The 288358-nt window shown below is 35.3% G+C and overlaps 2 protein-coding genes and 1 pseudogene across 4 annotated transcripts in view; 2 read left to right on the plus strand and 1 right to left on the minus strand.

Annotated features, from left to right (window-relative positions):
- The window catches only part of LOC149792155 (alkyldihydroxyacetonephosphate synthase, peroxisomal-like), a 58554-nt gene extending 40083 nt beyond the window's left edge, over positions 1 to 18471 (minus strand). The window contains exons 1-7 of the mRNA XM_089969537.1: positions 18273 to 18471; positions 16632 to 16721; positions 15826 to 15916; positions 15067 to 15187; positions 10037 to 10111; positions 6463 to 6534; positions 3364 to 3443 (exon numbers count right to left, since the gene is read on the minus strand). Of these exons, the coding sequence (XP_089825663.1) occupies positions 3364 to 3443; positions 6463 to 6534; positions 10037 to 10111; positions 15067 to 15187; positions 15826 to 15916; positions 16632 to 16721; positions 18273 to 18346 (603 nt within the window). The 5' untranslated portion in view covers positions 18347 to 18471. The remainder of the gene's footprint in view (positions 1 to 3363; positions 3444 to 6462; positions 6535 to 10036; positions 10112 to 15066; positions 15188 to 15825; positions 15917 to 16631; positions 16722 to 18272) is intronic.
- A 5365-nt stretch (positions 18472 to 23836) lies between these two features.
- LOC149792156 (mitogen-activated protein kinase kinase kinase 3-like) lies at positions 23837 to 50066 on the plus strand. 2 transcript variants are annotated; one of them, XM_089970665.1, is made up of 10 exons: positions 23839 to 24189; positions 37800 to 38458; positions 39184 to 39228; positions 40095 to 40163; positions 44461 to 44535; positions 44945 to 45102; positions 45559 to 45684; positions 46757 to 46889; positions 48804 to 48981; positions 49687 to 50066. In XM_089970665.1, exons 2-10 carry the CDS (start codon positions 37822 to 37824, stop codon positions 49910 to 49912), a joined length of 1647 nt encoding a protein of 548 aa, XP_089826791.1. In that variant the 5' UTR covers positions 23839 to 24189; positions 37800 to 37821; the 3' UTR covers positions 49913 to 50066. The 2 variants fall into 2 exon arrangements, with proteins under 2 accessions (XP_089826792.1, XP_089826791.1); XM_089970666.1 differs by lacking the exon at positions 40095 to 40163 and having other exon boundaries at positions 23837 to 24189.
- Positions 50067 to 50132: 66 nt separating this feature from the next.
- Positions 50133 to 149060, plus strand: LOC149792157 (uncharacterized; annotated as a pseudogene). The gene is made up of 9 exons (XR_016423313.1): positions 50133 to 50269; positions 55640 to 58060; positions 70906 to 71008; positions 76554 to 77129; positions 86102 to 86260; positions 89502 to 89931; positions 98534 to 98661; positions 117286 to 117448; positions 145124 to 149060. The product of XR_016423313.1 is annotated as an uncharacterized LOC149792157 (transcript).
- The last annotated feature ends 139298 nt before the right edge of the window (positions 149061 to 288358 follow it).

Raw genomic sequence — 288358 nt, forward strand, 5'->3', positions numbered from 1 at the left:
AGAAAAAAATCATCTCAGTTTAATTCTCTATTATTGCAGGGTGCCTAATTTTGGACCCCACAACCCACAAATGTATGTACCAACCAAAATTATCACAAATAAAATAGCTTTTCAGTGGGATAGATTAAACTAATGGAACTGGAGTTACAGTAAAACATGTCCTAAGAAACTACTTTTTGTCAACCAAATGTCATCTCGCAAAACCGGTGGACCCTCATATAAATACATCTGTGAAGAAAGTCAGTTTCCAATGTATAAGTTCAACTGGTTTGATAAGAAAAATGCTAATAATTACTGTAGGTATATTTCATTCTTTATTCCTGTTTAATTCAGTTTCTGTAAAACTATTCTATGCACTGGTAACAGCACTCAAAATCTGGGACCTCCCTAACTCTAGATGGTTGCATTGCCATCTGAGATGATACATCATGTCCTAGCCATTACACATTCATCTTGCATTTTTGAGACACACCCCTTTGTCTCACGGTCCAATGTCCACTTAACTGTACCCACCCTAGCCAGATGGAGGAGCACATGTGGAATCCTGCTTACAGCGCCAAATGTGATTGGGAAAAATGCAAAGCTGAAATGGGGTTCGAATCCAGGACATCGAGAACTCTAGAAAGACGCTTTACTATTTGAGCCATCTGGGCTGACAAGTCCTGTCCTACTCATTTCACATTGAGAAAATATATACAGCATTACAAATACAGTGATCGACATTATCATTTTTATCTTCAGTTCACATGAAGTCTTTTAGAATATAAATTGTGAAGTTAACTACAGAGTTAACATTTCCTAACATGGAGTTAACACTTTCTTAACAAGGAGTTAACACTTTCTTAACATGGAGTTAACACTTTCTTAACAACATGGAGTTAACACTTTCTTAACAACATGGAGTTAACACTTTCTTAACAACATGGAGTTAACACTTTCTTAACATGGAGTTAACACTTTCTTAAGTCCTGTCCATAAACTGCAATGTTAGTTATAATAATATCTACTCAATAAATGTATCGAGAGCCAAAAGAAAAAAATCAAAGTCAACAGCGATATACCTAATTTGATACAAACATTGAATGGATCAACTCAATAAACTAAAGAATGTACATGATTACAGTGAACATTTGATGAGATCACTGACCTTGACACATTCATCAATGTGTACAGGTCTTAATAACAGCAACATCAATAAAGGAGAAGAGACTATAAACAAGTACAATAACTGCATAACTATCTCATCTAGAAAATGCAACTAACTTAGAAGAAAATGAAAATGCAAATAACTTAGAAGTAAATGACAATGACTTCAATTCATCTTGGTCATTATTTACGGTAACTCCACAGACAAACCATTTACTAGGGAACATGCCATGCTACATTTTCAAAGCAATGTGAGAAGATCCCTCAATATGACATCATCAGATTTATGCAATGTGAGAAGATCTCTCTATATGACATCATCAGATTTATGCAATATGAGATCTCTCTATACGACATCATCATATTTATGCAATGTGAGAAGATCTCTCTATATGACATCATCAGATTTATGCAATATGAGATCTCTCTATATGACATCATCAGATTTATGCAATGTGAGAAGATCTCTCTATATGACATCATCAGATTTATTCAATGTGAGAAGATCCCTCAATATGACATCATCAGATTTATGCAATGTGAGAAGATCCCTCAATATGACATCATCAGATTTATGCAATGTGAGAAGATCTCTCAATATGACATCATCAGATTTATGCAATGTGAGAAGATCTCTCAATATGACATCATCAGCTTTATGCAATGTGAAAAGATTTCTCAATATGACAGATTTTTGCAATGTGAAAAAATCTCTCAATATGACAACATCAGATTTATGCATGTTTTCAAAACAGCTGAACAATAAATATAACCTATTACAACAACAATGTGTGTCCATGACTGTCAATCATTTCAAGATGGAATAGGGACAATGATAATAATGATGCTACAATAACAGTTTGTAACATCTACGGTAACTTCAGTCTGGTTTAAGGTCTGTATGATACAACTTTACCTTATAAATACAAGAGAACCAATAACCAGACTCAACCTTACCCCTCATTTCTGGACTGCATCTCAATTCAAAACAATATGGATTCTGCCTGTGCTGAGTTGATTCAGCAATTATGATTACAAAGTATTAACTATAGGCCTTGCATGTCTATATATGCTTTTCAGCAATTCATAGTGTTGAAATACCTGTGTTGCAAATAAGTATGCCCACTGGTAGAGCTTAGCATGTGGTCACTCACACCATTATATTCATAGAGTAAAATCAAAGCATGCATGCCAATTATGGTCATAACTAAAGTGACCACTCAAACCAGGGTTTTACATTATTATCATAGTTCTGTATAATGTTCTGTGTTCTTTACTGCCATTTTTATATTTGATAAGCTGATACAACTACAAATATTGACTATAACTGTTCAACTAAATTTCCATCTCTTTCATTTTTAGGATGGATGTTTGCAAAGATTCATCTCTACATTTCCAGATATCTTACTTAGTAATAGTTATTTCCCTTTGAATGACAGCTAGGTCACATTTGTCAACTGTCATGCATCGTAGTTATTTATAATGATATATTCCAGTCTCACTGGTATTATCATTGGCTGTAACTGAATTTCATGAAATGTATCCTGAAAATGAATTGCTCCATTACAATTATTTATAAATGTAAACATGAATTATTTCTATGGGATTAGTCTTTATATTGGATTTAGAAAAAAAACTACATGGCAATACAATTATATTTCTTTCTTTTTCTTGGGGTTTAGATATGAAAAAAGCATCTGCATTATCATCTATAATGTTCATATCTAACAATACTACAGGTCAATATTAACTGAAAATTATTCTTAGGTGAAAAAAAATGGGTCTTCTTTAGTCGTATCTTCTGGTACAAAAAATGACCAAAGGTTTCTAGAACTGAAGAGTCTCTGTCTGCTACTGATGCATGTACAGCTGTATCTTCCTTTTAGTATTAATACACAATGCAGACATGTAATACACAATGCAGTCATGTAATAAACAATGCAGACATGTAATACACAATGCAGACATGTCATAAACAATGCAGACATGTAATCACACAATGCAGACATTTAATAAACAATGCAGACATGTAATACACAATGCAGACATGTAATACACAAATACACAATGCAGACATGTAATAGACAAGGTAACTGTTGTTCACTTTTGACAAAACAGCTTATGTGCACTTGAGGATATTGTGGAATTGCCTTCTTGTAAAGTACACTATATCAAAGAAAGCAGTGTTAAGGCTACTAGTTCTTCTCATTGTCATACCATTTGTGAAGTATCAAGGGAGACAATCATCCTTGTTTCATTAGCTGGACATTCAAGGGCTGAAGACACGCTTGTTCCCCCTGCAATCAAAGAAATTTATCTTGAAATTCATGTATGAACTATACATCTAATTGTTATTCTAAGGAAATACTGTATCACTATTGTCTTAAAATTAAATGCTTTTGTAACATTTTGTATGCTGAATTAACCATGCACTATGGGACATGCCTGATTCACAAGTGTGCCCAGATATCCCACTAGGGGTAAATACTCCCAAGTCCTGTCCTCTACTCACATGTTCTTTTTACACAATACAGGGGTTACACAGGGAATACTTTTACACTTTCATTTTCAAAAGTTAGTTTGAACTCTGATAAACATTAGAAGTATGTGTGCAAACATTAGGCTGCACTTAGTTACAAAAGAAAGGCCTTATTTACACAATAAGTGACATGACTATATTATATACTTAGGTACAAAAGAAAGGCTCTATATACACAGCAAAAAAACATGACTGTATTATAAACTTAGTTTCCAAAGGCCTTATATACATGAAAAATGACATGACTATTACACACTTAGTTACCAAAGGCCTTACATACATGGCAAATGACATAACTGTATTATACACTTAAGTTACAAAAAGATTATTTACATGAAAAATGACATGACTATTATACACTTGGTTACTAAAGGCCTTACATAAATGGTAAATTACAGGACTATTATACACTTAGTTAATGACATGACTGCATTATATACTTAAGTTACAAAACGCCTTGTACACATGGCAAATGACACGATTGTATTATAAACTTAGTTACAAAAGAAAGGCCTTGAATACACAGCAAATGACATGATTATATCATACACTCTCAGTACACACCAGTCTTGTTTTGTCAAATCCTGAGTGTAAACAAAGACGAAAAGAAGTGTTAAAGATAACAGTCTGTGGAGAAGTCAGTAAAATAAAATGCACCCTTTTAGAATTATCTGCTTATGGGGAGAGCTTCAGATTTTGTCCCTTCACAATAAATACTGGTGCCAATAAATCTATGGTGTCATAACTGACAACGGAATTTACAATGCAAGAACTGAAAATAGATTCTATTTGGAAAATAATTATGTTATTTCTTGTTTATAATCAGCATATCAATTAGATGGATTGTTTTGTTTGCAGTCTCCACATTTACCGCACCACCTGGCATGCCAAATTTTGAGGCAGCTGGTATTTGGTACACTTGTATTCCTATCAAGAAAATGTGAGTTTAGCCATAGTCTAATTTTAATTCTCAAACTTTTTCCTTAAATTGTCCTGCTTGTGATGTTGTTGTAGGGTTTAACGTCATTTTTCAGCACACGATAGGCTATACATGGCGGCCAGTATTAATGGTGGAGGAAGAACCCGGGAAATCCCCGGAAAGAACCACCGACCCTCGAGAAGCTAATGGCAAGCTTTCTCACATATCCACATTGGCTGAATCCAAGATGGCAGTGATCCGTAACGGAGAGCGCTTTAGACCACTCTGCCACTTGGGGCACCTTCCTGCTTGTGATACTTCAGACAAAATCAATATTTTTGTCAAAGCAGAGATAGCATAAAGGATGCAAAATCACCTTTTAGTTTGTAAACTTAACACATAGGAAAAATTTTATTGTGGAAGAATGAGCTAAGAAATTCCTCAAATGCTTCAAAAACTACAATGAATTTCCTCCGAGATTGGACAAGATTCCTTAAAGTAAAAGGTCAAGATTTTACGACTGTATTTTAATCATAGATGCTGCTGGATTTTCTGTGAAAAAATTGTTTTTATCAACTGTGCAACAGGAACAGTATTCGCAATGTAAATTTTGAGGAACAAACTTTGAGATATTGAAGAAAATTGAGGCTATGCGTTATCATCAGCAGAGCAGGCATCGCTCTTGCACTGCATCTTATGGTTCCTAGTGGTCCATGTCAATTTCGAGCACTGACACGTCAAGAAAATTGAATGATATCAACAAACAAGTGAATGTAATTAAGCTTTCTTACTGAGTTATTGTCAAATCTGCAGCAGGAAAACCTATGATAATCGTCATAAATTCTGATGTCATTTGATATCCAAGTGCCAGGCAGAATTACATTTTCTGTTCTTTTGTTACTAAATGTCCAAAAGTAAGTCAGAATGTGGATTTGCTTTAGTCTGATGTTATCTGGTGCCGAGACCAGTGGAGTTAGAAACATTATCATGTGATAATCCACAGTAATCTGTCCATCCTGATCTAATGGTAGGATTGGAATCTGTACCCTTTCAGTTGTTAGTTTGTCATACTGACCACTAAATCAATATTTGAGGATATTTATGGTGCTTTTGCCATCACAAACATACATTGTATCATGTTCCCTGACAATTAACCAATAAGCTAAATTCTGAGACGGACACATTAAAACCACCAACAATAACCTCAAATCCTGAAGTAAATGACTACTATTCCCCAAACTAAGGCATAACAACAAAATAAATCTTTCAGCATCTACAGCCAATGTCAAATCAACCCTTTCTGATAAACTTTAAGAAGAAATGATACTCATAAATACAAGAAAAGAAAATTAATAAGTATTTTAGTCAATCATCTGCTTTTCCTGGGAAAATTATGTTTCACTGTTGCTGAAAGTCATAACAATATTTTTAAAACTGGTACATATCTTATACACTGGCTAATAAGATGAGTCCAACTGCAAATTGCACAGACCCAGATTTGCCATCACGTAATGCACCAAAGATCTGGGTCTATGCAGTGTTACGAGTAATCAGTAGAACAAACAAATAGACCCTGGTCTGTGGGCACATTATGATACAGCATATCAGAATCTTTGTTGTTTGCAGTTTGACTTGACTTTTAAGTGAGAACATACAGTTATTCAAAAGTATTTCTACTTAATAAATTATAGGAATTGATTCAGTTTTGGTTGCTCAATTTATAATGGAAGGGAATTATATGAACTAAAAACATGGAGACATTATTTTCTTGTGGAAAATATAAATCTGACTTTTGTTTCTTGAAAGTATTAATATTGAAATCAAATCGTAAAACATGTTTAACAGATGCCATACATACCTCCAAATGGGATAAGGACTACGTTATGTCGACAAGCCAGTTCCACAATCTTCACTACATCATTGTGACATGCTGTCAGTACATAGAAAATTAGATATAATTAGAAAATGAAAACAGATATTTAAGAAACACATGATATGCCCTCCAGACCAGCCATCATCACATCAAAGAACATAAGCCAAGGACTTCATGAACCTAACTGGGTGCAAGATTCAAGGGCAGAAACGTTGTTGTTGCAGGTTTAATGCCATTTTTCAGCACATAAGAGACTATACATGGCTGCCAGTATAACTGTTGAAGAAAGAAACTGTGAAACTCTGGTAAGAACCATCGATTCACAGGATGCTAATGGCAAGCTTTCTCACATAACCACAGTGACCAAGCCAGAGACTCAAACCATGTGGACAGAGATGAGACGGCAGTGATCAATAAGGGTAAATGTTTTAGACCACTCCATTACCCAGGGTCCCATAGGAGCAGAAATGCCATAGAAAGTACTGTACAGAATGGTTACATTAATGTTATATAGGATGAAATAGATATTATAAGGTCTTTTATTAAACTCCCCATGCTGATATTACCAAGAACTCAGGGTGAATAACAATAAGACAATTTTCCAGAATGATGTCACATCAGTGCCATTTTCATAAAGGACCAACTAGATATGGTAAGAAATCTTTGATGAGAAACTCCATGTCAAAATGACTTTCTGTCCAGAAGGAATAATGATAACAAGATTTTCAAGATGGCACCATCTTCATATTTTGTTACTGCCTAGACAGCATATAAAGTCTTTTATTGAAAACTTCAAGATGATATGACAATCTATTTAGAAGAGTCAATGATAACATTATTTTCAAGACTGACTGTGTCAGATATACTGGATGTCCCAACAGCACCATTTTCATTTCCATTAAGGACCAAGTAGAATATGGAATGAATGGTTTGTCAAGTTTCATAGCAATCTTCAAAGCAGTTCAGGAGAAGTGATAACAGACTTGTACTAAAGCTAGGCTACCTATGGAGATCAGGCCATCAGTGATAACAGACTTGTACTAATGCTAGACTTCCTATGGAGATAGGCCATCAGTGATAACAGACTTGTACTAATGCTAGACTTCCTATGGAGATCAGGCCATCAGTGATAACAGACTTGTACTAATACTAGACTTCCTATGGAGATCAGGCCATCAGTGATAACAGACTTGTACTAATGCTAGACTTCCTATGGAGATCAGGCCATCAGTGATAACAGACTTGTACTAATACTAGACTTCCTATGGAGATCAGGCCATCAGTGATAACAGACTTGTACTAATGCTAGACTTCCTACGGAGATCAGGTCATCAGTGATAACAGACTTGTACTAATGCCAGACTTCCTATGGAGATCAGGCCATCCCATAAACTCTTCTGTCCTAAAGTTTAACCAGATAAGAGAAGGATGTGATTATGTTATATTTCAAACATTAAGCAATCTGGGAAAAGGATTATGGCAAAAAAGTGATGAAACAAATTTTAACCAAAAACTTGAAACAAAATGTGAACCCATCATACTCCTTGACCCCATGACCCAACCCTGGGACTGGGAGTAGTAATAAGAGAAGGAGAGTATATGATGATATATTCAAATATAAAATGAATCAGGTAAGTGGTTCCTGAACTTTAAACACAATTAATTCTTGACTTCTTGGTCCAAGTCATTAGTGGACACCAGGGTTATTGCTGTTGTTGCTGTTTGAGGTTTAACACCACTTCTAAGCGCAAGGTAGGTTATACATGGCAGCCAATATAACTGGTTGGGAAAAAACAACTGATACCAACCACTGACCCAAAGGAAGCTATTGGCAAGCTTTCTCACATATCCACCTTGACCAAGCCCAAGACTCAAACCCATGAGAGAGAGGTGTGATGGCTATGATTGGTAAAGACAAGCACTTTAGACCACATGGCCACCCAGGGCAAAGAGTGGTATTAAGAGACACTGCGTATGTGATGATGTTATATAACAAACATTCGCTGAACTAGTAAAAGGGTTATGGAAACATAAGCGATGAAAAAACTTTAGCCTAAACCTTTGACCAAAATGTTTCCCCTTTATGTCTAGACCCCATGACCCCAACCAGAGCAGAAGTAGTATTCAAAGAAAGGGCTTTTTGTGATGATATATTCCAAATAGGAAGTGAATTAGGTAAGGTATTACTGAGGTGGCGCTAACCAGATAATATGTACTTTTGAGAGAGTGACATATGTAAGGTGAAGTAGTTCGCATTGAAAACATGCACAGTGGAGAGAATGTTTGCATACCTCTATACTACATTAATGTAATGTGGATGATATTTCTTTTGGATATTGTACTTTTGGAAATTTTACATGATTTAAGCACACTGCTAACTAAAATGACTGCTCCCTTGTGTTAAAAAATCAGTCTGAATTAGTCTAAAGTACACTATACATAGCAGCTATTAAAATAGGGAAAATGAATTTTGCCAGACTAGACAATACCAGCTTCTGAAAGTGCAATGAATGAATTACCAAATATATAAAATGTAAAAAAAGCTATCGGCTCTTTTTTATACAATTGACCTCTGAAGTTCAGGAAGTGAAAATGACCAAGTAGAGCTAGCACTTTTTTGAAAGGTGCACATTTGAAATAAGGCCAAGCTGTATACTCTATAACCCATAGTACACCCATCAATCATACACCAAAATAAAGGGAATTAAAGGTTCTTTGCATTATACCTAAGATATACAAGGTCTTTTTTAAATAGCCAGTATAACCAGTGAGGAAAGCCGGGGACATTCTTTTTCTTTAAAATCCTAACCCTATGCAAAATGCGAAACTGTATAGCGCCACCTGAGCTACAAGTGAATCTACTTTACCCCAGACTAAAATGTCTCAAAGTTAATTCTTAACTACTTGGCCCCACCCAGAGGCAGGTGTTACTTGGAGAAGGGGATTATGTCATGACAGAATATGTCAAATATGAAGACATCCAGGATGGAGGCTCTTAAGTTACAAGTACTGGAAACTTTTGTTAACCAAAGATGTCTCACCCCTCTACTAAATAAATACACACAAATAGAAAACTTGAATGCTAGCTGTTCCACATCACTGAGACATAAAAAATATAGTACTGTATCTTCAATCCATCACAAACCAAGCTTTCTAAAAATGTTGAGTAAATCAAAATGATGAATATTCCTGCTTAATATTCAATTACCTACAAATTATTCCATTCACAACATTGTACTATTTACAATAAAATAAATGAGAGGAAAAGGACAAATATGACTTAGCACTGGTTCGATTATGGTTCATACATTCATTGACTTATTACAATACAATAATAGGACCATTTTATTTGTGTATCACTGAGTGCAAACTTTGAGACTTAATCTGACAACTGACTTGACAAGAATATGACGTAAATCTACTAAACATACTCATGGTATGGACTTAATAGAAATACAGACAAAAAAATGCATACATGCTTTCTTTCTCTTTACATGCAAATTGTTTTCAAGTAAACTCACAAAAATATTTATTGTTTATTCACTTAGATAAAACTTACTTGGCCATATCACAAGATCAGGTATTCTGTCAAACCTGCCTTCCCGTAACACAAATATCTCATGTAATGTGTGACCTGAAAATACAATATATCTCATGTAATGTGTGACCTGAAAATACAATATATCTCGTGTAATGTGTGACCTGAAAAATACAATATATCTCGTGTAATGTGTGACCTGAAAAATACAGTACATCTCATGTAATGTGTGACCTGAAAACTAGTATATCTTGTGCAATGTGTGACCTGAAAATTACAGTATTATTTAGAGTTTTAATACATGCTTGAGTTAAAGTTTAAAAAATTGTTAAACCTTATGATAGGGTCAAGAGGGATGAGTGAGGACCTGTCATAGGTCAAGGGCAAACATCCCTGTGGAGGGTCCTGACAACTCCAGGATCCTAGCAATTTTTCACCCACTTAATTTTGAAGATTTTTTTTTTTTTTTATTAACCCCGTAACAGGTTGACCAATGGGTCGGGGAACCATCCCAGGGTCACCTTACAATCAAACATTTCTGGTTATCAGATAATCTAGGGATAATAAATATAATCTACAGAGAAAGTAAAAAAGAAAACACACACACACACACACGCATATACACATGCATATGGCACACAATCTAGGTGACATGGCCTTTGTGATATTACAATATTTTGTTCCTGTTTACCATCAAGACAGAGACAAGTTAAATGTTCATTGTTGAGGTCCATTTTTGAAGAAATTGGTCCTCTTTTTTATTTACTTTAGCATTGTATTTTTCAATGTTCTTATGCATTGCAACTATTTGCTTAAAGGCAAAAATAGAAGGATTTTTCATATTGAATCTGCAAGTATAAATATAATATTTTGCCAAAATAAGCAGAAAATTACCCAAATTGTCCAGTTGTTCACTTCCTAAAAATGTTTCTTTTTTGGACAGATGTACAATATTTGGGCAAAAAGGTGCAAAATCTTCAATAAAACGGTACCAAAACTGTGAAGTAATACTGCAGTCATAAAAGAGATGCTGAATACTTTCAGTTTCACTCTTACAGAAAGTACATTTGTTGTCATCAAATATGTTAATTCTTTTAAGAAAATCATTAGTAGCGATTATTCTATGGATTAATTTAAAGTTAAAAGAGATCAACTTGGTATCCTTGGTACAGCATTTTGCCCGGCTGTATATATCAGACCACTCCTCACTACTTATATTTTTATTAAATACTTGCATCCAAGCTTCTTGCTTCGCAGTGTGTTGCCTTTTAGTTTCCTGTAAAAGATCTTTGTAAACATACTTGAGTGAATCTTGTTTTCGCAAGTTCGTTATTTTATCCTCCTGCTTATCAAAATTATTATGTACTAGATGGTTTTTTATGGCATCTTTCCATGCTTTAGGAATTCTGGATATTAAGGAGAAGTATTTCAAGAAATCATCGCTTCCAGTTTTTTGTTTTATTATCTCAAAAGGTATTAAATTACCGTGGTCATCTACTAGATCGTTCAGAATTTCAAAACCAGCTTCTGTCCAGGATTTGTATTGATAAATCATTTTAGGGGGGACAAAATTTAAAATACTCATGGATTTTGAAGATACTCTTCCATCACAACCTTTTTCTTCCAGCCACTTCCACCTCCATTTTGTTTCTCAACCCTTGTTCTAAACATTTTGTGTCAGCTCTGCCAATAAATACTGCATGACAATCAACCATATGTTTTAAATTGTTTTATGACAATTCAATGTTTATGACAAATACAGCAAAACTGATTATTAGTGTCATGAAAATAAATTAAAAGTACATGTCAAACAGGTGCTGTCAATATTAATAACAATGCATTACTGTGTTTGATTTTATTAAATAAATACTCATATTAACATTGTTCATATGGAATTCTTGCTAAAAATGTGATGAAATAACTTAAAATATTCTGTTTTGTTTAAAGACTCTAGAACCTTCCCAAACACTACCGCTGCCAAAAATTCGAAGATTAATATGAATTGGGAAATGGTCATGAACTAATTTCTGTCTCTATGCAGAAAACTTTCACTCATGTACTTGTTGTTGCCTATTTTATTTGTGTCCAATTACTGACCAATCAAAAGTCTGCATTTGTCAATTTCTGGAGTAGTGTTGACTTGAAATTTATTAGGATGGAAGGGCCAGAATATCACTGTTACATCTATTAAATTTAAATTAGATTTAATTATTGTACAGTTGTGGAAGATCTTTATTGCCTATTTCCAATGCAGTATCTTGTTAAAATCAAGCAGTCAGTTTAATTTGTTATTTATTGTTTATTTTGGCCACTTTTTCTGACTGTCCTACATTCATATATAAAAGTGTTTTGTTATTCTGCCTATTCCAATCATCTGTTAAAATTGATATAGAGAATATAGTAACATTTAAAACCAATTTTTAAATACTTTGAATTCACTATTTTATTTGTAAAGTACTAATTGTTTTTAGTTTTGCATCTGCTATGAATCATGAAATTCAAGACCCAGTGAACAATGATTCACTCTTATGTGAAGACAACAGGACCCTTTCCCCAACTGACACAATTCAGTAGGAATACAAATGTCATTTTTTCTCCAAAGATCAATACTTATACCAATCAAAATAAATGAAACAATTTCACCGTTTACATACAGTATACAATAATATAATGTTGCACTCTATTATTTAGAAAAAAGTTGTTGTTGTTGTTGTGGGGTTTAACGCCATTTTTCAGCACGATAGGCTATACATGGCGGACAGTATTAATGGTGGAGGAAGAACCCGGAAAACCCCGTAAAGAACCACCGACCCACGAGAAGCTACTGGCAAGCTTTCTCACATGCCCACATTGGCTGAATCTTAGACTCGAACCGCCGCAGACAGAGGTGAGATGGCAGTGATCTGTAACGAAGAGCGCTTTAGAAAAAAGTACTTCTTTCCCCAACCAGAATCTGGCAAAGTTGGTGGGAAAAAAGGGGGGTGGGAGCAAATGCAGAAAGTTTACAACTACAAACATTTGTTTAACATTTTGAGGTCATATGATCAAATTACTGATGAAACAATATTAAAATGTTAAAAATTACTAAATCTTTCCGTATTTTGATTCTCCACTGTTGTACAACATAGTTTCCATAGATGATATCATCTTTTCATACTTCCGGATATAATTATTAATTTTATTAGAGATGGACCTGGATATGAGTTTTGAAACAATGCACAAAGTTCAGAAAAAAAATTTCATCCAATTAATGTCCTTCTATTAAACGTTGTCTCCCATGTCATGACATTTTTCATTTACGTAACTTATTCTGAGACATGAGGATCTAATATACATAGAAATATTGATGTTCACATCAGTAAACGCACACTCAACTATAACCATTCTTCTTTCATTTTCCAAACTGGCTTTAAAACTCAGATTCAACAGGTATATTAAATGAGGATGGGGTATCAACACTTCCTAATGAGTTGACAATGCTATTATTTGTATAAAAGGTGAAAGCTGATTAATAACAAGAGGCACAAGTGTGTTTGATATATTTCACCTGTATACTAAGTGGATCTATATTACCTGGTGTACAAAGCTGATATACATCACCTTGGTATACAAAACTGATACTGAATATCTCACTTGGTATACAAAGATGATGTATTGCAGCTGGTATACAAAGCTGATATATCTCACCTTCAATACAAAGCTGACATATCTCACCTGGTGTACAAAGCTGATATATCTCACTTGGTATATAAAGCTGATACTGTATATCTCACTGAGTATACAAAGCTGACATATCTCACCTAGTATATAAAAAGCTGACATATCTCACTTGGTATATAAAGCTGATACTGTATATCTCACTTGGTATACAAAGCTGATGTATTTAAGCTGGTATACAAAACTGATACATCTCACCTAAAATACAAAACTGATATATCTCACCTGGTGTACAAAGCTGATATATCTCAACTGGTATATACTGCTCAATTGCTCAAAGATGCTGAAAATAGGAATCTACATGGTTCCTAAGAAAATCCTGATAATGCAAGAGAAGCCACACCAGAAGCAACTTTGCACAGTCATGTACTAAAACATATTTTTATCAAGTTGATTTAAACTGCAACTACCACTCTGGAGAAGTTAAAAATAGGTTTTCCAAAGAGTTGCTGCTGAAGCTACTCCACTGGGAGACATCATTAACACACTTTTTATAAATCATGACCTACATAACATCTGAACCAAGTTTGATCAAAATTGGTTCAACTGTTCTAGAGATGAAATTGAAATCAGGTTTTCTATCTGATTACTATGGAAGCAATACCAATGCCAGTGAAGTCAGTCAGTCACTCCAGATAAAATAATGATATAGCATTATCCTAAGAAGCATTCCCACCGGGACAGTTCAAAACCAGTTTGGTTGACGGAAAACAGAAGTCAATAATGTTTTACACCTGGGTGGTAAGGAAGCCACAGCATTCGTAGAAGAAGCTTTGGACGTAACTTGACTGCTATATATTATATATAATGCATTTTCTGTTTTACAAAAGCAATTATAATAAGTGAATATATAAAACCAATAACTCTCTCCCTTCAACTCTAATAAAATGAAAACTTGACTTTCCATTTCGCTGTGCGTGAATGAAAATTAGTTGAAGTGCTGAATAGAAGCGACTTAACACTAAATGAGAATATATTTCTCAAACCCAAAAACCCCCAAAAATGAGGTAATTGCTGAAAAGCAAACTTAAATGGAATGCAAGATGAAGTGAATTCTGGATGCATTCAAGCGCAAATGAAACGAAGGTTTTGTAAAATTCCCAATGTTAGGATTTGCTGAGAATAATATGAAAACATTCTTTTAAATAAGCATTCAAATTAAGTTAAATAAAATTTGGTAGCAGTAATGAAGAAAATCGTAACCAATTTTATAGAATCCATAACAATACCAGCATTATAAGATAGAAAGCAGAATATTGTGGTACTTTAAAGTAAAGGACTACTGTACTGAAATTTTATATTATGAAAACTCCAATGGAGAAAAGAATGCTCACCATGAGCCCTGAAAAGTCTGTCTTGACAGTCATCTGAAAAGGAAATTCCAGTGCGCCTTATGTCCACAATGAATCCCTCATTTTTGATAGGGGTAGGGGTATCAGCGGCAGTGAAGCTCGGCTGCAAATAAATGGGTAAATAATGATAAGAACTCCAAGCAAAATTATGACTCAACTGCTTGGATGTATCTTTTCTAACTTAGAAACACTGTCAAACACTGTCAAATATTGGCAAAGATGCAAAGAAAGCCAGAAAAGTGATGAGAATTAACTGTATGTACATCTATGAAGTATGCTAACTTGCTCATTATACTGAGTGCTAGTTTTCAAAAACTTTAAATAAACCTGAGCGAGTGATCTATGATCTAAATTATTTTCTACTGATCTCAGTTGAGCTAGACATTTACTGGTTGTCTGATCGTTTTGCTCATCAGTCTCTTAAAAACAGACCAGTATCATTTGCATACACCTAATTCCACAACCTGTTTTTAATGATTAAGCTATTAATTCATTTATTCAATGTTCAGGGTGTTTAAATGTTTAAAGGTGATCTCAAATTAAAAATAACATTGACTTTTTTTAAAAGAGTTTGAATCAGTACTGCTCTCACAGTGACTTCAAGTTGCTTATATGAAAATTAATTGCTGTCAATTTCTACAGACAAATGACTAGTACCATTGGGCTAGTGAGTTTTTACCAATCATTTGACCAAACAATAATAATAATAATAATAGTAATGATGATGATGATGATGATGACCTGAGCAGGAGTCCGATGATCCAGACTTATTCCTATTGTGCTCATCATCCAATCTCGTAATTGTGGCATAGAATGCCCACTCAGCTGATACCTACAAACAATCAAGTCAAAAAAAAATTGTCAGAATTCAATTTATATCGTCTAGTGTGAGGTATTGTATATTACAGCTGCAACAATAAAATAAATCAAGAATATATAATAAATATTATTATTTGCATCATAAAAGTACCTATTAAAAGCATTATGGTTGCATGGATTACATTTTATTCCATTTGTACTAAATCAATAAAAGCTTAAAAATTCAACTCTTTGCTATTCTCAGTGCAGATGTGACATTACCCTCAACTATTTATTATTTCCTTTATAGAAATTATGTTTGCAGTGAAATCTATGTCATGATCACTGTGCTTCCTGTCAAACACAAAAACCAATATATTTAATAAAAATATCCATAAAGCAATAAAAGACTTTGGAAAGAGAGGTATTTACTTGATGAAATGAAAAATATAACGTCGAATATCATGTGATGTCTTAAACTTGTTAATGCTTTTGTGATTTTATTTAAGTTGTCCCCTCTGCCATATGAGCCATGAATAACCAATGGCACAAATGAGCCATGAATGATCAATGGCAACGCATACCCAAAACATGTCAAATCTCTCCTAACATTCCTGACATTAACTTAAGAGCTGCCAGTCAAATTTTATGCAAGCACACGTGGATATCTAGATTCATATAATCCTCATTTTATCTTCAAATGATTAAAAAATAATTAAGCTTATTGTATACACTACTCTGATACATACCTCTCCCCGGTGAATTCAACATGTTTGTCTTTGTTGACGATAAACTTTGAATCACTGTAACCCCAGCCATTCCACTTTAACAGCTCTTGGCTGAAAATTAAACAGATGTCCATTGTATTGTATGTCAGTGGCAAAAGGTGTGATGCTCATATGGCAAGCTATTTTATTATTATTTTTTTAAATTATTATTATAAAGATCTTAACTTTCAATAAATGATGAATAGTAAATATTCTATAATAAGTTACATTGTGAACAACCATGTAGGTTCTAGTATTTATCTCACCTCTACAAGACTTGCTATAGGTAGCAATAGCAGAGACTTCAGAATCAAGGCAAGAGATCCCAGTGATCTAGCTTTGCAATACTTTGATCATTCTACACTTTTGAGTCCTTGGAACTACTAGAATAAGATTAGTGTTAACTACACATTCTATGACTGCCATACATGAATATTGTTGTGGAAACATTCTCTTCTTTCAGTCTTGGTAGCTTTGACCTACTGATCCAAAAAGTACCAGGTGTCTTGTTGTAAATGTAAGTGCCATCAACAAAGTTTAGTCATGGTTTGTGGCACTGGTCTGAATTATTCCGCAGAAACCATTTTTCTCATCTGCGTCCAACTTATTGTCATCCATGATCATTAAACATCAAAATGAATGCAAGCCATCTACGAACTTCAGTCAAGAATGCACTGCAGAACTTAAGAAGATTTGTGCAAATAATTTTCCTTCTGTCAGCTTCTGTAACCATGATGTTGGAACCTTTGGGTTCCTTCCTTGCCCCAACACCAAGTTACTTTACAAAAAATAGGTACACTATATTACTTTATTGTAACATTTTATTCACCTATCAAACTCATTGTCTACCAGCAATTTGTCGACTTGGGTATTGTTAAATTCCAACTCATTCATAAAAATGGTGAATGACTGTTTGTCAAACTACCAAGATTAGAAGCCAAGGTCGGAATGATGAGAATACGCCTTCATACACAAATGACAAACATTACTCTGCTATATCATACTGAGGATTATTTTACTGTTACAAGTGTTGTAAAGTCAACAACAACCTTGTAAAACTTCGGGATGTCAGTAAATTTTGTGTCTCTCACCCACTAATGAACCATTGTTCTCAAGCTCTGTGAGAGAAACAAAGACCACATATATAGTTGCAAGACTCTAGATCCGACAATTATCGGCAGATATGTTTAGATAGATCTACGTGTGTAAATTGGTAAAACACCATGTAACCCGTGGGTACGTGAGAAAGCTTGCCAGTAGTCCTACAAATGTAAGACATAACACATGCTGTTTTTGCTTTAGTGATGTAATCCCTCCCCCAAACAAAAGTATCGGGTGATGTGTCTTAAGTGATACATCACCCGATATGTTTGTTCTTGCGGGTATAGCACTACAACATAAACATGTCCCATGTCTTACATGGTGGACTAGCTTGCCAATAATTCTCGTGTGTCAGTGGTTCTTTCTGGGGTTTTACCGGGTTCTTCCTCCACTATTTATACTGGCTGTCATGCATAGCCTATCTTGTGCTGTAAAATGGCGTTAAACCCGACAACAACAACCAAAGTAAACCAACGTTAGTTACCCCACCCAACAAGATACAACAATGTCAAGTAAACAAACCGGCGCTTTGGGATGGTTGGTGGGTCGTTCTCAGCCCCACATTCATGTGCTTCAACATTTCTCTTAGTGTCCATACTAGACTTTCGAAAGCGACTGAGCTGTGCAACTTGCTATATTTCAACCACTTCAAAAGACAACGTGCTTCCAATCGGTTTCGAAATGATCTTTGGACCTGTATAGTGTACAATGTTGAGATAGAGTTATCCTCCTTTAACTCAATACGCGCGTCAATGGAGCGACTAATAACCCCCAAATACCCCCAAGACTATTGGAAAGCCCAAGACACATCAAATTATGTATTACAGTTGAAATTCTGTTCTCAAACTGAACATAAATCATTGAATTTAATCTTAATTACTCCAAAAATTAAAATTAACAATGTAAGAAATGTTTATTTTCTGAAGGCAGATTAAATAGTTTCTCAGTGAAGAACGAGTTCGTACATAGGCCCCTATGGTACTAAGTACTATTACACCATTAAGTTATTTTCCACCTTTTCTTTGTTTTTGGATCGCCGCCAGTCAAAAAAATCTTTTATTCTTCCCGTTCGTTTTTAACATAAACGCTAAGTTTTTTCTTGAATTTAACACACACACACACACACACACACACACACACACACACACTTGTTTACGTTTAAATTTTGTTATTTTGTTTCTTGATATCATATAAGATGACTATTAAACACATTTACCATTTAAAGTTTCATTCCAAATGTGTAGCTATAGAAAATCAAGAAATTGATCGGCAGTTCCATTTTTTTTTAAAATGCTGAAAGTTACAAAAGAGTGATAACTCTAAAACCTTAGAAACATGATGAGTTCTTGAATTAATATTTAGTTAAGTGAGATAAATTTAGTAACTATATTTAAAAAGCGTTATAATGGCATGGAACTTATATAGAAGAGCATTACAGTGATATGGAACACTTATTTTATTTTAAACGTTAAAATAATGTGGAACAAGTATATAGAAAAGCGTTATAATGATATGGAACACTTCATAATTATTTAAATTATTGTTATATGAAAATTTCAAGTAAGTTTAAAGAAAGGAATTCCATATATTAAGAAATGAAACGTTTGACTCTACAGGACTCGTGGTACTAATTAAGTTCCCATCGTAAACCTTTGCAAACACCATGATATTAAAAATTCAATAACTTAAAAATGTTTCAGTGCTCATTATCAAACAATTATTTATCAGTATAGATGAAACCTGGATATCAGCTTCTGCTTAGAGGAAAGGATATGAGCCGCGGCATTTTCTGGACCTGCATGTGTTTGAAACATGTGCTTTCAATTCCACACCAACGAGTCAGGTGCTAATTGTAGTAACGAGTGTTCCAAACTCAAGACTGTTAAAACACTGGAATTCCATCAATAAAACAATGTCTCTGTTGTTTTTTTCACTTACAACTAGGATAAGCTCTCAAAAGATTCTTTTTCCTAAAACATAACTTACATTATTAACCAATCCTGATCAGCCAAACCATTATATACTCTATTTTAAGTTCGCCCATTTCCAGGCTGGTTCCCATTTTTCCATATCGTTAGTACTGTGTTTCCTACAATATGGTTTAATATGGTACGCAAATAATGTAATAAGGCATTGTTTTTTGTTTTTTCCGAATAGAAAAAAATGTGCACAGGAAAAAACATTTTTTTTAATTTAAAAAAAACGACAGAAATTGTATCATGATCTAAAAATAAAGACTTTTCTATTATGTACACAAAACATTTATAAAAAGTTCTCTTTCTCTTACTAATACACCGCCGTCTGAGACAGGACAAAAATGTTGAATCTCTTTTTGAGAATAGCGTACTACCTGCTTAGGACGACAACTGTTTTCCTATACTGATTGCGGTTCAAGAGATTCCCAGTATAGCTAACAATGATGTGTCTTTCTGAAAGCAGTACTTCTAGACTACAAGTCCCATAGGTCATATATGCATTCAATACCGACTATTTCAGTAATGAGTGTCATTTTTTAGAGTTTGATTCTACATACTTTTAAGTGGCAAGTATTCATTTAATTTGGATGCTTATGCATCCACATTCCTTTGGAAGGTCATTATTTAGACGCCCCGAGAAGAGCATAAGGCAAAATCAATGTCAAAGTATTTATACATTTTTGGACGAAATGAACCTAACGGTGTGATCCAACGCAATCCGAAATGAATGTCGCGCACTGGATATCACAATGAAAGCTACGCATGTTAATAAACAAAGTCGTACTACCCTATATTGTGACGATTCCACTACAAGTGCTCTTTTCTTAACCTAAGTTTAGTATATGGTCACCATTTTAACCATAGAGATCGATAATTTTCGTCTGGATGTTTCTTGATGACAGTTAAGATGCAGATCATTCCATAACCAGGACTGAACAGGCTTTGGTTAAAGAAAATTAGTGTTACATTTTAAAAGAACAATTTATATTTAATTTAAAATGAGCATATGCGCATACATGACCCTTGTGACTTGTGCTATAATATTTGTAAGGCAGTACTTCTGATTTTGATTTTTTGTGCTCAACATTTATCAAATTTTCATATTCATTTTCATTCACAAAGACAGACTCAACGGCGTTGTCCTTATCAATATGCTACATTCTACAATCTTCGTAGAATTCGCATTTTTTTCTTCGATTACATAAAGCCACTACTGCTTAGTGTTTGGAACTATCTTGGGGTAATTGGGGGTAGTCTTTGGTTTTTTGAGGGTCTTTAGACGGGCCGCTCGCGTTAAATACTATAGTGGTGTACTTTCTCAACATGACAATAAGGACGCCGATCACAATTGTTTTGGCTCTGCATTTGTTTCTCAGTACTGAACATTCCACTGTGTCCCAATAAATCCCATGTTACTCTAAAGTACCTTCAAAGATGAACTCATTGTGAATTTCTTGCTATAGGTTATAAGACATTTTTTGGATAGTCTAGACTGTAAACAAACAAGGCAACGTGCATTGGGTCATATGTCACTTCCGGATCAGCATCAATGCCTCATTACTCACTGTGCACTGTCGCCAAAATACACACAGACAAGCACACCATAATGCTCATATTCTAAATAAACAATTACCTTTAAATCAATACCAAGAATACCCAAATCTAACTCGTATCACCACCGAAACGAGTGTGTGTTTGATTTGGATTTTTAACATAGTTTTAACAATTTTTCAGTCATATCGCTGCGATGTCTGGAGCGTGGCAGTTTATAACGATGTTTAGTACTGATATTGAGGGGGATTCCCGCCATAATTATATGCCTAGCAATGGGGCATCATGCCGCAGACACGTAGCATCACGTACCACCCAGTCACTTTATCGTGACACCACTAACCTCCTAATGATGAGCGCCTAGCGAGGCAGCTTCGAAATTAGTCCAAGTTTCATCTGACCCTTGTCACCCCATTTTTGATGTTTTGACATTTATGTTCGAGTCTAGGGTCAGAGTCCATTATTTATCGAAAAGTTGGAATTCGTCGATACCATTTGGTGGCGGCATGGGGAGAGGGTAGGAAGGGGAGCGTTGGGATCTTTAGTTTTATTATTTTCTGTTCTTTGCTATCACACCTTATGTCTGCATGAATGTAAGTTTTCACATCTGATGAATTCAGCAACAATTACCCAATTAATGGAAACACAGCTTCATAATGTATTCGTTTTGTATCACCATCATGGATGCTCTTCAGGTATCACCATCATGGATGCTCTTCAGGTAGGAACATGATACTTTCAAAGTATTTTAAAAAAATTAAAAGGTTGACGTCATTATTACGTCAGTTACGATATTGTTTATAGGGCCAGATGTAAACACATTCTTTAATCTATATGCAATACGTGTATACAAAGACAAGTTTGTAAGACTGACGAAATCAATAAACATCTTCCACTGTCCGATGTTAAATAAAACAAAACTAAAATAATTGGACAGAAATGCACTCAATATAGTATGTTATGAAAGTGCATCAATGTATTAATAAAAAGTCTAACAGGATCCATACAAATTAGAACAACCAATATTAATTTTCTATGGTCATGATACGAAAATCCATGATTGCATCGATACTAGATACAAATGAACCAAGAATGCCGCTTAAGTTATTTTTTAATGGAATATATATATATATATATATATATATATATATATATATATATATATATATATATATATATATATATATATATTCTTTTCCAGACTACTTTTGATCATGTTGGTCAGGAGAGAAAGTACAATCGACAACAGCTGTGTACCGTTGAAGAAGGGTCAATGATCAATGGTTTGCTAAAGCGCCTGAGCTGTTTTCACACCAATTTGTACTTTCTCATGTTATTTTCACACACACACACACACACACACACACACACACACGATAAATGATTTGTTTCAATATTCCCCAAATTACTACCATCAAGAGACTCATCAACAGAAGTTTTGCGCAATATTAATCAATGACAGTGTCTGTAAAAACGTCATTCATATCCTGACGTAAACTGTCTATACCATCCAATATGCTGGCAAGACGTCCACTTGGAAGAAGAATGAACAATTTCAAAAGCTATATTGCAAATACGATAGACATAAAAATCTCTCTAACCATTAAAACTTAGCTGGACACCCTGTCCAGTCTCTCTAAATGCTACGCATTGAATCAAATTAGAGAGGGGCTAATGCTTAATGTTACAAAATAGAGAAATATTGGTTATTACGGATACCAACGCTTGGGGAATTAGGCTTTAATGAAACGTTGCTAAGTGTTATGCTTACAATTTCATGAGTAAAGTTCATTCGTATCAGTTTGTCCATGCTCATTCTCCACTAGTGGCATATAATAATAATAATAATAATAATAATAATAATAATGATAATGATAATAATAATAATAATAATAATAATAATGAATACGAATAAATGGACTTGAATGGTATCTGACAACTGATGTCAATATGCATGTAAGATTTTGATATCATTTACAAATATCTTGTTCTTACTATTATATTTTAACCTCTACAGAAAAATAACTTAACTTTCCCAAAAGGGAACTATAACCTTTCTTCTAAATGGAAAAATACAAAAACTGTGAATATCTATTGCTGAAAATATGAATTCTCTGAAACTCGACTTCTTATCGCAGACTTAGTTTTATATCAAGGGATACGTATTACCACTCTTCAAAATTATTTCGTATTCTTTTAATGGTATTACGTTAAAAGTTTAAGCAATTACCCTCGATAGAAGGCTCTCCGGACAGTGGTCAAAATCTGTTCTTGTACCATATGTTAACTTGTAATGGGTGCATTTTTAAATTTGAAGGTGAAGGAAACAGAAAACACACTGACGAATAATAATAATAATAATACAAATGTTTGATACCGAAATGTGATTGGAACTTTCATATCCGATTTAAAGTACTAAACCTTCTCCAGTTTCGATGTAATATATGTGTAATAAATGGATTTATACGGTAACATAACACATCACTTCTGTTTCTCCCCCTCTACTTTGCCTGCTATTTGGCAAGATTCGTAGAGATCAGTAGTACTGATAATACAAGCAGAAAATAACAATCACACCAGGCTTTATTCGAGGGCAGGATTATGCATTGCTGGCAGAGTGGGAAAAACTGTTAGATATAAACTTCATTGAGGAAAACAGGAGCAAGCGTTCGGATCACAAATTCCATTAAAATGGAATGTGAATTCTTTTAGTAAAAAATCTCCTAAGTTGTAAGCCATCGGTTAGAAACGTGTGATGGGAGATTGCTAATTCGCCGAAAATACATTATGGGGATAAACATTTGGAATTAAAGAGCAGGACGCTTTCACTGAAATCATCGGGACTTATAGACAAAATCTACATCTCAGCTCACATGTTTACAAACAGTTACTGAACCCGCAAAGGATACAAGGTGACTGTCCCTCTCTCTCTCTCCCTCTCTCTCTCTCTCTCTCTGTCTCTCACGACCGCTCCGGTGGCCAAGTGGTTAGAACGTCCGCCCTAATGCGGGAGGTCGCGCGTTTGAACCCCGGCCGGGTCATACCAAAGGCTCATAAAAACGGCTATAAGCATCTGCCTCGCTTGGCGCTCAGCATTAAGAGGTAAGTGTTAAGACTGGTATGCCTGGTGTGAGGATAATGTGACTGGGTGAGGCATGATGCTACACGTCTGCAGCATGATACCCAATGTTAGATATCACTATAAACTGTCACACTGCAGACATCGTAGCGATATGACCGACAAATTGTTAAAACTACGTTAAAAATCAAAATCTCTCTCTCTCTCTCTCTCTCTCTCTCTCTCTCTGTATGTAATGCATCCAGGATAATTGAAGGTAACTATAGAGGATATAGGACTGGGCAGCCCGGAAATGTTTGCCAATGACCAATGCTTATAATGCTTCGTTGGTATCTATCTAGCACGTTGTACACGAGACAAGTAGATAGTTATATAGATAGTTCTACATGTAAGACATAGCACATTTTGATTTTGTATAGGTGCCATGTCTTACTATCCAAATAACGGCCGTGTATAGTGTGTTCCGATGTCAGCGACATCGGAATGAATAATCAAAGTTTCAGGAACATCTCACACACTTGGCAGCCTGTATCAACATTTCCCACTAATTTATGTGTAATTAATATACTTACTGTGCTGTCTTTATCCTGGTGGAATGGAAATATGACACTTGCAAATGTCAAGTCTCGGATTCAGCCAATGTGGGTATGTGAGAAAGCTTCCCAGTAGCTTCTCGTGGGTCGGTGGTTCTTTCCGAGGTTTTCCCGGGTTCTTCCTCCACCATTAATACTTGCCGCCATGTATAGCCTATCGTGTGCTGAAAAATGGCGTTAAACCAAAAAACAACAACAACAACACTAGCAAATGGATGAATTTTTACGTTCCTTTGACATACAGTTGAATCTGTTGCAATGCGACGGTAGTCGAGGTAAGCCGAAGTAAGTTCAAGTAGGTTCATATTGGGGATCTGATTCTTGAACGAAACGAACTGTTGTTTACAGTTCCAATAGGCATAATACATTTTTTATTCGTTTCATTAACAAATAATATTTTAACTTTATCCGATTTCGGCATTCTCGGCTTTCATCGCTTTCCAGCCAAGTGAAATGTAGACGAAAAAAACTTGAAAACGGGTCCATTTGTTTTGTGAGAATTTGAATTTATTAGAGAAAAGGCACCATAGTAAGTAAAGTCTGACTAAAACATTATAACTTTACTTTGTAGAAAAGCGTCGTTATTTTAGTTGTCAGTTGCTTGAAATATTCCTGAAAATTTTACTTTCCTAACGATGTTAGTCGACATCAAAGCACACTACACAGCGCGGTTAGTTTGGCTGTAAGACCCTGACGCCCAAAACATAAATATCAGCGTCAGGTCTTACACGTAGGACTAGTTATATAGATAGATAGGTAATGAGCGCAGTTGTTATCTATAGAATGGATTTACTCATAGCAAAGCTATGCATAGTTTTTTTTATTGTATATACTGTGGATTTAGATTGAGAGTGGCAGCTGTTTTGCACAGAGTGAGAGAGAGAGAGAGAGAGTGCAGAAACCTGAACTTGTTTCCCTCTCGGCTTGCAGGATAAAACTTTTTCAAAATGTCTTAACAACACACAACTGTCTGATGCTCCATTTATTCCCGTTCACGATAAAATAAACAAGAGATTTTCGACAAACGATATCCGTCTTTCTGAAGTCTTATTGTAGGGGTTGTGATCTAAACACAATGAAAGAATCGTGAGGAGAAATTGCTAGAGAAAGATGCTAAAAATTCAATTTTAGTACCAAAGGCACTGAAGTACTAAATGTAGGTCACAGTGAACTACCTTTGTTTTACACGGGGATGGTATACATGGAAATTCCCGTGTTATGTTTGATGGACGCAAATCTTCTTGCGTAAAAGATATGTTGTGAAAAATATTCTGGTGACAAAGTTAATCAGGCTTGAAAATAAGTCCAAAGTGAATTTGTTTTCATATGATAGAAAAGTGCTTCCTAGACTGCATCCATATACAACGCTCCAACAGAGTAGATAAAATCTGGCCCAAGAAAAGAAAAGAAAAAATCAAAATACAAAAGTTACTTAAGAGTGAGAAATAGATCACAGTGACCTGCTTTTGGCATGGCTTTGTTACACTTTGAAGAAGGCACCCTCTTACAATCTTACAAAGATATGTTTACGTAATTGCCTACCCCCTCCCGGAAGTTTGTACTCCTGTCATAGGGTGGTGGATGATGTGAGAAATCTTCCCCACTAATTAGGGTTTTTAGTTATCGTTATCTGGGAGATGATCGACCACGATGGTATTGCCCGGATCGAGTAAACAAAAAAATAATATATGAAATTAATGGATAGAATAGCAGAGATCTGAGCAAAGATATAGAGCAGATGAACAAGAGCCCCCCCCCCCCCGTAAAATATAACAGTTTAATCAATTACATAAACAAAATGAATTTGAACATGACAGTTGAATGATACGCTTTCTCTTAGAAACAGTTACAAAATTTATGCGAAATGTAATGAGCAGTTCTGTTACACCGATAAAACAAATTTCATCATAGTATCGAGTGAATGATTGAATGTCAGCATAATGTCAGCATGCTTCCGGTCTTTTCCAAATCATTGTTGGGGTCAGGTCAGCATTGCTTATTTCTCTCTCTCTCTCTCTCTCTCTCTCTCAATCTCTGTATATATGTATGTATATATATATATATATATATATATATATATATATATATATATATATATACCCATCCTCTTTCGAGTCACCAACCGTAACTTGATTGTCAGCTGTCTTTCCCATCACGTGGTGCAAGTATGGAGCTATTGTCCTTCAAACAAATGTAATACGCAACCTAAATTTTTGGCAGGGTTTTTTCTTCTTCTCCTGTGATCAAACAATATTCCCACTCTTTTTACATCAGATATTGTCTTATCGTAATTCAACAGATCTAAGCTACGGTCAGTTCGCATCCTGATACTGATACACAAACAATCTATTAACGTATATTTAGACCTTTTTGATAAATATCATGCCCCACTGTAGGCTATAAATTGCAAGCCGAACAATGTCGGTCGACACACACCGATCTTCTCAGTGGAAAGAATTTACAAATTAATTTTACAAATGAATTAATGGACTTCACGTTTTGTCTTAACTATATTACTTGCTACATGATTTCTATTACATTCAAACCACTAAATCTGAATACATTCATGTCAAAGAAAATTGTATGAAATACAAAATTCAAGAATTTAATTAATTACATAAACAAAAATGACATTGAGCATGACGTGAATAATTCGTTTTCTCTCAGAAATAGAGTTAAAAATTATGCGAATTCCAGTTAGCCGTTCTGTTATTGATAGAACAAAAATTCATCATATGATTGAGTAACAGATCGAATTCAGATTGCTTGGCATGACAGCATCACCTGCTGCTTCCGGTCCTGTCAAAATCACTGCTGGTGACCGGTCAGCAATTCTCTCTCTCTATCTCCCCTTAATAGCCTCTTCGCGTCACCAACCTATCGCTTGCATTCTGCGCTATCATTCTTCTGTGCAGTCCGTATGGAGCTATCTTGTTTTTCCTTGAAACAGTATATAAACTAAATATTGTCAGTTTTCTGTTCTTCTCCTGTGATCAATAAATATTTCCACTCTTTTTGTCTGATATCGTTTATCCAAATCAACAGAACTTGCTATGGGCACTCATACTAATTCACAAGCAACCTATTGTCATAAATCGATGTCTTGTTACTGCATTCTTAACTGAGTACCATTACATAATTAGCCCTCTCTGATACTATCATTGCCCCGCTTTGGCCATAAATTTACCAGCTGACCTATCAGTCGACACACGTTCCTAATACTGCAACATCGTTTTGGTCGGAAAAAATCCACAACTTAATTACACACGAATTAATGGACTATACTCCTTGTCTTAACTACGTTACTTACTAATTAGAGATTCATTGACATACATTTCCAGAGATAGGAAATTTAATCCTTAGCCTAAAGGATACAAATCATTTAAGACAAATAAGTTAACATGTCACAATTCGTATTCAGAAGAAATGTTTTAAATCTTTAGGATTCATGATTTCTATTACACACCAAACCTCTAAATCTGAACCCATTCATATAAGGAAATATTGTATGACATCCTTACAAACATGAATCATAAAACATGCACTATTATTTCAGAAATCAAGTAAAAATTGAAGTATGAATTTAAAATGAATAAATTCAACTACAGTAAAAAAAACTTTCATAATGAATACACACTGCGTGAAATCGAGACTAATCTTGTCCTTTATTCGAGATTCGCACCTTCCTATGCAGCTGAATCTCTCGCTTTTCGTATACTCGCGTTTCCTACACTCGTCCTTAGGACGATTTATTTAACAAGAAGAGTACCCTCTTCTGATCTCGGAGTCCTTCAGACTTTCCCTCTAGGCAGAAAAACTTGGACTCATTAATTCTACGAGAGGAACTTTTCTAATGCCCTGAATTCCGTCTGGGAACACGCAACCTCCGTTAGGTTATCCAATCAGGATTACTACTATACCCGCCAAAAATCTTTTTCAGTCCCATAGAAGTCAGAGTAATTTTTTTCTAGTCTACCTTTATTAATAAGTATTATGGAAAATATAATTTTACGACACCTGTTTCAAATGGATATCAACTTCCCAAAATATTCTCTGGTTTGTCTCCGTTCTTGCAACTTTACCGCGACGATCTCGCGTTATCATTGCACTCTTTTCTAGCTCTAACGGGCAGATAAGCGGCCCCTTATATAAACTTAATTTATACCCCGGACAGAACAAATTAAATATTACAAGATTACGTTGATCCAAAATGTCTACAAGAGTTTGTCTCATTACAAGCCCCCCACCCCCGATTTTAAGAACTAAAGTCATCAATTATATATAATATGCACACAATTTTGTGACTTCATTCATCAGTGTATAATTTTTAACTCGATTATCAGCAGGGGTCTTTAACACTGGTATACTGTTTGTGTTTCAATACAAACGGAGTTTTCATTGTTAAAAAATAACCAGCCTATTCAGTGTTCCCATTCACGATCCGTGGAAAACCCATTTTCAGTGAGGTGATGAAATTCTTTGGACTACACATACAGAGAAATAGACCGATAAATCAGCCCTTCACCCGTGATGATATTGATTTTCCGGTGAGGGGCTGATATCATCTATTCATTAAAAGCTGCAATTTTGTGCATCCTAATTCGGCTGCACACATCGGTGTACATGTTATACACCTACCAGTATTTCTCGTGGCTGTGCAGCTACCGTCAGCTGAAGGGTTCTTTTGTTGACATGTAGATTATATTTCCAGAGCAAATTATATGTTTGGTGACTTGTAAATCCACATGGAATAGCACAACCATCTGTCCTACGGCCATTTTAAATTTACCGATGATAATCTGATGAAAGACTTACCACTGAGCTAGAAATTTACCTGTGATAATCTAGATTAGTGGTCGATGGTATCTGATGAAAGACTTACCTTTGATCGAGAAATTTACCTGTGATAATCTTGATTGGTGGTCGATGGTATCTAATGAAAGACTTAACTGTCACTGAGAAATGTACCTGTGATATTTTAGATTAGTGGTCGATGGTGTCTGATGAAAACGATTAATGATTTATACATCCTCTACTTTCGATAAAGATTGGTCTAATTATTTTTTTTGTGTTTACACACACGTGCATGTACTATATGACATTGTTTTAAACTAATTTTTTAAAAGTTGAGACTTCTATAGAAGATTGCCTTATCGCCGAAGTTATATCATCCTTAAAATCTGTATATGCATAAAACAAATCAAAACATATTTTCATCACACCTATCTGATCTAATTTTTATGTTGTAATTCTATTATTGAAAGTGACATAAATATTTTAGTAAAAAGACCGCTCATGTCTACTATGATATGATGTGTGACTATCAATAATAATAATAATAATAATAATAATAATATTTTCTGAAGCCAGAATTACCAACGATGTTTTTGGATTCGTGCATGTTCCCCCACAGGCCTAGTCGATAAGGGTTGTTACCGCCCTTGACAATAGACTCCCTTGAATAGCTCTTTGGTACATTGAAATCAGAAGCCTTGTGCGTGAACTTACAAACCCTATTTACGGGTAGAAATACTCCCGTTATGGATGCATAAACTAGCTAGTCGCTAACCCTAAGCGATACTGAGTAAAAAATACCTACTTTTTATTTTGCAGTTTTACACATTTTTATATGCATAGATCGATCTAGAGTAACGAGGAACATATAAATTGATATCAAAATTGTCACAATCGGTAGTTGTAAATGATTGGTAATACTTATTTGCCTATACGGAAAACGTTTGTACAGGAAGGCATTAGGCGTACGTTCGAACAAATGAAGACGTGTTTAGTAAGATACATGTACACATTATATACTGTTGGATAGCTTGAATTCAGTGCTTTAAAATCTATAGTATTAGCATCAAAATATCTGGCGCTATCACAAAACGGCATTGAGTAGAGACACATGACACGGATATGTCGATCGGAAAGTCGCTAACCTGAAGCGATACTACTTAAAATATAAAAAAGTTTTTTATTGCATTTTAATACATTTTTATTGACATAGATCGATTTGGACTGATGAGAACCTTATAAATCGATATCAAATGAAGACGTGATTACTAAGATACATACACACATATACTGTTGGATAGCTTTAATTCTATGCTTTCTTTGCCTCTATCACTTTTTGTGTTTTTCTTTTTTGTGAGGGTTCTTTCTCCTTTTTTATCTTTCCAGACCAGTTAGGGAGGCCCTCATGCCCTGCATGTTTTGGATTGCTATTTTGTATGTTTTGCTATCGTGTTAATGTTTTCTGGAATCAGTACAAATTTAGTCCTTTTTTATATTATTATTTTATGAATTTATGTATTCATATTTTTTAATGTATTCATCTTGGCTAAACCAGCTTTCGACTTCCATTCTTTTTTCTTCCTCATCTTTTTGTTGTCTTCTTTTTTCTTTTCTTTTCATTTTCGTCATTTCTCTGAGCGGTTTCCGTACCTCTGGGCTTGTTGTTTGTTGCTCGTCTTCAGTAGTTTTTGTTATTTGTAGTGCTTTTTCCTGCATTTGTTTTGTAGTTGTAGCTTCTGTCTGTAGCGATTCAATTCTCTTTTTCCTTTCTTCTTCCTCTCTTATCCTCCTCATATATGGGTGTTCATGTGGATCTAAATTTCCTTGCTGCGGTGACATGGGGCTTTTTGTTATATCTATTATTTTGGGTACTTATGTTTTCTGGATTTGTTTAGTTGGAAAATTGTGATCTCTTTCTGTAATGAATCCTCTCTTAGGCTCTTTATATAAGGGTGCTCGTCTTGCAGTTGTTTTGCAATTTCTACATCTTGCTGTAATAACATGGTGTCGTGTTGCCGTTCTGATTGTATTGGTCTAATTTCTGTTCCTTGTTGGCTTTGTAAGGTTTTGTTGTTGTTGGTTCTTAATTCTTTGTTGCTGTTTTGCTTGTATCGTCCTTTGTTGTTGTTGTTGTCTGTTTTTTTGTTGTTGACTTTTTTCTTCTTGTTATTGGACTAGTTGTTTCTGTTGTAGTTGCTTCCTTTGGTCTATAGTCGTCTGTACGTCTTTATTTCCTGCTTGTATCTGTATTTGTTGTTGTTGCTGTTGTTTATATTTTTTTTTGTCTATTTTATACAGGAATCGGGCTTGCGTCTGTTGTTGTTGTTGTTGAATTTTCTGCCCTTGTTTTGTGTTTGTAGTTTCTGTAGTGGCTTTTGTCTTTCTTGTTGCTCTATATTCCCCTGTTGTTGTTGAGATTGTATTTGATCTATCCTTTGTTTGTTTTGCTGCTTGTATATGTGCTAGCTGTTCTTGTATTTGTTGTCGTTCTTTTTGTTGTTTGGTTCCTTGTTGTATGTTTTCTACTGCTTGTTTCTGTACTTGTAGCTGTTGCTGTTGTTGCTCAGTGTTCTTGTCCGTTCCCATCTTGTGATATTTATTGTTGTTGCTGCGTCTTTTCTGTTGTTATTTGTCCGCTGGATGTGTTTGTTGTTGTTGTTGTCGTTACTCTTTCTTCAGCTGTCCTTTCTTGATTTTTGGGACATTTATAAGGTGTATGGCCTATTTTTCCACATCTATTGCATATACGATCGTATATGCATCCTTTGTACCAAGACGTTGAGAGGAATCCGAACATGTAGAACGCTCTCTTGATTTTCTTCATATCACTTTTTTCGATTCCCAGTATTCATGTTCCGTCTAGTATTGTTGTTGTTTTTATAGTTCTATTCCGCGCTGAGATTAATGGGATATGAAATGTTTCCTCAAACCGTTTTACTATTTCGTCTAGTGGAATTTCGAGTGGGATGTCGGTCACATGTAATTCTCCTATTTGTTTTTTAATTTCTCTTAGCAAGGTTGCTGGTTCTTTTACTGTCAATTTTTCTTTCCCAATAGTCATCTCTCCATATGGCAAAATCGGTGTCTTCCTTTCGGTCTTACGATCTACCCTTTGTATCCGTTAGGGTTTATGGAGTACACTCTGTTTATACATTCTGGGCGCGCTATCTTCATTGCTATCATTACCGAAGTAATACTAGGTATTTTTTCCCCTTTGTATGTGCCTCATATCTATCTCTTGTGTACCTTCTCTATATGTGCACTGCAGGTAGCTCCTGTCTTGCATGTCGATTCTTCTTAGCTTGAAAAATTTACTCAGTTGATTTATTTCTGCCTTCGTCGCCATGTTTCCTCGTGCGTTCCGTGCACTGGTTCGATTGAGTTCACATTCTATTTGTTGATTTTCCATACCGTTTGTTTTCCTAGATATTTTGTGATTTTATATCCTTCTTTTCGTAATGGCAGTCTGTAATGGACAGAAAAGATAGTCCTTTTGGGGGTCCCAGAACTTTAAAACTGTTTGCTTTGTCCTTGCCATTTCAGACGATAAAACAACAGACTGTACTTCTCAAGAAGGAATTGCTTGCTTAGGCGGCATTGTACTGTGCTGTGCTGTACTGTACTACATCTATCACAGCATACAGATTTGCTCGCCGGAAGAGCGTTGCGTCATGGGTAAATTAGGGGCATTCATAAATCAAGGGAGGTAAAAACCGTCATCGGAAAGACCTATACTCAACACACATACCGTATGCGCGCGGCCATCTGTTGCACGGGGTCCTTTGACGAAAATTAACAGTATAGGTTATTCTTTAGAAGTTTAAACGCAAGTATTTCTGCAGACATATAACATCCTTGAAATTAGACTTCCTTGTGTCTGTCTGAAAATATAGAGAATTGTTTGGGAATCGTAGTGAGACGGGTGAAGTCAATGTCAGTTTTACAAACATTGGATCTTGTTAGGTCAACAGACTGTACAACTTCTATCTCCTTCTCTTAGTTATTGTTGTTGTTATTATTATTATTTAATAGTACACATTCCACGATTTCTTATAGTTTTGGTACGCGCCTTAAAAAAGGGCACTTGGTAAACAGCAAGACTTTTTAGGCTCTTGTTCGCATTTCTATTCTTTCGTTACCATGGCAACAATTGCGTACATTCACATTTTCACGTAAATGGCATCATCTGCTTATCAAGTTCATCAAGTGCCCCTTGTATTTGATTTGTAGATCTGGTATTGGCATTTTGCTTCTCGTTGTACCCGGGCTACCCCATAACAAGAAATGTATTTTAGACAATAATTATTTGCATAGTGAAAGTGAGTGCCCGACGTTCTGCCTGCCGTATCCCTGTTTTCAGTTAATATGGAGAAATCTCTCTCTCTCTCTCTCTCTCTCTCTCTGCTTCTGGTTATTTTAAGTTAAGAATCTAGAGAGAGATACCGTTTGACAATCTGGCGGCAGCCAACCTCAAAAAGTGCCACTTTTGTACGTCTGTCAAATTGCAAGACAAAAGCTTAGCACTGAGAAACGTAGTTAGTACATGATTGGGCGGAGGGGGGGGGGGGCTGGTTAGGTGACTATTGTGTGTGTTTGCGCGCGCGCTCGTGTGTGTGTGTGTGTGTGTGTGTGTGTGTTTGGGTGCGTGCAGGGAGATATAATGTATGCTATCCCCTTCCAGCTATGTTGCCGTGGTTATCATTATCTAGGAGATGATCGACCACGGCGTTATTGCCTGGACCTACTAATTAATAACAAAATACATTAATGGATGGAATAACAGAGATCTGTGTTTATATAAAGTAGAACAACACGAGCACCCGGATATAAAATATAACAATTTAATCAATTACATAAACAAAATAAAATTTAATATGCCATTTAATGATACGCTTTCTCTTAGAAATATAATTAAAAATTTATGCGAAACGTAATTAGCTGTTATGTTATGCCGATAAAACAAATTTCATCATATAATCGAGCGACTGATCAAACTCAAATTCCCGGCATGTCAGCATAACCTGAATGTGCTTCAGATCCTTTCCAATCACTGTTGAGGACAGGCCACCATTGCTATATTTCTCGCTCTTTCTTTCACTATCTCTCTCTCTTTCTCTCTCTCCATCCTCTCGGGTCATCAACCGTAACGTGGCGGTCTGCTTTCTTTCCCAGCACGTGGTGCAATTATGGAGCTATTTGTTCCTTCAAAAAATGTAATACGCAACCTAAATATTTGTCAATTTTTTTTCTTTACCTGGGACCAAACTATTCCCACGCTTGTTACGTCAGATCTTGTTTTATCGTAATTCAACAGAACTAAGCTACATTATTCTGATACACAACATATTAAATTTAGGTATTTTCCAGCAGCTACTCGCATTCCAAACTGAAACTATGACATAACAAGACCTTTTTGATAACTATTACGCCCCACTGTGGGCAATAAATTACCAGCCGAACAATATCGGTCTAGAGACGCCGATTTTATTCAGTGGAAAGAATTCACAAATTAATTACACAAATTAATTAACGGATTTCACGTCTAGTCTTAACTACATTACTTGCTAACTAGAAATTCATTTGACATTTACATGATAAAATCACATCTTAGCATACATGATACATATCATTTAAGACATATAAATTAATTCTCACACTTCGTGTCAGAGTAATGCATGAAATTCCTACAATACACGATTTCTATTACATACAAACGACTAAATCGGAACACATGTACACAAATACATATTGTGTGACATCCTAGAATGCATGAGTTATATAACATTCAGGATAAATGAAGGCATACAATTAACTTTTGAACTCAAGGAATGTTAAGCAAGAATTTAAAACGAATATATATATATATATATATATATATATATATATATATATATATATATATATATATATATATGCATGCACTGGTTTTTAAGTAGTCTTAAAATAGTAACTAGATTCCATTTTACCTTTAGCTACCTACTTAACTCGGAACATACAAAGATTGTGACATCGTGTTATGTCCTGTGAATATTTGCATCAAATATGTATATACTATATAGCTGCGATATAAAAATTTATCGCAGGAGGATCGAATAACGTGTGGCACATATATGAATCTTCAATTCTGCAAAACTAAGACTTTATTTGTGATGTTTGTGCTTTCTTTCCTTATCAATCAATGGCATTTTAAAACATATTTTGCATGTCAACAAACCAGATAACTGATACAAAAACTACCCAAGACAAGTATACTTAGGGTGGAAAAGCTGGCGAGAAGAGAGAAGCGATAAAATCAATTCACCAGCTGAAAAAAGATGATACGATAAAATCATCAATTAGACAAGAGTAGCGAAGCAAATAATTCTGCCCCCTCCCTTCCCCCACATGGCTTAATTATGGGGTCCTTACCCAATTAAAACATTATTTGATGTGAATTTTAGGCCGCACTGGACTGCACCCCCACCCCACCACCCCCACCCGGTGCAGTTGCTGGGGTTGCTTGGGCGGTTGCCAGGCCACCATTTTTAAATTAAATAAATGCTAAGTCAAAACAAAATATCGTTTTCAACATGGCACCATGCCTTGTCACTTGATAACATGAACTGGAGAAATTATCTGAAAGAGGACAAGATAGTCTCGACATCATATATATTCCAGTGGCTAATATCCCTCACGTGAAAGTTATGAGAAGGAAACCCATAAAGTTTATGAACTGTTAATTCATTGTATATGTAACATTTATAGTGTATTTCAGCACGGCTTTGTCTTAGTATGTGAAGTCTAATCAAATGTGTATATTCTCCATGGGGTGGAAAGTAAATGTAGTTATTAATTTTGGAAAGCGTTCTGGGCCCCATATTTCCAAATAACGTTAAGGAAAACGAAATAAGTTATTATTTGAATCTATCTATCTATTTATATATCGCTCTGTCTGTCCGTCTGTCTATCTATCTATCTATCTATCTATCTAAATTAGATTTGTTTTGCAAAGGGAAATTTAACGCAATGAAATCTGAAGCTAGCTCACTTGCCAATTTCAAATATGTAACCAGTCTGGACAATAAGGGGGCTATTGAAGTAAATTGGAAATCTATTTTTAAAAAATTCTAATTACTATAGCTGAAAAATATTTCCTTCAAAATTTAGTGTCAGCATTTGTGTCGTTGCCCTGGACTACAAAAAAATTAGAAAACTAGTTCGTAAAAGAAACAAAACTCATGCTTAAGCAAAGCATACTGGCAGTAAAAATTAAGAACAAAATGGAAGTAGTTAAAAACTGAAATCAAAGAAAAGGTTAATAATTGACATAACAACTACTGATAATCACGCAATGACCAGTAATTACAATCCAATCTCACCCAGCCGCGTTCTTTGCAACGTGCTTGTGTATATTGTCCGTTCCTACATCAAGAACCACTTAGATAAGGTTTCCATCATGTCTTTAATAAATTGCCTTCAGGAAATTACACGTACGCAAAAGAAATTTAGATACAAATTACCAATTATACATTTCTATAATTAAACACTGTCCCCAACCCCACGAATTTTTCAAGAGTAAACTATTTCGTCAAGGAATTAAAAGCAATTACCTACGCTCTCTTTGAGTCTTTCTTTCAGGAATGATATGTGGTGATAAATGGTTCGAAATCTATTGGTTCCAAAGTAGATTCTGGAGCACCTCAAGGCACAATACTTGGATCAGTGCACATCAGTGAAATCATGACTGAAATTGATTCCGATTCGCTTCATTGCAGATGAATCTATATGCTATTGATAAATCGAAACCCGACAAGATACAATATATTATAAAATGATATTAATAATCAAATAGAGTGTACAAGAAAATGGAAATGGGGCAGAGATATTAATTTGCAGCCCTTGAGTCTAAAATGCCTAAATTAACGTTGCAGTCAAACATGTTAAAAAATATAAAAAGTAGGCCTAATAAGTTAATGTTCCGTGATCTCAACTGACTTTGTTTAATCAGATTTTCCTTATTAACACAATAATACAATTGTTCCAAAAAATAGTTCTAATTAAGTTTATTCTATTTCAGGGGATTTCTTCCTTTGACAACCATGTCTGCCTCACCCAAAGTTGCATATGCAGAAAGGAACCGGTCAAAGACAAATTATGCTTGCATGTGCAAAACTGTTGTGGATCTACTAAAGCGCGTTTTGTGGGATGTGTTAACAAACCACATCAAACCACCGGGTATTCCAAAACTGATCAGTACCAACAAGACCAAACTAGAGGAACTCAGCATTGAACTTCTAACGAAATTCTGCAAAGTCAATCCCTCTATCCCAGAAATGGCGGATTTTGACGTTTCATCACTATATATTTTGATCTGCGCATGCGGGGTTGTCAAGCCACCGAAGAAAGGTTGGGGACATACACCTGGACATTGGGACGTTTCACTCAGCGCAGATGTAGAACGAGTACGAGAAATTCGGGACAGGTTGTATGCTTATATCACAATGTCACAAATGGATGATATCAAATTCAGACTGGATTATGAATATGTGATGTCGTTTCTTGAAAGATTTGATAAATATTTCAAAGACAAAGGTGTCACTACGTCGTATGTCCTAGAACTGGAATCCATAAAGGTGTCGGGATTCACTTTGGAGGAGCAAGCAAAGTACACGGAAAGACTCAGGTTAATGCATGACAGCGAGGTTGCCAGAAGGTTAACAATCCAGAAGGTGAAAGGTAAGTTTGGATTTAATTTCGCTAACAAAGCTTAAGTCTGGCCATGGATGTTACCGACATAACTTAAATTAGGGAGTGGAGTTAATTATATGATGTAATAAATTTGAATGGATAAAACTGAAGTGTGATCAATCAAATTTCATAAATCTCGTCTTCACTTCGAAGCTTATGTTGGTGACATTGGGCCGACAGTCAAAGAAATCTGATTGGATAAACTTTAAGTTTCACAAGTTTATCCAACTTAATGTTAAGCATAAGTTTTAACTCCAAGAATTTCGTTTTTTAACTTGTATATTGGTGGAATTGACCCCTCGGGCTGGTTATTCGGCAGGGAACAATGCACCAAAGCTTTCCTGTATGAATCAGTTACAAGAAGTCTTTTTGACGTGAGAAGTTTATTCACGTGTTCTTGTCGTCAATCGGATTGTTGTCCCTTTAAAGCTTAAGTAATTAATCCACCCGGTATGAAATGCATCAAATCGTTCTTATATTGCACAATGTTTCTGTTGGTGTATGCTATATTTTCCTTTCCGCTTGATTCTTTTGTTACTAAAACACGTATTAGATAATCTCCAAACAACCAGTTAAGGGTTTAGAAACTTGTTCATTTAAAATATTTATTTCGGATTAAACTCGTTCCCATTTTGAAAGCATTCCTGCACAAATGGAGGTAGTGTATGCATTCTTTATTTGCAAAATAATTCCCTGAATATTTATTTTTGCAGCTGATGTGAAATCCACCAAACACCAGCTGGCAAGACAAGAAAACAGTACGTTTTAATTATACTGAAGTGGAATTGAAATGTTCCATTGTTACATTAATCACTGGATGCGGAGCGTGCTAATAATACAGGCACCCAATTTCGAGTTTATGTGCATGCTGGTCTGTGAATGGGGCGATACACATATATCACTTTTTTGGCGTCGAAGAATAGGTGTCAATAATGTAACTGTCCTGAGAAACATTGTTTGAATGTTATAAATCTTCTTCAGCAATTACAAGTGTTTCTTTTCCTGTAAAAAATAATATATTCCTGAATAATATACACAGGGCCGGCGCTACCATATAGGCAAACTAGGCAGCCGCCTAGGGCGCTGATTTCAGGGGGCGCAGTTTTTTAAAAAAAAGTATTGTTTATAAATTTTGAAATTGATATTTTCCTGGTGGGGTGGGGTGGGGGTGGGGGCGCCAGAATCTAACATTGCCTAGGGCGCCAGATAGTCTGGCCGGGTCTGGCGCCGGCCCTGAATATACACTGTCAGGATTTCTTGCAAGCGTAGGCAGGCAGTCATACAACTATAACGCTGTTCATATGGGAGACACCACGTTACGCCTTTATAAGGACATTGACATGTGAGACCTCACGTTGTGCGAAAGACTAGAGATTAATACTGTTACTTCTGCGTTGACAGTGGTAGAAACTATCAGTTGCCGAATCACACAGCAAATAATTCCCAAAATCTCAATATAACTGTCGAAATAACTTAAACCGAGTGTGTGTGTGTGTGTGTGTGTTTCCGTGAATTTCAATCAGTATCATTAAACGAAACCAGACAACGTAACTTATCGAGCCTACGTTTCTAGACCTGTGGCGTTTCGTTTTCAGTTGAGTTTGTTTCTATTTCATTTCCACAGGATTTAGTCCTAGTAGGGCACAAGTCAACGGATTAGCAGCAAATTTTGATACAGAAAGAGGCTTAAAAGGTAGTTGTATTCATGTATCTCGTTAACTTGTTTTCTTTCATCTTGACATATGTATGTATGTATGTATGTATGTATGTATGTATGTATGTATGTATGTATGCATGCATGCATCTATGTATGTATGTATGTTACAGGCCGACCGAAATTCGGTTTCGGTTTCGGCGCCGAAAGTTGGCCATTTCGGCATAGTTTCTGTTTCGGCCGAAGCCAAAAAGTTAGCTTTCGGTTTGCTTTCGGTTTCGGCCGAAATTGATATTGACTTTCGGTCATCAGCTGAAGATCTATTTTAACTTTCAGAATGCAACGTTAGTGCTGCGTCTATTACTCTGCTTGTCGGCCGGTCAGTCGTCGCTAGACAATTCTAGGCACTGTTGCATTTCAGTCTACTCGCGTGTTGAATACAGAGATTTCGATGTCTGACAATATTGATAATTTCAGTTAGTTAAACTGTAGCGAATTAATCTGTGTGAAGTAGAAAATTGAAGTTAATAATAAACGGATTAGTTAATCACCGCAAAGAATGTCGAAAAATGCAGTGTGGGATTACTTCACAAAAACTGATTCTGATGCAAGCAAGGTGCAGTGCAAAGAATGCAACAAACCGTTATCACTTGGCAGCGATAAACCAATACTTCAGACAGTTTCAGGCTTGAAAAGTCATCTGGCCAGCTGCCACAAGTAGCTCCATGGTACGTATCTCAAGAGGTCCATGAACGACGGAGCAAAGCGTGCCTCGAAAAAGATGATGATGGAAGAGAAAGCGACTAAACATGCATTACCGAATTTTGTGCAGACGTCCTTGATATCAATGGTCGAGAGCAGAATGGTATGGCCTGATGACCACGTTGCAGTTCAGCGAATTGATAAGTGCATCATGGACTTGATCCTTGTTGACATGTTACCCTACTCAGTTGTTGAAGTGTAGCATTGCATCACGACCCAGGCCTACTTAATAAATCTTCTGTTCGGCAACTTCGGTTTATCTTTCAGTTTCGGTTTCGGCCGAAGGTGTAGTTAAACTTTCGGTTTCGGCTTCGGCCAAAAGTCAATTTATAACTTTCGGTCTGGTTTCGTTTTCTGCGGAAACCAAAAATTTAGTTTCGGTCGGCCTCTAATGTATGTATGTATGTATGTATGTATGTATGTATGTATGTATGTATGTATTTAGAGTCAGCTAATTCTTGATTGCATCTGTTCTCTATTTCGTGCGTTCATTTTTTTGTTTTATTTAAATAATGACTGGGATCATATCATAATGACTATTGTGTGTTTGTGTGTGAGTATGTTTCTGCGTATATGTGTGTTTTCTTTAAAACATGCAATCGCAGTCAGTTTTTGTGATATTTTTCTAGTGACTTTGTTTTGAAAACAGATTAGATATTAAAAATAATATGTGAAGTAGACACTTACAATTTATTTTGGCCTTGTCTAATTATTTTCATCACTGCTACAGCTGCAGTTATTCACTCCATCTGTCCCGCTTCTTTCTGCGAAATGCGGACGACATAGTATTCGTTCATCTTACTTTTGTTTCCAATCTATATGTGTAAATCTGTTTAAACATATGGGACGAAGCGTGGCACACATATCTTTTGTGGGTGTAACACATTCCACATTGGGGTGCTATCGTCTAGGTCAAGGTCACAGCTCAATATTTTATGTTTTCTCTCATACGTAGCGTTCTGCGAGATAGATTTCAAGCCCTTCTAGATTAAAGATAAAACTTTGTATACTTATCATTAAAAATGGGTTCTGTGGTTCCTATTAGTATAATTTCGTTACGGTCACAGCCAGGGCTGAGTATTTTAAGTTCTCATATACACTTCGCTTTCCGTTGTTTAACTTTCAAGCAATGTACGATTACCAAATAAAGCTTAGACTAATATAACAGTATGCGTATACAAAATAGTAGAATGTGTGTTGCAACCTATTTTGGACATCCTATAGTCACAGTCAAGGGCACAAGGTCAATACAAGCTTCCATCCATAACTTTGAGATGAACGGATCAAACCATACATCTTTCCACATCATCATTAGAAACTGTATCGCGAGCCACATTTAGGGTCCTGTTTTCAAGGTCAAGGTCATGGTTCAGTATTTAAATTCTTCTACCTGTGCTATTTCTTTACATATGTTTGAGAATAAGGAATGAAATTTCGTATCACTATACACCATTTTGAGAAGGTGTGAGTTTATCGCATTGGCGTCCTATGTTCAATGTCAGTATTTTAAGTTTTCTATCACACTCTATTTTCCACTTTAGTACTTAATAGCTTTTTGAGATGCAGGAATGAAACTTGGTATGCTCTCTCTCTCTCTCTCTCTCTCTCTCTCTCTGTATATATATATATATATATATATATATATATATATATATATATATATATATATATATATATATAATGATTAGCACAATCTTCACGACCATGATCATAGGCTAATAGTTGCATTTTTCCATCAGTCCCTACTTTTCGGTATATAACACAAGAACCACTTGAGGTTATGAATCGAAACTTGATATTCTGGTACATTAGTGTTAGACTGTGTGTAAGATACAACATTCTGGTTCGTATATTCAAGGTCAAGGGTCAAATATCAGATCAACAGTTTAAATTTTCATTCATGTTTTCCTTTCCATTCGTTACTTTGAAACCATTTAAGATTAAGGTCTGAAACTTGGTATATTTACCTTGTAACACATTAGGGCTGTGGGTGGGTGAGTGGATCTTCAACATCAAGGTCACAGGTCAAGATTTTACGTTTCTGTAATACTTTAAATTTGCTCTATAAGTTATGAGCAGTTTTAAGACAAATTAATGATAGATAATATTCTTGTATAATGTCACTAGCTGTTCCGCATTCCACATGTGTGCACCATATTTTTAAAGTGAAATTTATATATTTCATGGTCACTTTTGTTTCTCTTTAATCACCTGAAAGCTTTTTAGGTTCAGAGATTAACAATGATACACGTTTATTTCTCTCTTTTATTGTGTCTCATGTACCCCAGTAAAGTTTTAATCATCAAGTTCGCTGATCTATTAATTTCACAATTTTGCACTTTGATTTTAATACCCTTTGAGACAGAGTTCTATGCCATACTTCATCATCGTGTACTTTTTTGGTGGAGTCATCACATTGGGTTGGTGGCACAGTTCACCGAATTTGCTCGTTTTTACACCTCTATTCGAATAACGAGAATGTTTGTTGGAAAACATTAGGACTGATGCAGATTTAAAGAAATCGAAACTGATGTATGCAAGGGAACTCTTTTGTTTGTTGTTTGTGTGAAGAAGATATACGTTCCAAATGCAAACAGAAAACATTTGGGAATTACGAGGAAATGAACACAAGGCTTTAGGTGTATTAGTCGTTACACACTTGCTATAAACATACACTCATTTTCAGATTTTATTATTTTCTGATGCATTTTCGAGATAGTTACTGGTCTTGGACAGCTGTAACACTTGTGTATTTTATAGCGAGTTCTAATGGTAAAATGCTGGAGGGAAGAAGATTGCAATTTGTAATCTACTTTCATCTTGACATGTATATATGTATGTATGTATGTATGTATGTATGTATGTATGTGCTGCTTTTAGATTTCATTCGTTCATTGAACTTTGTTGTTTCAGATGCTTTGCACATGAATTGTGCATAAGAAATTCCAAATAATTATCTAAAAATCGAACGTTCCATGAAACCGTAAACAATCTTTTGAGTATATTCAGTTTACGTAATATGTCGCCGTTTTAGAGACTTTAAGTTGCACATGTTTATTGAGCTGCTAAAATGTACTAGGCACGAATATTATATATCATTTTCTACTATCTGACAGTTTTCATACACAACAGCTGCTTTTAGATTGTATTCGTTCATTGAACTTCTTTGTGTTTCGGATGCTTTCCACATGAATTGTGGATATGAATTTTGCTCTATGTGCCATGTACTATTAATTGTATGTCTGTATCACAGTACAGCTTTCACAATGAATATTTAAACCAAAATCAAATGTGTATGGTAACACACACACACACACACACACACACACACACCTCTGTAATTCCTTGCACAAGCTCTTCGTGCGCCTCGACGTTCAACTGGGTCATAATTGAGCATGGTATTGCCCTCTTTTGGAAATATTTGGACCCATATATAGCGTCTAGTAAATGGCATTTCACAGAGATGAAAAGAACAAGACCAGGTCACAGTGCTGGATGAAGCCCATACTTTACTTTTTTAGTACTACAATGGTGTCAAAGTTCTGACCGGATACTCAATGCTTTCTAATTTCAGGTCAATCAAGCGTTAGTCCCATGAACAGTTTAGTATTGGGACTGAAGGAAGAAGCAAGGAAATCAATACCAAAGGGTACAAATTATCCTTTCCTTACTGATAAAATATACACTTGCCTCCCTTTGTACTGCATTAATGTGACTTGTAGTATTCTGTTATATTTTATATTGAATAACCCATAATTTGCAACTTCACTCTTTACATCTGAATATTTAATTAGTTAAAAGTTGCACATGTTTCTAATAAAATGGAATTTGGACTTCATAGTGTACTCACTCACAAAACTGTTAATTGTTTTATTCAAGAATTTCAGTAGGACATTAAGAAATAAAACGTGACACTCCATTGCGCTTGATTACACTGGCTGAGCCAATATCTCTCAAATTCTTGTCATAATTTCATCATTGTTTAGTCAACATATTCATTCGTTTTGTCCATGAAGCTAGTTTATCAATGTATTTGTTTTGTTACATTGTCCCATCAGCGTCAAGTGTGCCTGACAATTTAAGCCTGGCGGCAGAACACGGGGAGTTGTTAGGTCGAGGCGCATGCGGAGAGGTCTGCAAATGGTATGATTCGAAATCTAGGACTATGATGGCGGTGAAGAAAGTTCCACTCTATGGATCAACTATCGAAAGAGGGGTATTTTGTTAACTTTCTTCTACTATAAGGATAATTAAAACTTAGGTACATTTATTTACAAGATTTCACCACTGATATGTAGACAAATTTTAATACTGTGAATGAAATTTTTGTAGTGTAAGTTCAAACACAACATACGGAGAGAGAGAGAGACAAAGACAGAGACAGACAGACAGAGATAATCATATATGTGTAGATACTTTGACATCGGCTCTCTTAGCTAGCATTAAAGTTATGAGATACCAAAGATAAACGTAACAGAAATTAAAACAACCGAAGTATAAACGCGATAGCACTAAAAACAACACAAAAACAAGAGTAAATAACGTTCATTGGTATTTTCTTCGTAGCGACTGTTCACTGAGTTTCTTTTAGTAGATTTCCCATTTTTAATTTAGAAGAATTTTATATTTGAAACTACTACTTATTTTATTGTTTCTTCCTCATGTACCTTAGATTGCAGAAAGCATTGTAAACGAAATAAAAATCCTCAAAAGATTAAACCATGGTCGGATTATCCGGTACTATGGATGCTCAGAGGAGGAGACCTGGATACATATTTTCATGGAATATATGCCAAATGTAAGTTCCAGGTTTCGTTTCTTGTGATATGGTCATTATGGTCATCGAATCCATGCCTTATTTAACGTACATCTGTTATTTATTATTCTATAGAATAAACCCATAACTAGTGTATTCCCTGTCAACAGATGTCATCATTGTATGGAATAAACCCATAACTAGTGCATGCCTTGTCAACATATGGCATCATTGTATGGAATAAACCCATAACTAGTGTTTTCCCTGTCAACAGATGTCATCATTGTATGGAATAAACCCATAACTAGTGCATGCCTTGTCAACATATGGCATCATTGTATGGAATAAACCCATAACTAGCATATGTCCTGTTAATAGATGGCATTATTACATACAATAAACCCATAACTAGTGCACGTTCTGTCAACTGATGGCATCATTGTATGGAATAAACCCATAAATAGTGCATGTCCTGTCAACTGATGGCATTAATGTATAAAATAAGCCTATAACTAGTGTATGCTGTGTCAACTGATAGCATTTTTGTTACTCGTTATGACATAAAAGACGAAATATAATATGTTACTAGGACAAACATAAATCTGAATGAAATTTTCTATGTCATACCTTGCATTTTGATCAATAGATCAAGACACATATAGTATTTCACACATCAGTGATTTATGTCTTAAGTGTTATGCTTTGTGTTTTTCATGAATGTTTGTCTTTGATATATGTCGCGCGAGTGGTAAGGCCTTTTTGACAAATATTAGCACTGTGTTCTTACATGTATACTGAAAATAACTCTATTAGCATCCATTATTCGAAAGATACATTGATGAGTGTACATTGTTTCAGAATTCTTGATACTTTATACGGATTATTCTTCAACACTAAAAAGTAAAATTTCAGCCAGTGGATTAGGGTGATTTTTTTATGTATTTTCTTTCACATTTTATTCTGGCATGTTCCTTCTACCACTCGTTATATGCTAATACTGCATTTTATTATATATTTAGTGTGAAATATAACTAAATTATCGGTGAAATATTTATCATTTTTAAATTCCTTTATTTTCACGTATGAAAAATTGCTGTAATGTCTCTAACTGCAGGGTTCCGTAAAGGACTTCATGTCCAAACATCATTCACCTCTCGAAGAAGGATTTGCTGTGAAAGTTACCAGGCAGGTCCTGGAAGGGATTGCATACCTCCATGAAAACAAGATTTTGCACAGAGATATTAAAGGTAAGTTCAATTTGTAGATTGGTGTGTAAAACAATTTCCTTAAATGCGTGTATTTTGCTGTCATTGAAAGAATTAACTATTCAACTAGGACTAATGCATTCGACTGAAATATGCATACTAACAATATTGCACGCTCTCTTTTTTCAAGACGAATCGACTTATTAGTTAATCACATTGATGGCTTTAGACTATTTTCTGTCAAGCTGGTGATGTTAAACATAATTATTTCATTCATTAGAAAATTACTAAAATGACCGACGATCTTCAGAAACTATCCGTTGTACTAATTTTTAATGTATTTTATGCAACAAATAATTTAGAATCAGCAACGAATGATATAGAATCAGCAACGAATGATTTAGAATCAGCAATTAATTATTTATAATCAGCAATTAATGATTTAGAGTCAGCAACAAATGATTTAGAATTAGCAATGAATGATTTAGAATAAGCAACGAATGATTTAGAATCAGCAACGAATGCGTTAGAATCAGCAACGAATGATTTAGAGTCAACAACGAATGATTTAGAGTCAGCAACGAATGATTTAGAATCAGCAACAAATGATTTAGAATCAGCAACAAATGATTTAGAATTAGCAACGAATGATTTAGAATTAGCAATAAATAATTTAGAATCAACAACGAATGATTAAGAATTAGCAATTAACGATTAAGAGTCAGAAATGAATGATTTAGAGTCAGCAACGAATGATTTAGAATTAGCAATGAATGATTTAGAATCAACAACGAATGATTTAGAATTAGCAGTGAATGATTTAGAATCAGCAATGAATGAATTAGAGTCAGCAACGAATGATTTAGAATCAGCAATGAATGATTTAGAATTAGCAGCAAATGATTTAGAATCAGCAACGAATGATGTAGAATTAGTAATGAATGATTTAGAATCAACAACGAATGATTTAGAATTAGCAACGAATGATTTAGAATCAGCAACGACTGATTTAGAATTAGCAACGAATGATTTAGAATTAGCAATGAATGATTTAGAATCAACAACGAATGATTTAGAATTAGCAACGAATGATTTAGAATTAGCAATGAATGATTTAGAATCAACAATGAATGATTTAGAATTAGCAACGAATGATTTAGAATCAGCAACGAATGATTTAGAATCAGCAACGAATGATTTAGAATTAGCAGCGAATGATTTAGAATTAGCAACGAATGATTTAGAATCAGCAACGAATAATTTAGAAGCGGATTGGCAAACTCGTTGAACGTCATATTTACAATCTGGACTGTCATCAGAATAACAGAAAACAGAAATGTTCTAAAGTTAAAAGAAACAAGAAATGAGTTGACATATACATCGTCTTTTTTGTCATTAGAAATACAGCAAGTCTTGCTAAAATTTGGTATAACATCAAACCGGCTGACAAGTCTCTTCGGCTTGATGTAGGCGTTTTATTCATCGATCAGTCGTAGCTCTGGTTAAACCTATTCAACGATCTTTAAACGGGTGTTTCTAAATATACTTTTATGGACCGGTCAGTCTTGGGATAACGGGATGGCAGGTGTCTCACGTAAATTGAGTGGACAAAGTACCACGACAATAAAGATTTGGCTACACAAAGACTAACAAACGCAGGTATTCGCCCAACGAGATTATTTGTACATGAATTTAAGTCATTATCTATTTTATCTCCTACGATGGAGTAGTCCTGTAGGCCCTCTGTGTTACCTGGTAATCATTTAACTTTTCAATAAAAGTGGTGCAATTTTCATAAAACCCCACTGAAGGTAGATGATTTAAGAAAATGGAAGTAGAGTATGTGTGTGTGTTAATTTATTTACAACAAAAATATGTGAGAATTAACACATTTTGTTATTTAATAAACATGTCGTCAAAGCCTGGATAACGAATATGGTGTATTGTATCTTGCAGCATCTAATGTGCTTCTTGATTCTGAAATGAATGCTAAGCTAGGGGATTTTGGGATATCCAAGGAACTCCATACTCTAACAAATAGCAGCACGCACTGTAATACTCACGTCGGAACGCCATATTGGATGTCGCCAGAGAGAGTCAGGGGAGAGAAATACGGCCGTAGTGCAGACATTTGGTTTGTATACCATTTTGATGTCTGTAATATAACCATATCAACATTAACAAAACTGACGGTTTTCTGTATGACAAGGATCAGACATTTGCGGTCAGCAAACGTTCATACTTGACACGACATTACAATATCGTTTATCGTTTACGTAAACTTTTCTAGAAATGAAACTGTAGACCTAACCATAAACCAAGTTGTAATTTCAAGTCTTTAATCGACTGCAAATTAAGGGCGTAAAATATGTGCGTTTTTTTGTTTGTTTTTGTTTTTGATGTCTTATGTTTGACGTTGTTCAGTTGTTCATGTCAAGTGGAATTTTGTGTGTGCTGCTAACTATACCTCTTGGACACACCGTATTTCGTTCATAGTTATTAAGAAAAACAATCCAGTAAACCTGACACCGTCTGGTGAATACATTATTTTCATGAGCAGGCAAAAATGATCAACAACCAAGAGAATAACGATTTGGACTGACTTGCTTTAATAATAATAATAATAATAATAATAATAATAATAATAATGCATTGTCATTGTTGTTATTATTATTACTTAACCTAGGATTTTGCCTTATCCAAACATAAAATATTTCAAAATACATCTTAACATTTCCAGTTAATACAATGGTTGTAAATGTGTTTACTTATGTAACTGCCAGTCGTCTTTTAGATTTATTTTCCATCAATCAAGTTTTCATCTGGTCTTGTATTCCAGGAGTATTGGGTGTACGGTTATAGAGATGATCACAATGAAACCTCCCTGGTACGAATTTGAGACAAATGCGGCCATTTTCCAGATCGGCCTAGGAGTACACCCTAAATATCAATTACCGTCCACGGTTTCCCGACATGTAGAGGACTTGCTAAGTCAAACGTTCCAGCAGGAAGCATCAAAGAGACCGACGGCTTTAGAACTGTTGAACCATCCATTCCTAAGATGATCATATCAAAAGCTTAAAACATTGAATTGTATTTCATTTATATTATTGACGTTAACAAAATAGTATTGTGGCACCTACCTCTCTGACAGTGTACATTCACAACCGTTTTATCATAAAAAGAGAAATAGTTTAAATAAACCTAATTTAAATCATCGTTCATTGTGAATTCATTTTATTTTTTGTTTAACTTTAGAACTGTTTATACCATCTGAAGACTGGTGTATAATAATGCAATATGTAATCTTTTTTTCTTAGTTAATTTGCATCTGACTGTCAGAAGGAAACATCGCCCCAGACTGAAATTAGTATGTTACTGAAAGCTGAAAATCTTTGAACAACGATACTAATAAATTGCTGGTACGTAAATAATATGGATTCATTTCAGATATCGTTGTGGACTCAACTATATTTGTAGTGCACCAATTTGTGGATTTCGTACTTGTTAAAAAGGTACGAATTAAAGACCTAACAAACAATGATTTTCTACGGAAACAGTAGGACTTTTGTCTATGGAAACATAATAGTCTTTTGTATGTGGAAAACAGTATGACCATTTCCCAGTTCATAAATGTAAGTGCGAAGGAAATTTTGATTTTGGAAAGTATTGATGCATGTGAAAATAATCAAATTCACAGTAAGTTAGTGTTATAGAAACGAACATAATTGACTCCTGCATATGTTCTCTTTAAAAAAAAATGCGATTCTTGTCTTGAAAAAAGGAGAAAAATAAGACAATGTTTGGCTAGCTTTAATCATACAGTGTACATTCCCTCAGAATGAATTATATATGAAGAAATGCGAGGTAAGATAGCAGTTCGGTAGATATTAGAAACGGCTCCAGTAACAAATTGCTTTGTTCGACAAAAAACAAAGTTGTTCACAAAAATGACAGAAACAAAAGGTAAGTACATAAAAATCTATCCAAAAATTAGCATTTAGATTTACGCTGAAATACGCAATACCACGCGTCATACACACGTGTATTTTCTCTCTTTGCGACAACCTGTCTAAACTATCCAAGTCAATCCGAGTAGTTCCGATGTCTTTTGTGAACGTTTTTCCTTTACCGCTTATGTCACAGTACACATATGTATTCGCATACTCGGAGTCGCACATTATTTTGCGGTATTTAAAACATAATTGAGGTAGCCCCACACTGAGTCTCATATTATATTGTAATATTTAAAACGTGATTGGGGTAGTAGCATACTCAGAGTCCAACCTTGTTGCTATGCTTTTCAAAAACGTGATTGAGTTAGTCGCATACTCAGAGTCCCATGTTATGCTGTGCTATTCCTAAACTCCAGAGTTACTCTGTTTGAACCTGAGCCTTCATTTGAGCGCCTTCTACCTTTTCCGTTAAACCATATATTAACAGTAAACGATATTTATAGTTATTCTTAGTTATTTAATTTCCAATCTTCTTTTGTTGTTTTTTATTTTCATGCCAAAGGGAACATTCTTAGATACATGCTATTGTTCATTGGATTAAAAGACTGATAATCAGGAAACAAGAATAAAGATGATGGAACTCCCGATTGGCAAGTTATCATAATTCCAACAGGTAATTTTCAACTTGAACAAATCAGTGATGCCGAACGAATTACTCCAGCATATTGTAATTAATACAGCCCCGTCAAAAACAACAATGATATTAGTAAGTTCCAATAATCCTGAATTTAGCGTTAACTTTCCAGCTGCACTTCCAGCGAAAGAAACAGCGCTAGCCTAATTACGAGTATATTACAGCTGGCCAAATATTAGATCAAAATCTTTCTGTGGATTAGCAGCAAATATTTGCTTGTATTTGCAAACAAAAATAAAGATGATGGAACTCCCGATTGGCAAGTTATCATAATTCCAACAGGTAATTTTCAACTTGAACAAATCAGTGATGAATTCCAGTTCAGAATTAGGTCTATAACTGGAGAATATTTTTTTTAGCTATCTCTGTTCAGCAACCAACTTTATCAGCTGCGACAAAAATAAATTCGCAAGATTATGTTTTAGATATTTATCAATAATCAATTAGATGGTCTGAAATAGCACCTGAGTATAAAGGACCGCAAGAACATCAACGAGATTTTATCACATTTGAGAAAAAATTTATAAAAATTCCAGAATATCAAAAAACTATATGGAAATACAGTGATCATATTACTGATCGTATTTATATTGAATAATGAGATAGATTATTTTAATTCACCTGATAATAGTAATTTTGTTGCTGACAAAAAATTTATTAAATTATTTTCCGACGATGTAAAATATGAACACGCATGCGTACTCGGTGATCTACGAAATTTATTTTCCAGTATTATACAATATTATAATAATGATGAAAAACAACAGATTAATGAAACAATACACTTTTAATTCAGGTTATATCCGATTTTGAGTTTATTAATCAGCAAATCATCAAATTTTTATATAAGTCGACAATATTTATCAGTCATTATAAAATAACTAAAGAAACATTATCAACATTTGTAATGCCAGAATTTAGAACTGATGAGCTAAAAAAAAAAACAGTCAACGATCTTATCAATGAAAACTTTCCAGAAATTGTTGAGTCGTGGAGAAAAATAGCACCACCAGCAATTATTTTTAAACATAACAATGATATGCACGGTAGATGTCGTCATATTTCAGCAGAAATTGTTAATATAACTTCGACAATCGCAATTAATCTTGCATGTGATGCAAATGATGGCAGCTATCATCTAGATCTTGAAAAATTCAATCAGGCCCAGCAAGGATATAATTTTATATATATATTTACACCGCAAGTACCTCCTACAATCATAAGCTATTTGCATTTATTCTTTATTTTAATCATTATATATATATATATATATATATATATATATATATATATATATATATATATATATATATATATATATATATATATATATATATATCTTAATTATAATATGGAAGAGTTATTATCAGCGATTAACATTAAACCATCTGAATATAGATTCGATCTTGTTAAAATAACATCTGACCCACTAAGACGAGCTCTGGTTGATTTGACGGAAACTATGACTAAATGTATTCGTAATGCTAGAAAAGAATTTCGCATAAATGGCGCAACTCATGCGTGGTGAACATTTAAAATCATTCGCAACACCAATGGTGTCGATGCTACAATGAACGACCAAAGAGCGGCGACGATTATTAATTATCTTGACAATCAAAGATATTGTTTTAGAGTAAAGTTTATTAAGGAAGCAGACGATACTTGGATTATCATTGACAAACGTTATTGTTTTTTATAATGAAAAAATCGCCTTATTAAGTAAACATTCCAAACCATGAATGTTGACTGGGATTAACAAACCGTATTCTGAAAGAGCGTATCCTGTAATCGCGGTTATTTATGCTATTTATCCGCTGAATGAAAAACCCAGCGTTCATGATCTAAAACTGATGACATTTTCAAGGTTAAATTGTGTAGCCGAACGAGTAACGGAACATTTTACAAACGCAATACGTGGAAATAAACAAACAGGTCAGCGACGTGAAAAAATAAATGGGCTGAATCAGTCTAGGATAAAGGAGCTACAATAAATGTTGTTGCTGAATTAGGAAAGACATTAAAATTCCCAATAAGAGTAAGAACGATAACCGAAGAGATTTTATACAAATCAAAGTATAAATCGAAAGGAGCTCTTATTGAAATTAATGATCATAATGCGCATGCGTGGACTAATGCAGTACCAATATTTCCACGAAATCGAATTGTTAAATTTTACCAAGGAGATATATTTGATTTTATTAACGAAATAAGTAATAATGATCCTGTATCCGTGTGGCTGTTTCAAAGTTCAGATAATGGAAACTATTATCAATTTGTACGGCCTAGTGGAGATATTTGTCGCACAGAATCTCTCCATGAAGAAATGAAAAATCTTGCGCTGAAATATACCCATGACGATGCTGAACAATTGCTGAGTAATTGTTTTACCGTTCCGTCAGCTGCTGCTTATTTTGCTAGAGAGAAAAAATTAATTGAAACCAACACGATTGGATTTTCTTGAAATAAACGCAGTTGAGTCGAATACGGACGCAGTGAATTATGGAACAGTGAATACGATTATAAAGATGTTATTTCGGTTGATATGGCTGCATGTTATCACGGAAGTTTTCTTGGTATGGGAGAGTGTTCTAAGTATTTTGAGCGATTTGGACATCATGAATGAATGGGCGATCAATATTTTCCAAGGATTATTGTTTTGGATTAGATATGCACCGTTTCATTAGAAACGTTAAAAATATTTATTGATTGATTATGGACACAAAATACTGCTGAAATAATGTGTGGCGATCATGGTCAACCACCGCCTTTTCTTGGATTGTCTCGACCTAAATGGATGAGGAATTTTGTAGATAAGTATGAAGAAATAACTGATGATAATAGGGCACTTGATCCAGAATTAAGAGAGTTTTAGAAATTAATCAGACTAGAACCGAGTAAGATTCAATTCAATGCGTGAAATAATTGCTGAAACTCCTATTAACAATATTTAGAATTTATGGAGACCAGTTGATTTGATAGTTGCAAGTAGAAAGATAGTTCGTGATACACTTCAACAACAGTTATTTATGTTACATAAAGAAAAAAATTCAAATCTACCCGTACCATTGCGTTATCGACCAGCAGATATCCGACGACAAAATATCGACGTTGATATACCAGGATCGTCAGAAAAACGAAATCTTGTATTAAATGATATTGGTTTAGTTCCTGTCAGTGTTGTTGACTGCGCGTTAACTATGGACTAAACTCCAGGGACACTAAGATACGCAATAATAATTCATTGGTCACACGAATTAACCATCTCTGATACAAAGGTTTGGATCGTCGATAATCTGGTCAAACTTAGTTTATCTCGCAGTATCTCGAGTCAGAAGAATATCTCAGCTGCGGGGAATTGTCATAGACTTCACAGAAACTGCTGGTAATAGCGATGTTATTGATAACGATGTAGTAAGAAAAATATTAGTTATAAACAATCTGACCAAATCAATAAGAGTGACTTTGATCTTGACGCTCAATTTATAATGACATTGAAACAACGACAGAATAATCATTGTGCGAGTTCTAACACAGTAATGTTGTAACAATATTCAGATAATAATCCAAGAAATGTAATGCTGACCTGTCTTGAATGTAAACAATGTCGAGGTGCTAGTTTACAAGAATGAATGCGGTGGTAATTGTGTGTCTTCAGGAATTGTAATTTTTCGCGTACAAATCTACGTTGAGGAGCAATTGAATCTAATCTATAGATTGCAGGTCTACCCGTGGATCTTACCACGCTGGTTATTTTATGTGTCGTAATACTCCAAATAAGATCAGTCGCTCTTTTTTTTACCACCTTCAAGTTCACATACATATCTTACAGTAACATTAATTAGTGCTCGTTGTTTTGAAAAGTCATGTCGTTGTAGTGGTATATGTGTTTTTGTAATTGCATTAACGGGTTTCATATAAGCTGCACGAGTAATTTCATTATTTAATGCAGCTATCACACTTGGTAATCTTGCAACCCATTCGCGAGATCTTATATCTTTCTGAATTATTTCCTTTGCATATTGATATCCAAATAACCGCTCAGCAAATGTTCGATTTATCCCTTCAACAATTGCCTGATCACGATGAATTGCAGTATGTCCTCTTCTGATTTTGACGTTATGTTTTTTTTTTTTCTCCACCAGAGATGATGTTGCACCAAGAAATTCCTTGCCAGGATCAACTGTTACCATCGCAAGGGTCCTCGCTGATAAATTCGTTCAAAAACAGAAGAAACTTCAGTTGTTGTTTTAGCTGATAACAGCTCTGCTGCCTTATATCTACTTGCAACTTCAAGGAGAGTCAACGCGTATTTGTATGTACGTGATTGACGTCTACCAATTTTAATAGTATCGAGTGGCAAAAATAAAATATCTGCTTGATGAACTTCATTAGGATTGCCGACATCAAAATGTGCATGTGGAATTTTTTTAGGTGGTGTCACATAAATTGATATATTGCCTGTCGTGCTAACCAGTTTGCAGCAACATAACGTGCAACATTTTGCTGCATCAGCGAGTTTACTAAGCGGTGCTCTACCCCTCCCATATCCTCTTGGGCTATAATAAATCGATTCCATTGTTTTATAATAATCGGTTGATTAATTACCGGCTCCTAATACAAATTTACCTTTCATCACATATCTTACCAGCCAATAGCTAATGATTCTCTGAAAGATTTCTTTTTTTTTAATGGAATTTAACGAATGAATCAACTTCACATCTGCAATATGTCGTTGTTTGAAATCTGGACTTTTATAAGCTACATCACGAACATGACATCTTGATCATTACTGGATACTCTCCGGGTCTTGTTTGATCTCACTCGTCAAGTCGGGATATCAAGCAGAGTTCCAGGACCACAATAATTATATCCTGGAAGATGTTTTTCTCTTGGGTCTTTAGCCCATGGAGTTCCTGGTAATTTTCCTAACGAAGTAGCGGTATCACCACCTGTTTTCATATGAGACAAAATAAATTAATATTTATTTGTACCACATTTCACATATTTACCTGAAAATGCACACTATTTATCTTTTGTTATTATTGTTGTTAATCCACTTGTGGGGGTGGATGCTCTACATCGAACACAATATAAATCCATAGTATTTATTATATTTGTATAACATGGATGTCATTGATTTCTCAGCGACACGAAAGCAAGAGCCAGTCAAGCATCATCCATAGCTACCAAATTATATCAGAGCAATTATCATAGGTCCATCTGTGTCTGGTAAGACGCAATTGTTGCTTAATCTGATAATGAGATTGCTCAGGTGGGATAAGTCATATTTAGTGGCTCCGACAGTTGATGATCAGAGATGTTACGATGTACTTAAAAGATTTTAATGAAAATGCAAAATTGTTGGACGAAGATAGTAATGATATTATTGATTTTATCACCGATATTGATGAAGCCCCATCTGTAGATGACCTCTATGGATTTATTAATAACCTCGTGGTATACGATGATGTAATGCTGGACAAACAATCAGATAAAGCTAGAATATTTTCTCGAGGCAGACGTAAAAACACAGACGTGATTTATTTTACTCAGCGATATACACAAATACCTAAAGTGATCAGAGATAACTTCAGTTGTGTTTAATGGAGTCGATACACATACTCCGCGAAATATTCATCATACTTGGTGTTCAGGAGATAAGGACGTGATTAAGTTCAAAAACCTCTTTTCAAAAGCACATTCTACCCCACACTGGTTTTTAACAATACATTTGAATGATCCTCGATCGCGATATCGTATAGGTCTTGATAAAATATATGGTTGAGAGACTGATATAATAATAATAATAATTTAATTACTCACACATTACAGCAGCAGAGAGGGTATGACCACAAATAGATGTCGTGGGTAAACAAAATTTTGAAAAACACGAACGACAAAAGGTAAAGTAACCCAATCAGAGAAACTCTTGGTTTTAGTTAGAGGCTTTGGTTTGAATTTTTGACCTTTTATTTTCATTTTTCGTAGAAAGCTTTATTTTTCACTGTCGCTGAAAATAGACTTGACCAGGAACTGGAAATGACCGTTAAGCAAGGTCGCCTTTTACACTGAAGACTTCCGTTTGGTATGAAACGCGCAGACGATAACGGAGTTAAGGGCTCTCTGGTCATAACCAGGTTAAAAATTATAAATCAACTAATGAACTGATACTATTCTGTGCATCTTTTTTATATCTCATTTATGCTTTTCCATTTGTTTTGTTTTTTAAATCTGAGGGTAGGTGGGTGGGTGTTACAAACAAACGAGCAGGTATAGTCAGGCTATAGTAAGTTATGGTCGTCCAGTAATGGGACCACGTGTTTGAAACTGTTTTGTTTCTCTTAACATACAGACGTGACGTCAGAGTTGGTCGGCGTAGGGATAATATCCAAAATTGAATAGTAAATCAACATACTGCAGAGTATTTGTGACCATGGCGCATGTTGTCTAGTGTATAATGTTATAAGTTAATCACACGATAGGTGGCGCTATGTAGAAAAATGCCGAAAATTTCGAATACCTTGATACCGCAGGAGTCGCAAGCAAGGAAAAAACACCGTCGAGTAAGTACAACGAGACTTTCTTGACAGCGTGTATTAAATTATTTATTGCAAAGGCAGAAAACAACTTTGAACAACTTATGTAATATGTTGGGTCTATATAGATTTAGTTATAATAGTGAAAGGGACACAATTGTAACTGGACGAAGGGTTCACTTTCGATTTGACAACCCTCAGTGTTCAAGCTACATTGCAAATACTGTGCGCAGATGGTCAAATTGTCCCAATAAAGTCTGCTTCCTTTTTATCTTAGTGTTTATTTTCTTCAAAGAGGTATAACGTGGACGAGAAAAATAGTTTCCTTACACATTTAAGTTTCCGTATGCAGAATACCAGATTGGAAGTGTCTATTCGAACGGCTACTGTTTACCAACATTTTGAAAGGGCTGTTCACTCGGTAGCCGTTCGATTGGTATAAAATCAGTACGATAAATCAACCGCCAAACTTGTGCTGATGCTTATGGACGATATGTGGGAGTGATGTCAGCTGTTAATACAATGTACAATTTTGCTGGATGCAAATCTTTCCGGAACACACCTGTGTACGGGGTATACCATTTACCGGAACAAACCGGAACAAGCCGGAATAAATAAAACTTTAGGTATCACGGTACCAATTGTTTTTCCATAGACCTTAATGCTAATGTTTGGAGAAATAAATATATTTTCTATCCTACTTTAACGTGCATGTCACACACTTTTCTAGAGAGCAGTGTTAGATTGTCAATTTGACAAGGACAAAACCAGGTACGCCATTGCATTTAAGAGAGATAACTCTGCTGGAACTAGACAAGGGTAAGAGTTATCTAGTCACAACAGACACAGTTTCAGACATGTGTACCACATTTTAAAAAAATCATAAAAAATACAAAATATCATCTAGGTAGAAATTAACACAATCTCACATGTTGCCAGGAGGCACAACATTTTTTAAGCCTAACAGAAAGTACAACTCTTATATAATGCACCAATCACAGCTAGTTTTGTTGTTTATTTCGAAATACAATGTTCCCTACACCTTAAGCCCTGCCCACCTGGACTTGCACAATTGGTACCGTTATGCCTAAGCAAACCTTATTTTTTCCAATAATCTATGAAATAGTTCAGGACTGTATAAGTTACAAATGTACTTAGTCTCACTTGTGAGAAACAATTTTATGAGGCACTAAGCTATGTCTTATATGAATGTGTATAGAAATGTCATTGAGCTGTTTTAAACTATTGTTTTCATACTTTTGCTTCACTAGCAAAATCATTTTTTGAAATAAAATGAATTCTTTTAACTATGAGTTATATCTTATTCATATCAGCACTTATTGAACTTCACATGGGTGAGATGGGATAAATCACATTATGTCATGTTATGTAATAACTAGTCAAAGGTCAATGTACCAAATAGTATGTACCTGTCCTACTTCAAAATGTACAATTCACCTAAAAGAAAGGAATTTATATTTGTTTGATAGATGCAGAACTTAACATCAGAGACAGGTGGACATGACCCAATCTTATTATAAAGTATAAGCTTTGAACACTTTACACTGTCTGCAGATACATGTGGTCACTAACCACCAGTCCTCACACAAAGGTCTACCTACCCATCCTCTTTGTAACACAAATAGAAAGCTTCCCTCCTTTGTAATGTGAATAAAATTGATTCAGTAAGCCAGTCAGTCACCAAATATAGTAAATCACAGCTTCTAAGTGGTTATGTTGGATTGGTGGGTGAAATTAGGGGAATAAAATACAGAAAAATGCCCAATATAAACACTTAGTATAGTGCGTCAAATGGAGTTAAAAACAGGAGGAAAGTGTATATCGAAAAGGGAGAGGTAGCTTATGATAAAAGAATTAAAGGAGGCAAAAGCAGCCATGCGAAAAATGAGAAGTGAAAGTTTGATGACCTTACCTTGGACAAATATATGGGGCAGGGCCCAACAGGTCCAAGGACAGCCCAAAGGCAACTGTGCTATAACATCTCTTACAGGTACACAAATTTCAGGTGAAGTGGTGTTCATTTCTATCTAATAAAAAAGGGTGAATAATTTAGATAATATAAATACATATAATGTATATTTCTTCTACATAATAAATTAACAATAATGGGCTTAAGTTAGGCCATAACTTGCCTTGACCAAAGAAAACATACTTTATCAGTTTTTAAACTTGTAAACTTTACTGTGAGAAATTATTAAATTGCTTCTACTTACATTTGCATCAAGATTGAGGGCTAATACTAATACTAATACTAAGATTGAGGGCTAATGTTAGAGTATTTAAGAAAAGATATCATGAGCATGTATGTGTTTGTAACAGATAATGGAATTTAGTATTTTAATACTAAACATGTTAAAATAAACAGTAATTATTGCCATCTTCATATAATGTGCATTGTTATACTCTCCTTAAGAGGGCCTCTAGGGAGAATAGTCCTTGACTAATGAGTCACCCTCTATAAATAAAGCATTATTATGTTATTATTATTATTATTATTAATACAATACTTCACAAATCTTCTCTTTATTTTCATAATCAATCACTGAAAATGTGAGATTTTATTTCCTTGAAATGTAATGACTGGTGTAAGGGAGATAACTGAATGATATACATAAGGTGTGGTAACCTCTAATACATTATCCATGTAATATAGATGAGTTCATGAACAACCTGTATTAACTTTATTGCAATTAAATTATCCAAAAATACATTATTTATAAAGTGAGAACCTAACATTTAGACTTCTATATTTAGTGGAGACCTCAAGATTCATGTAATTTTAATTTCTAAGATGACACGGCTCTTTCATATCACATAGTTCATATTTTCTACAATGCCGGCATGTAGAGTGGAGCCTTCCATAACCATGCAGGCATGATCTGATGCCAATCTGGATTCTGGCGATGGGATGCAAAGTTTCAATAATACTGTGGATTTGAATGGAATGAATGCACACTGTGTGACTAAAATGGTTATCCATCAGTAATGTTGGACCTAACATGGAAATTCCACAAGAACAGCTGGACAGAAATAAATAGAATTAATTGAAAGTCAATAGTAGATTATAACTAGGCTTATACAAGTGTTAGTGGGAAATGCTGACTGAAAGAAACTGCTCTTGTTTGTTGGTATTCCATGCTACTTCAACAAAAGGGAATGCAAACGAACTTAACTAACGCCATGAACAATTTCAAGGCAGGAAAGTGTACACAAATAGATGATTAGAGCAGGGCAATTCAAATCAAAATGAGTAGGAATACCATATCTTTAATAAAGTACCTACAATTACTCATACCAGAACATCCTACATGGTACAAGTGGTCTATCTGCAAGTGTACTTAGAGTGTTCTCTATCCTGGATTATGGCATGCCTTACAAGAACAAGATAGCTGTTTTTGTACACATGATTTTTCATCTTTTACAGGTTAAATAGTCAATATTTGGCCAAAATAAACTATATTATGTTTACATATCTTATTTTGTTGCATGTATTCCAATCTAGGAGCTAACAGCACAGACATAAAGGCATCAGGTAACACAAGCCTATATCTATCATAGCTATAGTTATCAAAAGTCCCCATCCAAAGCCAACTTGTGCTATTTTCTGAAGATTTCATACATTTTATTCTTAAAGAACTTTCAATATTTGACCAAAACTGTTCAGCACCCATTTGTTTTCCTACATCAAACTAGTAAAGTTCATAAATGCCACCCACATGTATGCGTTTCTATGGATACACTGCTAGGCTATTCTTCCCTTTAGGTATCACGGTACCAATTGTTTTTCCATAGACCTTAATGCTAATGTTTGGAGAAATAAATATATTTTCTATCCTACTTTAGCGTGCATGTCACACACTTTTCTAGAGAGCAGTGTTAGATTGTCAATTTGACAAGGACAAAACCAGGTACTCCATTGCATTTTAGAGAGATAACTCTTCTGGAACTAGGCAGGGGTAAGAGTTATCTAGTCACAACAGACACAGTTTCAGACATGTGTACCACATTTAAAAAAAATCATAAAAAATACAAAATATCATCTAGATAGGAATTAACATAATCTCACATGCTGCCAGGAGGCACAACTTTTTTTAAAGCCTCACAGAAAGTACAACTCTTATATAATGCACCAATCACAGCTAGTTTTGTTGTTTATTTTGAAATACAATGTTCCCTACACCTTAAGCCCTGCCCACCTGGACTTGCGGAGGTGGTACCCTTATACCTTTAAGGTCTCACTGGACAATTTATCTGGTGAAGTTTTATCCAACAATGACCAATTACAGAAAAACGAGGGGGTCCCGAGTGGCCGAGTGGTCTAAAGCGCTTTCCGTTATGGATCACTGCCATCTCACCTCTGTCTGCGGGGGTTCGAGTCTCGGATTCAGCTGATGTGGGTATGTGAGAAAGCTTGCCAGTAGCTTCTCGAGGGTCAGTGGTTATTTCCGGTGTTTTCCCGGGTTCTTCCTCCACCATTAATACTGGCCGCCATGTATAGCCTATCGTGTGCTGAAAAATGGTGTTAAACCCTACAACAACAACAACAACAACAGAAAAATGAGAATAATTTTACACTGAAAATACAAATAAAAACAAAGTAATGATTTTTGTAGAAAGCATACATGTGAGATTTTGACTGCAGTAATCAGGTTAATTCCTGATGCAACTGGTGGTTTTTATACTGAACCAACACTGCCACCAACCCCTAAATTTTACACTCAATTTTGACAAGAAATAGCTATTTTGAATATTTTCCTGTGACAAGGTAGCTAAAAGAATCAGTATGTGCCTTATGCATGATTAAAGTTCACTAGTAATATAACAAATTAGCATACTTTTCATCACCCCTCAACCATCTAGATTTTTAGATATTTACCTATGTAGCAGACACACATAAATACGTAAGCCAAGTCGGCAGCTCATTTGCAGCCCAAGTTACGCATTTGATCTCCAAAGCTCATCTAATTGTAACAGGCAGTCACCATCAAGCCAACCTATTTCCAAGCCTAACTCAAAGTAAATATAAACCACATTATAGATGTGTGAAGTTATAAATGCTAGGCTTGTGATAATTAGGTTCATGCCTTCTACCTTAAAAATAAGGGTGTGTGTCAAAATATGAAACTGTCCAGTGAGACCAAAGGTTATATATATATATAAAAACGCAACAACAAAAAAATTAAAAATAATTATAAAAAAATAAATACAACAAATACAAAATGAAAACAAAACCCAAACAAATAAAAAACTAATTTTACTTTACTTCTATAACAAGTTGTACTTTTTATTTCCATTACTTTCAATTAATTTTAATTGTTGTTTATTTTACTCTTTTTTTTTTCAAACTTTGATGTACTCAGGAAACAAATGAAAATGCCCAAACAAAAATAGGTAATACTGGAGAAAATTATATTACACTGCATATATCAAGATATGTTTATTATGAAGACAGAACCTTGTACTCCACAGAACTTACAGACTGACCATTTCCACTACAGGGAAGGGATTTTACTGGAGAAAAAAAATGGTTCTCAAATAGCATTAAAAATATATTTAAACACTGATTTGAAGAACAAGAAAGCAAAAAATAAAACAATAAAACAGGCCCTGTTATAGCCTTGAAGAAAATAAATAGGGTGACATTTAGACTATCATTGTGTTCACTGCAGACAGCAATTTGAACAATATTAAATATATATTTAAACATTAAGGGTACTATTTTATTATTAACATTTCCAAATAATTATATGTGAAACACACCCTCCACCTTGGTATGATTTTTGCTACTGATTTTAGTCAACTGAAGTGATGACAGCAAATCATGGTCTGAGGCCTGTCAGATCAACATTTTGTGGTAATTGGAGTCCATATTTTGTATTTACCTGCCACCTATATTCCTATATCACTCACCATATCTGACTACTTTTCATGGTAAACTATGAGCCTGCCAACTGTTAGTCTAGGTTGCATCATGTTTTGTGTTCAATAAGGTGCAGTTTCTGAACCTTATTCTTTCGATACCTTGAAACTAAAATTGTTGTCTTCCTCAGAATAGTTGAATGGAGGCTTTACCTATGAGCAGTGGTGTTCATCTCTCTGTTAGTATAAATTGGTGACTTTTGCTAGACAAATTGGATGTGTCCTGGTGGGGACTTGACAGGAACACCTGCCTGCATGAGAGCATCCAGCCAGTTTCATCATATATGTTTAATTCCCAGTATCAGGCCAGACCTGAAAAGATATTACAGATATTTCTATAACTTAATGTATTACAAAGATACAGGTACATGTAGTGAAATGAACAAGCCTAAGAAAGTAAATGTTTATACAGTGGCTCTCAAAAACATGAGACACCAGGGAAGAGTTTGATAAAGTGACTATTCATCTGCAAATTATATGTGATTTTTATGCTTGCATTTGCTTGAGAATCCCTTAACCATTTGCATGGGAAGTAAGTAATGATAACCACTAGGCAATTAAACAGTTGTTACAGTACTATAAATAAGATAATTTAATATGGATATGACATTTCTGGATAATTAAAGTACATACAGCCTAACCAGTGCCTGTAATATGACACTCCTGTCATACAGACACAAACTGATACAATTCTAATGCAACGATGGTCTATGGGTAAGAGTGTCTGCCTTGGGTGTGGGAGTTCGTGGGTTTGAACCTCAGCTGAGTCATACCAAAGACTTATATAAATGGTACTAGCAGCGGCCTCACTAGGTGCTCAGCATTAAGTGGTTTAAGTGCTAGGACTGGTCGGCCTGGTGTCAGGATAATGTGACCGGGTTGGACATCATGCTACATGTCTGTGGCATGATGCCCCAGTGCTAGACATCACTCTAAACTGTTATGCTGCTGTCATTGTAATGATATGACTGAAAATGTTTTAAAGCTAGATTAAAAATCCACATCCACACACACACACACACACACACACACACACACAAACACAGTTCTAGGGCCATGACATAAAGAACATGTCTTCATGTGGGAAATGTAAATGTGTAATTTTTTAAGATTAATGTGAATTGATTTTAATTCAGAATAATGTTTTTGAAGATTTTTGGTATAAATTTAAAAGAACTAATAATCATAAGTACAATAGTGAAATTGTTTATAATGGGATATCTGTATCTACCTGAATGCTGCACTGTGGCAGTCAGTGCAGAATAGTCATGCTGGGGCCATCATTGTAAGCCAAAATAAGCAGCCACACTGGCAGTCAGTGTCTGAACCAAACTAAACAGCCTCACTGTGGCTGTCATTGTCTGAACCAGAATAAACGGCCTCACTGTGGAAGTCAATGTCTGAACCAAAATAAACAGCCTCACTGTGGCAGTCAATGTCTGAACCAAAATAAACAGCCTCACTGTGGCAGACAGTGTCTGAACCAAAATAAGCAGCAACAAAAGTGTCAGTCAGTGTCTGAATCAAAATAAACAGCCTCACTGCCACAGTCTTTGAACCAAAACAAACAGCAATGCTAAATGAAGAAAAAGGGTTTCTCCACACAGTTCTCTGTCTTGTGTGTAGAGGTCAAAGGTAAGGGTTACTGACTTAAAGCAGTTTTATGGATTGTGCACATTAACATTCTGCATGACATACCTGAATCAAACTTTGTGAAATGTTTGCACATCAGGAATGAGGCTGTTGATTTGGGGTCAGAGTGTTAAAGGTCATCAGTCATGGTTACTAACTGAAACAAAACATGGTTTCCACACAGTAGCATTAGTGCTACATCACAAAGGTGACCTAGACTTTCTGTTAACCTACATAGAGGTCTATGCAACATATGACATAATATGCCAGTCACAGTACTCTTGTTTGATGATTATACATGTGTACCTATAGTGTAACTCCATTTACAGTACTCTTGTTTACTGGTTATGCATGTGTACATATGGTACAACTCCATTTGCAGTACTCTCTTTTAATGGTTATACATCTGTACCTATAGTACAACTTCATTTACAGTACTCTTATTTAATATTTATACATAGCTATAGCGTAACTCAATTTACAGTACTCTTTGTTTAATTATTATACATGTGTACAATGTTATACACGTATATATGGTACATCTCCATCTATAGTGCTCTTGCTTAATGGTTATACATGTGTACATTTGTGTAACTCCATTTACAGTACTCTTGTTTAATGATTATACATGTGTACAAAGTTATACACATGCATATATGGTACAACTCCATTTGCAGTACTATTGTTTAATGGCTATGCATGTGTGCATGTTACAACTCCATTGACAGTACTCTTGCTTAATGGTTATACATGTGTACGTTTGGTACAACTCAATTACAGTAATCTTGTTTAATAATTATACATGTGTACATATGGTACAACTCCATTTACAGTACTCTCACCTAATGGTTATATATGGTACAACTCCATTTACAGTATTCTTGTTTAATGGTTATACATGTGTACATATGGTACTCTTGTTTAATGGTTATACATGTGCATATATGGTGTATATATGGTACAACTCCATTTACAGTACTATTGTTTAATGGTTATATATGTGTACATATGGTACAACTACATTTACAGTACTCTTATTTAATGGTTATGCATGTGTACATATAGTACAACTCCATTCATGGTACTCATGTTTAATGGCTATTCATGTGTACATATAGTACAACTCCATTTATGGTACTCTTGTTTAATGGTTATTGATTTTTACATATAGTACAATTCTATTTCTGGTACTCAAGTTTAATGGTTATTCATGTGTACATATAGTACAACTCTATTTCTGGTACTCATATTTAATGGTTATTTTAATGTGTACTTATAGTACAACTCTATTTCTGGTACTCATATTTAATGGTTATTCATGTGTACATATAGTACAACTCCATTTATGGTACTCTTGTTTAATGGCTATACATGTGTACATATAGTACAAATCCATTCACATTGCTTGTGTTTAATGGTTATATATCATAGTAAACCACTCAGAGAATTCTCAGAAAAGGGTTTTCTCTTGATGTGATTATTTAAAAAAATATGTTAATGAGTAAAATGTGACATAATGTGTAATTATAGTTTTTAATATTTAACTTTATAACTACAATAAAATATTATAATTTTTGCTTAATGAAATATACCATGTATTTGATTATATGGTTCAGAAGTGACTTTCAAAACTGGTTACATGAAATTACAAAATGGTCTCTTGGCATTTAATATGTGGGGAAAATGTGCCACATATTTAAGAAAATGTTCTCACAAAATATTAGTAAATTCTCTAGTTCTGTTAACGTGTGTTCAGTATTCTACCATTCATCAATCCAATATCACACATGGACTGTCTGAAACAAGGCATGTATAATTTGCAGCAATTATTGCTACTAACATTTCTTAGCTTTTGATGATACTCTGTACAACTTATAAACATATCAAAAGCTAAATAATTTTTCAATGCCTAATAGGCAAAGATAAAATAATGTTAATAAAATAAATTTATGAATTTTAATTTAATTGAAAAAATGATTGAATGTATTAATTAATTGTAGAGTTAGTAACATAATGTCTGCCTCAAACTTGAGTACAGTTTTAAAAATAGGCTGAACTAAGTGAGGGGAAAAAGGAACAAGATATACTTTTTCTTTAAAATGAAAATGTATTTTTGGATATATTACTACTGTATTTGTGTAACATTACAATAGTGTATGGAAGGAATTAAATTAATACAAGTACATGGATTATGTCAAAGAAAGAAGAAAAATGATAATTATATGTAATAGACATTAACAGATACATGTATATGCATATCCCCTGTGCTTCAGGCATGTTATTCTGGATGTAGCTTTTGTATATGGCTGACAAGATCAGGACCTTTGCAGCAGTGAAAATTCAGAATGTTTCCATCACATCAGTAAATGCCCAGCAGTAATAAGACTGCATACTAATATATAAGGAAAAGCTGAATTCATAATTTTTTCAACAATTGTTTAAAACATGTGCTGGAGGAAATAGATATCATATTTAACACAAACTGTTGTATAATTATGCAGATTTGACAAAGATAACACAGGATGTGTTCTGATTGTTTATATTATTGACACAAAAATCAAACTTGGGTATATATTTTGGCAACATGAATTTTAAGTCTTTTCCAGCTTTGCCAATCATCATGTGAATGTTTCATGCCGAATTGCCAATATATTTAGCTACCCTACATCACCCTTTGATTGTGCATCAATTGCCAGAATCAATGTAGGTGAGAATATAACAAACAAGTCATGTTAGAATTCTTTTTAACTACATATGCCGGGGCCCCGAATGGCCGAGTGGTCTAAAGCGCTCTTCGTTACGGATCACTGCCATCTCACCTCTGTCTGCGGCGGTTCGAGTTTAAGATTCAGCCAATGTGGGTATGTTAGAAAGCTTGCCAGTAGCTTCTCGTGGGTCGGTGGTTCTTTCTGGGGTTTTCCCGGGTTCTTCCTCCACCATTAATACTGGCCGCCATGTATAGCCTATCGTGTGCTGAAAAATGGCGTTAAACCCCACAACAACAACAACAACTACATATACCCTAATTCACTTCGAGACTAAGTATTTGAGAAAACTGTTTTATTGCTGTGTATTCTGGATATAATCACCTAACACCACTATAATGCTCTCGCTGATCAGGATGTTCTGTTTTTTGTTTTTGTTTTTTATTTTTGATGCTTTGAATTGAATTGCATATACATGTGACAGTGCATTATGTGAATGGCATAGACATGTGACAGTGCATTATGTGAATGGCATAGACATGTGACAGTGCATTATGTGAATGGCATAGACATGTGACAGTGCAGTATGTGAATGGCATAGAGTGATTGACATGTGACAGTGCATTATGTGAATGGTATAGACATGTGACAGTGCATTATGTGAATGGCATAGACATTTGACAGTGCATTATGTGAATGGCATAGACATGTGACAATGCATTATGTGAATGGTATAGACATGTGACAGTGCATTATGTGAATGGTATAGACATGTGACAGTGCATTATGTGAATGGCATAGACATGTGACAGTGCATTATGTGAATTACATAGACATGTGACAGTGCATTATGTGCAGACACTATCTGATCTTAACATTACTTCTTTAGTTTTTGTTTTGGCTGTATTTCTTTTTTAGTTCTTGACTTTGTTGTTGTTGTTGTTGTTGTAGGGTTTAACGCCATTTTTCAGCACACGATAGGTTATACATGGCGGCCAGTATTAATGGTAGAGGAAGAACCCGTGAAATCCCAGGAAAGAACCACCGACCCTCGAGAAGCTACTGGCAAGCTTTCTCACATACCCACATTGGCTGAATCTGAGACTCGAACCCATGCAGACAGAGGTGAGATGGCAGTGATCCGTAACAGAGAGCGCTTTAGACCACTCGTCTTGACTTTGTACATTTTATGAATCATTTTGGGATTGTTTGCACTTTGACTTGCCAAGACCTGTTGATTTAAGTACGATGGTGAAATTTGAGGTCACAGTGAGTTGGATAAGAAAATAAAAATGATTTCTTTATACAGGTAGTCATCTTAATTTTTTGCCATGTACCCTAACCAATGTATGCAGATGGTTTTCACTTTGGGCAAAGGATCACTGTCAAAATGTCCCAGCTGAAGAGAGCTACTATTTTGGTCTGTGATATACAGTTACTCATTACCAGTGTGTGCCTACATATGATATATATATATATATATAAATATATATATATATATATATATATATATATATATATATATATATATATATATATATATATATATATATATATATATATACACTTTGCAGAATTATTGGAACATGGTGAGAAGGTATATTGATCATTTCTGGTACTGTACAAAATTATTGGAACATGGTATGTAGGTATTGCTGGTGCTGTACATAACTATTTGAACATGGTATGTAGGTATATTGATCATTTCTGGTACTGTACAGAATTATTTGAACATGGGAAGTAGGTATATTGATCGTTTATGGTACTGTATATATAATTTTGATGGTGGGAAGTAGCTATATTGATCCTTTGTGGTACTGTACAAAATTATTGGAACATGGTACATAGGTATACTGATCATTGCTGGTACTATACAGAACTATCTGAACATGGTATGTAGCTATATTAATTATTTCTGCTACTGTACAGAATGTTTTGAACATGGGAAGTAGCTATATTGATCATTACTGGTACTTAATTTTTTGAAGATGGGAAGTAGGTATGTTGATCATTTCTGGTACTGTACATAACTTTTTGAATGTGGGACATAGGTATATTGATCATTACTGGTACTGTACAGAATTATTTGAACATGGGAAGTGGATATATTGATTGTTTATGGTACTGTACAGAATGTTTTGAACATGGGAAGTTGGTATATTGATCATTACTGGTACTGTACAGAATTATTTGAACATGGGGAGTAGGTATATTGATAATGTCTGGTACTGTACAGAATTATTGGAACACGGGGAGTAGGTATATTGATAATGTCTGGTACTGTACAGAATTATTTGAACATGGGGAGTAGGTATATTGATAATGTCTGGTACTGTACAGAATTATTTGAACATGGGGAGTAGGTATATTGATAATGTCTGGTACTGTACAGAATGTTTTGAACATGGGAAGTTGGTATATTGATTATTACTGGTACTTTACAGAATTATTTGAATATGGGGAGTAGGTATATTGATCATTTATGGAACTGTACATAATGTTTTGAATGTGGGAAGTAGCTATATTGATTGTTTCATTGCAGATCTGTTTAATCACTAGTTTAAAAAAATATTATAGTCGTTTGTTTATTTTCAGTTGACAACTTCAGGAAATATTGCACCCATCTGGATATGATGGCCTCATTATGCTGTGGAAAATCAGTCAAGATGGAACCTGGCCTTTACAGAAAAACAGAGATGTAAGTTTGGTGAAATGGAATGAAGTTTGCTTGATATAGTAGCAGAATGTATGTAGATATATGCAGTGAGGCTTGGTATGTTTATATACCACCACATACGTGGATAAGGTCTTATAGTGGTACCCTGTAGTGGTGCCCTAGTCAATCTGGCTATAGTTTGTACATAGGTCCATTTCTCAGGCACAGAAAGTTTTACTCTTGTCCTACAGTCCATTTGGTTGTTATTTTGTATATAGCTTGGTCCATTTCTCTGGCATGTATAGTGTTACATACTGCCCATTATTGCTGCACTGTAACATTTTCATTCTCCCACTATTAACAGTAATGTGTGGAGAATATACACAAATACTGATTCGTTTTGTCATTGGAAAATAATAAACTCCAGTTTCTTCTCGAAAACCATGTGACATATTTTAATTTAGTGGATATGATGCCAATGTACACCAGCATGGCAACTTTACTGAAAATAGAAAGCATGTCAATAGAATTTGATCAAATATGACAGAATATCCTATGATGGAAGTCACCCATATTTTTAACTCTACTGGTGTATGACCGGTAGAGCCAGTGGGATTATTGTCCATCGCCAATTGTTAGATGTCTGTTGACTGTGTGTCAGTTTGGTCTATGACCAGTAGAGCCAGTGGGATTATTGTCTGTCGCCAATTGTTAGATGTCTGTTGACTGTCAGTTTGGTCTATGACCAGTAGAGCCAGTGGGATTATTGTCTGTCGCCCATTGTTAGATGCCTGTTGACTGTGTGTCAGTTTGGTCTATGACCAGTAGAGCCAGTGGGATTATTGTCTGTCGCCCATTGTTGGATGTCTGTTGACTGTGTGTCAGTTTGGTCTATGACCAGTAGAGCCAGTGGGATTATTGTCTGTCGCCCATTGTTAAATGTCTGTTGACTGTGTGTCAGTTTGGTCTATGACCAGTAGAGCCAGTGGGATTATTGTCTGTTGCCCATTGTTAGATGTCTGTTGACTGTGTGTCAGATTGTTTGCTCAAGTTTGTTATAGATACTTCTCTGAAACTACTTGGAGGATCGATATTATACCTGATACATTTATTGCTCTAGTTCTTCTGATTGGATGGTCATATCAACATGGAGTTTTCACTAAAAAAACTTCTTAAGATATCTGGTTGGTCTTAAATGGAAAGGGTGCTGATCAGATGTCCATTTTGGCTTCTTTGACAGCTGGCTTAAAATACTTGTTACCTTGATGAACAGTAAGTCATATCAACTTTATGTTTTCATCAGAAGACTTCTTACAATTTCTAGATGATCCAGAATTAAAACAGTGCCATTCAGACATCCAGTATGGTTGTCGCTTTGACTAACATTAAAATCTAATTATTACAACTGAATTGATGGTCAATCAACATGAGATTTTACTATGCTACAACTCTAGGTTTTTAAACTACATATTAACTAAAAGAAGTGAAACTGACAAGTTTAGTAAAATTCAACAATTTATTTCCTGAAGTTACAAAGTGAAAATTTAAGGGAACATACAGTATTGTGAATTAAATAAAAAAAACCTAAGTGTCCTATCACAAATCCAAAAAGTATTGAATGTTCCGTATGAATAACTATCATCTTGAATGCCTTGATGTACCAAAATGATATTCCTCAGTAATCCCATAGTAGTGTTTTAGTCCAAAATGATATTCCTCAGTAATCCCAAAGTAGTGTTTTAGTCCAAAATGATATTCCTCAGTAATCCCATAATAGTGTTTTAGTCCAAAATGATATTCCTCAATAATCCCAAAGTAGTGTTTTAGTCCAAAATGATATTCCTCAGTAATCCCAAAGTAGTGTTTTAGTCCAAAATGATATTCCTCAGTAATCCCAAAGTAGTGTTTTAGTCCAAAATGATATTCCTCAGTAATCCAAAATTAGCGTTTTAGTCCAAAATGTCAATGAGCACTTTATAATGCCAGTGAATAATTTAAATAGATAATTCATCTCAAATTATATCTGAACACAACTGTAAGTGATTCCACAGACTGATCATAAAACATGAATGAATAATTGTTTACCAAGTCCTATATATACTAAATTCACTTGATTTAGGACACAATAGAATTTTCATTGGAAAAACTCAGGTCTGGAACTGGAATTAAGTTAACATCTTGTTTATGTCTTAGAATCATGACAAAAATCTGGTAGATTACACATAACAATAGACAAGTAGGAAAAATCAACCCACAATTACTGACAAAGGTCATGCACACAATATAAATTAAATATACATAACAACTTAAAGATTTTTTTATTATGTGTGGTTGACCCTAAATGAAATTGATTTGATCTGATGTCCAGAATGGCCATCATCATGTTCACATACAGGTCAACCATTACTCTTTTGGTGTAATCATTGAGCTATTTCACTGAATTACATCTTATGCTTGCATTTATATGGATTACACTTTTCCAGTACATTAAAAACTAAAATAAAAATAAAGCAGTAAAAAGCGTTTTTTTTGTCATTTATATTACCATACTTTGTATTCTGTTCCACTCATAAAAATTTGAGAATATTCTAAAATGAAAGACTGGTGCATAAGAATAGCATAAAAGCTAATTTGTCCATCATAAATCTTTATGTACTTTCCTAATGCTGTATTTATAGCAACTGTATATGACCCATTTCCAATAAATAAGATGAGTTTCTTAAATTTGAATCTTTTCCTCACATTCATTATATTCATAATCCAGTTAGCAGACTAGTCTGTAATTTTTAAAGTAAATGGCACCATCTATTAAGCTAAATGGGCTTTTACAGTTTGACTTGTGGATGAAAATTCTTAGAGCAGATTGGTCTTCAAAACATGTCCAATCAGAAAAGGGACAAATCAACACTACTTTACAAATTTGTAAAGAAAAATGAGTGTCATGCAATAGAGCACTTGGATTGAGCACTTTGTCATGCCCTTTGCAGAATTTGTGGACTTCACAATCATTCGTCAAAATTTAGACATGTATACTAGTTAAAGTGAGTATTGAATATAAATATTTTTTCAGTATGTTTTGTGTTTGTATTCTGGTTCTAATCCACATTGATTTTGCCCTTTTTTCAAAGTATTTTGACCTGCAGATCTTGGTTAATAGTAAAAATAAATGTACATTTTTTATACATTGTACTGTAATTAGGCCTGCAACATATTAGCTATGATGTCATATCCTAAAATATGTAGGGGTACTAATATTAGTCCTAATAATATATAGATTATACTTTTTATGCTCAGATAATGACTATTGCCACATATATGAGCAACAATTGTGCTTTTACCTCTTTTGGGGTTGGTATTTATGTTTATTTTCAGAATCTAGTTATTGCTACTCCAGCTAGATTGCTCTTTGATGGATGGCCACATGTATATTTGGTTTTCACCAAAAGACTTTTAAAATTTGTTATATGGTTCTAAATTAAAATGGTCCAACATGTCAGCCTGAATGGATCATGGTCAGTTCACATGGGGTTTATATATGAAGACTTTTAATGATATTGTCTTTGTCATATATATAAATTGTGCAAATCTTGCATCCTGTATAGCTGCCACAGGAGGTACTTTGAAACTATTCTTTTTGCATAGAAATAGCAGAGATGGTTTCAACACTCAGCAGTTCAAATGATGAAATGGTCTTGTATTGAATCCTGGTCTTGTAATGAATTCTGGAAGTTCATTTTAAAGTTGTACAACTGATACTCATTAGGCATCAAATATGTCTGCCATTACTGAGCATGGAAACACTTTTAGGATGCTTCTCAAATACTGCACAAAATAATTTGACCAAAAATTAGAAAAAACACATACAAGCAGAAATTCCTTTTCAATCTACTGATATTAAAACATGGCTGAAAATGCATATACATGTATTGATAACACTTTTTGTTACACATCAGTCAAATTTCGTCAAAGGCCTTGGGCCTCTGTAAAAATATGGACATGATGATCTGAACAGTTTTTTGTTTCAGTGGAAAAATGAAAAATGTTAGGGAATAAAAAAAAGTTTAATTATTAGAGACAGCAACAACAAAAAATTAAAACAAATTCTTACTAAATCAGATTTTTACTTTTGTTAAACAGAGGTCTAGATAACCAAGTGATGTAAAATGTGTTGATATATAATAGAAAAAAACTCAGTTAAATTTAATATTGGTAGAGATTTAACTTAAACAGGACCTAGATTTGTGATTCTAAAAGTGTGATTTATACATTGATATGGTATAAATTTGAAGCTTTATATATAGGTCAGTTGAAAGATGAACTTGGAATGGGAATGCTAAAAATGGATGGAAAATCTCAAAATATTAAGAGTTCATACAAATTTACATAAGGAGGAAACCTTGAAGTCATTATTTACTAATAATGAATATTTAAGAAAAGGAAATTAACTTTATTTCATGTACTCCTGACCATCAGACCTGAATAGTTTCAGTTAATTATCCAAGATTCATGGAAAAAAATTAGATAATGAAAATACATTATGTGGACTCTACAATGAAATAAGTATGAATGGAATCATTTAGCTTTGTCTCTATGGGAAACAAAAGCGTGTAGAGATGTTTTTAGAATATAAAATGTGCATAAGAACAAGTGTCCTTTATATGAAGAGTCTACTAAGACAGATGTAAATATGAAACTTAATCACTTGATTTAACATGAACCCAATGATTTCAACTAAATTATACACTGTTGTAATTTGTATAATTTGTACATCCTTGTGATTCCTTAATTCTCCAGTAGTGCATTAATTTCTCTTACTTTAAAACTAGTTGGTCCCTGATTGGTTATCTTTTCAAAGGTTTGTATGCCATACTTCATACTTTTATATCAATGAATAAATACCATTTCATCATGCAAGATATAAAGCTTATTGTTTTGTTTATGACAATATTACATTGTTTGAATATTTACTATTTATTTAGCTTTGGTATATTATATATCACTTTAAATTTGCAAAGTCAATGTTAGAAACTGCATCACAAACTTATTTACAAGAAGTTACAATTACTCAAGAAAGAGATATTATTGTTAGTATCTTTGTTTTGGAATCAATATGGCTGATGCATGAATTAGGCGTAATACAATAAAATGATCCCCATCAATGCTATTTTTGTTTGCCTTCTGTGTCATTTGTTAAAAATAATGAAATTAAGCTCAATGTATAAAGGTTTTCAATACCTTAAACTGCAAAATAATTTCATGTGTGTTCGCACTTTTGAGGACCATATTTGAAAAGAGCATGCCATTATATAAGAAAACATAAGTGGTCATGTTGAGAACATGTAAACCATTCAGTATTTAGAATTATACATGCAGCAGTGTAAGATCATTGTGAAAAGTCAGGATTAACTAAATTGTTGTTTCTTAACCACAGTACATGTATATGCAAGCCCAATCCTGGGATGAAAATTAACAAAATTTACTCATTAGAATGTTAAAAAGCAGTGTTTTTGTCTGTTTAATGTTGATATAAGGAATTGCCCAGTATTCAACACCAGCTGCCTACTCCTTCCTGTTATTTCTGTTACAGGTTTTGGTGATGATAGAAGTGCTGTTGACATAACCTCACATTAGATGTACTGAAGTAGAGATGGCAGCACCGGCCCGTACAGATGCAGTCAAGGTCAAAGAGTACACAAACTGGCTGTCAGTGAACCTGGCCTTATATTATATGAAATCAGGAGTGCAAACTTTCATAAAAGGAGAGGTTGATTGTCTGCATCAGTCACTTGTTCAAAAAATATATGGAGGTCAAACAGTGTTATTGCCATCTTGTACTATCTGTCATGCTGGTCGTGTGAAAAGAGACGAGCATGGAGTTTGGGCATTTAAAAAACGATGTAGATCAGGCTGTGATGATTGGCTTGCAGAATTATTAGCACTCCATGCCAATCCAAAATCAGAGGAAATATGCTGGAATAACAGCCATATCCCTTCATGGCCATTCATGCCGTGGGAATGCACCAAGGTTTTTATGCCAAGGGGACAGCACTTTTCCAATTCTGGACCTACTGAGTGTGATGCCCAATCGTTGTTAATGTTACTAGCCAAGTGCACACACTTCCATCCGAAACTTTCTCCAAAAGGCCTGAGTCTTACACAGACAGTAAGTTAAGCATACAAAATATCTTTTGTCAAGATTATGTAATTAATGTACACCTACATTTTCACATGATCTGTTGAGTGTGGTGACAGATTCTTAGAGAATCTGTACATACATGCTCCAATAGCTTAAGGTCAAGGTCACTCACTGATCAGTTTCAACAAAGTTGTTTAATAATTACAACAGTGTAATGGGTTGCTTCTCATTGATGTAGATTCATTATGGAATGTTCCATTACCTTTATCCAGAATAAGCTCCTCAGTTAGAAACTTCCGTAAAGCAGGAAGTGGTTGCTGTATTATTTTTCAAGTTTTATACCGTATATACTCACATTTAAGCCGACATCCCAAACTGAATAGGTATAAACACTAAAAAGTGCATGACCCACGCATAAGCCAACCCACAACTCTCAGATGACATCCCAAGATACATGGGGTAAGTTCTAAATGCATTTATTTAGGCAAACTTATATTAGCAAAAATTACATGTATACTTCTTCCGGAGTTGTCATTTATGATTATTATAAAGAAATGGTATAAATTTGCTTGAAAAGTCAAGAAATTTATTTAATTTTCTGTTTTTTTATTGTTTCTGCCTAATTCAGATATGTGTTAACTTGATCAGATAATGGCAAGAATTGAGCATTCGCTGGTTGCTGTAACACTACCTCTCCCTTTTGACTGTTGTTTGTTTGAGTTTTTGCATTGGACTTTTTATATCAGTCCACCAGTAGTTACGTGTTTATTTATAAATAATGCTTCGAAAATTATGCTAATACCATAAAAAGTGAGTTGTTGTTTGCTTTGATGTAAGCGACTTTACAAAGCTTACACCCCATTTTACAAAACTACGGTAATCGTGCTAATATAAAGGAGAGAAAGGCAGTTAGGCAGCAATGTTCTGGTGTAGTTGCCAGTCAAAATTCCGTCTTACTACAAGCCAGTTTCAGGGTTTTAATTTTAATATTCAGCTGGCCTGTACTGCTGTCAGAAAACAAAAGACAAATCTGCCAAAGATAAACAAGGGAGATGCCATTGTTTGTAAAATTATGAAAAAGTAAAATAGATTGATGATAATCTTAGTTGATCTATATACAAAATTTTAGCCTTTATTATTACCATTCTTTCATGAACATGTAACAGTTCTGCCTTGCACAATTGAACATGTGTGTAACATCTTTCTAGGAAAAATTCTGTACATAAGACAGGGCTGTACTCGACACGTTTAATCACTCCACTGTAGCACATGTTGCACCATTTTATGTTTTCAAAAGGAGAGCAAAACAGTAAAAAGGGAAATAACTCATATGACCTTACTGTGAACTGGACTAAATACATGTACGTATACATTATGTTACATCTCCCTTCTTAAAATAGGTCTTCTCCACTACCTTGCTTGCTGGCACGTAATGTTACTATACAAGTCCTTTATCCCTTTACCTCATACAAGCGTCTTTGGACGCCTCTACTCCATTCACATGGAAGTGCCTTTTGACACCTTTACAAGATTCGCATGGAAGCGCCTTTTGATGCCTGCTGTAAACATCAGCCATTTTGAGCTAGTTTTTGTAGCACCACCTTCGGGGAAAACCCCCCCCATTAGATACTATATTCATTTATGCGAATGACAATTACGTCAGATCATGTGGTCGCTATTTATGCACTGGTCGATATCTGCTATTTAAAGTAACTGGGTCGTAATCTCCAGTCTCCAAAATGGCAGCCGCGGATTTCATTCAGTGCGTACGAAGTTTTCGCGATTAGAATAACAACCACAAAAGATTCAATAAATTACGTAAAGTCTCTGATATTGATGTAGGCAGCATTTAGTTTTGATAAATTATCAAATTCAGATGACTTAGTGATATAAACGCACACGAAAACCTTGTAAATTTCGAGTATCGGAAATGGCAGCTACGGTTGGTCACGCGGCCTCACTGACATGATGGTGAATGAGTTCTCTCAAGATTTTGTGCACCTTCTTTCAGGAGTCCTAAATTTACTACAAATTATATCTGACTAGAATTCTCAGCTTTATGTATGCAGTATCAATAATGAGACAAATGAAATTATTCTTTGATATAAGAACGGTCAGCTTTCCTAGGTTTCACTAGCAAATGATTTACTAAAATTAATTATTTAAACTGTCTTTCCTAAATCAGTTTTTATCTACTCTTAATTTTAACTCTGCATCACTGTCCTAGGAATTAACATACATTCATATTAAGGTGATATAGTCTTTCAGATACACAGGTTTCCTTACATTTCTCCCTCTAGATGTCTGATTGTTGTCTGGAGATCCACCATTATTATTCAATGGTTGTTATTTGCTCATCTTTGGTTAGTCTTGATCCGAGATGTAATCTTTGCACCACTATTGGTGTTTTCAATTTCTTGTGGTACATGAATTTCTGTTTCTGTTTTGCATGTTTCAGACGGCATGAGTCTATCTTGTGTTCACGATTGTAGCTTGCAGATGCTTTCTGTTCCTGCAATACACACCACCATCTTCTGTCCGAATCTTATAAGAGTGAATGTCAACTTTCCCCTCTAAGTATGCCTTGCCCCATGTACCATGTTTGTCACTGGGTTTAACCCTAATGTTTCCTTTTGTTTACCAACAACTTAGATCTGGTACTGTCCTGTGACTGACCTTCATATTAGGAGTCTTTTTGACATCGACAGTAAAGTTCTTGTATGCCTATTGAACGTGCGTTGTGCTGGTGACAAATGCAATCCTTCCGTTGTTGTATTCTGGAAATCCAGTAGCGTGAGGTAGGGATCTGATCTAGACTGTACTGCTTTCCTCATTAATCTCTTCACTGTTTTCACGGCATTCTCCACTCTTATATTTGATTGAGGGTATCCTGGTGAGCTAGTTTTGTGCTTGAACTTGTAGGTACGTGCAAATTCTGCAAAATCTTTTCCTGAGAATGGTGGTCCATTGTCTGGTACCAGTTCATCCAGTATTCCATACCTGGTCATGTGAGCTTTCAATTTTCTCATAACTTCTTTGGCTGTCTTATTATAAAATCTATCAACTTCAACAAAATTTGAATCATAGTCTACTGTGACCAGATATGCTTTGTTGTCAAAATCACATAGGTCTATACCTGTCTTCTCCCATGGCCTTGTAGGCACATCATTAATTATGAGTGGCTCCTTCTGCTGCTGAGAAGAATATGCATTGTATGTTTCATACTTTGCTTTTCATAGTTTTCTATTTTGCGATTCATGTTTGGTCAATATATAGCTTCTCTGGCTCTTTGCAGACAGTCTTGTATTCCTATATGACTGGAGTGCAGCCTTTCCATTATCGAACCTTTCAGTGTGGCCCAGATCACTACATGGTTACTTTTGAAAATCAGGCCATTCTGTAATGTCAGTTCCTCTCGGAAAGGAAAGTAATACTGTAGTTCTTGTGGAAATACCTTTTTTTCTTCTGAATTACTTTTTTCAACTGTAATAACTGAAAATCCATTTTAGTTTCTCTCTGAATCTCAGTGATGCATTCCATAGAAACTGGTAGATACTCAACCATGCTGACAGTTTCTATTGCTTTCTCTGTGAATGAGCAGGTATCATCCTCAAACACTCTATCACTATCCCATATTTTCTTGGTGCAGGGCAAATATGCATGACTCAATGTATCAGCCATGTACATCTGTGTACCTTACTTGAAAACTACAATGAAGTCAAATTTCTGCAGTTTTAATAGCATTCTTTGCAGCTACTTGTTACACTAACTAAAGTTTTCTTGCAGATTATTTTAAGTGGTTTGTGGTCACTTTCTACTCGTCTTCCATAGATGTAGTTCTCAAACCTTTCCATTCCAAATACTATTGCTAGTAGCTCTTTCTCGATTTGTGCATAATTTACATCAGTCACTATGAGTACATGTGAGGAATAGGCAACTGGGTGCCCCTCTTGCAGCAAACAAGCCCCTTGCCCCGTTTCTGATACATCACATTGAAGAATAGTGTCCTTCTCATGGTCAGATTACCTTAGCACTGGTGCTAATGTCATTATCTCTCTAATTTCTTGAAGGCATTTGTCATGAATTTGATCCCAATAAAACTCTGCATCCTTCTTGGTCAACTGTCTCAATGGCTCTGTCACTTCCGATAGCCTTGGAGCAAACTTCTGCACATAGTTCACCAGATCTAACAGTCACTAGACTGCCTGCTTATCCGTTGGTGTAGGCATTTCTCTGATTGCCTCTACCTTAGCTCTGTCAACTTTCAACCCTTCTGCAGAGATCACATGTCGCATGAATGTGACTTCATGCTGCCTCAATTTCATCGTATCTTTGTTCAATTTAACATTCTTCATGCGACATTTCTCAAAAAGTTCTCAAAGCTTTTTGTTGTGATCCTCTGTGGCCTTAGCATGCTATACCAAATAACATTCTCCTCCATCTATATCATCCCCATGGCGTTCCAAATGTGGTGAGTTTGCTAGATTCCTCATCTAACTTAACATGCCAAAACCCATTTTTTGCATCCACAACAGTAAAATTTCCTGCCCTGTTCAGGTCTGGCAGAACATCTTCACTGTTGGAATTAGATAATGGTTTCTTTTCAAGACTTTATTTAAAGGTTAAAAGTCAATGCACAGTCGTATTTTCTTGTTGTTCTTCATAACCACTACCATGCTAGAAATCCAATCTGTTGGTTCTTTCTCCAGAGTCAATATTCCAAGTTTCACCAGTTGTTGAATTTCTGCCCTCAACTTTGGCTTAACAGCTAATGGAATTTTCCTCACTGGCACTTTTAGTGGTTTGGCTTGTTCTGTCAGTTCAAGGTGGAGTTCTCCTTCCAAGAGACCTTCTTCACTGAATATATCTTCATATTCCTGTATGAGGTTTTGTGTTGTCTCTACTGCCATGATATGTTGTTTATTTACAGTAATAAGTTTCATTTTCTGCATTGCTTGGGCTCCAAGTAGGGGTCATGCCTTCCCTTGTACAATTACAAACTCTGAGATGTAAATTTTCTTATTCTTAGGATTTGTATTGTGTAATTTCTTTTACCCAAGGCTCTTGTACTAGTGCTCCATTGTTCTTTTCCAGGTGCTTCAGTTTGTCATCATGGCATACTGTCTTATAATCTGTTTCAGAGATTATGTTAACTTTTGAGCCACAGCCTAACTGGAAATTTATTTGCCTCTCACCTAAAGTCATTTTGGCAAACAATTTCTTTGGGTATGTTTCTATCCCATTCACTTCTTTGACTGTCAACACAAATTCATCACTATCACTATCAAGACTTGAATCATCATCTATAACTTTTACCCCTTATTTCTGCTTGTATTTCATTTTGTCTGCTTTCCATTTTGGAGTTTTCTTCTTGCACTTTACTGCAAAATGGTTCTTTAAAACTCACAATTTGCACATACTTTCCCCACGGCCAGGCAAGCCTCTTTCTTTGCTTCATATTTTTTCCCACAGTAGTCACACTCTTTTTACAGCTGACTTTGCTTTTGACTTTTCACTCTTCTTTTGAGCTAATGCCATCACTTCTTCCTGATTCATAGCTTTCATCTGTTCATGCATTTTTTCATTTGCTCAACAAATATCTATGCAAGTTCTTAAAGTTAACTTCTTGTCTTGCAACAGTTTTCTCCTGGTGCTGTTGTCTCTTATTCCAATTACCATTCTTCTCGCAACAGACTGTCCTCTAAATCACCATAATTACGTTTGTGCTAGTGACCGTAGCGCATCGACGAAGGCATCAATGCTCTCGCCTGCTTCCTGTTGTTGACAATTGAAATTGTACTGTTCATAGGTTTCATTTGTTTCTCCTATACAGTACTTTTCAAATTTGTCAAGCACTTTGTCAGGTTTATCTTTGTCTCCATCATTATCAATTGTGAAAGTATCGAACAGTTCTATGGCGTCTGGCCCATAACACATAAGAAGAGTGGCTGTTCTCAGTTTTGTCACTTTTTCTGCCAGCCCTGTAGCTACTTCATAGTCCACCCAGACTCTTTTGAATTTTTTCCAGTTCGCAGACAAATTTCCACGAAGCTCCAGTTTCGGTGGAAAAGGTATTGATGATGTAGGAAAAGTTGCCATCCTTCTGACACCATGTAATGTCTTTCTTGGACAAATTTAATCATAAGACAGGGCTGTACTCAACAAGTTTAATCCCTCTGCTGTAGCACATGTTGCACCATTTTATGTTTTCAAAAAGAGAGTATAACAGTAAGAAAGGAAATAATTTGTACGACCTTACTGTGAACTTGACTAATACATGTATGTATGCATTACGTTACAGTGTGTAACGCTTATATTATTGATAAAAGAGTAACTCATGAGTGCATGAATCAACGGAAATGAAACAGCTATTACTGACTAGCTGAAGTATTATCTGGAACAATGCGATTTGGTCGAAACACTGAATAAAACAAAATCTGCATCTAATGTGTGTGGGAATAAACAAGGATTAAATTGATGCTAAGCACGATTTGGACTGTGTAAGTACTGAACATTATTGTACAGCCTGTCCACGTGGGTAAACTTGAACCGGCACTTGAATTGTGAAGTCTTTATTTACCTTTATTTAATTTCATGTTGGAGAAATCAGAAAAATATGCACATGCACAATAATAACAAAAGCAATCATAGTAGTTTATAAAAGTTTAGTAAGTGTTGGAGCACCGTTAAATGTATTATTGCATCCATACACGTCTTTGCATACAGGAAAAATTATTTTTTTGTGTCCAGATATTTACAGTCATTACAGTAGTCGACAAAAAAAAGTCTTAAAAAGCTTTCAAGTATAGACCTTGTCTTGCAGATAAGGTGACCCCCCCCAACCCCCCCCCTCTTCCAGCCCTTTGCCCTTTATTTTTTCCAAAATTATTTGTTTTATATGCAAGTATATATGGCAATATGATTGTTGAAAATGTTATGTCATTATGAATTAATATCCGTGATATTCGTATCACCAGATTTATAGTATGCATGGTATGCCTACATTCAACATTATCATGTACTGCTTTATTAGATAGGTTACTCTGACTAATTGAATCACAAATTCCAAAGGTTACCAGGACATGAACTTCTTTTATCTGTCCTGACAGATCTCTGTTATGTTGGAAATCTTGATTTCAATGAAACTGGCATCATCAGAAAAAATGTGTAAAAGCACTAAAACTGACTTGATCTTCGTCACGATGGACTGCTTTGATTCAGTCTTCATTTGGTAGATTTATTTTTTACAATGATATTATATATACCTGAACTGTACACTCCTTTAGTGTTAGAATGAATATGCATTGACAGACTATAGGAGAGAGTACATCTGCTGAAACTGTGTTACAGTGAGTGACTTACAGTCAAGAAAAATTATGGTATTCTTCCTTTGCATAATCAAGTTGTTTTGTCTAAAGGTGAGTGACTCACCAAGTATCAGTCCACAAGATTTAATGTTTAGCTCGAGTGGTCATAGACCAGAAGATCCTATGGGATGTCCTGTTGTCCATTGTCCATCTGTACATCGGCCTAAGCCTTTTATGCATTTTAATGACACAGTCTTGGATCTCTTTGGGTCAACTTGTTAGTACTGTAGAAGTCTCATATTGGTGATCTTTGATCAAACTTAAAATGTTAGCTTATTATCATAGTGATCTTGGACTGTCAGTGATGCATGAGATCCATTGATATTTATAAAGTCATTGTAATGTTGAGTGGGTGTGGTTATTACCTCTATGGAAGCTATTATTCTGATCTGATTTTGATCACAATTGGAATATGGGATTATGTTATCTATATCTATGGCAATTTCAGAAGTGACTGAGGTTCGTGCATATTAATGAGCTGATCATGAATATGATTACTTGACCTTAATTATCACAGTACTTAATTAAAGCCATATTTTGATCTGGTAAGTTTATTATAAAAATCAAGATCTTAGATGACCTTTATTATAAGCAAGAGATTAATTATGCATTTATTTTTAGAAAGAATTATTGTCATTGTATAGTAAAATAGGTACAATTAGCACAAAACAAGTTTTGAAGATAGTTTACATAGTATGTGTTATTGCATTATGACATAATTTAGCCAGCTTCATAGTGCAATGGTTAACTGTTAAGTTACACAAGCCAGGTGAGTGATATCAGGCCCTTTTGGGCCTCTTGTTCAGGTACTACCTTGATTACTTGTAATAATAATAATTTCAGAAGGTGGGTGCTTATGGTACATGCATGTACCATGACAACCATTACAAACAAACCATTATAATTAGTAAATGAAAGGACTGGTACATAAAAGAGAGAAATAGTACGCTTTATGTACATAGATGTCATGATATGTTTGTAAAATTTTGGTGGCTTACAAGTCAGGCTTAAGCATCGCAGGCTGTAAATTGAATTCACAACCAAATTATATTAGAAAGGTGTCTGCCCACTTTTTCTGCAAAACCTGAAAGGTCTATGCTTAGCTAGCTTTACTTCTCAGATTTTAAACTTACTATTGTATCTTTAATATTAAAGTTATCCCATGTTACTAGGTTACTTACTATTGTATCTTTGATATTAAAGTTATCCCATGTTACTAGGTTACTTACTATTGTATCTTTAATATTAAAGTTATCCCATGTTACTAGGTTACTTACTATTGTATCTTTAATATTAAAGTTATCCCATGTTACTAGGTTACTTACTATTGTATCTTTGATATTAAAGTTCTCCCATGTGACTAGGTTACTTACTATTGTATCTTTGATATTAAAGTTATCCCATGTGACTAGGTTACTTGCTATTGTATTTTTAATATTAAAGTTATCCCATGTGACTAGGTTATATGTACATGAGTAAAGAATGATTTCATACAACTGATGTAAAAGTACAATAGATACATTAACTCCATCTTTTTTTGCAAAGAGTGTAAAAAAATGACAAAATGGGACTTAGTTTGAATCATCACATAAAACCAGCTTTTAGTGTTTTATCCTGTGTATATTATTTCAGATTTCTACTATACGAAACAAGATTATGCATGATGGTGAAATGAAAATTTCTGATGCAGACAGAATGAGCTTCATACAGGATATTGTACAATTTTTAGAAGATCCTGTCCATCTGAATTCATTAGAGGATTGTAAATCTGCAGTCAACAACATCCATAAGGTATCTTTATATGAGAATTGTACATTGCTATTTATTAGGTGGAGGATTTTTATTGGCTCTTTGGTAACACCATATGAAGCAAACTTATGGAATGTAATCAAAAAGAATTGACAGGAGAAGGAGTGGGACTCAAATGTCAGAGGTCAAAGTGTCATTAATCTGAGTTTATATTTCTGTTTATAAATTCCTTTTTGAAAAAATGGCTGCTGGATGCCAATAAAAGCATATTAAAAGTAAACTGTGCAATAAGTGCTTACACTGGTTTTGTAGAATATAGTAAACTTTTGTACACTTACACAAGCCCATGGTATTGCCATGTTCACATTTTATGAAGACCACATGCAGAGTTTGATCCAGTATGTGGTATTGTGTGCTAAACATTTGTGAAGCCATTACTGTCCAAAGCTAAAACGGATCTACAGGTTTACACCCAAACTTAAAATGGAGTAAATCTGCATGTTCAGCATTGATGAGGTGAAAGGATCTCATTGCTGTCTTAAAATAACTTTTACATAAATCACAGCAGAGCTTTCTGTGGGATTTTGAAAAAAGTTCAGGGTCACATTTTTTATTCAAAATGACATGGCAGCATAAAGAAAATTAAGCAACATAATTTGCCACTGGAAAAGAAGCTAGATGTCTCAGACACTGCAGGGACTCTCAATGCACAATGTCTGCACCAGCTATAACATGAAATATCTAGATAGCTTTATCTGCATTTAGCTTTACAATGGAAGTCAAATACAGACATGGAATTTAAAGCTCATGCTGCTAATGGTAGTGACATCTTGATTTGGTTGTATTCATCCACATCCATGTGACAGAACAGAGAGGTCAGGTTAAGACATTTTAGGCAATTTGCAGAATTTGGTCAGGAGTTTTGATGTGAAAGGAGAAAGGATTTCACTGGTATGATTTTTAGCATGCAAAAAGACAAAAACTGCAACTAATGGACATAATGCTAACTTTTTTAAATATTAAAGAGAAACAAATTGTGACTCCACAATACCTCAAATTCTGTATCATATATCTGGACAAGACATATTGAATGGCTTGAACTTGTGGTCCGAAGGTCAAAGGTCAATATGACTGTCACCAAAAGAAAAGAAAAAAATGGTTTCTGCACAAATATTTAACATATCTTCACCAAAGTATGTGGATGACTTGCAGGTTTGTTAAGAAAGAAGCCTAATGATTTTCAGCTCCAGGGTCAGTGTCACTGTGACTGAAAATTGGGAGAAAAATATTTCGTGATTAATAACTTTAATTCTAGAATATGTAGCGTGACCAATGTTTGTGGATGGCATGTATGTTTGGTATGGAAGACACATGTTGGTTCAGGGGGTGTTAGGTCAGGGCCATTGTGGCTCAAAACTAATGAGTTTTGCAGAATAATGTTTTTTTTATAGAGCAGGTTCCTTGATCAAAGATAGTGGATGACTTGCACAAAGGGTAATAAAAAGAACCTTTAGAGTTGGGATCTAAATGTTAGAGGTTAAGGTCATGGTAAGTCCAGTAAGAAATTTATGGTTTCTGCAAATTAAGTTTACTTCAAGACCACATACCTCAGCTAAAAGTCAAAGTTATGTAGACTGTTTGGTCAGTAATCTCCAGTCCCCAGTGCCACACACACTATTATGCTGTTCAATATGGAATATTCTTGTGGTCTGGGGGTCAGAAGGTCAAAGGTCAGGGACATTGTGGCTCAGAGTGTAATAGGTCTTGTAAAATATTGTTTGTATTAGAATAAGTTCCTTGACCAAACAAAGTGGATGATTTGCATTTGAGGTTAAAAAGCCCCACTGATTTTGAAGTCTAAATGTCAGAGGTTACAGTTATGGTAAGTCTATTCAGAAAATTATGGTTTCAGCAAATTAGGTTTAGTTCATGGCTAAACATCAAAGTCATTTAGACTGGTTCATGAATAAGCTCCAGAGATCACAGTACCTTACTAGTATTGGCATAGATGACTATTAAATGCACCGACAGGCATATACTGTGCTGTTCACTGTACTTTTCTTACAAATAAAGCCGATCCAAAAGAAACACCCTCAGATGAATAGAATTTATCCACATTTGACAGAAGTATCTAGTTTGAAGGCCTTTCAAGTTTATACAGGGTGGACTGAGCAGATATAAACTATTGGACCCATTACTCATAAATAACTAAACAGGACTTCACCAAATTTGATGGCAAACATTAGTTTTTGATGGTCTTTCTAATTTTACACTAGATATCCATTGCCACCAAATAAGGCTATAATTACTAAAAACAGAAAACCTATCAACAAATTCTTATAACTGTTGAACACAACTAGAAATATCTTGATAGCATCCTGGTATGTTGGCCTGTCAAGTCTGTACAGATGATGCCAGTCTGCCATTATGTATGAGCACTGTTGTGTTAAAAATAAAATCCTCAGATAGATGTTTAACAGCATTTAACCAACTCTGACAGAACATATCCAGGCATAAAGGCCTTTTTTATTTTTTTTTCTTTAAAATGATTCCAGTCAGCTAATAAATATGACAACAGTTATTGAAGAGAGAAGAACCTATCAAATATGCATTCTAAAATTAAACCTGAACAGAATTTGAAGAAATTGAAGATATGTCATCAATTTCATAAATGCCTTACGACTTGGTGCAAATTGTGCCAATCTGCCATCAAATACAGCAGCTGTTACTTAAACTATCAAAACCTCAAAATACCTTTTCAAAAACCATCAGACATAATTGGACCAAGTTTGTTTGAAAACATCCTGGACTGAAATCCATTCGGGTTGGTATGAATAATTCTGATCCACCATCAGATGTTGCTGCCATTACATAAGTTTAAAAACATTTGGATGATTATATTCAATAAAACTTAATTGTCTGAACAGAATTTAACCAAATTTGAAAACTGCCTCATAAGATTATACAATTCTTTAAGTTTGCCAATGTGCTGTGAACTATGGCCACCATTACTAAAATAGATAAACATTTTCATATTAACAAGTATCACATGAAATGTAGATTTCTTTGCTAGATACAGTTTGTGTTTGTTTTTAGGTAGATGTAAGTTAGGTGAGTGTTTTCATACCCACTTGGACCACTTGTTTGTGAGATCAATTATTCCACTATGTTAACTTTTGAGGTACATGTTAAGCATTGGAAGTTTGATATATTTTGACAACAGTTCAAGTGTTAGACTATATCACAATTCATTTAGCTAAGTATGTGTACATGCCCTTTACAGATTGATTATGGCTCATTGGATTTGGACCTTGAGATGACAACTTTGAGGGCAGTTGTAAATGAGTTCAGGCTGGAACTTGGCATTCAGGAGAAAAGAACATTGGACACTGTTGACTCCTTGAAAGAAGAATATAAAAAACTTAGAGAACAAATAACAAAAAGGTTTGAGGATGCTGTGACTGAGAAGTTACCTATTCAAGAAGATGTGCAGTCAGTAAAAAGTCAGACAACTACTTTACTACAGCAGGAGGAGAAACACCAGGATATACCTACAACTGTAATCTCACGTGAAGTCAAACTTAGCACAGATGTGGAAGATTTGGGTACAAAATCACAAGAATGTGAAACAGGTATACTGACACAAAGGGGAAACAATGCTGACAGGAAAAGGAAAGCAGTTGGAAAAGGAATATCAGACAGTGGCATACCAGGTATGATGATCATACATATGATTCTACCAGTGGTAGGACAAATGAAATGTTTTAAAGGCTGCATTCTGCACATAGCATTTTATAGTTGAAATGTACTGCTTTTGAAAATTAAAAGACTTGTAAAAACAAAATCAAAAAAGGAAAAGAAATAAAATGATATTTTCATGTGTTCTATCCAAATTCTAAAACAATCAGCCAGAACCAGTCAACATTTTCATAATTTAGCAGTTATTTCATTAATAAAAACCTGACGTTGGGAAATAGACATTGGAAAATATAACCAGATTACTTTTCTTACAGTATCACTGCTCTGGTGGCTTAAGTGGTTAGAGCATCCACCTCAGATGTGGGCCGTCGCAGGTTCGAACCCCAGCTGAGTCATATCTGGCTTATACAAAATGATACTAGCAGCTGCCTCGCTTGGTGCTCTTCTTTATGAGGTTAGTGTTTGGACTGGTCAGTCTGGTGTCAGGATAATGTCACTTGGTGGGGTATGATGCTACCTGTCTGTAGCATGATGCCCCAGTGTTAGTCATTGTTATAAAGTGCTGTACTGCAGGCATTGTAGCGATATGACTAAAAAATTCTCAAAGCTACGTTAAAAATCAACCTCACACACACACACACCTAACCATTGGTTTGGATTGGTGCTTTAGGGCACAGTCAGGTAGGTTGTTTAGGACCAACTCAGTTTGAGTAAACTGACCCAAACTGGTGTGATGGTAGGATTCAAACCCACACACTTTCAGTTGCAAGTCTGGCATGCTAGCCACTGAACCACCACAGCTCCAACCTTACATCATGAATTAAATATTTTGAGGTGTTATAAACAATAAAGGGATCAAACATTGTCCATTATGGCTTTCAAGTCTTTGATTACAAATTGGATGACCTTTGTTGGAGGTGAGATAAAAAAGGAGAGACAGAGTAAAATTGATTTCTGCAGAAACACTTTAGTAAGTATTTTAATTATTTGAGGGAAGCTATTATCATCTTTTCATGGTCAATTCACATCCAAAGGGCAAGACATGTAGTTTTCTCCCAATGATAAAAACCACCAGCTAAGAAATATAACAGTAAATTTAGCAATGCTTTGAAATCAAAATTTGAGTGTATGCAGGTGAGTAGCATAGGTCTTGTTTGAGACTGGACCAATGGTGGATAAAGCTGTACTTGCAGAGACTGTTTGCACATTTGAGGTAGAGCACAATTTACCATTCTTCATTGTTGATTCTTCTGAAAACTGGCTGAAGTTACGTTTCCCGATTCAGAGATTGTACAGAAATTTTCACACCAGCATACAGGGACAATAACACCAATTGACACTCAAGTCATGGGGCAGAAAAGTTTAAAATATGTGTAGGAATCTGAAGTTCAGTGTTATGTTTGAGAATACATATGTTAAAAAATGTATCTGGTCCATTTTCAGTGTCATTAAATATAAAATACATGTCCCAAAAAATCAACTGGTTTAAAAGCCAATCTATTGATCAAAATTCTTTCCTATTACTGTCATGTGTATGAAAGATAGAACTTTGAATAATTGGTATGATGATGTAATAGCAGGTTCCTGCCTTCCTTAGCTTTGATGTTTATTTTAAGTGTCCCTATATCTGGTCATGGACAAGAAAAGCTAATCGAATGGCCTGTTGTCCATTTATAGAGTTAAAATTTTGATGTACTACTTTTTTGAAGCAGCTGAAGATATTAAAAAACTTTCCTTACCTGCAAGTTATACACTTTGATGGTTTGATTGAAAGAATGAAAGAAATACTAGAGTGTGATCTGGGGTCATCCAGTTAGCATCTTTCTCAAACTTGAACTGTCATGACACAATGTGCACAGTGACTTTCTTAAATTCTTGTTTTCTCAGTTCTGTGTACAAATTTGATTCTAAGCATACATGTTTATGGAATTTTACAACTGAACTCCAGCCTTTCCAATGTTATCTCTCTTTCCCAGAAGCACATTAAAAGATGTATATATACACACACACACACACACACATATATATATATATATATATCTTTCTCTCTCTCTCTCTCTCTCTCTCTCTCTCTCTCTCTCTCTCTCTCTCTATATATATATATATATATATATATATATATATATATACACACACACATCTCCCTTGGGGCCCCGAGTGGCCAAGTGGTCTAAAGCACTCACTGTTCCGGATCACTGCCATCTCACCTCTGTCTGCGTGGGTTCGAGTCCAAGGCTTGGCTAGCGTAGATATGTGGGAAAACCTGCCAGTAGCTTTTTGTGGGTAGGTGGTTCTTCCCTGGGTTTCCAGGGTTCTTCCTCCACCAGTTATACTGGCCTCCATGTATAGCCTATCTTGTGCTGAAAAATGGCGTTAAACCCTAGAACAACAACAACAACACCTATCCCTTGATAACTCGTGCACATCAGGGTCCAGAAACATCGACCGCACTATAAGTGAGGCGCGAGTTATCGAGGGACCTATAAAAAAGCCAAAACCAATAAAGGGATCGATGTAAAGGCAAAAGGGGGTGGGCGGGTTGGCAGGTTATAGTGTTAAGTACTCAATTTATAATCATGCTGAGATTAACTGTATACATATCTCTTCATAATGGTGTACTTTGTTTGTTTGTTCTTAATAGTACAACATTAATTTCAGGATAAATTATGGTATATTGAGGAAATCATTGAAAAAATTATTCCACATGGTTTTCCGTTCACACACGTGTACCACTGCAAACATTGTGCGATACATTACTGATTTTTTTTGTTGAATTAGATACATTCTAGTTTTATTATTTGATCCAAATTAGACGGGGTTTTTCTTTTCATGAAACATTGTCGATTGAACGAACGATAGATAGATTTGATTGTGGTAGAAGTAAAATGAAAAAGAATCACAAGGGTTAATCATTACCATCATGACTTTAATGGGTCTACAGATTTAAAACAATGCAAATTTGAACTTGATAATACGTGCCGTTTGTGACACGCTTGACAAATATACAATGCTATTGTGCATTTCTGAGCACTTAGGGTTTCCATCTCCATTATTGAAGCAAATTGCATACCAAAATCGACCAATTGATGAAAATAAAATACAGCAATGCTTACCATTTGAAAAGAGGCAATTGTCACCAGAATATTCTGTTCAAAATAATATTAATTTAAGACACAGGGGATACCACCCCTGTGTTTTCCTGACTCTTGATATCTCGGCCTCTTCTGCACACAGTTTCTGTCAGCAATTCAGTCAAGTAATTAGGTCAAGTTAATAGCTATTTTTACAAAATTCAACGTAAAAATGCCAATAAATGGCAAGATATATTAAGCAAACTAAACCGATCTTATCAAAAAGTTAGTAAAGTTCAATAAGCTATTATGTGGAAGAGAAACAACAATGTATAGGACGTAATGTTTTACGTCTTATTTAAGGTATACATTTCCCTCTTTTATATAATGTATTTACTTGTATGATTCTAAATGATACATAGTAAATCAGATTTTCTGGGTTACCAGTTCAAGAAGCTCATGGAGTGGGTCTTCATGTTGACATTTAGAAATCACATTTTCATATGCATTTCAAGTAGAAATGTGGGATATTTTTGTACTTTATGAATATCACTTTCCTTAATTAAAGTACAATCATTCTTTCTTGATACAAAATGGATTTTTGAACAAAAATAATATGTGATTCATTGTTTATAGAAATCATGTATCGTTGCGCAGAATTACCTGACGTGCAGAATTAGCCGACATGGTGGTAACTTCTCATTTTGAAAAAACCAGTTAATTTTGTTTGTGTTACTCCTTGATTTATCTGCCACCGAGAAAACTCCTGCAGATTTGTCAACTGTATGATCTTAACATAGTCAACATTTTGTGTCTCCAGCCACCGTATAAAAATGTGAAACCATTTTCTATTGGTCAAAGAAAATGAATTTTGATAACGGTAGTGACCACAAGAACTTATGCTCAGATTTGCATGCCTTTGAATTTTTTTCTTTATACCTCCCTTGCTTGATTTGATACAAAAGACATATTCAAAGTGAAAAAACAACACAGGTCTCTTTTAATTGATTTTTAAATGCAACAAACACTTCCCCAAGTTGTTGATCAAAACAAAGCTGGCATGTAATTAGGCTCTCACAGAAGTATGTACTCACGGGTTTCGATGTGACGGTCGATTGACTCTTTTCATATTTTCAATGAACAGAATTTGTTGCGATTATAATGTTTACACTGAAACGGTATTAAAGGATTAGAATGTGACTTTCACATAGCAAGACATTTAATTAATGTTTATTTCATTCTCTGTTGTTACCTGTCAGCATTTACCAGAAGTTTTCACTGATCGCCATTTCACCAGACTGTTTATTTACAGTGTATTTGCAACTATTTGTCATTAAAAAAACTTACGTAATATATGATATCTTATTTAGAACTTGCAGATTTCACAATATGGATTCTATCTTTACAGGCATGATAAAATGAGTGATGTATCAAGGTTTAATTTACCAATTCTTATCTTAATTTGTTCACGTTCAGCATATTTTAAAGATATTTAAAATATATTTTCTTTGGGGAAAAAATGGGAGCCACAGCAGACACCACATTATAAATGGGATCGTGAGTTATTGAGGGAGTGGTGTATATGAATAGATAGTGAATTTACTTTGACTTTGTGAAAATATACCACAGATTTGATCATATGAAGTTTCAAGAAACAGATTGATATAAATGACTTTTAATTTTTGTTTCCAGAAAGTCCTAATTGAATGGTCATATTGACATGGAATTTTTATCAAAAGACTTATTAATGCCTACTTGGACCATAATGAAAATGGTGCCAATTTGGCATTCAGAATGTACACTATGGATGCCATCTTTCAAACTGTGTTACCACTCTATTCCAGAAGAATGTATGGTCTAATTGACATGGGGTTTGCACTAAAAGACTTTCTATGATGTCCAGTTGATCCTCATTGAAAATGGTGCCACTCAGGCATCATTGACCACTGGCTGCTAGCTTGAAAATCTAATGGCAACTCCTCAAGAGCAGATGGTCATATTGCTATGTTTTTTCTCACGAAAACACTTCTCAATATCCAGCATTCTTTCCAGGCAGTGGAAAAAGAGGTGCACAGTGGCCTTTTTGAGGGCATAAGTAGGTCATTTTGAAACAAAAGTGGGTCAGTAGTATCCTTTTCTGTTGCTTGTTTATTGAAGAAATTCAGTCATATATTATTATCACAGGCACTGCTAAAATATGTGGATTCCTTATGAGTAACGATAGAAAATAGACCATATTGATGTTTTTGTATGGAAGTAAACCATATTAAGTTTTGTAAAAAAATAGACCATATTGAAGCTTTTGTATGGAAATAGACTATATTGTAGGTTTTTGTATGGAAGTAGATATTAACAAAATTGAATTTGTATTCAGATGTTGTGAATTAACAGTTTTGGAGGTATGGGGGACCTTATTGATAAGAAATCATGTACATACATTTTTATTTTTTTAAAGAATATCCCTTCCCTATAATGGTAAACCTATTTTGTCAATTGCTTAATTGGAATCCGCATAATTGCCACCCAAGATTTTGATCAAACTTGTGTATATTATTAGTCTTGAAAATGTTTGGTAATCAGCAAGAATCAATGTTTTCAAATATATCTAACTGGATTAATGATTCTGAAATTCTAAGGAATCTTGCTGTAAAATTTTCTCAACAATTAATGTGGCAGCTATATAATAGTTATTACAACTCTATTGTCTTCAACTAATTTAAACAGAACTTATTGTAATGTGAATTAAATCCCATATAGTTCAAAAAGTTCTATCACCAGTTCCTATGGAATAAAATTCTAATTAAGATCAATTGCTGAAGGTGCTGATGTGCCTGTAGTATTGAATGTACTAATGTATCAGTGGCCTTAAGAGTGATGATGTGCTAACAGTCTTCTAATTAATTGCAGTAATATAATCTAAGGTGTCCCTGTCTTAATTCAGAATTCATTATGATTCCAAATTAATGTTTATGTCCAAGAATATTATTGAGCACTTTGTAATTCTAGAAAATAATTATTTGAATAAATTATTCCACCCAAATCAAAAACTGAACAAAAGAACACAAATGATTCTGATTCTGATTTAATCACAAGAAGTAATAATTTTTCAAGCAAATAAGATTATATAAAAAACACTAAGATCCAAAAGCAGAGCCAGGATGTAGGTCCAGAATTCATTTCTAGAAAATTCTAAGTTATAAACAGATAAAATATGTTACTAAAATTATAATAAAGAACATGGGAAACATCAGGTTCAACAGATTCTTCATGGGGGGGATTCTAATATCCTAGACCCAAACCTAAATAAACATGTTTACTTTTGTTGATAATGATCCTAATATTTAACACACACTCCTAGAGAAATATTATCTATGTATTATTTGTTTGCAAAATAAAAACGTGTCCTTAGTCAGGTACACAGTGAACTTGATTTTGGACAAGGTCACATCCAAAATACAATTACTCATAATTTATAATCATGGAACCAGAAAAACAAACAAATACAAATTAAATATACATAACAGTGAAATATAATGGCAAATTATTCAAAAATGAGATTGAAAATTATCAAATTTACTGGAAAATGTGACATTTTCATTTCCAGATTTGCTGCTGCTATATTGTTAGCTTCCATGATTCACTTGTTTTCTCTCAACCTAATTATTTAGAAAAATCATAATTCTTTCTAACTCTATTCTGTAAAATTTCTTTAAACCCTGATACTTACTAAATATTCTTTGAGAAAATCTTTGTTTCCTATCAAGTAGTAAAAAATATATTGAGAAGAAAGATTTCTGATCCAGTTTTGATTGAACTATGAAAATCCAGATGTTGGACATCTTATTAAATTCTGAAACAAGTGAGATAATAAAAAATACTGATGTGATCTTGTGTTTCATTGACTGACCTTGTTTCCACTGTGGTGGCCATATTTCTGATCTAGTTTTGATCAGTCCTGGAATATAAGCTTATTTGATCAAGCTTTTGTACAAGTTTGTTAATGAGCAAGATGAATGCATATTAATGAGTTGATCTGCATCTGATTGGCTGAATGTGTTGCCTCTGTGAAAACCATATTTCCAATTTTAATTTAATATAACCGGAAATATGGGCTAATATTATCACAGTCTTGGATGTTTCCAGTAATTACTGAAATCTTCACAATGCTAATTAAATAATTTTGGATCAGATTGTCTGAACTTTCGACCACACTGGAAGCCATGTTTGTCATCAAATTTTGATCAAACCTGGAATTTGCTTACTTCATCAAGGGATTAAACTGTGTCAAAATATGAGCAAGATCCTTGCTTATTTATATATAGTAAAATTGGTAAAATCAACATCATTGTTTACATAACATGTGTTCTTACAATTATAGTACATAGGCCTGTTTGGTGAAATGGTAAACTGCTGTGTATGCAGATGAGCAATATCAGACCCACTTGGGTCTTCCATTACCATAGTTAGAGTCATTCCATTCTGTTTATACCATTTTAATAAATCATCTAGGGCAGGTTGCAGATTGATTTATAGCTGAAGTAAAGAGGATTGAGTGTCTTGGTGGTGTTATCAACATATAATAAAACAGATCAGAGTACATTTTCAACTGAGCTCATGTGCCAGTGACCTTTAATTTTTATATTTGGTGCATGAAATTTCCCTCCATGCCACTGATAGGGTGAATAAAAAAGACTGAAGTTAACAACAAAAATTTTAAATATCATTACAGTGTATGTTAGACTGAATGGAGTGCATATCAAGCTTAGCAGCTTCAGTATCAATTGGGATAACATGGTAAATGATCATTGATAGAAAATGTAAAGAAGAGATGATGACATCTTGAACATAAACATTGCTTGCCAACTTACCATCAACTAGGACATTAGCCATTTTTTACCGAAGTAATTTTAGCTAGCTTCCTTATGTTGGGGAATTGCCCAGATTAAATGCTATGATTTATTAAGCATGTAATGTCTTGTGGGTCTGCAACCTTAGCATCATTAATCTTGTCAGGGATAGTAAACATAAATATAAAAAAAAGTTTTGTCCAGCCACATTACCTTAGTGCCTTAGATGAACTTGGAAAATTCAGACTAATGTTAAGGAATGTGGAAAAACTGTTTTGGGGTTGGGTTGGGGGGAGGTGGTTTATGCCTTAAGTTCATATCATGATATTCATTATCCATAGCAGTTTCATTGAACCATAACAGTCACTATCCATGACAGTCTCATTTAATCTCATGATAGTCACTATCCATGGCAGTCTCATATATCATGATAGTCACAATCCATGATAGTCTCATTGTAAATCATGATAGTCACTATCATTGACAGTCGTATTGTATAACATCAGTCACTATCCATGGCAGTCTCATTGTATATAATAATAGTCACTATCAATGGCATTCTCATTGTACATCATCATTAGTGTTCATTTCCCAGTTATTAAGCTCATTGCCCACCCATTGGCCATAAGTAATTAGATAAGTAGAAATAAGAGAAATATAATTTCATAGAATTTGATTTCTGTTGTTTATTTCTGCAGAAAAAATACATCGGAGTGTTCTGAATCGATGTCTGCCAGTACTGTTGAGGGATCTTGATTTTAAGACCGTCTCCATTTACATTCAGCAGAAAGAAATATTTGATGATGTGACAATGTGTGACATCTTGGTAAGAATTAATGATATTGAAGTGTTTTATGGAAGTATGTGGAAGATCTTTTCATACGATTTGTGTCTGATTTAAGACTGATATACAACCTGTCACTTGTACATTATATGATGGATTTAAGAGTGATATACAACCTATTCCTTGTACTTTATATGATGGATTTAAGAGTACTATACCACCTGTCACTTGTACTTTATATGATGGATTTAAGAGTGATATACAACCTGTCACTTGTACTTTATATGATGGATTGAAGACTGATATACAACCTGTCACTTGTACTTTATTTGATGGATTTAAGAGTAATATACAATCTGTCACTTGTGCTTTATATGATGGATTTAAGAGTGATATACGACCTGTGACTTGTACTTTATATGATGGATTTAAGAGTGATATACAACCAGTCACTTGTACTTTATATGATGGATTTAAGTGTAATATACACCCTGTCACTTGTACTTTATATGATGGATTTAAGAGTGATATACAACCTGTCACTTGTAATTTATATGATGGATTGAAGACTGATATACAACCTGTCACTTGTACTTTATTTGATGGATTTAAGTGTAATATACAACCTGTCACTTGTGCTTTATATGATGGATTTAAGAGTGATATACGACCTGTGACTTGTACTTTATATGATGGATTTAAGAGTGATATACAACCAGTCACTTGTACTTTATATGATGGATTGAAGACTGATATACAACCTGTCACTTGTACTTTATTTGATGGATTTAAGAGTAATATACAACCTGTCACTTGTACTTTATGTGTCTGGTTTAAGACTGATATATAACCTATTACTTGTACTTTATGTGTCTGATTTAAGAGTAATATACAACCTGTCACTTGTACTTTATGTGTCTGTTTTAAGACTGATACATACTACCTGTCACTTGTCCTTTATATGTCTGATTTAAGACTGATATACAAACTGTCACTTGTGCTTTAAATGTCTGATTTAAGACTGATACATACTACCTGTCACTTGTCCTTTATATGTCTGATTTAAGACTGATATACAACCTGTCACTTGTACTTTATATGTCTGATTTAAGACTGATATACAACGTGTCACTTGTACTTTATATGATGGATTTAAGAGTGATATACAACTTATTACTTGTACTTTATATAATGGATTTAAGAGTGATATACAACCTGTCACTTGTACTTTATTTGATGGATTTAAGAGTCATATACAACCTATTCCTTGTACTTCATATGATGGATTTAAGAGTAATATACCACCTGTCACTTGTACTTTATATGATGGATTTAAGAGTGATATACAACCTGTCACTTGTACTTACTTTATATGATGGATTGAAGACTGATATACAACCTGTCACTTGTACTTTATTTGATGGATTTAAGAGTAATATACAACCTGTCACTTGTACTTTTTGTGTCTGATTTAAGACTGATATACAACCTATTACTTGTACTTTATGTGTCTGATTTAAGAGTAATATACAACCTGTCACTTGTACTTTATTTGATGGATTTAAGAGTAATATACAACCTGTCACTTGTACTTTATGTGTCTGTTTTAAGACTGACATACAAACTGTCACTTGTCCTTTATATGTCTGATTTAAGACTGATGCATACTACCTGTCACTTGTACATTATATGTTGGATTTAAGAGTGATATACAACCTATTCCTTGTACTTTATATGATGGATTTAAGAGTAATATACCACCTGTCACTTGTACTTTATATGATGGATTTAAGAGTGATATACGACCTGTGACTTGTACTTTATATGATGGATTTAAGAGTGATATACAACCAGTCACTTGTACTTTATATGATGGATTTAAGTGTAATATACACCCTGTCACTTGTACTTTATATGATGGATTTAAGAGTGATATACAACCTGTCACTTGTAATTTATATGATGGATTTAAGTGTAATATACAACCTGTCACTTGTGCTTTATATGATGGATTTAAGAGTGATATACGACCTGTGACTTATACTTTATATGATGGATTTAAGAGTGATATACAACCAGTCACTTGTACTTTATATGATGGATTGAAGACTGATATACAACCTGTCACTTGTACTTTATTTGATGGATTTAAGAGTAATATACAACCTGTCACTTGTACTTTATGTGTCTGGTTTAAGACTGATATATAACCTATTACTTGTACTTTATGTGTCTGATTTAAGAGTAATATACAACCTGTCACTTGTACTTTATGTGTCTGTTTTAAGACTGATACATACTACCTGTCACTTGTCCTTTATATGTCTGATTTAAGACTGATATACAACCTGTCACTTGTACTTTATATGATGGATTCAAGAGTGATATACAACTTATTACTTGTACTTTATATAATGGATTTAAGAGTGATATACAACCTGTCACTTGTACTTTATTTGATGGATTTAAGAGTCATATACAACCTGTCACTTGTACTTTATATGACGGATTTAAGAGTAATATACAACCTGTCACTTGTACCTTAAATGTCTGATTTAAAAGTGATATACAACCTGTCACTTGTACTTTATATGATGGATTTAAGAGTGATAAACAACCTGTCACTTGTACTTTATTTGGTGGATTGAAGAGTGATAAACAACCCATAACTTGTACTTTATATGATGGATTTAAGAGTGATATACAACCTGTCACTTGTACTTTATATGATGGATTTAAGAGTGATATACATCCTGTCACTTGTACTTTGTATGATGGATTTAAGGGTGATATACAACCTGTCACTTGTACTTTATATGATGGATTTAACAGTGATAAACAACCTATAAATTGTACTTTATATGATGGATTTACGAGTGATATACAACCTATCACTTGTACTTTATATGATGGATTTAAGAGTGATATACATCCTGTCACTTGTACTTTATATGACGGATTTAAGAGTGATATACAACCTGTCACTTGTACTTTATATGATGGATTTAAGAGTGATATACAACCTATTACTTGTAGTTTATATCATGGATTTAAGAGCGATATACAACCTGTCACTTGTACTTTATATGATGAATTTAAGAGCGATAAACAACCTGTCACTTGTACTTTATATGATGGATTTAAGAGCGATGTACAACCTATAACTTGTACTTTATATGATGGATTTAAGAGCAATGTACAACCTGTCACTTGTTCTTTATATGATGGATTTAAGAGTGATATACAACATGTCACTTGTACTTTATATGATGAATTTAAGAGCAATAAACAACCTGTCACTTTACTTTATATGATGGATTTAAGAGTGATAAACAACCTGTCACTTGTACTTTATATGATGGATTTAAGAGTGATAAACAACCTGTCACTTGTACTTTATATGATGAATTTAAGAGCAATAAACAACCTGTCACTTTACTTTATATCATGGATTTAAGAGTGATAAACAACCTGTCACTTGTACTTTATATGATGAATTTAAGAGTGATAAACAACCTGTCACTTGTACTTTATATGATGGATTTAAGAGTGATAAACAACCTGTCACTTGTACTTTATATGATGGATTTAAGAGTGATAAACAACCTGTCACTTGTACTTTATATGATGGATTTAAGAGTGATATACAACCTGACACTTGTACTTTATATGATGGATTTAAGAGTGATAAACAACCTGTCACTTTTCTTTATATGATGGATTTAAGAGTGATATACAACCTGACACTTGTACTTTATATGATGGATTTAAGAGTGATAAACAACCTGTCACTTGTACTTTATATGATGGATTTAAGAGCAATGTACAACCTGTCACTTGTTCTTTATATGATGGATTTAAGAGTGATATACAACCTGTCACTTGTACTTTATATGATGAATTTAAGAGCAATAAACAACCTGTCACTTGTACTTTATATGATGGATTTAAGAGTGATAAACAACCTGTCACTTGTACTTTATATGATGAATTTAAGAGCAATAAACAACCTGTCACTTTACTTTATATGATGGATTTAAGAGTGATAAACAACCTGTCACTTGTACTTTATATGATGAATTTAAGAGCGATAAACAACCTGTCACTTTACTTTATATGATGGATTTAAGAGTGATAAACAACCTGTCACTTGTACTTTATATGATGGATTTAAGAGTGATATACAACCTGACACTTGTACTTTATATGATGGATTTAAGAGTGATAAACAACCTGTCACTTGTACTTTATATGATGGATTTAAGAGCGATGTACAACCTATAACTTGTACTTTATATGATGGATTTAAGAGCAATGTACAACCTGTCACTTGTTCTTTATATGATGGATTTAAGAGTGATATACAACCTGTCACTTGTACTTTATATGATGAATTTAAGAGCAATAAACAACCTGTCACTTTACTTTATATGATGGATTTAAGAGTGATAAACAACCTGTCACTTGTACTTTATATGATGGATTTAAGAGTGATAAACAACCTGTCACTTGTACTTTATATGATGAATTTAAGAGCAATAAACAACCTGTCACTTTACTTTATATGATGGATTTAAGAGTGATAAACAACCTGTCACTTGTACTTTATATGATGGATTTAAGAGTGATAAACAACCTGTCACTTGTACTTTATATGATGGATTTAAGAGTGATATACAACCTGACACTTGTACTTTATATGATGGATTTAAGAGTGATAAACAACCTGTCACTTGTACTTTATATGATGGATTTAAGAGCGATGTACAACCTATAACTTGTACTTTATATGATGGATTTAAGAGCAATGTACAACCTGTCACTTGTACTTTATTTGATGGATTTAAGAGTAATATACAACCTGTCACTTGTACTTTTTGTGTCTGATTTAAAACTGATATACAACCTATTACTTGTACTTTATGTGTCTGATTTAAGAGTAATATACAACCTGTCACTTGTACTTTATGTGTCTGTTTTAAGACTGATATACAAACTGTCACTTGTGCTTTATGTGTCTGTTTTAAGACTGATACATACTACCTGTCACTTGTACATTATATGATGGATTTAAGAGTGATATACAACCTATTCCTTGTACTTTATATGATGGATTTAAGAGTAATATACCACCTGTCACTTGTACTTATATGATGGATTTAAGAGTGATATACAACCTGTCACTTGTACTTTATATGACGGATTGAAGACTGATATACAACCTGTCACTTGTACTTTATTTGATGGATTTAAGAGTAATATGCAACCTGTCACTTGTGCTTTATATGATGGATTTAAGAGTGATATACGACCTGTGACTTGTACTTTATATGATGGATTTAAGAGTGATATACAACCAGTCACTTGTACTTTATATGATGGATTGAAGACTGATATACAACCTGTCACTTGTACTTTATTTGATGGATTTAAGAGTAATATACAACCTGTCACTTGTACTTTATGTGTCTGGTTTAAGACTGATATATAACCTATTACTTGTACTTTATGTGTCTGATTTAAGAGTAATATACAACCTGTCACTTGTACTTTATGTGTCTGTTTTAAGACTGATATACAAACTGTCACTTGTGCGTTACATGTCTGATTTAAGACTGATATACAACCTGTCACTTGTACTTTATATGATGGATTTAAGAGTGATATACAACTTATTACTTGTACTTTATATAATGGATTTAAGAGTGATATACAACCTGTCACTTGTACTTTATTTGATGGATTTAAGAGTCATATACAACCTGTCACTTGTACTTTATATGATGGATTTAAGAGTAATATACAACCTGTCACTTGTACCTTAAATGTCTGATTTAAAAGTGTTATACAACCTGTCACTTGTACTTTATATGATGGATTTAAGAGTGATGTACATCCTGTCACTTGTACTTTGTATGATGGATTTAAGGGTGATATACAACCTGTCACTTGTACTTTATATGATGGATTTAAGAGTGATAAACAACCTATAAATTGTACTTTATATGATGGATTTAAGAGTGATATACAACCTATCACTTGTACTTTATATGATGGATTTAAGAGTGATATACATCCTGTCACTTGTACTTTATATGACGGATTTAAGAGTGATATACAACCTATTACTTGTAGTTTATATCATGGATTTAAGAGCGATATGCAAGCTGTCACTTGTACTTTATATGATGAATTTAAGAGCGATAAACAACCTGTCACTTTAGTTTATATGATGGATTTAAGAGTGATAAACAACCTGTCACTTGTACTTTATATGATGGATTTAAGAGCAATGTACAACCTATAACTTGTACTTTATATGATGGATTTAAGAGCAATGTACAACCTGTCACTTGTTCTTTATATGATGGATTTAAGAGCGATATACAACCTGTCACTTGTGCTTTATATCATGGATTTAAGAGTGATATACAACCTATTACTTGTACTTTATTCGATGGATTGAAGTGATATACAACCTGTCACTTGTACTTTATATGTCTAATTTAACACTGATCCATACTACCTGTCACTTGTACTTTATGTGTCTGATTTAAGAGCGATATACAACCCATTACTTGTACTTTATTTGATGGATTTAAGAGCGATATACAACCTGTCACTTGTACTTTATATGATGGATTTAAAAGTGATATACAACCTGTCACTTGTACTTTATTTCATGGATTTAAGAGTGATATACAACCTGTCACTTGTACTTTATATGATGGATTTAAGAGTGATATACAACCTGTCACTTGTGCTTTATATGATGGATTTAAGAGTGATATATAACCTGACACTTGTACTTTATATGATGGGTTTAAGAGTGATATACAACCTGTCACTTGTACTTTATCTGATGGATTGAAGAGTGATAAACTACCTGTCACTTGTACTTTATATGATGGATTTAAGAGCGATAAACAACCTACCACTTGTACTTTATATGATGGATTTAAGAGCGATGTACAAACTATAACTTGTACTTTATATGATGGATTTAAGAGCGATGTACAACCTGTCACTTGTTCTTCATATGTTGGATTTAAGAGCGATATACAACCCGTCACTTGTACTTTATATGATGGATTTAAGAGTGATAAACAACCTGTGACTTGTACTTGATACGATGGATTTAAGAGTGATAAACAACCTATAACTTGTACTTTATTTGATGGATTTAAGACTGATATACAGCCTATTACTTGTACTTTATTTGATGGATTTCAGAGTGATATACAACCTGTCACTTGTACTTTATATATCTAATTTAAGACTGATACATGCTACCTGTCACTTGTACTTTATGTGTCTGATTTAAGAGCGATATACACCCCCTTACTTGTACTTTATTTGATGGATTTAAGAGTGATATACAACCTGTCACTTGTACTTTATATGATGGATTTAAGAGTGATATACAACCCGTCACTTGCACTTTATATGATGAATTTAAGAGCGATACACAACCTGTCACTTGTACTTTATATGATGGATTTAAGAGTGATATACAACCTATTACTTGTACTTTATATGATGGATTTAAGAGTGATATACAACCTGTCTCTTGTACTTTATATGATGGATGTAAGATTAATATATAACCTGTCACTTGTACTTTATATGATGGATTTTTGAGTGATATACAACCTGTCACTTGTACTTTATATGATGGATTGAAGACTGATATACAACCTGTCACTTGTACTTTATTTGATGGATTTAAGAGTAATATACAACCTGTCACTTGTGCTTTATATGATGGATTTAAGAGTGATATACGACCTGTGACTTGTACTTTATATGATGGATTTAAGAGTGATATACAACCAGTCACTTGTACTTTATATGATGGATTTAAGTGTAATATACACCCTGTCACTTGTACTTTATATGATGGATTTAAGAGTGATATACAACCTGTCACTTGTAATTTATATGATGGATTTAAGTGTAATATACAACCTGTCACTTGTGCTTGATATGATGGATTTAAGAGTGATATACGACCTGTGACTTGTACTTTATATGATGGATTTAAGAGTGATATACAACCAGTCACTTGTACTTTATATGATGGATTGAAGACTGATATACAACCTGTCACTTGTACTTTATTTGATGGATTTAAGATTAATATACAACCTGTCACTTGTACTTTATGTGTCTGGTTTAAGACTGATATATAACCTATTACTTGTACTTTATGTGTCTGATTTAAGAATAATATACAACCTGTCACTTGTACTTTATGTGTCTGTTTTAAGACTGATACATACTACCTGTCACTTGTCCTTTATATGTCTGATTTAAGGCTGATATACAACCTCTCACTTGTACTTTATATGATGGATTTAAGAGTGATATACAACTTATTACTTGTACTTTATATAATGGATTTAAGAGTGATATACAACCTGTCACTTGTACTTTATTTGATGGATTTAAAAGTCATATACAACCTGTCACTGGTACTTTATAGGATGGATTTAAGAGTAATATACAACCTGTCACTTGTACCTTAAATGTCTGATTTAAAAGTGATATTCAACCTGTCACTTGTACTTTATATGATGGATTTAAGAGTGATAAACAACCTGTCACTTGTACTTTATTTGGTGGATTGAAGAGTGATAAACAACCCATAACTTGTACTTTATATGATGGATTTAAGAGTGATATACAACCTGTCACTTGTACTTTATATGATGGATTTAAGAGTGATATACATTCTGTCACTTGTACTTTGTATGATGGATTTAAGGGTGATATACAACCTGTCACTTGTACTTTATATGATGGATTTAACAGTGATAAACAACCTATAAATTGTACTTTATATGATGGATTTACGAGTGATATACAACCTATCACTTGTACTTTATATGATGGATTTAAGAGTGATATACATCCTGTCACTTGTACTTTATATGACGGATTTAAGAGTGATACACAACCTGTCACTTGTACTTTATATGATGGATTTAAGAGTGATATACAACCTATTACTTGTAGTTTATATCATCGATTTAAGAGCGATATACAACCTGTCACTTGTACTTTATATGATGAATTTAAGAGCGATAAACAACCTGTCACTTTACTTTATATGATGGATTTAAGAGTGATAAACAACCTGTCACTTGTACTTTATATGATGGATTTAAGAGCGATGTACAACCTATAACTTGTACTTTATATGATGGATTTAAGAGCAATGTACAACCTGTCACTTGTACTTTATATGATGAATTTAAGAGCGATAAACAACCTGTCACTTTACTTTATATGATGGATTTAAGAGTGATAAACAGCCTGTCACTTGTACTTTATATGATGGATTTAAGAGCGATGTACAACCTATAACTTGTACTTTATATGATGGATTTAAGAGCAATGTACAACCTGTCACTTGTACTTAATTTGATGGATTTAAGAGTAATATACAACCTGTCACTTGTACTTTTTGTGTCTGATTTAAGACTGATATACAACCTATTACTTGTACTTTATGTGTCTGATTTAAGAGTAATATACAACCTGTCACTTGTACTTTAGGTGTCTGTTTTAAGACTGATATACAAACTGTCACTTGTGCTTTATGTGTCTGTTTTAAGACTGATACATACTACCTGTCACTTGTACATTATATGATGGATTTAAGAGTGATATACAACATATTCCTTGTACTTTATATGATGGATTTAAGAGTAATATACCACCTGTCACTTGTACTTATATGATGGATTTAAGAGTGATATACAACCTGTCACTTGTACTTTATATGACGAATTGAAGACTGATATACAACCTGTCACTTGTACTTTATTTGATGGATTTAAGAGTAATATACAACCTGTCACTTGTGCTTTATATGATGGATTTAAGAGTGATATATGACCTGTGACTTGTACTTAATATGATGGATTTAAGAGTGATATACAACCAGTCACTTGTACTTTATATGATGGATTGAAGACTGATATACAACCTGTCACTTGTACTTTATTTGATGGATTTAAGAGTAATATACAACCTGTCACTTGTACTTTATGTGTCTGGTTTAAGACTGATATATAACCTATTACTTGTACTTTATGTGTCTGATTTAAGAGTAATATACAACCTGTCACTTGTACTTTATGTGTCTGTTTTAAGACTGATACATACTACCTGTCACTTGTACTTTATATGTCTGATTTAAGACTGATACATACTACCTGTCACTTGTCCTTTATATGTCTGATTTAAGACTGATATACAACCTGTCACTTGTACTTTATATGATGGATTTAAGAGTGATATACAACTTATTACTTGTACTTTATATAATGGATTGAAGAGTGATATACAACCTGTCACTTGTACTTTATTTGATGGATTTAAGAGTCATATGCAACCTGTCACTTGTACTTTATATGATCGATTTAAGAGTAATATACAACCTGTCACTTGTACCTTAAATGTCTGATTTAAAAGTGTTATACAACCTGTCACTTGTACTTTATATGATGGACTTAAGAGTGATGTACATCCTGTCACTTGTACTTTGTATGATGGATTTAAGGGTGATATACAACCTGTCACTTGTACTTTATATGATGGATTTAAGAGTGATAAACAACCTATAAATTGTACTTTATATGATGGATTTAAGAGTGATATACAACCTATCACTTGTACTTTATATGATGGATTTAAGAGTGATATACATCCTGTCACTTGTACTTTATATGATGGATTTAAGAGTGATATACAACCTATTACTTGTAGTTTATATCATGGATTTAAGAGCGATATACAACCTGTCACTTGTACTTTATATGATGAATTTAAGAGCGATAAACAACCTGTCACTTTACTTTATATGATGGATTTAAGAGTGATAAACAACCTGTCACTTGTACTTTATATGATGGATTTTAGAGCAATGTACAACCTATAACTTGTACTTTATATGATGGATTTAAGAGCAATGTACAACCTGTCACTTGTTCTTTATATGATGGATTTAAGAGCGATATACAACCTGTCACTTGTACTTTATATCATGGATTTAAGAGTGATATACAACCTATAACTTGTACTTTATATGACGGATTTAAGAGTGATATACAACCTATTATTTGTACTTTATTTGATGGATTGAAGTGATATACAACCTGTCACTTGTACTTTATATGTCTAATTTAAGACTGATCCATACTACCTGTCACTTGTACTTTATGTGTCTGATTTAAGAGCGATATACAACCCATTACTTGTACTTTATTTGATGGATTTAAGAGCGATATACAACCTGTCAATTGTACTTTATATGATGGATTTAAAAGTGATATACAACCTGTCACTTGTACTTTATTTCATGGATTTAAGAGTGATATACAACCTGTCACTTGTACTTTATATGATGGATTTAAGAGTGATATAGAACCTGACACTTGTACTTTATATGATGGGTTTAAGAGTGATATACAACCTGTCACTTGTACTTTATCTGATGGATTGAAGAGTGATAAACAACCTGTCACTTGTACTTTATATGATTTATTTACGAGTGATAAACAACCTGTCACTTGTACTTTATATGATGGATTTAAGAGTGATAAACAACCTGTCACTTGTACTTTATATGATGGATTTAAGAGCGATGTACAAACTATAACTTGTACTTTATATGATGGATTTAAGAGCGATGTACAACCTGTCACTTGTTCTTTATATGTTGGATTGAAGAGCGATATACAACCCGTCACTTGTACTTTATATGATGGATTTAAGAGTGATAAACAACCTGTCACTTGTACTTGATACGATGGATTTAAGAGTGATAAACAACCTATAACTTGTACTTTATTTGATGGATTTAAGATTGATATACAGCCTATTACTTGTACTTTATTTGATGGATTTAAGAGTGATATACAACCTGTCACTTGTACTTGATATGTCTGATTTAAGACTGATACATGCTACCTGTCACTTGTACTTTATGTGTCTGATTTAAGAGCGATATACAACCCCTTACTTGTACTTTATTTGATGGATTTAAGAGTGATATACAACCTGTCACTTGTACTTTATATGATGGATTTAAGAGTGATATACAACCCGTCACTTGCACTTTATATGATGAATTTAAGAGCGATACACAACCTGTCACTTGTACTTTATATGATGGATTTAAGAGTGATATACAACCTATTACTTGTACTTTATATGATGGATTTAAGAGTGATATACAACCTGTCTCTTGTACTTTATATGATGGATGTAAGATTAATATATAACCTGTCACTTGTACTTTATATGATGGATTTTTGAGTGATATACAACCTGTCACTTGTACTTTATATGATGTATTTAAGAGTAATATACAACCTTTCACTTGTACTTTATTTGATGGATTTAAGAGTGATATACAACCTGTCACTCGTACTTTATATGATGAATTTAAGAGCGATAAACAACCTATTACTTTACTTTATATGATGGATTTAAGAGTGATATACAACCTGTCACTTGTACTTTATATGATGGATTTTTGAGTGATATACAACCTGTCACTTGTTCTTTAAATGTCTGATTTAAGAGTGATACATACAACCTGTCACTTGTACTTTATGTGTCAGACTAAAGAGTGATATGCAACCTATTTCTTGTAGTTTATATGATGGATTTAAGAGTGACATACAACCTGTCCCTTGTACTTTTTTTGATGGATTTAAGAGTGATATACAACCTGTCACTTGTACTTTAAATGTCTGATTTAAAGCAAATACAGAGAACCTGTCACTTGTACTTTATGTGTCTGATTTAAGAGTGATATACAACCTATTACTGGTACTTTATATGATGGATTTAAGAGTGATATACAACCTGTCACTTGTACTTTATATGATGGATTTAAGAGTGATATACAACCTGTCAATTGTTCTTGATATGATGGATTTAAGAGTGATATACAACCTGTCACTTTTACTTTATATGATGGATTTAAGAGTAATATACAACCTGTCACTTGTATTTTATATGTCTGATTTAAGACTGATACGTACTACCTGTCACTTGTACTTTATGAAGATTTCCATGCTGACATTATTGCAGGTCACACCTTTTGGAAGTGGGTACAGTACTGGGCAAGATACATCACATTGGCATTTGTTTTGTTTTGTGTGGCTGAATAGACTGGTGGAGTTTTTCTGCTCCCCCAGCTTTGTGGTGTTGTGTTTGATACAGTCCAGGTGGTCAGGGCTTGGGGCCATCTCTGTGCTAGAGATGAGTGTGATATTTGGTCTTATAGTACTGTTTCAGATATATGGATACTACTGGTGGCTGGGCCTAGTGACATAACTTGCAGATGGCAATGTTGCTGATTTTGAAAATCATAGCATTTTTGGTTTCCTGCATCAGCATAACAATGTACAGCTTGTCAAATTGTATCCAATGCATCAGGAAGTTTATCAGCAGTTGCATCATCCCACTGCCTGACAGGATGTGATCAGCAGCATGCAGATCTGGTCATATGGTATGGACCAGTGGTGCTGTAGCTTTGAGTGCAGCCTTGTGGCTATATACAAAATGTCATTGGGTAACCCATGGCATCCTCCAAATGCCCATGTTAAAAACATTGTTTGTATTTTTCTCATTGATAACATATCATGATGGAATACACTCTGGTATTGGTATGTAGTTCTGCCCTTGAAACAGGCAGTATTGCAAGCTTGGTAGTTCTGGTTTCACACACTTTGCAAAAATGCCAGCTAGAACCCTTGTGCAAGTAATTTTCAATATATGTTTGGATCATGGCATTGACTTTGGAGACCACTAGCTTGACCTCATTTGGCTACATGGCAGTGGTGGTACCGCTATGGACATAGTCTGTGGCCTGGCATGGCTTTTTCAAATTGAGCTGTTAGCATAAGGCTAAATTTCATGCTGTTGTGGTCACAAATTTGGGCAATGTCCAGCCTGCACCAGGGTGTTGTAGTTTTTCCCATGTGTTTGGCAGCCTGACCTGGTGCCAGGGTGGATGATTTTGGTAATGGTCATTGGGTGCAAGTTGGAGGTTGAGTCTGGCACTTGGAACTTGTTTTAGCAGTGGTCTATGCTGGGTTGGTGTGACCTATTGTTATGGCACTGGGCATGGTTTTAGTAGAGTTTGCGGCCTTGCTCTGGTGGCCAGTATTGCTTTCAGTATAGAACCATGTTCACTATAGGTTAAAGTCTGTTGCTCCTGGAACAGCTTGTTTATTTGCTGAATAGGCAGGATTCTGTTACAAACCATATGTTATCTCTAATTGACTGGTGCCTTTCGTGGGTAAAACACCACCTCTAATACCATGCTAGTAGTATGCAATGAACCTTATCAAATTGCTTGCTTCACACAAAGTTTTTGTTGGGTAATGCAAAGTTGACCATTTACAACTACATCATTTAATAAAACTGACATGTCAGACTCATCTGTATTCAATGTTGAACAGTGTATTTTGACCACATGACTTAAGAGCACTGCAGAAGCTATACATTGTAATGAATTGTAACTGACGTGAGTAATTAGATTACAGTATTGTAATTGCTAGTTAACAGAAATGCTTAATCAGCTCTCCTTAAACAAGAATTTAGTTTTACTTTATGAAAGTTCACTTTAACATATCAGTTGAAAAGATGTGTTAACTTGTTTGCAACAACTCCAGTAACATGTACATGAGAGTCAATGCGTTTGTCTTCATAACATTTTGTTTGTCTCGATTTCTTTGTTGCCAGTAAAACTTTACCGTAACTATCCAGAGATAACACACTGAACCATTAAAGTCATTTTATGAATTAACTAAACATTTTCCAACAGAATTGAAACTGCCAACATATAAGTGCATCTATTTTTGGAAAGAGGGGCTTTCTTAATTTTAACCACTCATGTTCTAGCTTCGTTACAACTATCCATTGATAGATTTATGGTATTATTATTTGTCTACTTAAAATAGTAACACCAGGCATTGGTTAAAGAGTATTTTGTTCTGTATATTCACAACAAGTGCTACTCCAATTCCACAACAATAGTATTGTCCCATATGTTGGGATCTGCATAATTGCATTTGTGTGCTAAATCTTGAATAAAATAGTACTTAGATATTGCTTTCTATGAGTTTAATATTTTCCTTAATATATTTGATCAGATGTTTATAAAAACAGACAATCTAACAGTGGTACTTCCCAGACACCATGATGACTCATTATTTCCCCGACAAGGTTCACTTGCGGTTCAAACTGATTTTATGAAGAAAATTATGTACACATGGCATTTGAAATCTTCAGGTCACTGATTCTGTTTTTAAAACACAATTGCTGTTTAAATATGAGTGTTAACTTGTGGAAATTGGCCAGTGATAATTGCTATAACCAGAGACATATAAAACACTTCTCTGCTGTAGCTGACTCAGGAAAGGGTTAAAGGTCAATCAGCTATTGAACACATGCCTCTGAATGTGCAAGAGCTAACCAACCCACCCATAAACATGGTCACATTTTAGACTGGATTCTTCATAGACCAGATGATAACATTCTACAGTCCTCCCTGGTATCCCATGAACTTGCATCAGATCACCTCTGCATTATATGCCATCTTGACGTATCAGTCCCTAACCCTCGACCTTTATCTGCTTCTAAGAGAAACCTCTGTATGATAAATAGAACCAAAGTAATGCATGACATCCAAGCAAATCTAACAAATTGCTTACCTCCTACAGTAGAACAACTTGATAACTGCCTGCGTTTATTGCTCGACAGACATGCCCCAGCTACTAAGCGCAGAGTATCAATTCAAAAGTGTTCTCCATGGTATAGTAGTGTTAGGGACCAGCTTCTCACTGCTAAAAGAGACCGCCATAAAGCTGAAAGACCTTGGCTTTCCACCAGAATCACTATTCATAAGCAGACCTATGAAGCCGATAAGAAGAATGTCACAAATAGAGTCCATGCAGCGAAATAAGCCCACTGCACTACTAAGATCATGGAAAGTTCCAGCTGCAAAAAGTTCTTTGAGATTACTAACAAGCTAATGTCAAGGAACAAATCCACACCACTTCCAACTACTTTCTCTCCAGTCAACCTTCCGGACATGTTTGCAAATTTCTTCCGTGACAAAGTACAAACCATTAGAGATAAACTTGACACCACAATTTCAATTGACTCATCATCACCATACAGTTGGGATACAGAATTTGAGTGGCAACCATTAGCAGCATTTGAACATGTCTCAATGGATTTTGTATCTACAATCCTGATGAAGAGTGCACCAAAGTCATGTGAACTTGATCCAATTCCAACATCACTGCTGCTTGAGTGCTTAGGTCCAGTATTGCCTTCACTAACTTATGTTATTAATACCTCTCTCTCATCCGGGGAATTCCCATCATTTTTTAAAACTGCCATTGTAAAGCCTCTGCTGAAGAAACCACCACTAGACCATAATGATTTAAAGAACTACCGCCCAGTTTCTAATCTCCCATTCATATAAAAAAATCTTAGAAAAGGTTATTCTATCCCAGCTTGTATCTCTTCTGAATTCAAACAGTCTTTTTAGCACTGTACAATCTGCATATCGCCCTTGCCACAGTAATGAAACTACTCTTCTAAAAGTAGTTAATGACATTCTCTTTGCTTTGGATAGCAGAAAGATTACACTCCTCACCCTCCTTGATTTGTCTGCAGCATTTGACACAATGCCTTACTGTGGTTCAAGTCCTACTTGGTCAACAGGACACGAATTGTGTCTGAAAATGTAATACACTCCAGCCCAGTTGATCTATGTTGTGTTCCACAGGGGTCGGTTGTTGGACCTGTTCTCTTCATTCTATACACTCATTCACTCTCAAGTGTCATAAAGCATCATCCAGTGTCTCACCAATTGTACGCTGATGACACCCAAATATGCAAATCTAGCCACCCAACTGAAGTTGATGCTACCATCCAAGGTGTAGAGAGGTGCATTTCTGATGTGAAATCATGGATGACATGTAACAAGCTGCAGATGAATGATGATAAAACTGAGGCCATTCTGATTACAACACAAAGACTTTCTCTTTCACATCCTTTACCTCAAACAATAAATATCAGCAACACCAACATTAAATTCACACAATCATTATGAAACCTAGGTGTTACTCTGGACAGTACTCTCACATTGCACCAACATGTCATGAACATATGCAAGGCTGCATATCTTGAGCTGAGATGCATCAGCTCCATTCGCAAATATCTTTCAGTTGATGCCACTAAAACACTTGTATGTTTATTAGAACTTTCAAGACTGGACTATTGTAACTCAATTCTGTCTGGTTCATCTCAATATCTACTCCAAAATCTTCAAAAAGTTCAAAACACAGCTGCTCAGATCATATTTAGTGTACCATGATCAGAGCACACCTCCCTGCTGCTCTGTACCTGACGCTTGCTATCCATTCGATCCAGAATCAAACACAAAATTTGTTCTCTGTGCTACATTTCAGTGACAGACTCTAGTCCAACATACCTATCTGACCTCACCCATGTGTACACACCAGCAAGATACTTACGCTCCTCTTTTGACAATCATATACTCATTATTCCCACTATAAAAAGTCATATGGACAGCATTCTTTTGCATACCAGGGCCCAGCAACGTGGAATGAATTGCCCACTGAACTTAGACACAAAGACACAGTGATCACATTCAAGAGGGCTCTCAAAACTCACTTATTTCGACTGCAAGAAAAAACTTAAAGACCTAATAATGTTTCTTATCTTAAATATTCTCAGCATGTTTTTTTATGTTTTCTAATTTCATGGTGTTTGTTTTTGCAATCATATCATTATATGTTTTTCATCTTATATGTGTTGTCTAATGTTATAAAGCTCTTAGAGCTTCTAAAGATTAAGCACTATACAAAGTCCTCATTATTATTATTATTATTATTATTATTTGTTGGTGCAATTGAAGCATCACCAGCTATTTGATGGCTTGATGTCTACATTTCACTTTCAGCTGCAACATAAAACCAGAAATAACTCACTAAGGCAAGGAAGCTTCTCAAAACCTAGTCTCTCAATGTACATAAAAAAATCACATGGCAAAATCATTTTCGCTTTCCTAACAGAAAATGCAAAGTTTTAAATTTTTAGGTTACTTAGTTGCCCACTTTGCCTGGTAGCATGACCCCTGATGATGTCTAGATATTTGCATTATTGACAGTAAATTTAGTAAAAATCATCATTCTTAATTTTTAAAAGTGTTAAATGTTTTGCATTTGACTGTTCTTTTTATTTCTCTTTAAAATGATCATTTATGACTAGTAGCAATTTTAACATGATTTCACTCATCATCAACACTTCATTGCTTCTTGTATTCATTGTGAAAAGCCTTCAGTGGAAGATAATTATTTTTTGCAGTGGGAAACGTGGAAAAATCTGTTTTGAATTTGCTTTTTTGTACTGATTCTAGTTCAATTTTACCAAAATATATTTGAAGTTCAGGTGAAGACAGGACATTTTGATTGGTCTATTTCCAGACAAATTTAAGTCCTTATTTAATTTTTGTTTGTTATGCCTGGACTTGTTTTAATTTTTAAGCAGTTTGTTTTTAAATTCAAAATCACTTAACAGTGATTCCATTGTATTATTTTGTAGGAGTATGGAGCACCATCAGACAAGAAAATGGGGCTTATACAACGAATTCAGCAAAGAGATCAGGATACCTATGAAAAGTTTAAGGAATGTTTGGTCCTGGCCAAACAAGGAGATTTAAAAGACATTTTGGAAGGAGAAGAGGAAAGAGTTGCCAAGGGCATAGGTTGGTTTTATTGAGTGTATGTTGTTATCTTTCAGTTTGTAATCCATCTTGTGCTGGTCAACAGTTACTACCGGGGTATTTTGAACTTTTTAAAATCCAATAACACATTTCAGCTTTAACCTGGCATGCAGCATCCTGCATAAAGGTTTTATTTTTTGTTTGTGGTTTTATGACATAGCAGTTATATTTAATACATCACATGCATTATACAATGAAAGTTATTAAAGATCATCATGACAGATTCTGCAGGAGACTGGCTTCACATGAAGACCATTCTTCAGTTTCAGAAAATTCAAAGCAAACAAAACATGTAATTAACATTACTGCTTCATGTATACACATTCATATGCCAGTCTGCAACAGTATTTTCCCTTCAAGATTGTTCTCTTTGAATTGATGCACTTCCTGTTGACCACTGAATTTAAGTAGCTGGCTTTGTTTTGAACTGTTGAAAAATGAAACCTGAAATGGAAAAGAAAAATGTGGTACAACGTTTTTTTCTGGTTACAGCATTTGAGATATTCTAAGGTGGATTTTGTAGATTCATTTGTCAAGGTAAAGGCAAGGTACATAATTGTTGTTTGGATTTGATGGCACTTTTTTCAAATTAGTGTTTATTTCACACCGTGAAAATAGAAACCAACTGTCTTCTCAAGAACACACTTAGGCAGCCAGCCCAGTCTGAAAACACATCCCTTGGGCTATGAGTTTAATTGTTGTACGAACTGAGCTACCAGTCCAGTAGCAAACAGATCAACTGCAATATTGATGAAATGCCTTAGAGTCACATCATGTATTCCAAATTTTGACTGAACTTCTAGAATACATTTTTCTTAATTATGTACATTTCCAATAGATACAGAAATTCAGAACTTGGTTTTCAATTTTTATTTTTTTAAAAAACTTATTGGATGATAAATTTTAAAGTCTGAATTGCATATGTATCATGTGTATTACATGAAAAAATATTAGCATCTTATACACACACTTTATTGGAGTCAGAAATTCCTCTGGTATTGGGACTTTGTCACATTTCTTCCCTATTGCTGTCAATATTTTGCCCTTCTTTCGGATGATTGCTAACTTTGTTGTGTTGATAAAAATGCAGTGACCATCAATCAGTTTAATCTGTAAAAAGAACATCAGAGATTAGTATAATTGATCATTTTTATCTATGCAGGACAGAAAGAATGCACTGAGATGTGAAAGAGATTTGGTTGGCAAAAGAGTCCTAGTATATATAAACATTAAGAAAAGCTGTAATCTTCATCCAATTAAATTGTTAATTTAAATCTACCCAAGTCAAGAGACTTGGTAGAAAATGCAAAAGTGATAAAGGAAAACAGTGGTATATAAAGCTATGTCCTGAAAGTACTCACCACTCTTCCGCATATCATATCACTACCCAATGATGGTAACGGTTCTACAGTAAAATAGAGTGTGCAACGGTTCTGAAGCTTGTGTATATCAGTACACTGGCAACTCACCCAAGAAGGACATTCTATTTGTACAAGGAGACTAGAATGCAGAGGTGGGAGTTGATTCACAGAAAAACTGGCAAAGCACATGTGGACCCTTGTGCAATGTAGAAACAAATGAAAGAGGACTCATGCTCTTGGAGTTTGCTGCCTACAACAATCTTGTGCTAGCCAACACATTTGGCACTCACACAGCATCTAGAAGATGGACCTGGCACAGTCCAGATGGACAACATCACAACGAGATTGAGTACATCTTGGTGAAAAAAATGATTTTGCACAGGACTGAATATCACCAGAACACGAAGTTTTCCAGGAGCAGATATTGGAAGTGACCATGATTTATTAATGACAATGTTTCACCTCCACCTGAAAATGAACAAAAAGCCTAACCAACCAATAATCATATTTGACCTTGAAAAATCGAAAGATCCAAAAGTCACAGAAGCCTTCCAAGCAATGATAGGTGGTACATTTGCACCTTTGATTACCCTGGACAGCCAAGTCCTTAAGAACCACATTCAACACAGCTGTGACTAGCTCAGCTAGCGAGATCATTAGCAAATACTGTCGAACAAAGAAACCTTGAGTCACAACAGATGTCCTTGAACTATGCGACACTAGAAGAGAACTGAAAAAGGGAAAAAGAGATCACGAAGGAGCTAGAAAATACAGAGAGATAAAGAACATGATCAGGAAAAGCATGAAAAAGGCAAAGGAATCCTGGATAGAAAGACAATGCTGAAACATTAAAGACAGTCTGAGTAGAAATGACAGCAGAATGGCATATTAACTGGTGAAAGATCTCACATTCCATAAACAAGGGAAAACTACCAGCATCCGAGACAAATCAGGTAAAAATGACCCAGCAAAGATCAAAAGATCCTCAAGCGATGGACAGAAATCTGCTCAGAATTGTCCAATCATAAGACCCAAGGAGATCCAGTGGTACTAAATTGCCCTCAGGCAGAAGAAATTGATGACAACCACATTCTTCATGAGCAAGTAGAAATATTGCAGTTAGGTCACTTAAGAAAGGAAAGTCAGCTGGCGTTGACAACATACCAGCAGAGATCATTCAAGCAGGAAGAGAAGAGATTGTCACAGTCCTGACAACAATCTGCAACAAGATATGACAGACAGGAGAATGGCTCACCTCATGGACTCTATCCTTGGTCATCATGCTCTCCAAGAAAGGAAACCTACAGCTATGCCAAAACTACAGAACCATCAGTCTGATCAGTCACCCGAGCAAAATCATGCTGAGGATAATTCAACACAGACTAAAGCCTCAAGCAGAGAAAATTATTGCTGAAGAGCAGGCAGGCTTCTGAGCAGGAAGGAGCACCACAGAACAAATCTTCAATCTCAGACTCCTGTGCAAGAAATAACTTCAGCATCAGCAGAATCTATGCTACGTTTCTATAGATTTCAAAAAGGCCTTTGATAGGCTATAGCATGCAGCCTTATGGGCAACTATGAGGAAGTAAAACATCAACTCAGACTTGGTGCAGGTTGTTGAGCACCTCTGTGACAAAGCCACCAGTGCTGTCCTCATCAATCGCAGCAGAGAAGATTGGTTTCGAACAACTGTTGAGTCAAACAGGAATGTATACTGTCACCTACACTCTTCAACATTTTCCTGGAAAAAATCATGGAGGATTCATTGCATGACCACCTACACTCTTCAAGATTTTCCTGGAAACAATCATGGAGGATGCATTGCATGACCACAAGGGTACTATTAGCATCAGAGGAAGCACAATCACCAACCTTCACTTCACAGATGATTTTGATGGTTTAGCAAAAGATGAAAAGAACTGGCTGACTTGGTTGAGTGCCTCGACACAACCACCACAGCATATGGCATGGAGATTAGTGCAAAAAAAAAAACTGATGACAAACAACACCAATGGCATCAGTGCAGAAATAAAGGTCAGTGGACAAAAGCTGGAAAGAGTCACAAGCTTCAAGTACTTTACATTAATTATCACAGATGAAGGCTCCAAACCAGAACTGCTTTGCAGGATTGTCCAGACAACAGCAGCAATAACACGGTTGAGACAAATACGGAAAGATACCAACATTGCTTTTGGTTCCAAAATAAGGCTAATGTGCTCGATTGTCATATCCATCTTTCTATATGCTTGTGAAACATGGATGCTTGCATCAGATCTACAAGGAAGGATTCAAACCTTCGAAATGTAATGTTGCCACAAGATCTTGGGCATCTCATACATTGACCATGTAACCAATGAAGAAGTCCACAACAGGATCCAATGAACCAGTGGATTCAATGAAGACATATTGACCACTGTAAAAAAGCACAAACTGAAGTGGTACAGTCATGTCTCAGGATCATCTGGACTGGTAAAAACAGTTTTGCAAGGCACAGTGCAAGGGTGCAGAAGAAGAGGCAGACAGAAAAAGAGGTAGGAAGACAACATTAAGGAGTGGACAGGCATGGGATTTGGATATTCCCAAAGAGCAGTAGAGAACAGGGAAAGATGGAGAGAATTGGTTGTAAAGTTGACCGTGGTGCCCAACGACCTCATGGGTTTGATGATGATGATGATGTATATCAGTATGTTGTACTAATTAAGTTTTATGGCAAACAGTAGTTGCACTCACTAAATTCCGCAATACACTAATGTATCCAATGAGCTGCAAGACACAAAGGAAGGCTCTTAAAAAATCAAGGGAACACAAATATTTATTGGTATTTGCATCGATTTGATGCATATAACCATGTTATGCACATATACATTTATTCAAATTTCAAAGAACTGTTGTTTTGTTTTAATCTGTTTGCTTATTTATGGTGAAAGACTTTAAATTTAAATTGTTACCTGACCAACTGCTCCTGCCCCCACCCTGCACCCCTATGTTCAGGTGCCCATGGTTCCACAGTTGAATTGTGGAAGGCAAAAATAAGTTTTGATATAGTGTTGTTTGCCACAAAGGAGGTCATAGTATTTAATAATGGTCTAGTGGTGTAGGTACCATTGTTTGCAGCAAGAGGTTGAGTTATATATTTAAGTAAAATCTAAAGCAAAACCATGGCTAATTTTTAAACAACCATATTAATTTATGGCTATACTTATAACATTTATATCCACTTTGATCATTCCATATGTGAAAATTGTAAAAAGATTAATCAGTAAATGTAAGTTACCTCTGTCTCGGCAAAGAACCAGTCCTTCATAATCCTCAAATCTTCTGATATTTTATAATAGGAGGGAAGAACAGCACTGCCTCTTTACCATTAGGACCAATGGTAAGTTGCATTTTCCCCTCGAAAAGGAGCAGCACCCTCTCACATTCCACATGCAGAGAGCAACTTAGCCTGCAAGGAGGAAGCAGCAACCTCCACTGACCCATAGCTCATTTAGAGCTGAATGTGATTGAAGCCCCCCTATAAGGGGAATAAGATCACCCTTTCAGTCCCAGCAACAATATCCAGCCCCTGACAAAGGGAGGGCTCAGATCTAAGTCTATCAGATTATGTATTTGACCTTCCATCAGATAGGAGTTGCCTGTTGAGTCCTGGGTTGGTCAGTACAAATGGAGGGTTAGTCAGCGTCTCTCTCTCTCTCTCTCTTTTTCTCTCTCTCTCTTTTTCTCTCTCTCTCTCTCGTTGGAGATCTTCTCTCCCAGCAGGGTGCTTTGAACTCTACAATGGATCTGATTACCCTAGGCAGATTACACTTGTGTGTTTATCAGTTTCTTCTTTTAGCCAATTGAAAACTGCACAGGTACACCATGCATGATCTGATTTCTCTGGGTTGGGATTTCCAACATCACCTGAATTGGTATACAAATCAGGACTGGTTTCTGGCCAGGGTCCCCTTCCACCCTCATCCCCATTACCTGTTTACAGATGTGTCAGTTTCAGGGTGGGGCACTGATGAAGAACCAGATGGACTGATTCTTCAATGGTTATGGTCTCAGGAAAATAAACCCTCGGGCCTTCAGTTGTGCATTCACCAAATACGAGGTTACTGCATGGTGGTCTCTGACAACAACAGGTAAGTGGTAGTGTATATCAAGAGAAATGGAGGCACAGATGCACCTTCTCTCTGCATGGATGTTTGGAACCTCCTTTTTCTGGGCAATTTCCGAAGGAATACTCATTATTATTACCAGCAGAGAAGAACATTTTGGTGTTAAGGAATAGGAAGACGGCCCCTACAGGATGGTCACTCCACCAATCCATAGCAGACATTTTGTTCCAACTTTTGGGGAACTCCCTTGGTGGACTTGTTTGTCATGTGGATATTCCTCAGAGTGTGAGTATCAACGCCATTATAGACATCCAAAAGATTGCAGTTGTCCCTGATAACCTTGGGAATTTTAGAGTATTTCTGTGTGCCGTAAATTATGTCCATGTGTTTGTGCCTGCTTTGTGAAAACATTCTGGATGGATTTGTTTGTTTGTCGAGCATAACATCATCATATACCACTAGATTGTTGATATCCCCATTAAGATCATCGACTGATGGTGCATCTTCCGTGTCAGTGATAAATTTAATAACATTATCATCATTGTCATCTTTTTCCAGACCTTTTACATTTTCATTAAATTCCTTATGAACATTATAGCATCATTGGTCTTCTATGGATAAGTAAAGTTTGAGCCATCTTATTATCATTTTGAGTAGCAACTCAGTTTTACCAGACCCAGATGGACCAGTGATAATGGCACTAATAGCCAGCCGATTGATGATTAACTGGCTCCTGCTCACACATTGCTGAGAAGTCAGTTACATTCATATGATAAGAAGAGTTTATACTGTGTTCGATGCAAAAAGTCACTGATACTAGTGGATTAAAAGCAACAAACGAATCATTGACATGCACTGACAGGTACTTGCATGAAATGAGGTACAAAAAAATGCAAATTTGTGTTGCCTTGTGAGATGTCAAATGGCGGTGATATTGCTAAGGCACTTGGAAGATTACCAGGAACTCCATGGGCTAAGTATCCTAGTGAGAAACATCTTCCGGTATGTAATTTATGTGGTCCTGAAACTCAACATTAGACTTGATGAAAAAATCAACCAAAACCAGGATAATATCCAGTGAATGTGATTGATCAAGCATGCCATGTTCATGATGTTGCATATAAAAATCAAGATCCACAACAATGACATATCAGAGATGTCAAGTTGTTTCAAAGTTGAAGCCTGTAAAAAATAATTCTGTAAGAGAATCGCCCGCCAATTGGCTGATAAGATCGGCAATGAGTGGTTTGTTAGCCATATGGGCTGGCAATTAATTGTCCATAATTATAATAATCGAGTCAATTTATTATAGTCCAAGAGGATACTAGAGGAGTAGTGCAGTGATTAGCAAACTCGCTGATGCAGCAATATGGCAAATTTATCTACTGCCACCTAAAACAATTCAATATGGACAGTTTGATGTTAGCACTCCCAATGAAGTTCATCAGGCAGATATTTTGTTTTTAACCCATGACACTATCACTGGTAAACGTAAATGTCAAAATGCACATACAAATATGCATTGACAGTTGTTAGTGATGCTACTTGCTACAAAGAAGCAGAACCACTATCATCTAAAACAGCAATGGGCTGACTGGTGGTCTGCAATGGCCACAGTTGCTACAGGTTGATCCTGGCAAAGAATTTCTTGGTGCAGTAACATTGTTGATGCAACAACATAAGGTTAAAATGAGATGAGGACACACCACAATTCATTGTGATCAGGCAATCGTTGAGTCATTTAATCGAACACTTGCTGATCGAGTGTTTGGATATCAGTATGATCAGGAAATTTCCACAGACAAGAGATCTCATGAATGGGTTGCAAGACTACCAAGTGTGATTGCTGCTTTAAACAACAATGTTACTCATCAAATTTCTATGAAACCCATCAATGTAATCTCGAAGAAACACATAACAGTTAAGCGACTTGACTCTTCCTCACAACAACCATTACTTGGTAACATGACGGTCAGGCATTTATATGAACCTGGAGAACTTTAAGGTGGTAAAAAAGAGCAATTGATCCTATTTGGGGTGTAACCACACATAAACTTTCCAGTGTGGTAAGATCTACAGCAGGCCTGCAATCTACAGACTAGATTCAACCATCTCAGCATGGTTTTGTCTGTGAACAGTTACAAGTAATTCCTAAAAATACCCAGTTACCACCACCATGGATTTGCTAGCAATTAAAGCACTTGCACCCCTACATCAGTTACATTCAAGACAGGTTAGCATCATATTTACATGTGTGTGGCTAAGATTACTATTAATTCAGTCCACAGTAAATTGTCGTGGGTCATTAGGAGAATATCGCCACATATTATAGCGTTACATCAAGCACAGTGATTTTTTGTTGTTGCTTTAGAGTCATGATAATTTTAACTTCAAGATCAAACTTGCATTTATGCTATTATTAATTTTGCTGATACCAGCAAAGTTTTGTCTTGCCATATCATTGTTGTTTTTTTTAGGCTGATTATCTTCCACTGTATAAACCATCGTGTGTTTGTTAAGACATTTTTGTAACTCTCAATAACTGCCACATAGACTAGATTTGACCATTCTACACGATCATCAACAATCCAAGTATTAGTATCATTGATAGTTAGACCCTGTGATGAATGAATGGTTATTGCATATCCTAGAGTCCAATCCCTTGATGGCTCGGCTAAAGATTTCTCAACAACATTCACAGGGGCAACAACAATATCATTAAGTCTGAGTTTTTGTTTCTTCATGGATCCGAGAATCTCAATGTCAGTATCTTGTCAACAAGTAAATGCTGGGCGATAGCATAATCGGACTGGTAGATCTGGAAATTTTTCCTTGTGAAGTGAGAATAATTTACTTCGAAGTGAATCATGAACTATTTTCCAGGATGCATCTGTCATTTCAATAGGGTGACATAAGTTCCAGAAATCATCAATTGTCATTTCAGGAATTACCGCACACATCCTCATGCATTGAGTCTGGATGGATTTAAGTCATCTTCGCTTTTAGCTTCTTCAGTGATTCATTGGTAGCTCTGTGGTCCTCTAACATTTCTTTGTAATAATCAACATATTCTTTCAACCAACAATGTGGTGATTCTCTGACAAAAAGTGGTGGTTGACCATGATTCCTGCACATGATAATCACCAACGATTTCGTTGACAGACAATCAAGAAACATTTTTAAGGTAGTTTTAGACACTGTACGTATCTCATCTCAGATGATGATCTTAGGAATATATTTCTCACCCATTCTTTCTGGAGCCCACGCATCACTGCACCATAGAAAGAAAATGTGATAGGTATTTGACTTAACATCTCTCTCTTTCATCTCCCTGGCAAGTCAGTGAGTTGGGGTTAGCACAACCATATCTGAATCCCTAAACAATCTTAACACATGTGTAGTCTTACCAGAACCACCAAGACCATTAAGAGAAACCATTTTATATCGTGATATATGATCATTAATGGATGGTACCAATGCCAGTTGTAAACAACTGTCCATTTATCCACAGATGAGGTTTATTATCTGCAGACAAAGAATAATCAAATATCAGCTCATTTTTTACTTGCCAATGCCACTAGAGTGCATCATCTACACGTATCGGAAGTTCATCTTGCAGTCCTATGTTTGACTTGCATATACAAAATGCATTGGCAACTCTGACAGCTTTCCTTAGAAAATCGATTGATGATTGACAGCAGGTTTATTGACAAATATGCAAGCATCAACGATTTTAAATGAGTCACCATCATAGTAGCTGATAATAGTACTTAGCTTGGTAGATTTATGACTTCTCTATCCCCAAACACACCTTTCTTTGTCATATCGGCAATTATAAAGTTGAGTTCTGCCTCGTCTCTGATCAATCTTGTACAGCATCTTTTATTACCAGATGAGGCTCCATGTGTAAATCTACCAATGATTTTACGACCTATATCCTTGGCAAATGATATAGCCCTGCTGTTGTTGTTTTCTGTGTCTTGGCATCCAAACCATGGTTTGTAGTCTATATGAAATCATTGTCTCACTTACAGTCAGCAACAACAATATCTTCCCATCAGGCATATATTTCAGTAGTAGTATTGGAGCCCTGAACCACATTTATTATTTGCGCAGTTGTCTATCTCTGAATTTGGTTCTTTAAAATGATGACTAAACTAAGCAACAATGACCAGATGAACATTCTCAGCAAGTTCGAATGATTCAATCTCAGTAAATCCTGGAAGACCAAAATCCATCAGGGAGCTATTTATTACAACTCTAGTCATTTCTTGTGTTGGATGCCCAGATCTTTCACAATAAGGCCAACATTTATCCATCCAAGAAAACTTCCTGGATATGATACAACCATATCAATGCAGATAACATCCTTGTATTCATATTCAGTATTCCATAAAACTCCATGTCCATATTCAACACATGAGCACTGAATATCTTCAAGAAATTCCATACATGTTTGTCACCATGAATTTTTCGGTTGAGCAAAATGAGCAAAGACAGATGAGATAGCAAAACAATTATTCAGTAATTGTTCTATCACACTCATGTCATCTGTGTATTGTAATGCAACTTTAGTCATTTGCTCATGAAGAGATTCTGTATGATAAAGTTCACCAGACGGTGATACAAATTGATTAGATCTGCTGCTGTCTTCATAGTTTCGAAACAGCCATACCGAGACAGGGTCGTGCTTACTGATATCCCAAATACACTCAAAAATATCACCGCAGTAAAATCCAACATTCTGTCTGGGTGGAAATTTTGTTATACTCATGGTCCATGTGTGAACATTAATACTATCAGGGAGCCCCTCGATTTATACTTTGACATGTACAAGATCTTATTTATTATTGTCTGTACTTGTAGTGGGAATTTTAATTTTTTTTCCAACACAGCAATATCTTTTTTCTGGCTCCATTTTCTCTTACACCTTTGGCCCATTATTTTTCTGTGTTACAGGATCTGTTAGACCATTTTCTCATAACACATTAATGAAATGTTCTGTGATTCTCTCAGCTCCACAAGTTAGAATAACACTTTTTGTTGTAGTTCATATCAGTTGAAGATAATCAAAATCAGGTTCATCATTCAGGGGATAAATCATATTAACAACTGCCATCACAGGATATGCTCGCTCATAATATGGTATGTCAATACCCGTCAGCATCACAGGTTGGGAATTTTTACTTAACGTGGCATCACCCTGGTGGTGTTGTGATTATTGAACAGGGTCATATGTGTCACTTACGGATAATCTGTGTCGGGACACGCCGTGTCCTGTCATCAATGTCACCATCACTAACATCACCGATATTGGCACTGATGGCAACGATAAATTTTGTTCTTGAAGATAATCAATAATCATCACTGCTCATTGGTCATTCATTGTAGCTTCAATGGAAATATCTTCTTGTTAATTCTGATTGTTGACCAAACATGTACTGCTGTTTCATCATCCCTAAGCTTATTCTTGGCTTCATGGATATAATTGCATAACTGCTAATTTGGTACTTTTGGGGCACTTTTTCTTATTGGTTAATCTGTCAAAATTGAATCTAGATTGAGAAGGCTTGATCGTAGCTAATCTTTCAAACTCCTCCATTATATAATTAAAGCAAATATATCTTTTAATTAAAGATACATGTACTAAGTCCCTGGACGCTTCAAATTTCCTGCCTTTGTAAATTCTTTGGGCCCATCTACAATCTACTTGTGCCACTGTTAAGGCATATTGGCTTGGATGGCTTGTTTAAGCAAACATTCAGTTGTGGTATCACTGACATGGTACTACCAAGGATCACCGCAACTTCTGTTTCACAGACTGCATCAGATGCTCCTGAAACACACTGCTATGAACCCACTCATTCAAACCAAACTCCCAATATGCATAAGGGCTCTCCATTATTAGAATTTTCTTATCTTGTCTGGCATTATCTGCTGGAATGTTTTCTTGCACCAGTCACACATCTTTTTCTCTGATACCAAATTCATGTTCTGCAACACTAGTGTTGTTTTACTCTGCAAAGTCTATAATCTTTAACTGAAATGCTTCATTGTACACATTACATTTTCTTTTTCCCATGTTGGTGAAAGTACCTAATTTTGTTAATTTGTGATGTATGATATCTACTGGTAACTGATGAAATACACTGTAATTGACAGAACACTGACTATTCATAAATTTGGACTATTATACATGTACATGTAAATGTTGAACTTGGGGTCTGTAACAGACACTTTGATGATACAATCTTTGAAATCACATTAAAGTATTGTCACAGCTAAACAGATGTCATTCACGCTGTATGATCCAAGGGACTCACCATGACACTGAACAAGTATCAAATTCATGGCATACTAGTTATAGACTTTACAGAGAAAAACAACAATAGTGCTGCAGATTATCCACTGTGGAAAATAAAGCATTGCTGCTTTACATGATAAAGAAGTATGGTCATATTTATCTAATTAGCAACTCTATAAAAACACTAGGTTAATATCCCCTCCTAGGATAGAAATTTAAAAAAGAAAAGTAAAAAAATATTTTAAAAATTAAACAAAATTTGGATGAGTGAGTTTAAAAGAAAGTTTGAATCTAAAACTGTATACCTTGGCAAGCTGGTTATTTTGGCATCTCCATTATTTATAATTAGTGGATTTTTCTTTTGTTTTCTGACAGTAATCCAAGCCAGTTATTGTAAGCATTTGAACCCTGAAACTGGCTTGGGTAAGAGGGAATTTTGTCTTGCGGCTAAGGACTTTGATGTTTAATTCCCTTGTACTCCATAATATTAGCAGGATTACCATTCAAATGTAAACAGTTATTGCCACTAATATCAAAGCAAATTAAAACTGAATTTTGACAGTATTACAGTTATTTTCAAAGTGTTATTTTTTAAAATGTCTTTATTGTATTTTTATTTCAAAGATTGATTAGCAGAAAAAAATGTTGAAGGTGTCCCAAGACTTAGTTTACATGAAACAGTTGCTTTAATTTCAGATCTCAACATTATAGGTCATAAAAAGTTACTTTTGAGATAACTCTGGATGTCCCAAGATATATAGTCATTATGATAAGGTCATATTAAAAATGTTTTGTTATATCTTCTTATAAGATGACCCCTACTCTGCATTAATAAATGTTTTAGTTAAGAAAGTTCATCTTATAAGTGGGTGTATACAGTAGATCACTGTCACCCATATTTTAAACTTTGCTGACTTATGTTCATTTGTTATTTAAAGCTTCAGCGTTTACAGAGTTTAATAGCTTTGGAAACATGTAAATGATCATGCAAGTGACCATTGGTTACTGATGCAGAAATTACCCATTCCAATTAAATGGTATACTTCTTATCTTTACTTAAGAGGCTTTACAATATTTTTAAAATTCTTTTTTAAAAAAAACTTTTGTGGTCACTGTCATGTCTCAAAACCAATCCATTTTATTTGACCAGTCAAAATGGTTTCAAGTATTATGAACTTAACATCATTAAATTATATATATAATAATTTTTAGAATATTCTGCATTGTCAATAATGTAAAATATGTTGCTGAATTTATAATAAAGAATGTGGAGAACATCAGGTAGACCCATATTTCCATGGGGTAATACTAATGTTCTTGACTCAGTTAAGATAAACATTATGTTGTTTACTAAAATCAATGTACCTAGTGAGGTACACAGTGAACATGTTTTTGGACATGGTCAGTTACAAATACAATTATGCATAGCACATAATGAGAAAGAAAGAACCCTATCAAACAGTGCAAATTAAATATACATAACACTTGTACACTATTCCAACAACTTAAATAATCATGCTTTCTGTAAGATCTGACTTCAGAGAAATCTTGCTGTTCACAAACTTGTTAATAATCTTTAATACAGATAGCTTAAACATTCTCATTCAAAGCAATAATATGCAATAACTTTTGTTCTTTTATGCATGTAGCAGCTCTTTGATTTACCTATATTGGGTTGTTCCACTTAGTGATGTTTGCCTATGCAAATTAGCACAATGGTGTCACCCACTTCAGTCTTGAAACATATCAGACTTGCTATTGTGAACCAGTTAAGTAATGTGTGAAATGGTGGTTTATACATGACCACTTTGCCTTTATTTGCCACTATTTAAACAGTCCAAAAGTATAGTTTTACATAAATTCATATATATATATATATATATATATATATATATATATATATATATATATATATATGCCATCAGAAATTCAGAACTGTTAACATTAGGTGGGCATATAGTGTGTGTTTCATCGTGCTGCTCATGATACTGAAAATACTCATTCATTTAATTATATAAGAATGTTGTTCTCAGAAGTTTAATTACCATTCCTTTACACATCTGATTACTGTATTATAAAGGGATACCAAAAACTTAGACAGGCATATATCAGGGGGTTATTATATTGATAATAAAACAGCAATAAGATGATTGTACCATTTGAGAGATATTACAGATGATAATGACATAAAGTTCAGTTCATAATCTGGTTGAATTTCTAAATGCTGTGAATAAAAAGATGCATTTATGCACTAAATATCATATTAATGTATTTGAACAGGGGGAGTATATATGTTAGAAGTGTGAGTGAGAGTTTATATATGTGCTGTGTTGTAATAACATATGTGCGTGTATGATCAGGGACAGTATACATGCTAGTCTGTAGTAAGAGAGAGAGTTTATGTATGTGCTGTGTTATAATTGACCTGTCACAAATTTGTGTTTTCACTATTTCCCTACATGAAACTTGCAACTCTTTGATTTGAGGTAATGGGCATACCTCATTTTGGCAAGAGAGGTCTGACTCTCACTTTTAAAAGTTTACAGAAAATTCTGTATTTATAAATACCACTGAGTTTGGGGCTTTGAGAGTCAAAAATCATATTGTTTGCTTGATGTTCTGGCAGTATGAAAATTACAGGCACTGTGACGACTATTTCATTTGAATTACCCCGTGGCAGTTGTATAATGTGTGTGTGTGTGTGTGTGTGTGTGTATGTTTTGGATATTTAATGTAGCTTTAACAATTTGAGTCATATTGCTACAATGTCTGCAAGTGTGGCAGTTTATAGTGATGTCTAGCACTGGGGCATGATGCTATAGACATGTGGCATCATATCCCACCCAGTCACATTATTTTGATGCCAGGGCAACCAGTTCTAACACTAACTCTTAATGCTGAGTGCCAAGTGAGGCAGCTGCTAGTACCATTTTTATAAGTCTTGATTTGGATCGTGTCTATTACACACCTATGGGCAGAGTGACTGTGTATTTGTATGAGGTCTATTATACATTTTATACACCTATGGGTAAACCAACTGTGGTTCTGGATCAGGTCTATTATACTCCTGTGGGCAATGCAACATTGGTTTTGAATAAGGACTCTATTATATCCCTATGGGTAGAGCAGCTGTGTATTTGGATCAGGTATATTATACCCCTATGGGCAAAGCAGCTGCAGTTTTGGATCAGGTTTGTTATACCCCTATGGGCATAGCAATTGTGGTTTTGGATAATAATAATAATAATAATAATGTTTGTATTTAAATAGTGTAACTCAGTTAAATACAACTATTAAAATCTCACTTGAGGCCCTCTACAAAAAAGTAGTATATATATGCTTGATAGTAAAGTTTGCATCAATATTATACTTTCCATACAAGAACATAGGTACAAACGTAGAGAGATGTTCATACACTGAATTTATATATGCAAGACGTTTTTATATACTTTTGTAAATATGTGAGTATAAAAAATGCAAAACAAGCAAGTGATAAATTTGAAGACAAACATTGTAATAATTCCCAGAACTCAGGTTTATATTTTTCTAGTTTCCTGTATGAAAACTTCCGCCCTGACTTTAACCAGATTCCAGGTGGAATTTTAAAGCGGATTTCCCTTAAAGCCTAGATTCCACTTATTATAAATTTTAGGTGGGTTCAGGGCGGAATACAGCCCGAAATATGCAAATTAGTCTGTCTATTACTAAGCGGAATTTGTTTATTCCTTCTACTAGGCGGAATTGGTTTATTCCGTCTACTAGGTGGAATTTGTTTATTCCGTCTACCAGGCGGAATCTGTTTATTCCGCTTATTTAGCCTAGATTCCCCTTATTATCACTTTTAGGCAGATTCAGGGTGGAATATTGCTTGAAATTACTGTTACTAGGCGGAATCTTTATTTCTGCCTAATTACATGGAAATATCTGCAGAAACCCCATCCAATAATGAAAATGTCAAGGCAGATTTCATATGGGTTTTTTAAGCATTTTCTGCCTAAACCATAAAAAATATACTTCAGATTTCTATTATGTATTAAACTGCCAAATGATTTTTTTTAGATACTGTTGGGAATCAATGATAAATATTCACAGTAATATATAAAATGGATCATAAATTTTATTTTGACAGACATTATCAAATAAGATTTAGGTTTTACTTGTCCTAAGGGGCAATGCCATTTTCTTTCTTGCATACAAAATTTAATCCAACATGGCATCACTTAGTAATATTCATTTCACTTTAAAGTTTGGTGAGATTTCAAACATATTTTGACCAAAACTTCCATTGAAATTATGTTGAGGTCTCACTCAAATTTCTTTGAAATATCTGTGAGGTTTCACACAAAAAATGACTACAACTTTTGTAAGATTTCACTAAAAGTTTGATCATTATATAGTATTTTACTGAAGTTTTTGTTAGTGTTTCAGACATTTCAAAGAAATAATGGATATGAATTAAACAGGACTTTATTAACCAAGGTGATATTTAATAGTGTGCATGAAAACAATTATACTGCTGTTGTAATTATATGACATCCAAGGCAAGAGAAATGGGAGTTAATACTAATAAAAACAATAATAATAATAATGACTTTATTTAGAGAAGGTAATTCAATTAGTTACATAACTAATCTACCTTGAGGCCTTCTATCTGTGATGTACAACATATACAGTATATACAACATGATATGAAGTATCTGACACTAAATAATTAAGTGGTTTTAAAAATTAAAGTATCAAGTCTGGAACATATGCAAAGGCATCTGTGAACACATATACATATATAAAATATTAAATATTAATCTGCATTGAAAAATTATGCTGTGAAAATAATGCAAAATTACAGAAAAGCATCCATCTGAGATAATTTGATTATGAGAAAAACAAAAGCTAGGAGCCTGCCTTATGTCATTTGTACTGTAGACTGGATTTTTGATTGCACAAACTATGATGCTGTTGTGGTCTCTCGAATTAGTCCTTGTTCCAAAAGCAGCCATGAAAAACGTTTATCATGATATAATAACTCTTATTTTACACTGAATTCCAACACACCAAGAATATTTTGATAATATACACAATAATGCCTCACGAGATTGAAAGTAGATTTTACTTTTCGGCCAAGAAAACTCCGCAAAGATATGACTATCTTTGATAGACATGGATATCTGGCAACAATTTCCACCAGTGATTTACACGTTGTCCCTCCTTAAATTCTGAAGTTAATCAGTTTGGAGTTGTATATTACTTCAAAATCATCCCGATTCAATTCCTTGTCCTATTTAGCACGTTAGCCGCTACTGTAAAGCTGTTTATGGCACAAAAAGCAAAATGCTTGTCCTGGCGTTCAGTTTTCATACAGATTGACCAGTTATGTTCCCATCAAATTTGCTTTTAGGGTATTCTCATTGCCGCACATTTTTCAAATGGTTATTCAATCTCTCGTCCCGCTCGAAAATTCGAATCACCATGCTTAGTAAACATGCTCATTCCATTCAATTTCTGTTACGCGACGATTTATTGGGCAATTGCAAAATGTTGACCAATCAGAAAGCTTCATACAATGATCCTCTGTTAAACAATAAACGGAACAAATACTTATTTGAAGGACTCACGGTACTAATTCCACTCCAATGGTAAACATATGGAAACACTGTCATATTCAAAATTCAATAACTTAAAATTTATGGGTGCTGATAATGACACCTATAATTTTTCGTGCACATCTAACCTTGGTGCAAGCTTATGTGTGGAGAACACCATATTACCCACGGCAATTTGTTTACATACATGTGCATGAAACACGTGTTATTGATTCTGCACCAAATGAATCAGGTGCTACTTTCAGTATTGAGTACTCCTGAGTCAAGCCTGTAAAAATGCTAAAATTGCATCAGTAGAAATTTGTCAATATTTTTTTTACATTACATATAGGACAAGCTCTCAAAAGATATTTTTCCTAAAATTTTAATTTTCATTATTAACCAATTATGGACCACCAAACCTGTAAATACTCTATCATTTCTTCACCCATTTCTAGACTGGTTCACAGTTCTTCCGTATAATTAGTACCGTGTGTCCTGAAAGCTCGTTGTGGAATGGGACCGGATAGAGCATTATTTAAAAAAGAGTTTCGGAGACGATATTAAAAAATGGGTCCATATCGAGGAAATTCAGGTCAGGAGAAAAGCGAAATTATGTTTTAAAACGGAAAACAAGATGAAAACTTGTTCGGGGGCAGTTAAATCCAATTGAAGTTAAATAAAAATACAACAACAACAACAACAAATTTGAAAAAGAAATTTAACAAGGAAAGCTGTGTCCAAAATAAACAATAAAAATTTACAGCTATCAGAAACAGGAAATAATTTTAAATGCTGCTGAAAATCATTCAAATTGTACCAGAAACAATAAATTTTATTATATCTTATTGATATTTTTATTGAACTGTCAGTGATATTACAATCACAAAATATCACTATATTTTCAGTCATTTAACTTTACAGACACACAAAAGCCAAGTCCTAATTATGCCTTCTTTAACTGATCTAAATGACTAAGTTCTTCATTCTGCCTAGATGTTGGTTAGAAAATAAACTAAGTCCTGATTCCTCCTTTCATATAATAGATGCCAGTGACTAAGTTCTTAATTCCACCTAGATGATGGGTGGAAAATCAACCAAGTCCAAAATTACTCCTAAAGATGTATTTATAGCAGGAATTTGACAAAAGTCCATCTTAGAGTTAGACGGATGCTTAGATGGATTCGTCTTTGACTTTTCAAATTTTCCATGTCCGCCTCTGTAGTAACCAGATTTTTAATATTTTAGGCAGATTCCGCCTGGAGCCTGCTTAAGTTCCAGGTGGAATCTGCCTAATTATTTCGTACTGGTTCATATACATGTAATGCAGTTTGAAATGTTGCATATAAAGGATTTAATTGAATTAGATCGAAAGAAGTGAGCTCCATATTTAGCCTCTGAATACTGTAGACTTCGTTTGAATAGTTCATTGCAAGGTTTTGGTAATTCTAAATTGTTAAATTTCAATCTTAGATTATAGGGAGGGGGTATTTGTAGAATAACTTAACCATGTACTCTGAAACATTTAAAAACCAGAACTGCTTTTACTAATTTAACTGTCCTTCTGTGAGTGCAGTAGCTGATTTTCTTCTCTTTTTCTACAAAGAGAAACAATGCTTGGTCTTGAATATTAAGGGCTATTGAGCTCAATTTCCAACAGTTAAATTCTCAAAGGGTTTGGCCATATGAAAAATGCAGGCCACTGGAGTGACTTTTTTCACCTGAATTACCAATCTTTTTGATAACATTATACATTTCAATTCAATTCCCAAAAGTGACAATCTTGCTCACAAATTTTATAATTCCAAACCTTTTGAACTTTCAGCAAATGAATATTATCTTTAGCTGATTTACATGATGTCAAATATGTCCTATAACATGCAGTAACATAAATGTCTTATAAGAAATATGTCCTATAACAAGCAGTAACATAAATGCCTTATAAGAAATATGTCCTATAACATGCAGTAACATAAATGCCTTATGAGAAATATGTCCTATAACATGCAGTAACATAAATGCCTTATGAGAAATATGTCCTATAACATGCAGTAACATAAATGCCTTATAAGAAATGTCCTATAACATGCAGTAACATAAATGCCTTATAAGAAATATGTCCTATAACATGCAGTAACATAAATGCCTTATAAGAAATATGTCCTATAACATGTAGTAACATAAATGCCTTATAAGAAATATGTCCTATAACATGCAGTAACATAAATGCCTTATAAGAAATATGTCCTATAACATGCAGTAACATAAATGTCTTATAAGAAATATGTCCTATAACATGCAGTAACATAAATGCCTTATAAGAAATATGTCCTATAATATGCAGTAGTAACTTAAATGCCTTATAAGAAATATGTCCTATAACATGTAATAACATAAATGCCTTGTAAGAAATATGTCCTATAACATGTAGTAACATAAATGCCTTATAAGAAATGTCCTATAACATGCATTAACATAAATGCCTTATAAGAAATATGTCCTATAGCATGCAGTAGTAACATAAATGCCTTATAAGAAATATGTCCTATAACATGCAGTAACATAAATGCCTTATATGGAGAAAGGTGCATGCAGTCAGTGGTTAACACTATCAGTCATGCTGTTTAAGTTTTAAACTTAGTAACATAAATTTTACAGTTTCAATCCTTTTAAAATTTTGACTAATGAACAGCATTTTAAATCAATTTACATGATATAAAAACTATCTTATTACATGTAACAAAAAATTACCTTGTGTGGGGAAAAGTATTATATCTAACCAAAGGCCAGCCATTAAGTTCTAATGTTTCACTTTTGACCAATTGTAACCTAAACTTAAATGTCACTTACAAAATAAATTTCACACAGGATCCATTTAGAACTTTTAAATGGGGACAAACAAGTATGGTTATTTAAATGATATCAACTTTATTTAAAAACTGGTAGCAGAAATCTTCTGCATGTTATGTCCAGTCTTTGTTTTCACTTTGACTTTGCTAAATTTTGTGCTATTCAGGTCAGAAATGTAATCTCACTGCAGTGTTGAAGGGAGTTTCCAATCCATGTACATACAAGACCCTGATGTAACAAATCTTCCTATTCCTTCCCAGGATATACATACTTGATATTGTTAATTTAATGTATTAGAATTCATGGGTACCTACAGTAAAATCAGTGTAAAATTAATTTTAGTAAGTAACCTCAATTATCCTTATTTACACTGCCAGTGAATGCAATGATCCCAATTAGCTTGGACAAAAGTCATGGACATTTAAGCCTTTAAAGAGGACTTGAGTGTGTAGTTGCTGTGTTCGCAGTAGTTAAGTAGTTAATCTCAAAAGATTTATACCTCTTACTGTCATTGGTAAAGGTTTTTGATATATTGGAGTATTGTTTAAAAATGTGTATCCACAGAACACATGGCTTGAAAAAAAATAATGGTGCAGTTTGTGCATATCCAGAATGTGCAGGCGTTCACTACCTTGAGATCTGCTTGGTTTGTGAATTTATTTGAATAATACATTAAATAATTGAAACAAGTGACCATCTATCCATGGTATCATTATGAAGGTCAAAGGTCATTACTATGATTTTTATACTTTTAAACATATGCTGTAAGAAAATATTTCTTTTTGTGATTAATTCATTGTGTTATACACTGTTTTAGAAACATCAATAATGAACAATATTCTGTGTGGCAGGAAGACATATCCATAAATATTGATGTTCTGGAGACATCTATTGATAAATTGGGAAGTTACTTGCAAGAAGATCTCTCAAAACATCATAATGCTTTAGATCTGTCAGTGGCAGATGAATGTTGCACCTTGCAAGATAATAACATAGCCAGGAAAGATGATGTTGACGCATTTGGATTATAAGTGACTCCTACACTAGAAGCTGATTCAAGCAGTTGCTTTCTGAATATAGAATCAATACAGATGGTGACTCTGTGTGTGTGTGTGTGTGTGTATGTTTGTCTTTTGGACTTTAACATAGCTATAATGATTTTTCAATCATATCAATATGATGTCTGCAGTGGGACAGTTTGTAGTGTTGCCTTGCATTGGGGTATGATGTTGCAGATACGTAGCATCATGCCCCACACAGTCACATCATCCTGGCACCAGGTCAACCAGTCCTAACACTAACCTCTTGATGCTGACCACCAACCAAGGCAGCTGCATGTACCATTTTTATAAGTCTTTGGTATAACTTAGCCAGGGTTCGAACTAACAACCTCCTGCATCTGAGGCAAATGCTCTAACTACTAGGCCACCAAAGAGGTCCAGGACAGATGGAAAACCTGCCATTGATTAAAACGGGCATAGGTACTGCACACACTCATTTATAAGTCAAGTCAATCTGCAAACAACAAAGATCTTGTTGTGCCATAGCTTAATGCACCTGCAGATCAGGGTCTATGCTGTTTGTTCTACTGATTACTCCTAAGCAAACTGCACAGACCAAGATCTGTTGTTGCATTATCTTACAGTAGATCTAAGTCTGTGTAGTTGACATTTAGACTCATCTTTTAAGTGAAAATATATGATATATAATATCTTAAATGTCATGTACCAAACAATTTTTAAACCTTAAATGTCATGTATTTTGAGGAGTCTGTCATGTCTACTTGTAATTTATTGTAATATCTCTCATACTTGATTTCAGCTGTAGCATTTTTATTATTTTACATGACTCTAAAATATGCTACCTCTGATTCAAATTTGTTATCATTTGCTGTTTGACCAGGATGATGAAGTCAAAGGTCATTTTTTGCAGATCTAGTATGTGTAGATTTTTTAAGGTTCTTCTTGTGTCAATATTTTGTTCACTTATTAGCATACCCACATCAAAACAAATCAGAAATGTTTATCAGATTGTAGGTTTCAGTTCTACCATGCAATTCAAGCCTAAGAAAATGAGGAAGGTGGACACAATGCACATGATACATTTATCAACTTAACTGTTCTTTTCATCATCATATACAGAGGTATGATGTCAGCTATTGTTGATATATTAACAGCTCTTAATAATTTCCTCATGTAATTCCTGCAGTAGTCATATTTAGAAGGCTTGAGGAAAGTATAATAATAATAATAATAATAATGTAGACTCCGTACAGTGCCTAATATTTTTAAGCTTAAGCGTATTAGATAACACATAAAGCCATATAAAATTACCAGCTTACAAAAACAAACACCATAAATTTACAAAACAAAAATATGTTGACAATAATTAAGGAAGTAAATATTATTAAGTCTTCAAGTCAGTTCTTGTAGTCATAATAGGTGAGTTTTAAGAACACTTATGAATGAGATCACAGTGTTCTTGTGTGTTGATCTTTGGGCAACTCATTTCACGTAGCTGGGCCCTGGTACATGAAAGAATGTTGTCCATATGACTTCATTTTAGCAGGGGGAACAATGAGAATACAAGTGTCAAAAGAGAAATGTAGGTTTCTAGATGGGGTATACTGGACTGGAGCTAGTAAATGAAATGTAGCATAGTGAACAGATTTTGTGTTTGATTTTGGATTGAATGGGTAATGAGTGAAGGCTACAGGGCAGTGGAGGTGTGCTCAGTTTTTGTGTTCTATGGATGATGTGAGCAGCCATGTTTTGAACTTTTTCAAGTTTCTGTAGTACTGATACTGAGATTAACCATATGGAAGTGAATTACAATAGTCCATTCTTGAAAGTACTAAGGAAAATAAAAGTGTTTTAGTGGCATCAACCAAAAGTAAACTGTTAATGAAGCTGGCATCTCGTCTCCAGATATGCAGCCTTGCATATATTAATTATATGTTGGAGTAATGAGGTCAAAAGTGAAATCTAGGTTTCACACTGTGTGAATTTAATGTTGGTGTTGCAGAAGCTTATCATTTGATGTAAAGGATGTGAATGAGAAAGTTTTCGTGTGGTGATCAGGATGTTTTCAGTTTTATCATTAGTCATCTGCAGCTTGTTATATGTAATCCATGACTTCACATTGGAAATGCACCTCTCTCTGCATTGGATAGTTGCCTGATCGACTTCATTTGGGCAGGTACATTTGTATTTCTCACAGTCATCAGTTTAAAAATGATGTGATACCAGAAGTCGATTCATGACATTTGAGTGTATAGAATGAAGAGAACAGGGCCAAGAAAGAGAGCCTTGTGCAATACCAAAACATAGATCAACTGGGTTGGAATATTTTCCATTTATGGACACAAATTGTGTCATGCTGACTAATTAGGACTTTAGAAATAGTAAGTCTGTTTTGTGAATACCAAATACATTCTGGAGATGGTGAAGTAATATATCATAGTCTATTGTGCTGCAGACAATGTCAAGGAGGATGAGGACTCAAAGTAATATTTCTACTATCCATAGCAGAGAGAAGATCATTAACTACTCAGAGGTGAAGTTTCAATACTATTGTGAGGGCAATATGCAGAGACTACATTGCTTAAAAGACTTTGTATTCAGATGAGATACAAGTTGGGATAGAACATATAAAACACTGATCTGGCATGAAAATTTTAATAGCTTGATCTAAAATTCTTCAAAATGACAAGAATACATTGATAACAAGTACCATCCAAGTCAATCTGGTATAATGATATTATCATAATTGATTATGGTAATTCAGATGAGATAAATGCTGGGATAGAATAACTTTTTCTGAGATTTGTTAAAAGAATGAGAGGTTAGAAACATTGTGGTGGTTCTTTAAATCATTAGGATCAACTGTCAGTTTTTAACAGGTTTTACAATGGGAGTTTTGCAAAATGATGAGAATTTCCTGGATGAGAGAGAATTTAGTACTGATAGCAGATGTTAATGAAGGCAGTTTTGAATCTAAGCACTCAAGCATCAGTGATGGTTTAGTCTGATTGATTTCACATAACCTTGGGGCACTCTTCGTGGCACAAAGCTTTAGGGTGCTCTTCATCGCAAGACCAAGAAAGGAAAATATGTTTCTGGGCGGGTGACTGTCCGTTTTTCATTGTTGACACTAGCACTTCCCTTCTCCCTTCCACTTGGGTAAAAAGAAAATTTCCTGAAATTAATTGGTGCATCTAATTAAGCTGGTTTGTCCCAGTATTTAAAGTGCTTAGTATATAGTATATATACTAAGTGATACACTAATCATTATAATATATACATATATATAATGTTTTAAAAAAAATATTAAAACAATTTTCCTCAAAACTTGATGGTCTTTTATATTTAGAACTTTGTTTGTGGTAGCTTAGTGCCATTTTACATGTGTGCTGATATCTTGGTTATATTTCAGTATACAGATTACAGACAGACTTAGACTTGCCATCTGTTTGTATGCCATTCTCGTCCTTGACAAGATAACAAAAATACTTCCAAAGAGAGTACCTGCTAATTTTCAGTTGTTTTAATTAAACCTTTTAGGCTGCTCCATTTGATTGGATGCAGGACTCATCTTGGTTTCTCCTTGTTTTATATTGCATGAATGCTTTAAAAACATCTTATTTTGAATTTCATGTCTTAAATTTGGAAGACTTTATGCTGATATCTTCAAAACAGAAGAAATTGTAATTTACTCATGAAAGGAAAATTTTATTTAGAACAAGTATGGAAGTGGGAGCAGAAATGAGTAAAAACTAAATCCATCACATTGAATATTGTGCAGTGTCAAAACAACTGCTGTGGTCATAGGTGTTAGTTTCTGTATGCGACAAAAACAAGCTGTTTAGAACACCTAGTTCTCTTTGTAAAGGTAACACAAGGTGACACATTTCTGTAGTTTGACATTTGCCCCCTTGCCGATTCTGTGCTAATTTTGTTTATCCTGTCAGCATGTTTACTCATGATTACATATATCAGATTAAAATGAGACATTTCCTACTTGGTTCCACATGTGTGATTTAAGTGCTTTACAGATAATATAATGGCCACTTTTGTGTGAAGTTCTCTTGGTTTGTGTCTCCTTGGAGTGAGTTTGGATGACAATACATCCAGTGTGTTACATAGTGATTCAGTTCTGATTGGTCAGGTTATTGTTTACCCTGGACTGGAACACTGGAACAAAATAATAACCACCAATCACAATTGAATGTAACACATTTCACTGCATGACACACCAGATATTTCACTTCAAATTCTACTCAAGTGGACAAGAAAACAAAACAACAGAAACTTCAGATAAAAGAGGCTGTTAAATGATCAGGAAAGTACGTCAGTAATGCATAGAGAAGAAACTTATGTTATCACTGGCAGAACATGCTGATGGGATAAAACAGTTAACTTGGAATCAGGGAGTGGAGGAGACAGATTTCAGACCACACCACCTTGCATTAATTTATGGAAAGTGAGTGGCTGTTGTCATTTGTTGTTCTTTTTTTCCTGACAAAAATGTGTATCTACTCCCATTATAACTGTCTTAGATGAATTCTAAATTTAAAGAATGTAATGACAAATGACAAATAATTATTCCTGACTGTTGAAGATGAAAGTAACTGTTATATACTGAGGACTTTGGTATGTATTACTACTACCATGTCTCCCTGTCTTGTGTATGCTGATAGTAATACTAGTACAGGAGCGTTAACAATCTCCAAAGAGTACTCAGCATTCTAATGATGAAGCTGGATTGTCTGCTTATATGATTTAGTGTGAGAACATTAAAATACCCACTGTCTGTCAATTCATTCATTTTTCTAACATCACCACTCCATCTATTCTTGGGTGGAAATAACCAAACTTGGTATATTATTTTCTTGTGTCATGACCATATGCAGTGGTGGGTATACGTTTGATCCTCTCCTGGTGGTCCCTGTATGGTCATCAAAGATCAAAATTAATACTTAGACATTATTGTGATATTTTTTAATACTTCTTATAATATTCAGTTCTGGAAGAAAGATACAAGATATGGTGAAATCTTTATAAGAAAGACATCTTGGCTGTAATAAAAAAGTGATTAGTATATGGAGGTTAGAAACTATATGGTTGGAGTGGGGTGCTCCCAATAATTAATTTCAGCTATTATAGAAGTCCCGCCCAGGGTCTATTTTGTTGGGAATTAAATTTAGTGAAAGATACACATAAAGCTCCAAGCCCCCAGTCAGCAATGCCAACGGTTAGATGGTTAAATATACAAGAAAGGTTTACACTCCTTCCACTTGACCCTTTAATAAGCCAACGGTTAGATGGTTAAATATACAAGAAAGGTTTACACTCCTTCCACTTGACCCTTTAATAAACCAACGGTTAGATGGTTAAATATACAAGAAAGGTTTACACTCCTTCCACTTGACCCTTTAATAAGCTTATTCCATCACTTGATTAGAAGTGTGAGGTTGATTTTCACCTCTCCTTGTATTTCTACTCATCTGTTGTATCCTTTCTCTCTCCTCTTTCTCCCAATTCCTTCTCCGCCCTGACCATTCTTCAAATTCCTTCTGCTCCTCATCCTTTACTTTCTCTAGACTCCTTCTCCTCCTCCTCCACTTCCTTTCCCACGACTACACTTCTGTCACCTTTGACTGTCTCAGTACAGTCTCAATTCTGTCTCCAACTCTTGAATACTTAGGACCGAATGTAACCAAAAATTCTCTATCCCCTAAAAAGCTTCCTTTTCGAAGCTTTGTCATTCTAAGTTCTGCCACCAGATTACAAGTGGCTTCTTTCTCAGAGTAAACCCTATTGATCTGCAATCCTTCCAGACAAATTTTAAATTACTCTTATGATTTTGGAAGGTATCATTCAGGTCTGAATTGTAATCATGCCCTTCATCTCCATTTGGATTGGATTTTGCTGTGGACTGATCCAATCAAACTTTGCGAACAATGTCCCTCTTGCTCTATGTCAATGTGGGGATGGATAACAACATGCCCTGTTCAAAACATGGTAACCTTGAGTAAGAGTTCAACACTTAACACCATGGCAGTCTTTAGACATCAAACACAAGGCCACAGTAATATTCCCAAGACAGGTAGATTATAGATTATACATTACTTTAGCTTGGGTGCTTAGCAAACATGACATTTTATATAAAATGCATTTTTTGGGGTCTTGGAAAATGTGGTTGTCTGATAAAGGGGCAGTTTTAGAATGGTGACTAATAAACCAGATTTAACTCAATCTAAAGGACTCTAGACTAGAACCCGTGCATCACAATTTAATTTTAGGGGTTAGGGTTGTGGGATATAAAATGTCATAAATAGCAGAGATTTGCCATGATGGGTCATGAAAGTAGCTCTAGGTTTTTTGGGGGAGTGGGAGGAGGGTATTTGTCCTAAGAAAGACTGTAACAATCTCCTTTCATTCAATCTCATTTTTATGTAGGTCAGACAGAGAACAAGCTTGATACAGTTAGAAAGCTTGGATGCATTCCAACAACACAGGCAGCAGAAGCTAAGAAACTACTAGAGGAGAAAAAATCTGTTGTCATCAAAGGAAATCCAGGAGAAGGAAAGACAACAATAGCCTTTGATCTGATAGATAATGAAATGTACAGAGATAAGCGTGTGGTGGTTTATAGTCCAAGTGATTGGAAGACAGTGGACACAGATTGGGTAGATATTGTTGTGCTGGAGGATATACTAGGAAAATATGACTTTGACCCTGCCTGTCTGCAAGAGTGGATAGTATACCTACCTACCATACAGGAACATGTAGATGCAGGAAAGTTACAGGTCATAATTACCATCCGAGTTGACATATTGGCAAAGGCTGACTCCAAGTTAAGATCACTAAAACTATTTTCTGATCTTTTATCACTGACACTGTCATCAGAACATCTGAGTAATTCAGAGAAGATGAGCATTTTGAATAGAGATCTTCAGAGGCATAAAAAAAAACATGAAAGAAGATGAAATAGAAAAATGCATTGCTAATTTTAGAGGGTTGATTGGTTTTCCCCAGTGCTGTTTACTATTTGCAGCAGATAGTAAGTTATTTGAAAGAGGACCTGAGTTCTTCAAATCTCCAAAAGAATTATTTTTTGAGAATATCTGTAACTTAAAAGCTGAAAAATTCATATCTCTGGCATTTCTCTTTTGTCATGGTAAGATATATGAGGAGTATTTATCACCTGCAACCATGCCCAAGTCCAGCAATGATTTATTTATGGAACTGGCTTCCTGTCTCCATATTTCAAACAAGGAGGCAGACATTACATTACTGAGAGATGCTTATGAAAATTTTGGGGGGATGTACATTGAGAAATCATTTTCAAATGAAATCGTTAAAGGGGTTTCAGTTAAAAGATCCAGCATCTGGTTCTCTCACGCTACAGTCTGTGAGGCAGTAGGACAGGTCTTAGCAGAACATTCTTTAGAGATGGTTGTAAAACATGGAGACCCAGAATACTTATATCAGAGAACCTACACTGCAACAGCCAAGGACAAAGCTTCAGAGAATGTGTTTTTACCAGTATCTATGTATTTACCTTTGGCGGAGCGGATGGTTCATGATGTTGTAGAGAAAACACTCGTAAAGAGTGTTGCAAAACATTCAGTACTCCAACAGAACCAGTTTTTGATGAAGCTGAAAGAGGTGTTGCACAAAGTTAATAGGATCAAGGACTTTTTCATGGCTAATTTGTATTCTCAATTAAAAGTAAGGAAAGTTTTTATGGCTGACTCAAGATTCATTGCTGTACCAAGATTAATTGGTCAAGATTTGTCAGAAGGAGAGTGTTTGACATTTTTGCAGTATGTATTACAAAGTGATGAAGGTACGGTCAAATTAGTATACAGTCATTTCATGGAATTCTTGGAATGTGCACATAATAATAACAGTTCTGACTGTTGGCAGTGTAAAGAGAAGCAGAAACTACTGGAATTAGCACTCTACTACCACCATTTTGAGATTGCAGATAAGCTAATTGCTATGAATGCCTGTTATACACATGTAAGCCTCTGTAATGCTGCCAGACATGGTGATCCCAGCAGAGTTCAGACTATCCTCGAGTATTTAAAGAGGAGTCAGATTTTCAATCCAGACTGTTATGAAGCAAAAATGGCATTATTTAGAGCCTATATATCAAGAAGCCAGAATGTCGTAGAGATTTTGTTACAAGAAGGGATCACGCTAGATAGCATGCATGTAGTAAATGCTGTACAGGATGGAGATATCAGTGTTTTAATACAGGTAGTGGAACATTTGAAATATCATAGTAAGTGGCATCCACATTGGGAACAAGATAGCGAATTTAGTACTTCCTTCATTACTATATGTTCAAGTCAGCATGCACAAGCTTACTATCACTGTCCATGTGTCAGTGCACTGTACATAGCCTATCACAACAAGAAGTTTGATATGGCAGATTATCTTCTGAAAAATGAAGCAAAAGTATCGCTGAAGATGCTTGCAGATGTGACAGAACATAGTTCAAAGGAGGCTGTCACTCGAGTGATACATCATTTAAAAGTCAATTGTATCTGGGATCCCCATTGTGATGATGCTTCTACAGTATTAGGCAGAGCTTATAGAGCACAGAAGTATGATGTATGTGATATGCTGGTTCAGGAGGAGGTCTCACTGACGATGAAAAAGCTATCAAAAGTGGTTAGCAAATCTGAGGTATCATTAAAAGCTGTACAGAAAGCAGTCACATACTTGAAAGACACTGACAGTTGGGATCCCAACTGTGATGATGCATCTAAAGCATTAGAAAAAGCTTCTAGGTTTCAGAATTATGATGTGTGTGATCTGCTGATTGAGGAGGGAGTCTCGCTGACAATAAAGTATATTCCTCACATGTTAATGAGATCATTGGATGATATGAAAAAAGTAGTGAAGCAGTTGAAGGATACTAATAGTTGGGATCCCAATTGTGATGATGCTTCAGAAGCATTAGGCAAAGCTTATAGGGAAAAGAAGTATGATGTGTGTAATCTGCTGATTCAGGAGGGAGTCTCACTGAAAATGAAGAATCTCCCAATGCTTATGGAATTGGAGATATCATTAGAAGCTGTTAAGAAAGCAGTGACACATTTGAAAGACACCAGCAATTGGGACCCCAGGTGTGAAGATGTATCTTTTGCATTAATGTTCGCTTACATGCACAAAAATTATGATGTGTGGGATCTGCTGGTTCAGGAGGGAGTCTCAGTAACAATGAAGCATATTCTTTATGTGATAGTGAGATCACTGGATTATGTGAAAAAAGTAGTGAAGCAGTTGAAGGATACTGACAGTTGGGATCCCACATGTGATGATGCTTCAAAAGCATTAGCAGAAGCTTATAGACAACAAAAATATGATGTTTGGGATCTGCTAATTCAGGAGGGAGTCTCACTGAAAATGATGAATCTCCCATATATGCTTATGGGATTGGAGATATCATTAGAAGCTGTTAAGAAAGCAGTGACACATTTGAAAGACACCAACAATTGGGACCCCAAGTGTAAAGATGCCTCTAAAGTATTAGAAAATGTTTATAGAGAACAAAAGTATGATGTGTGTGATCTGCTGATTCAGGAGGGAGTCTCACTGAAAATGAAGAATCTCCCATATATGCTTATGGGATTGGAGATATCATTAGAAGCTGTTAAGAAAGCAGTTACACATTTGAAAGACACCAACAATTGGGACCCCAAGTGTGAAGATGTGTCTTTTGTATTAATGATTGCTTACATGCACAATAATTATGATGTGTGTGATCTGCTGGTTCAGGAGGGAGTCTCAGTAACAATGATGCATATTCCTCATGTGATATTGAGATCAATGGATTATGTGAAAAAAGTAGTGAAGCAGTTGAAGGATACTGACAGTTGGGATCCTAAGTGTGATGATGCTTCAGAAGCATTAGCAAAAGCTTATAGAAAACAAAAGTATGCTGTGTGTGATCTGCTGATTCAGGAGGGAGTTTCACTGAAAATGAAGAATCTCCCATATATGCTTATGGGATTGGAGATATCATTAGAAGCTGTTAAGAAAGCTGTGACACATTTGAAAGACACCAGCAATTGGGACCCCAAGTGCAAAAGATGCATCTAAAGTATTAGAAAATATTTTTAGAGAACAAAAGTATGATGTGTGTGATCTGCTGATTCAGGAGGGAGTCTCACTGAAAATGAAGAATCTCCCACATGTGGTTAAGGGATTGGAGATATCATTAAAAGCTGTTAAGAAAGCAGTGCAGCATTTAAAAGACACCAACAATTGGGACCCCAAGTGTGATGATGCTTCAAAAGCATTAGCAAAGGCTTATAGAAAACAAAAGTATGCTGTGTGTGATCTGCTGATTCAGGAGGGAGTCTCACTGAAAATGAAGAATCTCCCATATATGCTTATGGAATTGGAGATATCATCAGAAGCTGTTAAGAAAGCAGTGATACATTTGAAAGATACCAACAGTTGGGACCCCAAGTGTGAAGATGTGTCTTTTGCATTAATGTTCACTTACATGCACAATAATTTTGATGTGTGTGATCTGCTGGTTCAGGAGGGAGTATCAGTAACAATGAAGCATATTCCTCATGTGATATTGAGATCAATGGCTTATGTGAAAAAAGTAGTGAAGCAGTTGAAGGATACTGACAGTTGGGATCCCAAGTGTGATGATGCTTCAGAAGCATTAGCAAAAGCTTATAGAAAACAAAAGTATGCTGTGTGTGATCTGCTGATTCAGGAGGGAGTCTCACTGAAAATGAAGAATCTCCCATATATGCTTATGGGATTGGAGATATCATTAGAAGCTGTTAAGAAAGCTGTGACACATTTGAAAGACACCAGCAATTGGGACCCCAAGTGTAAAGATGCATCTAAAGTATTAGAAAACCTTTTTAGAGAACAAAAGTATGATGTGTGTGATCTGCTGATTCAGGAGGGAGTCTCACTGAAAATGAAGAACCTCCCACATGTGGTTAAGGGATTGGAGATATCATTAAAAGCTGTTAAGAAAGCAGTGCAGCATTTAAAAGACACCAATAATTGGGACCCCAAGTGTGATGATGCTTCAAAAGCATTAGCAAAGGCTTATAGAAAACAAAAGTATGCTGTGTGTGATCTGCTGATTCAGGAGGGAGTCTCACTGAAAATGAAGAATCTCCCATATATGCTTATGGAATTGGAGATATCATCAGAAGCTGTTAAGAAAGCAGTGACACATTTGAAAGATACCAACAATTGGGACCCCAAGTGTAAAGATGCATCTAAAGTATTAGAAGAAGCCTATGGAGAAGAGAAGTATGATGTGTGTGACTTGCTGCTTCAGGAGGGAGTCTCACTGACAATGAAGAATCTTCCACGTGTGGTTGGCAGATTTGAGGTATCATTTAAGGCTGTTAAGAAAGCAGTGCAGCATTTGAAAGACACTGACAGTTGGGACCCTAAGTGTGATGATGCATCAAAAGCATTAGAAGAAGCCTATGGTGACCAGAAGTATGATGTGTGTGATCTGCTGAATCAGGAGGGAGTCTCACTGACAATGAAGAATATTCCTGGTGTGGTGTACCGTGTATCATTGGAGAATGTTAAGAAGGCAATACACCATCAGGGCACGTATTATATGAGTCACCTGTTAATTCAGAATCAAGACTTATTGACATTTGAGAAACCTTTTTGGGAGTGGTCATTTAAGTTGTCGATAGAAGCTGTTAAGAAAGCAATGCAGCATTTGAAAGCCACTGACAGTTGGGATCCCAAGTGTGATGATGCATCTGAGGCATTAGCAAATGCTTATAGTGCACAGAATTATGATGTGTGTGATCTGCTGCTTAGGGAGACGGTCTCATTGACAATGAAGAATTTTCCTGGAGTGGTGGGAGGATTTGAGGTATCATTGGAAGCTGTTAAGAATACAATGCAACATTTGAAAGCAACTGACAATTGGGATCCCAAGTGTGATGATGCATCTAAAGCATTAGCAAATGCTTATAGTCAGCAGAAGTATGAAGTATGTGATCTGCTAATTCAGGAGGGTGTCTCATTAACAATGCAGACTTTGGATGGTGTAGTGGAAGGATATCATGTAACATTGGAAGCTGTAAAGAAAGCATTGCAGCATTTGAAAGACACTGACAGTTGGGATCCCAGCTGTGAACATGCATCTAAAGCGTTAGAAAATGCTTTAATTTTCCAGAAATATGATGTATATGATCTGCTGATTCAAGAGGGTGTCTCAATGTCAGTGAAAAATGTTCCTGATGTCATATACAGTGTATCATTGGAGCATGTTAAGAAAGCAATAAAACATTTAAACAAATATGATTTGTTTGATCTTCTGGTTTTGAAGAGAGTCTCACTAACAATGAAGAATCTTCCTTGTGTCGAGGGGAGATCTGAGGTATCATTGGAAGCTATTAGAAAGTGACTCAACATTTGAAGGACACTGGGCATTGGGATCCTAGGTGTGGTGATGCATCTGAAGCATTAATAAATGCAAATAGTGCATACATATATGATGTGTGTGATCTGCAGGTTCAGGAGGGAGTCTTACCTAATAATGAAGAATCTTACTCTTATGACAGAGGGATTTCAGGTACCATTGGAAGCAGTTAAGAAGACAGTACAATATTTGGAATACAGATAATTATTATTGTAATTGTTGCCTGTGATTAGATGTTACATTCCCAAAATGTCAAATGTGAAATCATATTATGTGAGTTGATCCCAAGAAAAGACTGCAGTGTGTAGGAGATAAATTAATATCTACCATGTGGCAAGACAGCAGATGTGTAAGTTTATGTGCTACTCCAATGATTCTCTTCGATGATGATTATTTCAACAGAAACTTTAGGACCAAATTAGCATAATCATATATCATATGATGGCATAACAAACTTGTGAGGAATATTCAGGCACTTGTGAACATTGTCATTATAATAGCATAATCCATATATCATATTAGGGAATCAAAAAACTTGAGGAAAATTCAGGCAGCTGTCACCATTGTCAGAACATTGAACTTATCCTGCAATGCTTACATCACCAGAAAATAATGTACATGTGTTAGAAATTATTTAGAAATCTTTCTCTTAGTAAATAATTACGATATACCTTTCTTTAAGATAGGAAGACAGGAGGTGGTGAACTCATACTTTACGTCAACAATGGTATTATTATAAACTGACCTGAAGGTCTAAAACTAAATGATGTTTGGATAGAGATTTATCCACACAATTCTAAGCCCTTATTGGCTTTACATACAGGTCAACTGCATACCATGTAAATTGGAATACATATTTCAAATTAGAAGTTGAAAAAGTGATGACAAATAATATTAAATTCTTGGTGATATAAACAATAATATACTAAAATAGGAAACATATGTGAAAACTGGACTGACTGTATTGAACCTTTTGGAATGACTGAATTAGTTAAGGTACCAATTAGCATAATTGTAAATTTAAAATCCCCTGCTAAACAAATCTAGACTTAACACTGAAAAAACTGATTCTAAGGTTTATGTTCCGTAGATTGGACTGAGTTGCAACTAAATGTATACCTTTCTTTAACAAATAATATCAAGAAAATTTAGGAAAAGAATGTGGACAAATTAATTATTTATACATTTTTTTCAAAATTGTAGTAACACCAACTTTCTGATAGACTTGGAACAGATTCCATAGGGTACTATTGCATTGCTTGAGGGCATAGATATCTTGGGTACATGGATGGTCTTGTTTTTGAATGTATTGGTAGAGCTGAGACTCAAACCCTCATAGGCACAGGTGAGATTTAAGTGTTCTCTAAACGTGAGTGCCATTCACCATTCCACCAAACGTGGGTCCCTCAAATCAATTGTCATAGAATTATTTGGATTGAAGGGTCATTACTCTTTCACATTAAAGAGCCAATTTGTCTCCTGATTGACATGATTAAACTCTTTTACCATAGAGACCTAAAATAAGTGAGTTATCTCCCTTACAGCACATAATATTGCAATACTTTAGATAACGTAAATTTCATTAAATTAATTACTGTTGTACTGTGAAATGAGTAATTATTTGTAACAAGTTCCCATTAGTCTTTATGCATAGTTGTCTGTCTTTGGTAATATCAACACTGCATCATTAGCTGCAGTGGCTATGGTGTTTATGTGTATTGAGTACTCTAAATAAAAGTGAAGATGACATTCACTGCCTCTCTTCTTGGTTATATAGTAAGAGCACCATGTCATTAGTCACACTATTCTTATGTCTTTACCTAAACTAAAAGTTTAGAATGTCATGCACAAGCCATTAACTACCTTACATAGTTATTTTGTATGGTATATGGAAGGGTTATAATTATAGACAGATGCTCTGAGGACTGTAGCACTTATTCATTTGTTTTATTTCAGCCAGATTGATGGCACAGTCTTTATATCAAGGTTGAAACATTATTAGAGCCAGAAAAATATGTTTGATGTTGGAGTGACCAGGTGTGTGTGTGTGTGTGTGTGTGTGCATATTTCAAACACAAGTGCACAGGTGCCTCTTAGAATATCGAAATAAAACAGATTTTGGATTATGAAAGCGCTGGCATAACTGTTTTTTTTTTAAACATTGTTAATTACATAAACTAGCATATTTATAATTCTTAAAGGGACCCTGGGTAGCTGAGTGGTCTAAAGTGCTTGCTGTTACTGATCAGTGCCATCTCACCTCTGTCCATGTGCGTTTGAGTCTGGTTTAGCCAAAGTGGATATGTGAGGAAGCAGCCAGTAGCTTCCCGCAGGCCGGTGGTTCTTACCAGGGTTTTCCCAGGTTCTTACTCCACCAAGTTATACTGGCTGCCATATATAGCCAATCTTGTGCTGAGATATGGCATTAAACCCCAAAACAACAAGCAATTCTTAATATAGTACCTTTTCGTTTTGACAGTTTGTTTTTGATTGTTATTATTACTGATTGTTTTATTGCAATATTTTTCATTACCAGAACAGCTTTTGGTAATTATCATCTTTAATGTTTGTAGAAAAAGAATTCATGGTATACATTTGGCAGAAGGGATTGATCAAAATAGGGGCTTATTATTTCTGTTCTGGCCATAAAGATGATAATTGTATTTACATTATTGACCCATGACATTACAATGTCATTTTAATTGATGAATTTTACTATCCATTGGCATCTCTTCTAATAAACCTTAGTGTTACCAAAATTAGCATGTGCAAGCTATGTCTGCAAAGTTTAAAATTCATTTTATGTTGGAAGGATTTTTGTTGCCCAGTTCTAAACATGTATATATGACTATGGTTGAAAAGTGTTTGCAGGACATGATGTGTTAAGTTTATGACCAAGGATGCCTTTCCAATAACAGCATTGCTATCATTTAGTGCAAGGTTGAAGATTAATATTTTCTTGAATTTAGTCATATATAATATTTTGGTAAACAGGTTAATGAGAAATGTATGATTAAGTGGCACTATTTGACTAATTGTTAGGAATTTAATATTTATGTGAGGGCATTTATACAATATATTGGCATATATAACACTGGTAAAAAGAACCCCATAAATGAATTGACTACAGATTGCATGCTATGTATATCAGTGTGTTGCTGTTTTAATATTCCATATTTAGTGATGTTATGTATTGTATGATGTGATAAGTCAGATTTATTATACCATTATTTCATTTATTGTATCGAATAAGTGATGATGCAGTAAATGCATTTTAGGATATAATAAACTAGAATTCGTGAGATTTATGATATCATAAATAGTGTTGAATTTAAGATATCACACAATTTATCTTTTTCTGTAGAACACCTTTAGCTCTTCCACCATGATGTACTAGTGATACAGTGTCAAAAATAAATTGATATTCATTGAAAATCATTTGATATAGATGATTTTAGTGCTTATAAATGTTTAGAGTTATACCTAAAGGAATGTGTCCTTCACAGACTTAATTCACCATGTTTTTTTTAAAAATATCTTTACTTAAAAGAAAATTTATCTGTCTCTATGCTGTATTATGTAATATATATATATATATATATATATATATATATATATGCACAGTGTGACCCCACTATAGCACGCTCCATTATAACACGAATTCGGATATAACACGGTTGTGGTGTGGCTCCCTAAATTTCATATACTTGTACACAAAAAAAGAAACTCTTTCTTAAAAGTACGGGAAAAAAAGTAAAAGGTTTATTATCATTTTGGGGAAGAGATTGTGTATAAATAATACAAGATGATTGTGGCGTGGCTTCTGAAATTTTATATGTGTTTTTCTCATTCACAAAAAAGTAGTTTTTTCTTCTAAAAATATGAAAAATAACGCATAAAAAGTTGATTCTGGGATCTCATAGGTCTTCGCCAATGTTGCAAACTTGGATTGTTTTTCCTTATTGGCAGCAAAATATACCATGTGACTTTTTTTATTTGTTGGCGACATTGTTGGCTGTTTGAACTTTTATATACAACCATTGGTTTGGAGTGCAGAAATTCAGAGGCCCCATGAAAGGAAGCCGCAAACTGGATATAAAATGCACTGAAATTTATCTATTGTTACATAAACAAATTTGTCCATATTGACAAACCATCTAAACAGTGCATTGTTATATCATAATCCGTTATCTTGACATCTAGCATGAGTACTGTATGTTGTGAAATATCCGCTTTTTTGTTGTTGACATTTCTGGTAACGGAGATTAACCAAACCGGGCATTATCTCGTAATCTATCTTTCTTTGGATTTTTGGCCACTCACTAGTAATTAATATATTTGGAGAGACTGACATTGGTATGTGGATGGTAAGTAAAATTCCTCTTCTTTTCACTCAGAATTAAATCCTTCAGAACACTCACATATACAGTGGAGCCTCGTTAATCCGGACACATTCGTTCCCAGCGAATATGTCCGGATTAACGAGTTTTCCGGATAATTGAATCATGCACATTTTTTATTTTACGATATATCATCACACCGTATATATGTACATGTATATGCTAGCTTTAAATGTAATGTACTGTATATTCAATAATGGTTGAAATAAATTAATGAATACATCTATTAATTTGTGTTTATTTCACATTATTATAACATGCGCTTGTACGTACATATACAGTAAATAGAAGTTTAGACAATTAACACATCGAACACATCACACTGTGTTCATGTACATGTATGTACTGTACATACATTTATTATGTCAATTTCCTGAAGAAGTCTGTAACCTTTATTTGCCTGGATTCTTTGAAGCCCTATACTGTCCACAGCTTAAAAATGTCAACTGTATTTGCACAGCAAACAATAAACTGTGATTGTTACATACAATTGGTAAACAACAAAGAGGCTTAATGACACTTTTAATTTATTTACCATATGTTATGTCAGAAAGCGTGGATAATTTGATCCAAGTGTGTTTATTTAATTATTAACACCCCCGTCGGCAACTAGCTAAAACAGACATTGTTTATACAATCGCTTGTTACAACATGGTCATGCTACTTAGTTATTGATAGTGGCCATAGATTCTCAAGGGCTTCACTACTGTGTTTTATGTATTATTCTTCTGATTGTATTTTCACATATGATTTTTCGAATTTTCTTATTTTTGGACAGATTATTTCCGGATTATCGAGACAAGTTTTAATGTAATTTTACACTTTGGTCCCCGATTTTGATTTCTGGATCCGGAACATGGATTTCTTGATTAACGGAGCAAATTAACATTTAGGAATTCCGTTCCCATTGAAATATGTCCGGATAGCGAGGTTTCCGGATAAACGGAGTCCGGATTAACGAGGCTCCACTGTATATATATTTATAGGAGTGGTACTTAATGGCAAAGATGCACATGAATTTTCTTTGTAGGGGTTGCAATCTCCATGGTTACAAGATAACCAGGTTCTGTTTCTTCCCAATTGAGAGACAAAGCTTCTGTCAAAAGAGGCCTTAATGTTTACAAATTTCTTAATGTCCACAAGCAAAAGAATGGTTCAATTAAAGATTTATGGTAATAATACAATATCTATTGAACTGTTCAGAAATTAAAACCGAGTCCCACTTTTAATGTAGTATACCTCATTATTATATTGATTGATGGACTCATACTTATTTTATTTTATATGTTGTTTACAGAATTGTATCATCTTTACCTTTTTTATTTGATCTTGTACTTCATGTTTTTATATCTTATATTATGAAAATATGAAATGAGTTCATTAACAGGTGAAAGTGCTGCAAACTAATGCATCTGATTGGTTACCAATCTGGATTCTGTATTTCTGATCCAGTTTTGATCAAACTTGGAATATATGCTTATATTAGTTTATAATGTACAACCTCTGGCCTGCAGGTCACATCCAGCACTTGGCCTGGTTTCATCCAGTTGCATTTACATCATACTGATTCAACAAAAAATAACTATCTGGTCTGTATTAGAAGGAAGTTGTACATGTCTGACTTAGAGCATGAAGATCTTGTACAAATTCAATAATGAGAAAGATCATGCATCTTAATGCATCATGCATCTGATTGGCTTAAATTGATGCCACTCTGGAGGCCATATTTCTGATCTGATTTCGATCAAATTTGAAATCATGGCTTATTTCATTAAGATTTTGATAGCAATTGATAATGGGTAAGATGCAATCCTATTAATAATACACTTAGGAAAGCTGTATTTAGACACAGAAATATGTGTATTTCTGGTCGTTGCCGACCCCACCCCACCCACGCACCCTTTTAATTCTTTTTTTACAATTTATATTTCCTAGTACTTGAAGCAGTTTAGTGCATTATATATACTAATCATTATGATGCATATTTTGTATTAAAATGCAGATAAAAAATAAAAAACTACCTACCTATCCTAAAGAATAAGATGCAATCATATTAAAAATATTAATCATGATATATATTTGTTTCAGTAATGAGCAAAATGCATGCATTCTTATGAGGTGGCCTTGCATGTGATTCACTGAGTCTATTATCACTTGGGAAGCCATAATTCTGATCTGGGTTTGAATACATTTATAATATTAACTTGTAAAGTACAAATCTTGGGATGAACATTTTTTTTGACAGTAAGCAGGATCAATACATAATACTGATGTGATCTAGCATGTGATTAGCTGAGCTTGTAACTATTTTTATTGCCATCTTTTTTGTTATATATATTTGGTTTGTTATTGTCGAGATATGACTTAAATTATAGGCAGTCTGGCTTACTGTTCAATTAATGTACTATAAGCCAGTGATATAAGACCCTCTCGGGCTTTTTATTTTGACTGATACCAAAACCAGACAAGACATTGGATGAGTAGTTGAATAGTCTTTATTTTATCAAGACATTGGATGAATAGTTGAATTGTCTTTATTTTGTCAAGACATTGGATGAGTAGTTGAATTGTCTTTATTTTATCAAGACATTGGATGTCATTGAGTAGTTGATTAGTCTTTATTTTATCAAGACATTGGATGAGTAGTTGAATAGTCTTTATTTTATCAAGACATTGGATGAGTAGTTGAATAGTCTTTATTTTATCAAGACATTGGATGAATTGTTGAATAGTCTTTATTTTATCAAGACATTGGATGAGTAGTTGAATTGTCTTTATTTTATCAAGACATTGGATGTCATTGAGTAGTTGATTAGTCTTTATTTTATCAAGACATTGGATGAGTAGTTGAATAGTCTTTATTTTATCAAGACATTGGATGAATAGTTGAATTGTCTTTATTTTGTCAAGACATTGGATGAGTAGTTGAATTGTCTTTATTTTATCAAGACATTGGATGTCATTGAGTAGTTGATTAGTCTTTATTTTATCAAGACATTGGATGAGTAGTTGAATAGTCTTTATTTTATCAAGACATTGGATGAGTAGTTGAATAGTCTTTATTTTATCAAGACATTGGATGAATTGTTGAATAGTCTTTATTTTATCAAGACATTGGATGAGTAGTTGAATTGTCTTTATTTTATCAAGACATTGGATGTCATTGAGTAGTTGATTAGTCTTTATTTTATCAAGACATTGGATGAGTAGTTGAATAGTCTTTATTTTATCAAGACATTGGATGAGTAGTTGAATAGTCTTTATTTTATCAAGACATTGGATGAGTAGTTGAATAGTCTTTATTTTGTCAAGACATTGGATGAGTAGTTGAATTGTCTTTATTTTATCAAGACATTGGATGAGTAGTTGAATAGTCTTTATTTTGTCAAGACATTGGATGAGTAGTTGAATAGTCTTTATTTTGTCAAGACATTGGATGAATAGTTGAATAGTCTTTATTTTGTCAAGACATTGGATGAATAGTTGAATTGTCTTTATTTTATCAAGACATTGGATGAGTAGTTGAATAGTCTTTATTTTGTCAAGACATTGGATGAATAGTTGAATTGTCTTTATTTTGTCAAGACATTGGATGAGTAGTTGAATAGTCTTTATTTTGTCAAGACATTGGATGAATAGTTGAATTGTCTTTATTTTGTCAAGACATTGGATGAGTAGTTGAATTGTCTTTATTTTATCAAGACATTGGATGAGTAGTTGAATAGTCTTTATTTTATCAAGACATTGGATGAGTAGTTGAATAGTCTTTATTTTATCAAGACATTGGATGAATAGTTGAATAGTCTTTATTTTATCAAGACATTGGATGAGTAGTTGAATGGTCTTTATTTTGTCAAGACATTGGATGAGTAGTTGAATTGTCTTTATATCATCAAGACATTGGATGTCATTGAGTAGTTGATTAGTCTTTATTTTATCAAGACATTGGATGAGTAATTGAATAGTCTTTATTTCATCAAGACATTGGATGAATTGTTGAATAGTCTTTATTTTATCAAGACATTGGATGAATAGTTGAATTGTCTTTATTTTATCAAGACATTGGATGAATTGTTGAATAGTTTTTATTACATATATTTGGTTTGTTATTGTCAAGATATGACTTAAATTATAAACCACTTGCCTTACTGTTCAGTTCATATACTTTAGGCGAGGGATATAAGGCCCACTTTGGCCTTTTATTTTTACTGGTACCAAGACCAATGCATATGAGCTGAACTTGCATCTGAAATGGAGAACTTTTATGACTCTAAGAACTGTACTTTTTGGTGTAGGATTTTGATCAAACTTGGTAGGCAGACCCATGTCATCAAAATCTTGGTCAAATACAATTATCACTGAAATTTATGCAGAGTATTTGATATGACTTTGCAATTGATTCACTAAGCTCATCAACACTCTAAGAGTGTTTCCCAAACTTGTTAGCTTATGCTATGACATTGTTTTCTGTCAAGCATCCATCATCTGTCATGCATCCATCATCTGTCATGCATCCATGATCATAAATTTCTCGTCAGTGCACTAGAGGGTTTATTATATTTGGCATGTAAGGTTGTGTCATTAGGACAGATGCAGTGATCCATGCTCACTTCTCAGATTAACTGCCCTTGTAATGTTGAGTAAATGAATATATTTTCAGGGCAGGGCTAAGAACAGTTCCAAGTTATGAATGAGGACCTAGTCCCTGTCCATGGTTAGATCTAATGGACATTGCTGAATGTGTAAATGACTTGAAAATGGAACAGAGAAAGTGATTATATATATATATATATATATATATATATATATATATATATATATATATATATATATATATATATATATATATATATATACACACACACACACACACACACACACACACACACACACACATGTATTGCTGAAATCTTTTTGTTGTCCTATGTGAAGTTGCAGTCATAAGCTCACAAATGTCAGCACTCTCCATTACGGATCACTGCCATCTCACCTCTGTGTGGGTTTGAGTCTCAGATTTGGCTAATGTGGGTATGTGAGAAAGCTTGCCAGTAACTTCTTGTGGGTCGGCGGTTCTTTCTAGGGTTTTCCCAGGTTCTTCCTCCACCATTAATAGTGGCCGACATGTATAGCCTATCGTGTGCTGAAAAATGGCGTTAAACCCTACAACAACAACAGCAACAAATGTCAGCTAAAGTCAGGTGAGTGATATCTGACATTGGGCCACTTGTTTGAACTTAACTATTACTTGGGACCATATGTCCAGTATTGTGCTGACATTCTGATACATTTTATTTACACATATAAATAAAACATAAATAATCAAAGTGGATAGAATATCTAATCTAAGCCTGCTATAAACCGGTGTGCATTATGATAATGTCCATTTGTAAATATTTGGTATTTAACATATTTTATGAAATTTGGACATCGTTACATTTTATATTTTGTCTTTCTTTACTTCATTTTAACCTTTATGTTGAAGTATTTACCATCATAATTTGGCTGTAATTCATCTTTACATATCAGAGAGTTTTACCTTTTATTGGCACCATATGGTAACTATTGTTTTGATGTACAATAAAATTCTACTATATACACTGTTGCTAACTTCATTTTCACACAGTGACCCAAGTTCTCCACCATTTACAGTTACAACCTTTGTATATGGCTTGCACTAGAACTGAGGAGGAAACCTACTGAGCATGGTTGAAAGGGTCAAAGGTCAGTTTAGCTGACTTTATGAATTGTGTATTTAAACCAGTCTTTAAGGATTGCTCTTTTGTTGTAACGAAGAAGTCTGGCAATCATTTTGGCCATAAAAGGTCAAGGTCACTAGGAGTAAATGTGGCTTGCACTTGAGGTAAGGAAGAAGTGAACCAATTTAGGGGTCAGAGGTCAAAGTTATTATGGTTGAAAGAAAAGATAATGGTTCTGCACAATAAATTAGTTTTAAATCATTGGCCTGGACCAATGTTTATGGATTGCTTGTACTCTGGGGTTTTGAAGAAGCCTGTCTTTGGTAGAGGGGCGAGGGAAAACTAAAAAAAAAGAGACTATGATCAAGATTACTGTGGGAGAAGATAAATGGTTTCTGCATAGAAGCCTCGGGTAGGAATGAAGCCTATTGATTTTGGCATCAAAAGGTCAAAGGTTAAGCTCACCAACTTAAAAGATGAAAAGAAGTTTTTTTTTTATTAATCCTTAGCTTAGACGAGGTATCCTGACCAAACTTTTTGGTTGCTCTTAGGATAATCAAGAAGCCTATAGGTTCTGGCGTCTGAAGGTCAAAGTCATGACCTTGCTGAGACTAATAAGATAATGCTTTTTGAACAGAAAGTTTAGTTCAGAACTGTGTCAATCAATAAATATTTTGACTGGCTCTTTAAATTCCATCATCTTGTATTCCATTCAGATCTTTTTGCTTCTGAATATTACAACCAATATAATTTTAATTTAATTCATGGATATTCTATCTTCCATATGTTTTCTAGTTTTGTCTTATGATCATTTGTACTTGCAGAATGGAAAATATTTATGTTATAAGTCTCAGAGTGTGGCAAATTAAAACATAAGATATTGTTTCGTTGTTTCTTGACACTGTCATAAGAGAAACTGATAGCTCTTTTATATTAAGCTGATAGGCTTAGGTAATCCCCCTTTTACTTTATACGAGTCATATTTTACTACATTCATTTATATATTATATGCATTGTGATAAAAATGGCATCTCCTAAACTCCACAAATTATCACCTCGATCCATCATTCCAATAGTGTCTTGACTGCAGACACAATTTTTCCAGACCCTCTATCAGTCTGTACATTGTATATTTTGTATATATTCAAATGAACCTAAATGTATATATGTACATATACATATCTTTATCTTGTATTCAGTCTTTTACATCTTTTTACATTATTGACATATATTATGCATTATATCCATTTTATATCATTCTATCTCTTAGTTGTAATTCCATCATTCATCTATCTAAAAGACAGACTGGAAGATAGCAAGAACCCATGATATTTCTATAGTTAAATTTATATTGATTTGCATATAATGTTTAATGTAGATGTCAAACATTTAATTTTAATCATTGTTAATTTGATCTAATTGAAGTATCATTATATTTCATTTCTAAATTGTAGATTGTCAGATTCAGACATTTACCATGACCATAGATTATAAAAATTTTACGTTTGTATGCTCAAGATCAGATTCACAAAGAAATTTTTTATTGACATTTGATTGTTTGACTTAAAATTAAAAATAATGGCATAATAATGGTTCTTTAATTTTGCAGCCTTCTTACATCAGCCTCTCAATCCCAAAGAATCATTCTTTACAATATGCCTGGTCTGTGGAAGTCACATATATATTAAGTCAAAGCATATTTCTACAGCTTTTGAGTGTTAATGTGTACATGGACTCTATATTTTTATGTAACCATATAACTACAGCAATGAGATATACACCATGATATCAAAGTGAACTTGTAAATTTTGATTACTTTAATAGTCATAGAGCTACAGCAGTGAGATAAAAAGGGTGTCACATAAGTGTACTCAGATTTTAATATTTGTTCACTTTAGTGTCTGTAGAGCTATACATATAAACGGGCTGATATCTAAGTGTACTCAGATTCTAAATTATGATCACTCTAGTGTCTATAGAGCTATACATATAAACGGGCTGATATCTAAGTGTACTCAGATTTTAAATCTTGATGACTTTAGTAGCCATATAGCTGCAGCAGTGAAATATACTGGATGATATCTACTTGTACTCTGACTGAGAAGTTTAATGACTTTAGTAGCCATAGATATATGCAGGATGATGTCTAAGTGTCCTCATATTCTAAACCTTCGTGACTTATGTTGTCATAGAGCTACAGCAGTGAGTTAAACAGGGTGATCTCTAAGTGTACTCAGATTCTAAATCTTGATGACTTGGGTTGTCATAGAGCTACAGCAGTGAGATAAACAGGGTGATCTGTAAGTGTATAAGTGTATTCATATTCTAAACCTTCATGACTTATGTTGTCATAGAGCTACAGCAGTGAGTTAAACTGGGTGATCCATAAGTGTACTCATATTCTAAATCTTGATAGGCTTGCCATAGAGCTACAGCTGTGAGTTAAACTGGGTTTATCTTGTAAGTATACTCATATTCTAAATCTTGATGACTTGGGCTGTCATAGAGCTACAGCAGTGAGTTAAACAGGCTGATGTCTAAGTGTACTCATATTCTAAATCTTGATGACTTGGGTTGTCATAGAGCTACAGCAGTGAGTTAAACAGGGTGATCTCTAAGTGTACTTATATTCAAAATCTTGATGACTCCAGTAACCATAGGCTACAAAAATGAGAAAGACAGAATGTTGTCTAAGCAGACTTCTGTCCATTTGTGTAAATTTCTTAGAAATTGAAGACACAGCAAAGTTTCAGAATTTAACTTTAACCCTGAGTCTCAATTTGTACCCAGAATTATTTGACAAACTCCAGGAAATAATATACCTAAAATATTGGCTTTGCTTAAAAAGATTTTAACTTGTACATAAACATCTAAAGACTGCTTACATTTGTGGTTGATCAGTATAATTACTAATTCTTTATTATACCAAATAATTTTACAAATGTATGTCTGAAATAATGCTTAGGATTTTTTCTCTACATGTAACTTTAGGGCTTATGTATAATTTGTCTAATTCTGGCTTTCAGGTTGTGTTTTAGAGTATTGATTTTAACCATTGACCTGATTTTGGTCATGTTCTCTTAATTTCATGAACCTCTATCTCTCATGGGGTGTTGATTAAGAATAATGATCTTTACCACAGATCTTATATTGGTCTTGTTTTATTCATTTTATTAACCTCTATCTCTCATTGGACGGTGTTACAGAATAATGATTTATAACACAGACATGATGACCTGACCTGATGATGGTCTTGTTCTTTTCACTGTATTAACATCAATCTCTCATTGGACGGTGTTTCAGAATAATGATTTGTAACACAGACCTGATGATGGTCTTGTTATTTTCACTTACTATCATTAATAACTATTTAGAAGATTGCACAATCAATTTGATATTGTTACATGGTAACATCACTTTTCATTGGTCTGAGGCATGCCATTTTAAGATGTCAAAACTTAATCATTGAAATTGCATTGGCTGTTTGAGTGCCTTTTCAAACATTTGAACATCTTAATTGCAGGCATTTGGTAAACCTACCTTGTGATTTGTCGTGAGATAATAATACTTATATAATGTTTTGCTGTGTGTTCATGTTTGTCATTGATATTGGTAGGAACAGGCCATGTATAATAATTCATCTTTAATAATAACAATTGAACATTTTGCAATAAGTATAAATGTTGACAGATGAATTTTATAGGGATAAATTAATCATGGTTGATTCATCATGTACTGGTAATAATAATTGTACAAGGCTTGCTAATTATAAGTATTTGCCATTGAATTTGGGAGTGACAAACCATACTTGCTAAGTGTAAATGTTTGACACTGAAAGTAAAATCGACAAATCATGTACGATACATCTTGTAATAGGACCAGTTATAAAGTGTTTACTTGGAATAAATGATTTCTTTCGAACCTTAGATGGAAAGTCCATGTATTTGATACTTCATCTAATAATAATGGTATTACAGCATTTGCTAAGTGTAAATGTTCTCCAGTGAAGATGAGAAAGACAAACCATGTATGTTGTATCATGTATTATTAATAATGATATTACAATGTTTGCTAAATATCTATGCTTGCTAGTAAACCATGTAACAATTATACAATGTATGTTAAGTGTACATGTTTGCCAGTAAATTTATGAAGGACACACCATGTATGATTGTATAATAATAACAACTATACATTGTTTAATAAGGGCACATATTTCCAAGAGAACTTTGTGGGAACCAATAATACTTGATTCATCATGTAATAACAATTATATGATGTTAGCTAAGTGTAAGTGTTTTCCAGTGAACTTGGAAGGTACAGTTTAACTATGTGCGAGTTGTGTAATAATAATTGTACAAGGTTTGCTAAGTTTAAATATTTGCGATTGAGGGACAAAGTGTGTTTATAACAGTTATACAATTTGTGCTTGATTCACCGTATAGTAATAGCAGTTATACTAATTTTGCTAAGAATAAATGTTTGCCAGTGAGCCTTGGACAAACAAGCTGTGTATGATTCATTTAGATTGTGCTTCAGCATCTGCTTTCTGAAAATGTTTAGATCACAAAACCCACAGTTGTACTCAAAGTCAGAATATCTGGACATTATATAACTTTCCTCCGAATGAATTTGGAGTTATGTATGTTATTAAGAAATGCATATTATTTCATTAAATTTAGAAAATTTCTCTAAACTAGTGTCCATAAAGAAAGAATATTCACAGTATGTACTCACCATTCCTTTTGTTTGTCAGTAAGAGGTCATTTATTGGTGGTACTGCTTAGTAGATACAATGGTAATAAGTGAGCTTCACCCTCATTAGGAATTAAAAATCTAGGAATTGTAGGTTTACTTTTTTGCCGAGTTATAAAAATTTGAGTAGTATTTTTGCGAACTTAAACACTAAATATTGTTTTAAATGAATGAATATTCAGTGACTGATAATTGTAGATATTGTGACAATATTTTATCTTGAATATGTGGCAAAATAAAATTTGGTACTTATATACCAAACAACAAAGCAATGGAACACCAAAATAGTGGAGATTGGGTAAATGTTTAAGTCACTTTTGAAATGATTCTTTGTTGTTTAGGATTAAAGTTTAACAAATAGAATGTCCATTATTGTATTGTTGCCACTATATGGTCTATGTAACAGAAAAGAGTGAAAACCAACAAGTTTTGAAAAATTCAACAAATCATTTACTTCCTCTGAGATACAAAGTGAAAAATTAAAAATGTCTTACAGTATTTTGAATGAAATCCTAAATAATCCTAAAATTATATCTCAACTCCAAAAATATTGAGTATTCCAAATGAGTTCCAGTGATATTCTAGATGAAGTTCAATAGTGCTGATGCACCAATAGTGTTGATGTATCACAATGATAGAAACCAAATTGTCTTTAAATGAACTCACAGTAACTACAAAATGGCTACTTAGTACTAAAGTTTGAACTCTTTGCAATTCTGATGAATATTTGAAATAAATCCTCGTATGAACACAACGACGTAGCTCCACTAAAACTGATGTTTAGGATAGGAATAATAAAGTTAAGATGCAATTTCGGGATCTGAATAATTTAAAATAATTTCTAGATTATCCTAACTTGAAAACAGTGTCAAATCCTTTAACAGCCATACAATCAGAAATTAGGTTGGTCAGAACTCGATTCCCATGTAAACTTGTTTACCATTTGAATTTATCTTATTAGGAAATACAGACCCACGCTATTAAAGCTATGCACCTTGTTTAAAAATGGCCTTATAGTACAACCACAGTTGGAAAAAATTACCTATCAAATGTGTTATATACTAAATTAGCCTTACAATCTATAATCATACAAATTAACACATACTATGTATGTATGCATAGATAACAATATATTGGTCAGCTTCAATGAACAGTCAGATTGCTTGTTCATCGTGGTGTCTTGTCTGTTTCTGTTATCAAATTCGAAACTTTCTCTTACCTTGTTTAATTATTCCTCACTAGAAAATTAAATTACATCAGGAGATATCTATCCTAGCATCATTTCACTAAATTTATGAATTTATCCCTTTAAATCACAATAATACAGATTCTTTCTGAAACCACTCCTAACAATAATTATGGTTCATGTAGATGTAGAGATAGAAAAAACGATTCAAGATATATATGAAGTTTTCTTTTTAAAACAATGTAAGCCTGGTCAAATTCAGTCCAGGTCTAAATTTATGGAACCAAATCTAGCCAAGTTATATTTAACAAGTAATCAAAATTCTCAGGTTGTTAAGGCAGAAGCTTGAGATGTTAAGTAATACTGGTGTCTGATAATTTAGACAAAATCTAATATGAAATTATGTAATCTTTTGTGTTTCTGTATATTTCACAGGGGTTTGGTTTTATACTGGAATATATAGTGTGTAATGAAGTGGTAAATAAATATGATGTGTATACACATGTGTTTGTCTTTTGTTTATATCTTGCAGATTTGTTAGCAGACTATGTACTCATATTCTCTGATATTGTAAACAACAAAAATATTAATTTAAGCAAATGCACATTGTCTTAATGCACCAGACGTTTTATTGGTACACTATTTCGCGTCCCCCCCCCCATTATCTCTCTCGGACTGTTGTATGTCCATATTTTCAGGATTTTGATTAGCTAACACTCATAAGACAGCATTTTAATAAATAGAATGAATGGCTTTCCTGCTTAGCTTTGCTTCAGTGATAACTATGGTAGTGAATTTTGTGTTCTTTTTAAAGTTTTCCCCAAGTCAAGTGTAGTTGTGTAAATCACAGCAAATTGCTCACTGTTTTATGAAACTCGTGTTTATAGGAAGGAAATTGTTGATGTTCAAAGAACTTTCTGGTAAAAATAGGTAAAAATCGGTCTTTTGTAATGTAGGTCATCATCATTTAAGGGTCTAAAGTAGTCTTGTATAAGGGGGTTTCTGGCCCAAAACACTCTATTCACACGACATGATTCTTCCACCCTCCATAGCACTCTCAAATTAGGCTAAACAAATACGAAAACAAACTTTGTTGAGACAATACAATTTTATTTCATAATCGTTTACTCGTCAAGGATATATTATTGAATCATCGCCGTCGTCAACCAATAGGGTTTCATCAAGAAACACCCCTTATACAAGACTACTTGTATATTTTACACAAAATTTTAAAAGATTTTTATAGGATATTTATAAAAATAAAAAAAACATTGCAAAGAGATTGCAATGATTTATAAATGTCACAAAACTGCTAGAGACTTTTAGAGATATTTCTAACGTTTCAGCTTTTGCAATAATATAACTCTCATCATCATGACAGAACATATACATATTTATTTTATCGCTGATAAGAGCATCAGATTCTAACATTTTGATAAAATTTGCATGAAAAACTGTTGTCTTATTAACGTAACATGTTTTTCAGCTGATCATCAACTGCAATTTTTCTGTATTTGTTTTGTGATATTGGATTATTATGATTATCAACAGTTTTAACGAACTCTTTTATCATCATAACAAGTTTATCAAAAATATATTTGTTGAGTCGAGAAAACGCTTATTTATCTGACGGAACACGGCTGGGTACAATTGTTGGTTATACTGATGGCGAGTCACCTCAGTTTACTCATTTAAGATCTTCAGTGCTCGCGTATGTTTCTATAAATGTATTATCGATGACAAAATAGATTCCCTGACACTGCAGTCAGAGTTGCAACGGATTCATTTTATATCGAGGAAAAAAAATACTCAAAATTACAGACTCGTTTTACAAGTACTGATGTGTAATGGGGCAAATGGAGAATAAAAGAAGAAACGTTATATAATTATTCCAAATTCGCAGATGTTGAGATCAAGGATATTTATTATAAAAATAATCAGATATCAGATGTATCGTCTGCGGCTTCTGTGTATGATCCAGTATCCAGACACAAGACGGTCTATCTAAACGGACCGGGGTGTTCTGGTAAGACGAATCGAGCGATCGAATTATTTCGACAGCATTCAGATAATGGATGTTTTAACACCTACACACAGACTTGGAAGATAAATGAAACAACGAAGAGTACAATCATGTACTTATCACGGATTGTTTTATACAAGGGTGACGCATGGACTCCTGATCGAATGGGAGCGAAATATATTCCAAGGATCATCATTTGGGATGAAATATGTACAGTGTCGTTAGAAACATTAAAAATATTTCGTGATTGGTTATTAACAAAAAATACTGCTGTGATAATGTGTGGCGACCATGGTCAACCACCACCTTTTCTTGGGTTATCTCCACATCATTGGCTAAAGAATTTTGTTGATTATTATGAAGAAATAAATGATAATCATATGTCTCTTGATGTAGAATTAAGAGAGTTTAAAAAGGTGATCAGACTACAACCGAATAAAATTCAATGTGGTGGCACTCTACAATTTTGTATTTTGCATAGGGTTAGGATTTTAAAGAAAAAGAATTTCCCCGGATTTCCTCATTGGTTATACTGGCTATTTAAAAAAGACCTTGTATATCTTAGGTATAATTCAAAGAACCTTTAATTCTCTTTATTTTGGTGTATGATTGGGTGTACTATGGGTTATAGAGTATAGTTATATGGGATATATAGTATACAGCTTGGCCTTACTTCAGATGTGCACCTTTCAAAAAAGTGCTAGCTCTACTTGGTCATTTTCACTTCCTGAACTTCAGAGGTAAATTGTATAAAAAAGAACCGATAACTTTTTTTTATATTTGATATATTTGGTAATTCATTCATTGCACTTTCAGAAGCTGGTATTGTCTAGTCAGGGAAAATTCATTTTCCCTATTTTAATAGCTGCTATGTATAGTGTACTTTAGACTAATTCAGGCTGTTTTTTTTAACACAAAGGAGCAGTCAATTTAGTTAGCAGTGTGCTTAAATCCTGTACAATTTCCAAAAGTACAATATCCAAAAGAAATATCATCCACATTACATTGATGCTGCATAGAGGTATGCCAACATTCTCTCCATTGTGTATGTGTTAAATGCGAACTACTTCACCTTACATAAGTCACTCTCTCAAAAGTACATATTAACTGGTGAGCGCCCCTGTGAAGTAATGCGTGAAATAATTTCAGAAACTTCCATGAACGAATTTCTGCAAACGTGGAGACCAAATGATTTGATAGTTGCAAGTAGAAAGATCGTGATACACTTCAACAACAATTATTTATGTTACATAAAGAAACGTTTCCTGAATTACTAGTGCCGCTGTGTTATCGACCAGCATATACACGACGGCAAAAAATATTGACGTTGATATACCAAGAAAGACTTAGAAACAAAATCTTGTATTAAATGATATTATTTTAGTTGATGTCAATATTGTTGAGTATACGCTAAAAATGAACAAATCTCCGTGGACGTTAGGATACGCGATGACGACTCATTCATCTCAGGAGTTAGCTATTTCTGATACTCTAGTTTGGATTGTAGATAATCGTGTCGAATGGTCAAACTTAGTTTTTTTGGCAGTGTCTCGGGTCAGAAGAATATCCCAGCTGCGAAGAATTGTTATAGACGCTACATAAAGTATTGATGATGCAACTGACGATAGCACAATAAGAAAATAATTAGCCAGTTATAAGCAAAGTGATAAAAAAAAAATAATCGAGATTTTGATATCGATATTGAATTTATTAACACGCTGAAGCAGCAGCAGAATAATCACTGTACGAGCTGTAATTGTATAATGTTGTGGCAGTACTCTAGTAATAATCCAAGACAATTTACCGTACACAGAAACGATTGTAGTCTTGGTCATACGCTCGAAAATGTGATGCTGACCTGCCTTGAATGTAATCGACGTAACTGTGCTAGTTAAGTGATCGTATTGGTAATTGTGTATCTTTAGGAATTACTTGTAATTGTTCATGTGTAAATTCACGTTGACGAGCAGTTGAATCTAGTCTGTAGATTGCAGGTCTACCCGTAGATCTTTTTATACTAGATATATTGTACGTCGTAATACTCCAAATAGGATCAGTCGCTATTTTTTTCCCACCTTCAGGTTCACCAGGTTCATATAAATACCATAAAGTTACATTGCCAAATACTGGCTGCGTTGAAACATCACGTCGTTGTATTGATATACGCGCGCTTGTGATTGCATTAACGGGTTTCAACGCAGTTGTTAGAGTAATTTCATTATTTAATGCAGCCATCACAGTTGGCGATCTTGCAACCTACTCGCGAGATCTTTTGTCTTTAATTATTTCCTTCGCGTATTGATATCCAAATAACCGTTCAGCAAGAACTCGATTAAATCATTCAACAATTGCCTGATCGCGATGAATTGCAGTATGCCTTCGTCTTATTTTGACATTATGTTGCTTCATCAGCGATGATACTGCACCCTAACAATTTTTGCCAGGATCAACTTGTAACAGCTGTGGCCATCATAGACCACCTTTTTGAATAATTCGTTTAAACGCAAAAGCTACTTAGCAGCTGTCTTTGTTGATAACGGTTCTGCTTCTATGTATCTACTTGCAATATCAACGACGATATTGCCTGTCAGGCTAATCATTTTTCAGCAGTAGAACGTTCGACACTTGCTGCTTCAGCGAGTTTACTAATCGCTGCTCTACCTTTCCAGTATCCTCTTGGGGAATAATAAAACGACTCCATTACTTCAATAATCGGTTGATTAATTACCGTTTCCCAATACAAGCTTACCCTTCATTGCAGATCTCACCAACCAATTAGCTAATGATTCTTTGAAAGATTTATTTTTTATGGAATTTAGCGCCTGAATTTATTTTACATCTGCGATGTGTCGCTGCTGAAGATCTTTACTTTTATAAGTTACATCATGAGCATGACACGCTTTATCAATAGCATTTATTGGATATTCACCTGGTTTTGGTTGATCTTGGTTATCAAGTCTGATATCAAGTCGAGTTCCAGTGCCACATAATTATATCCTGGGAGATGTTTCTTTCCTGGGTACTTATCCTATGGTGTTCCTGGTAGTTTGGTTAACTGGGCGGCAATATCACCTCCTCTTTTTTATATTGCTTGGATCAGAAATAAATTTAAATTTCTTTGTACCGCATCGTTCACACTTGCCTGTAACTGCTGACCTGTTATTTTTTGTTTTAATAGTTGTTCGTTCACCTGTGGGGGTACGCGTCCTGCATTTCACAAAATATAAATTCATATTATAATTATATGGATGTAATTGATTTTTCAGCGACACGAGCGCGAGAACCGATCGAGCATCATGCTGCGTTACCAAATTCTGTTCGAATGATTATCATAGGTCCATCTGGATCTGGTAAAACGCAACTGCTGCTTAATTTGATAATGAGATGGTTAAAATGGGATAAGTTGTATTTGGTTGCACCGTCTGTAGATGATCAGCGATGCTACGATGTACTTAAAGACTTAAATGAAAACGCAAAGTTGCTGGATGAAAACGGTGATGATGTTATTGAATTTATTACTAACATCAGTGAAGCACCGTCCATAGATGATATTGATGGAAAATTAATAAATTTAGTTGTGTACGATGACGTGATGTTGGACAAACAGTCCAATCGAGCTAGAATATTTTCTCGAGATAGACATAAAAACATGGATTTGATTTATGTAACCCAGCGGTATGCGCAAATACCAAAAGTGAGTAGAGATAATTGTAATATTCTTGATGTGATTAACGGAGTGGACACGCATACGTTGCAAAATATTCATCGGACTTTGGTGCAGCGGAGAGATGGATTATAATCTTTTTAAAAATGTATTTACTCGGGCTCAATCAACCTCGCATCGATTTATAACAATACATTTGCATGATCCGCGGTAACGATATCGAATCGGTCTTTATACAATTTTAAATTAATAGCAGCGGGGGGGGGGGGGGCGACCTCGATAAGGTGTCATCGTAGTAAAATTCACGGATACATTTCGAAAACGATGACGCGAAAAAAAAAAATAACCCCATTAGAGACTCTTGGAGAGAGACTTCCGGAAAGTTAGAAACCTCAGTTTCACGATTTTTTTTTGCTTTTGTAATAAGGGTTAGTTTACCAAAATAACGCTTATATAATGAGGTCGGTTCGCCCTCCCTGCTGCTTAGTATTTGATCACCTGAACTTATTAACATCCTGGAAGCTGTATTTATGAGTCGATTTTGATCAGAATAAGAATGTATCATTTTATTGTACAGGTAATGGACTGATTCAGTAATGAGCATAATGCATGCATGTTTTATGATGTGCTTTTGCATGTGATCGGCTGAGTTTTTTATCACTTAGGAAGCCATAATTCTGATCTCAGTTTGATTAAATATGCATTATTGACTTGTATAAAAAAAAATCTTGGAACGGGCATTTTTTGACAGTAAGAGAGATCAGTGCATACTACTGATGTGAGCTAGGATTTGATTAGCTGAGCTTGTAACTATATTTATTGCCATCTAATTTTTGGTCTGTTTGATATATTATCATCAAGATATGACTTACATTATGAACAGCCTTTTGTTATAATTTGTGTTATAGCGGGATAAACATCTAATTCTAGTTAGAAACAAGAACAGCCGAAGACTAGAAAATTCTAAATTTTGAATGTATTAATGAATATCATACAGAACGTTTAAATTTAGACCATATGGATATAGTAGAAACTTCTAAACTCACATACATACTGACACAAACACCAGTTTTTACCGAATTTTGCACAAATCGTACTGGCATAAATGGCTCTCAAACTATTTACAAACGATACCAGTCCTATATCAAATATAACCGCGACTTCTTTTTGAAAACAAATTCAGAACTAGTGTTGAACCGAAATTGATAAAACTTATCAGAACGTACCGTGACAGGAAGACCTTCAAATATTTTATAAATTGTGATGATCTGCTTTCAAATATGGCTAGCATTACTAAAAATATAAAACCTGCTGTTAGTTAAAAAATAAATACATATAAACAACTTTATTTTCAACATTGCTGAATGATCTATCTAAGCAGAAAGCTTGCAGCCACGATTTTTTTTTTAAATTGCTGTAAATGATGTTAATCCACTATCAGATTTGACAACTGTTACAAAACAGAAAAACGTAGAAACGACATCTCAAAAATCTGCTTCGACTGATGCATCCTGGTACGACGGCCTTTTCAAGTTTGCAAGAATGGTGCAGAGCCACTGTCAAATATGACCAATCATTTATAAAAAGATAAACCTTTAAATCACTTATCCAAAACTGATGAATAGAATTAGACCAAACTGAACTGAAATTATCTTTTCAAATTTGTGTATCCCTGATCAGTTCTAGTCGATATTACTAAAAGTAGAGACAAATTTTAAAGGTTTTCACCAAAACGGATGAGGAAACTTAATAGAAAGCAAGCTGGGATTCAGTTCTTTCAAAATTATGCAACATATACCGATTCACCATAAAATATGAATTGTTACTAACATTTACACTAAAATTAACCACAGAAACGATGAAAGAAAAACACCGACAAAAACACTTTAAATAACTCCTTCTCCAAAACTGCTAAATTTGAGTTTGATAGAAAACATCATGACATAGAAGATAGCCAAATGTACACTAGATCATCTGTCGCCTGATATTGCCGTCATTACCTAAAATAGGAGAAAACAAAAGAGAAAAAACTGTCAGCAGCTTTTTCTTAAAAACAATATAATTTCATCATATGTGACAGAAATATGCTGGCATGAAAACCATTTAAATTTGTAAACATGAAGCTGATGTGAAGTTGTCAATTAAGGACAATTAAAAAAATACGGAAACATCTTACACTCCAAAACAGTAGAATATAATTTTACTAAATTTTACATAAAGCATGCAAATCTTTAAAATCTGTGTAAATTATATCAATCAACCATCAAGTATGGCGGTTCTTTATGTTACATGTTTAGGCTCGACTAAACAGTAACACAATAAAGTGTGAAAACAACAAGCTTTGAAAAAATATAATTATTTATTTCCCTGGAAAATTCTGTAAAAATGGAGAAAAGAAGAACTTGCGGTTTTAAGAATCAAATCCAAAAATAGTCCAAGAATAATCCACGAATAAAATTTTTGAAGTCCTAATAACAAAATGTTCTACTGATTTCAAGTTCGAATCCCGACGAAGAATCCAAGATGGAAGACGATGACGTATGTTGAAATATGTAGTTTTGAAGTCTAAAGTTCCTTGTAGAAACAAGAATTATCACTCCGATTTTGGAAATCTTAATAACCTTTTATAAAAACTGTCCATGTTCAACAATTTCACATGAGCACACGTATTTTCCAGAAAAAAAGAATTAATCCTTTTGAATCCAATTAATTTGAAATCACTCCAATCCAAGTAATTTGAAATAACTACAAACAGCCCAACATACAACTTCCAGTGTAAGAAAAAGCCCAGATTCTACTGAGAATATCTCTCTAAAACAAAGGTTATATCTTATTTTAAAACGCAGAAAGTGGGTCACATGATCATGTTCCAGAACCTAATAGAACTCATGTACTTGTTAAAGATCACGTACACCCTGACGAAAACCAATCATTTTACTCTAAGAAATATATTTTAAAAAATTGCATAAACACTTAGTCCCATCATGATCTTGACAACAACCAGTCATTTTAAAATACAAATAGAACTTATTTACGTGGTTGCTACTAATTTTGAATCAAGGTCAGTGTTACAGAATTAGGCAAAGAAATAACTTGGTTTTGCCTGAAAACAATTAGACTATTTCTCGTTGTACATGCGTACAACGTTATATAGGTTGAATGTGTTTTTCCAGGTAAGCGGCTGTATTAACATGTACCTAGCCACAGACTACTTGTGTCGGGTATCATGACTAACATGAGGTGCACGGGTATTCTACCCCGACTTGTACTCACTCTCATATGGATTTAAGTAAGACGAATCACGAAAAACCACACTGGTCATTTTTTGGATCACGTCAAGGAGTATACTCTCCTTTATTCTCCAGCCATAGGGGTAAGTGTTAAATTTACATTCTATTTATTTGATAGGCGAAGCTTATTCGGTTTGTACTGTGTTATCGCGTAATAATGTTTATTACACCGCAGATTTCTGAAGTAATATCATATATATAGAAATTGTGCATAAACTATTATGTCCCATTTGGTTTTATTATAGCTGTGTCTGTGCGTCTGCGTATGTGAATCTGTAGCTGCGTCTGTGCGTCTGTGTGTCTGTGTTGGCAGCTGTGTCTGTGCTGGAAGCTGTTTCTGACTGTGTTTGAAGATGATTCTGACTGTGTTCGTAGCTGACTATTATGGTGGCTGACTTTTATGGTAGCTGACCGTGTCTATAGCCGTGAATGTATATGAAATGTTATTGTGAATATAACTAGAGCAGTCCGAAGCTGTACGAAGCAGTCTAGTTTCATGGAGTCATCTGGAGCTTCCAGAACAACGCTGTCTGCTGTGATAGCATTATTGTGAATCTTAGTCGTGATAAGATTATTGTGAATCTTAGTCATGATAAGATTGTTTTGAATCTTTAGTTGTGTCAAAGATTATTGTGAATCTTCAGTTGTGTCAAAGATTATTGTGAATCTTTAGTTGTCAAAGATTATTGTGAATCTTTAGGTGTGTCAAAGATTATTTTGAATCTTAAGTTGTTTCAAAGACTATTTTTGAATCTTTATAATTTTGTTCTTGTTGAACAACATACTGTTTAAGGGGTAAGTGCAGCCCATGAGGGTTCTTGGATCTGCACTTCATTTTATTCAATATTTGTTTTGTTTATTTTCAATTGTATTTTTACATCATATATTTATCATTATTAACTCATTCAAAAATTTCCATCTTTCTTACATTGTGTTTGGCTTGTTCATTTCGTCCAAAAACCCACTCGGTTACAATTCTGTGACAGTCAGGATCTAGATCAACACATGGTTGTTTACAAAACGAACAGTCAAGGTCAAATTATTTTCTAGAAAAAGTATCATCTCTAGCGAATAAATTTACATTACAATAGCATGTAATAAAAAATATAAAATATAAAACTGACAAACAATTAAATTGAAATAAATATATATTAAATGAGATATAATTAAATCAAATATACATAACACAGTTATGACTGAAGCTATATAATTTAAAAAAAAAACAAAACATTTCATGTCTTCTGCAAAACTACTTACTATGAATTTGAGTGAAATTGACAGAAAATCGTTAGACATAAAAACCTTTCAAGCTTATCTAAATAATACTAATCCTGCAAATATGGTTTCTGTTGCTAAAAGAGAACAAAATTGTAAACGGTTTCTCAAAACCCCATGCTAAATGGAACTAATCTGTTAGAACTTGTATAGGCATAACGAATTTTGAAATCGCACAACTCAACACCGATCCACCATCAAGAAAGGTCGCCTCTACTAAGATCAACGCCATGACTTCTCAATTAATGAAAATATATTTTTTCTTCATGAATTCTTCATACAAACAGAATGTCACCCAATTTTACAGAAAGCATCAAGGCAAAGCGCTTTTCAATTTTATATAAATGATGCCGTTCCTACATCAAATATAGCCATTGTTGCTAATACAAAGAAAACATTTTAAAGGACTTTCTCTAAACTAATAAAATTCTCAATGCAGTTTGACACAGTTTAAGGTTAGCATCCTGTTACAAATAGATTTCAGCTTTAAATAATTGATGCTATGCAACCATCAGACGTAAATGACTTTATTCAAAATGTAAAACAAATCAAACGGTTTCTTGTCTAAAACGATTCAGCAGGCATTTAAAGTCTGATACAGATTATTATGGTAATAAAGGCTTTCAAATGTGTATATATATATATATATATATATATATATATATATATATATATATATATATATATATATATATATATATATATATATAATGTTTGTGTGTGGAGTCGTGTGTGTAGTTTATACTGATTCGCCATCAAATATGGCCACCGTTACTACAAATATAAAATACTTATAGTGAATTCTTTTCAAAACTCACTCAGCAGAACACGACTTAATTTACAGAATCATTATTTTCTGAAGAGCTTTTGAGTTTATCCAAGTAATGTCAATATATCATTAAATATAGCTATTACCGAACAATAGAAAATAAAATTTTATAACTTCTAACAACAATTGCGTAAAAGATTATGACATCTTTCCTTAGATATTTGGACAGCATTTTGATACCACTTTATCGTTTAAGTGAAGTTGTCATTACTGAAACTCTTATTTATTTTTTCCCCAATGGATGACACATCAGTCAGTGGTCTTTAAACGTAATTGTTTTTTTTTTTCTTCAACAGTTCTTACTTCACACTTCCTTATGAACAATCTTACTGAATGAAAAAACTCTCATCCTTGTCCGGAATGTTCATTATCTCGTTATTAGGATCATGTCTCACTAACTCGGTGATAAACAGAGGTATGTCATTAGTGGACAAGTTAAGTCTGAAACTTGGAATAATATTTAAAATACTTGTAAATTTAAATTGCCTTCGTTATATTTTCCTGCACAGTAGTGGGTTTCTCTTTATTTACAGCTATCATTTTTTTCTTCATATATGTGACAGATTAAGTTGAATTAAAATATGTTAATCTCTCTCATTTTAATATCATAGTTTTTGTAGTCTTAGGTTTGCTTATCAATGTCCTATATTTTAATGGTCCTTTAACTGACCATGGAACATATCTATCTATACTGGCATGGTCTTTGTGCATCCATTATCTGATTATTTTATATTAGTTATGCTTTCGTTATTTAAAACAGTGTATACGAATAATGCTGATTCGCCATCAAATGTGGCCACAGTTACTAAAAATGGAAAATAGTTTTTCTCAAACCCACTGCACAGAATACGACAACATTTTACAGAAACATTATGATATGGCAGGATTTGAGTTTATCCAAGTAATGTCAATATATCATCAAACATGGTTGCTGTTACTTAACAACAGCAAGTAAAATATCCTAAGTTCTAGCAAAACCCGCTTTAAAGACTATGATATATTTTCTTAGATATTAGGACCGTACTTTTATACCACTTTAACGTTTCAGTCAAGTTGTCATTATTGAAGAAACTCGTCTAATGTTTTCCAGTGGTTAACACATGAACCAATAGCTGTCTGTAAACATATTTTTTTTTCAACAAATATTTCTTCACTCTTCCTACTGAACTTATGGACCATAAAATCTTACTACATGCAATAATTTTTTTTCTTCCTTCGGATTGTTCATTATCTGCTGATTATGATAACGTCACACTAACTCAGTTAAACTTAGATGCATGTCATTACTGGAGTAGTTGTATCTATGAAGTGAGGTTAAGTATAAATACCAGAAATATAAACTGCTTTAATTATGTGCAGAGACTATATGGTCTCTTAGTTTGCAGTTATATATGAACAATTCATTTGTTTAACCAAGTTTATAATTAGATATAAGAAGATTATCTGAAAGCTTAAAACTATTCATAGTTAATCGAACCTTAAGATAATGTTGTAGGAGTATTTAATTATATTTTATGAGAATACTTTTAACAGTTCTTTTACAGGTGAGGTTCAACCTGACTAAAGAACGTGTAGAAATCCTGATCAGTTACATCTGAAAATGTATGTGTGCTAACCACATTAATAAAGTATCTTGTCCCTTTCATTCTTAAGTTGGCGAATTCTAAGCCGACTCCGTTGTGTCCGAATCTTAAACATTCTTTTTTCTTCCTTGTCATCAATCTGGTGTATTACTACTTTCTCTGAGTATTTCAAGCTTTTTTTTTTAAACTTTCTAATTTCCTCAGTCTGACTCCATCTATGAAACTTGTGTTCTCTCTCTCTCTCTCTCTCTCTCGTAATCTGGTAATTCATGTAACAAATTCACTCACACTGTTTGCTGAAATGTTTTCGGTTGCGAACTCATATTCAGCATAGGCAACACAACGTTCTGACTTGTTTTTTAACAAACAATACTCTTTCGGTATTTGTCTGCTATGCTTTTTCCATTGTTAAACCAAGTTTTCTGTCGAATATATTCTTTAATGTTGATACATTTCAGTATTTGTTAGCTAAATATTGTCGCTTATTGACCCATATTTTCAGTAATGGAAATCCAGCATATTTATAGGGCCAAAAATTCAGCGGTAAAGATCTTCTGAAAGTAATCGTCTGATAGAATTCAATATCAACGTGTCTTTGATTTCTGACGCAGTCTTGTATAATGGATTGGCACGAATATGATACATTAAAACGCTGTAATAAATCCTACATGTTCATACTGTATTAGTCAATGTCCATGCAATACTTAATTTACTCGAGCATTGCCTTTTGGTATCTCACTCGTCCATCATTTACATTTGTCAAATTTACATGCATCGTTTTGTTTTTCGACTCTTTCTATGCTTGATTTTGATGATTTGACAAAATATTTTCCCAACGAACTGACTATATGTCTGGCAGTTTAGCTGCGAATAATTTCTTTAATATTCAAAACTATAGTAAATACAATCAACGTTCAATTAAGTTAACCAATTTGTACCAGTGTGCATCTAAAAGTAGTATTCATTGAAATTTAGACAGTAATTTTTAGACCCATCTAGAAACTTCATTAGTGACATTTTACATCTTATCTTATATATAAACACTCACAATTGTGTGTAACACTTGCCAAACAATGGGTTGCGAGTTCGAAACTCGCCGCATCATCAAATTTGTTTTTAAAAATAACTTTTTGTATTTTTATGTTCATACTTTCTTTCAAACTGGCTCATCCAAAGCATGCTTTATTTTACTTTTAGTTTTCTGTTATTTTATTCCCGTCCTAGATCGGGCAATTAACCTAGCATTGAAACAGCTATCATGCCAAAATATGTGTCCGTATTTTCCTATCTCTACAAGAAAAGTTTACAAGTCACGTGGGAAATGAGCATCACCGACATTAACACTTCCCGCATATATAGTTTTTAACTAATTTGGATTCTAATTGTACTGACCAAACGTGTTACTGATCATGATACTATGTGCTTCAGCACAATATGTGCTTAAGTGCCTCATTACCTGGTACAACAAAATGACTACTCACTCTTTCTTAAAGTAAACTCTTCCTAAAATGCATTTTGCCTGGATAATGGAAAATGGCTTATATCTTTCAGTTTTCCCGTTCCAAAGGTCAACATGAGAAAATAATTGTGGAATGGATACCGCAAAGACGTGCAAAGAGAGGACAAAGATGAGGAGAGACGGGCAAATACAGGGCAAAGACGGTACATATAATTGTTAAACTGGCAACAGTGTTGGTTCCAGTTGTATTAAAATAGAAACCTTTCAATTGACTACTGTTTTTCGTTTGTTTGTTGTTTTCTTTGTGGGGGAGGGGGCATTTCAGTGTCGTCTTGCTCCCACATTTGTAATTAATTATTGTAATATTGAAAACTGTCCTTTAATATAAATAATGAAATCTTCTTATCAGTATTTTTTTATCTCATTTAATAATAATGCAGTGAACTCTGTGGGGTATATATATATATATATATATATATATATATATATATATATATATATATATATATATATATATATATATATATATACATGTGTGTGTGTGTGTGTGTGTGTAAAACACAGATGATGTGTGACTGAGTCAAGAATGATACTGTTTAAAGAAAACGGTCATTGGTAGGGTGGTGGGTAGTTGTTGATTTCTGAAAATATAGAGTAGTTATGCAGCTAATGCATGACATACCCTCCTTATTATAGTTCAAATAAATCATCTAAAAAAGGTTGCATGAACACTAAAATTCAGGTTTATCTACATGCATCGCTCTGTCCCACGTGAATCCTGTCTTACACATATATAAAACATTCATGCTCTTTAAGGACAGTTTAAGAGCAAATACTAAAGTTTATCTACATAATCCACTGTATAAAGTAAAATCTACCTCATCAGTCATATATATATATATATATATATATAACACTAGCTCTTCAGGGACAGTATTGATAAAACCTTTTGTTAAAGTTTATTTACAATTTTCACTGTCTGTGGACACTTGTCGACAAAGGACAAATTTTGCAGTTCATTGACCCATACGCCTTTTCCTTATTTATCGTTTGCATGTTTTAATTTTGGAGGCAGTTCATTGACCCATACGCCTTTCCTTATTTATCATTTGCATGTTTTAATTTTGGAAGTCACGAAGTTCTTATTTAATTTCAGGTATTTAATTGTTATGCAGTTTAATATTGACCACCGTTTTCTAACTGTCTGTTTATTATACTTTGCAAATGTAATTTGTATACGGTTCTATAAATATAAATGTATATGCCGCTTCTGGTCAGTGGCCTAGGGTAAGGTTTGACTTTGTGCGGCTTAGAGCCATTATATGTGCTTCTTAAATTCTCTCCCAATATCCCTCACCCTAAGATAAGCTATAGCGTTCCTATCCAAAAAACTAGATGTTTTCTATCGCGTCCGCGCTTGAGTCATATAAATCGGGACAGTCTCCAGCACAGAAGCAACAATCTTCGTATAAGTCATTCTGACTTCGCTGATTGGTATTTATTAGCTTATTGTATGTACACTCTGTACACAAAATTCAACTTTATTAACCATTTTTGACCTTTTTTAACTCAATTTATTTGATTAATTGCACAGGTGGCTTATACATTATTTGTATTTTTATTGTCCATTAAATAACTGGACTAGATTTAGTATGGGCTGACGTTTCAGGGCTCTGTGTCCTTTGCGCCTGTTTATGGGTACCTCTTCTCCCTTACCTCTACCGGACTTATGTACCAGGACGGAGATGTGGAACCATTTCCACCCGTCTAAACCTGGGTGTCCCAATCTGACGTCATAGTGGCGACCAATCGCTACTGGCATCACATACTGCTTTGGTCAACAACTAGCTCAATGATAACAGACTGAAATTCATATATTTTTTACATGAGTGCGTGTAGGGTTCATTCCCACTCAGGGACAGTCCTTCATTCAGGTCGTTAAGGACATTTAGTCTCACTACCTTATGGCTAAATTAACAGTGCTATGTGAGCACATAAACGCCAGGGAGATGAGGCTCTAATTCCTTCCCCCAGGACTAATTATCAGTCCGCGGTGCGATCATTAAACAGAGGCACATGCACAATTGTGCGAACGCCTCTAAAATTTAAATAATCAATCAAGCCTAGAAGCTGCGCTAAATAACATAAGAAAAGCGCAGAACTATGTTAGTGCAGTAAAAGAACGGATGGCGGCAAATCTCCATCAGAAAACCGAGAACTCAACAATGGCTGTTCGGGTTTCGTATATTGGATCAGTACTATGACTATGCTTTTCACAAACACTCAATGGATACCCTGATAGAAGCTGCAAATCATCTTACTGCATCACACGGATTAGAGGAATTCCCTGAACAGCGACGTAAAGAACCAGGCAGTGCAGCGGATATCGTGGACGAAGAAGACGACCGATGCTCATTTGGAATGTCGTCCTAACGCCCTTGTAAGGGCTACTACTAAACAAATGCCTCTTATTTTAAAGGTTTCTACTTTGACTTAGAAACCCGATTTGATTGAACTAACACAATGAATTAGATCCTTTGTTGACCGTTCAAAATTATACCATTTTATACAAATAATATTGACAGAAATTTATAATAGTCAATCTGACTACATTTAAATTAGATTTTTATAAAAAATGTAGGTACGCTTAGTACATTCAATCTGACGCTTAGGTCATTAGCAAAATTTAAGACTTATATTAAACTATAAGTACGATTGTGGCTAACACAAAATTGGCAATAGGGACTCCCGAAAAATTTCAACTCGGATAATTTTGATTTAGAGTAGGGCTTTGGCGTTTACGTATGTTCCTGTGGGCTGTGCTTGACTCCTGTCTGGTCCCTTCTCTCCCTTGCACGCTCGGACACGTTACCAATTGAAAAGTGCAACATTAGCGCATAAAAGCGGGACTGTAGTGGCTCTATTCATGCAGTCCCGACCAATTGAAAATCTCGACATTCGAGACATAACTAGTCGCAAAAGCACTAATTAGTATGCGTAAGCGACTATAATTCTTATTCAGTTCAGTTCAGTCTGGCCATCCATTGTTGACTCGTCAACCTATGAAGATGTCTTCTAATTTAGCAACGCTGAACGAAGCCCACGTCCATTTGCATTGTGTTAGGCAAAACCTGATACGCAAGTCTGAAGAAACAGAGAGTGTCAGGATGTTAAAAGTGGCCCACGAACTGATAGAAAGGTGTTTAAAGATCAAGAAGGAATAAGACGAATGGACCGAGAAGTATAGATTTTAGAAAAAGCAGAGAGAACAGCAGCAGCACCAGCAACAGCAGGAGCCAAACAGAAGTTCTGTGGACTGTCGTCTGGACACGAAAGAGTTCTCCTTCTCCTTCCGAAGAAGCAGACCCTAACCTGTGGGAAAGCATGCAGCCGGACGGGGACGTAATGACCATACCACCCTCAACAAAACAGCCCCTTGTCTGTCTTTGCTTGTTAGTAGGTTAAGAAATAGAAGTGTGCTTATAAACACTTCGTTTTCTTTCTTGTAAGATAGTCTCTGTTTTTTATATGTAGGAGTGATAATAAAATATGTTTGTAGGTGAAAATAGGGAACGTGAGTGTTTCTTTTAGGTCCGCGCCTTCTATGTGATTGATGGTGGAGTGGGTATTGTTAGTTTTTGTGTAAGGGGGATGTATTCCTTACGTCCGTGCTTCAGACATATAAAGCGAAGCATACGTCAGTCTGGCTACCCAGCGTTCACTCGTTAACATGAGTAGAATCACCAAAATTGCTTGAACTCCAAATGCACCTGGAGTATGCCAGTAGCCCTCTGGACCAACTGGCCATGGAGGCTATTGCATAGGAAGCTAGGATTGAAGAAGAAGAGGAGGAGAAGAAAAAGAAGGAAAAGAAAGAAAAAAATTATCCTGCCGCACCTGGTGCTAAGACAGGTCTGTGAAGTCTAGCCAGTGGCGAGGACATCTCCACCGCACACTACCAGCACCATGGCCACTACCAGCACAGAGACCCGTGGTTCCTCAGATAGAGAACTGGGAGGAGTAGTTGGTAAGACAGCAAGTGCAATCACAACAGCAATAGCATCCACGGTTCTGGCATAGGATAAGACAAAGGGAACAAGTCTTCATTATCTCCCAAACCGAGGAATGACATAGTTAAGTAACTCAACCCCCTCTGCACTTCCAGTAATAAATGTCAAATGGGATAATGACTGAAGCCGCCTTTGTGTGCGTGGTGCTCGGCCTGGTAGGTGCCATCATTAACCAGGTGTATTTGGAGTTTTAAAAGACCAAGTCCTTCTCAGGGCTAACCGGATCCCTAGAAAAGAGAGACTGATCAAGTTGCCAATCATATATTTGGGTATGTATACGTGTTTGTGTGTTTGTATGTGTGCGCGTGTACATTGTTTGTGTGTGTAGGTGTATGTGTATGTGTTTGTGTGTATGTGATTCTGTGCGTGCGCGTACGTGTGTCTGTGTATATACTGATCTTTGTTTGTCCCTATAAAACTCCCTTTGTCCCTATCAAATTAATTTCACCTTCATACCTTTCTACAGTAGAGCGTATTCAGGTCAGCCACTTGCAAAACTGTTGCCATTATTCACCTAGTGTCTAGTATAATAATGTCATTAAAACTGGAAATTTTGAGACTATAAATCTAGACTTGGGCTTTTAAACAGGTTGTAGTTATAAATAGATACTAGGGTTTTTAAATAGGAACGTCAAACAAGTTGAGGCTATAAATAGTGGGTTTTTCCAAAGGAATTTCCTACCAGTGGTGACTATAATCAGACACTAGCGTTTTACAACACAGTATTTTTTGCAGTGTAAGATATAGTCTATTTTGTAAGATTTCATATAATTCTCTTACATTTTAAGCAAACACAATGCGTTTGGATAGTGAGTATGATATAATGTATGGTATAGTGGGTGTAATGGATAGCATGTTTGTGGTGTAAGGGATATATGTTTTTTGAGATTTCATCTCCTTCTCTTACATTCTAAGCGAACACATAACGACTGAAGTGTGTGTGTGTGTGTGTGTGTGTGTTGATCTTTGTGTTTGTGTGCGTACGTGTGTTTTGATGGTCTTTGTGTTTTTGTGCGTCCGCGTACGTGTATGTGTGTGTTTGTATGTGTGTATGTGTGCGCGGGTACGTTTGTTTGTGTATGTGTGCGCATACGTTTGTGTATGTATGTATTTGTCTTTGTTTGTACCTATAAAACTCCTTATATTTTCCTATCAAATTCATATCGCCTACCTCCTAGGTAGCGCGTATTCAGTTCAGTCTCTTGCAACACGGTTGCCATTATTCCCTTAGTGTCTAGTACAGTGACGTCATTGAAGCTGGAAATATTGAGATTATAAATCTAGACACGGGTTTTTCCACAGGTTGTAGCTATACATAGATACTATGTTAGTTCATATGACTTTCTTACAAGATGAGATTATAAATAGATAATGGGTTTTTCCAAAGAAATTTCCCACAAGTTGTAGCTAAAGAAAGGAATTTCCTACCACTGTGAATATAAATAAATACTAGCGTTTTTCCACAATGTATTTATGGCAATGTAATAGTCTATTTTGTGAGATTTTATCTCCTTCTCTTACATTTTAAGCTAACAAATAACGATTACATAACCCCAATATTCCCATGTTCAATTCACCTTGACGCCAATGTGGCCCATTCAATTTCCCCATGTTAAATTCCCCTTGACGCTACAGTGGCCCACGATACGTTTGACTGGATTTTCCATTGACGCTTTGTTTCGGTATGTTAATGTTTTTTCCTATCAACCCTTTGTCCCTGCAAGTTCATTTCACCCTAAACATAGTTTTAACCCTATAAACCCCATGATGTCACCAATGTTCAATTCCCAATGACATTCCCGGTGACATTCCCGTGTTAAATTCCCGTTGTCAAGTAAGTGCAAACCACCTCTTTTATCATAGAAGTCTACACGAGGCTATAAATCTTGAAGCTACAGTGCAAACGACCAAATTTAACATAGAAGTCTACATAGGCTATATCATCCCCAAATACTATTTACATAATGCAACATGAAAATATATTCTAATATTTCGTGTAATAGCCCCACACAAAAACGAAGAAAATAAAGGAAGCCGGCATAATTACTGATGGAAATACAAACCTACGAACTAGGAAATATGAAATAGGAATACCCCCCCCCCCCAGCTCCGAAATCTTTTCCCAGATTCTTTGTGTGTGTGTGTGTGTGTGTGTGTGTGTGTGTGTGCGGGCGGGGAGTGTATACCGAAATAGGGAGGAGAGTGATAATTCACGTGACAGCCATCATATTTAGAAAAGTTAGGGGCACCATTAAAGCTCTAACTAGCACATTATACTGGAACGGGCTGCGGGGCGTCCACAAATAAAGTTGATCGTCGAAAAGGATAAAGCAGAATGGAGGCTCTTGAAAGGTTAACGAGCTAGTACTTTGTCGACCAGAATAAAAGATGTTTAAGACCCTTTAATGAAGCACGGTGACTTGTTAACAAGACCTGACAGACTATTACTGAAGATGGATAATTTCAACCTATCATCCCTGGCATTCAGCCTAACAAACATCGCTATCTCATTCGAGTAGGTGAATGACTCAGTTTTTATCCTTTAAGATCTTTTTCTTTGATAGCAAAGAAAATCTTTCTAGCCTGATAGTTTTGTTTAAAAACTAAATATTTGTAACCAATAACATGCTGAAATGTACTCCCAAGATTTTCCAAAATTCATTTTGAGAAAGTCTGTGATGACGAAATTAGACACTTGTAAGGCAAGATGAAGGATAAGACCTGCGATAGTCCGATAAATCAACCCCACAAATCTGTGTTGATACTGATGGACGATGTTGTGGGTATGATGTCACCTGTTCATTAATATGTGCAATTTTTCTGCATGCAAATCATTCCGGAACAAACCCGCGTACACTTTAGACACATACCGGTAATTGGTCACAGCCATATCAAGCGCGAAATTCAAAATGGCTTCATGACAGATTGTTGTGCCATCGCAGGTGGATTTACAAGTCACCAAACATGTGATTTGCTCAGGAAAAATATACATGTCACTAAAAGAACCCTTCAGCCGACGGTAGCTGCGCAGCCACGAGAAATACTGGTAAGTGTGTAACATGTACACCGATATGTGCAGAAAAATATGAATGCATATAATTGCAGCTTTTAAAGAATACAGTCTGACCATACATTCCCGTTTGTTTGTACCCCCCTATCGAATACAATAATGGAAACATTTAATGTGATGAAAAGTGCAAGGAACTTAGTTAATTCATTAAATGATTTACAATTTCTAACCTGACTGAGTAGAGTGTCTCTAACACCGTGATTATGTGCGTGTTATCGCTCTACGGAAGTTTTCATAATAATAGACGGACATGCCCGAGATCCATTTCCAGTTCCTGGTCAAGTCCATTTCCAGCAAAACCAATGTACATTCTTATGTCATCTGCTTCCGATATGGACAGTGTCGAATCAAGCAAAGGAAAAGAATGACAACAACAAATTTGCCTTTCACGTGGATTTAACCAGCGGTTTAATTTCCATGTTCATGTGTGCAAAGGGATATAATTCCAAACTCCCAACGTTATGGTAATTTACGGAATTAGCCGGCTGTTACCGAATAGGATGAACTACGTGATTATGTTGTCTGATGGAAATAAACTAGCCCATAGTGTACGCAATATGGCACCATATTACTATGGAAAGTCCGTTAAGCATGAAAGGTGCAGGGGAAGCCAGTATTAGTGCCATTCTGGTCACAGTCAGGTTAGAAATTATAAATCAGTAATTAAATTGACTTAGTTCTGTGCACTTTTTATCACACTAAACGTTTTCGTTGTTTAAATCGGTAGGGGGGTACAAACAAACGGGGATGTATAGTCAGACTATATGTGATATCAGCCCCTCACCCAAAAATCAATATCATCACGAGTGAAGGGTTGATTTATCGGTCTAGACCTGAGTAAACCAATTGTTTTCCACTGCCGGAACCGGGCGTCGAGACTGTTGTGGCGTGTATATAGAGGATCTCAAATGGGTAATAGTTAATATTGAATTTATGAAACGAGTTGAATAAAGTCCAGCTTTTGCGAACCTTGGCGAGCAAAAGCTGGACATTATTCAAGGAGTTTCATAAATTTAATATTAAATCATTACCCATTTGAAATTATTTTTTCACATAGTTTTTCTTTCAGTTGAAGTTATTTAGATAGAAGAATTAATAATTTCGTTCATTCTGACAGACGTTGCACCCTTCATTTGTTGTGCGTAAAAGGTAGTCCCAAACAAAGTTGAATCAGTAAAAGTAGATTATGCTTTTTTACAGACCATAAATCAAAGAACAAGCGTCCATCCAAATAAACAGAACATTTTATAAAGACAAAATCATTTTTCAACACAAAATTTCCAATGCGTGTGATGTCACATTGTTTGATACAGTACCGGTTGCAATAGGCCTCGAGTACACGATATGTTTACCCTAAAATGTCACTTTCACAACTAAACATTATATTGTTTCAATATTCATGTGAAAAGTGGATTACTGGATGCAGAAATCCAATACTTACTGTAATGTATTTGTAACCAGATATTTGCAGTATTTGATTTGGAACAGTCGACTAAACAGAAGACGTATACAATTTCTTTTTTTGGTCGGATTTGCATCACACATTTATCGCGTAAATAAGCTGTGAGTAGTGAAGGGGGATATTATAGGGTCTATGGGATTTATCATTAAAAACACCCTTGGGAACATATAGGGTCTATGTAAATTTAACATGGAGAAAAATCGTGGGAACATATAGGGTCTATGGGAATTAACATGGCCAAAAATCGTGGGAACATATAGGGTCTATGGAAATTAACATGGCCAAAAACCCTGGGACAATATAGGGTCTATGGGAATTAACATGGCCAAAAAACCTTGGGACAATATAGGGTCTATGTATATTTAACATGGCCAAAAACCCTTGGGACTGTATAGGGTCTATGTAAAATTGAAACAGGGAGGGTCTCTATTTTTTTAAAAAAAAAAAAAAAAAAAAATAAAAAAAGGGGTAGGCAATGGAAAGACTATCTCTTTTCGAGAAATATGGCTGGCCCTGAAAAGGGCCTTTGGGTTTATGTTAATGTATTCATTAACATAAATGGCACCGCATTGGTCTTCTTCTTGTCCTTAGGCTGCGTCTTACTGTTGGTCCGTACATCAGCACTCTTTTCAGGCATCCTTGTCTTTCGACGCAGATCCTACGTATCCACAGGTTGGTGTTTGTCCTGTGGACAACGGTCCACTTCGATCGGACATACATGAGCAAGTCTGTCCGAAACATCATGGAAGACACAAGGGTGGATGACTCAACTGTAGTCCACATCTTGAAGCGACGAGAACAGGTGAATCAATGCATTGAACGGCGCTTATTTATAGGTACAGGAAGGATTGAAACGGATTGAGTTCATTCACCAATCCGAACACGCGTTACAAAATTCAGTCAGCCCTCATCCAATCCGAAGAGAGCAGTCTGTGACGTCACTTAGTCAATATAGATTCGCTAGCGCTTGTGTGCAGTCAATCTATGCGACAGTGATTCAACATGACGGAAACTCAGAAAACGATCCATTGGGGTGCACCAGCAGGGGAGACTGCCCAAGGGAACCCGGACTTACTTTCAGAAGAGGTGAATTGGGATTTTGATGATTTTCTCTCCTCGCAAGAATTTGTTCCGGAACCTTCGTTACCTTCTTCATTACCGCAAGTGGAGAATTTTAGACAGAGACAGAAAGAAGAATTGGAGAAATTTATACAACGACAAAAGGAAGCGGAACAGGCTTTTCTCCTACAGCAACAGCAACAAGAAGAAGAGGTAAGAAAAAAACAACAGCAGCAACAGCAAGAAGAAGTAGCAGCAAAGAAACAAGAGGGTGAAAATCAAACGGTCACGGTACTGTTGGACATTTTAGCGGAGTTAAGAAGTCTGAAACAAATGTATCAGACTTCTTTATCACGACCGAAGAGAATACGACCTTCCCGAGCTAAACACGTCAACCCTGTGACTAAGCCTACCGTACCACCCTTAGTGATTTCAACCCAATCATTATCATCATCAACATTACGCAGTCCAGAAGTAGGCCTTGGCCGTGGCAAAGGCATAAGGCAGTTAAAGTTGATTGCTTAAACTCACCCCTTCACCATGAAGAAAAAGGCCCTTTTCAGGGCCACCCACATTTCTCGAAAAGAAATACAATTTCAGTTTGCCAATAACTCAAAAAAACCCACCCATTTTACCCTTATAGTACGTGTCTGTGTATGAGTGCGTGAGTGTACGTTCTTATTTTAAAATCAAAACTCAAAGACACTTACCTTATATCATTCATTTATTCTTTTATCCATTTTTTACAATCCAATTCACAACACAACACTTTAATAAAAAGTTCATTGACTTCTTCTTTCTCCTTGTTTAGTCTCTCTGTTTTTTAAATTTCTTCACCGTCTTTTCCTCATTTTCTTCCCTTCTTCTTTTCTTCTTCTCCTGTTTCTTTGCCTCTTGTAAATAGAATTGTCTTTTTTCTTCCTCTTCTCCCTCTGAAGAATCCCTCTCTTCTTCCGAAGAATCCCTCTTTTCTTCTGAAGAATCCCTCTTTTCTTCTGGCTCCTCTTGTTTCTTTTTTGGGCAATCTGGAGATCAATGTCCTTTTTCTTTACAATAATAACAGGTATCTTGACTTTTGTCTTTTTTAGCCCCTGTTTTTGTTCTTTTTTGACGGTCTGGACACTCTGAAGACCAATGCCCTTTCTTCTGGCAGATATAGCAAGTATCTTGACTTTTATCTCTAAAGGAAGGAGAGTAGTCCGTAGGCTGGTCTGAAGAGAATTTTCTAATGACCCCTCGCAAAGCTCTGACGAAACGTTCCATCTGGTTAGTCTCTTCCATCGTTGTGCTCGGCTTGAGAGTGAAATGAATAGTGAAAGGATAAGACACACACCCTTTTATATACGCTGGTCTGTTATGACTATAAAGTAGCTCATGGTGTTTGAACTTGAGTCATTTGACTTTTTGTTTTCAAGATGAAACGATCCCATTCATTCGAGAAGAAAGAAGAAGAAAGTAAGAGGCAGAAACGTGATCTATCGCCTCGTACCAGGGCTGAAATCTTGGCACAAATTCATGCCAGTGATTTTGAAGAGGACATGAGTGAACCAGAATTTGAAACCTCTAAACCAAGTTCACCACCCTTAGTCAACCCTGAAAAATACTATTCCATTCGAGAGACGGAAAAGCGCTCCTCTAGAAAATTTAGAACCACGGCTTACAAATACACGGTGAAGTTTAAAGATTTCAAGTCCGAAGTACCGTTAGAGAAAGCAGAAGGGTTCATCACCAGAGTGTGGGATTCTTTGCTCACTGCACTCAAGCGACAACGTCAACCCAAAGAAGACGATCGCTTGAGACTTTCCATACAACACGACGGTTTGAAATCCCCTGTTTGGATCGAGTTTAGCACCCCTGCAGAATTGACCGCTTCCAAAGTCATGGACAAGATTCAACACGTGCAACAATCTAATGACCAGTTTTACATCACCGATGGAAAAGCCACATTGGACATGACCCACGTCTCTCCTCCTCAAGGGACCGGACGCAAAAAGATGTTATTGGTGAACGACCTTCGCAGCATTAAGCGTAGCCTTGTCCAAATTCACAATCCTCATGACCAGATGTGTTTAGCCCGTGCCATCGTTGTGGGCACGAACCTATGCCAACAAGAACGACACGGTAGAATGGAAAAGAGACTGGGAGAACATTCGACAATCGGACCGAGCCAAACAACGAAGTGAAGCAGAACTCCTGTTACGACAAGCTGGCATGTCCAAAGACACACCCTGTGGCATTCCTGAGATGCAAAAATTGCAAGATGCCCTAGCTCCACGATACACCTTGAAAGTGTACCCTCAAGAAGTGCGCGGGTCTCTGTTGTTTCGAGGGCAAGATTTTAAGGACGGAAAATACATTCACGTTTATCATCACGATGACCATTTCGATACCATTACCAGTATCACCGGATTCCTGGGATACGGTTATTACTGTGAGAAATGTGACCATGGTTATAATAATCGAGAGCAACACAAGCATTGTGGATCGAAATGCTCAGGATGTTTGGCCTCTTCACCCTGTCTGAGCGAAGAACCAGTGCCTTGTTCCACTTGTCTGCGCACGTTTGTCAGCCCCACCTGTTACCAACAACATCTGAAAACGCAAGGTTCACAGAAGAAATGTGCTTGTCAACTCCTGAGATTGTGCCCTACGTGTGAACAAGTCATACGTACCAATAATACCAAGGCACACATATGTTCAGGAAAGAAAAAATGTCACATTTGTCACCACATCGTGGACTTGGAACACCAATGTTACGTGCAAAAATACTAACCCCCGCCAGAGAATAAGGACGGTCACAAGAAGAAAGGCAATTTCATCTTTTTCGATTTCGAATGCACGCAAGAGACTGGCATTCACATTCCTAATTTCTGTGTGGCTCATCGAGCGTGCGAGAAGTGCATTCAAGAACCTATCTTCAGTCATTGCCCTCACTGCAGCAAGAATCCTGGAGGGCGTGAAAAAAATCTTTCGGGGACCGAACACGTTAGCCGATTTTGCCCAATGGGTCTTAGACCCCATCGACAAGACGTGGAGCCAAGAGGACATCGAACTTTACGGAGATTGTCATCGTCATGCCAGGGTGATGGCTCACAATTTCTCCGGATACGATGGACAGTTTCTTTTGAGGTACTATACGGAACAAGGCACCGAACGTCCTAAAGTGACTTTGAACGGAGCCAAAATCATTTTCATGCAAGTGGGACAAGTACAGTTTAAAGATTCGATGAGCTATTTGGCCATGCCTTTGAATCGAATGCCTAAAACGTTTGGAATGACAGAAATGGCTAAAGGGTACTTTCCACACTTTTTCAATACGGAAGCCAATCAACACGCCGTTCTACCCCATTTGCCCGAGGCTCACTATTACGACCCCGACAACATGCGTACCGAACAACGAGAAGCTTTCTACGCTTGGTACCAGGCTCACGCTTCGGACCCTTTCGACTTTCAGGAAGAAATGTTAAAGTATTGTCGTTCCGACGTGGACATTTTACGGCGTTGCTGTGGAAAATTTCGAGAACTGTTCATGGAACACGGAGGGGTCGATCCTTTGAAAGAAGCTTGCACCATTGCCAAAGCGTGTTCCCTAGTGTATCGACAACGATTCATGCCTGAAAACACCGTGGCTGTCATCAGTCCTCAAACGACCAACTTTGTCAAGCGTCAATACTCGGTCAAAGCCCTACGCTGGTTACATTACTTGTGCGACAAGGAAGACAAGTGGATTCAGCATGCCCGCAACGGAGGGGGCGAAAAGACCATCGGAACGTATTCGGTCGATGGCTGGGACTTAGAAAACCCCAAGATCGTGTACGAGTTTAACGGTTGCTTATTTCACGGATGTCCCGTTTGTTACCCTGACCGTGGCACTAAAAATCAGTTTTTGCAACGAACCATGGAAGACTTGTACCAGGACACTTGTCAGCGACGCCTAAAGTTAGAACAGCAAGGATACTAAGTGGTGGAAATGTGGGAACACGAGTACGATCAACGTATGAAAACCGATCCCGAGTTTAAACGCCTCGTGGAAAGTTACCAGTTCATGGACCCGCTGAACCCGAGGGATAGTTTGTACGGAGGAAGGACCAATGCCACCTGTTTGCTGTACCAAGCCGACGAAGAGAAAGGAGAAGAAATCAAATACTTGGACGTGTGTTCGCTGTATCCCTACGTGTGCAAATATTGTCGCTTTCCTGTAGGGCACCCGCAATTGTTAACGGAACACATCGACCTGGTCAACATTCGACAATACGAAGGCTTGATCAAGTGTAAAGTTTTGCCTCCCACGAACCTATACCATCCCGTCTTACCTCACCATTGTCAAGGCAAACTGATGTTTCCCTTGTGCCGTACTTGTGCCGAAACGTGCAACCAAGACCAACCTTGCCATCACAGCCAGGAAGAACGTGCCTTGACGGGAACCTGGGTCAGCGTGGAATTGTTCAAAGCTCTGGACATGGGCTACCAACTGTTAGAAGTGTACGAAATTTGTCACTTTCCCAAGACACAACAATACCGCAAGGGTGACCCCACGCAGAAAGGCATTTTCGCAGACTACGTGGATGCCTTTTTGAAACTGAAGCAAGAAGCCAGCGGCTATCCTTCCTGGTGTCACACTCCCGAAGACCAAATACAATTCAAAGAGAAATACTACGAACAAGAAGGCATCACTTTAGACCACATCGAGAAAAACGAAGGCAGGCGATCGTTTGCCAAAGTGATGTTAAATTGCTTGTGGGGTAAAATGGCACAACGACCGTGTTTACCCAAGACGGAATATTTGACAGAACCTTCCCGCTACTTCCAGATGATTCAGGACAAAACCAAATACATGAAACACGTGGACGTCGTTCGAGAGAATTTGATCTTGGTCAATTACGAAGAAGATCTGGACTTTGTACAAGACGACCCTTTTGGAAATGTCATCATTGCGGCTTACGTGACAGCCCATGCTCGCTTAAAATTGTACGAAGCTTTAGAACTGTTAGAAGAACGCGTCCTGTACTTTGACACGGACAGTTGCATTTACATCCATCACCCGATTCAACATCACCCTAACATCGAAGGAGACCGTTTAGGAGCCTGGACAGACGAGCATCCCGACGACAAGATTCTAAGTTTCGTCAGTGGCCGTCCCAAAAATTACGGCTACGAATACCGGGACAAACAAGGAGAAGTGCACATGACGTGCAAAGTGAAAGGACTGACTCTGAATTATCGTACCAGTCGAGTGGTCAACTTTGGGGTATTGAAAGAAGCCTTGCAATCGGGAGAGGATGGAAACTTTAAAGTGACCACTTACCAACCGAACAAGATTGTACGTTTACCCACTCACCACATCGTCAGTCGACCTTTGGAAAAAGTTTATCAAATCGTGTACCAGAAGCGAGTTCGACTTCCCAATCATTTCACCTTACCGTATGGACACGTTGGTATAAAACATTGGTTGTAAGAGGATAGCCACCCACCAGAAAGATGACTTCGCCACAGCAAGAATCGAGTGAGAAACCCGATGAGAACTCCAAGTTCAAACCCTACCATTTTCCAGTCTTCTTACCTGACTATTGTGATTGTGCCCGTCGATTGGACACGTTTCAGAAATGGCCTACGGATAGGGAAGGATTACCTTCTTCGCATGTTTTAGCTAGAACAGGATTTGTCTACTTGGGACCTGAGTCATGATTGGAATACGAGGTACAGTGTTTCGCTTGTGGACTGAAGTTACGAATGGATCTATGTATCTATAAAGATTCAGCTATTCTGGAACATACTCGATGGTCTCCGCACTGCCCTTACCTTTCTATGGCCTTTCCACCCATTACACTACGGTACAATGTTGACGGTACCTTAGAGACGGTACCTTCCGAAACAAGACATAAAAAACGTAAAAAAGGAAAGATGTACAAGCTGGAGACTGCATTGCGACTAGTATAAAAAGGGGGCTATGGTCAAGATCGATAGTTCATTGTGACTACCAAGACCGAGCGAACAAGATGAATACTTTGAAAAAGACATCGTTCCAGTTTGGGGATTGTAAAAAAGTTGTATCTTCCTCTAGTGTGACTAATATTGGTTGGATAAGACCCAGGCATTGCGACGGAAAATGTCCGGAAGGAAACTGCGATTGTCCATGTGGTTACCATTGTAATTGCGTAACGGAGTTTGCAGACGAGTGCGATTGTGAGCCTTGCGATGGGACCGATGCTGTACGTTGTGACCTGAGCGATGCCGTAAAGCATCATGGGAACTTTGTTCTCACTGCCCCTGTCATGGAAAGTGATGCTGTGCGTGTCAAACCTGTGGGATGCGAAAGCGATGCTGCTCGTCCTCTTGGACATTTTGCTGGGTTTCGTTTTAAAGGGGAATGTTCACCTTCACGTCTACCCCCCTACGGATGTCATCCAGCCCTGAGCAAACTCCTACCCATGTCACCCAACCCTCATCGAAACGAACCTGTGAAAGACGAATATTCGTTTCCTGTGCGTTTGTCGGAATACTGCGACTTTGAAAATCGTCTTCAATCGTTCAAAGGAAAATGGCCTAAGTATCTGGGAGGACCGACCCCCGAAGAATTAGCCAGAGCCGGATTTTTCTACTTGGGCGAAGGAGATAAAGTCAAGTGCTTCAGTTGCGGTGTGTCACTTCACCACTGGGAACCGCAAGATTCGGCGTACGTTGAACATGCTCGATGGTCACCGAATTGTCATTACTTACCCTTAGTGGGACCGAGACATTGAAGTAACTTCTTACCATAATAATCTGTTCATGGATACTTTACAAGAGAACATTCGTGCTTTGCCTGTGGAGTTGAGAGAACGCATTTACCGAGAGCTGGTCAAAATATAAGTGAAACGTAAAGAACAATTGCATCCGTTACGTCACCGGTGTTTGAACCACTGGTACCTGAAGGCTATACAAGGACTGATTCAATTGAAAGTGTTCCATCGGACAGACATTGATCAACGATCCTCTAGTTTTAAAAAGGATTGGTTTGGTATGGACGATTGTAGTTACATCATTGTAAACGTACTGCATCGAATTCCAGAGGAAGAGTTAACGAATTACCAACATCTTGAACACAATGTCAACTTGGTGAAAGAGGAAACTTCTGAACGAATTGTAATGTGTAGATTAGTGACTCAACGATTTAAATTCGACACTGAAGTGAAACCATGTTTGTGCAAAGAGTACATTTCTTGTGTCAGACCAAAGAGGATTTAGTATGACCTATTCATGGATACTTTGCTAGAGAACATTCGTGCTTTGCCTGTGGAGTTGAGAGAACGCATTTACCGAGAGCTGGTGAAAATACAAGTGAAACGTAAAGAACAACTGCATCCGTTACGTCACCAGATCTTTAACCACTGGTACCTGAATGGTATAAGAGAACTGATTCGTCAGAAATTGTTTCAGTGGTCAGACCTTGTTCAATACTTCCAGGCCCCCGATGATTCACGTGTTGATCATTTTGGTTACTTCGAGATTCACCTAGAGCAACCCATTGAGGAAGACAAGGTAAAGGATTACCAACATTTATTACGTGGAATCTACTTAGCGGAAGATGAAACACCTAAACGAACTCTGACGTTTCGGTTACAGTATGCAAGATTTACATTCCCAACTGGAAAACGAACATCACTGGCTAGAAAGTACGTGTATTCTTTTCGAAACAAAGAGACTATAAAAACAGGCTGTTATGCCACGACTTATGTCGTATGTCATCCAACAGATTCCGTGGAAGGAACTCAATGACCATATTCAAACCGTGGATCATTACCATCGATTAATACAAGAACTGTATCCATTCAATTTGGGACGACAAGTGGTGTGTGTCTTAGTGACTTGTTTTCTGGGATTTCGTTTACCAGCCGATTCTTTGTGGACTCTTTACGATCAGTACTTACCACCTCAATGGCCTTAAATGGTCACGAAAAACTCCTTTTGCTCAAAGCCTTGCGATTTCATCTGGATACTTCTCGACCTCAACAGGAAAAAAAAGATTCGTCAACTTTTAGCTACCCAAGACGTGTATGACGATGTGTGTGTAGCTTGTGACTTACATCCCCATTGGACAGATGTCCGTGCCTGGAAAGAATGGGGTTTTGAGGCTTGGACCCAAGAAGTGGCCCAGTATGCACGAGAGTTGTTCAAGGAAAAAAGTTACTTTTCAACCCGTGTTAGTGACGGTGCCAGAAGAACCCGTCACCCAGGACAGGACTGTCGTGGACAGGCCTGAAAGACCCTTTCGGGAGGACACTTGTGTGACCTTACCCCCTACTATAGAACTGGTTAGAACATTACCCAAAACATGTGGTTATTGTACAGACACTTGTTTTTATTCCACGTTCATAGTTATCATGTGCCTTTTATCCTTGTACTTAAGCCTTTGGCTTTTATGTATTTTTGTCTTTCGTATTCATGTTTTAAAAAAAACATTCAATAAACGTGTTCTGAAAAAGTATATAAACTCTTGTCTTGTTTGTTTTTCGTGTCACAAGTGACATTTCTCACACCATGGCTACCTCTGCTGTCTCTGCTCCCTCTTCCTCTACTGTCAAAGTCATCGATGAACACTTAGATCGTGCCAGTTGGGAGGCTTTGTATCTTCGCCATCCCTTTAACATGCTCATTGCTGGACCTAGCGGTTCTGGCAAAACCGAATTCGTCAAACGTTTGATCGAACATAAACATCATTTGATCGATCGGCCCCCTCAACGGATCGTGTGGTGTTACAAAGAGTGGCAATCGGCGTACAGCCTCTTGCGAGAAAGTCAAGGCGATTCCATCGTGTTTGTGGAAGGCATTCCTAAAGAAGAGGACGGCATCGTCTCTGACTCCCGTCAAACCCATTTGGTCATTTTCGACGACATGTTAGGAGAAGACGAAGAAGAAATTAAACTGTGGTTCACGCGCAAAGGGCATCACCGTAATGCCAGTGTCGTTTACATCACCCAAAATTTGTTTCAACAAAGTAAAGCCCATCGCACCATCAGTCTCAATGCGAATTACGTGGTCTTGTTTAAAAGCCCTCGAGATAAATCGCAAGTGCAAGTCTTAGCCAAACAGTTAGGAACGCCTTGGCTGACTCAGGCGTACGACGATGCCACTCAAACGCCACACGCCTATTTACTCGTCGATTTGAAACCTACGACCCCCGAGGATTTGCGATTTCGTACCCACTTGTTTCACCACTGGTGCCAAGACGGAGGGCCTGTCCTGTACACGTCTCCGTCCTCGACTTCATTTCACTCCCCATAAAAAAATCTATAAAAACCTCAGACCCTTTTTCGTCTGTCTCACACAGTGTGAACATGACGTCCCTTCAGTCGCATCTTCCCGTCAAATTGATTCGTGCCTTATATGGCATCAGTCGAGAAAAAGATCCACAAACACGAGCTCGTGTCTTAGAAGCTAGTCTCAAAGAAGTCTTACGATGGTTCACGGTGACGGCACGTCAATTACTCCAAGGAATCATTCAGATTCCTCATCAAACCAAACGCTTTTTCGATCGAAACAAAGTCGCTTTGGTCCAACTGGCCGATCCCCGCATTGACACTCAAACCAAAAAACAAATCATTTTGAAACCTGGAGGGAGCGGTACTCTAGGAGGGGTCATCATTCGCTCACTCTTAAGATGGGATCCTAATGCCCCCAAAGTTATCCCCAAGACAAAAGTTCAACAAAGCCCCAAGAAGAAAAAGAAAAAGACCAGGTCCCCAAGAAGAATAACTTCTCCAGTGGCAGGACCCTCCTCTTACCAGACACCACCCCGGAAAAAGAAAAGAAGCCCCCAGAAAAAGAAACAGAGAAAAAGTCCCCAGAAAAAGAAAAGTCCACAGAAGAAAGCTAGTCGCAAGAGAGGCACTTCGGCCAGGACGCAACCTTACACTCGCAAACCACGACCTGCCACGGCGGTGACTGCGTCTCCGGCAGCCTCACGTTTGTCCACTTCTCCGTTGATGTCACCAGGAACTGAAGAGTACTTGGAGACGTTGATCACACCAAGAACTTCTCCGTTGATGACCCCCAAAAGAACTTCCCCAGTGGCAGGACCCTCCAATTTAGCAGCAGTGGCTGCTGCTCACAAAGTACCTTCTCCCAAAATCAAAGTCCATGAAAGATCGGGCATGTTACAAAGTTTACTGGATTTGTCCAAGCAAGAACTGGCTCGATTTAGTCCGTTGCGTACCCCTGCACGACGTGTCATGCCTGTCCTCAAACTGATACGACGTAAAGACAATCAGTGGCGACGCGTTCCAGTATAAAAAGACCTGTGACCAAGTCGGGGTATCAGTGAACTTGTAAAAGATGTCACCTCCAAGAAGCCACAAAAGAAAGAGACAAAGGCAGACGCGTCATCCGACAAAGCGCTTAGCCAAGCATCGACGTTACCCTAAGAAAAGACACAGTCGTTCCAAGAAAAAGAGGCGTCAACAAAGGGGAGGATTCCTTGGCGATTTTCGGAAAAACATTGTCACCTTTATGACAAAGCGATAGTCCCCAAAAAAGAGATAAAAGGGTGTGCGTTAAGTCATCGACGTTAGTGTCTGTTCGGTGAATGTCCCGGAACCCACAAGCAAAAATGTCACCCTCCAGAAAACCCCAAGGAAAGAAAAGGAAAGGACTGCCACCACGTTTAGCCAAACATGGGGACCTGTTATCTGTCCTGTCCAAAGCTTCTCCACCCCTACGAAAAAAACTCATTCAAACGGCCTCCAAAGAGGTCATCGATACCGTGTGCGAATGTTGTTTGAACGTTTTGAAAGGCACGATCCCTTTGTCCAAACACCAGAAACAATGCTTAGGCAAGCATCGTCACGTTCTTCGGAAAATGGTTCAAAAGAAAATTCCCATTCGTCAAAAAAAGATGTTGGTCCAACGTGGAGGCATTTTACCTCTCTTGTTAGGCCCCATACTGAAAGGAGTCTTGGGAACCATGTTGGGAGGACTGGTGGGAGCAAGATAAAAAGGCCCTCGGAAGTCCCAAGATCTCAGAATTCACCCCTGACAACCCCATGGAAGGACGAAAACTAGCTTTAGTGCCTTACAAACGATGGATGGAATACCATCGGTGGCAAGAACAACGCACCCCGCATTTACCTCCCAATCCCAATTTGAGCGAGATGTCCCAGTTACAACACGAATTGCAATCCTTGATGGATCGCCAAGATTTGTCCGAAACAGAAAAATCGCAAAAGTACGGACAACTCTTGCAAAGACTGCAACTCTTTCACCAGAAAACTTTAGACGAAACAGCTTTACCCACTCTGAAAGATTTTAAGACTTTGATGAAAAGTCCAGCACCATCATCATCATCATCATTACCACTGCCACCACCACCACCACTACCATCCCCAAGGGTCACCAGAGATGCTACCCCACAAAGACCTGAGGAAGAAGAGACGCGCGAAGTGTTTCAAACACCGTCAGCAGCTCCCATTTCGAGTAAGATTGCAGCATCCTTGTTGACCCCGTCCCCCACACCCCAACGAGAAGAAATGAAAGCTTGGGTTAAAAAGATGATGTCCACGCCTCCTTCGACAGAAGTGAAAAAGAAAGAAGGGAAACCAGAAGTGAAAAAAGAAAAGAAAACCAAAGCCATTCCATTGCCACCTCCACCTCCACCACCACTACCTTCGACTTCTACTCCCGTAGCCCATCGGACACGTAAATCCGTTTCCAAACCACCCTTTCGACCCACCCAAAGTAGCATCACCGAAGAGTGGGTGACTTATTAACACACCAACACAAAAAGTAAAAAATGGAAAAAGTCTTAGCCAGCATTTACTACGATCCCTCGCATCCTGCAGGTTACGCAGGAGTTCAAAAATTGTATCGTGCTGCCAAAACGCGGCTGAAAAGTCTCCGTTTACCTCAAGTGCAACGATGGTTACAAGAACAAGCTACCTACACTTTACACAAACCCATTCGACGCAAGTTTGCCAGAAGTCGCACCCGAGTGGAAGGCATCGATCATCAATGGCAAGCCGATTTAGCCGATGTCTCTCATTTGGCCAGCTACAATCGTGGCTACAAATATTTGTTTTGTGTCATCGACGTCTTTTCCAAATTTGCCTGGGTCGTGCCCTTGACTTCCAAATCGAGCAGCGAGTTAGTGCGAGCCCTGCAACGGGTGTTGAAACAAAGCGGTCGTCACCCTCTTCGATGGCAAACGGACAAAGGCACCGAATTTCTGAACCAAGCTTTCCAAAAAGAATTAAAGAAACGTGACATTCATTTTTTTGCCACCGAGAATCCCGAAACCAAAGCCAGCATCGTGGAACGTTTTCAACGCACTTTGAAAGAACGCATGTGGAAATATTTTACGCATCACCACACTCTGAAGTACATCGACATCTTACCGCACCTGGTGCAAGCGTACAACCAATCTTACCATCGAAGCATCGGACGTGCCCCGCAAGACGTGACTCCCGACAACGAAGTGCTGGTGTTTGAACGCCTGTTCGGTACGTCCCCGACGAGGGCTGTACCCAAGAAAAGTGGAAAGTTGACCGTAGGAGATTGGGTGCGCATTGGCAAAACCAAACGCACTTTCGACAAAGGTTACTTACCTAACTGGACGACCGAATTGTTTCGCGTCACTGGACGAGTGCATGGCCGTCATCCTGCCGTCTATAAATTGGAAGACATGAACGGAGAAGTACTCAAAGGAACGTTTTATTTGCCCGAGTTACAACGTGTCACCAAAAAAGAAGACGACGTGTACGACATCGAAAGCATTCTCGAACGCAGAACCCGTAAAGTGGGCAAACGACGTGTCAAAGAAGTCAAAGTACGTTGGAAAGGATATCCACCCAGTTTCGATTCTTGGATCGACGCTTCGCAAGTCATCGACTATAAAAAGAAGAAGTGACCATCATGCCCTTTCACACAGCAGACGCAGCTACGTCGACCACTCCTTCTTCACCCAGTTCTTCTGTGCAAGATTTACAAAAACAACCCTTGTGGGTGTGGTGTGGAGAACGTGTGCCTAAAACGCAAATCGTCTTTTTCTGCCAAATCTTCGTGGTGTATTGTGTCATCGGGGCAGCCATCGCCAATCTGAGTTTGCAACAAGGAGACAAACAATTGTGGACCATTTTATTGAGCAGTTGCATCGGTTACCTGCTTCCCAATCCCTCCCTGAAATTCTCCTCGAACGGGAACCACGGGAACCTTGTGTCCAGTGCCAGTGTCAGTCACCACTCCAACAACCAGAACCCCATTTTGGGCGGAGACACGCCTCTGACGTCCAGTAATATCCCCTCGGACAGCCACAGAACTCTGGAATTATGAGTCACCAAAACCAATTTTACTTAACCTTACCCAGTGACAGTTCCATGGAGGTGTTTCCCAACAACACGTTGTGCTGTTACACGGCTAAATTACCTCAAGCCATCCCCTTAGATCACGAAGCCCATTGGGAAGTGGCTTTGGTAGAAATGATTCACCCTACACAAATCCAAAACATCACCGAAAAGCAAAACACTTTTGAGGTGGAAATCCTGAACCAACAATTACAAGAAGCCATGACTGACATCGGGTTTTCAGGGATCACAAGACCAGCCAGCAAACCAGCCTTCAGTATCTACACCGTGAAAATTCCAGCAGGGTTTTATTTTAGTGGCCAACATTTGGTGGACACTATTGCGGACAGGTTCGAGTTCGCCTTTGGCAAAGCCCTGAACAGAGTCAGAAAAAGTGTCACCCTGGAGTACCATAAAGTGGCTCGTCGCTTACTGATGAAATTTCCAGATACGGACACATTGTCCTTCAGGTTCAATGATAGTTTGTTTGAAATTTTGGGTGGATATTCAACAATGGTCACAAACAATATGAGCCCCAAGATCAACAGTAATATGGATTTTTACAAAGCTTTTGGAAAACCGGTAGAACTGAACCAAGGACTGAATTTAATGTTTGTGTACTCCGATGTGGTGGAGTATAACGTGGTGGGACACACCTCTGTGCCATTACTGCGTGTCATTCCTTTCAAAGTGGATAGTACCGCGACCAGTGACCAGGAAGGTGGAAACACTTACCACGTTCACCGCGAATTTGTACATCCTCATTATTTACCCGTCAGCAAGTCGTATTTGGACACGGTCAACATTGCTATAAAAGGAGATTTGGGACAAAATATTCCATTCACCAAAGGAAAAGTCACGGTGAAACTCCATTTTCGAAAACGGTTTTCTCACGACTCGTAAGTAAGTAAGTCATGTATCCAGTGTACCGAGGGGTTGCACGACAGCGAGGACACGGTTTAGGAGACATGTTAAAATCGGCCTTTCGTTCGGTGGCTCCGGTGTTGAAACCGATGGTGACACGCGGATTGCACGCCTTGAAAGATGCGGCACTGACGCAAGGCAAAGAATTTCTCCAAAATGTCATCATCGACAAACAAAACTCTAAAGAAGCCTTCATGAGGGTAGGCAAAAATGTCTTGCTGCAAACGGGTAAAGACATTTTGGGCCGACGAGACACACCTATAAATGCCCTGCACGCTACCGAATCAGGCATTCAGCAAGGACAAGGCAGAAAGAGACGACGAAGAAAACACCCTTTCACCAGACTTCAAGCGAGAAAGGCCAAGAAAAGAAGAACCGTTCGAGACTTAGACGTTTTCGATTATTGAGAAAGAGACAAAAAATGATGCACCGAGAGTCTTGCGCTTGTTCCAAGACGGAACTGGATCTGTTTACCATGCCCCCCACCATGATGACGATGCAAGAATCCCAGTGGGTGGAATTTCATCCCGTCTCCTCATTGACTGATTCCGCTCCCATCGAGTTTGAAATCAAAGGACAGCCCGAAGATTACATCGATCTGAATAGTAGTTACCTATACTTGAAAGTGAAAGTGATCGAAGTGGACGGTGACCCTCTCATTAATGCGTCCAGAGTAGCTCCCGTCAACAATTTCATGCATTCCTTGTTCAGTGGAGTGGACTTGTACTTGAACAACAAACTGGTCAGCAGCAGCATGGATACTTACCCTTACCGAGCGTACCTGGAAAATCTCTTGACGTACGGAAAGGAAGCCAAAGATACTCATCTGGATGCTTGCGTGGTATGGAAGCCTGACGCATTAGGTGAAAAGTTCGACAGCACTACAATTGATGGGGATGCTCAAAATTTATCGGGATTTATAGAACAAAGAAAGAAAATTGCACTAAGTCGTAGTTTAGAACTGATGGATCGTTTACATTTGGACATGTGGTTGCAAGAAAAGTATTTGCTGAACGGAGTGGATGTCCGCTTGAGACTCAATCGCAGCAGTGCCGCTTTCAATCTGTTGTCTAATACAAACGATTACAAAACTGTCATCCAAGAAGCCAGACTCTACGTGCGACGTGTGGAAGTGTTACCTAAAGTAGGTAACGACATCAGTCAGACGTTGAGCAGAACGACCGCCAAGTATCCGATCCGACGAGTGGAAGTGAAAACCTTCACCATTCCTAGGGGACAGCGATCCATGATCGAAGATCATCTGTTCCAAGGACAGCTACCCAAACGTTTGATCCTTGGTTTGGTCGAGAATACAGCCTTCAACGGAGATTCGGGTAAAAATCCTTTCAACTTTCGACACTTTGGCGTGTCCAAGATCGAAGTCAGTCGCGATGGGAAGACCTTGTGTACCCGACCTTTCGAGCCTAACTTTGCCCAGAACAATTACTTGAGATCGTACTTGTCCCTGTACGAAGCCACCGGACAGTTAGGAACCAACACCAGTCACGGTATTACGTACGAGGATTATGCAGGAGGCTACGCTTTGTGGGCTTTCGATTTCACTCCTGACCAAGGCAGCGACGAGGGACATTTCCACCCTATAAAATCTGGCCAGATTCGTGTGGAAATTCAGTTTGCAAACCCACCCCCTGATGTAACGGTGAACGTCATCCTGTATGCAGAATTTGACAATACCATAGAAATCAACAGTTTGAGAGAAGTCATTCTAGATTACTAGAAACCATGGAAGACTGTTATCCCTCTTTACCTAGTGGAGAAACTTTGGACATGGAATGTAAGGAGACTGTAGAAAAAGAAGAAGAAGTGATCATGATGAAATCGAGATGGCCAGAACAAGAAGCCCATTTAGTCTCCTGTTTTGCCAAACACTTGGTCGATAAAATGACGGAATTGATCAAGAAAAATTGCTATGGATGTCAAAACGATCATCCCAGTCAAATTCAACACGATAAATGCCTGATGTTAAGTCAAGAAGAAAAATTGGACGAGTATCTGGACGAAGCTTGGAGTCTCATCTCGAACAAAGACGTGTTGCACCAGTGGTATAAAGACTTGCGTGAACATTCTTGTCCACCATTAACCACTCAAGAGATCCATCGTATCGAAGCTCTCCTGAATCAGAGTGAGGAAACAGAACGAATAACCGTTTATTCGTCAGACATTTTCAAGCAAAAAGTCAGGATCGAATTGACGACTTATTATTACCTGTGAAGAAGAAAACAAATCAATGGATACCTGGGAACTTTATTACCTTTTGAACCACAGTTCGTATACGGCTTCATGGAATCCTGTCGTCTGTGCTAAAGATGAACTCCCTCATCGCAAACCTAAAGACCATCAAGCTTACGTGATCAACACGGACGACAGTCATCTCCCAGGAACCCACTGGGTAGCCGTCTACTTTCCTCAAGAAGGATGTGTGGAATATTTCGATTCGTACGGATTGCCCCCTTTGGAAGACGATATCATCGACTTTATGAGAAGAAATGCTCAAACCACCCGATTCAATAACGTGAAATTACAAGGCACAGATTCATTGGTGTGTGGACAGTACTGTGTGTATTTTCTGCATCATCGCAGCCTGGGCTATTCCTTAGAACATTTAGTGACTCATTTCGATCCTCGTTCTTCTGCTAGAAACGATGTGAAAGTAGATCGATGGTTTTGTGACCATTATGCTTATCTTTTGTCTCAAGCTAGGAAACGTAGTGTCCATCAATGGCCTAATGATTTCCAACAGTGGAAATCACAATTTCATTCACAACGTTGTCAGCCCTGTTCAAAGTAGATTGTCTATTGAGAAAAAATGTTTGTGATTTGAAAAAAATTGTTTGATGTTATAGTGTTGGATTATTGTTAAAAAATGTTAGAGTTGTTGTTTAGTGTTAAGTGATTTTTGAATAAAAAATGTTGTGTTTTGAAAAAATGTCTTTGTCTTTTGTTTAGCTAGAAGAATGTTGGATTGATGCTCTTTGATTTCTTACTATCCCTCTCATGACACTCACTAAACGTTGCGGCTCGAAAACCGTGTGGGGGATGTTTTCCTTCACGTCCGCGCTTTGACTTTAAGAACCGGGGTTGTTTCAAGTCTGACCATCCATTGTCGACTCATCCTCCTACGAAGATGTGCTCCAAACTAGCTAAACTCAACGAAGCCTACGTGAATTTGCATAGGGTCAGACACAGTCTGATACCGAAGCCAGAAGAAATAGAGAATGTGAGAATGTTAAAAATCACTGAAGACCTGATAGAAGAGCTCTTCAGAGAAGAAATGAACAGGGAAAAAGAAGAATGGACAGAGAAGTACAGACTTCAGAGACAGCAGCAACAGCAGCAACAACAGCAGCAGCAACCTGAAGCTGACAGAGGCTTTGTCGATTGCCGTATCGACACTAAAGAGTTCTTCTTCTCTTTTCGAAGAAGCAGACCTATCGCCAGAAAGTCTATCCTCAGAGGACATCGCATTCTTAGAAACTAAAAAAAGAATGCCATAGCAAACAAAAAAAAAACAGCCCTTTTCAGGGCTACCCAATACTCTAGAAAAGAAATAACTATCGATTTGCCAATGTGTAGGTAGAGTAGTGTGAAAATAAACACTAACTCTTTATTAATAGTGGAAGTGTATGTGTTTGTGTGTTTGTGTTAGTAAGTGGTTAAGTAAGTTGGTATGGATAGTAGATTAAAATGATGTTTGTTTTTTTTGGCTGTTAGAGGTGTATATTTTGGGTTAGATTGGATTGCTTTGCGTATGTGGATAGTCTATTGAAGTGATTTATAAAAATTTTTACAATAGTGATGGGTAGCATAAAAAAATTAATGAGTGTTTCTTTTAGGGCCGCGCATTGTTGTTGTTTTTTGGTCATGATCTAGGTAAGATCAATTTTATGTTATTAGGGGGATGTTTTCCATCACGTCCGCGCTTTCACTATAAATCGAAACTCGCTGGGCAGTCTAGCTACCCTTGTTGATTGATCAACACAGCCAGAAGAATGAATAGTAGAATAGTGAAACTGTTAGAACTCCAGATGCACCTGGAATATGCCAGGCGCATAGTAAACGAACTATCAGCGGAGGCTATCATAGAAGAAGCAAGAATGAAAAAAGAAGAGGAGGAGAGAAGAGAGAGGGAAGAAGAGGAAAAGAAAAGAGAAGAGAGGATGTCGTTCAATATTCCCGAGACAGAGGATTGGGGTGTTGAAGCGAATCATCCTCCCTCTGCGCTCCCCAGAAGAAAGGTGAAAGAAGACTGGGGAAGAAGATGCGTGTGTGGCGCCAGGCCAGGAAGGTGCAACCATTAGATAGGTGCATCAGGAGTTCAAAAAAAAACAGCCCTTTTAAGGGCTACCCAATACTCCAGAAAAGAAATAACTATCGATTTGCCAATGTGTGTATGTAGAGTAGTGTGAATATAAACACTAACTCTTTATGAATAGTGGAAGTGTATGTGTTTGTGTTTGTAAATGCTGAAGTAAGTTTGTGTGAATAGTAGATTATGGGTTTATTTATTGATTCTTAGCGTTAGTTAGTTAGTTGGATTATAGTGGTTTTCGTTCTTTTGAACATGTACCACTTTTTTATTCACGCACTGCGTGATTTTTAATTACTCCTGGGGGAAGGAAAAGGAGCCTCATCCCCCAGGCTTTTATGTACTCAAAGAGTACTTTTTAATTTAGCCACTCAGGTGTAGGACTAACTAGTCCTTAACAACCTGACTGAAAGGCTAATAGACATGAGTGGGAATAGTCACACCACACACTCGTGTTTCTTAGTTGGATTGAAATGCCCCAGGTGTCAAACCAAGCAGTATGTGACTCCCGCCACGATTGGTCGGCAGCGATGACGTCACATTAGGACACCCGGTCTTGTGGCATTGACGAAGTGGCCCGCTTTTTTGATATCATCAATTGCCTTTCCCAGTCCGATATTCCGGTAGACAGAGCCTTCCTTTTTTTCCACTCTGTTTAGGTGGTGCAGGTTCATCAGCTTCATCGCCGCTGGATGATGATACTTCCAGGGCCGCTGCCAGCGTGGAAGTTTCAAATTCTTCAGTGTCGTCTGCCAACATTGCCTGGATTTGGCTGAGTATGTTAGTAGAAATAGCTGTGGAAGCTTGATTTAAAAGTTCAGCCAGATGTTGTTTTAAGAGACAAGGAGACGGTTAGGAGTATATTTTTTTTTTTTTTTTTTTTTATTTTTTTTAATTTTTTTTTTCGTTTTCTTTTTTTTTTTTTATTCATCAATTCCTTATTTATTTTGATTCCCTATCTTATTGGTTTGGAATGAACACTTGTTTTTATGGTTGTTTGTATGTTATTATGGAGTCCTGTTTTAATTAATTCCTATTTTCCTATTTTAATTTTTTGTGGCCTTAATTGGTTTTTATTATTCGGGGTATGAACGGCTGTGTCAGTTTGTGAACCTACGAGACCTAGCAGGCCGTCATAATTCCCAAACAGTGATTTTGTGATATTCGTCCTTAACTGGTTTTTATTATTCGGGCTATGAACGGCTGTGTCAGTCTGTGAACCCACGAGACCGAGCCGGCCGTCATAATTCCCAAACAGTGATTTGTTATATTTTTAACTGGTCTTTGATTTACTTTCTTAGATTTTTTTGAGTAGATTGGATTCGTGTATAAAACTTATGATATTTTTGAATGTTAGATTAATATTGGGGTTTGTGTTCATCAAGAATTCTGGGTATGTTGTAGGGGATCCAATTTTATGCTGTTTAACTTTAAACTTAGCCCTTTCTTTTTCAAGTGTATGGCAGTTGTTAAAAATATGCTCTATGTCTTCTGGGACCCTGCAGTGGTAGCAGTTATGGTTATGTGGTTGTGGTCCTATGTACTGTCCGAAGCTGTTAGCCAGCTTGGTTTTGCCCGTGAGTATTCTATTTATGAATTTTTGTTCACTGCCTTTTGTTTTGGGTGGTTTCCTATTTCTACATACTTCTTTAATGATGGTTTTTAGTTTCCTGCCTTGAGTGCTTGTGTTCCATAATTCCTGCCATTTATTATCAATGAGGGTTTTAGATATGCTATTGAGTTCGCATATGCTATAATCTAGGTTGATGTGAGTGGTTTCGTTTAGTTTTTGTTTAGCTGTTATATCTGCCATATCGTTACCTGGTATGTTAATATGGGATGGTATCCACATAAATTCTACTTGTAAGTTATTATTGTTCAGTATTTTTAACAATAAATTGGTTTGCCTAAGATAGTTTTCTCTTGATTTGGTGTTGTTATTAAGTATTGAGTTTATGACGCTTAGCGAGTCACTTATTATTACCGCTTGGGGTATTTTGTTCTCTTTGATCCATTTGAGTGCTTCAAGTATGGCCCAGAATTCAGCTGTGTATATAGAGCAGAGGTTAGGTAGTCTTCTTCCTACTTTAATGTTAAGTTCGGGGATTACGTAAGCTGCTGCTGTTCTGGGTGGTTCTGTAATTTTGGATCCATCAGTGTAAATCTTAATGTAGTTGCAATATTTTGAGTTGATTTCTTCTGTACAGATTGTGTTTAGTTTGAGTTCCTGTTCGTTTTTATTGCCATATTTCGTAATGAGGGTGTTAACTGTGGGGTTGATATTTATCCATGGTTCTTTGTCATAGTGATTTGCAATTTCTGCTTGGAGTTTGTCTATAGGAAGTTGTTCAACTAATTGATGGACTAATTTCCCTGCTGGTATGTTTTGTGATAATTTAGTTCTAAAAGGTATGTTGCATTTATTTATAGCTAGCCGGGTGGGGTGTGTGTCGGGGTGTGTTGTTAGCCTGGCTGCATATCTGAGGGTGAGTTCTTGTCTTCTAAGGTGGAGCGGCAGTTCTCCAGTTAAGATTTGAAGTTCCACTAGTGATGTGGATGGTAGTGCACCAGTGCAAATAATTAGGGCCTTTCTTTGTATGCTATCTAGTTTTTTGAGGTTATTTTGCGGTGCCGAGTTGTAAATTTGGCATCCGTAATCTAGTTTAGATCTAATTAACGATTTATATAAAGCTAGTAAGGTTTCTTGATTGGATCCCCAGGTGGTTCCTTTAAGGGTTGTAAGGAGGTTAAGGTCTTTATTACACCTTTTGACTAGTTCGTTTATGTGGTGTCCCCAGTTTAGCTTGGAGTCATAATGCATTCCTAAAAATCGTGCTACATTTACGAATTTAATTTCTTGATTTTGGATGGTGAGTTTGGGAAACTGATTTTGTAATTTACGTTTGGTGGTGAATAATACTGCTATGGTTTTTTCATGGGATATTTTGAAACCCCATTTATCAGCCCATTTCCCTATTTTGTTTAAACTTGTTTGAATATCGCTGATTACTTTGTGGTTGGAAGGGTTTCCTGCTCTCCATAATCCACTATCATCAGCAAATTGTGAGAGTTCAATTAGTTTTGATGTTAAGTTGGTGTCCAAGTCATTAATCATGATGTTGAAAAGGGTTGGGCTGAGTACGCTCCCTTGTGGTGTACCGTTTTCAAGTGTGTGTGGTTCAGAGTAGGTGTCGCCGACTCTGGTTGATATTTTACGGTCAGCGAGGAAGTTTTCAATGAATTTAAACATTCGACCTGTGATGGCGTAGTGGTTGAGTTTGGCTAATAAGCCTTTGGTCCATACAAGGTCGAATGCCTTTTCGAGGTCAATAAATACTGCAATTAAATTCCTATCAGCTTTGCGTTTGGAGTTGAACGCCAATTTAATTGCGGTTTCTAATCGTATTAGTTGATCCGTGGTGGATCTTTTGTTTCTAAATCCGCATTGATTATCGGAGATTAAATTATTGCTCTCTAGGTGGTGTTTGAGTCGGTTGGTGACTATGGTTTCCATGATCTTACAAATGTTGTTTGTTAGGGAAATGGGTCTGTAGGAGCTAATATCGTTAGGGTCTTTTCCTTGCTTGGGTATTGGAATTACTATTGCGTGTTTCCATTTATCGGGTAGTTTGCCTGAGGTCCATATTTGGTTTAGTAATTTAATAATTGTTTGTTTAATGTTATTTGGGATATTTTTGTATATTGTGTATCCTATTTGATCTTCCCCTGGGCTAGTTTCGTTTTTGGTTGTCAATGCTAGGTCCCATTCGTAAGTTGTAATGTCTTTATTTAGGTTCGAGACTTTGGGACCGAGGTCTTTAAAGAGATTACTATGGGTTCTTTCTACTTTGTCCCTATGTAATTGAAATGCTGGGGTGTGGTTGGTGTTGCTACTCATATCTGAGAAATGCTGAGCTAGTCGGTCAGCCTTTTCTTTATTAGTAATGGCTCCAGCTATTTTTGGAGTGGTGTTAGTTGTCTTTCCTCTAATTGATCTAATCTTATCCCAGACTTGTTTGGTACTAGTTGTGATATTGATATTCGTGCAGTAATTATGCCAAGTTGATTCCTTTGCCTGTTTAATTATGTTTTTAAGGTTTTTCTCCTTTTGTTTATATATAGTGAAATCAATAGAGTTTTTAGTGCGTTTGAATTTATTGAGGGCTTTTTTCTTATCAGTGATGGCTTGTTTGCATTCATCATTCCACCATGGGACTCCTTGTTTATGTGGGTTACCACTGGTTTTGGGTATGTTAGTGGTGGCTGCCTTTAGTATGGTATCAATCAGGTCTTCGTAATATTTATTAATATTATCATTTTCTATGTTTTTGGTGTCTATTTTGCTTAGTGTTTCATTAAATGAGGTCCAATCTGCTTTTGAATATATCCATCTAGGGGTTCTTTTTAGCGAGTTGTATTGGACCGTCATCTGCAGGGTGACTATTACTGGAAAGTGGTCACTGCCCAAGGGGTCAGTTTGATCCACTCTCCAGTCCGCCATTCTTAGCGTATGTAGAGAGTATAGTTAGGGTTATATTATATGAAATGAGAAAGTAGGGGGATGTTTTCCTTCACGTCCGCGCGTTGTTGGGTCATGATCTAGGTAAGATCCATTTTACGTTTTAGGGGGATGTTTTCCTTCACGTACGCGCTTTCACTATAAGAACCCACAGTGTTCGTCGTTCAAACCATTCTGCAAAGAATAAAAAGAAGATGGCGTCAAACCAAATGGACAAAATACAAACCTTGCAAGACGTTTTAGACAACTTAGGAATAATGGAACAGATGCTAATAAGACTGGTTGAAAACCATTATTCCTATAGTCCCCATCGTGTAAAGATGGAAATTAATAACTTAAGAAAAGCAAAGGACAAGATTAGTGGTGTAATGAAAGAGATAAAGGAGGAGAAGGAGGATGAAGAGGAAAGAATAAGAATACGCAAATGGGACGAAAAAATTGAAAAAGAAGAAGAAAATGAAAAGAGGAAGAAAGAGGAGGAAGAGAAGAAAGAAGAGGAGGAGAAGAAAAAAAAAGAAAGGGAAGAAGAGTGTAGGAGATAAAATAAGAACTTAGTGGAGGAAAAGAAGAAATTAGAAGAAGAAAACCCAAAGGCCCTTTTCAGGGCCAGCCATATTTCTCGAAAAGAGATAGTCTTTCCATTGCCTACCCCTTTTTTATTTTGTTTTTTTATTTTTTTAAAAAAATAGAGACCCTCCCTGTTTCAATTTTACATAGACCCTATACAGTCCCACGATTTTTGGCCATGTTAAATATACATAGACCCTATATTGTCCCAAGGTTTTTGGCCATGTTAATTCCCATAGACCCTATATTGTCCCAGGGTTTTTGGCCATGTTAATTCCCATAGACCCTATATGTTCCCACGATTTTTGGCCATGTTAATTCCCATAGACCCTATATGTTCCCACGATTTTTCTCCATGTTAAATTTACATAGACCCTATATGTTCCCAAGGGTGTTTTTAATGATAAATCCCATAGACCCTATAATATCCCCCTTCACTACTGCTGTGGTTTGATAATTTTGTCATTTGGGACACTGGTTTATGTCCAAATTCTTCTGTGAACAGAGTTAAGTTTATTTACTTGTGTAAGTTAACATTTAAACCACAACTGTATGAAGCATGGATACAGATGACCCCCCACCCCACTCCATACACCCGCTATCAAATGAGCACTAGGCCTACCCTTCGTTTTATTTCTTATTGTTGTTCTTGTCTTGGTTTTAATTTTTTACATCTTTATCATACGACGATAGTATTATACATGACATAACAAAATCCCTGTGGATGAAAATTGGCCATATTGAAACAGACGAGACCATTCCCAATCCCATTCGTGAGTCGAGTCGAAAAATAGCCGCCAAAATGTTCAGTGGAAACAAAAATTTCAAGAAGGCTAGGTTAAAAAGGTTTTCCCACGATCGCATCCAATCAGTAAAGAGAAAATTGCACAGTAACTTCATGAACTTATTTTGGACCAATTACAGTCACATAAATGATATGTAACACTTTGTGACATAAAAAATATGAAACTGCACATACTATTGGAAAACTGTACCGACTATGTGATAAGCAGAAATTATCAATATCTTTTCTCTCATTACTTCAAGTTCGTCTCTCTAAAAATATGTTCGTACTGCAAAGCATAATTCCGATCTTTTACGAAGTAGGCCCGAATGTTAGCGAAGAGAAAACTGAAAGAAGGAAATAAAAATTTCAAAGTCTAGCGTCAATCTTTTCTGGACGTGTAAACCACTATATTTCAATAAATGAATTATTGGTTAACATCAAATAAAATTACTTTGTATAATTCCAGTCATTTACGAAGTTGCCGAATGTCAGCGAACAACACGGAAGATTAAAAGAACAAAAACCACCCAAAGCCTGGAATCGCGACATGTCACAGCACGGAGTTTTATGGGTATCGCGGGTCTTAAAATTAGCGATCGGCGAATAAATAAAGACACTAGTGTGCTCTCAACAATCCCGATATTACTCCAAAATCAAATGGCGATGCAGAACTAGTAACTTATGGTCATCCAGTTCTATATAAGTTAAGCAAACGATAGATGGCGGCTTGGTAAACACCGCTAAGAACTACTAAGAAGTACTAGATGGCGCTGTGCAGACAAATACCGAAAACTTCGAATACCGCGATACCATGGCACCCGCACACAAACTATCGTAAGATTTGTTTGACAGTGTTTGTTTGGTTAGTAATCGCAGAGGCAGAAAACAACTTTGAATAACGTATATCATATGTACAGTCTAGAAGTTAATCGTCAAACATAATACAGTTATAACCTGGACGAAGTGTTCACTTTCGTTTAGTCGACTCCATTTTGAAGGTATTTTGGTCATGGTGCATCCAGGTCAAGTCGCACGCAAACAAATGTTATGTAGCACCGAGTGATAAAGTCATGTCGCATCCAATGATAAAGTCATGTGCCTTCTTATCACATCGCTGCTAAATTTCAGTATGTAGTTAACGATGTTACTGGCCGAAAATGCCTTACAACAGCCTCATATAAAGTCACTCTGTCGTAAAGATTATAGTCTGACTCTACATCCCCGTTTGTTTGTACCCCACTACCTACTTCAAAAACGAGAACGTTTGATATGATAAATAGTGCACAGAACTAAGTCAGTTGAATCATTGATTTATAATTTCTAACCTGACTGTGACCAGAATGGCACTAATGCTGCCATCCCCTGCACCATTTCATGCGTAACGGACTTAACATACTAACACGGCGCCATATTGCGTACGCTATAGGCTAGTTTGTATCCTACAGACAACATAATGACGCAGTTCATCCTGTTCGGCAAATGCTGAATAATTGTGTAAATTTCACAACATTGAGAGTTTGGAATTATATCCCTCTGCATACATGAACATAAAAATTAAAGCGCTTGTTAAATCCACATGAAAAGCATAGTTGTCATTTTCCTTTGCTTGATTCGACATTGTACATATTGGAAGCAGACGACTTATGTATGTACATCTGTAGTCGTGATACACCTCTTTGCTGAAAATGGACTTGTCCAGAAACTGGAAATGGATCAGAGCATGTCTGTCTATTGCACTGAAAACTTCCGTTAAGCATGAAACATGCATAAGATGACGGTGTTAGGGCCACTCTACTCAGAGTCAGGTTAGAGACTATAAATCAATGAATGAATTGACTAAGTTCCTTGCAATTTTTATCACATTAAACGTTTCCATTATTTAAATCGGTAGGGGGGTACAAACAAACGGTTTGTATTATCAAACTATAGTTATTTTAGCAAATTGTGGATAACAGATGACAGTGATATATTCCATCATACTCTTCATAATGGGCTTTCATCCAGACGACTCCTTATCATAAAGGTCAAGTAGTATGTCACCCATTTTGACGCACCTCTCAGAACTCTATTTTTTCCAGTGACACTATTTCACACAAGCTTCAAAATTATAATATATTTCAAAGCAACATAGAAAACTCAAGTTTACAGGAGAAATGACGTTAAAAAACTAATTTTGAATTTCTGAAGTTTTTCCTGCATTTATCATAATCTTAATTTTGGAACAAATTTTGTCGCAGAAGCTAAAATAATCTAATTGGGGAAAATTATGTTTGTATTATGATAAATATGTTCATTTATGATTAAAACATAAGATTTAGTGTTTGATTGTTTTCTACTACTTAATTGGCATTTTGAACGTACAGAACCTCAATCTTTGAATGTACCAGTTTTAAAAAAAAAACTTGAAAACTGGTTTGCATCCTTCATAACTTGCATCTCTGAAAGTTCAAATAATCAGAGGCAGATGACATAATGTTACGAGAGGTTTTATTTTCATTCATTGTAATTCCTACCATTATCAAACCAATTTATAAATAATACATTGGTTAAAATATAAGTTATATATCGAGATTCTGTAAAAGGCTGATTGAAAATTTACTGTTGAAGTGATTAATATTAGATAGAAAATAACACAAATTGTTAAATATACAAAATAATATATAGGATGCTGATTTACAAAGCTGTTGGACATTTATGCGCACTTAAGGTTTCCGTCTCCAATATTGAAGCAAAACATGTACCGAATTTGACCGATTGACCAACACAAAATACAGCAGTGCTTACCATTTGAAAAGAAGCAATTGTCACCAGAATATTCTGTTCAAAATAATATTAATTTTGGATACAGGAGATACCACCCCTGTGTTTTCCTGACTCGCAGTATGTCAGCCTGTTCTGTGCACAGCTTTGAAAAGATGTAATCTTTATCCATCAGGCTATAGAAATGAAATACATTACTTTGGACTGTTTCTGTCAGCAGTTCAGTTGAGTAATTAGGTTTATAGCTAGTTTTACAAAATTTAACGTAACAATGCCAATAAATGGCAAGAGATATAAAGCAAACTAAACTGATTTGGTAAAAGTAAAGTTAGAACTAGCTGACATGGTGGTAGCTAATCAAATTGTATTAACAAAAGAAACACTTCAGGTTATCAGTAATGACAGCTCCATAGAAAACTTTATAACATTGTACATTGTTCTAAATGGTGTTACTGATGCAGTCATCAGCTGTAGGACACGTAGCCAATGCATGTTGAGTAGCAGACTGGATGCTTATTATGGCATGAAGTTGATTTGCCCTGTCAGAATAAATGATAAGGATTTTTATGAGGACTCGGTGATTAGATAAAAGAGAATAAGTGAAATGCAGTTTTTTTCTGATATGTATCTTTGTATCATTTCACAAATGATAATAATATGATTTTTGACAAATGTTTCTCTCAGCATGACTAGAAATTAATAATTGTAAACAAATGTTGTGTTTGTGATTTCAGTGAGAGTCGTACTCTCTTGAGAACTGTGAGTATAGGACACATCATCAGAATAGGAGATTGTCACCTTAGGGTGTAGGACAGCATAAGTGTCAGATGCTAAACAACATAAAACAGAATTTGTTCCATAGTGTCTTTTTCGTATGGTGGCCATGCAGAAAATTTTGCAAAGACCATTTGCATGTCCGCCATTGGCTAACATTATTAGCAATGTGAACTATGTCTCTCTCGCAGTTTAGATTATAATAATTACTGTATAATATGTTGTGCAAACAATGGGGTGCTAGTCCATGAATTAGTGGTTTTCCCAAGTGAAACAATTTTAATAATTCAGTTTTACTTCATCAAGAATATTGTTTTCAATAGACAGCTGTAACATAAGCCAAAACTATCTTCCGGTGCATCGGTAACTATAATCAAGTGGAAAATATGTTGAACTGTCGCACAAAAGATCTAAAATCGAATCCTACTCTATGCATTTTTTTCCATCCAGTTTTAGGATATGCTTGGTTATCTTGTGTGACTTCTATTATAGAAGTCCCACCCAGGCTCTATTTTGTTGGAAGTTAAATTTAGGAAAAGGTAGATGTAAAGCTCCGAGCCCCCAGCCAGCCATGCCGATGGTTAGATGGTTAAATGTACAAAAAAGGTTGAAATTCAGTGAACAACAATTCAGTAATCAAATGACTCAAATTTCTAATTATACTTCTTCCGCTCGACCCTTTAAAAAGCCTATTGCATCACTTTATTAGCAGTGTGAGATTGATTTCCACCTATCCTTGTATTTCTACTCATCTTTTGTATCCTTTCCCTCTCCTGTTTCTCCCAATTCCTTCTCCTCTTCCTCCCCGACCTTTCTCCAGATTCCTTCTCCTCTTCCTCCTCCACTTTCTATAGACTGCTTCTCCTCCTCTTCCACTTTCTCTTGACTCCTCCACTTTCTCCCCTACATGACTACACTCCTGTTAACTTGACTGTCTCGACTGTCGTAGCTACAGTCTGAATTCCATCTCCAACTCTAGAAGACTTGGACCCAATGGAACTGGAAGTTCTCTGTCCCGTAAAAAGTTTCCTTTTCGAAGCTTTGTGTTTCCTTAGAATCTGCCTCTTAAGTTCTGCCACCAGGTTACTAGTGGCTTCTTTTCTCGGAGTAAACCCTATTGATCTGCAATTCTTTCAGGTGAATACTGAATTAATCTTACAAGTTCAGAAGGTATCATTTAGGTCTGAATTGTAATCATGCCCTCTATCTCAATTTTTGATTGGATATCACTGTGAACTGATCCAATCAAACTTAGTGGACAATGTCCCTCTTGCTGTCCATCAACGTGGGGACAAATAAGAACATGCCTCATTCACTCATTTTGATGCTTGAATTAACCTTTAACATATAGGTGTGATAACGGCAAGCCTTTGTTAAGTGATGCGACCATTGCCTTCGCCAACTCAAGTTTCTGGTCTCTGGCTGGTCATGGTAGCCTTGTATAAGATTTCAGTACTAACCAGCATTCTTTACAGATCAAACAAAAAGCTGCGGTAATATTCCCAAGACAGGTAGATTATAGCTTATACATGACTATAGCTGGGGCTTAGCAAATGTGACATCTTGAATGAAGAAAAAATTATATTAGATATACTGTGTGAATGTACACAAAAGACTGCAGAATATAAACTGTAAACAGCTTATATTATCTGAGAAATATGCTACTTTCAAAGTTTTAATGCACCTTAGTGTGCCAAAATAAAATTGAAAGAACACTTTTGTTTTGAGTTAATAATGGAAAAATTTCATTGATTGGATGACAGTACTTGAGAATTTCACCCATGGGATTCACTAAATATTTATTAAATAATTTGTGCTTTTGCTGAGGTGTAGATTATAGCATGGTACAAATTTAAACAACAATGGCTTGCAAATATAGAATTAGAGATACATGTAGTCAGTTGCAAAAATGAGTATATTTCATAGATAAAGTACATGACAGCCATAATAATATATTTACATAAATTATACACACAGTGGCCATTTAAATAGTTTTTTCCAGATAAAGTACAGCAGCCATTTGAATAGTCTTTCTGGAGCCATTTGAATAGTCTTTCTGGAAAAAATACATGACAGCCATTTGAATAGTCTTTCTGGAGCCATTTGAATAGTCTTTCTGGAAAAAATACATGTCTCACATTGTTATTGAGAGCAATCTGAGACTGTCAATTTTACAAGGATATAACCTTGTATCAGTATACCACAGCAATTATGGACAGGCCAGTTTGACACTTTGGGGGTGGGGACAAGGATTTTATTGGAAAAAAGAACCAGCTCTCAGGTAGCATATATGTATAGTAGCTTTATTTTTAGTGCATAAGTCATTTCTCTACACAACACACACTCACACATATGAGGGTAGGATTTGGGGATTGTAAAGATCATATATATATATATATATATATATATATATATATATATATATATATATATATATTTGTGCAACTAGCATTGGTTCTTGAATCTTTATGTAGCAACCTTGGGCCATTATATCATAGCCCAACCAAAATATGGATTATGCACTGGCCTGTCATGACAAGGGACATTAACTTGCACTGCAAATATTTCATGGTTTCTGAGTCTGTCCATATTCCCTGGGGCTAAGTCTTTGGTACATAGAAACCCTAATTAAGCTTCCTAGACCTGCAACATATACATTTTCATTGTGTGATCAGACAAAGCCACTAACCCAGCCAACATTTTGTCCCAGGGTCACTCCCTACCCATTGTGACTAGCTTCTGAATCATAATTTGAAACCTATGTAGAACAGCACCCTATGTCATGATAACTCTGATTATCATCCTTCTACATTTAACAAACTCAGAGTTGGAGCTGGGGATGGCTTGTACTTGAGGTAAGAAAAAACCATATCAATTTAGGGGTCAACATCTCAAAAGTTCAAAGTTATTAAAAAGAATAAAATTGCTTTCTGTGTATAAATAACTTAATTAGTCTACTATTTACAGTTACAAAACTTTACAGTTGGCTTCCACTGGGGGTAAGGAAGAACCCTGCCAATGTTGGGTTCAAGGTCATTTAATGCAGAAAAATGATTTCCAGATAATAACTTAAGTTCTCCATCATGTAAGGTTATCAATTTTTTTAAATATAAATGTCTTGTGCATGTTATAAGGAAGAAATCTATTGATTTTGGTGTTGAGGTCAAAGGTCAGGGTCACTGACTTAAATCAGAAAAATGGTTTGTGCATAGAAACATTCTGCATGGCATACTTTGCAAATGGTTTGCACTTAAGGAAGAAGGCTATTGATTTGGAGTCGGTGTGTTAAAGGTCATCACTCATGGTTACAAACTAAAACAAGAAATGGTTTAACATTTGTTCTACACCATAAACATGGACCAAACTTTTGTTATCCGCACAGAGGACTATGTAACATATTATAGGCCTATAATGTTCCACTAACACTAGACTTGTTCAGTGGTTATATATCTGTTCATGTAGTACAACTACTTTGGAGAATTCTCAACACAGGATTTTTTAGCAATAACATTATCTGGACTGCATGTATACCATGCAAATATGTTGTTGTTGTTGTTATAGGTTTAACGCCATTTTTCAGCACACGATAGGCTATACATGGCGTCCAGTATTAATGGTGGAGGAAGAACCCGGAAAGAACCACCCACCCGCGAGAAGCTACTGGCAAGCTTTCTCACATATCCACATTAGCCGAATCCAAGACTCGAACCCATGCAGACAGAGGTGAGATGGCAGTGATCCATAACCAAGAGCGGTTTAGACCACTCGGGGCCCCGCAAATATGTAAATAACACTAAAATTTTACTTGATCTACATTTATAGTTTCTATGTTTTTTTAATATTGTACTGTTTAACTACAATAAAATATTATAATTTATACCTAATGAAATGTACCAAGTACTTGATTTTAGAGTCAGAAGTGACTTTTAAAACTAGTTATATGAAGAAAGAAAACAAACAATCCCTCTTCCTGGTATGTAGGATTCAGAAGAATAGTGTCACAGTGAGCTACTATTCCAGAAAATATTATCACAAAATATGTTCACCAGCTCTGTTAACATGTATACTCACTATTCTCCCTTTCAGCAAAGTTAAAATAATCATGTCTCATTAGACTTCTGAAATGACGCATGTGGAATTTGCCATTGTAACAGTTACTAACAATTTATAGCTTTTGACAAAATACAGCTTATAAACATACCAAAAACCAAATACATGTTCAATGCCTAATAAGCAGAAATAAATAAAATGTTAAAAGAAGATACCTAATGAATTTTAATAAAATTAAAAACATGATTGAATTTATTATTTAACTGTAGAGTCAGTGACATGTATGCTATAAACCTTAGTGTAGGATTAAAAATAGTTGCTGTTGTTGTGGGGTTTAATGCCATTTTTCAGCACATGAAAGGCTATGCATGGTAGCCAGTATTAATGGTGGAGGAAGAACCCGGGAAAATCCCGGGAAGAACCACCAACCCACAAGAAGCTACTGGCAAGCTTTCTCACATACCCACATTGGCCAAATCCTAGACTCGAACCCATGCAGACAGATGTGGGATGGCAGTGATCTGTAATGGAGGGTGCTTTAGACCACTCTCAGCAGCCATTCGGCTGAACTAAGTGAAAAAAGGAACATGATATTCTCAGGCCTTGCCCTAGGATGTATGGGGCTCAAGGCAGCAAGCAATGTACCCGGGCCCCCAAGCAAAAGAATAGCATTGCCTGAAAGCACAGGGCCCAAGGCGGTTGCCTCATTCGCCTTTCCCTAGGGCCAGGCCTGGATATTCTTTTTTTTTAAAATGGAAATGTATGTTTGGAAATTTTACTACTGTAGTTGTATAAAATTGCTATCATGTATGGAAGGAATTAAAGGCCTGCAAGTACTAAGTCAAAGAAAGAATGACAATGATATTTATATACATTAACAGATTTGCATATACCCCATGCTTCAACCATGTTAATCAGAATGTAGCTTTTGTATGTTGCAAACAATATCAGGACCTGCATAAATATTACATAAAGAAAAGCTGAATTATAAAAATTTGCCATTTCAAAAGTGTTACAAAAGTTGTCCAAAGGATGTGCCATAGGAAACTGATATTCTCAGTTAATACAAAATATTGTATAATTATGCAGATTCTGCAACTATAACACAGGATATGCTCTGATTGTGTATATTATTGACACAGAAATCAAACCAGAATATATATGTTGGCAACATGAGTTTTAAGTTTTTCCCAGCTTTGCCAATCATCATGTGAACTTAAGTTTACTTCATGTTCCGTTGCCACATTATAGCTAGTACCCTACTTCACTGTTTGGTCAGTTGCCAACATCACTATAGGTGAAGTATTATAGAACAAACGCATGATGGTGTACAATTTTTAGCAACCCTACTATACTTTGACACTGGACAACTAATGGAGAAAACCATGTTTTATTAAATTTATTTTCTGGATATAATTAACTCTCACTAATATTCTCTTCAAGGTCAGGTTCTTTGATGCTTTGAAGTGAATGGCATAGACCAACGACAGTGTATTATGTGAATGGCATAGACCAGCGACAGTGTATTATGTAAATGGCATAGACATGTTACAGTTCATTATGTGAATGGCATAACCATTGACAGTGCATTATGTGAATGGCATAGATCAGTGACAGTGCATTATGTGAATGACATAGACCAGTGACAGTGTATTATGTGAATGGCATAGACCAGTGACAGTGTATTATGTGAATGACATAGACCAGTGACAATGTATTATGTGAATGACATAGACATGTGACAGTGTATTGTGTGAATGGCATAGACCAGTGACAGTGTATTATGTGAATGACATAGACCAGTGACAGTGTATTATGTGAATGACATAGACCAGTGACAGTGTATTATGTGAATGGCATAGACCAGTGACAGTGTATTATGTGCTGACACTGTTGATCTTACCATTAGTTAAGAATGAATGGTTTGTGCAGTCATACATTTTTTGCCATGTATCTTGACTAGCCTTTGTAGATGGCTTGCACTCAGGAGAAAAACTCAGGTCACAATACCCCAGCTAAAGAGAGCTGCAGTTTTTGTCTGGAGTATTCCAAGTCATTCATTCCCAGTGTGTGTCTACATGTGATATAAATGTACTGTACAGAACTATTTGAACATGGAAAGTAGGTATATTGATTATTGTTGGTACTGTACAGAATTATTTGAACATGGGAAGTAAGTATATTGATCATACCTCAGACACTGTACATAACTATTTGAATATGGCAAGTAGCTATATTGATTGTTTCATTGCAGATCTGTTTAATCACTAGTTCATAAAATAGATATGCATTTGTTTATTTTCAGTTCATAACTTCAGGAAATATTACACCCATCTGGATCATATGATGGCCTGAGTATGCTTTGGAAATTCAAACAAGACAGACTGTGGCCTTTGCGTAAGAAACAAAAATGTAAGTTGGGGAATTATGGAATGAATCTCTGCTTGAGTATTATTAAAGTGTGAATAGAGATCTGTAAAAAGGCTTGGTATAGTAGTATTAAAATGTAAATATAGATCTGTAATAAGGCTTGATAAAGTAGTATTAGAATGTGAATAGAGATTTGTAATAAGGCTTGATATAGTAGTATTAGAATGTGAATAGAGATATGCAATAAGGCATGTGAATAGAGATATGCAATAAGGCTTGATTTAGTAGTATTAGAATGTGAATAGAGATTTGCAGTAAGGCTTGATATAATAGTATTAGAATGTGAATAGAGATGTGTAATAAGGCTTGATATAGTAGTATTAGAATGTGAATAGAGATTTGCAGTAAGGCTTGATATAGTAGTATTAGAATGTGAATAGAGATATGCAATAAGGCATGTGAATAGAGATATGCAATAAGGTTTGATATAGTAGTATTAGAATGTGAATAGAGATCTGCAGTAAGGCATCATGTAGTAGCATTAGAATGTGAATAGAGATCTGCAATAAGGCTTGATATAGTAGTATTATAATGTGAACATAGATTTGTAATACAGCTTGATATAGTAGTGTTCGAATGTGAATAGAGATATGCAATAAGGCATGTGAATAGAGATCTGCAATAAGGCTTGATATAGTAGTATTAGAATGTGAATAGAGATCTGCAGTAAGGCATCATGTAGTAGCATTAGAATGTGAATTGAGATCTGCAATAAGGCTTGATATAGTAGTATTATAATGTGAATATAGATTTGTAATACAGCTTGATATAGTAGTGTTCGAATGTGAATAGAGATATGCAATAAGGCATGTGAATAGAGATCTGCAATAAGGCTCGATATAGTAGTATTAGAATGTGAATAGAGATCTGTAATAAGGCTTGATATAGTAGTATCAGAATGCGATTAGAGATTTGTAACAAGGCTTGATATAGTAGTATTAGAATATGAATAGATTTGTAATAAGGCTTGATATAGTAGTATTAGAATGTGAATAGAGATATGCAATAAGGCATGTGAATAGAGATCTGCAATAAGGCTCGATATAGTAGTATTAGAATGTGAATAGAGATCTGTAATAAGGCTTGATATAGTAGTATCAGAATGCGATTAGAGATTTGTAACAAGGCTTGATATAGTAGTATTAGAATATGAATAGATTTGTAATAAGGCTTGATATAGTAGTATTAGAATGTGAATAGAGATTTGCAATAAGGCTTGATATAGTAGTATTAGAATATAAATAGAGATCTGTAATAAGGCTTGATATAGTAGTATTAGAATGTGAATGGAGATCTGCAGTAAGGCTTGACTATTGTTGTTGTGGGGTTTAACGCCATTTTTCAGCACACGATAGGCCATATATGGCGGCCAGTATTAATGGTGGAGGAAGAACCCGGGAAAACCCAGGAAAGAACCACCGACCCACGAGAAGCTACTGGCATGCTTTCTCACATATCTACATTGGCTGAATCTGAGACTCGAACTGGCGCAGACAGAGGTGAGATGGCAGTGATCCGTAACGGCGAACGCTTTAGACCACTCGGCCACTCGGGGCCCCGCAATACGGCTTGATATAGTAGTATTAGAATGTGAATAGAGATCTGCAGTAAGGCTTGATATAATAGTATTAGAATGTGAATAGAGATCTGCAACAAGGCCTGACATATTAGTATTATAATGTGAATATAGATTTGTAACAAAGCTTGATATAGTAGTGTTCAAATAATGGTATTAGAATGTGAATAGAGATATGTAATAAGCTTGATATGATAGTATTAGAATGTAAATAGAGATCTGTAATAAGGATTGATATAGTAGTATTAGAATGTGAATAGAGATCTGTAATAAGGCTTGATATAGTAGTATTAGCATGTGAATAAAGATCTGTAATAAGGCTTGATATAGTATTATTAGAATGAATAGAGATCTGTAATAAGGCTTGATATAGTAGTATTATAATGTGAATAGAGATATATAATAAGGCATGTGACTAGAGATCTGCAATAAGGCTTGATATAGTAGTATTAGCATGTGAATAAAGATCTGTAATAAGGCTTGATATAGTATTATTAGAATGAATAGAGATCTGTAATAAGGCTTGATATAGTAGTATTATAATGTGAATAGAGATATGTAATAAGGCATGTGACTAGAGATCTTCAATAAGGCTTGATATAGTAGTATTAGAATGTAAATAGAGATCTGTAATAAGTTTTGATATAGTAGTATTAGGATATGAATAGATATTTGTAATAAGGCTTGCTATAGTAGTATTAGAATGTGAATAGAGATATGCAATAAGGCGTGTGAATAGAGATCTGCAATAAGGTTTGATATAGTAGTATTAGAATGTGAATAGAGATCTGCAATAAGGCTTGATATAGTAGTATTAGAATGTGAATAGAGATCTGTAATAAGGCTTGATATAGTAGCATTAGAATGTGAATGGAGATTTGTAATAAGGCTTGATATAGTAGTATTAGAATGTGAATAGAGATTTGTAATAAGGTTTGATATAGTAGTATTAGAATGTGAATAGAGATATGCAGTAAGGCATGTGAATAGAGATATGCAATAAGGCTTGATATAGTAGTATTAGAATGTGAATAGAGATCTGCAGTAATGCTTGATATAGTAGTATTAGAATGTGAATTGAGATCTGCAATACGGCTTGATATAGTAGTATTAGAATGTGAATAGAGATTTGTAATAAGGCTTGATATAGTAGTATTAGAATGTGAATAGAGATATGCAATAAGGCATTTGAATAGAGATATGCAATAAGGCATGTGAATAGAGATCTGTATTAAGGCTTGATATAGTAGTATTAGAATGTAAATAGAGGTCTGCAATAAGGCTTGTAATATTAGTATTAGAAAGTGAATAGAGATCTGCAATAAGGCTTGATATAGTTGTATTAGAATGTGAATAGAGATATGTAATAACTTGAGATATATGTAACAAGGCTTGATAGAGTAGAATTAGAATGTGAATATAGATCTGTAATAAGGCTTGATATAGTAATATTAGAATGTGAATAGAGATCTGTAATATGGCTTGATATAATATTATTAGAATGTGAATAGAGATATGCAATAAGGCTTGATATAGTAGTATTATAATGTGAATAGAGATCTGCAGTAAGGCTTGATATAATAGTATTAGAATGTGAATAGAGATCTGCAATCAGGCTTGATATATTAGTATTATAATGTGAATAGAGATTTGTAATAAAGGTTGATATAGTAGTGTTCGAATAATGGTATTGGAATGTGAATAGAGATATGTAATAAGCTTGATATAATAGTTTTAGAATGTAAATAGAGGTCTGCAATAAGGCTTGTAATATTAGTATTAGAAAGTGAATAGAGATCTGCAATAAGGCTTGATATAGTTGTATTAGAATGTGAATAGAGATATGTAATAACTTGAGATATATGTAACAAGGCTTGATAGAGTAGAATTAGAATGTGAATATAGATCTGTAATAAGGCTTGATATAGTAATATTAGAATGTGAATAGAGATCTGTAATATGGCTTGATATAATATTATTAGAATGTGAATAGAGATATGCAATAAGGCTTGATATAGTAGTATTATAATGTGAATAGAGATCTGCAGTAAGGCTTGATATAATAGTATTAGAATGTGAATAGAGATCTGCAATCAGGCTTGATATATTAGTATTATAATGTGAATAGAGATTTGTAATAAAGGTTGATATAGTAGTGTTCGAATAATGGTATTGGAATGTGAATAGAGATATGTAATAAGCTTGATATAATAGTTTTAGAATGTAAATAGAGATCTGTAATAAGGATTGATATAGTAGTATTAGAATGTGAATAGAGATTTGTAATAAGGTTTGATATAGTAGTATTAGAATGTGAATAGAGATATGCAGTAAGGCATGTGAATAGAGATATGCAATAAGGCTTGATATAGTAGTATTAGAATGTGAATAGAGATCTGCAGTAATGCTTGATATAGTAGTATTAGAATGTGAATTGAGATTTGTAATAAGGCTTGATATAGTAGTATTAGAATGTGAATAGAGATATGCAATAAGGCATGTGAATAGAGATCTGTATTAAGGCTTGATATAGTAGTATTAGAATGTAAATAGAGGTCTGTAATAAGGTTTGATATAGTAGTATTAGAATGTCAATAAGAGATATGCAATAAGGCATTTGAATAGAGATATGCAATAAGGCTTGATATAGTAGTATTATAATGTGAATAGAGATCTGCAATAAGGCTTGTAATATTAGTATTAGAAAGTGAATAGAGATCTGCAATAAGGCTTGATATAGTTGTATTAGAATGTGAATAGAGATATGTAATAACTTGAGATATATGTAACAAGGCTTGATAGAGTAGAATTAGAATGTGAATATAGATCTGTAATAAGGCTTGATATAGTAATATTAGAATGTGAATAGAGATCTGTAATATGGTTTGATATAATATTATTAGAATGTGAATAGAGATATGCAATAAGGCTTGATATAGTAGTATTATAATGTGAATAGAGATCTGCAGTAAGGCTTGATATAATAGTATTAGAATGTGAATAGAGATCTGCAATCAGGCTTGATATATTAGTATTATAATGTGAATAGAGATTTGTAATAAAGGTTGATATAGTAGTGTTCGAATAATGGTATTGGAATGTGAATAGAGATATGTAATAAGCTTGATATAATAGTTTTAGAATGTAAATAGAGATCTGTAATAAGGATTGATATAGTAGTATTAGAATGTGAATAGAGCTCTGTAATAAGGCTTGATATAGTAGTATTAGAATGTGAATAGAGATATGTAATAAGGCATGTGACTAGAGATCTGCAATAAGGCATGATATACTAGTATTAGAATGTAAATAGAGATACGTAATAAGGCTTGATATAGTAGTAATAGGATATGAATAGAGATTTGTAATAAGGCTTGATATAGTAGTATTAGCATGTGAATAGAGATATGCAATGAGGCATGTGAATAGAGATCTGTAGTAAGGCCTGCTATAGGAGTGTTAGAATGTGAATAGAGATCTGCAATAAGGCTTGATATAGTAGTATTAGGATGTGAATAGAGATTTGTAATAAGGCTTGATATAGTAGTGTTAGAATGTGAATAGAGATATGCAATAAGGCATCTGAATAGAGATCTGCAATAAGGCTTGATAAAGTAGTATTAGAATGTGAATAGAGATCTGTAATAAGGCTTAATATAGTAGTATTAGAATGTGTATAGAGATTTGTAATAAGACTTGATATAGTAATATTAGAATATGAATAAAGATATGCAATAAGGCACGTGAATAGAGATCTGTAATAAGGCTTGATATAGTAGTATTAGAGTGTAAATAGAGATCTGTAATAAGGCTTGATATAGTAGTATTAGAATGTGAATAAGAGATATGCAATAAGGCATGTGAATAGAGATATGCAATAAGGCTTGATGTAGTACTAGAATGTGAATAGAGATATGTAATAACTTGAGATATATGTAATAAGGCTTGATAGAGTAGTATTAGAATGTGATTATAGATCTGTAATAAGGCTTGATATAGTAGTATTAGAATGTGAATAGAGATTTGTAATAAGGCTTGATATAGTATTATTAGAATGTGAATAGAGATCTGCAATAAGGCTTGACATAGTAGTATTATAATGTGAATAGAGATATGTAATAAGGCATGTGACTAGAGACCTGCAATAATGCTTGATATAGTAGTATTAGAATGTAAATAGAGATCTGTAATAAGGCTTGATATAGTAGGATTAGGATATGAATAGAGATTTGTAATAAGGCTTGATATAGTAGTATTAGAATGTGAATAGAGATATGCAATAAGGCATGTGAATAGAGATCTGCAATAAGGCTTGATATAGTAGTATTATAATGTGAATAGAGATACGTAAAAAGGCTTGATATAGTAGTAATAGGATATGAATGGAGATTTGTAATAAGGCTTGATATAGTAGTATTAGAATGTGAATAGAGATATGCAGTAAGGCATGTGAATAGAGATATGCAATAAGGCTTGATATAGTAGTATTGGAATGTGAATAGAGATCTGCAATAATGCTTGATATAGTAGTATTATAATGTGAATAGAGATTTGCAATAAGGCTTGATATAGTAGTATTAGAATGTGAATAGAGATTTGTAATAAGGCATGTGACTAGAGATCTGCAATAAGGCTTGATATAGTAGTATTAGAATGTAAATAGAGATCTGTAATAAGGCTTGATATAGTAGTATTAGGATATGAATAGAGATTTGTAATAAGGCTTGATATAGTAGTATTAGAATGTGAAAAGAGATATGCAATAAGGCTTGATATAGTAGTATTAGAATATAAATATAGATCTGTAATAAGGCTTGATATAGTAGTATTAGAATGTGAATAGAGATCTGCAATAAGGCTTGATATAGTAGTATTAAAATGTAAATAGATATTTGTAATAAGGCTTGATATAGTTGTATTAGAATGTGAATAGAGATATGCAGTAAGGCATGTGAATAGAGATATGCAATAAGGCTTGATATAGTAGTATTAGAATGTGAATAGAGATCTGCAATAAGGCTTGATATAGTAGTATTAGAATGTGAATAGAGATCTGCAATAAGGCTTGATATAGTAGTATTAGAATGTGAATAGAGATCTGTAATAAGGCTTGATATAGTAGTATGAGAATGTGAATGGAGATCTGTAATAAGGCTTGATATAGTAGTATTAGAATGTGAATAGAGATTTGTAATAAGGTTTGATATAGTAGTATTAGAATGTGAATAGAGATATGCAGTAAGGCATGTGAATAGAGATATGCAATAAGGCTTGATATAGTAGTATTAGAATGTGAATAGAGATCTGCAATAATGCTTGATATAGTAGTATTAGAATGTGAATAGAGATTTGTAATAAGGCTTGATATAGTAGTATTAGAATGTGAATAGAGATATGCAATAAGGCTTGACATAGTAGTATTATAATGTGAATAGAGATATGTAATAAGGCATGTGACTAGAGACCTGCAATAATGCTTGATATAGTAGTATTAGAATGTAAATAGAGATCTGTAATAAGGCTTGATATAGTAGGATTAGGATATGAATAGAGATTTGTAATAAGGCTTGATATAGTAGTATTAGAATGTGAATAGAGATATGCAATAGGGCATGTGAATAGAGATCTGCAATAAGGCTTGATATAGTAGTATTATAATGTGAATAGAGATACGTAATAAGGCTTGATATAGTAGTAATAGGATATGAATGGAGATTTGTAATAAGGCTTGATATAGTAGTATTAGAATGTGAATAGAGATATGCAGTAAGGCATGTGAATAGAGATATGCAATAAGGCTTGATATAGTAGTATTGGAATGTGAATAGAGATCTGCAATAATGCTTGATATAGTAGTATTATAATGTGAATAGAGATTTGCAATAAGGCTTGATATAGTAGTATTAGAATGTGAATAGAGATTTGTAATAAGGCTTGATATAGTAGTGTTAGAATGTGAATAGAGATATGTAATAAGGCATGTGAATAGAGATCTGCAATAAGGCTTGATATAGTATTATTAGAATGTGAATAGAGATCTGTATTAAGGCTTGATATAGTAGTATTAGAATGTAAATAGAAGTCTGTAATAAGGTTTGATATAGTAGTATTAAAATGTGAATAGAGATTTGCAATAAGGCTTGATATAGTAGTATTAGAATGTGAATAGAGATTTGTAATAAGGCTTGATATAGTAGTGTTAGAATGTGAATAGAGATATGTAATAAGGCATGTGAATAGAGATCTGCAATAAGGCTTGATATAGTATTATTAGAATGTGAATAGAGATCTGTATTAAGGCTTGATATAGTAGTATTAGAATGTAAATAGAAGTCTGTAATAAGGTTTGATATAGTAGTATTAAAATGTGAATAGAGATTTGCAATAAGGCTTGATATAGTAGTATTAGAATGTGAATAGAGATTTGTAATAAGGCTTGATATAGTAGTGTTAGAATGTGAATAGAGATCTGTAATAACTTGAGATATATGTAATAAGGCTTGATATAGTAGTGTTAGAATGTGAATTGAGATCTGCAATAAGGCTTGATATAGTAGTATTAGAATGTGAATAGAGATCTGGAATAAGGCTTTATATAATAGTATTAGAATGTGAATGGAGATCTGCAATAAGGCTTGATATAGTAGTATTAGAATGGGAATAGAGATATGTAATAACTTGAGATATATGTAACCAGGCTTGATAGAGTAGCATTAGATTGTGAATATAGATCTTTAATAAGGCTTGATATAGTAATATTAGAATGTGAATAGAGATCTGTAATAAGGCTTGATATAGTATTATTAGAATGTGAATGGAGATATGTAATAAGGCTTGATATAGTATTATTAGAATGTGAATAGAGATCTGTAATAATTCTTGATATAATGGTATTAGAATGTGAATAGAGATCTGTAATAAGGCTTGATATAGTAGTATTAAAATGTGAATGGAGATCTGTAATAAGGCTTGATATTTTTATATACCACCATAGATAGGGTCTTATAGTGGTACCTTGTAAGTCTGGTTATGTTTTATTCATTGATCCATTTCTCGAGCACAAACATTGTTGCTCTGGTCCATTTGGTTATGTTTTGTATATAGCTTGGTTAATTTTTTTGGCATGTATAGTGTTACATATTGTCCATCTGTCCATTTGGTTATATTTTGTATATAGCATGGTCCATTTCTGTGTGTTGAGTCTAATATAAAGTTTATACAGGTACTCTGTAATTGGTGCTTAAGATTTCTTTCAACTTTGTTTACTAATTTGTTTGTTTGGAGTCTGGGCTGGAATGATCATCACTGGCAGGTCATTTATTGAAACTGAGACAGAAAAGAAAATGTACTTCTTTTTGTCATTGTAATTAATTAATATGTGCCAGTGTTTAACAATTCAATGGAGTAGTAAGAGGTGTACATTTGGTTGTTCACTGCCAAGAGTTTTAAAAATAAAATCTATAAGCATTTTTGGTTTCAGTTACGAGACTGGTTACCTCAGATGACATTAGCTATGATTATTAAGTTTCACACTTAGCAGGTTGTCTGTAGTTTCTTGGCCCAGATGTTCCCTTGATTAATATTTTTTTTGAAGAATGGAGAATGCCTTTTCTGTATCAGCATTAGAATGTGGCAATGACAAATGAATCACACTCAGCCTGCATCTAGGAGCAGATTTCACTTTTTCTCTGAATGGGTTTTCAAAGTAGCTGACTGCTCTCCAAGAGAGAAAGTTTTAGATTTGGACATCAGATGTATTCCCAAGTTTCATATTTCTTCGTCAATGGAGTTTTTTAGATTTGGGAGTTTATATTCTGGCATTTTGACAGAATTTGAGCTAAACCATGTATCAGCTGCCCTTTTATGTTTCTCTATAAACATCTTGAGCAATGCAAGAACAATTCAACAATACAAAAAAATTAAAGGTCACCCGATTTGTAATAAAAAACTTGAGAGACATCATGAAACACCTTTGATCCCTTTATTACTTATAATACCTTCATACAGTATTCCACATTTAGCCTTAAACTTTCCAGATTATGTCAATAAGGTAATCAGTTAACAGCTTGTTGCACATACATCAGTCTTCTTAACCTGATTACCACACATCACTGAACTGCTGTAACACTTTCAGTCTGCATTAGACTGGTTCCAACTGGTTACTGTAATCTGGGGGAGAATACATGCAAATAAACTGATTCTTTTTGTCTAAAAAGAATGGGTTAATAAATAATAATTATTTACTTTACAAAAGTAATAGATTGTAACTTTAAAATGACATATGTGGTAGGCATTCTTTAAAATGGTAATTTTATCCTACCACAGGTAGAATTACATGTATGTTGATCGGCAATGAAACAAATCTCAATATTTGATTCAAAACTTAATCCAATCAATTCATAATTGATTCCATTGTCCTCTGTCATAAACGTCACAAGGTAATCTGTCCTTGATTCAGTTATGTCCACATGAGTATGACATCAGTGACCTATTTGGTTCTGCCCAATTTGTATTGATTTCGCATAGGGGCTGATAAAGTCTGAACAGTAGTTAAGTAAATGTTGATCCCATGAGCATGCAGTCAATTTGTTAGAAATTATGGCTATGGTGAATCAAGGGAAATTGAGACTGATGCTCTGACCCAAATCATTGCATCTTAAAAATGCACAGGTTGGAATTTCCATGCGTTAAGAATGGTTAAAATTTAAATTCCACTCATCAGAACTCGAGGGTACATGTCTGGTGAGAACCTTGTATATAGAACCATTTCTCAGACCTTGAGGTATAAAATTCCTGTTCAGTGAAAATATTTATTGTTAGTTTGCCACTGTCACCAGGTCATGATCTCAGATAAAGTTCGGTATAACCCTGTGTTTGCTCCTCATTAGTCAACATTTGGTCCTCATTAGTCAACATTTGGTTTCCAGCTGCTTCTCAAGAACCATCTAACAAATTTTAAGTTAGCACATATGATGCCAATCAACTATCAATCATGGCCACTATTACTGATAATTATAAAAGATTTAAACATATCCACAAATCAAAAATAAATAGAATTTGATCAAATATAACCCGACGACTGAGAACATCCTAGAATGGAGCTCTTTCAGATTTTTAGCACTATTGGTCATATACCAGTAGAGTCAATGGGGTGACCTATTGTCCGATGTCCACTGTTTGTTATAGATACTTCAGAAATTACTTGGAAGATTGGTATGAAACTATAAACACACATTAATCATCTGGTCTAGTTGGTGGAACATGATAATGAAATTGGTACTGCTCCAACGTCCAGTTTCCAGACATCTTGATATTTTATTATCACTAGTTTTCCTGAATGGATGGTCATATCAGTATGGGGTTTTCACTAAAAGACTTCTTAAAAGTCAAGGGTCTGACCTGTACAGGTGATTTGGAAATCACTTCTGTGGCTTTTTTGGGTGGGTGGGGTGAAAATGCAAGATTTGTCTCCCTTAGTATGTCAGATCAGTTAAAATGGTGATTTTGACTGAGCTTATTACAGGACAGTTGTTTAGGGGAAGTAATCAAAAAAGTTCATTGACTTGGTCTCACCATAAACTGTGTCCCATTTTTAACTGGAAAATAAGAAGGATTTTGAGTATTTTGCATTAATGAGTTTCATAGTATTTGTAGTTTCATAATTCAATGACTGTTTACTAAAACAGAATAGATAATCAGATGGTCTAACAAGACAAGTTGTCATCCCTCAGTGAAAATCCACTTGAAACAAATGCAAAGATGTTATTGTCACAATCCCCATTTTTGTACTTGATCCAAAGAATCTGTATTGTGTTGCCTTACATTGATTTGATCAATTTATCATATTTTATCAAATAATCTTTTTCTCTCAATTTAGCAGTTTAAATAGTGGATTGTTTTGTGAATATCAACATATTTCCCCATTGGAAATAAAGTCATGTAAACATGCTGTGGAAAGTAACTCTTGTAAGTGATTTGTATATGAATCCCCATTGTTCATGTTGTCCATCATTCTGGATATCTAAGTAGTCTTTCCATGACTTGTAAATTTGTAGGTTATATATATGACAGAGATTTCAGTAGTGTTAAATTTGTTTGGTAGTGGTGGTGGGAGTGGAGGGGGCAAGGGGACTTGGATTCTTTTTTCAACGAGGATATTACTTTCTCTTTTTATCACACTATTATTTTCAACTAATATGATGGATAGCATTACTTGAATTAGTTCTTTCTTCTACAAAATCAAAGCAAGAATATTTATTTTAATATTTTTTAAAGTAAAATTTGTTTTTAACTATTGATCCCACCACCACCAACCCATTAAATGGTCCATCTATTAGAGCATGGTTCATAGTGTACAGTAATAACTCAAACATTCGCGAGGTTAGGTTCTAGAACCAGTCGTGGATCAGGAGGAATCGCGAATGTTTGGTACGGGTCACTAAAAATGCTAATAAATGCTTATTTCTAGGGTTTAAACCCTAAATATGACCCAAATCATGCTCCCAAAGCACTTTAATTTCATTTAAAAGTTAGCTTAATACATTACCCTTAAAAAGAGAAATAAATGGTTGACATAAAAATAGAGTACAGTATCGCCTAATGGGTATTTGCCACACTAGCGCATTTACAGTACGGTACATGTATACATGTACTAATATTACCCCTATACTAATTCATTGGCTGCCGTTTTCTTTTGCACTCACAGTAAGGTAAAACCAAGTAACGAATGGGACTGCAAACTTAATGACTGACGTTTTCTTTGTCATTATCAGGAAGGTAAACTAGGTAAACTTCATATGTCACAGAAGTCATAGAACGAAGGTACAGTTCAATAAAATAAAGAAAACGTACGTAGAGGGTACCAATGAAAATTTTGCAAATCCAGAAACGCGAATGCAAAAGGTATTACTGTACGTAAATCCATGGCCTGTGCTCATATTGAAGCTTTAATAATGTTGGACACATCTTCTGATAATGACAATCACAAGGGTTTTATTCTCAATCTAAAATGCTGTTGGAGATGTTGCCTGGCATTATACTTGTAAATACACAAACCAGAAGCATAGGGAAGATGGACATAAATATTTTAGCATGATCTGGGTTATATCCTTTTCTATCAAGGAGATACCTTTCCCCAGTAGGTATTTACATTACAAATGCATAGTAAAAACATTAACTTTAGTAATTTTTTCATGATAATAGTTTTCACAAAAAGGACCATAAAAAAATGATTAAAACAAACCCACTATATGGTTCTATTATATGCAAATGGACACTTTTTTATATAAATTCATTTAAAACTACTTCCATACAATCAGTTTAAAATAATGGAAGTGTTCATTCAGCTATTCATATATATATATATATATATATATATTCATATATATATATATATATATATATATATATATATATATATATATATATATATATATATATATGTATGTATTAGTAAAATATCTCCTTTGGGGAGGCACTCCTTTACATTAAGCGAGGTAAATAATACAATCCTCAGATACTGAATTATCAGTTTCCTTAAACCAGAGGCACACTGCTTCAGACAATTAACTGGAGTACAGTTACCATAGAGACATATAGAAATATCAGTATGCCCTGCCTGTACATGTACATACTGTAACTATATTGATTGAGAAGGTTTAAAAATAGAATTGTGATTAAAAACATGTTATGTCCAACAACAGGGTTCTAAATGAATTAAAGGCAAGAATAACAATGGTATGTTGGACAGACCAATTAGGTAATGCTTTCTGTCAGAGCAAAAAAATAAAAATACTTGCATTATTTTCCAAGGACAAATTTGATTTCGCTAATCAAGAATTTATCCTCAACAATACTGAAAAATATAATAAACAGGCTTCTTTTTACCTGTAGATGTTTTAAAAAATTAAAGAAGGTGTATTTGGTTTTTGATCAGTTTATAAAATTTGAGGGATCTCTTACAAAGGTGCAAAAAAATATATTTAGTTCATAAAATGTAAGGGGTCACTTACAAAGGTGCAAAAAATGTATTTAGTTCATAAAATTTGAGGGGTTACTTACAAAGGTGCAAAAAATGTATTTAGTTCATAAAATTTTAGGGGTCACTTAAAAAGGTGCAAAAAATGTATTTAAGCATGTTTTGTCATCAGGTCATCTGCTGCAAAATTATTGAACTGAAGATATTATCCACTATGATGTCATTATTGAAATATCACAGTTTGTTATTTCAAGTGGAAGTATAGTTTGCAATACCTTAGATGAAAAGATACATTTTTGTATGCTTTTCTAAACTCTCATGATAAATTTAAATGCTTCTTGTATAATTTTTGGTCATGTTAGATAATTACATCTGGATTTATGGTTATTTTAGTTAAATATGGTGTGCTTGTCTCATGTGGGACATGTTACAGTGTTAGCCTCTTAAACTCAGTGAAGCAAAGAAACCCATTCTAGGTGGTAATGGTGTGTTTGTAGGCTAACATTAATTCACTGATTGCAAGTTCCTCTTTGTAGCCAAACATTGTGTTGTGATCATTTTATTGTGTTATGTGTAGCTATTTCTGAATCAGTTCAGTATAAAGTGCTTGTAATATACTTAAGTAGTTACAGTGTAAATTAAGAAAAGGCCTCATGGGATACCCACATTGACTGCCTCAAATGTTCTAAGTGTACATGAAAAATATCATTGCACTCTTTGTGAAGTATGTCCCCCAAGCACTTGTAATCTCATTGATTCTAGGCAAACTTCCCAACACTGGAAGAACATTCATTTCCCTTCAAAATTTTCTGGCTTGTTTCCCAGGTCTCACATGTTGGGACACACATCCTTGGCAACCACTGAAGCCTCTCCAGAAAAAGGCCCTAGATGTTTGAGAAGTTGTTCGACTTCACCCTTTGGGAAGATGTCGAACACTGCTCCTGTCTTTAACAGCATGCATGCTTAATGTAATGGGTTGCTCCCCCCCACTGGGGAGGTAGAGCATTGTGACAGCGGATTACACTGTACTGTTAGGGACATTGAGCACCATGATAGTGGGTTGCGCCCTTCCATTAGGGATGTAGATCATGGCGACAGCAGGTTGCGCCCTTCCTTGCGGAAGTTGAGAGCCACAACACCAGGTTGCGCCCTCCTATTAGGGAGGTCGAGCAATACCTCAGCAGGTTTCTCCCTCCCATCAGGGAGGTTGACCACAATAATACTTATCTTGCTTCTAGTAGGACAATTTGCCACCTTCTGTTAGGGTGGCAGGACTGTGCTTTCCTCTTTCCCCTCTGTACCATTCCATCCTGTGCAGGACTCACAATCCTACACAGGACTCTGGCTAAGGACGGGGACCACTTCGATGTCTTCCCTTCCCAGTTATACCTATGAACCCTTATGGCATGTGGGCTTCACACCTCGGAGTCCTTAGTCCATTATCTCCCATGGGCAACTGTACCTTGCCCTCATAGTTGAAGTGATGCTGCAGCTCATGTCCCACCATCACTTACTCTCCAGGTGGCTTCTTTTCAGAAGGCTCAAGGTGTTACATCTTGTAGGGTTGACAGACATTCTTGTCTCTCCTCTGCCCCTCATGATGAACCAGGGATGGCAACAAAGAGTGCTCCTATCCCCTCTCCTTATAAGGACACAGTGATCTGCAGCCACACTCCTACCTAGAGCATCCTTGATGATGATGATGATGATGCATTCTCCCTACTTATCAACTGCTATGAGTTTGAGGTAGAAGCTGCAGCATTAACATCCTCTCTTGTACTCACCCCTTCCTCACAGATGGATGAGGAGGAAGAGGTCTGGTCCTTTGATATGGCGGTAAACAAGGTTTATCGTCTGTTACCTCTGGACTTGTGCCCCAAACCATCAGGTATACAGTCCAATAAGATTCTTTCCAGTTTCGAAAGATCTCTGGGGTACCAACTCAACTAGATCTCTTTCTTCTCCCACATTCATCCACGATTGAAGAAATATCATGGAGGTTTTTGCAAGGTCAAAATATCTCTTGACAGTGTAGAGGGTGGTCTGTTCCTCCAACAATGTTGCGACCCCTTTTTTTTCTTCCAGCTACCGGGTACATTCCCCAAAATGGCCTATCAAACCTCCCCCTTTGGACGACAATGCAGTCAAAGTGTGTATCTCTATGGGAACCCGGGCATGCCTTACTATCAGAACAATTGATACCATGGAGCAGAAAACTCGGTTACTTGTAACAATAGCTTTGCATGCTAATGTATTCTCAGCAACTTCTTCTAGTATGTTGAGAGAGGTCTCCCTGAATCCAGCCTCAACACATGCTGAAAGCTGTGGCTAAGACTTCTTGGCATGCACTCTTGGTTGCCATGGCACTATGAGTTGAATATCTGCAGTGACACTGGATTGGACTTGTAGAAGGTCTTCTTGCATAACGACAGTAAAGACCTTCTAATGGCTGATCCTTTAGAAGCCAAGACCCTCTTTGAGGGCCTCATCCCTACTGTGGCTTCTCAAGAACTGCTGGATCACCAACATTGATCTTTTACCTCTGCTCCCGGTCCATCGTAGTCATCCAGGAAACTAGGTCAGGCTAGTTGCCCGCATGGGTCATCTGTGAAATTTTTCAGGCAGGTGTAGCCCCAGCCCAATTTCCAAATGCCTGCTAGGCTATCTTCTTCATCAGGTCCACGGCACCCATGTCACTGCAGGCCAAAAAGGAAGTTCTCTAACCATCCTTCCTTTCCTACCACAGGAATGGGAGGGGGGAGGAGGGCATAATTTATAGTTCTTGGACTCAGGCTGAATTGTTCCTGCACATCAACAACCTAGAAATGAAAGCAGTATTTCTAGCATTGCAAAGGTACATCAACATAAGGGTTCGTTGCCTCATGGTTTCCTCAGACAACATGTCTGTAGCAGCTTACCTATGACACCAAAGAGGTACACATGTGCCTCCTCTTTGCATGGAGGTCTGGAACCTCTTCATCAGAAAATCCTCAGAGAATATCACAATCTAAGTCCGTCACATTCCGGGCAAGATGAACGTAATAGATGAACATACTAGTGGACAGCCTAATATCCAGAACAGACTGAGCTGTCCTCACAGACTGGTCTTTTCACCACTTTGTGACAGAGTCCCTGCTTTCCATCTGGGGAAGACCTCTAGTAGACCTATTTGCAACCAAGCTCAACAACAAAGTCCCCTTTTACGTGCCTCCTGCCTTGGATCAGGGAGCATGGGCAGTCAATGCATTCAGCTTACAGTGGGATTGCCTATTTACATGTAATTTCCTACCCTTCCAACTGTTATCACTAGTTCTAAAAAGAGCCAGAATATACACTCCTGGGATGATCCTCATCACCCCACTGTGGCCCCATTGACCATGCTTCAATGATCTCCAAAACCTCTCAATCAATTGACCCATTTCAAATGATCTCTCCACTACAACAAGTTTTTGGGCCAACTTAACAGTTGCATCATTCAAGCCAGGAGAGGTTTTACATCCAAGGTCTATGATGTCAGGTAGAGAACCTTCTGTAGGAAACACGTTGATCCTGTCCGCCGGCTTATAACTTCCATTGCTGATTTCCTTTTGTTCCTCTTTGAGACCGAAAGATATTAAGTATCCACTATCAAAGGCTATCGGGCTGCCATCTCCAACTCATTTAAAGTCTCTCAGGGCACAGACATCAGTTCAGATCTGCACCTTGCCAATTCTATAAAGTACTTAAAGCTTCAGAGACCTGTCTCCCACTCTCTTATGCCCAGATGAAATCTGTCTTGTGTTTATGGACATTAATCAAAGCCCTGTATGAACCAATGAGTGAAGCTTCCTTTCAAGATCTCACACTCAAAATGGTTTTCCTACTTGCTCTTGCCTCAGTGAAACAAAGAAGCAAAATTCATGCCTTGTCCAAATGACACTGGCTGTCTCTGGTTCAATAGAAATTATGACTCTGTTTCCCATCTCTGCCAAGTTGGCTTTCTTGCAAAAAATCAGTTACCTTTGTTAGTTTCCTTACCCATGGAGATTCCCAGTCTTAGTAAAATCTGTGCAGGGGATGATCAAGATAGACTCTTATGCCAAGTGCATGCTCTTTGCTTCTATCATAATGCCTCTAAAGCAAAAAGAAAGGGTAGGATTCATCTCTTTCTTCCTCTTAAGGGCTCTGTAGACATTTTGGCTGCCACTTTCTCCTGGCTGATTGTCACAAAAATCAAAAGAGCCTGCGAGTCCCTCACTAATAGAAAACTACGGTCACTGGAAATTCTCAATTTGTGACAGTTTTACCATGAAATCAAAGTTTACCATGTCCTTAATATTCTGTCTGGCTGCTGTATAAACAAATGCTTAATTAAGAATAAAATTCTCCCCTTGAAAAGACATTACCAGTCATGGCAGTATGGCAATTTGATACGCACCTGTCCCCATAAATCTAATTAATTGTTAGCTGGTCTCAAACTAATGTGTTCTTCATAGATCACTAGAAATTTGCCCCTTCATAGAAATTTGCCCCTTCACAGTATGTATGTATGTATGTATGTATGTATGTACTTTCATCCAGGTGGGCCCTGAGTGGCCGAGTGGTCTAAAGTGTTCACCACTACAGATCACTGCCATCTCACCTCTGTCTGCGTGGGTTCGAGTCTCAGGTTCAGCAAATGTGGTTACTTGAGAGAGCTTGCCAGAGTAAGCTTCTCATGGGTCAGTGGTTCTTTCCTGGGTTCTTCCTCCACCATTTATACTGGCTGCCATGCATAGCCTATTGTGTGCTGAAAAATGGCATTAAACCTGCTACAGCTACAACTTTCACACAGAAAAAGGAGTTGCAGTAGCTCAGTTGACAGGGAATCACTCTAATCCTAATATTCACACTTTGATACTTACTTAGGCCAAATCTGGGTCAACTGCTTCGGTGTGTCCTTGGGAAAAGTATTTCACTCACATTTTCTTGGCATGATAAAGCCAGTAATGTGTTAAAAAGTGCTGACAAAACCAAAAATAAAAATAAAAAATAGAATAAAAAATCATCCACTAAAATCTGGCTTCTCGGGGTCAATAAGTTAATAGCTGCTGAAGCAGACTTTAATAACAGTTAAAATCATAAGGAAAGCAAAATTTACAGCTGGTTTTTATCAACTCATTATAGTATCTAACTTTGATATCATAAAAAGAAAGTTCTCTTATGCCATGTCTTATAAATGTGGCCATTATTTTATTGTCAAGATCACTTATATCTGAATTTATTTTCTGCTTGATAATTCTTGTTCACAATGGCTTTTAGAGACTATGTTTCAAAAAAATTTTCAGTCAAATCTTATGTCACAGTGGACCCATGTCATAATGATCTGATATTGAAAAACGTCTATTCTTACATGCAAATGTGTGACTGTCACTTTGTATATACAGAACCAAACAGGACAAATGAAGAAAGTATAGATCATGCGTCAGGTATCAAATTACCCCAGATACATTTATGTTTTGGGAAAAAGCGAAAAATATTGCATGAACAGTACATAATATTAATATAAACCTTTTTGCAGTCAGTTAGCTTATCATAGAAACTACATGTAAGATCTGTACAACAGATGGATATTGTATATTATCTTCTTATTGTGTTTATGTAAATAATCAAGGTGATGAAAAGAAATCTCTCAAGTCTAAAAACAATACATTGCATACTACCTAAATGTCTGAAAATCAATCCTCTGATCAAAATTGTCATGTATTTGGCCTCCTCAAAAGTAATCAACCTAAATATTCAACACATCCTTCCAAAACTGAATGAGATAAAGTTAATATTACAGCAAACTAAATCAGTCAATATTCTAGGTCTATGTGAAACCTTTCTTTTTGATGATACTGATGATTTGGCTCTCCAAATACAGGGTTTCATCTTTGAAAGAAAAAATAGGGAATTCCTGGGGGACTGTGGGTATTCTTTTTTATGCAGATAGTTCCATTAGTAACAGACGTGTTGATCTAGAGACTATATGGGTAGAGAGTATCAGGATCGAAGTAACAATTGCCTAATCAAAGACAATACTCTTATGTTCAGTTTACAGGCACCTAGTTCCACAGCTGATTGGATTGATAAATTTGAGGTGTAAATTCAAAAAGCATTACTAAAGGAACTAAGATTTAGAAATTATCATATTAGGTGATTTTAACATTGACTACATGAAAACTCCACCATTAACATCGATAAGGAACTTTGAAACTTACAACTTTACTCAATTAATTAACACCCCAACTAGAGTAACAGATAAAAGTGCTACTATCATTGATCATGTCTATACTAATGAACCTGAAAAAATTTAACATAAGTGAAATGAATGTGCCAGTATATACACTGAGTGACCACTACCCAGTCTTTATAATTAGACATGTTCCAAAATCATCTAAAAATCGTCAACACATTGAAATACAATACACAGACTTTAAACAGTTTGATGAGGAAATGTTCTTGAATGATTTAGTTTGTAAACCCTTCCAGTCAGTCTGCAATATAGCTGATGTTAACACTGCCTTGGACAAATGGTATCGGATATTCAATGCAGCCTTAGACAAGCGTGCCCCAATTAAAACAAAAAGGGTTAAACACTGAATTACACCTAAGTGGATTACCCCTGAGATCAATGAGGCTAGGCATCTAAGAGATAATTTCCACAAGAAAAAAGACATGAAAAGCTATAGAAAGTGGAGGAATGAAACTAAGCACCTGATAGATAAGGCAAAAGAGAACTACTATAAATAGACTATTGATGAAAGCAAGAGTACCAAGACATTGTGGAGGCATCTAAAAGAGATGAACCCACCCAAGAACAGTTGTCGTCCCCCTAGACTTGAGCAAAATGATGATACAGCAACATCTTTACAAGACATTGTGGAAATGTTCAACAATTTCTTCATAAGCATCTCAAGTAACAGTATTCAGAACCAGACTAACATCCCAATTGAACTTGATGCTTTTCTATGAGAGCTCAAATTCATGATGATAATTAAATTTCAGTAGCTAATGTTAGTGAAGCTGATGTTTTTGATATGCTAATTGAGGTGAATATTAATAAATCCTCTGGATTGGATGGTATTGGTCCACAAATTCTTAAAATTGCTGCACCAGTAATAACAAAATCACTAATGCATATCATAAACTTAAGTATAATGAGTGGTAATTTTCCAGAAACACTGAAGTGTGCAACGGTTACGCCTGTATTTAAGAAAGGATAAAAGGAAGATCCAGGGAATTACAGACCAATATCAAATCTACCTGTATTGTCAAAATTATCTGAAAAGTATGTAGCCATTCAGGTCTATAAATTTTTGAAACATACTCTCTATTTCATAAAATGCAATCAGATTTAGAAAGAGCCACTTGTGCCAAACAGAACTTGCCAAATTAATTGATCTTTGGCTGAAGGAAATGGATAATGGACATATGACTGGGATTGTTTTCCTTGACTTCAAGAAATCCTTTGATCTTGTTGATCATGAAATTCTGCTGCAAAAGTTGAAATATTACAGGTTCCACACTCCTTCTTTAAACTGGTTTAGATCATACCGAAAACCAAAGGTCACAACAAGTAAGCATTGGCAATATTAGTTCTCAAACTCACACTATTCATTAAGGGGTCCCTCAAGGTTCAGTTTTAAGCCCTCTCCTCTTCCTTTTCTATATCAGTGATCTACCATTAAATAATGAATCCACAAATACAGATTTGTTTGCAGATGATGCAACCTTGTATACATCTAGTTCTGATAATGGAGTTATCTAAATGAGATTAAACTCGGACCTTATTAGAGTCCAAAATTGGGCACAACAAAATAAGATGGTAATTAATGAAGGGAAAACAAAATGTATGATTTTGGGAACATCACAAAAGCTACACAAGTTAGGGAATCCAGAACTATCTCTTGCAATAAATAATCATCCATTAGAAAATGTCGAACAAGAAAGGCTTGTAGGTGTGTCCGTAGATAATAATTTATTATCGAATGACCACATTGATAAACTTTGTAAAGCACTGTCATCCAAAATTGCCATACTCAGCAGAATCAAGAAATGTTTACCTATGGAAACTCACAGTCTATACTACAAGTCATATATTCTTCCAACAATGGACTATTGTTCAAATGTATGGAGAAACTGTGCTAAATTTACAGAACTCAAATGGTTCACATTATATGACAGGATAGGTTTTAATAAAGCAGTTCTTTTATATAAATGTCTACATGGAACTGCACCAAAGTATCTTCGGTACTTTAAATTCAGGCCTTTTTCAACATAGTACCAGTTGAGATCAATATTACATGGAAACCTTCTAGCACCAAAACCAAGAACAGAACAATTTAAAAAGAGTTTCAACAATACTCTGGTACAGTTCTGTGGAACAAACTTCATGTAAAATCTGCTGAAAATATTAGAGTATTTAAGAAAAGATATCATAAGCATGTATATGTTTCTAGTAGATAATGGAATTTAGTATTTTAATACTAAACATGTAAAAATAAACAGTAATTATTGCTATCTTCATATACTGTGCATTGTTATACTCTCCTTAAGAGGGCCTCAAGGGAGAATAGTCCTTGACTAATGAGTCACCATCTTTAAATAAAGCATTATTATTATTATTATTAGTGTTTATTTTATAAGTTGTATATTTTTCACTGCATATCATTGCGTTCTTGTCTTCAATATCTGTATTTTCGTAGGACATTGGACAATATTGTTTGTGAGGATTAAATGAACATTTATGACTTTTTATTAATGCATGGTTATTTTATAGCTTGGCAGTATTAATAAAGTCTGTGGGGATTGTTATGGTTGGGGTTGGGGTGCTCCCAATATTTTATTTAAACTATTATATATGTCCCACCCAGGCTCGAGTTTGGTTGGATGTTTAATTAGTGAAAGGTAGATGTAAAGCTCCAAGCCCCCAGTCAGCATTGCTGATGGTTAAATTGTTAAATATACAACAAGGTTAAAAAATCCAATGAATAACAGTTTAATAACAATTCAGTAATCAAATGCTTCAAATTTCCAATTACACTCCTTCTGCTCGACCCTTTAATAAGCATATTGCATCACTTGATAAGCAGTGTGAAATCAATTTCCATCTGTCCATGTATTCTACTCATCTGTGTTATTCTTCCCTTTCCTGTTTCTCCCAATTCCTTCTCCTCTTCCTCCCTGACTTTCTCCATACACCTTCTTCTCCTCCTCCTCAACTTCTCTCTACTCCATCTCCTTCTCCTTAACTTTATCCACCAGACTCGTTTTCCTCCTCCTCCTTGACTCTCTCCAGATTCCTTCTCCTACTCCACTGCTCTAACCCAATATGCCATCAAAGCAGTTCAATACAGATGGAAAACCTGCCATTGACTAAAAAGGAAGGAGACCTGCCTATACTAGTCCCCCAAACAAGTTCACAAATTGAAATCTATAGAGATAAGTTCTGTGGGAAAACTTAAACACTGTATTGCTATATGGAGTAATTTTACTCGTGATCTGTAGATTATGCAAACACTTTTGTGGTACAAAATAGAGTTTGATTCCATGCTTTTCCAGTCCTTTTTTCCAAAAGAAATTTCCTTTTCAGATGAGCAGAGAACCATTATATCCGATGAAATCACTGAACTTCTACACAAAGGAGATACAGTTCCACATGTGAGAGTAATTAATTTCTTTTGAACATTTTTATTGTTCCTAAAGCTAATGAAAAATGTCAGCCAGTTATTAACTTGAAACAGTCGAATAAATTTGTTATTTATGAACATTTTAAGCTAATAACATTTCAAATTGTTTTAGATCTCATATATAAGAATTGATCTAAAGGATGCTTATTTTAGTATTCCAATGCATATAGATAATCAAAAGTTTCTAAAGTTTATTTGGAAAGGTTCACTTTTTCAGTTTGTATGTTTACCTTTTGGGTTTTCCTCTGTTCCAAGAGTTTCACTAAGATCCTAAGATGCATTAGGTGTTCCTATTATATTGATGACTCATTGAATTGGGATGTTGATGGTCACAATTGCTTGCAAAACATGTGGACTATGATTGAGACATTAAAATCTTTTAGTTTCTCTATCGGTCTAGAAAAATCAGTGCTTATTCCATCTCAACAAATTCCTTTTTTAGACTCTGTGCAGTTTAAGGTTTTTCTTACTGAGGAGAAAGTGGAAAAGGTCCATGTTTTTACCAAGAAGCTCATTGATTGAAAGTATGTTAGAGTACGAGAGTTGGCATCATTTATTGGTATGCTTAATAATGCCTTTTATGCAATCCTGGAAGCCCATGAATGCACTACAGGGTATTTGGGTCATGATAAAATAAAAGGCCTTATTAAAAACAAAAATACTGATAATACAGTTATCTCCACAAAGTATCCAGGAACTTAAATGGTGGTATCTAAATGTGGTAGACAGGAATGGAAAATCTATCAGACAATACAAGATTGCTCTTACTATTCAAACTGATGAATCACTCTCAGGGTGGGGAGCTTATGCACTTGATTCGAACAGATCAATCTCTGGTAGATGGGAAAAGAGTGAGACCATTTTTGCTATAAATTACCTTGAGTTGTTAGCAATTTCTTGTCTTGACAAGCTTTTCATTCAGATCACAAAAATATCCATATTGAGATTCAGTCTGACAACATATGTGCTACCTATCTCGTATATTAATACTATGGGTGTAATGGCATTGATTCAATTGGATCAGCTAGCCAGGCAGATTTGGGAATTGTGCTTGGAAAGGGAAATATTTATATCTGCTATCCATATTGCTGGCAGACATAATATACAGGTAGATTTTCTATCCAGGAACTTTTCTGACTCCACTGAATGGATGCTAATGAAAGAAAATTTTCAAAGATTGTGTGTACAGACTTTTGTTCCAGACATAGATCTGTTTGCATCTAGATTAAACTGTTAGTTAAAGAAGTTCATTTCATGGTTTCCAGAACCAGGTGCTTTGAAAATTGATGCCTTTTCTCTCCCCTGGCATGATTTAATCCTATACATTTCCCTCCCTTTTAATATTGTTGGGAAATTATTGAATAAAATTATTGCTGATAATGTAGGTAAAGCACTCCTAATTGTTCCACATTGGACATCACAATCCTGGTTTCCTTTACTCTTGTCATATTTACTTTCTCTTCCAATTAGACTTCCAAGGTACACATATATACTGACTCTTCCACACAAAGGTCAAACATCCTCTAGGGAAGACCCTGTCTTTAATTGCAGTGACTGTATCAGGAGATTGCTCCAAAACCAAGGACTTCCAACAACAGCTGTGGACATCATTAACAATTTATGGAGACCAGGAACAACTAAATATAATTTGGCGTGGGAAAAATGGATCTTTTGGTGTAAGATCGGGGAAATTAATCCCATTTGTGTTGCTGAGGTAACAGATATTTTATACTTAGATTCTTTGGTAACTGAAGGTATTAGTCTTATAGTGTCATCAGTACTAACATGGCAGTGTTACTTACTACTTTGAGGATGTTTGATAATGCATGGTGCTTCAACCCTTTGTTGATTAATATATACTTGAAAGGACTGTTTAATAAAAGTCCACCAAAACCAAGATATGTTGACACTTGGGATATAAACCTAGTCTTAAAATATCTGTGTACCCTTTTTCCTTTGAAAACTATATATTTAAGGTTATTAACAATGAAGCTGGTTGTTCTTATTGCTTTATCTACAGCTCCAAGAGCACAAACTTTAAAATCTTTGAATTTACATAACATGACTTGTACGGCAGATAAAATAGTATTAAGTTTATCAGATTTGTTGACAAGGTAAGAATTTCCAGTTGGAGCTACTACATTATAAGGATGAGATGCTTTGTGCTATGTATACTTTGTTGCATTATCTTTACAGGACTAAAAATCTTTGGAAGTTCTGGTATCCTATTGTTCCTATTGAGCTGTGACGTCTAGTACTATTGCAAGATCTTTAATGATTTTAGAACAATCAAGGATTGGTATGTCTAAATTCAAAGCTCATTCTTACAGAACTGCTGTTGCATCAGCTGCTTTCAGACAAGGCTGTTCCTTGCACAATATATTGAAAACAGCAGACTGGACATCAGTGAAGACTTTCCACAAATTTTATCTAAGAGATATTCAGGCTAATAGTAAGGGCTTTGCTGAAGCTGTTATTAATAGCATATAAATAATATTTTTTGTCTGATTATGATTTACAGGTTAACCTGTGTTCCCTTTTTCCTTTTGTTATTTTTTAGCATTTGATTTGCTGTCAGTCTTTAAAGATGCTGTGTATACATATGAAGCCAAAGGTTTACAGAAAATAATGAACCCCTCATCCAAACAGTTGTGAAGGATGAGGGGCATTATTACAGTAAAGCTGGAGGCTGAGCATGTATACTTCCACCCATTCTTTGTTGCAAGCTGAGGTTTTACTACAGTGGGGATTTCCCTCCCTGTCTTATACAGAAAACAAAACACTTCACTTTAAACTATGAGATACCTCATGTGGGTGGCTTGTTTATATAGGATACTCAGGTGACACATCATGCGACTGATAAAAAGTTTCATTTTCAAATGCTTGGATGAGGGATTCGTTTTTTATCAGTTTGTAGTTTTTAGTTCTAGCATGCATTGCAAGCCTAAAAAATGAGGAATGTGGACACAATGCATATGATACATTTATCGACTTAACTGTTCTTTTCATCATCATATAAAAAGGTATGATGTCAGCTATTGTTGATATATTAACAGTTCTCAAAAATTTCTTCATGTAATTCCTGCAGTAGCCATATTAAAAATGGTAGAAGAAAGTATAATAATAATGTAGACTTAGTACAGGGCCTAATATTTTTAAGCTTTTGAGTATTAGATAACACATACACATATACAACAACCAGCTTACAAAAACAAACACCATAAATTTACAAAAGAAAAACATGCTGACTATAATCAAGGAAGTAAATATTATTAACTAAGTCTTCAAGTCTTTTCTTCTAGTCAAAATAGATGAGTTTTTTTTAATGAGAACACCGTGTCCTTGTGTCAAAGATCTATGGGCAATTCATTCCATATAGCTGGGCCCTGGTACACAAAAGAAAGTTCATATCACTTCATTTTAGCAGGGGGAAACAATGAGAATACAAGTGTCGGAAGGGGGGCCTCTGAGTGGTAAAGTAATCTAAAGCTCTCACCATTATGGATCACTGCCATATCATCTCTGTCTGCATGGATTCAAGTCTCGGGATCGACAAATGTGGGTATGTGAGAAAGCTTGCCAGTAGCTTCTCGTGGGTCGGTGTGTCTTCCTCCAGCGTTTATACTGGCTGCCATGTATAACCTATATTGTGCTGAAAATGGCGTTAAACCCTATAACAACAACAACAAGTGTCGGAAGAGGAGTTTAAGTTTCTAGATGTGGAGTACGCTGTGTGAGCTCAGACAGGCATACTGGACTGTAGCTACTACATGTAGCAGAGTGAACCGATTTTGTTTTTTATTTGGATTGAATGGGTAGCCAATGAACTCTACGGAGTACGAGGGAGTGTGCTCAGTTTTTTGTATTATGTTTTAACTCTTTCAAGTTTCAAGTGTCTGTAGTAGATAATGAGATGAACCATATAGAAGTGAATTACAATAGTCCATTCTTGAAAGTACTAAAGAAAACAAGTGCTTTAATATCATCATCTGAAAGAAAACTGAATAGAGCTGATGCATATCATCTCCAGATATGCAGCCTTGCATGTCTTCATTATATATTGGTGCAATGAGAGTGTACTGTCAAGATTTATATCTAGGTTTCATACTTACTGTGTGAATTTAATGTTGGTAATTTCGATGCTTTTTGTTTGAGTTAAAGGATCTGAATGAGATCATTTTACAAATATGGTGCAACACTAGAAGTCGATTCATGACACTTGAGAGCATATGAGTGTATAGAATGAAGAGAACTGGGCAGAGAAAGAAATCTTTGTGGAATGCCAAAACATAGATCAACTGGGCTGGAATGTTTTCCATTGATGGACATAAATTGTGTCCTGCGACTAATTAGGACTTGAACCATATTAAGACTGTATTATGAATACCAAATACCTGCTGGAGATGGTGATTAAGCAATATGTCAGAGTCTGTTGCACTGCAGACAAGTCAAGGAGGATGAGGACTCACAGTAATCTTTCCACTACCCAGAGCAGAGATGTCATTAACTATTCTCCCTGGTGAAGTTTCATTACTATGGTGAGGGCGATATGCAGATTGTACATTGATAAAAAGACTGTTTGCATTCAGATGCGATACAAATTGGGATAGAACATATAAAACATTGACCTGGCAAGAATATTTTAAAAATAACTTTTTGCAAAATTTTTAATGGCTTTTCAAACTGACATTAATACATTGATCTCAAGTACTCTCCGAGTTAATCTAGTATAATGATAATATCATGATTATGGTAATTCAAATGAGATACATGCTGGGATAGAATAGCTTTTTCTAAGATTTTTTAATGACTCTGAGAGGTTAAAAACAGGGTTGTGGTTCTTTAAATTGTTAGGGTCAAGTGGTAATTTTTTAACAGGTTTTACAATGGCAGTTTTGAAAAATGATGATAATTTCCTGGATGAGCGAGAATTATTGATAGCAGCAATTAGTGAAGGCAATTTTGAATCTAAGCACTCAAGCATCAGTGATGTCAGAGTCTGATTGAGTTCACATGACTTTGGCGTACTCTTCATCACAAGGCTTTGGGATGCTCTTCATTGCAAGGTCAAGAAATAAAAATGTGTTTCTGGTCAGGTGCTAGAGTGCTAGAATGTACACTCAGGAAGCGCAAATTTGGACTGAAGACAATCGTACTAGAATATACACTGAAGCGCAAATTTGGACTGAAGACAACCTGACACAGTGTTATGTTAGCTTGCTATGTTTACAATGGCGACATCAAATCTTGTCTCATAGCTTGAGACTAAAATTGGTAAAAAGTCATGGGCGTCGCAGATTTACATCAGATTAATTTGTACACATGTAAAAACACAGCGGGTTTTTCAGTTTGAGGAAGAAATTACATGGCTCATAATGAGATGAAACATCGATATTATTTTGTTTAATGGAACCCAATTTTTGAGATTTTGTATAATTTCGAAGATTCAGCATACATGACTTTTCTGCAAGTAAAGGCGGCATTGGGCCTTTAAGCATTCGAGTTTGAACGTATCCTTTCAACGTAGATTTAAAGCAACCTTGGGAGTTTAGTGGACTCCCTCCAGCACACATCATACATTTTTGTAAACTATATCCCCAGTTTTGCACAATACATATTTTCTTGTTTGCATTGTTATATTCATGCAGCTTTTAATGTAATTTAAAAATGAATGCTGTTAGTCTTTTTATTTAGCCATCATCCTGCATACTCAGTACAATTTATTTGCAAAGTACGATAAGTTGTATCTTAATTTTTCATAGACATTATCTCAAACACACTGCATGATGTCCCTTTCTCTGACTTTCTCTCGCAGCTATATAGTCTGAGTTTAAAATCTGTCTGGTCCAGTCAGCATTATGGTTCTTCCTTTCTGAGCTTTGCACAAAGAGATAACAGTACTACTAAATGTGTGCATAATCATTCCAATACATAGTATTGTTACAGTGTCCATTCTGAATGGTTAAATGTTAAAATCTGCTGCAGGTAATCTCCACAATTTATTGTGACAAGCATTTACACTATTTTTAGATCTTCCATCTTCCTGTGAGGTTTTGCCACACTGTGACATTTTCAGGGTTTCGGAACACTTTTCCTAAGTATATTAGGAAAGGGATAACAAGAGTTTGTTTTGATATCTGACATGTTTAAATGTGATTTGTCTTTTGTTTCAGCCGGACCGTTATTAGTTAACTGGAAAATTTTGAAACGATTTTGTAGAATGTTATTTTCATCTTTTTCAGAAAGATCTTTTGCAATGAGTTCCCCTGACAGATTCTCAGATAATAGGTACAAGAACTGGCTGAAATGTGGTCTCGCTCTGATTATAATGAAAGAAGATCTACACCAGCATATGGACAATCAAGTGCAGACTCTCCACAATTACTTAATAAGCAAGGTGTCTCCATTGATATGTGGTGCATCAGTTAACATTCATTGTGGAGTTTGTACATGGCGGGATATCAAATACAACAAACATAAGAAATTGTGGCACATGAACTGCAGCAAGAATATTTGTAATGTATGGCTTCAAGAGATTATTGCAGTGCACAAAACTCCCGATAACCCCCAAATCAACTGGCAGAACTGTGATGTCAGCCATTGGCCTTCTGATCCATACCAGGTGGCCAAGGCCTTTATGCCGAAAGGACAGGCCAATGTAACCAAGCTACCAGAAGATTTGGATCCTCCTGCTATACTCTCCTGTCTTTATTACTGCTCTTTTCTTTGCAAGAATGTTCCTAATGCTCAGATTCTCCATGATGTAAGTAATCTGCATTGAATTTCTGTCTCTTTCTCTCACTAGATCTCTAACATTCCTTTCAGTATTATTACTTACTTACTTGCAGCCTGTCCTACCTAAAATAAGTTTATTATGCAGCATCCATATAATTAATGCACATTACAACAATTTGTCTTTTACTCTTCACACTTATTATTAATTTTTGTAGACTATAAATAAAGTCTGTTGAATTTGATGCAGACTCATTGTTAGATTTGCTGAATAAGATCCTCTCTCCAATCTGTCTATCTATCTGTCTATATCTATCTATCTATCTATATCTATCTATATATCTATATCTATCTGTCTGTCTATCTATATATCTATGTGTATATCTGTCTATCTATCTATCTATCTATCTGACTGATGTTGTATTTATTTCAGCTAGATGATAATATGTGCACAATACATGTTAAAGTGCATTTATCATTGGTATTCATTAATGATTAAATTGTGGAAAGTGAAATTTTACACACAAATGTACCTAAATAAACCTCGACCTAAAACACTATCATTTATATTGAACATGCTGTGTTAAACTGGCTAAAATGTGACTTCAGAGCAGTAAGTATAACTTTTCATGTGACTGTAAAGTCAATTGTTTTTATAAATGTAAATCTGGCCTGGACCAGATAGCAACATATTCTGGACTTGGTCAGTTTGAAATTGGTCTAGTCATTACTACAGTCACAATCTGGAATAGTACTGATTAAAATTTAATCAAACCAAATCTAGTTTCCAATTGGATTACATATTGATCATGTGATATCTATCTATGCATGTGCATGTGTCTGTTAGAAATGAATGCTTGGCTAAAACTTCATGATGTTTGGTACATATGCCAAAGCAAAAAGGGTTAGCTTAAAAAAAAAAACTCGTATAAAAGTTGAGGAGTTGTTTTGAGCTTAAATGTTTTGCTTTTGGTGTTAAGCATTTCATATGTAGAACAGTTCATATTGGAAGTAATATTTGTATTCTTTTAAGATGTCTATGCATTTATATTTTGATACCATGCTATACATGTTCACTTTCTTTGTATCTGTCCACCTCTCTATCTGTCTCTTATGTATCTGTCTATGCTTTTCTATATTTTGTTTTCATTGTGTATGTCCTAAGGCATATTTAGTCTATAAAAATTCAGAAGAATTTGCCCCTCCTTTCCAAATGATAAGCAGCGTGTTAAAACCCTTTTCAGTTAAATTAGTATTTTAACAAGATAATGTAGGCCATATTATTAAATCTTAACAATCCCATGCTGATACCTGTATTTATTTTATTTTTTAAGCTAATTGAAGTTCGTAATTTGCTGTTCCATTCCTGCAACTTCTTTGTGGAAGATGTAGAAAAAGACACCTGGATCAACAACATGTTGCAGCTGTTACAAGACTTAAAATTGAATGGAAAAGAAATTGAAAAGGTAAATTTCATTTTTGGATTAGAACAAAGGCTGTCATTATATTACATTACCCATAATAATAATAATAATAATAATAATAATAATGCTTTATTTATAGAGGGTGACTCATTAGTCAAGGACTATTCTCCCTTGAGGCCCTCTTAAGGAGAGTATAACAATGCACATTATATGAAGATGGCAATAATTACTGTTTATTTTAACATGTTTAGTATTAAAATACTAAATTCCATTATCTGTTAGAAACACATACATGCTCATGATATCTTTTCTTAAATATTCTAATATTTTCAGCAGATTTTACATGTAGTGGAAGCTTATTCCACAGAACTGTGCCAGAGTATTGAAAACTCTTTTTAAATTGCTCTGTTCTTGGTTTTGGTATTAGAATGTTTCCATGTGATATTGATCTCAACTGGTATTGTGCTGAAAAAGGCCTGAATAAGTCTTGAAGATACTCTGTTGCAGTTCCATGTAGACATTTATATAAAAGAACTGCCTTGTGAAAATCTATCCTGTCATATATTGTGATACAGGCATGCTTGGTGACCGTGTTTGGACGGAGGAACCTAAGGTACACAGGTTTGGATCTGGATGTGCAATACAATCCTGATGACATACTGCACTTGCTCTTTAAAAAACGAATAGTAGTACAAAGGTCATCTTTTAAGGTAACTCATAATGTTAGAAATGTCTGTATATAATTATCTTCAAGTGTCCATATACATGTATAACAAATTTGTTTTCTTCCAGATTAAAAGGGAAGACCTCGATATAAATTTTCGGGAGACGGAGATCAAAGTATTTGAAGCCCTTGTGTCTACTCTAAATTCTGATTTTAAGACTATGTATGCGGCTTTGATTACAAAGATCAATTCTTTAGAAGATTACCAGAAAGAGCAAGAAGAGAAAATAGAAAAATTGCAGGCCTGCTGCTCTGAAAGTACTGTCGAAGTTGTTACCATGGAAACTTTCGAGAAGGTAAACAAATTTTCCAGTGATGTCCCCGTGCACATTATTAAATAATAAGTCAAAAGAAGGCTTTGCACTGATGTTTCTCTTTCTTAAATGTTCTTTTCTGAAGTACATACTCACCATATTTATACATAATACTTCTTGTGTGTAATTTTAAAATAAATATTTCCAACCTGTAATTTGTTGATGTTTAATTTTAACCAGTGCCCCAACATCCCCAAGCACCTTAACACTCTTACTCTGTCTTCAAAGTGATCATTATGATATCATGTGATTCATACTTTTTTTAACTCTTAAAATGTTTGAATTTTTGTAATGAATGCACAGTGTGTTACTAAATGGCTTTTTATTGTGTAATTATTAACTTGTGACAACCATATCGTTATGATCATTTTACGGTGGTGAAGTGCTGTACATGTGGCAAGTTTCTTTACCTAACACAGGATTTATATATTGATAAAAAGTACATATGTTAGGCCCTATATGTATTTCAAGTATTTAGGAGTTGTTGCTATGACGAATTAACTATACTTGTTTATTTTGTTTAGATACAATGTTTGTGTTTGAGTCTTGATACAGTATCTTTTTTTATCCAGTACTGACTGGAGGGTAATTCAGCAAAATAAAAATAGATGCCAGGTTATAAATAGGTGTAATAAATACATTTTTTTTCTGGTGTATGTATCCATGTATCCTTACATGGTACATTATTGTAATTAAGTTTTGTTATCCAAGCAGCATATTTACCAATGCATTTATTCTAAAGCATTTATGCTAAAATTGTGAATCCTGTAAAATATATTATGAGCTTTAAATAGGCATTTTGACATTGATTGTTTGACATTGATTGTTTGACATTGATTGTTTCTGATGTTTGCCCATACCCACATTTACAACTGGAAAGTCAGCGTATTTCAATTACTTAAATAGACTTTTTTACCTCTTCAGTATATTGTAAATTTAGAATGTTTTCATGGACCCACCACAGTCCCTGAACTGACCTTAGTGCAACACTTCATCTGTATATGATGAATAGACTTACATTCATACAGATAGGGGGTAATGCTGTCATTGTGGCTCATGTATAATTACTTTCCTGCTTTGATTTGAGTGTTAATTAATATGCCTTTCATTGCTCCCTTATTTAGTTGGGGTACAAATCTGTGTATCCATTCTCTTTTTGTCCAGGAATGACCCTTTCTAGCACTAAACAATTTGTAATAGGAATATTATTGGCAGGCAGATAATGAGGAAATGAATACTTATACAGATATCTTCCAGTTTAAATCTAATCTAAGATTTTCACCAGCATTAAGAACGGAGTTAAATGTATCACACTTTGAAGTGGAATTTTAGTGTAATATAATTTGCATATAAGCATTACATTGAAACATTAGAGTGTGAATTTTGCAGGATTGCAGCCAAATTATTAAGCAATGATTAAGTCTTACTTGGCAGCTTGGATGTAGAAGTACAGTGGCATTCCAGTTGGACTGTTTCAAGTGTTGCAGATTTTCAGCAGTGACGACTCCTTAGTCCAGGTCATTTGCTGTAATATAGCGGCATTTTGTTCGTGTTCTGTGTTTTGAAGTTGTTGGATAAATTTAGCAGAATTACAGCAAATGTTGTATTAGATGAAGTGAAGCTACAGATTGTTTTTTATTTAGCAGGAGGGCATGATTTTCATTACTTTTAGATGTTCTTTCACTGTGAGCAATCAACAAAAGTTTATACCTACATTTTCTGAGAAGATATAGCCTTCGTTCAGCGAATTGATGTAACAGTCATGCAGAGGCACACAAATTTGTTATGCAGACCATTTCATCATAGCTTCAAATTTTAAAAAAATATGTGCATTTTGACACAGCAAATTACTCAGTTGTGTATTGGTCGAAGATGCAAATCTAATCAGAAGCATGCTACATGAAATGTTCTTGAGATTGTGACATACAATTTACAAATTACAGGTCCTCACATAACAAATATAACAAAAATGTAAATAGTAAATTGTGAATTTTGCATTTACATGATTAAAGCAACATGTATCAGTGCATATATGCATAATAAGAGTACATATCATAAATGTGATAAATAACTCCTGACTCCGCCTCAAGAGCAAATGTTAACTCCCTCATACGAACAGAAACCAAGCAGATGCAATCATAAAATGCATGCATTCTTCTCCCATCTTTGTGAAAGATGTACTTACATCCTTCTCCCGCATATATATATATATATATATATATATATATATCAAGAATGTAATATGGCTTTATAGTGACCATCTTTCAGAGATAAGAAGTTCAAAAAGTAAATAATTATCAAACATAATCTTACCAATGTTTTCTTGGTGTAAATGAATTAACTCATAATGTATACTTATTTCAGCTAACCCAGGATTTTATTCAGGTAAAAACCTTCTTTGACAACAAGATTGACATATTTGATCACGACCTTATAAACAGGAATACAAAGACTATGAGTAAACTCCAGGATTGCTTTGAAATTCTGAAGACTAAACTGGAAAGCATCGATGCAGAAATGACAAGCATCAAGTCAAGGGTAGAAGGAGTGGAGGATCTAGATAGGAAAGTCTCAGGCTATAGAGTTGATCTTGAGAACATTTTGAGAAACCTTGAAATATTAAGTGGTGAGTTTGTAAAAATCCAACCAGTCATAGATAAATCGAACAGAAACAAAATTGCAGAGGAGAAAAACATGAAATCTACTGACCAGACATTGGAAGACCAAGAGCAGCGATCATTCCAAAAGGAAGGTAAGTAATTTTACATAATGCTGTTGAACTATGAACATATTTACTAGTGCTGTACCTAGTTCACACATATTTCAACAATGCAAACTGTGTGAAAATTACCATTCTCTTTCTGCCCAAATTCTTTGCAAGTTTTTTCATTCAGTGGTAATATTATTCAAGGGTGTATAAATTATCAGTGCATAATTACTTTTTCTCTTTAGCTGGAAGACCAAGGGTATTGTTATGTGTCACTCATTTGACATCCTGTTGTCAAAATTTGATTGGCTATTTTGAACTCTTATGTCTATTAAATCTGGTAATCGAAACACAATGAAATAAGTTTCCTGGATCATAGAACCCTACCCCAAACCATCAGGAAACTGATAGGTTCCTGTACAGATTCAGACTGGAAACTAAAGTTTCAAGTGCAAACAAAAACCCAATCTTGCCCATGAGTCTGGAAGAGTCCATTAAATTATTCAGCATATACTGCTAAAATCAGGTAGTTTTAAAACAATTTTTTTTATATATAAGTTTAGATTTCTTGTAGTTCATATGGGTTATGGCAGATTTTGTTCAGAAGAAAATTGTGGTTTTAAGGTGAGGGGTGGGTTCTTGAATGAAAATGAATGGAAACGTACAGTTTACAACACTTAGAGTACAGTCCATAAAACCATGCATCAATTCTGCTTTATGTTGCTTTTTGGCATTTACCATAACACATCAACTACTAGAGTTTAATTCATTCCAAAGTTTTCTGGCAATTTCAGTAGCATAGATTGTTTGGAACTTGCTTGAGAATTGTCTTAATCTTTTAGATAGATAAAAGAAGAAAGCAAAGTATTTTTGACATAGTTTCTCTTTTCTGTTTATTAGTTCCACATAATTCTGTGTCTTGCCTTTTCTTGCCTGCTCTACCGAGACATATTCATTCTGTCGAGTAAAACATGAAAATGTGATCAGTGTGACCTTGTTTTGATTGTGATGAATAACCATATTATTAGGTTGTAATGAAATCTACCTTGTGCTAAAAATAGATCATGATTACTCTGTGCCTGGCTGCCACCATATTGTTTTCGGACTAAGCACTGAGGCACGCTTAGTAACCCATATTAATTTGTGATATCTATGCAAAATTAAAGTTGCTTTATTTTGCACTTCCCTCACTATGTCATGTTTTGTTATAATCAGCTATGATATGAGTGTACAGTAATAATTTTGTACATTTTATCTCTTTGCCATCCTTTTGTGGACCACTTCGGTGGCTAGAGTGTGTGCCCCAGATGCGGGAGGTTGTGGGTTCAATCCTGTCCGAGTCATACCAGAGACTTACAAAAATGGTACTAACAGTTGCCTCGCTTGGTGCTCAGCAAAAATGGTACTAACAGTTGCCTCGCTTGGTGCTCAGCATTAAGAGGTTAGTGTTAGGACTGGTTGGCCTGGTGTCAGGATAATGTGACTGGGTGGGACATCATGCTACATATCTGCAGCATGATGCACCAGTGCTAGACATCACTATAAACTGCCACACTGCAGACATCGTAACAGTATGACTGAAAAATTGTTAAAGCTACGTAAAAAATCCAAATCACACATAACATACTGTTGTATTGCTTTCAAATCAGCGTTGAGTAAAACTCTTATGTACACATTAAAGGAATATATGTGTGTGTGTATGTGTTTCCCAAATGAATGTGTTGAAACCAATACGATTCATATATCTATTTTGTTTCCCTTTTAGTTTTTGTTTGTAAAATGTGTATCATTTTAAGGTGGCTGTTATCATTAGGGACAACAGTTTTTGTATTGCTATTGCCATCAATTCATTCATGCACTTCCTGACCAAATGTAATTGTATATATCTTTTAATTAAGGAAATGTATTATCCACATAACATAAATATAATCAACCAGTGCTGCTCTTTTCAACACCACAACTGTAGTGAACATAATGCATTCCTATCTGTTCTAAACTGTCATTCAAAATTATGATTTGTTTGTAACTGACATTGAAATAAACATAAATTTTCTCTCCACTTTTCTTAACATTGTTACCGATTAACACATCAGAATCAGAAAAGGTAATAAAATCACTAATGCATAATACAAAAAAACAACAAACAAAAAAAACCTAACAAACAATGATATATATTTTTAAATATATGGAATACATATACAGCATTTCTAGATTCTACATGCATAACATCACATAAACTAAGCAGAGTGTAATTTTATGCACTAAGCAAAATAGAAGTAATAATTATTTTCCTACATACATCCCATTCTATTAAAATGTTAAAAGATGAATCACATATAAGAATATTTCATCAACATTATTTACTGGGGTGGGGGGCTGGGCAGTTCCCATAGAGTTTTCATCTAAAAATATTCAGGATATATTTATCAGTAATGAAATGCAGGCAATTTGTGTATTATAATGTGCTAGAAAGAGTCATCAAATTTTATTATATGATTTATACAGTCTGCAGGCTTAACCACCAATGTAACCAAATATTGGAATGCACATCTGTATTCAGATGAACAAATTTAGCACCTAGTACATGGTTTTCAGTAAGAACAATAACATGAAAAGAGCACTGAACGCCATTATGCCAGTTCCCCTCTTTCCTAATGGCTATTTTTAGAAACTGATATCACTTGCATGTGAAATTTCACAGAGGTAAAACGTACAAGCGCCATTCAACAGTGTAAGAAGAACTATACTTAATACAAAAACGTAACATTGATACCCATGCCAACAATGACAAAGCCATAGCAACAGTTAAATATATATATGTGTGTGTGTGTGTGTGTGTGTGTCCTTTGCTTTGCAAGCATGACAACACTACATAATATGAATCATTATTATGCAACCTATACAAATAATCCATTGTTGCTAAAGAAAAGACTTAAAGATAAATCTGCCATGTTCAGTTATTACCCTTATGAATGAATAGTCTGCTAAAAATAACTAAGTGTACATGAAGTCACATTTCCACTCGAAAAGCATATGCTTATATGGCAAACAGCATACATTCCCTCTATATTAAGTGCCTTATGGGAATGAAAAATTAGAAGGTTTCTGACACACACTGTAAATATCCAGCAAGAATATTGAATAGGTTTACATGAATGCTAAATAAATATTAAAGCTGAATTTTTAATATTCTCACTGTTCAGTATTTTTTCATACAATGTTTTAATAGTGAATCAGAGCTGTAAAGTAAAACCATAATGCAAATCTACACTAAATAAATACCTAGCTCTCAAGTCTCAACACATTCCTTCATGCATGGTGCAAAGAAAAGCCATAAAAAGCGTTACTTTCAAGATATCCCTTTTGTTGATACTTTTCTCAAGAAATGTCCCCAAAAGGGGAGCTGGGGAGAAGAAAATAATATCTTTATTGCTATTATCTACACCAGCCACATATTTAACTTGAAAACTTGTGTTTCAATTTAGCCAACAAGTGTTGGACAATAAACAATAACTGTAGAAGAGATGAACATACACATTAAATGGTTTAATAGATTGACAGACCCTCATACATGCACAAGTGTTTCCACTCTTCACTGAAGTGGTGGGATATAAATTATTCAATCAGTTTAAGATGAACATTTCAATGATTTGTCCGTCAAATCTGCCAATTAGTGAGGAAAAACAATGAGAAACTGAATTCCCCAAATATCCATTTACAGAATAAACATTAATCAAGCTTATCTTCAGAATATAGTTCGTATGTTTATTAAGAAACTTATTACTAACATAACATTCAAGATAAGCTTGCAGTTTGTTTGGAGTTAATACAAATATAATATATATCGCACATTTGGTCCCTTGAATTTATGGAATAAAGACATATTCTATAAAAGAAATTTAAGTTAATTTGTTCAAACATGTTGGAAACACTTCCACTAAAGAAGTGTGAAGCCAATTATGGTCTGTACTGGTAACAGTCTCAAAGATAATACATGTTACCCTGTAAAATTCATCTCACAATTTTTTTTTCAACAGTTCTTGAAAAAGTGTTGTAGTGATATCTTTTTAAATTGGAATTGTTTATAAAGAATCATTCTAACATCCCTAGTTTTATTTCAGGTGTCTGACATTGGAGAAAAGTTTAATTGTTTTTATTTTATAGTCCATTATTATTAGCAAATAATAAATAAATACATACACTCTGGAATAGCGAAGCTTAGAGCAGTTTGATGGATAGTTGCTTTTTCAAGTGCTTTGTAGAATTTTCATGGGAAAAATCAAGTAAAACTGAAATTAAAATAAAATTCAGTGTGTTGGAGAAAAAAATACTAAACAGAAACCTGGGAATCGAGAACATAAATGGGTCATTTTGTGCAGCAAATTTCAAACTCCTGTCTGCATAGGGCAATGTGATTGCAAAATAAAAGCGAGTTAGGTATCGTATTTTGAAATGGTAAAATAAGATTGTGAACTAATGGAGTTTTGGTTATGCAAGTTGATATTTGGAACAATATAAATTAATCACACAGAACTGTGAAATAATGGGAACTCCCTATCTTGTGTCTGAAAATCTGCCATATAACCTCGTTAATCAGTAACTTTGACAACTGTCCCTGAAAAATGTTAACTAATGCTGAAGGCAAATCAAGTCATCCATCCTGTGTTTCAGGCATGCATCATACTTGGATCATGCTGTTTACCTATATTTAAACGATGCTCCAAGAACATTGCAAACAAGAGTAGTGCTTTAATGATTGCAGTGCCCAGTTATGTGCTAAGTAGAACTGATGAATGACCCCAAGTAAATGTGTTGACAATATTGCAAAACTCCATTTTCATATTTGCTATGACTGGGTCTGATCTATGATTGAAGTTGTGGTGTGGGTGAGTGGAATGAGGTTGTGCTCAGGCGATTCAGGACAAATATTAGTTTTAATTCATGTCATTTAGCTGCAATATGAACAAAATTTGAAGTTGGTTTTGTATTATTGTTTTCAAGGATTATTTCCATCAACATGAATAAACATGTCAGCTGTAAAATGAAAATATTGAAAGCTTTATATTCTAAATGGAATTATGTGAAGAACATTTACAGATATAGTGAGTTGTATAGTCATTATTGTTGCTTAGACAGACAGCTGTTAGTGAGCAGGAGCATATCAGGGACACATCTTTAAGTGTGGTCAATTAAGTGCAAAATATTGGATACAACAACCCAGTTTATATGTGCGATTAGAACCTAATTACCATGTACATTTAGTGGTAGCAGGTTGAAAGGTGTGGAAAGTTCAGGAATTACACCATCTTTAAGAAGTGTTCGAAATCCTGAAGAAAGAAGTCACAGTGATCAAGTTTTAATGGATGAAATGCAGTTATTATATGATGCAGTCTAAGAGTCTGGTAACAATAAATGAAGAGGTATTTGAATTTGAGCCCCACAGTTAATATAATCACTTTTTATGTTTAAAGGAGATCACAGTGACCAAGTTTTTGTGTGTGTTGCATGTGCTACCAAAATCGGCACACAACGTGTGAGCATTATATTATTAGGTATCAAAGTATAGTGGTTACAGTCAGGAAAGGAGCACTAAGGAATTTTAAATACAGTTTAGAAAGTTGACCACATATTATTGTACCCAGTTTTTGTATGCATAAATGTCCATTCAAGTTAAACTCTCTGTAAATTTGGCAACAAGAGTTAAAATGATTTTCAGAGTTATACTGTAATAATAAAGCATTGAAAATAGGTCACAGTGACCCACTTTTAGTGCCTGACACATCTTCATGTTTAGATGCACTGGCTGCCAAAGATTTATGTCATTAGGTGAAGTTGAAAGGACTTACTGCCCTTTTAAGGAAGACTGATCCAAGGATGCATACAATGACTGACAGATAAAACGAAGCCTATATGCCATCCACATCTCAATTTGGTGATATTAAAAAAAAATTCTTTTTTAAAGGATGAACCCTTGGCTCAAAGACATGATGCAGGCCAGGACTTATACAGAAAAAGATATGTCATAATTTTGTGGGTAATTATTTAATTGATGAATGAAAAGACCAACATAGTTATGATATCACCTACCAGACTCACATTAAACTGAAATACAAATATAATAACAACTGTGTGATTGAAGTAGATTTAAAACAATTTCAACCTGTTGGCACTGAAGGTAGCAAACACATTCTGTTCACCATCAAAATAATTGTAGTACAGCAGAAAGAAAAAAATTCCAAGTTAAATTTAATTCCATACTGGGTTTAACATGATGTCAAAAATGAGTTTCCCACCTTGGAGAAATGCCAATCCTTAGAGTTTTGCCTTAAGTCTTGCAAAAATGACTTTTAAAATACAAACATATGGAATAAAAGCAAAAACTACAGAAATATGATAACATTGTTGTTGTAAAATAGATAATGTGCTATTCCTTGTTTGAATTGAATCCAGGTTTTATTATTAGGTTTGGTGGAGTTTGTCAGGAAACCAAACAGTCTTTACAGTAGCATATCAGACACTAATAAACTGCACATTTTGTTCATGCAAAACATCTGCATGATCAAATTGTTGATTATAAAATTGTCAAAAAAATGGCTTCCAGCAAGCGATAGGTGGCAGAGGACAGTTTTGTTAATTGGTTTCATGTAAATTTCTTAACGTAAGGCTATGATGTGACCATTTATTTAGCTATTATTGTTTAATAATTAAAGATATGGATATATTTGTGAATTAAGGGTTTCAGGCATGTGTTCTTCTTGAAATTCATGAGGCATATACACCACCCATAGTCATTTCGCAGTGTAACCAGTGAAATACCAATAGTCGGCTAGGAAGTAGAGCTAGCTACTCATAGCACTAGACATGTGAATTCAAGGAAAATAGAATATCTCAAAAATGTCATGAATGACAACTATTATCAATTGCATGAAGCTTTTAAGTACACAGTGTAGCTCAAAATTATCACCCATGGAAAGGGCTTGCATTTGAATTGTGAGCATCACATGCTTACAAAAAATGTCTTTCGGAAGTGAAAAATGCATGTATATATTTGTGGTTGGTGTGCATAATTTTTTTTATTATATGCACTTCCATTGACTTTAGGTGAATGCTATTCTTAAATTTTGGTTTATTAAAGCAGTCTACAGATATGGACCTTTTTAACCTCACTTGTGTATTTTATTTTTTATGAATTTTTATATTAGGTAGTTGTATGCAGCATTATATTGGTGCATAAAAACTCCCTTGCACACATAGATATCAAGATGAGAGGAAAAATAAGCTTCTTAAAAAGTGTTAATAGTCAGAACAGAAGAATAAAGAGGAATATTAAGATTCTTTTGAATAAAAGCAGGTAACAATTATGTTTATTGGACATGTCGATATGAGTCTCTTGGTGAGACATGTGACTGGTGTCATTATTTGAAATTAAAAAAATATTCTAAGAATTAACTCGTTTGAGAGATATGAACTAGCCACTACGCTCTATACAGTTCAGAACTGAAGTTTGTCCAGCTGTACTATAGGTAAATAAGGTCTATGTGTATTTTACAAACATTGTAGTTGAATATAATGTTACCATTGCTGCATCGGTTTCAAATAATGAGCTTTTTAAATGCATGTTTTGCAACTTTTCAATAGCAGTTCATGGCAGTTTGTTACACCTTACTGAAAACTGTTCAAACTTTCAGAAGGAAATCAACTGCCTTACTGAGATGGTCTTGATAGGTTGTCAAGGAAGTGTGACCTGGTTGCTGTAAAAACTAAATGGTTGCTTCAGAGGCCATAAACAACACGAAGTTGACCAGAACACATGATAAAGAAAATTTGCACACATATCAACAAATGAGATAATTTTGGAGATAATGTCAAAATATGTCAAATATGATGTCATAATATTTTCCATAAAGTGTGATTAATGTTGTTTTGGAGATGTGAAACACATCCAGTGTTAATTCAAGTTAAAATACCTTAGTGTCTTCTAACACAAGGCAATGAAAAAAATAAGATTCAAAATTTCATTAAAAAAAACATTGTCAGTAGATGAAGTAAATAAGATTAAGTCTCTCTGTCTCTTTATTAATGTCTGCATGCTATCCCAATTATGTGTGTAGCATAACCATCAATATCAACACTAATTTATGTGCACCACATACTCTATTCACATTTCAGGAACTCTTGTTTACTGCAGGTAAGGAATGGTAGGCATAATTGAAAGCATTGGACATTTCCTGATTTGTTAGTAGTACATTGTTCATGTATTTGCCTAAATACCTGGGGAACACTTGTTTACATCATGTTCCTTATTGTGTTCATCTTGCATTAACATGTATAGAAAATGATTGATCTTCTATCTCCATGTCTTGCTATTATTTTCCATAATATAGATGTCATCATATGTGAAAGGTAGCCTTAGCTTTATCAGCAATATTTCATCATGTGAAATTTTAACATTATTTCATTCCTTTATAAAAAGAAATACATTAGATAATTGGGGAGTGATACAATTCATCCATTTTTGTCACATTATATACGTATTCTTTACATATATTTTTTAGGAATGCCAGCTGCTTGGACTTTTACAAAGGAAGAAATTGATAAGGCTTGGGTACCTATGGAGAAAGAGCTTATAGAAGATCTTGCACCAAGTTACATTTTGTCTAGTTTGACTTTTCTTTCTGATAATGAATGTCAAGCCATACGTCAGATGGAATCTAGAGGTGAAATGGTAATGGCGCTGTTATGTAGAATAAAGAAACAACTACCTGATGCTTTTTGTATTCTCCTCAACGCTCTGAAGGAAAAGGGCCCAGAGCAGCTTGTTAAAAAATTGGTTAAGATCATCAAAGGAACCTGTACTTTCAACTATGGTATGTTATTTCAGATTACACAAGTGAAAATGGTTTTAGGTCTTTAAGTCTATTTTAGATTCCCATTTATAAACTCTTGGTTTTATGTATCCGCCAAAAATAAATACCATGTTTCTCCCAGATGATTTTTTGACAGGCATGAGGCTCAAATGATGTGTGTAATGAATACTGATCTGAAAGACAAATTTAGTCTCAGAGCAACAGTTTTTTAGTGGATTAAGCTGACAATGAATGCATTTAAGCATGACATGTTATGTAACATAGAGTTGGTTCATGTTCTGTTTCAAAATTTTCTCTGGTTGATGTGCATGCAAAATATTCTTATTTAGATTCAAACATTGTACATGCAATTGATGTTGCTGTTCTCTTCCTGAAAGTTAAGGAAGGACTATCAGTTTTTATCATATCCATACCCGATTTGGTCATATCCATCCATTTCCATCATCCTAGATTATGTTGTGAGGGTGAATCCTCAAAACTGCTTGACAAAGACAAATTAAATTTCATAGGATTGTTTATTTTTATTCATATGTACTTGATTGGTATAGTTTGTACATACACATTTTCATTCAAAATATTCACATGTTGAGTGCAAAAATGGCTTGGTCTAGACAGTTTTTAATGTTTATAGTCAAATCCAGCTAGCTGTATATTTGACAGCATTTTTATTGATCTTTGTGCACTGTTGCCTAAATATTTTTCTTTAGCGACAGACCTGTTGGAACCACTATTCAGAACAGCCTATACTACTCAAGTTAATATTAATCCTTTTTTTATACAATTGCTGGAGGTTATAGTTCTGAAGACATATTGGTGATATCTATGCATCACACGGGTGTTCTAGAAGCTAGACTTGCTACTTACTGCTTTAGAGGCCATATATTTTACCAGACTCTGATCATTGGATATATATGCTTATAGCATCCAGATCTCATACTAGTCCAATTTTGTGTGAGATCTATAGGTACAATGGTGATGAAGTATCATACAGTTGGCTGAGTTTTTAAAAACTATAGAAGCTGTATAATCTTGGTACATTGAAATTGGATTAGTTTGAATATAAGTGCTATTCTTAGACATTCAGTGAAGTGTCCATGGATTGTATAGGCAGAATTGACAACACTCATTCTGAACTTGTGCTGGATGCACTTGTATGTACATACGAAATGATGGTTGATAATGTTAGACATGTACACAACCTTTATATAGATGTGTTTATATATCAAATGATGGTATATATGGCTAGTCATTACGCATGTCAATATGTACCTGGGTACTCACCTGTTGATAATAATCATGGTATTAAAATTAGCCACTGGGTACCTGTTTAACAGATACAAGTTTTTTCTGTGGCCCCATAAGCCATTGGTTTGAATAAGCAGTACTCGCTTTATTTTTAAATTGACAATCCTGTTGATTGAGCCACAAATTTAATACATGTACTTGTTCAGTACCAAGTAGAGTAACTATCTATTCCTTCCAGTAACTGTTTGACCGTAACTCTTTAACTTGTTTTCAACATAAGAACCTTTAGATTGAGCCACAAGCATGAAACTCACTCAGTCGCAAGTAACAGAGGATGGTTATAACATTTTGCCACACAATTGACACATGTTCAGTTAAAACCTTTAATAGATTTCAAACACTGCATGATCAGTGTTACTTACAGAGCCCAAACTCATTTACTACACAAGCACCCGCATATGACAGTGGGGCCAAGGAAAGGGAGTTAAATGATATTTGGAATAAATAGACCACAATGATTTATTAGACAATGATGGAGGATCTCAAAACTTGATCAGATAATGAGGATTATTTCTTGGACTTTGTACCAGATTAGGTAGTGATATTTATAGGGTACTGAGAATTTTAAAAAATATGGACTTCACTTTCCTTATTTATTTGTAAGACGTGTGGAATTTACATATTACAGGATATTGTGAATCTGATCATTGTGAACTATTTTTACACTGTCATGTGACCTATAATTGAATTAATGGATTCTGATAAATAGATTCAAAATATCAAGCATTGTGGATTTTAGTGGATTTACTTTGAAGAAACTGCAAGTTGTCAATTTACTTGTGACATATTTCACATGATTTTATACATAGTTTTGATACATTTTTTATTTCTTGACTGAAATTCAGTTTGAGGAACCACATTGACAATTATCAAACAACATTAATACTGCAATATTAAAATCTGACTTGCATTGACTTTCAGCCCCAGAATCCAACATGTCATCACTTACCATGAAATTGAATGTGAAGAAAGAGGATGGAACCATAGTTTCAAAAGCTGAAATTGAAATCGCAGGGAGCATAAATAGGGTTTCATCAGTTTTTTCAGAAGATTTGCAGTTGATGGTTACAGACGTGATAGTAGGTAGTGTCATCATACATCTTCAGCCATGTAGCGAACATGCACAGGCGATACTGGCATTTTTTTGCAAACATGGTGGAATAAAAGACTTCATATTAAATCTGTTACGGAAAAAGGATATATACGCTTCTCTCCCCATTGGTGAAGTCTTGATTGAGGTGGAAGTATGTCAAGTTTCCAAAGGTGAGGCCAATATAAAAGAAGCATCTATTGTTTGTGAGCATGTTATATTTTTAGGAGCCAGAACTTGTGAATGATGCTTATTGGTATCCTGTACTTCATGAAAAGAGCATTATGTTAGCGTTTTAATTTTTTAAGACATCATTGGAATAATATCATACTATGAGGCCATTTTTACTTATTTATTTTGATAATTTCTTTCAAAGTTTGTCTCTAGGAAAAACAACTGTGGTAAATTCAAATTTTGTAAATAACTGTTGACTCTGGCTTATTACTTGAAAGCTTACAAGTGAGCAAAACCAGACGACAATTGCTAAACATATAGTAACTGATATTTGAATGTCAATTTTGCCTAAAAATAGCATTTTACGTTACTGCGAAGTGACAAACTAATTGCATCCTGACAAGAATGGCAGCTGCATATTTTGCCTTCTGTTTTACTTTGCTTGTTAGTGATAAGTGCAAATAAGAACATGAATAAAAATTTTATAATGTTGACATGTTACAAAAGTCTCATCTGTCAAAAACTCAAATGTTGTCTCGAATGTGCTGTTAGTTTTTGGGGAGTTCAGAGTGGCGGTAATGTGGCAAATTTGAATTTTTGATTGAACACAGGCCTATTTAGGGACAAATTTAACTGTTAATTCATGTGTACGTAGATTGCGGTTGATATATAATGGATATGATATAACCATAACAAATACAGTTACAAATGCTTGAAGTTTTCACTAATGTGGGCTTTGTCTGACATTGGCCTTGATTCTGTTTTCTTACAGTTTAGACAAATATCTTAGCTTAATTTTGCTGCTTTGTTATTTAAATATCTGAACAATGTACTTTCCATTTAGATGCAAGTGAACCTTGGAGAGACTTTGCAAGTGAGAGTTTTGAAGTTGTCAGTACCGATCATGTGATCAAGGAGAACATACTTCTTCAGTATGGAAGACTATTAGATGAAATTGAACCATTACATTTGAAAAAGACATTCACTGACAAAGGAATTCTTGACAGATGTTTCTTGGAGTTGAGAGATTTAGAAAGAAGACGAGAGAGAGCAGCATATTTCTTGGATAAATTGTTGGCTATAGGCAGTGATGAAGCTCTCGTAACTCTTATAGATGCTCTGAAAGAAAGCGGAAGAGAGAATCTTGCAACAAGCCTTGTTGCAAAAAGGACTCCATATCTCAGTGACACAGGTAGCTATATTTGAAATTTTAATGTTTGGAACATATGTTGGCTAATTTGCTTACTTTGTGATCCCTATGTTAGATATTTATAAGGCATAAACTTTGTAACAAACATGCTTTGCTTATATGTGACACTGGTGATTTTTCTTGCATTTAGTTTTGCTTCTCTGTATTTATCTCACTATATTCTTGATGATAGTTGGTTTCAGAAATAGTCTGTGTTATTTAGATGGCCCAGAAGAACCCACTGCTACAGGATCAAGTATATTGGTTGTAGTTTTTAATTCATGGAAGACTAGACAATACATTTTAGATTTATTTTGTACAAAGACTACATTGTGGGCAATCATGAATGAATAATTGAAAAGTGTTTTCTGTTGGTGATGGGATGTTTTTGATAAGGCAGCAGCAGAGGGGGCAAACAGACCACTTGTCTGAGACATCATTTGCTTAAAATATAAGCTTCTTCTGAAATAAAAAATAAGGTCGCTGAACCAAAGTGTCTAACCTGACCGAGAGTTTTTATCAAAATTTTTGTTTACCTACCGGACGTCTCATTGAGGTCTCGCCCCCTCTGCTGCTATAATTAAATCATCATCATATTAATAAATGCCACCGGCTAGTAAATCTCACACCGCTAGATTAACTAGATTAGCTCGAAAAAGACTAGAAGCAATAAAGAAATTCCTTCCTGTTAGAGATTCATTTAGAAAAAACCTACAAGTGCAGCAGGAAGCACAAGTTGAGTACGAAGAAGACACCAAAAAGTTATTTAAACCCGTCACTACAGCTACTGAAAAAGCTGCAGCATCTGCTGAAAAAACTATATGGGGAGATATTGAGGAGGATGATAAGGAGAGATAAAAGGGTATTTTTCCAGTATTAAAACAAACCGCTGAGCAAACTGAAAAAAGTAGCGGTGAGAACTAAGAAAACAAAAAAGATTTTACGAGATCTTCCAACTGATATAGCTGCAGCTCAACATCTACCCGTCGGCAAAGAAATACTTGAAGGTATTGGTAAAATTCGTACTGAATTTGCCGACATGAAAAAGAACTTGCATCTAAACCAATAAAAGAAAATATTAGACTGATTGCAAAATTTAGGGAGGGTTTTGTCGAAGATATTAGAAATCCTAAAAAAGAAAAATTACCTGAAAAAATATTAATTAGTATACTTAATAAATCTAGTATCTTAAAACCCGGTTTTGAAAAAGTAAATGATGATAATCTCATTAAATATATATATCGCATATATAAAAACAAAAAACAGGCCAGAGATGATGATTTAGAATACAGAGGTCTTTTTGACGAAGTACAAAGACTTTATAGAGAGAGATTGAAACAAGCAGAACAACAAGAATCTTCTCCACCGCAATCCCCCATAGCAAGAGCCTTCCTATCAGTTTCCTCTACCTCTGCAACAGATAGAACAACAAGTGCATTTTTCCTCACCACAACAATCTCCTTCATCACAAAAGTAAAAAATTCCTCGATTAGTAAAACAACCTCCAGAAGAAGAATTTCATGATGCACCAGGTGCTACTGGAAGTGGCCTGGGAAGTGGTCTTATTGCCTGTCCTGACAATGTTCTTTCTGATGTAGAACGACTAGAAATACTGATTGAAGGTAAACGAGCTGGAAACAATTCTTCAGAAATTGTTAATGAAATATCTGATATTTGTTGAAGATTATTTACTGGCGGTATTATGGATCGCAGCATTTATTGTTCCCTTATTGATGAAATTGCTGATGATTATCACAGCGACTAAACAATTAATTAATCAGTATATAAAAATGATTGTACACACTGCTCAACATGGACCGATCATTGTCAGGGTAGTAAACTCACGACTGCCAAATTACAAAACAATTTACGGAGATGGACTTGGTGATGTTGTTCAGGGTCTATTTAGAAGGATGGCTCCAAAAGCAATACCGATTGCAAAACAATTAAGGATGAAGGCTATAGAGGTTGTTTGTGATAAAATTCTTGGCACTATTGGTAATCTTGTCAGTAAAGCGTTCTCAACAGTCAAGAATAGACTATCTCGATTAGTACGAAGAAAACAGCAGCAATCAATGAAACTGGCCAGCACTGAAGTTATGCCCACAAATGTCAGTAAAATAATAAATCAAGCCGCAAATCAAAAACTAGCGGAATTATCTGAAGAAGCAGAAAGAAATATAACTGCAAATTTAATGGCAGGAAGTGGTCTTCATGTCAGACAATGATAATTTAGATCACCATTTGGAAAAATGGGTAATTATAATAAAGTGTTCAAGCGTATACCTGACCCAGCATTTGACATGGATGCACCGGTCCTCAAAGATGAATCAGCATGTGATTATCAATTTTATTCCTATGACGCAAAACAACCAGAACAGCGGGGCAGAATCGAATTACAGGTTCATGATACAAGTAGATATTTCTTGCCCGCTGAGGCATTTATTGAAGTAGAAGGCAAACTTGTAACGAATGTTGATGCTAATACACCATATAATGCCAATTTGCTCGTTGGTTTTGTCAACAACGGGATTATGGCACTGTTTAGTAGTGCCACATATATGCTTGATGGAAAAAATATTGAATCGCTTCAGAATGATGTTGATGTTGCTACAACAGTAATTGGTCTAGTGAGATATTCTGATGATTACACAAGATCAGCTGGTCCAACAATGATGTTTGCTAAGGATATTACTAACCATGCTGATCATGTTCAGTATACTAAAATACGGACAGCACAGGGTACTGCAACCGATCCACAACCAGTTGATTCTGAACATGAAGCTAGACCAGGTGCTGCTTTTGATATTATGGGAAAAGTTAATACAACTTACAACTTAGGATTTGCAACATGCCGAGCAGCGTTGTCAGGAGATGATAGAAATTTTTCATGTGCAATTCCACTGTCTCACATCTTTGAATTTTCAGAAATGTTAGAAAGGTCATCTTTGGAGCTAAACACACAGTTGTGCTCGTAAGAAAAGGTGATGATAATGATGCAGTCTGATGAAGTGCTGGTGTTGCTGATGCTGGTGAAGTAAATATAACGAAGCTTTCATTGTGGATGCCTGTAGTGATTCCATCTATTGCTGAAGAACAAAAATTACTCTCTTTTACGGATCAAGGCGGTAAATCATTGCTAACAGTAACCACAGATGCTGCTCAAAGTACCGTTGGAGGTATATTTACATGGCATATAGCATCACAGCAAGGTGTTTCTGCGCCACGATATATTTTTATTGCGCTGCAGAATAGTAATCGGTTGAATAATCAAGAATGTTCACATACGATATTTGACAAACTTGGAGTTGATGAAGTTTCCTTGCGGATAAATGGACATCAAGAACCAGCTGAAGATATATTGTTAAATTTTGGTCAAAATCACGTAGCGTGTGCGTATCATCGTTTGATGTCATTTATGGGATGTGATCAAAATGTGGATTCTGGGCTGCAAATATCAGAGATTTTATAAATATATATCCTATTTATTACCTTTCGCTAGAGCATCTTGATTTATCCAAGCAATCTGTCGTTGATATACACTTTCGAGCTTGTGTTAATGACCCGCCAGGTGGTGGTGTTCATTATAGAGTAACCACGGTCATACTAAGCGATAAAGCAATGTTACTTGAAGGTGGTAGTGGTCGAATGAGAGTCGTTGATGCACCAGTGGAAAATCTTTAATCATATTGTTTAAAAACACGAGTATTATCATAAAATGCCATATCATCACGTTAGTGTCAGTCTGACTCCTGGTCAGATTAAAAACCTTCAATCAAATTCAGCAAAAAACTGCGGAATGAAAATATCACTAAAGCGAGATCAGATCATGGGTGGTCAAAATAAATTATCATTTTTAGAATGTCAACTTAAACATTTCAACTGCTCTAAACAATCAAAGACAGGTGTCAAACTTAATCTCTCTGCGGTTGCAGTTAAAGACTCATTTAAATCAGGTATTTTTCCACTTCTTGCGGCTATTCCAGCATTAATTGCTGCAGCCGCACCTACCGTAGCAAAAGCAGCTGCATTAGGTGCTGTTGGAACCGCTGCTGGAATGGCATTAAAGAAAGCAACAGGGCGAGGATTAAAAAACAGAGGGACCGGATTAAGATTACTGGGATCTTGTTGGGAAAGAGGTCTGAGACTTCCAGGAACACTTCCTTTATTCCAGCATCAAATTTTGATTTGCTTGATGCTGCTAAACAACTAAAAATAAAAAAACTTCAGAGGTGTTTTTATGCAAGATCAATTGCCGGACCGACCAAACAGCGCAGAAATGGGTATTATTAATCTTGATGATAATTCAGGACACGGTACTCATTGGGTATCATACGCGGTTGATCCATGTGGAATCGTTTATTTCGATTAGTACGGGTTAGCTCCACCTCATGAGTTTATCAAGTATGTGGCACCATTTTGCGCAGCGGTTTGGTATTCAACGCTACCAACACAATGACGGATCCGCCAATACGCAGCAGTGAAGTAATTAATGTACTCGACGCTATATCAAAGTCTTCCATGGCACCTTATAAAGTCGTGCATGATTATACAAGTAACCGCTTCGTTTTGAATGGATCTTAAATTATAATGGTTGATATTTACGGAAGATCTTCTTCTACCACTAAGAAAAAATCCGATGATATTGATTTGTCGAAGTATGCGACTAAAGATGAACTTGCTGATATTATGAACCTGGAGTTGACCGAGATGAAGTTGTTGTTTTTCAGGACCAATATGGAAAACTAAAAACTAGCAATATCAAGTGGAATGATATAGTTCGACGAGTACTTGGTGCAGTCATGGATAACATTTCTGTGTTTACTGACGGTGGTAGAATCAGGAATTCAAGTATATCGTTTATAACTATCAGAGATGAAATTGCAAGAAGCATTGCTAATCGTGTAAGAAACACCGGTGATACAATGACAGGTGAACTCAGCATCAACGGAAACAAGATAACAGTGTTAAGAGATCCAACATCCGACGAAGATGCTGCGACGAAAAAATATGTAGATGTTAACTATGGCACCGTTGACGGTAAATTATCCACACTGCGGGCCAAGTATGATGTGCACGTAGGCGCTTTTGGAAGATTTTGAAGAAATTTTCAAAAAACCGACGTAGGCGCTTTTGGAAGATTTTGAAGAAATTTTCAAAAAACCGATGAATCCATAGATAAATTCTTTGGCACTCCGCACGCCGTTGACATAAAACTTTCTGATATCAAAACTAACCTAGACGCAACTAAAAAAAACACTCAAAGATGTCGTAAGTGGAATTCCTGATATCGTTAACAAAATTAGTGTGATTAAAATTCCAGCCGGAATAACTCCCAGGCATATTACCAATATCATATGCACAGTATCATCTGGATTCGCAACATGGTTGCAGCAAAATAAAACTATTAAATATACCGCAACAGTCACTGGCATGTACAGGCTGTCTGTGTTCAGTGCTGCAAAATTCAAGATATTTACAACGTACCCATGGCGTCATTCCACCGAGTTGTTTCTATCATATTAAATAGCGGAAATGAAGAAATATTTATTCTGGAAGCAGCTGATAAGAAATTAACAGCAACATCTTTTTGGTAGTGTCTAGAATTTGAGCTGAAACACCTCACTTGGTTACTGCATAAAATATAATGAGTACCTCAATTGACGTTCAAAAGTTCAGGTACAATCAAGCACATGAATGGCAAATGAACTTAAAAGATCGAGTCGAACAATACATGGTAAAAGTAAAGAAATATCGACAACAACTAGTTATTGTCGACGTAATCGTTTATTCAGCATCTGCTGTTGTTGTGTCCACCGACGTATTATTATCAATGATAACATTGATGGCGCCAGTAGCTGTAACAATTTGTATTTCGGCTACAACATCAATTGCAGGTGTGCTCAATATCATTGCAAAAAAAATATGCACGTGCATGAATGAAAAAATTATCTGATTACATGATAAAGTTGCACACGGCGACGGTAGCATACCCGAAGTTATCTTCATTGTTATCAACAGGTCTTAATGATGGAATTATATATGATTTTGAGATTACAGAAATGATTAAAATATACAACTGTGCTGGTATTAAAGGCACGAATATATTAAATAATGACATCACTAGAGCTACTGCAGCAGATCGTGACAAACACAACTCCACCAAAAACAACGATGATCTCAGTAAGTTCGACTAATCCTGAATTTAACATCAGTTTTCCAACTGCGATTCCAGCAAAAGAAATTGCACTGGCAGAATTATTACAGTTGGCCAAATATCAGATCGATCATGGTATACCAGCAAATCAAATTATAATTATGTTAATGAAATTTTCATTAAGGAAGTACATAATCATGCATAAGTAGAGTTTGCTGCTCGTGCTCTTTCTTTTCCCTGCCCTAGAAAGCCATTTATAAATTATTATAGAATAACAGAAAAGGAATATGATGGGAAAGGCAATTTTACATTTCAAGTACCAACATTTAAAAAAGATGAACTAAAAAAAATTATTGATATAAATTTTCCTAAAATCATTGAATCATGGAGAAGAATAGCACCACCTCCGCTTGTTCTCAGACATGACAACGATCCATATGGCGGTGGCAGACATATTTCACCAGGAATCGTCAGTATAACATCAACAATCGTGGTTAATCACGTTTGTGATGTGATCTATGGTAGCTATCAAATAGATCATGGAAAGTCAAATCAGGCTTAACAAGGATACATTTTATACACGTGAATTAATTGTGAGTCTGTATGTGAAATCGTAGATTTTTCAAAAATATTTTATTCTGAAATATTTTATTATTATTGGGGTAAATGGTACTCAAAATCGTGTAAATGAATCAGTTTGTTAATTTTGACGGGGCAAATGGTACTCAAAATCTTGTAAATTAATCAAATTGTTTGTTTTGATGGGGTAAATGGTGCTCAAAATCGTGTAAATCAATCAGATTGTTGATTCTGATGGGGTACTTAAAATTGTGGAAATCAGTCAGTTTTGCAATAATTATTATAATCTGAAATATTTTGTTCAGAAATATTTTATTATTATTGGGGCAAATGGTACTCAAAATCGTGTAAATCAATCAGTTTGTTAATTTTGATGGGGTAAATGGTACTCAGAATTGTGCAAATCAATCCAATCAGTTTTGCAATAATTATTATAATCTGAAATATTTTATTCTTAAATAATTATTATAATCTGAAATATTTTATTCAGAAATATTTTATTATTATTGTGGTAAATGGTACTCAAAATCGTGGAAATCAATCAGTTTGTTGATTTTGATGGGGTGGTTGGTACTCAAATCGATCAGATTTTATGATAAATAAAAAATATTTCAGAATTTAAAAAAATATATCAGAATAAATATATCTTTAAAATAAATTTAAAAAAAATAAACAGTAGCATGAAGAGCGGTTATCAATTTCATGGGTTCCTGCACTGGCCTGTGTGTCTCCATGGGATCCTTTGTTTGAGACTTTTGTCTTCATTTGAGACCTTTCTTATGGTCTTTTTTCGGCATCCCATGATCGTTTCTTTTAGCCAAACATTCTTTCTGAGTGTTTTTTTTTGTGGGTACTTAGAATTTATACATCCACGCTGCTGTTTATTTTAGGGGCGATGCGCCAGTTTCATGTACACCCCCCAGGAGAAAACCCAGGGTTGCAAAAACGCACTCACACTATGTGGTTTTCGTAGTGTGAGATGTACACGGGCTGCTGCCACCCCCACTTTATACAGGAAAAACCCTACCATAGGTACCGTCGACAATATGTCTGTTATGAGATTCGAACCGCTGACCCATTGACTGAGAATCAGCTGCACTGCCACTTGCGCCATGGTTCTAATCTGTATATGTATCAGAAGTTATTATATAGTTACCCATTCGCTGAAGAAATCAGTATTGGGTATTTTTCCCCAAATACAACTGATTTTCAGTTAGTTATTTTCCGGGATAACATGTACCTGAAAAACGATTCAAAAAACGTTCTGGCTACTTGCTATTTGTTTTAATTAATTACTATCGCAGAAGGGAATACAGATGAACCAGGAAAACCGAACGAATTTAATAAAATAAAAAGTACTGTTTCTTAAAAGTATATTGTTTGTGTTAAATATACCATAATGACAGTCACTGATATAAAATAAGGGAGATAACTGATACTCCTCCTGTAAGACAACGGAAGATAACTGATATTCTTCCCGTTAGCCAGCTCTAGACAAATCGAAATTAAATAAGTATGGTTTGTCGAACTCAACTGACTTTAGAAATACACAAAAAATATTATTTACAAGTTTATATTGATGTACAACAATTTTCCGCTTACGATCGTAAACACGTCTGCGGATCCGTGACATGGTCAAAGGGAAGTAACTTAATTACATGAGCATGCTCGACGGAGTTATCTCCCTTCTTTAGGTAAGTAGTATGCGAGCACAACACAGACCCCCAAAAAATAATAGTTAATAAATATAATTCGAGGTAATTACTTACTGGCTTGACTATTTATCTCCATTATTGATGTTGGAAGATGATTCTTTGCTCATACTTTTTAGAGAATTTGGTTCCATTTCCCGTGACAGAATGTATTGAAAACCTTTCAATATCAAAATATTTGCCAGCTGCATACATCGATTGAAATATTCTCTCTTCACCTGTCTCTAAATTTATAGATAAGACTGCTTTGGCATTCTTATAATTACAACCGGTGTTTCCAAGTGAACAATTCTGACTTTGCGGGACAATTCTCAGATCGGATAAATTATGGGTTTTTATACCATTGATATGGTCAATCACAAAACCATCTTTGATCAACCCCTTGTGACACTCGTGTGTGATTCGGTGACAGTAATAAGTTTTCTTCCCATCAACAGTAAACTTGAGATAACCATAATTATTAACAGTACCAACTGGTCTCTTCAACCTGCAATTTCTAATCACACCATCACGATTTGATTCGTAATTTGTTATTGTAGGATGCTTTATAAACTCGTTCATATTTTGCTCCATTTATATAATAATTGTATTTGTTTAAATCATAATTTGCCTGAAAACTTATTTAGTTAGTCCTCTACGGATTTTATAGATCTGTCACTGTCATTATTTTTTAAAATTATAATATCTTTTAAGCTCACGATATTTTTTTCCAAAACAATTTGCACATAATTGTGTTTTTCCTCGTACTTCAACACCACATCATAGACATGGTATTGGTCCCAAGCTTCCACGGTGAACCCTGTGCAAGTGTTGTCTGCAGAATTCGTTTTTAGAGGATTTATTACAAGGAGTCAATGAACCAATCATCAACCATTTGCATCGAGATGTATAACATAATATTTGATTTAAATATTGTTTGAAATATAATATGAACGAGTTCGATAGATTATCCAAAATCAAGCCCTGGAGCGCAGATAAATTTAATCTTGACAGAATATCTCCCGACCTACCGTAGCGAGATATGGTTGATCCGAAAAATAAAAGTTTGAGTAGTAAAATTCACGGCACCAAGAAAGAATTTCACACAGATGGTGCATCTCATGTATGGCCAACGTTCAAGATTATACACAACGGTGTCATTAACGCTACGGTGAATGATGAACGAGCAGCAACTATCTTTAACTACATTGATAATCGCAAATATCTTTTCAGAATAAAATTTGTCATGCTAACAGAAACAGGTAAATGGATTATCCGTGACAAATATGATCCTGTACACAAGGGTGAAAAAACTGTCGTACTAAGTAAAGATTCCAAACCAGGTCTATTGACTGGCATTAACAAACCGTATTATGAGTGAGCGTATCCTGTAACAGCAGTTATTTATGGAATCTATGTGATAAACTGGCGCCGATGAAATTTTCACAAATATGTGTGTCTGTTAGAGTAACAGAACATTTTACCGTTTCGTCTTGTGGAAATGGCTTAACGGATAAAAGACGTAAAATAATAAACACGTGTGGAGAAATGGTTAAAGCTACCCGGGTGTCAATCAAAGATGTGGCTGAGTTAGGAAAAAAACTAAAGTTCCCAATAACCCTAGTGATGATAACTGGAGAAATATTATATGAATCAAAATATAAATCAAAGGGAGCTTCGATTAAAATTATTAATCATAACGCGCATGCATGGACCAGCACAGTAGCAGTGTTTCCACGAAATCGAACTGTTAAATACTATCGTGGAGACATGTTTGATTTTGTTAATGAAATAAGTAAAAACGATCCTGTGTCAGTATGGTTCTAATGACGAATCATGTATGGAAGAAAAAAATAAATTTGGTCAGTTTGTACGACCTAATGGCATTATTTATCGAAAAGATCTTCTCCACAAGAAAATGAAAAATCTTGCACTGCAATATACTGATGATACTGATGAACTATTGAGCAACTGTTTTACTGTTCCGTCAGTTGCGGCTCATTTTGCTAGAAAGAAAAATTCGTGGAAACCAACTAGATTTGATTTTCTCAATGACATAATATCCAGTTGTGTTGAATATGGACATGGTGGATTATGGAATACTAAATACAATCACAGAGATGTTATTTCCGTTGATATGGTCGCGTGTTATCCCGGAAGTTTTCTCGGGATGGGAGATTGTTCTGTATACTTTAAAAGATTCGGTCATCTGACACACGAAATGAGACGAGTATCAACAAATGGACCATTACCAGATTTTGACCTGACTGGATTCGCTTGTATCGAGTCATTCGAGTTTGCTAAAGGACTTCATCAAATTTGTTATGTTTGGTTTGGAAAACATTTTTCAGAAAAAATGTGGGTACCAATAATACTATTACGGTATATGCTTGATTGTGCAATATTAATATTGTTGATTGTAAACGAAGCAATTATATCATATCGGAAACAAACCGAAGTTTGGTTACCACAACAAAAACAGTATTCTGATGATGAAAACCCGGATAAAACAGATTGCGAGAATAAAATTACGTAAGATCTTGGCAGAAAAATAATTGGGAAGTTCACTCAAGGAGGATCATACGATCATAAACGACATTGCACAAGATTGATCATGGACGATGCTGAGTTAGATTTTATAATCGCTGATACGAGTAGAAACACGTTTATAAATTGAGAAACAACTTTCTTTCCAAATGGAAATAAACTAGGTACAGTTGTGAGCTATATGGACGGTTGAGCTATATGGACGGTGAGTCACCGCAGTTTAGTCATTTAAGATCCTCAATGCTCGCATATGTTTCGATAAATCTATTATTGATGATAAATAAGGTTTCTAAATTTGCTGTCAGAGTCACCATGGATTCGTTTTATATCAGTAAAAAATACTCAGGATTGCTAGAACAACTACATATTGATACTTGTGCACAGTGGGGTTTGTGGAGAATAAAAAAAGAAAACATACCCGATTATTCCGAATCCGCTTATGTTACGATTAAAGATATTTATTGTAAAAAATATCAAACATTAAAGCTATCTTCTGCACCTTTGGTGTACAAGCCAATAACCAGAAATAAAATGGTTTATCTGAATGGACTGGGAGGTTCTGGTAAGATGATTCGATCAATCGAATTATTTCAAAACTCAGATATGATTGTTTTAACGCCTACACATAGACTTGCGCGAGAGATGAAACGAGGAGTGCAGTTGTGTACCTATCACAGCTTCTTCCGATGGAAGGGTGATGCATGGACTTCTTCGAGGATGGGTGAGAAATATATTCCAAGGATTATCGCTTGGGATGAAATATGTACAGTACCGTTAGAAACATTAAAAACATTTCTTGATTGGCTATTAACAAAAAATACTGCTGTGATAATGAGTGGCGATCACGGTCATCCACCACCTTTTGTTGGACCATCTTCACATGATTGGCTGAAAGATTTTGTTGACCACTTTGAAGAAGTGGCTGATGATCATTGAGCACTTGATCCAGAATTAAGTGAGTTAAAAAAATTAATCAGACTTCCGCCGAATAAAATTCAATGTGAAGTAATGCGTGGGATAATTTCAGAAACACCCATGAAAGACTTTCTGCAAATGTGAAGACCAAACAATCTGATAGCTGCAAGTAGAAAGATGGTCAGAGACACACTTCAGCAGCAGTTGTTTCAGTTACAACGAGAGAAGTTTCCAACGTTGCCAGTGCCATTGTGCTATCAACCAGCTGATACACGGCGCCAAAATATTGATGGTGATATACCAGGACAGATCGAGAAACAGAATTTAGTATTAAATGATATTGTCACAGTTGATGTCAATGTTGTTGAGGATGTGCTAAAAACAAATAAATCCCCGTGGACACTAGGATACGCGATGACGATTCATTCATCTCAAGGATTAACTATTACTGATACAGTTGTTTGATCGTCGATGATTGTTTCAAGTGGTCAAATTTGGTTTATCTTGTAGTATCTAGAGTTAGAAGAATATCTCAGCTACAAAGGATTATCATGAACGAGTCAGTGATCAATGATGATGATATTGACAATGATATAATAAGAAACAAATTAACTGGTTATAAACATTGTGATAAAAAAAATAAATGCGACTTTGATCTTGACACTGATTTCATCAGTGCGCTGAAACAACAGCAGAATAATCACTGTGCAAGTTGTAATTGTATAATGTTATTGCAGTATCTGAAAAATGATCCAAGACAATTTACCGTAGATAGGAAAGATAACCATCTTGGCCATACACGCGAAAACACGATGTTGACCTGTCTTGAATTTAATCGACGCAGGTGTGCTAGTTAAGTGATTGCGGTGGTAATTGTGTATCCTCAAGAATAACCACGTTGAGGAGCAGTTGAATCCAGTCTGTAGATTGCGGGTCTACCAGTAGATCTTACTATGTTAGATATCTTGTGTGTTGTAAATCTCCAAATAGGATCAGTCGCTCTTTTTTTACCACCTTCAGGTTCACCGGGTTCATATAAATATGTTACAGTAATATTACCCAGTACCGGCTGCACTGAAAAATCACGTCGTTGTACAGGTATATGTTTTTTTGTGACCGCGCTAATAGGTTTCATGTTGGTTGTTCGAGTAATTTCGTTGTTTAGCGCGGCTATCACACTTGGTAATCTTGCAACCCATTTGCGAGATCTTTTATCTTGAATGAATTCCTTCACATATTGATATCCAAATAACTGCTCAGCAAGTGTTCGATTGAATCGTTCAACAATTGCCTGATCACAATGAATTGCAGTGTGTCCTCATCTGATTTTGACATTATGTTGCTTCATTAACGATGATACTGGACCAATAAATTCTTTGCCAGGATCAACCTGTAATAGTTGTGGCCATCGTAATGGTCCTCGTTGATAAATTTGCTCAAACGCATCGGCTACTTCAGATGATGTTTTCGTTGATAATGGTTCTGCTTCTTTATATCTACTTGCAACATCAATGACAGTTAATGCGTATTTGTATGTTATTTGACGTCTACGTACTTTAATCGTATCATAAGGTAAAAACAGAATATCTGCTTGATGAACTTCATTAGGAACACTAACATCGAAATGTGCGTACTGAATTCATTTCGGTGATGGTAGTTAAATTTGCCATATTGCTTGTTTGGATAACCACGCTTTAGCAGTAGAATGTTTAACCACTGCTGCATCAGCGAGTTTATTAATTGCTGCTCTACCCCTCCAGTATCCCCTTGGACTATAATAAATTGATTCCATTTATAATTAATTGCCAGCTCCTATACGAGTTTACCTTTCATTACAGATTTTACTAACCAATTAGCTAATGATTCTCTGATATTTTTATTTTTTATGGAATCTAGCGAATGAATTAACTTCAAATCTGCAATATGCCTATGTTGTAGATCTTTATTTTTATAAGCCACATCTTGAACGTGACATGCTTTATCAATATCATTTGTGGGATACTCAGTGGTTTTGGTTGATCCTGATTGTCAAGCCTCATATCAAGTCATGTACCAGGATCACAATAATTATATCCTGGTAGATGTTTTTCTCCGGGGTATTTAGCCCATGGGGTTCCTGGGAACTTTGACATTAATGCAGCAATGTCACCACCGTCTTTTTTGTGTAAAAATGAAAACTTTTTTCTGTTACATTCTGCACATCTTCCACCATATGCTATTCTTTTATTTTTTGTTGTAACAGTAGATAGATCATTAGATGGAGTTTTAGCTCTACAACGTAAACAATATAGGTTCATATTATTTATAATATGGATATAATTGATTTCTCAGCGACACGACAACAAGAACCAGTTAAACACCATCCTGCATAGCCAAATTCGATCAGAATGATAATAATAGGTCCATCTGGATCGGGTAAGATGCAATTATTACTTAATCTGATAATGAGATGGTTAAAGTGGGATAAGTTGTATTTGGTAGCACCATCAGTTGATGATCAACGATGTTATGATGTACTTAAAGATTTTAATGAAAATACAAGATTACTGGACGAAGATAACGATGTTATCGAGTTTATAACCGATATTGATGAAACGCCGAGCATTGATGTTTTAGATGGATTTATTAATAATTTAGTTGTATACGATGATGTGATGCTGGACAAGCAATCAAATCCTGCTAGAATTTTTTCACGTGGCAGACATAAAACACTGATGTGATTTATGTTACTCAGCGATACACACAAATACCAAAAGTGATCAGAGATAACTGCAACATTTTAGTTATGTTTAATGGAGTCAATACGCACACATTGCGAAATATTCATCAAACTTGGTGTAGCTGTGACATGGATGTTATTAAATTCAAAAATTTCTTTTCACAAGCACAATCAACCCAGTACGGGTTTATAACAATAAATTTACATGATCCTAGAACAAGATATCGTATTGGACTTGATAAAATCTTTGGATAAATTTATAGCAGCAGAGGGGGCGGGACCTCAATGATATGTCCGGTGGGTAAACACAGATTTCGATAAAAACTCTCGGTCAGGTTAGACGCTTTGGTTCAGTGACCTTATTTTTTTATTTTGGAAGAAGCTTATATTTTAAGCAATTGACGTTTCAGACAAGTGGTCTGTTCGCCCCCTCTGCTGCTAAGGCTGTGTTGGTGATTGCAATTGTTGAGGAACATTTTCAGAGGCAATTCATTTCAATGAAACAAGAGATTCTTCATTCATTGATTGACAAATTGGGTGCATATACATTTTGTGTGCAAAATTTTGCTTTTAAGATGCTCTTGTCTACTGGTCT

This window comes from Sinohyriopsis cumingii, chromosome 9 (genome assembly GCF_028554795.1).
Source record: "Sinohyriopsis cumingii isolate HCF-2022 chromosome 9, ASM2855479v2, whole genome shotgun sequence".
NCBI classification, from domain to species: Eukaryota; Metazoa; Mollusca; class Bivalvia; order Unionida; family Unionidae; genus Sinohyriopsis; species Sinohyriopsis cumingii.

Bases quoted from the DNA above. Each gene is read 5' to 3' on its own strand.
- LOC149792156 (XM_089970665.1), top strand. From the start codon at position 37,822: ATGTCTGCCTCACCCAAAGTTGCATATGCAGAAAGGAACCGGTCAAAG. The intron at 39,229-40,094 runs GTACGTTTTAAT...TCATTTCCACAG, and splicing joins GCTGGCAAGACAAGAAAACA to GATTTAGTCCTAGTAGGGCA. The intron at 48,982-49,686 runs GTTTGTATACCA...CTTGTATTCCAG, and splicing joins GGCCGTAGTGCAGACATTTG to GAGTATTGGGTGTACGGTTA.